Source organism: Schistocerca gregaria, chromosome 2, assembly GCF_023897955.1.
Source record: "Schistocerca gregaria isolate iqSchGreg1 chromosome 2, iqSchGreg1.2, whole genome shotgun sequence".
In the NCBI taxonomy this organism is placed as follows: Eukaryota; Metazoa; Arthropoda; class Insecta; order Orthoptera; family Acrididae; genus Schistocerca; species Schistocerca gregaria.
The window spans coordinates 985,591,606-985,873,582 of NC_064921.1; the positions used below are offsets into that span (position 1 = coordinate 985,591,606).

Sequence of the window (281,977 nt, forward strand, 5' to 3'; positions counted from 1 at the left end):
TCTAATACAGAAGCTAACTTATCTTTCCCTTTCCTATTTAGGTGCAGGCCATATGTAGTGTATCCCCACCTACCACCAGAATCAACTGTAACAACACTTACATGAGATTTTGGCAGTGCCTGGAGCATCCTATTTAGTTCAGTGTTAATATGCCTTAGATCTTTTTCATATTTTTACATTTAGTATGGGAATTTTATTAACCTGACTACATCTCTAGATAGTTCATATTTTTTGCATATGTGTTATGTGTCTGTGATTACTTTTACACAAACGCTATGTGAGCCGACTTCATCCACAGTTTTCTCATGTGGTGATTTCATTTTTCTGATTTTGTAATACACACTATTTAAGTTTTCGTTAATGACATCTATAGATGCGTGTAAGTTCGTTGCTGTTTGAAACACAAGTGAGGTAGTCTCTAAGAATCAGTTACAGAAGCATGACTTTTTTAACAACATAATGTTACACACTGTTGATGTTTTGAAACAGATGAAACATAGGTTTAGACGTAACAATATGTATCGATAAATGTAACATTTACTTAGATATAGTAAGATGTTTAGATATTTCATATACTTTTATATATAAAGTATGCATTTATAGTTTTAACTTGATGTCACTGTTTTTTGACAGTTTAATGTCTTACACTGTAAATGTTTGTTACTACATGTATGTAGGTATAGTAATGACTCGATAAATGTAACATCTGCTTAAGTGCAGTACGACTTTGGTCTGTTTTTAACTCTCTTACATTTAAAAAATGCATGATTTTGTTTTTCAATAATGGCTCTTCGTTGTTTGAAAGTACAAAATGCGGTTGTGCACTGTCATGAACATTTATTGAAAACGATTATTTTATAAAAATGGATGCACAGACTGTATGTCGAACAAAGAAAATACATCTATAATGTGCAACTAATGCTGTCTGTATTCTTATTTTCCTCACGGTCATCATGTGTGTTAGTATTGTGTGTGTATGTGTGTGTATGGAAATGCTGAACAGTTTTGTACCGGTATGTATGTACACGCAAAAAGAAAGCAGTGCATTATATTCACTTTTCACGTTTTAAAATATGCTGTGTTAAATCACCAAGCTACACTTATTATCCAGAATTACACGTAAATTCCTTCCACTTTTATATGGGTGCTAAAGAAGCACACATACACTGAAACAGTTTTTTTTTCAGTAAGGTTACTTTGCTGGAGTCTCATATTTTTGCAGAAGTGTCTCCACTCTATCTTACAGAATTGAATATTTCTGTGTTACTGTACATCCTCTAGTTCCACTATGATGGAAAACTCGGCATTTGGTGCTATTCCACTGCTGATGCATTTCGAGTTGCAACTAGCCAATATAAAACTTGCTTATCGTAAGGAGCATAATCCTGAAAACTTTGTAGATTGATGAACTAAATGCTGAGATTATATCCATATGTAAAACCATCCTCAGGTTACGATAATCTATATCAGTCTGGAGTGGTAAGGGGGGGAACTAGTTTTGAATTTTCCGCCAGTTTTTGATTTTCCGGGATGTAAGTGATTTACCATGAATAAATATTTCATGGGCTAAATATAGAATGTTCCAGAAAAAATACACCAGATTCCTACGAAAAAGCAGGTCATAGACTAAAATAAAATGCCCTTTAAATAACTGGCCATAAGTTAAAAATAGAATGTCTCAGGAAAACGTAGGTCATTTGCTAAAAACAGAGTTGAAATTAGGCCTACTATTGACTTTTAGCGCTTCAGCGATTAGCTTTTAATCTTATTCAAGTTTGGAAAACGACAGCCCTTTAAGGTTTTATACACCTGTGTGTAGAGAAAAAGTCATACAGGACCAGGTCTGCCTAATATGGAGGGTAGCGTATAATTACAGTATTGTGTTTGGCCGAAACGTACCGAAGAAGCAACGAAATGCAATTTAGATCCATTGTACTGGTACAGAAGCCAGGAATTATTCCGGTACAAATCCTCACTGTTTTATGCACATTGCTTTATGCAAAGGCGTTAAGTTCTTAAGCAGTACTCCTTACTGGCCCGCTATGTCATGAATGCGCTAGCGCAGTTACCCTTCCTCTTGCCATCGCTTGCAACTCTCAAAACTAGCTACTTGTCATCTCGTAGTTGCCACCGAAAGCTTTGCACAATACGTGGTTCACTTGATGCTGATGTGTGTACTCATATTGAGAGTGATGCCATGGCGCTATCTATACGACAGCTATATAGCTTTACAGGGTGAGTCACTAACTATTGCCACCTAGAACAACTCCATAAGTATGATAGTAGCTGAAAAGTTTGTGGGACAAATGTTGCATGGGATAACGGGGGCCATAATATGACGTTTGCTTTTTGTTGCTACGTCGGGTCGCATCGGAGATATGGTCCACTTTATTTTTTTCTTTAATGGGAAGCTGTAGTTTGGTACTTATTTTCTGATAGCAGCTATCGAGACAATTCCCACACTGTGTTACGGTAAGGTCTTTGAAGGTCAATGAAGGTCAAAAAAGTGGCATGAATATCCATTTAGGTGCTGGAAGTGATGACCATTGGTACCACTTGTGAGGTAACGCGCTGGAAATATTCTATGTTCGGAGTTGGGGTAGCTGCACAGGACGCTCGTCAAAGCCGTGGCTCATTAGCAAACACGTGATATCGCACAATAGCTGGACCACGTGGTTGCTAGCCGACTGTGTGGGTGGGAATTCCTTGACGACGCTGTGTCGATGAAAGAGACTTGCATGCGGAGAGTGCCAAAGATGGCGGACTTTGTGAAACCTTAATGGCAGACATATCACAGTTGGTACAGAAATTAATAGTAGCCAACTGAATCAAGATACCTCAAACAGAAACATCTGCATTACCATTATTCGCACGATGATTCTGATGGTATAATCAGATTTTCAGTACTTATATTAGTTTAAAGTTTAGTATCTGACGATACATTATACAAGTAACATCCAGCAACGAATTTCCAAAATCTAAACGGTTCATCCAATTTTGTCGACCGACATGTCTTTAGGAAGCTATTAGCGTAAACCTAAATTGGTATAAATTGCAGGCATGTAACTTGAATAGCACATGAGTTATTGGAGGTCAAATTATCGATTACTATCGATCGTGTCAGGCCATAAGTACTCCACAGTTACACGAAAAAAGGGTGGCAGCATGCTTATAAATATATTTCGTCGTCTACGTCTTTTGTTTATATCCGATATATACTCTTCATGAAAAAATTGGTTAAATATTTACTGTGTTTTAGAAAGCGCAGAGACATTAGGCTACTGGCCTACCTTTTGCTGCTATTCCTTTGATATATGTTTATTTAATTTGTTTATGTATTTAATAATGTGTGTTAGAGCATGTTTATGGCCCTGCCATAGGATTATTTACTGAATTTCAAGTTATTTAAATGCAAATCCAGTATTTCAAATGTGTTTCATTGTGTTTGTGAGTGTGTGTTGGCTTGAAGACATGGCGGGAGCGCTCTAGCCAATCACAGTGCTCGTTACTACAGCAGGCGACTACCGAAGTGGGGGAGGAGCATTGTTCGGAGAGAGGACAGGCAGTTCTGAATAGTGCTGGCGAGGGACCATCGCATGTGACACAGAGAGTGCTGGACAGTACGGGGCGACGGACGCACAGACGCGGGGAAGACTTGGAGAGGGGAGCAGTTTACACGTGGTCGCGGAAGATTGAAATAGTTCGTAGTGCCGACTTGTGCACTTGCGAGATTCCCGTGGCTTCTGCAGTGAAGACGTAGTATGCGTTTAGAAGTGAATATCTTGCGAGCTATGTTGTTGTTCATAACTAATTACGTGAAGTAGGAATCTATTGTTTCCCTGATATTCAACTTATATTTTATTTAATTGCTGGACCATCGACACCAATAAGTGTTTTACGGAAATAAAGAGCATTCTTAAAGGTACTTCTGCTATCGCACTCGTCACTTAAAGTCGTTGAAATAGTACCTGCAGATTTCATTTAATTGCAATCTTTCATTTATAAATTTCTCTATAACATTCAAAATTCGCAATTGCCGAGTGATAGGAACCTTCGACCATTCGATTCATGTGTATATTCATATTGTATACTGTAGACACAGCAGAAGTTGGCTTGTAATGCGGTAACTATGTATCCCAGCCCCTAGACAACGAAACCAGCCGAAACTTTTAATATTTCATCTCTGAGTCGGAGGGTACGTAGCTGAGGGCCATTTCATTTTCTATTTGAAAGCTCGCACAGTGCAGTTTTTTACTGCAATCTTGTTATCATGGATTGATTAGTATTCCTTATCACTTCGGCATTTATCGTAGCACATGCTCTGACAATTCTCTCTCGTATACTGTGTAAATAGTAAAAATTCGCCGAATACAGAGTATCCATACAATTTGCCATTGACACGTAAACACCATTCGACGGTTTCGCAATACAAAAATAATAGGAACGGTAAGACTAGTATTGTGGGAACAAGCGAATGTGAATGATGTATTCCTTCCAAGGACAAGTCGATATGCTTCTCATTTGTGGAGAATGCCAACGAAAACTTATACGCTGAAATATATCCTCATCGTACTCACCCTACACGTCGTACATTTAAATATGTGCATGATAAATTGAGAACAATTTGATCTTAAACGTATTGGAAACATCTCTAGCAAAGGAAAGTTACTAATGAGAAAACGGAAATCGGTACTCTTGCCACTGTGATTCGAGATCGTTGTGTTAGTTCGCTACAAATAGCAAGGGAATCTGGCATGAGCCAGAGTAGTAGAGTAGTGTTGTTCCGGTTCTGCATCGCCATAAATATCATCCTTACCATATCAGTCTCCACCAAGAATTAACTGGTACGGATTGTATGCGTCGCATTGAATTCTGCCGATGGGCTCAGCCTCAGATTCCGAGGTATGATAGATTTATTAATTTGATTTTATTTACTGACAAGCCTACATTAACGAACCATGGAAATGTTAATCTGCATAACATGCGTTATTGGACAAGAGAAAATCCATGTTGGCTGCGGTAAGTTGCACACCAAAAACCGTGGTCGGTGAATGTATGGTGTGGTATTCTGCGGGTCACAATTATAGGTCCCTATTTCATAGAAGGAAATCTTAATGGTAGGAAGTACACAACATTTCCACAAGAAACATTAGGTCTTTTATTGGAAGAAATACCTTTAGGAACAAGGAACAGAATGGGGTATCAACACGATGGGTGTCCGGCACATTTTTCGCCGGCTGGTTAGAAATGAGTTTAAGAGACAATTCCCAAACCGTTGGATTGGATGCGCAGGTGATGTGTCGAGGTCGGTTCGTTCGCCAGACTTGACGTCTCTGGATTTTTTCTTGTGGGGATTCGTAAAAAACTTTGTTTAAAAAGACGTCCCAACTACACCTGAAGATATGCGAGGGAGAATTGTCAGAGCATGTGCCTCAGATTCCGAGGTATGATAGATTTATTAATTTGATCTTATTTACTGACGAGCCTACATTAACGAACCATGGAAATGTTAATCTGCATAAAATGCGTTATTGGACAAGTGAAAGGAATACCACTCTATCTATGATAAGAAGATTGTAGCACAGCATTGATACCAGCGCTCATCACTTCGAACGCCTTCTGTAAATGGACGTTCATGCCATCTTTAAGACCTTCGTTGACCTTCAAAGACCTTATTGTTACACATCATTGAAATCCTCTCGATAGTCGCTATCATCAAAAAAGTCCTAAACTATAGCATCACATTAAAAAAAAAAAAAAAACAAAGTTGACCTTCATATCTCTGAAGCGGCCCCACCTAGCAACAAAAAGCCAACTTCATATTATGGCCCCCGTTGTCCCACGCAACTTTTGTCCCATAAACGTTTCAGTTCCTATCATACTTTCCGACTTATTATTGTTTCTGGGAGGAGACCTAAATGCAAGAAATCGCCCTTCATTATACGTTATTATAGGCATAATAATGAAAGGAATGTATTTCATGTACTTTGGTGTTTGCTTTTTTGCATCTAGGAAGAAAAATTATATGTAGAGGTCTTGCGAAAGCTTGAAACGTACTTTCATGTGCCACAAAGAGAAAGAAAATGTTGAGAAATGTGAGCCTAGAGAGCAGCGATATTATTCTCCTGTAGTGGGCTGCTTCTGGACTAGCTGGCCACCCAATGAAAAAGATATTTGTGGATAATTAGTCTGATATTGCAAAAAAAAAAAGCTAGAGATTACTGAGAGGTTGAAAATGCAAGACTTATTACCTAACTCATAGGCTACCTTCGACTTACAGGCAAGTTGATCAGTGAAATCGAAGTTGCAAACTTACCTGCAAATCTCTGTCTGTCTGTTGAAATATCTTGGTGAGAAGTCAGCGGAATTCGGCTACAACAATGAAACTTAATGAGGTACTCATGATGGTGGGAAGATTCAAATAAGAACAAAGATCAACGCAAAAATGAATTACAATAGAAGACTCATATGGCTGATAATCATTATGAAACACAAGCAGTCGGTTCGTACTTAATATCCAGCATAAAAGTGTTGATTAAAAAAAAATATTCAAGAAATTGAATCAAGATCATCTGCCAACAAGAATAACTTAGATGCACATATCCTCAGTACAGCCAAGCAGCTCAAATCTCTTAATAAAGGCAAGGAAGGCCTTTGGTCCAGATTGCAGATCTGTTACTTTCCTTTCAGACTATGCACGTACAACAGCTCCATACTTAGTAATGATATACAACTGCTTGAGCGTAAAATGATCCGTATCCAACGACAGGAAAGTTTGCACAGGTCACACTAGACCTCAAGACAAGGATCCACTGAATTACAGACACGTATCACTAATGTCGATTTGCAATAGCATTTTCGAACACAAGTTGCGTTCGAACATTATTAATTTCCTCGAAGTAAACGATTTATTGAGAAATAGCCAACATGGATTTAGAAAATATCGTTCTTCTTGAACACAACTAGCTCTTTATTCTCACGAAGTAGTTGTAAGTAGGCTGTTAGGTTTCTATGTTGGTAACGCAACGTAGTACTCTGTATGAAAATCGCTGACTGCTCTGTGTGCAGTCTGTGGCTGGTTCGACTCATTGTTGGAATATTCGTTTGTGTAGTGTCGGGCAGTTGGATGTGAACAGCGCGTTGCGTTGCGCAGTTGGAGGTGAGCCGCCAGCAGTGGTGGATGTGGGGAGAGAGAGGTCAGAGTTTTAAGCGGACGATCTGGACGTGTGTCCGTGAGAAAAAGGAAATTTGTTTAACTGAATGGCACAAATATGTATATTTTATGACTTTTGAACGCTGTAAAGGTAAATACATTGTTTGTTTTCTATCAAAATATTTCATTTGCTAACTATGCCTATCAGTAGATAGTGCCTTCAGTAGTCAGAATCTATTATTTAGCTGGCAGTATTGGTGCTCGCTGTATTGCAGCAGTTCGAGTAACGAAGATTTTTGTGAGGTAAGTGATTCATGAAAGATATAGGTTATTGTTAGTCAGGGCCATTCTTTTGTAGGGATTATTGAAAGTCAGATTGCGTTGCGCTAAAATATTGTGTGTCAGTTTAGTGATGATCAGAATAAATCAAGAGAAACCTGTATGAGTACGTTGAGTTTTGCACAGCTGTTTGAAAATCAATTAACGTAGAAATTTACCAGCACAGCCATGCTTCATTTTTCAAAGGGGGCTTTTCATAGAGAGGGATATCGACAGGGTATGTCAGATTGTTTCCAAACTTTTAGACTTCCAGAAAGCTACTGACACCATTCTTCACAAGCGACTGCTAATTAAATTGCGTGACTACCGAGTATCGTCTCAGTAGCGCAACTGGATTCGTGGTTTCCTGTCAGAATGGTTACAGATAATTGTAATCTTAGTAATTTGCGGAGGGTCATCGAGTAAAGTCGAAGTAATATCTAGCGTTCCCCAAGGATGTGTTATAGGCGCTCGGCTGTTCCTGATCTATATAAACGATTTAGGAGACAATCTGAGCAGCCCTTTGAGATTTTTTTGGAAATGATGCTCTCATTTACCCTCTTGTAAAGTCATTAGATACTGAAAACGAATTGCCAAACGATTTAGATAAGTTATCAGTATGGTGCGAAAAGTGACTCTAAATAATGAAAAATGTGACGTCATCCCTATGAATACGCTAAATTTCGGTTACACGATAATTCACAAAATGTAGCTGTCAATTCAAGTAAATACTTAGGGATTACAATCACGAATAATTTAAACTGGAGCGATAACATAGATAATGGTGTGGAGAAAGCGAACCGAAGTCTGCGATTTACTGACAGAATGTTTAGAAAATGCAACAGGTGTAATAAAATGACTTCCTACACTACGCTTGTCAGTCCTCAGCTGGAGTATTGCTGCGCAGTGTGGGCTGTGACTGACCGAGCACATCGAAAACGCCGGTCGCTGTGGCCGAGCGGTTCGAGGCTCTTCAGTCTGCAGCCGCCCTGCTGCTACGGTCGTAGGTTCGAATCCTGCCCTGGGCATGGATGTGTGTGATGTCCTTAGGTTAGTTAGGTTTAACTAGTTTTAAGGTGAGAGCGTACCACGAATATGGTACGCCAACTGGCGTGGCAATAATTAAAACAAAGGTGTGTTTCGTTGCTGCAGGATCTTAAAACAGCTAAGCGGGTCTAAGGCGTCCATGCATCCCTTGTTGACCAGTCTGGTGACGCAGTCGAAGATAGCAAAACGAGAGCAGAAGGTTTAAATTTCACGTTCAAGAAATCGTGAACACCGGAGAACCGTACAAACATACCGTCATTTGACGGCCAGGCAGACTCTCGTATGGACTACATAGTAATAAGCATCCCTGGCGTAGAAAAACAATTAAAATATTAGAATGCAAATAAATCACCAGGTCCGGAGAGAATCCCAGTTATAAAGGGTACTCCAAGACATTGGCCCCTGTAACGCCGCTTCCTTTGGACGAAAAATGAAGAATATAAAAATAGTACCCCAAAGCCCAAAAGTTCCAAAAATCTAGTTCCAAATTTCATTAAAAAAGAAAAAAAACAAAAAAGAAAGAAAAAAATGATAGAATCCCATTAGTTTCAAAATAAAATCATAGTAGATCATAAAGTACTGTAATTAGAAATCACGGAGTAAGGCGAACGATCTCAAATAATACTCCGTATGAGTACTCTTTGAGAAACGTGTGTAATACCTAAGAAAGAGCGATGCACTGCTACTGTGTTACAAGAGTTTGCCGGAGCAAGTCGTACCTCAGCGTGTGCTCGTATACGTGGGCGCGACGAGATTGTTTTTTGAACGCTAAAGATTTGTGGTCTATTAGGACGCACTGAACTTGTAAGAAGTAAATCAGTAACTTCAAATAGGATATCACGTAGAATCCAGATAGTGAAGGATTCGAAATTGTCTTAAATTGAATATTTTCAATAAAAGACTGGACATTACCCGAAGTTAGAAACTATTAATGATGGACCGATATAGAGACTAAGCTTTAAAACCGTATTACGAGAAAAGAGTTAACTTTCGTAAAATCTGTTAATGGACTCTGGAACTTGCGTAATATCTTGGACTGAAGGATGCGTCATTAATTCCACCCAGATAGGAAAAGCTACTTCCTTACGGCAATGTAAGGATGTGAAAACACTGCAATAAACCAGCATTCAGTGTTGTTACTGTTTTAATAACCTCTTTCAATCCATTCAGTATTGTGTACTCAGTAAATAAGTATCTGTGCGAAGACATTGTCCAAGGAACGCGGCGTGCATAAGTACTCTTTGCCGCGTTAACATATTATGGCTCTGTTACGAACTATTAGGCTCTAGTAGACTCAAAAACTTTAGTGTAGATTTTGGTGTTGTGCATGTAATGTAGCTATGATTAGTACCGGAATAGGAACTGATATATCACTACGTGTAGCTGTGTTTAAATACGCCGGGGAAACCGTAATTCCTTGACTTGATCGAGACAAATAATACGCACTCTGTGGGATTTCAGCGCAGCCCAAATACATTTTTATATAACGTCAATACATACAGCTCTACCGCTAGTTAGCCAGACTGCGACTTTATAACCCTTACCTAACCCGCATTTATCGTGAATCTCTTCTCCAGCACAAAGACCCAAGTGACTGAAAAAAAGCGCAGGTGACTCCAGTATATAAGAAGTGTAAAAGAACGGACCCGCATAATTATAGACCTATGTCCCTAAATACGGTTTGCTGGAGGATCCTCGAACATGTTCCAAGTTCGAAAATAATAAACTTTCTTGAGAATGAATAGCTTACGTCCACGAATCATTATGGTTTTAGGAATCATGACTCGAGGGAAACGCAGCTTTCCCTTATCTCACATGATGCATGCCCAACTATGAATGAATGGTAACAGGCTGATTCCATTTTCTAGATTTCCGATATGCATTTGACAAGGTGTTCCACTGCCGGCAATTGAAGAAAGTGCGAGCGTATGGAATACGTTCACAGGTATTTGAGTGGCTCGTAGACTTCTTGAGTAATAGAACCCAATATGTTGTACTCGACGGCGAGTGTTCATTAGAGACAAGGGTATCATCAATAGTGTGCCAGGGAATGTGATAACATCGCTGTTGTTCTCTGTATACATAAATGGTTCAAATGGTTCAAATGGCTCTCAGCAGTATGGTACTCAACGTCTGAGGTCATCAGTCCCCTAGAACTTAGAACTACTTAAAGCTAAGTAACCTAAGGATATCACACACATCCATGCCAAAGGCAGGATTCGAACCTGCGACCGTAGCGGTCACGCGGTTCCAGACTGTAGCGCCTAGAACCGCTCGGTCACTCCGGCCGACTATACAAAAATGATACGGCGGACAGAATGGGCAGCAATCTGCGATTGTTTGCCACTGATTCTATGGTGTAGTGTAAGGTGTAGAAGTTGAGTGCTGTAGAAAGAATAAAGATGACTTAGACAAAATTTGTAGTTGGTGTGATGAATGGCAGCTAGCTCCAAATGTGGATGTTAATGCGGATGAATAGGAGGAACAGACCTGTAATGTTAGGATACGGTATTACTGGTGTCCTGATTGGCACAGCCAAGTCGCTTAAATACTGGGCGTAACGTTGCAAAGCGATATGAAATGGAACGAGCGTGGGAGAACTGTGGTAGGGAAGGCAAATAGTCAACTTCGGTTTATCTGAAGAATTTTGGTAAGAGTGGTTCACCTGTGAAGGAGACCGCATATAGGACGCTGCTGCGACCTAGTCTTGAGTGTTGCTAGAGGTTTTGGGTTCCGTGCCAGGTAGGACTGAAACCGCATAGACCGCTAGCTACGTTTGCCTCTAACTTCTAGTCAGAATGTTAAATATAAGCAAGTCAGAGACAGGCTGTTAGGTTTGCTACTGGTAGATTCGAACAAAAAGTGTTATGGAGATGCTTAGGGAATTCAAATGCGAATTCCTGGAGGGAAGGCGGTGTTCTTTCCGAGAAACTCATATAGCATTTAGACAATCGTTTTTTTCTCGCTCTGTTTGCGAGTGGAACAGGAAAGGAAATAACTAGTAGTCATGCACCTTACTGTGGGTTGCGGAGTGTCTATGTAGATGCAGATGAAACTTCAATCATCAAATTTCTTCTCAGCATACAAAAATATTTTTTGGCTCCTATATACATAGAGAGAAATGATCATTTTAATAAAAATAGAGAAAATAGAGCTCTCACGGAAAATTTTTCCCGCCTACTGTTCGCAAGTGGAAAGGTAGAGAAATAGCTTGCAGGCGATTCGATGAAACCCTTGCCAGGCACTTAACCATGAATTGCGGAGTAGTCATGTAGATGTAGATGTAGGTATAGATGTAGATGCCAATGCATTTCATATAGTGCAAGAAATTCTGAAAATATTACACACCATTGTGCAAACAATTTGGAAACCGCATAGACCACTAGCTACGTTTGCCTCTAACTTCTAGTCAGAATGTTAAATATAAGCAGCTAAAACATCTTCTGGAACCACAATAAAGAGCGGTATGTTTCATGTGTGGCAAAACGTTGAGAATGAAGGAACTGTATTCTATGTGGGTGTAGTTATACAGTGCTCAGTTATTGAACCATGGTGGCCTTTCCCGTACTTCACTGCCGCCTAGGCTTCACATTTATCTAGCACGTGGCCTACAGCTATTTTGAATTTCTACTATAGATCATTGACCACGTTCTACAGTGGCTAATTACATGTCTTCAGTAAAGAAAGAAACGCGAGAGTTCGTGTAATTTCCTTTGATCAGCATTCATTCCTTCATAAAAGGTGTACTGGGTACTTCGATATCAGTTTTGCACTCTTTTGCAGAACACTGCATTCTACATGTTCTGTAACTCAGAACTGAATGCCGACTACGAGTACAAGCCACATACTGCAGTAGTGCAGCGACTGAGCTATCTCAGCACTATTCGCTGATCCATTCTGGTTACTGTAACGTCCTTGAGGATATGGTTGTGCCGAAGTCTGCACTGAATTCTTACCTCACATGTGTTTGTCACTTCCGTGAGAGAACTTGTGCAGTTTAGAGATGTGGAAGCGACAAGACGGAAAATTTGTGGTGAGGACCAAATTGCTGAGGTCATCGCTCCCCACGCTTACACACTACTTAAGCTAACTTACGGTAAGGAAAACACACACACACACACACACACATATCCAGGCCCGAGGGAGGACTCGAATGCCGACGGGGGAGCCACACGAACCGTGGCAAGGCGCCTCAGACTGCGAGGCTACCCCGCGCAGCAACGACAAGAAGAAGAGGCACTTCGGAAGTCGTGCTCATAAACACAACAAAAAAGGTTTAGCATCACCTCGGTTCCGAGAGTTCCGGAACCTGTAAGGAACATTGGAATAGAAATAAACATCATTTCCGCCCTTTTTATCGCTCCTGAAAACCATATTTTGCATGTTCTACCACCATACCGCGAGACCACCAGCGGCATACGTCGGCCCCACATAATGCCACCCCAAAACTGCAGGGAACCTCCAACTCGCTGCACTCGCTGAACAGTGTGTCTAAGGCGTTCAGCCTGACCGGGTTGCCTCTAAAAAAGTCTCCGACGATTGTCTGGTTGAAGGCATATGCGACACTCATCGGTGAGAGAACGTGACCCCAATCCTGAGCGGTCCATTCGGCATGTTGTTGGGCCCATCTGTACCGCGTTGCTTGGTCTCGTTGTTGCAAAGATGGACCTCGCCATGGACGTCGGGAGTCAAGTTGCGCATCAACTTGAGTCGTAACACGACGCCCTGTGGCTGCACGAAAAAGCATTATTCAACATGGTGGCGTTGCTGCCAGAGTTCCTCTGAGCCATAATTCGTAGGCAGCGGTCATCCAATGCAGTAGTAGCCCCTGGGCGGTCTGAGCGAGGCATGTCATCGACAGTTCCTGTCTCTCTGTATCTCCTCCATGTCGGAATAACATCGCTTTGGTTCACTCCCAGACACCTGGACACTTCCCTTGTTGAGAGTCCTTCCTGGCACTAAGTAACAACGGGGACGCGATCGAACCGCGATAATGACCGTCTAGGCGTGGTTGAACTACAGACGACACGAGCCGTGCACCTCCTTCCTGATGGAATGACTGAAACTGATCGGCTATCGGCTGCTCATATATGTTTATTTACATCTTTGGGTGGTTTTAGTGACATCTCTAAACAATCAAAAAGACTGTGTCTGTGATACAATACCCACAGCCAACGTCTAGGAGTTCTGGGAGCAGGGGTGATGACAAACTTCTTTTGATGTGCGTATGCATCAGGCATGGGTTCGATTCCCGGCCGGGTTGAGGAATTTTCTCCCCTCTCGGAATGGGTATTGAGTTGTCCTCATCATCATCTCGCCACAATCGACACGCAAGTTGCTCAGTGTCGTGTGTTATCTGAAAAGGCTTGTAGCGTGGCAGCCAAACTTCCCCACGTTGGGGCTCCCGGCAACCTGTTCCATACAATCATTTCTTTCTATCTCATTTCGCTCGGAGGGCAGCGTGTTGTGAAACTCACTGACCAGGATTACATCTATAGTTCGCGTTTGTTGTTGTCACAAGTACTTAGTTGTCAATAATTACTTACAAATATATTGTTTGCGATCGTTTGTCTGTAATAAATCTCTTAAAAATGAGGATTTATCTGAAACATAAATGGCTGAACATAACCTCAAAATAAAAGAATCAAATAAGTTTTGATAGCATCAGGTCACTGTTTTAGTACGTTGTTAAATTTGGATTCTGTCAGTCATCTTGCGCCGCCTCGCATTTTTCTAACTTTTTGCAAATAAAAGTTTTATTGCATTTTTTTAAATTCTAGTTTTTAGCATCATTGCTTTTTCTTATTTGTAGTTCGTGCACTTCACGTATGAGCTGCTGTTTTATGCAATATGGTATGCGCTGCATTCGATCTTTTACACTGATGCAGTTGTTTTAATGTTAGTAATATATTACGACTCAGTTATTAGCATCCAGATAGGTTATTACTGATTGTGTCTTAAGTTCTGAGGTTACTGACTATAATTTGACGCAGCCTAATTTTGACTGAAGTGAATTGAAGTGTGTGAAATGATTTTTAGCCGTAACACTTCCTGACCCACTGAGAAATCAGTTCTCCTGTTTCCCTCGTGCCGGTTTTATTCGTTTGCGCCACAGCAGTATATTTGATTGTTTGAAATCTATTTACTCTTGTTTATTATTATCCATGTGTATAAGAATTGTATCTGTTGTTTGAAGTAAGATCTTTTACATGACTTTACTGTTTGTCATGTTCGTCTTGGTGATTACTTCTGGAAACCTATTAGCTTCACGACTCATCGCCTACATGCTCCCTCTGCTGTCGGGTGCGTATACTAGTTGCAACTCCGCCTGCTGCGAATTTGCTGTGTGATTTATCTATGTTGGCTCGATCCCGTTTTAGCGAATGTGGATGGCGCCGCAAATCGGACAAGGTAATCTGGTATCTGTTTATAGACATTTTTGTGAGACTAAGCCGGTTATATGTTTTTGAATACTTCTTGGCCATTCTCGAGGTGTTGTGTTTTATAGGACCTCGCACGAGGCCTAAAAAAAGTCAAGGGCAGTTGCCTGTTGGTTATTTCACGTGTTTAGGCTCGGTTTCCCCTTGCATTTAATGTCTTCTGTACCAACACATTGTTTTTTATATGTTTTTAAATCTTGTTCGAGTGTGTTTTGGGCTTGTAGTGCACTAGACTGTTAATTCGCTTCTGAAATTGTATTACACGCCACGTACAATGTTTTTTTTTTTTTTTTTTTTTTTAATTCTGACCGCTGTGGTTTCGTGCTGTGATATTTGTGTGGGCGTCATCCTGTGTGATTAACAGCATATTTTGCCAGTAAGTTGTTTATTTTCTTTTTTGCTAGTTGAATTTTGCTAAATCGCAATCATTGCATTTGTATGATAGGTTGTATTTTTTTCTCCTAGGCCAACCTGAAGATCCCTTGTATAAAGCGTAATGCGTCATTTGAGGGTAAGTAAAATAGAAAATCCAGTTTTGCAACCAAGACAGTTTGTTCTTTCATATTTAGGGAAAGGTTCTTATCGATGACAGTTGTGAGGCAATAAAGAATGCTCTGTAGTACTATAATATGCTATATCTTTTTTTTATAATTAACACATTTTTGTAATTTTTACATGTGATGAACTGAGACTGGACATTTGCTAGATGTGCGAAAACATGTTATAGTCTCAACCAGCAAACAGGTTGATTACATCATGATGGAGATGGTAGGTCCGAAAAACGTCCCATAAACAGCACTGTTTTGGTCTGCTGGTCCAGTATGAGGAACGCGAATGGATGATCCGCCTTGAAGAGGATGGGACGGGATGGCTCAGAACCATCAAATGATTCAATGGCGATTATCACTGCTGCAAAGGAACATAACATATAATTATCATTTAAAACATGGAAAACATTACCTGTAGTTCAAATAAAAACAATGTGTAACTTCTTTGCTTCAATAAACGAAAAGACTGATGAAATTAAATGCTTAAGCTTCATTACGCTGGAAGAAGTGAGTAATGTTTGTGAGTATGTAAGCCTTATATAGAGGCGATGGTACTGTAGGTGTTCTTATTGGTGTATTGGCCGATATTAAACATGATTAAAATATATTAATATGACAGTGACGGCTAACTACCACCCACTACTGAATCAAAAGCGTTATTTTAAATAACTTGTATTTATTGTAAATTATCTCACGATGGAAATTAGATCATACTGAACAAATCATGAATGAAAACAAATTAAACAAATTGTACACTGTTCTTAGATATACTACACTGGTAAGATTGGCTCTCAGCTCTTAATGTTAAGTTGATGCGAAGTTAGATTTAATTATGCCCCTGGATAGGCAAATGGTAAATGCAATCTGACTCCTTTCCTATAATCTCAGTGTTAAGTTGATGGGCAGTTAGATTTAATTATGCCCCTAGATAAGCAAACGGTAAATGCGATCTGACTGCGTTCTTATAATCTCTTTTTTGTCTGAAATAATACGCACTTCGGACACCACCACCAAGAAACAAACCAAACAACATGCAAAAAGACAAATAACCAATAACGAATCGTAAGCAAAACTGCACGGATGCCCAGTGGATGGCAAGAACACGATCCAACAACTACTTCTGAACTTTACTGCCGCTGCTGCGAGTTTTACAATACCGTCTACCAGCGTGCTGGCTCCGCCGATACTGCTGGGGCGCCGACTGCAGCTGAATTAAGATAAGTCTGTCAAATATCTTGAGCAGAATAAACTACTCAGAAACTGCTAATACCACAAGCCATATATTTCCTCTACATGGTACACAACGCTTTCAAGACTTGCTCAACAACCTTTAAGGTGCAGTCCAGTGTGTCTTTTACTAACGTGCAATACCAGTATGATAGCTCTGTGCACTGGTTGACTACGTTCAATGGTGACTGCCAGCCTATAAGGCGGAATCAACTGCAATTATACTAGTAGTCAATGTAGTGCCTCTCGTGGACGCTGATGTCCTACAGCTGCAGACTCTAGATCATACACAGCACAGTATTCAGAATCTAAGTCCCTACCTCAGAGCTACCGAACTTTGTGACCGTCTGCTTTCATGGCATAATACGCTCTCCCTTCTCACTCTGCACCGTGCTCTTGCGACAATCTTGCCGCCAAACTCTCAGCAGCCAATCACGACGCTGCAAAAGCCTCCCACATCTCCCTCGCGGAGTGATACAATTTGTCCACCTATCAAAAAATTTCTCTGTTCACACAGCGGGCGTTAACCCTCAGCGTTTCTCGCACTTTCTTATGAACTGCCCAATCAGAGCTCAGCCCATTTGCCGCTAAAACAGCGCGCGACCGGGCGTCGCCAGCGCTTACTTTGGACGCTCTCTGTCTGCTCGACATTCCCCCCCCCCCCCCCTCTCTCTCTCTCTCACCTGTCACCCGGCAGCGTTCCTTTTGATGTTTGCTGGTCAGTGGCCACATCCCCTGGGACCCCCGGCCCCTGCAGAATGCTCTTCCGGCATTTGCTGGCCTTCGCCTCCCCGGCTGTGCCCGTCGACTCCTCGCTTCCACTGGCAAATTTACTTTGCTTACACCTACAGCATGCTACTAAATACTACCATTATCAAAGCGCGTATTACTTCAGACATCTACATCTACAATTATACTCCGCAAGCCACCCAACGGTGTGTGGCGGAGGGCACTTTACGTGCCACTGTCATTACCTCTCATTCCTGTTAAAGTCTCGTATGGTTCGCGGGAAGAACGACTGTCTGAAAGCCTCCGTGCGCGCTCTAATCTCTCTAATTTTACATTCGTGATCTCCTCTGGAGGTATAAGTAGGGGGAAGCAATATATTCGATACCTCATCCAGAAATGCACCCTCTCGAAACCTGGCGAGCAAGCTACACCGCGATGCAGAGCGCCTCTCTTGCAGACTTTGCCACTTGAGTTTGTTTAAACATCTCCGTAACGCTATCACGGTTACCAAATAACCCTGTGACGAAACGCGCCGCTCTTCTTTGGATCTTCTCTATCTCCTCCGTCAACCCGATCTGGTACGGATCCCACACTGATGAGCAATACTCAAGTATAGGTCGAACGAGTGTTTTGTAAGCCACCTCCTTTGTTGATGGACTACATTTTCTAAGGACTCTCCCAATGAATCTCAACCTGGTACCCGCCTTACCAACAATTCATTTTATATGATCATTCCACTTCAAATCGTTCCGCACGCATACTCCCAGATATTTTACAGAAGTAACTGCTACCAGTATTTGTTCCGCTATCATATAATCATACAATAAAGGATCCTTCTTTCTATGTATTCGCAATACATTACATTTGTCTATGTTAAGGATCAGTTGCCACTCCCTGCACCAAGTGAACATCCGCTGCAGATCTTCCTGCATTTCGCTACAATTTTCTAATGCTGCAACTTCTCTGTATACTACAGCATCATCCGCGAAAAGCCGCATGGAACTTCCGACACTATCTACATGTGTTTAATCATCACGTATCTCTCTCTCTAATACACCTAATAAGACTAATTAACCATTAGATGGGTTTATTTACTTCAGACATGCAGAATAATCTGCGAAATGAACGTCACAAATGAAAGCCACCTTTCAGTACCGATAAAGAGTACCTAGGCACGCATGGGGAACAATTCGCGTGATGGGAGACGAAGAAATCGCAGTATCTGTGGCAGTACTGGACGCGTCGCTATACGTAAACTGCTACCGTGGAAGGGAAGTTATTGGGGTATCATGTATATTATTTCTCAGCTGTTTTTGTCGGTAGGGCATATCTCCCACATCGTTAAACAAAAATTAATGAACATTTCGTCATTATCAAGATTTAGTTCACCATTAATGACAATAAATACACAAATACGGTAGTTTAAATTTCACGTTTTCATTAAATGACTATTTTTGAAAACAGTTTTTTTAAAATGATGTAGAATGTTCCATTTGTTGACAATCTTTTTAACTAACACATACGACAGCTGTTGCAGTCGTTTACGTCCTTTATGCAACCGTAGTCAATTACGAGATTTCGGTGATACACCTCGATGTAAAAAATTAAGAAGGCGCCATCTATTGACAATCTAGTTTTACTATTATGCACAACAGCTGTTGGGGCTATCTGCTTCGTTTAAGAAAGCACTACGTACTGCGCAAATGAACTGCATTACATCAACGTTCATCATCCCAGTAAGTGCGGTATACTTTTATAGCTTAATTTATTTAATTTTTAATTCATAGCGACTTCAACGTTATGTTATACTTCTCCAAATCTCAGTACCATTAACCTGCATTGCCAGCAAACATAAAAACAAAGGAAAACGTATTCTACAGGAAATATTTGTTTTATACTGATTTTTCTTAACAAATGAATAATTACAAAAACCAAAATCTGTTAATTGTCTACTAACTTTTTTTTCTGCATTTCAGGTTTTCGCATTCCACAGGGCGCAATATGCAGACCAAGAGAGCGTTCTACACCACTGAAAAGTGTCTCACACTGCAGAGGCAGAAATGCTAAACAAAGTGACAAACAAAGACAACAATTTCGACCTCATCAAGACAGAGAAGCTAAGCGCAGCCGCAGACAAGACCGATTCAATGTTCAACAGCAACAATCAGTGCAAGAGAATGACTTTTGATCTATGCCATATCCTTCAAAACATGAGTGCAAGGAAACAACTACATAACCTTGCAAAAACGTATTGTTCTTCCCATTGTTCCCCTTGACGCAATGAAGTGCAGACACGTAGTGTTGGTAATATGCACCAAATGTGCGTACACTGGCTTCCAACGTTGTCTGCACAGGTGTTTAGTGGCACTCCGGCTATTTATGTGTTGCCACAAGGAAAAGCTAACTTAGATCCTATTAAATTTTGTGGAAGAGCTTCAAAAGCTGCCAGAACAGAATAATGGCAGTGCTAAGAACTACCAAGAAAATATCAGACAGTTTAATATTGCTCTGGAATTTGCTTCCGTTTAGTTTAAGTAGTTTAACTCGGCTGATGTTTTTGGTAGTGGTTGATATAGTTTAAAATCCTTGACACAATGAAGCGCAGACACCCACTGTTGGTAATATGCACCAAACGTGTTGGTGTATGGGCAGGTGTATCAAACGACACGAAGTTTGCAGCCTCCTGCAGGAGTTCCGCTAACGTCCGCTGGCCTCTTAATTATAGATTCTGATAGTGAATTACAACATCGTAAAGCTAAACTTGGAAAAGGCCGAATGATACTCAAAGATTAGATTACATCATGGTCAGACAGGGATTCAGAAATCAGATACTAGATTGTAAGGTGTACCCAGGAGCAGATCTACACTCAGATCAAAATCTAGTAGTGATGAAGAGTAGGCTGAAATTGAAGAGATTAGTCAGGGAGAATCAATACAGGAAGAAGTAGGGCACAGAAGTACGAGATACGCTTGAAGTTCTCTAAGGCTATAGATCAATAAGAAATAGCTCAATAGGCAGTACAATACAGTGGAAGAGAGTGGAGGTCTCTGAAAAGCGCAATTACAGATGTTAGAAAGAAAAACATAGGTACAAAGAAGGTAACTGCGAAGATACCATGAGTAACAGAAGACATACTGCAGCTGATAGCTGAAAGAAGGAAGTAGAAAAATTTGCAGGGAAATTCAGGAAAACAGAAATGCAAGTCGCTGAGGAATGAATTATACAGGAAATGCAAGGAAGTTAAGACCAAATGGCTGCATGAAAAATGCGATGAAGTTGAAGAAGAAATGATTGTCGGAAGGACTGACTCAGCATATACGAAAGTCAAAAGCGGTGAAATTAAAAGCAAGGGTGGTAACATTAAGAGTGCAACGGAAGTTGTTAAATGCAGACGAGAGACCTGATAGGTGGAAAGAGTACATTGAAGGCCTCTAAAAGGGGAGGATTTGCTGATGCGATAGAAGAAGAAACAGGAGTCGAGTAAGAAGAGATAGGGGATCCTGTATTAGAATCAAAATTTAAGAGAACTTTGGAGGTCTTAAGCTCAAATAAGAAAGATGGGATAGATAACATTCCATCAGAATTTCTAAATTCATTGGGGAAGGCTGCAACGAAACGACTATTCACGTTGGTGTGTGGAATGTATGAATCTGGTGACATATCATCTGACTTTCGGAAAAAAAAGTCATCCACACAATTTCGAAGACTTCAAGAGCGGACAAGTGCGGGAATTAGCGCACAATGAGCTTAACAGCTCATGCATCCAAGTTGCTGACAAGAATAAAATACTGAAGAATGGAAAAGAAAATTCAGGCTGTGTTAGATGACGATCATTTTGGCTTTAGGAATGGTAAAGGCACCAGAGAGACAATTCTGACATTGCGGTTGATAATGGAAGCAAGACTAAAAAAAAATAAAGACGCATTCATAGGATTTGTCAACGTGGAAAAAGCGTTCGACAATATAAAATGGTGCAATATATTCGAAAGTCTGAGAAAAATAGGCATAAGTTATAGGGAGAGACAGGTACAAAAGTCAAGAGGACGACCAAGAACGAAGTGCTCGGATTGAAAATGATGTGAGACGGGTATGTTGTCTTTCGCCCCTACTGTTCACCCATATATCGAAGAAGCAGTGGTGGAAGTAAAAGAAAATCCAAACTGAAAGCATATCAAAATTCACTGACGACATTGCTATCCTGAGTGAAAGTGAAGAAGAAATACATGATCTGTTAACGGAATGAACAGTCTAATGAGTACTGAGAGTAAACTGGAGAAAGACGAAAGTAATGAGAAGCAGCAGAAATGGGAACAGCGAGAAACTTAACATCAGGACTGATGCACATGAAGTAAATGAAGTTAAGGAATTCTGCTACTTAGGCCGCAAAATAACCTTCTATAGAAGTTGTCTATCAAAAAGTTTCCCACACTCTGTTTAAACCGTGCTTTACCTGAAACCATGTTTTTATGGTTGCTGCCAATTTCTTGAAAATGCGTGTTCCTGAATACTGGACCCCTTTTTGGACCAAGGTAAGTGATTTTAGGTCTTTTATAGATTGTTCTTATACATATTATTGATACTATGTATTGAGCTATTGGTTGGAAATAGAGATACATTACTTGCAACAAATTTCATTAAGAAATAAATATATGGAGAAGCAGTGGTTAGAATACAAACTTCTTTGAACAGGGTTCTACATGATGTTCTTGGATTTACACCACAAATGATTCTTATCACACACATTTACATCCTAAAAACTTTTGCTCGCTTGTATGAGTTGGCCTAGAATATGATCCCATATGACATAATAGAACGAAAGTAAGCGAAGTATGCTAGTTTTTTTATATTTGTATCTCACTGCAAATTCAGACTTGTTTAGGCGATTAAGGAAGTCTGTAGTATACCCGCCCCAACTGAATTTATTATCGAGTTTTAATCCCAGAAATTTAATATTGTGAACCTCTTCGATCTGCTTGTCTTCATATGTTATACGCATGCTGTAAGGAAATATCTTACAGGTTCTGATCATGAAGTGGGTCTTCTCAAAGTTTAATGACAGTGAATTAGCTTTAAATCATTGATTAATGTTGAAAATGTTGAAAATTTTATTAGCAGCTATTTCTGTATCTGTAGTTGACTTGCTACTTATTGTAATGTTTGTATCATATGCAAAGAAAGGACACTTAGCATCTGACAGTGTAATAAACGAGAGGTCATTAACATACCCAAAAAAAGCAATGGGCCCTAGATAGAACCTTGAGGAACACCACATGTAATTAATTCTCAATCAGATGAAGACTGACTGCTTACTGCACAGCTATTTTGCAACGACACCCTTTGTCTCCTTTTAGATAAATAAAACTCAAACGATTTCGCAGCATTGCTGTCTTCACCATAATATTCTAGTTTACTTAAGGGAATGCTGTGAATCACACAGTCAAAGGCTTTTGACAGGTCACAGAAAATGCCAATAGCCTCTAATTGATTATCTATAGAACTAAGTACATTCTCACTGTAATTGTAAATAATCTTCACTATGATAGAACACTTAAGAAAACCAAATGGTGACTTGGACAATATATTATTTTCAGTCAGATGCATAAGGAGACACTTGAACGCAACCTTGTCAAATATTTTTGAGAAAGCTGGCAAAAGTGAAACTGGTCGATAGTTTGATGGTACCTTTTTATCCCCCTTCTTGTAAAGAGGCTTAACTTCAGCATACGTTAGCCAGCCTGGAAATGTTCCATTGATAGGAAATTGCTTAGAGAAATAGAAGTTTTTGAGATGTGGTGATACAGACGAATGTTGAAAATTAGGTGGATTGATAAAGTAAGGAGTGAAGAGGTTCTGCGCACAATCAGAGACCAAAGCAGTATGTGAAAAACACCGGGAGAAGGGGTAGGGTGATGAGACATCTGCTAAGACATAAAGGAATGACTTCCATGGTACTAGAGGGAGCGGTGGAGGGCCAAAACTGTAGACGAAGACAGATATTGCAATACATCCAGCAAATAATTGAGGACATAGGCTGGAGATGCTACTGTGAGATGTTGGCACAGGGGCTGTATTCGTGGCGGGCTGCATCAAAATAATCAGAAGACTGAAGTCTTAACAAAAAAAAAAAAAAAATAGTGAATGAAGTTAATAACCCCGTTGCAGAGAAATGAATTGCAAGTAATACTTGTCACACATAATCCTTAAGCACATTTGTCTAAATGCATAAATGATGTAGCTCACAACATACATGATATACATTTTTCATAATGAGACTAATATGCATTACTACTGTTGAAAATATAATAGCTTTTAGTACTAAATCCTTACATTTACTTGTTTCTTCATTACTACAAATGTATTACCTATCGGTGACTGATCAGGACAGATTGGAAATTATTTGCACGACTCGTCTAATATTCATATATGAATAATTATTTTACGAGAGCAGCCAGCCGCGTCGCGAAGAATTATACGAGTTTTGACTAAAAGGAGACGTGCCGAGTACTGCTTTTTTTCTTTTAATTTATCAAATGGTTTTACAAGTACACAAAAATACAACAACCAGTTCTACATTTCCTGTACTTCCCGTCACGCAACTGTTAATTCCCAAATTTCACAACCAGCTCAGAGCACTCAGAAGTGGTGTAGAGTTCTCAGATTACAGTCAAATGCTCGAAGGGGCTACAGGTGTTTCTATTAGGCACCTGTCACTGCAACAACGGACGTCTCCACGTAGCGTACTGGAGTGACAGAGGTTGCTCGCAATACACTCGAGCAATATCCAGAACAGGGAAGCTATTGTGGAGGTTGCCAATCCCCCCTCCCTACCCCTCCCCCCCCCCCCCCACCACGACCACCACTCCCTCTTCCCTCTCCCGACAGCTTAAAAGTAGAAGATTGTGAGCAGGTTATGAAAATAAAAGGCAGTAAAATCAGTTTCAGTCATCCGTAGGTAACAGACAGCTCAACGTTTGAAGGGCAGCCAGAGCTTCGTATTGAGTTTGTAAGGGAAGGCATCTCGGTGAGTTCACGTGGTTGTTGTGGCTTATCCACTCCCGTGCACTCACTGGGAGCAGAGATGTCGTTTTTTTTAATCTCATTTTGTTCTATATTGTTCGTTGACTTTGTCCGTGGATGACACTCGTTCAGGTTGTTCGTTGATCCGTTCACTCAGCTTTTTTTATTACAGAGGGTAGCTAAACCCTCTGACCGAACACGCTGAGCTACCGTGCCGGCATAGAAAATAACACATAAGCACTGACTTACGAAGCGTGGGAACAGAAACCTCACGAACGTGAGTAATCAGCTAAGAGTACTGTGTGCTCCCAGAGAAATGGATGAGAACCAATATTGGCCTGGGCTCGTCAGTGGATACTGTCATACTGAATGGTTTCTTAGGTGGCACCACTCCTGCATGCTTTCTATGTGCCCTTACAGGTTCCTTTGTTAGTGGTCGATGGTGGCTAGAGGTGCGCTTCATCTGAGGTCCTGTCACTGCATTAAGCTGATGTAAAAGATTTTCCACTCCATGGCATGGTGATACAGCAACCGCTATATGGAAAGAGGAGTAGAAAACAGTTTTGGTTGTGATGTTGAAATTACTGTTTATTCATTCACCAATAACGCCCGTTTCAATTAATTCAAGTCATCTTCAGACTACCCTACATTAAAATCCAATAGAATTCTATATCTAGTCGGATCCTCCAAAAATCATATTTAAGTGCCAAACCACCTTCAGAATAGTTCTCTGTTATTCCAATTTCGTACAGCGCGCGGAAAAAGTGAACATCTATATTTTCCCATGCATGCTCTGATTTCCTTTATTTTATTATGACGATCATTTCTCCCTGTGTAGATCGGCCTCAACAAAATATTTTCACATTCGGAGGAGAAAACTGGTGATTGAAATTTCGTGAGAAGATTCCGCAGCAATGAAAAACGCCTTTGTTTTAAAGATATCCACCCTAATCCTGTGTTATTTCAGTGACACTCTCTGCCCTGTTTAGCAATGGTAGAAAACGTGCTACCTTTCTTTGAACTTTTTCGATATACTCCGTCAGTCCTATCTGGTAAGGACCCCACATCGCGCAGCAGTATTCTGAAAGAGGACGGACAAGCTTAGTGTAGGCAGTCTCCTTAGTAGATCTGTTACATTTTCCTTAGTGTCCTGCCAATAAAACACAGTCTTTGGTTAGCTTTCTCCACAACGTTTTCTATGTGTTCCTTCCAATTTAAGTTGTTCGTAATTGCAATTTCTAGGTATTTAGTTGAATTTATGGCCTTTAGATTTGCCTGATTTATCGTGTAATCGAAGTTTAATGGGTTCCTTTTAGCACTCATGTGGATGACCTCACACTTTTCATTGTTTACCGTCAATTGCCAATTTTTGCACAATAAGATATCTTTTCTAAATCGTTTAGCAGTTTGTTTTGATCTTCTGGTGATTTTACTAGTCGATAAAAGATAGCATCATCTGCAAACAACCTACGACAGATGCTCAGATTGTCTCCTAAATCGTTTGCATAGACAAGGAACAGCAAAGGGCCTATAACGCTACCTTGCTGAACGCGAGATATCACTTCTATTTTACTCGATGAGTTTCCGTTAATTACTACGAACTCTGACTTCTCTGACGGGAAATCACGAATCCAATCACATAACTGGGACGATGTTACATAATCACGCAGTTTCACTTCAAGCCGCTTGTGTGATACAGAGTCAAAAGCCATCTGGAAATCCAGAAGTATGGAATCAATTTGAAATCCCTTGTCAATACCACTCAACACTTAGTGTGAGAAAAACCTAGTTGTGTTTCACAAGAACGATGTTTTCTGAATCTATGTTGGCTGTGTGTCAAATGGTTCAAATGGCTCTGAGCTCTGTGGGACTTAACATCTGAGGCCATCAGTCCCCTAGAACTTAAAACTACTTAAACCTAACTAACCTAAAGACATCACACACATCCATGCCCGAGGCAGGATTCGAACCTGCGACCGTAGCGGTCGCGCGGTTCCGGACTGCAGCGCCTAGATCCACTCGGTCACCGAGGTCGGCTAACTATCTGTCAATACAGCGTCTCTTCGAGTAATTCATGATGTGCGAACACAATATATGCTCCAGAATCCTGCTGTATATCGACGCTAATGGTATTTAGTGAATTACTCCTACTACCGTTCTTGAATATTGGTGTGACCTGTGCAAATTTCCAGTCTTTGGGTACGTAAGCGTGACGCTATCTTGGGTTTGGACGAAATTAGCAAATTAAAAAATTGGAATTACCCTGTCGATGGTTATTACGCTCTCCTATCTTTGTTCAGGTCATGGCCAGGGAAGGCGAGTTAAGCGGCTCCGTCGGTGAGGAGAGAGAAGTTACCGACTGCAGTCACTATGGGCAGCTTTCCATGTGGCAGCTGGCTGGCCATAACACAAGAAATTGTGGGTGAAGCCGCGCGGGCGACTTGTATCTGCATTGCCGTTTCTTTTCAAGCGGCGTCCGTTGTGTGGAATTGTCTTGTAACGCTACCGCCGACCACCTTGAACGGCAATCGATACTAACGTTATGTGACCGTGAAATAACCCAATGGAAACAGAACAATCAGACTGGGAATCGTTTCCGAAGCACTCCAGCAAAGTATAAACAATAGTAAACGGTGGTCTGGAACAAGGAACTTCTAATATTAGATATTAAAGCAGGTCTCTAGCCTAATTACGCAGTGTTGTGTCACGAAAAATGAGTAAGCAGAAGGCAGTGCTTCCTTGAAACACACACACTAAACTCTTACCTTACATCTGTTCACACCACAACACAGTAACCTAACCTTGCTACTAACTAGTAAGTGAAATAAGGAAACAGCCAGTCAGACAGGAAGCAGCAACATATGCCTCTCCACAACACGTCTCTTAAATGAACCAGGTGCAACAGTTTATATAACCAAATACCGACTCACATGAAATCAGTAGCAATGCTCAACAGGGAAAAGCTTGAAAAAATTCAGAATTTAAATCAGTGGGGTCTACTAATCATCTTAATCTATAACTTCATTGCATAATTCAGGGTCTCCAAGCCTGTGCATTAACCAACTTGCATTACAATAGATAACACAGTCAACAGTTCTTTCATAAACTTGGTTTCACGCAACTAAACAGACTGCAAATCTAACTACAGTGGCTACGTAATAGCCTTTGCATTGCTTCATTAAATAACACGGCTTGTCCACGAGGAACCTTAAATTTTCATGGGTTCAAGAACCATGCTCAAAATGGTTCAGCCGGCCGGGGTGGCCGAGCGGTTCTAGGCGCTACAGTCAGGAACCGCGCGACCGCTACGGTCGCAGATTCGAATCCTGACTCGGGCGTGGTTGTGTGTGATGTCCTTAGGTTAATTAGGTTTAAGTAGTTCTAAGTTCTAAAGGACTGATCACCTCAGAAGTTAAGTCCCGTAGTGCTCAGAGTCAAAATGGTTCAAATGGCTCTAAGCACTGAGGTCATCAGTCCCCTAGAACTTAGAACTACTTAAAGCTATCTAACCTAACGATATCACACACATCCATGCCCGAGGCAGGATTCGAACCTGCGACCGTAGCAGCACCGCGGTTCCGGACAGAAGCGCCTAGAACCGCTAGGCCACAGCGACTGGCAGAAACATGATCATTAACAAAAACTACGCCAGTATGTATGAGAAAAGGTTAGTATTCTTATCATTAATTATTAGTTAAGTAAAGCACAACAAACTATAACTCTTTAAATAACAAATGTGCTTTCATAAGCAGTCTTTTGACTTACTCAAAAGTATGATTGCCTGTGCAAATGACAACACAACGTTAAATTCCAGTTCAGCCACTTTCTCATAATCAGTTAGGACACTCGGAACTAAATTCACTACGACTCTGTCCTAGTTTGTGATTACGGGGTGTAAGATAGAGTTTTTAGTAACACCACGAGTATTATTAAAATTAAGCAAATTTCAGAAATACCTGGTCCATTTACAATGAGAAATACAAAACAATTTAGTGGAAGGATGACGGCACTGATGGCACAATTTTCAGTGGTTGTTAGCCTGCAGTCATGGCAGTACTGTTGGACTCGCCCTATTACTGACCTTCTTGGCATTGAAATAATATTTTTACTGAGCCAAAAACATGCCGTGATAATGGTATCACCAAATTCAGCATCCGAGGCTCATAAATACTGCCGTTTAGCTCATCTGGCCTCAAAACTCCACGAACCATTGACATAGCCGTTGGTGGGGAGGCTTGCTTGCCTTAGCGATGCAGATAGCCGTACCGTAGGTGCAACCACAACGGAGGGGTATCTCTTGAGAGGCGAGACAAGCTGCAGCAGCCTTTTTAGTAGTTGCGGGGGCAACAGTCTGGATGATTGACTTATCTGGCATTGTAACAATAAGCTAAACACCCTTGCTGTGCTGGTACTGCGAACGGCTGAAAGCAAGGGGAAACTACAGCCGTAATTTTTCCCGAGGACATGCAGCTTTACTGTATGATGGCGTCCTCTTGGGTAAAATATTCCGGAGGTAAAATAGTCCCCCATTCGGATCTCCGGGCGGGGACTACTTAGGAGGACGTCGTTATCAGGAGAAAGAAAACTGGCGTTCTAGGGATCGGAGCGTGGAATGTCATATCCCTTAATCGGGCAGATAGGATAGAAAATTTAAAAAGGGAAATGGATAGGTTAAAGTTAGATATAGCGGAAATTAGTGAAGTTCGGTGGCAGGAGGAACAAGACTTCTGCTCAGGTGAATACAGGGTTATAAATACAAAATCAAATAGGGGTAATGCAGGAGTAGGTTTAAGAATGAATAAAAAATAGAAATGCGGGTAAGCTACTACAAACAGCATAGTGAACGCATTATTCTGGCCAAGACAGATACGAAGCCCACGCTTACCACAGTAATACAAGCTAATATGCCAACTAGCTCCGCAGATGACGAAGAGATTGAAGATATGTATGATGAGACAAAAGAAATCATTCAGCGAGTGAGAGGAGACGAAAATTTAATCGTAATGGGTGACTGGAATTCGATAGTAGGAAAAGGAAGAGAAGGAAAAGTAGCAGGTGAATATGGAATGGGGGCAGGAATGAAAGAGGAAGCCGCCTGGTAGAATTTTCCACAGTGCGTAACATAATCATAACTGACACTTGGTTTAAGAATAATGAAAGAAGGCTGTATGCGTCGAAGAGGCGTGGAGACAATGGAAGGTTTCAGATAGATTATATAATGGTAAGACAGAGATTTACCAAGCAGATTTTAAACTGTAAGACATTTCCAGGGGCAGATGTGGACTCTGACCACAATTTATTGGTTATGAACAGTAGACTAAAACTGAAGAAACTGCTAAAAGGCAGGAATTTAAGGAGATGGGTGCTGGATGAACAGAAAGAAATAGAGATTGTAGAGAGCTTCAGAGAGAGCATTAGGGAACGATTGACAAAAACGGGGGAAAGAAATACAGTAGTAGAAGAATGTGCAGCTTTGAGAGATGAAATAGTGAAAGTAGCAAAGGATCAAGTAGGTAAAAATACGAAGGCTAGTAGAAATTCTTGAGTAACAGAAGAAATATTGAATTTAATTGATGAAAGGAGAAAATATAAAAATGCAGTAAATGAATTAGACAAAAAGGGATACAAACGTCTCAAAAATTAGATCGACAGGAAGAGCAAAATGGCTAAGCAGGGATGGCTAGAGGACAAATGTAAGGATGTAGAGGCGTATATCACTAGGTGTAGGATAAATACTGCGTACAGGAAAATTAGAGAGACCTTTGGAGAAAGATAACCACTTGTATGAATATCAAGTGCCGAGATGGAAAACCAGTCCTAAGCAAAGAAGGGAATGCAGACAGATGGAAGGAGTATACATTGGGTCTATACAAGGGCAATGTAGTGGATGGCAACACTATGGAAATGAAAGAGGACGTAGATGAAGATGAAATGGAAGATACGAAATTGCGTGATGAGCTTGACAGAGGACTGAAAGTCCTATGTCAAAACAAGGCCCCCGGAGTAGACAATATTCCATTAGAACTACGAACAGCTTTGGGAGAGCCAGCCCTGGTCAAACTCTACCATCTGGTGAGCAAGATGTATGAGACAGGCGAAATACCCTCAGGCTCAACAAGAATATAATAATTTCAATCCCAAAGAGAGCAGGTGCCGACAGATGTGAAAAATAGCGAACTATCAGTTTATTAAGTGACAGCTGCAAAATACTAACACGAATTCTTTACAGACGAATGGAAAACTGGTAGAAGCCGACCTCCGGGAAGATAAGTTTGGATTCCGTAGAAATGTTGGAAAATGCGTGGCAATACTGACCCTACGAATTACCTTAGAAAATAGATTAAAGAAAGGCAAACGTACGTTTCTAACATTTGTAGATTTTGAAAAAACATTTGACAATGTTGGCTGGAATATTCTCTTACAAATTCTGAAGGTGGCAGGGGTAAAATACAGGGAGCAAAAGCCTATTTACAATTTGTACAGAAACCAGATGGGAGTTATAAGAGTCGAGGGACATGAAAGGGAAGCAGTGGTTGGGAAGGGAGTCAGACAGGGTTGTAGCCTCTCCCCGATGTTATTCAGTCTGTATATTGAGCAAGCAGTAAAGGAAACAAAAGAAAAATTTGGAGTAGGAATGAAAATCCATGGAGAAGAAATAAAAACTTTTACCACGTTCCAAGGCATCCCAAATATGCTCAATAATGTTCATGTCAGGGGAATTTGGTGGCAGGCGGAAGTGCTTAAACTCAGGAGAGTGTTTCTGAAGCCATTCTCTAGCAATTCTGGACGTGTGGGGCGTCCTGCTGGAATCGCCCATGTGCGTGGAAATGGACATTGAACATCAATGGATGCAAGTTATCAGACAGAATGCTTAAGTACGTGTCCCCTTTCAGAGTCGTATCTAGACGCATCAGGGGTTCCGTATAACTCCTACTGCACATGCCCCACACCATTACAGAGCCTGCACCAACTTAACAGTCTCCGGATTCATGAGGCTGTCTCCACATCCGCACACATCCATCTGCTCGATACAATTTGAAACCAGGCTCGTCTTGACCAGGCAACATGTTTCCAGTGAGCAACAGTCCAATGTCTGTGTTGACAGGCCCAGGCGAAGCGTAAAGCTTTGTGTCGTGCAGTCATGAAGGATATACGAGTGCATCCTCAGCTCCAAAAGCCCATGTCGATCATGTTTCGTTGAATGGTTGACCCACTGGCACTTGTTGATGGCGCAGCACTGAAGTCTGTGCAATTTGCGGAAGTGTTACACTTCTGTCACGTTGAAGGATTCTCTTCAGTCGTCGTTGGTTCCGTTCTCGCAAGATCATTTTCCCCTCAGCGATTGTCAGAGATTTGATGTATTACCGGATTCCTGATATTCACAGTACGCTCGTGAAATGGTCGTACGTGAAATTGCCCCCCTCTTCGCTGCCTTGGAGAAGCTGCATCCCATCGCTCCTGGCCTGGCTATAACACCACGTTCAAACTCACTTAAATCTTGATCACCAAGCACTGTAGCAGCAGTAACAGATCTAATAACTGCGCCAGACACTTGTTGTCTTGTATGTAGGCGTTGCCGACCGCAGCGCTGTTTACTTATATCTGTATTTGAATACACATGACTATACCACTTTTTTTGGCGCTTCACTGTATATTATTGAAGTTAAGGTATTTTCGAAAGTAAATTAAGTTATTCTCGAAAATCTTGGAATGCAAGGTACCGGTATCTTGCCAGTATGAATGTCAATAACAGGCGAAAATGTTGAGATTCTCGATTCCCAGAGAAGATGGACTGTCTACATATGTAATTACGTTTGCTTGTAAACCTCAGTGTGTGAGTGTGCAGCACCCCTGGATAATTACACTCCTGGAAATTGAAATAAGAACACCGTGAATTCATTGTCCCAGGAAGGGGAAACTTTATTGACACATTCCTGGGGTCAGATACATCACATGATCACACTGACAGAACCACAGGCACATAAACACAGGCAACAGTGCATGAACAATGTCGGCACTAGTACAGTGTATATCCACCTTTCGCAGCAATGCAGGCTGCTATTCTCCCATGGAGACGATCGTAGAGATGCTGGATGTAGTCCTGTGGAACGGCTTGCCATGCCATTTCCACCTGGCGCCTCAGTTGGACCAGCGTTCGTGCTGGACGTGCAGACCGCGTGAGACGACGCTTCATCCAGTCCCAAACATGCTCAATGGGGGACAGATCCGGAGATCTTGCTAGCCAGGGTAGTTGACTTACACCTTCTAGAGCACGTTGGGTGGCACGGGATACATGCGGACGTGCATTGTCCTGTTGGAACAGCAAGTTCCCTTGCCGGTCTAGGAATGGTAGAACGATGGGTTCGATGACGGTTTGGATGTACCGTGCACTATTCAGTGTCCCCTCGACGATCACCAGAGGTGTACGGCCAGTGTAGGAGATCGCTCCCCACACCATGATGCCGGGTGTTGGCCCTGTGTGCCTCGGTCGTATGCAGTCCTGATTGTGGCGCTCACCTGCACGGCGCCAAACACACATACGACCATCATTGGCACCAAGGCAGGAGCGACTCTCATCGCTGAAGAGGACACGTCTCCATTCGTCCCTCCATTCACGCCTGTCGCGACACCACTGGAGGCGGGCTGCACGATGCTGGGGCGTGAGCGGAAGACGGCCTAACGGTGTGCGGGACCGTAGCCCAGCTTCATGGAGACGGTTGCGAATGGTCCTCTCCGATACCCCAGGTGCAACAGTGTCCCTAATTTGCTGGGAAGTGGCGGTGCGGTCCCCTACGGCACTGCGTAGTATCCTACGGTCTTGGCGTGCATCCGTGCGTCGCTGCGGTCCGGTCCCAGGTCGACGGGCACGTGCACCTTCCGCCGACCACTGGCGACAACATCGATGTACTGTGGAGACCTCACGCCCCACGTGTTGAGCAATTCTGCGGTACGTCCACCCGGCCTCCCGCATGCCCACTATACGCCCTCGCTCAAAGTCCGTCAACTGCACATACGGTTCACGTCCACGCTGTCGCGGCATGCTACCAGTGTTAAAGACTGCGATGGAGCTCCTTATGCCACGGCAAACTGGCTGACACTGACGGCGGCGGTGCACAAATGCTGCGCAGCTAGCGCCATTCGACGGCCAACACCGCGGTTCCTGGTGTGTCCGCAGTGCCGTGCGTGTGATCATTGCTTGTACAGCCCTCTCGCAGTGTCCGGAGCAAGTATGGTGGGTCTGACACACCAGTGTCAATGTGTTCTTTTTTCCATTTCCAGGAGTGTATTTAACGCTGGGCGAGATCCACAATGCGCAGCCCAGGGTAGTAAAGAACAATGAATGTGTAAGGTGGCAGGATAAGTGGTCAGATTCCCACCTTTCATGAGACCTTTACAAATCGCAAGGTGAAGATGACACTTAACGTAAATCGACAGTTATGAGAACATTTGCCTATCAATATGTAATGCAAAAAGGGATGACAGTCAATGGACGCTAATTAACACACCATTCCCATACAATGCATGTCTTTGAGCGGAAGGTAGAACAGGGAACATGAGTCGAGTCGCTTTTAGTTTTGAAAAGCCATTGCCACAACAGCGTAGCGAAGACATGCTGCCGGAGTTACGCCGGCAACCACTTAAAGGGGCGGCAGGAAAGAGGACAGCGACCCCGGGCCAGGTAATTCAAGCTGGAGGGCCGCTTGTAGCGAGGGAATCAGTTCAAGAACAGAGAAGAAGCTTTAGAAAACTGTGTTTCGAAATTCCAAAGGGGTACGAACAAAAGCAAGTGACTCATCTCCGTCCAGCGAGTATGACACATGGAAAGGTCAATGTACTTTAGGCGTCGGGAATGGGCACAAAACGTCCGATTGGCGGAACGTCACTAGGAAGGTGAAAAATACTGGTTTCGAGGCAGTTTGATAGAAGGAACGTTGCGATTGGTAGAGGGTGTTTCTACAAAATGGGAGCAACGCTCCTATTGGTCGAAAAAAGCCGTGATGTGAAAAAGGAGCCCTAGTGGAGGGAGGCAGTTCTGCCATGAGTAGGATAAGAGAGAAATTGAGTGCGGACTCTTCTCTGAACTGGTGTCAAGTGCAGAACGGAACGCTTAATGCTCCGTACGACGCAGAGAAGAAATTGGTGTGGACACTGCGTTCACACTGGTTGCACTCCAGTTAAAATGGGCTATAGCAACGGTTAGCTCCAATTGTGGAGAAACGAACCGGCCAGATTAGTTAATTGTTCCTATACATACGTCAGTGCTACGAAAATCTTCCGACTCCGGAGGCCACTATAATACGCACGCTGCTCCAACCATGCGCGTCTATATCACCACATAATAAGACTAGGGCTGAGTACATGTTTTCTCGCATAACGAGAAACATAGGGAAAGTTTCTGCTGGAAAGTTCAGCAAAGCCCAGGTTAGTTTTGTAGGAAATGTAGTGGGAGAGCAGCACGTCGCAGCTTAAGGTAAATACCGCGTGCAGAAGCGTAAACTTTGTTGGTTCACCAGCTTGCGTTCACTGTAAATTCGAACGGCCTTGGGTAACCTTGCACTTAAATTTGTCACTTGATCAACCATCCACCATAGACTTCATTGTCATCCTAAATAGTACCGAACTTTGAACCGGAATCGGACGGTTTTCGTAGTACTGACCAACTTCATAATGTAGGTGTAGGAGCAACTTTTGTAAAGAAACATCCAATTAAACTTTCATATTATTGTGCTTAGGATTCATGTGAAGAAACTTCCAATTAAACTTTCATAATATTGTGCTTAAGAGTAATGTTCTTTCAGAGAGTTAATATTTAACATTGTTGTGTATAAACTTATTTCACTTTTTGGTGTTGGCAAGATGCGCTATCCATTGCGCTGTTTTTATGTTGGCGAGTTGAAAACTGTGTGAAAAGATGTAATTTGGTGAGAAATATTGCGTCATTAAACTTGTCATTTCACCTCACACAATTGTCCTCAATTCAAGAAGCAAACACGCACTCTTACAAATGGTATCTGCGGTTATTCGAGGAAAGACAGCTGTGTCCCATACAAACATAGCTGCCGTTATTGTGTAAATGGGAAGAGACAGAGTCGTAGAAGTTTTTGCGAGAATGATATGTATGTGTAACGATCACATTTATGTCACATCTTATCGATACAGGAGAATGTATTTCCACTTCGCACGTCTAGACAAAGACTGCTGTACAGTTTTCTACTGGTTGTTCACAGTTAGCTGGCTTTGCATACAACGTGACAGTCAACGTATTTTCGTTTGACGAGAATATGTAATCTCACATTCGTAATGTGGAAGCATTCAGATGGTGTTGAACGTTGTCAGGTGGACACATACAGTCCCTCTTTGTGGTTCCATGGGAAGGTGCACGGCAAAGATATGTAAGGAAGAGATATTGAACGAACAGAGCTTCCATTCTTCTCAAATCTTCATATTTCAAATCCCCTGAACGATAACAGTCACTGCCCAAACGTATGCACATTTGAATGTAAATGGCATAATAAAATATGCTTTGAAATGTATCTGAACATGACTTTAAATAGGAAATGTCTTCTGTAGATGGACGTAATACATTACGGTTAAGAATGTGGCAAAATGATGTTGTTGGCTGCTGTTGGTAAGGTAATAAATAACGAAATGTAACGATTTCATATTAAGTTTCCATTTATTTTTGTCCTTCAGAAGATAGGGCGTGTGATAAATATATGACCGGACAATGTATGTGGTACACATTTTACATCAAATGGGAAAACATGCAGCTGTCTGACCCCAAGGCAAGTGATTCACTTCAAGATTCAGCGGGAGGGTCCGAGTAACGTCCCGCGAAGAGCACAGTTTTCGTCTGCTGGTCCAGTATGAGGAACAGGAAGGGGTGATCCGCTTTGAAGATGATGGGGCTTGGTGGCTCGTTATAATCAATGGACTCAATAGCGCCGACAACTACAGCTGAAAAGAGAAACGCAATACCGAATATTTAAATCAAACTTTATTCCACACAAAAGAGCTTACTGTTCACAAAAGGTAAAATCTAAAGTATAGATTTCCAATAAACCGAATGATAAATGAAGAAGGAAGTTGGCTATAAATAATGGCAGTGGAAGAAGCGAATGCTTTTGGAAAAATTATGTTAACTTAATAGAGAAAATGGAAAAAAAATGTCCGTGAGTGGAAGCCACAACATGTGCTGCAAATGTAATTATAAAAGCAGTATCGGTCACCGGACAACCCGCTGTTACGCACATTGGTAAGAGGCGTGCACTAACGGCTAGCTGCAGAGTGAAGCAAGCCAAGCGCTGTATCGTGTGCGAGATACAGAGGCGACCGAGTGCGCCGGGACTTACCCCAGTTCACTGCTAGTAGCGCCACGTCACCTTTACGCGTGTGCATGTAGCGCACAAGTATTGCACCACAATTTAGTATGAAATTAAAAATCAAAATTTATGTTTAAAATTTTGTTAAATTATAGTTTAGTGTAATTATGTTCTAAATACCAAGTCTTGAAATGAAAAATGAGAGGCGCTAAATAATGGACTCAGAAACTTGAAAATTTGTCTTATGCTTCAGTACACCCCAAAAATAATAACAGAGAGTCCTCGTTAATCTACCTCTTATAGTTTTTGAGTAATTAAATAAAAACTAATTTTGTAACTAAAATGTACCTAAGTGTTGTAGATTAAGTACTTGAAATTTAAATGATAGAGGATTTTGGTTAAACCAGATGATCAAATATATCAAATAATAGACCTACACCAAGTTTAAGGTTTGTAACATAAATAGCAACTGATATAAGTCTAAGCAAATGTATGGTTCACATGTAACAATTTACCGTTAGATCCACTAAATAAATTCTATTAAGCAAAGTTTTCATTCTAGCGAGCTGCACCATTCTAAGTGCTTTCAAACTGCTACATACCAGCAAAAATAGAGAAGTTTCTGAAGCAATTGGTAACTGTATTATTAAAGATTATGTGCCCGAGATAGCGGTCGTTTGTAGACAGCCGCCGTATGCAAATAAGACAGACAACAGATGCTTTCTCAGCAGTCCGCACCGGCCCCCTTAAATACAGTCCCTGAAGCAGTAGGAAGGTTCACTTCGCTCTCAGACACTGTGAAGTCCACGCCAGTTAAACGTCTGGTCACGCTCTTCCTCGGACGACGTCAGAGCCGAGCTGTGGCAAGCGCGTATTTGGCAATGAAATCGGATAGTGAACTCGCGAGGACTGTACACCGTCCTGGATCCTTTATAATTCGGTAAAATAACTGTTAGTGTGCCGTTCGTGTGAAATTCAATTCCGCGTGGCAAGTGGTGAATTTATTTCCACTTTTATGGCGAGCATTAATTTTTGAACATTTATTACGAACTTCTAATTTAGTGATGTCAGTCAGGGCGAAAACAATCTGGTAGGAAGTTACCGTAGAGGTCGCCTCTGAACTGCTAAAGGTGCTGTTAGATTACAAAGACTTGTTTTCAATTAAACATAACGCAAATTTTAAGTGTTGATTGTGAGAACCTTTAAGTAAATTAAATCTTGATTGGAACTTTAAACTCTTACTGAACTCATGGTCCTGATCCCGCAAAGAAATGGGAAACAGACACTTTTCTTTCAGTGAGCTGGACCGGAATGTGGCCGTGCATACTGGAAACTTCGCTTTCTGGCTGACCACCAAATTACTTGTCAGGCTCACGTGATTAAAGACGGCATCAAAACTTTAAACCAGTGAAGTAACTTACTCGCAGCACCACAAGAGCACCGCAATCGTCGATTATGTTGTCGTGTGCTTCCCACGACTTCACACACGACGTGAAAGTAGTGTGCTTGGTAAGCGCTCAGAAACACACGGACGTGCTCGCCAACAGTTCTTTTAGTGGCAACACCACTTAGATTTTGTTTCCGAAAATGGTCACAAGTGAAATAATAATGATAACTTTCTTAGTGATTCTCAATGATATTCAGAGCACGTTAGGAAAAAAACTGTGGCGATATAATTCGGCTGAAATGCGCTTACGTGGAGAACACGGCAAGTGCCATAACCTGATTTCCCAGAAACTTCGCTCAGTGAAAGAGGAGTCAAAATAAGCGAACACGTTTCTCAACTTATGTGTAGATACTTTACCGTTTGTAAGGAAATGACTGTCAGAATCTTTTAGCGGGCATTAAGCACAACTGGATTAGTGTTATAACAGATGACGTCTCAGAATGTCACTTTCGCGTCGCGTGTTTGAAACGTGGTTACTTCTTTTATTTTATTTTATTATTTTCATTTATCTAATCACGTCCGTAGAAGGCTACTACACGAACGTCTATCAAATTATTGGATAGAAGGGCGTTATATTAATTGTGGAATTACGAATGTGTTTCACAATAAGTGTTATTCATTTATTACTTGTTTGTCTATGATATTTTCAACGGTACAATCCTTCTAAATTCTCATATACTTATATTTCATTTTTACATCAGTTCTGAATGCTTGTATTTTATTCTTACGTTTATTATTGAGGAAGACTTGGTGCATTTTGTTGGGTGACACTGACCGTAGGAACATTCGTAGCATAGAAATTCCGAACACAACGAGGATCGTGCGGAGGCAAATTTGTCACAGTGACCATTTCTTCGTATGAATTTGCCTAGGGAAAGAAACGTCGTCAATATTGTCGGATATTTGACGCTTTGGTAATAATTGTGCGGCAAACCACACATAACAGACCACTTTTCCACAAAGTGACGCTTGCTAATGATTATGGATCGAGATTTACTACAGGGACTGCTCCAGACACAATTTCAAATAATTTTTCCAATTTTTTAAATACATTCAGCAGACATACCATTTGCAGACAAATAAGGAAAACATTATTTCAATATACATAGTAAAACATTTGTATAGTAGTCTTCTATTGACATTTATAAGTGAAAAATTAAAATAGAAATTATAAACTGGTTTGAAACACAGGGCGCAAAAGTGAGAAGCAGAGGCAGTAGCCACTGTGCAACCACTTCAACTGACATGGTTCCTCGCTAAAAGCCACAAAAATGTTTTTGCAATATTTGAAACATTCATTTTAGCTATGTTGATATAATTCATACAGCATGTAACTTTATAAAATGCAGTGGAAATTTTGTTAGTAGATGTTGCTCTATATATCGTAACTACTACGAGAACCTGCTTGGCTATTCTTCATTGCTTACAGCCTTTTGTTTTGTCGTAATGCAAGCACACTTTCCTGTCTTTTATTGAATGCGTTTAGTGCAGTAGCTAGGCATAGTTCATAAACTGTTTTGACAGTTTTTGTTAAAGTGTGGTAGGAAAAATACAGATTCAGTAAGGAAAATGTACTACTCATACTTCGAACGTAAAATTAGTGATCAGAGTGCTGCGTGGTATAATACAAGCCTTTTAGATCTCCTGTTCTATAATTAAACTTTTTCTGTTTAACACGTTATAACACGGAAACAAGCCTTTTAGATCGCCAGTTCCAAGTACTGGGTGGTTATAATTAAACTTTTCCTGTTTAACACGTTATAACACGGAATTCAATTACCGTACGACTACCAAACTTGGTATCATTAATGTCCAGAATATGGGAGATATGATTTCCATGTGTCACATCTCCACCGTCCAGTTCCAACCATGGCCACAAGGCACCGTGGATCAGTCATCGTGATTCATAGTCTCAGACACCTGAGTAGTCGCAGTGATGTGTGAACATGAGCTTAGACAAAAGGAGCAGGGCATTATTGGCGAAGCTCTTGTTATCAAAACAACAGTATTGCTGATGCATCAAAGAAGGTCCTATTAGGCGATGTTGGACAATCATTGCTGGTGGTCACCCATGTGGGAGGCGAGGGGATTGCTCTCACGGCCGACATGGCTATTGCGGCCAATGAAAACATTATCGTCAGTCTGAACATTTACTATGCGCTATACTGTTGTTATGTGGTGTGCGCTGTACACAGGGTGTTACAAAAAGGTACGGCCAAACTTTCACGAAACATTCCTCACACACAAAGAAAGAAAATATTTTATGTGGACATGTGTCCAGAAACGCTTACTTTCCATGTTAGAGCTCGTTTTATTACTTCTCTTCAAATCACATTAATCATGGAATGGAAACACACAGCAACAGAAAGTACCAGCGTGACTTCAAACACTTTGTTACAGAAAATGTTCAAAATGTCCTCCGTTGGCGAGGATACATGCATCCACCCTCCGTCGCATGGAATCCCTGATGCGCTGATGCACCCCTGCAGAATGGCGTATTGTATCACAGCCGTCCACAATACGAGCACGAAGAGTCTCTACATTTGGTACCGGGGTTGTGTAGACAAGAGCTTTCAAATGCCCCCATAAATGAAAGTCAAGAGGGTTGGGGTCAGGAGAGCGTGGAGGCCACGGAATTGGTCCGCCTCTACCAATCCATCGGCCACCGAATCTGTTGTTGAGAAGCGTAAGAACACTTCGACTGAAATGTGCAGGAGCTCCATCGTGCATGAACCACATGTGTCGTACTTGTAAAGGCACATGTTCTAGCAGCACAGGTAGAGTATCCCGTATGAAATCATGATAACGTGCTCCATTGAGCGTAGGTGGAAGAACAAACTAAAATGAGCTCTAACATGGAAATTAAGCGTTTCCGGGCACATGTCCACATAACATCTTTTCTTTATTTGTGTGTGAGGAATGTTTCCTGAAAGTTTGGCCGTACCTTTTTGTAACACCCTGTATGCCCATAACGCGCTAAATATTGTATTCCAACCACTGGTTCCCTAATCCGAACATAATACACTGTCATCTGCTCCAATTTGAAGTTTTGACAGACTATGTATGGACCTAATTCACTAAGTTGAAGGTTTTAGGAAAATTATTTTGTCAGTTGCATTTGCTGGAGTAAAAATAGCTCAATGTAGTGGTTTCACATTCAGTTTTCCATTATTTTCAAGACGTGTTGTTCTTTCGAAGAAAATATGCGTGGTAAATTATGACCTCACAATGTAAGTAATGCAAATTTTACATCAAATGACAAAACAGCCGCCAGTCTGAACCTCAGGTGAGTCGTTCACTTCAGTATTCAGCGGGAGGGTCCGAGTAACGTCCCGCGAAGAGCACAGTTTTCGCCTGCTGGTCCAGTATGAGGAACAGGAAGGGGTGGTCCGCTTTGAAGACGGTGGGGCTTGGTGGCTCAGGATCAAAAAGGGAATCAGCTGCGACGTCCACTACTGCTGAAAAATAACGACACACCGAATACTTAAATGATCATTCAGTACCCAAAGAAACGCTTACTGTTTACAAAAGAATCTAAACTATAGATTTCTGATAAACTAAATGATGATTGAAAGTAAATTACACTGGAAGCAGTGAAATTTCTATTTCATTAACAGAGCAACTGGGGCGAGTACAACGCTATTCCACTTAGAAGATTCGGGAGGACGACGGTTCAATCCCGTATCCAGCCATCCTGATTTAGGTTTTCCGTGATTTCCCTAAATCGTTTCAGGCAAATGCCGGGATGGTTCCTTTGAAAGGGCACGGCCGATTTCCTTCCCAATCCTTCCCTAACCCGAGCTTGAGCTCCGTCTCTAATGACCTCGTTGTCGACGGGACGTTAAACACTAACCACCACCACCACGTAGAAGATTCTGTTTTGCTGCATAGATATAATCGCGACATCTTTTTCGTCACTTGTGGATAGCACAAAACAGCAGGTAGGTCTTCCGTATTAAGCGTGGGAAATAATAAAACTTGATAGATAACTCGATTTTTATGGATAATACATCGCCACTCACGTGGGTAAGGAAGGTGTAGTAAACTGCAGCTAGAGGTAACAGCAGTCGTGGGTCGTGTTGGCGTGTACCTCCCAAAGCCGCATACGAGACGTGAAAACAATGCGCTTGGTGAGCGCTCACAAACACGCGGTGCGTGCTTGCCAATGTTCCCTGCAATCACAGTGCTCTCCAGTGGTAACGCCGTACAAGTTCTTCCTCCGAAAATGGACACGTGGAAACAGCAGTATTAATTTCTTCAGCACTCCTCAGTGTCGTTTGGAGAAAATCCCAAAGATATATGTGGAGATGTAACAGGATTGAAACACGGTTAGCATAACCGAAAGTGGTCGTCAAAAAAATTCCATTTGCCGCTAGGAGACACACTACTGGCCATTAAAATTGCTACACCAAGAAGAAATGCAGATGATAAACGGGTACTCATTGGACAAATATAGTATATTAGAACTGACATGTGATTACATTTTCACGCAATTTAGGTGCATAGATCCTGATAAATCAGTATCCATAACAACCACCTCTGGCCGATATAACGGCCTTGATACGCCCTGGCATTGAGTCAAACACAGCTTGGATGGCGTGTACAGGTACAGCTGCCCATGCCGCTTCAACACGATACCACAGTTCATCAAGAGTACTGACTGGCGTATTGTGCGAGCCAGATGCTCGGCCACCGTTCATCAGACGTTTTCAATTGGTGGGAGATCTGGAGAATGTGCTGGCCACAGCAGTCGAACATTTTCTGTATCCAGAAAGGCCTGTACAGGACCTGCAACATGCGGTCGTGAATTATTCTGCTGAAATGTAGGGTTTCACAGGGATCAGATGAAGGGTAGAGCCACGTGTGGTAACACATCTGAAACGTAATGTCCACTGTTTAAAGTGCAGTCAATGCGAACAATAGGTGACCGAGACGTGTAACCAGGCGCACCTCATACCATCACGCCGGGTGACACGTCACTATAGCGATGACGGATACACGCTTCGAATATGCGTTCACCGCGATGTCGCCAAACACGGATGCGATCATCATGATGCTGTAAACAGAACCTGGATTCATCCGAAAAATGACGTTTTGCCATTAGTACACCCAGGTTCGTTTCGTTGTCGAGGTGATAGTCCATACTGCTGCAGATGGTTGTTGTCTTGCAAACGTCCCTATCTGTTGGCTCAGGGATCGGGGCGCGGCTGCACGATCTGTTACAGCCATGCGGATATCTCGACTGCTAGTGATACGAGGCCGTTCGGATACAGCACGGTGTTCCGTATTACCCTCCTGAACACACAGATTCCATATTCTGCTAGCAGTCATTGGATCTCGACCAACGCGAGCAGCAGTGTCGCGATACGATAAACCGCAATCGCGATAGGGTACAATGCGACCTTTATCAAAGTCGGAAACGTGATGGTACGCATTTCTCCTCCTTACACGAGGCATCACAACAACGTTTCACCAGGCAATTCCGGTCAACTGTTGTTTGTGTTTGAGATATCGGTTGGAAACCTTCCTCATGTCAGCACTTTGTAAGTGTCGCCACCGGAGCCAATCTTGTGTGAATGCTCTGAATAGCTAATCATTTGCCTATCACAGCATCCTCTTCCTGTCGGTTAAATTTCGCGTCTGTAGGACGTCATCTTCGTGGTTTAGCAATGTTAATGGCTAGTATTGTAAAAATATCCTTTTAATGAAAGTGACATATTCTTATGGTATTTAGTGTGCTACATCCTCCCGTAAGACAAACATCGTAAGATCCCCCCTCCGTCCTATTTTTCTGTTATCACACTGTATTTCAAATCTGCGAATTCTCGGTTCCTGTGACAAGTAGAAAGGCCACCAGCGTTAGTATTGTTCGTGTTGAATTTCTTACCAGTCCTGGTAGAACATGTAAGGGAGAGAACAGCGTCAGATGTTGAGTGATAACCATGTAGGGCACTGGGATACCGCATAAGTATGTGAGACAGCGTTAACAACACATGACGGAGTGTAAGAGAAGCCTCTTTGTGGGTCTCCGTTGGCCTGCTGGTCGTTTCTTGCGATACCCAGATTTGGGGGGCATTCCGACGTTACAGTCGCCCGATGTTCAGCTACACATAGGCGTACCTGTCGTCAGAGGTTTCAATCGACCACGTGTGACCACCACAAGAGAGGATGCTGCACTGTGCACCGAGCATATCATTAAGCCTTCACATCCGCGCCTGCCATACGAGAACAAGTCATGGACTCCATGCTAAATTCTGATACAACCAGACCATTGGCCAGAGACTTGCAGCAGCTGAAGTATAGAATTACGGTCCGATGAATTGGCTGCCGTTAACAACACAACAGCTGAGTCCGAAGTGGTGGCGTGACCAGAGATTGTATACTCCTCATGCATGGCGTCGTATTGTGCTCAGCGATGAACTGCTGTCTTGCACTGCCTCGGATGACCGTCATCGGCGAAGATGGCGGCGACTTGGGGAGAGGTCCCATTCTTCCAACGTTTTGGAGAGGCCCAGCGCTGTTAGTACTGACATCAGGGCGTGGAGAGCTTCAGGAACTCTGACAGCACAATGGAACGTCACTGACATCCTGCCACCTAGTCTGTCATCTCTCACGTCACAGTAACGTGATGACATTTTTCAACGGGATAATGCTCGTCCACGCAAGGCACGTGTCTCTATGATGTGTCTGCGTGATGTTCAAGCAGTACCGTGGCCATCAAGATCCACAGATCTGTGACAGATAGAATTTGTGTGGGACCAGCTCGGGTATCTACTATGTTCAAATGGCTCTGAGCACTATGGGACTTAACATCTGAGGTCATCAGTCCCATAGAACTTAGAACTACTTAAACCTAACTAACCTAAGGACATCACACACATCCATGCCCGAGGCAGGATTCGAACCTGCGACAGTAGCGGTAGCGCGGTTCCAGACTGAAGCGCCTAGAACCGCTCGGCCACACCAGCCGGCGTTAACTATGTCGCAGTGCCACTATCTACAATGTGAAGCACAAGTTACCACAGTTGTAAGCCGATTTGATCTCACCTGGATACAACACCTTCCCAAATGAATCAGTCCATGCATCCAGACCAGAGGGGTTGCAACGCCACGCAAATAAGTGGGACAATACTGCGAAGTCCTCTGTAAATTGTACTAGTTTTTGTGATAACAGAAATCACATCACAAGTAGTACACTCTCTACGAGTGATGTCTCACTTTCTTTTTGCCAAGTAGTCTCTATCTCATATTGCCTACTTTCTGTAGGCCCATATTTTTAGAGATGTTCGCGGGACTCGGCTGTTCGATAAAGAATGCCAAATTAAACATCTTTCAGCCGTCTAGTTTCTAACCTTATTTTATACGGCAACCAGTTTCAGCGTTTATCTACGCCATCTTCAGGTCCCTGACCGACGTTTAGGAAGATTATACATCGGTTGTGATCAAAACAGGTCCCATCAATGCTTTTATTAGTAAATTCTTGCTCTATCGATCACTTCAACCATTATCTGCCGACTGCTGCCTACTATTTAAATTTATAACATGAATTTGAAATTTCGATGGTAGATGTTGCACTCCAAGTCGTAACTGCTATGGCAACTTCTTTGGCTCTTCTTCATTAGTTACGGTAGTTTATTCTGTTGCAACGCAGCCATGCGTTTCTGTTTTAGAGCGTTCAGTTTTAAAAACTGTCCTGACGGCTTCTGTTACATTTATGGTAAGTTTGTGAGCAAAAAGAAACAAAGGAACTTTACAGATTTAGTTAGTAAAATGTACCTCTCATACTTTGGATCTAAAACTGGTTACCAGGGTACTCATAAAATGTAAAAAAAAATAAGCCTTTAGATTTTTTACACCAATTACAATGAAGAAGCCATTCTAATGATTGTTACGTTAGTAGTGTACATGCAAATGTCTACAACTCACACTCTACAAAAATAATTAGGTACCTAACTGTAAGTCTGCAATTTAGCTAGTGGATGATGGTCCAGAAGTTCGTGTTCCTCAGCCATCAAAAGCTTTTCATTCCTTTATCTGAGATATTGAATGTAAATGACTAAAGAAGCGAATACAAAAATCTAGCAAATGAAGCAAACGAAAGAGGATAAGGACATTTAAAATAGATAGGCAGGAAAGCTTGCAGGACAAATGGAAGACTATAGAAGCATGCATAACTAGGGGCCATAAAAGCTGAAAGGTGGGAGATCTGTGTAACGAAAATAAACTTGAGGACAACAAAATAGAAGGAGACGAGAAAGTATCGGAAGATAAGATAGGAGTTACGTTTGTCAGCGCCAAAAGACGCACCTCGAACTAGTAGCTCCGGAGAAGACAGCATTCCCTTGGAATTAGTGAGAGCCTAGGAAGAGTCAGTCATGCAAAATATGAGACAGACGAATATCCTTAGACCTCAAGAAGACTGTAATAAATTCAGTTCCAAAGAAGGCAATTTCTGATGGGGGTGAATGTCACCGAATAATTTGTTTGGTATATCATGTTTGGAAAGTTAGGAAACGAATTAATTACCGAAGAATGGAAAAACGTATAGACGCCTACCTGACGGCAGATCAGTCCACCCCTTTACACCCTTCATCTCCTAGCCTGAAGCAGCTTCCAACAACTCCCTCTGCCAGATGATGCTCTCTTTCCCTCCATCTATCCCTCCTATCAACTCTGCTCCTCACCTCCCCCTCCCTCCCTCTGTCCATTTCCTGAGCTCCCTCTCCCCGCCTTCCATCCTGTTCTTCCCTGCCTATCCTCTCTTAGATTCCCTTCTCTCCCCTGAGTCCTTTTGCTTTCCCCTCCACTGCCTTCCCCACTCCTTCTCGTGTCTGCTCTGTCCCCCTTTTTCTATGTCCTCTTCCCCCATCGGATCTCCCCTTTTTTCTTTTCCACTCCTCCCCGCTTTTTCCCTTTTTCCCCCCTCATCGGTCAGGGTCCTCCCCCTGCCCTCATCTGCCGCCGCGTCGCCTATAGTGCTGTTTCCAGTGAATGTTCAGTGTTTTGCATCCCCTGTATCCCCTGTCAGTGTTGCAAACAGCCACCACACTATCGCTCATTGTGTTTTCTATCTCGCGCGAACAGACGCCAGACTGTCGCCATCTTTTTGTTATTGCGCCTGTCAACTTACTGTGTGTCTTCATCTGTATCGTCAACGCCGTGTTTTCATATTTTAAATGACTCAGCTTTCCGCCATTTTAGTGTTTTTAACAGATACCGTTTTATCCCCATTTTTATATTGTTTGTTACCTTACCATTGTTTCTTTAACTCTTCTCTCGGCTGTAGAGCAGCGTATTAAGCTGCTGTCCGTCACCCCCCCCCCCCTCACCTCCCGCATCTGGGGGAGGGGGAATCGAAAATTAATAAAGGGAAGAAAAACGTAGAACTTTTGGGTTACGACAGCTGTTCAACGATCTTTTCTTTTTAATTAATACCTTTACACGTTCGGAATGCATTCCATACATTCGTAAGTCCAAACGAAGTCCATTAATTCCTAAATAATACGACCACTGTTTCACATTACGATTGACTAGGTATCAGTTTTTTTGTCAGCCAATGATCATAGCTTTGCATCCTTAACCACAGTATGCTAGAACGTTTTTGGATGTCCTCACGCATCTGCTTCAAGCTGATCTCATATACAGTTCTGATATTATACCTTTGCGTTTTTTAATCTAAAATAAAAGAAAAAATTGTCATATAGTTTTTCAAATAGTTGCCACTCCTCTAGAGTTACCTAAATGGTTATATTGTATTTCATTTATTGTTTGTTCGACTAGTGTAATGATTACAGTTGGTCATACTCGTGTAACGTTTTTTTGTGATGGTTCTAACTGATAACAGCTGGACTGTTATACGATCTTAAACTAATCTAAAAAATTAAAAAAGTCCCCCTTTTACTGTATAATAGTTCTTTTCATTTCAAGTTGTTGCCACTAATCAGGGCTCATCTAAATGATTCTGTTATGTTATTTATTACATGTTCGTCTCTTTTAGTACGACTGCCTTTGGTGAAACTTCTAAAAAATTGTATTTGGTGATGGCTGTAAACTTTTTCCCTCACATCTTATAACTTATGTATTATCTGTATCGGTTTTATGTTTGTATTGTTCCAAACCAGTTATTGATTGCTATTGTCTTCTGTTCTAATTATTGGCTGGAGACTGTCTCTGTAACTTTGTTCACAGTGTTACCTAATGACGTACATTTCATGCTGCTAGTATATGAGCTTCTCTTCCATAAAAGTAAAATAAATGTATTTTTGTCAAGTTGCTCACGAGGTTCTGGCATATACTTAGTCCCCCCCCCCCCCCCCCGTCGGAGGTTCGAGTATTCCATCGGGCATGAATGTGTGTGGTGTCCTTAGCGTAAGTTAGATTAAGTAGTGTATAAGCCTAGGGACCGACGATTTCAGCAGTTTGGTCCCATAGGAACTTACCACCAAATCACCACCACCATATACTTAATCGCAATTCATAGAAGTTTGTTAAGTACCTCTCTGAAATGCTTTCTATGGTTAATGCTAGCGCCACCCACTGGCCTACGTTTACGTCTTTGATAGCTTAATCATCACATTCAGTTTGGCACTGGCTCTATTCTAATAGATTTCGACACTACCATATATGCATACATAAGATGAGATTTGTATTGTATTCACTCTACGTCCTCACTTTCGTGACCTTTGTACTGAGTTTGATTTTAATGCAAGTATGATACTAACTGAAATTTCTGTATACTGGAATACTTAGATTCATACTTATGTACATATCTGCTATCGTTGATTTTCTTGTACACCCCCACAGCTTCAGTCTGATGATGAGATTTTGAAACGCGAAACGCTTAATGAAGAATTGTGCTAACAAGACTTTTCTGTATTTCTGAATTGTGCCAGTTAATATTTTGCAAAGATATAAAATACACAGCGGACTAACACTGAACGATGAGCTTTTCTAATTACGCGCAAAACAAAAAGCAAACAGAAAATAAGAAGAGGCCGGCGGCTCCCGGTTTCTCTCTCACAGATTCATTTGTGTTTCTTTCCCTGCCAACGCTACCAATACTACCGCTAATCCCATGATTTACTACGTCATTTATATGTTGTACGTAACTTACCAAACTTTAGTTTTGGTACAGCACAACTCTACACAGAAAACATCTTATCCGCTTCATAGACAGATCGACGCACGACGTGCTCCTAGATTTATATGAATCTTACAGCTCCCGAAGAACGAAGTTACAATGAAATCCACAGCTGAAGCTGCTTACAGGCGTTAATAAATATCAACAGGGACAGTTGAAAACGTGTGCCCCGACCGGGACGCGAGCATGGGATCTACTGCTAAGATGCTCCATCCGTATTTTCTTCTTTTTTCCAGCGCGGATGTCCCATGACACCCGTCCAAGTTCAGTGTTGAGCCGTTGACACAGTTTTTTAAAAAAAAAGTTATAGGAGGCAGCTAACCCTCTGACCGAACACGCTGAGCTACCGTGCGGGCACCCGTTCAGCCACCGGGGACACAGAGCAGAGCGCGCCTGCAGGGACTTACCTCTGGCACGCTCCCCATAAGGCCCATATTCCCAGCTTCCTGTCCACACACTACATTTGTAGTGTCCCTGCCCTCTATAGTCATTACTCGCGGCAGTCAAATCTACCGATTCCCGTAAGAGTTCGGGCATCGTGGGTGCTCCCACACTGAAGATCATTGGCCGGTAAGACTTATCTATATGAAGATGGTACCTTCATGATCGAAAAAACAGATACCATCTCCATATTGATAAGGCTTACTGGCCAATGATCTTCTTCAGTGCGGGTACACCCACATTGCCCTAACTCTTACAGGAATCGGTAGATTTGACTGCCGCGAGTAATGACTATAGAGGGCAGGGACACTACAAATGTAGTGTGTGGACAGGAAGCTGGGAATTTGGGCCTTATGGGGAGCGTGCCAGAGGTAAGTCCCTGCAATTGCTCTGTTCTCCGTGTCCTCGCTGGCTCACAAAGGGAAGCCCTCAGACACGGCCAACCGATTCGCCTCAGATTTGGCAGGTCGTTTATGTACAACCTTAAAGGAAGGACTCTAAAATATTTTGGGTCAGAAAATCACCCCTAAAGGTTATGACTTGCGATCAACTCAAAAATGGCGGGATCGATAGATAATTGTAAATAGAGCATTTTTCATCGCCAGGTATGCTGTCCGAAAACGCAAACTTTTCCAGAAATCGAGGATACAAACTTTTACTACTGCCGCTTCTGTTCCCACATGGTGAACGCTTTTCGCAGACAGCACCGATAGCGCAACGGCCAAGATAACTGGCTGTGAATCTCGAAGAAACGTAGTGGATGTTATTCTTTTGATTTGTATTTTTCCATATCTCAATTGATAGGGATAGTGGTGGTGGTGGTGGTTAGTGTTTAACGTCCCGTCGACAACGAGGTCATTAGAGACGGAGCGCAAGCTCGGGTTAGGGAAGGATTGGGAAGGAAATCGGCCGTGCCCTTTCAAAGGAACCATCCCGGCATTTGCCTGAAACGATTTAGGGAAATCACGGAAAACCTAAATCAGGGTGGCTGGAGACGGGATTGAACCGTCGTCCTCCCGAATGCGAGTCCAGTGTGGTAACCACTGCGCCACCTCGCTCTGTAATTGATAGGGATAGGAGGATTAATTAGGTAAGCAAATCAACAAGGAACGATAATAATAAGGTAGACAAATTTCTCGAACCTCTTGGGATAGTAAACAACCAAAATGTTATTCCAGGTCACTTTACAATGGCACTTCCAGTCACGTGCCCTCATTTTTCTTCGAACAATTAGATGGATGGTACTTGTCATATAAACATTCGAAACAAATATACTCACGGCACCAAGAGCATCTAATGAATGCCATCTTTCGACAGCTGCACTGTTCCTTCCCTATGATATGACGAAGAGGCAACCGGGACAACATAACTCTCCCCGCGTGCATTCTACCACGTGCCTCGCTGTAAACAAGCGACGCACGGTTGGCTATCTGTGATCCCTCGTGAGGAAGTCGCAGCACTTTTACTCGGAGTTGTTTTCATGTGACAAGGCTTAAAAGTTTAATACTAACTCACGGCATCTGGGAAATTAGTTAGCCTACCTTATTATTATCATTCCTTATTGATTTACTTACCTTATTAACCCTCCTATTCCTATCAATTGAGATATGGAAAAATACAAACTAAAATAATAACATCCGCTAGGTTTCTTCAGGATTCGAACCTGGGTTTTCCGATTCCCCGTCAGGTACCTTTTTTTTCGACGCTGTCGACGACAGGCGTTAACCATGTGGGTACAGAAGCGGCAGTTGTAAACGTCTCTTACCTCGATTTCTGGAAAAATATGCGTTTTCGGACCCCATACCTGGTGATGAAAAATGTTCTATTTACAATTAGCTATCGATCCCGCCAATTTTGAGTCGATCGATCGTCATAACCTTTAGAGGTTATTTTGTCAAAAACGCGGGGGTGTTGACCCACAATATCTTAGAGTCCTTTGTTTTAGGCTGTAAATAAGCGACCTGCCAAATCTGAGCCGAATCGGTTGGCCGTCTCTGAGGCCTTCCCCTTGTCAGACAGATAGCGCGATTGTCATCTAAGCACGAGATCCCGGGTTCTAGTTCACTGGAGGCACACTTTTTCAACTGTCCCCGTTGACATTTATTAACGCCTGTAGGCAGCTACAGCTCTGAATTTCATTGTAATTTCACGCTCCTAGAGTAGTTTATCGGATGGCTATGGTGGCACGAATATCATATGGCCGCAAAGCTACGTTAAATGTCAGATCATGTGACTGTGGACTCCACCGTAAGTGGGACAAGTGTTACAAGGAAAGCAAGTGTACCTAGATTTTAAATTAAAATAACTTTAATGCGAAAATAATTACACAAAACTACTCGTAATTTATATTTATTTTGATGATAGGCCTATGTTTCAAAACAAATTCATACAGTAAAGAGCGAGCGTTTTTGTAAAACAGTTTTCTTTCAGTGGGTGTGGCAAGATGCAAATATCCAACGTGCTGCTCGCTTTACGCTAGGCAACGCGTTCACATCAGGATGTAGACGGAGGCTCCGAGTAACGTCCCGCGAACAGCACAGTTTTCGTCTGCTGGTCCAGTATGAGGAACAGGAAGGGATGATCCGCTTTGAAGATGATGGGTCGCGGCGGCGCAAATATGGCGGAGGCTGGGTAGCCAACAATCACAGCTGCAAAAGAATGCATCACGTGATGTTTTCGTGCATCACACCATAATCTGCATCATATCAGACTGAAATTTAATGTGTTCTTAGCTTGTTTTAACTCTACAACATACATTTTGCTCACAATGCTGTAAATTTTATTTTATTTTTAGTTATAGTTATTTTATTAAGACAGCAAACTGGGTACAAGAATATGCCCCGCCATGTATGAGATTACAGCCGCCGGGCATTGCAAAAGCACTGGAGTGTGAATATTTGACCAGGTTGGAGTCACTTTATGCCTGGGACTAACAACATGTTGCTTGAACGACTTGCACATGTAACACCTACAACGCCTCTCGGTGTTAATGAACTAAAATAGCTCCCAAATTAGCCCCCATGCCCTCTAAATATAAATTCAGAAAATGTCCCAAGCCCCCCCCCCCCCAAAAGTAGTAATTTACGAAATAGAAATAAGAGACAACTAGAGGAAAATCTATAGTAGAAAAATAATAGAAAAAGAAAAGAATTTTAATCGTAAATTTTGGAAGCATGGGAGGGGGGAAAAACGATAGAAATGCTTAAATTATTAGTTGTTCTTATCTATTAGATAATCAATATTACAGTCACAGAACGTAGGTCTTGAACACCAAAGATAGCGTTTACTAAAGAATAAATAAACATACAATGCAATTACGAGACTCCAGTTTCTATCCTCTAGTCTGTTCGAAGTCAATTAGGACGTACAGCTTTAGGAAGCAACAATAGGAGCTTTATTAAACCAGCGCGCAAGAATAAATCGCGACGAGATTGTTTTTTGGGAAGTATTAATTTCAGATCAGAATTAGAACTTTTGTCATATTAGATGAACGGGGAGGTGATCAATAATCTCTCTGACTTTGTCACTTCGTGTGAAGATATAAATATTTTACGGAATTAACAATTTTTGGACAGATTCGGACTTTGTACTGTGACAGTGGAAAAGCTTCACTTCACGCGACTACTAACCATAGTTCGTGACAGTTTATGGATATTAAACGGGAACAATCTCTTTATCGAAACTGACAGAACATTGTTTAGTATCTCTGATATTTACGGGATTCCAGATTAGATACTTACTCAAAGAACCCCTTTGAATGCGATCGTGTGAATGAACTGATTTATTAATAATTATTGTTAAATAAAATAACGTGTTAATTTGAAACTGACTATTCGTCTTGAACTTTACTTCGATTTAGGTTCGTAAATAATTAGGTTACGTGATTTTCACTAAGAATAAACTGCAGACTAGTAACTGAAACAAGTGAACGAGAATCTATTGAAAACACTAGTATTAATTTACTTATGGTTTTTTCCTTCAGAACTGGGAAGACAATACGTGTAGTGACTCATTGGGGTTAATTTAAGAACTAGCCAGGATGAAACAAAACCCCTCAATACCAGTCAATGTAAAGATAAATTAACAGGAGGAGGAGGAGTTTAGTGTTTAACGTCGCGTCGAGGTCATTGGAGACGGAGCGCAAGCTCGGGTGAGGGAAGGATGGGGAAGGAAATCGGCCGTGCCTTTTCAAAGGAACCATCCCGGCATTTGCCTGAAGCGATTTAGGGAAATCACGGAAAACCTAAATCAGGGTGGCCGGAGACGGGATTGAACCGTCGTCCTCCCGAATGCGACTCCACTGTGCTAACCACTACGCCACCTCGCTCGGTGGATAGATTAACATTCCTACTTTCATGCAAGATACGGAAGTCGGATTAGAAAAAAGTGTCGCTACACACACCACACAATATCCTAGCGCGCAAAAGTTAAGGACATTCCGCGGAATATTCCGTCGTTCTGATAGCTCTTCTACTTGCGCTGTCCGATGTGGCCGCCTGATGTCACCATGTAGCTGAAGTAAGAGCAGAATGTACTTCTGAAAAGGTGCACGTGGGCAAGGTGTACAGCGCCACAATGACGTTGAACGGTGAATGTTAAGTGTGCAAAGACCTGGAAGCCAACGAGTCCATGCAACATTATGCCTTCTTACACCGCAAAACTTGGTCCATCAAAACGACCATGTTCTCCAACACTGGACGTTCCCTCATATGGCGAGACGCACCATGGAACATTGTCGACCAGGATCGTTTCTGTGCTCCAGGTTCTACGGTGTGGGAAGGCAAAATGTTGCAAGGGCGTACTGACCTCCAAAACTTTGATCACGGACAAGGTACACTCACGCGTCGATGTTATTGTGACACCACGCTCTTTCTCCACGTCCGCATTTTGAGAGGTTCATCCGTCTGTGACTTCATTTTCATTGATGCGTGGCCGAATCAAACAGCACAGGTGAATGAATTGGTCTTCCTGTTCCCCAGACTTATATCCCATAGAGCTTGAATGGGATGCACTGTAGGGACGTATTGCAACACGCACACATCCTACGCATGCGTTAATGTCCGTCCAGCCGTTGTCGGTCATGTTGGTGGAGGACTGCCCTACCAAAAGAACTCCTCTCCAACCTGCTGGCCACGGGAGAACACTGTACAGTGTCCACTGCCGTCTGCTGTGATCACATACCCTGTTAAGAAATGTGTCACGCCTTTTGTAATGCAGAGGGGACCATTAACAATAGCGGGTGTAAGGTGTCAGGCAAATCCAACACCTTCCATGAAAACCCTGACATGATAGCAAATCCGGCAGTATGTCACATAGCTCCGAATAAATCCTGACATTAAATTAACCAAAGTAATACGATCAACGACTGAGCAAATGGAATACCACAGACTAACACAAGAACGCCTAAATGCATGTCATATCTTCCCACCGTGAAACAGACACAGTTCCGAGGGAAGAAACGAGAACAGAAGCCGAGAGCAGAACCGTTTTAAGCTAGAAGACCCTACGATAAGGAACGGACACCCACATCTACGGCTGATCGCCAGGATCCCCCCTCCCCCCCCCCCCCCCAGCCCATGTTAAAAGATAGAGCCCTCCAGAAGAACAGTATAGATCTCACGATAACACTAAAAGGGCCACAGCAGCTGCAAGTTTTAGCGTGAGACTTTTTCCCGTCTCTGTTACGTTGTAAACGTTAAAAACATTGCCCCACCACGAAAAGTGTAACGTTTCTCATTGGATAGACAGAATTTTTGCAGGCGGACCTTAAGGTTAACATTGAGACCCTGATTGGTCAGATGAAAACACAGCCAGATAGCTTTTCTTAAACCAACTTCGGTAAATTGTAGTAAGGAGAAGTTAGGAGAGAGTTGCTTCCGAGACGGCAAGAGTTGGAGCTGCACTGCCCGCCGCCCCTTGACGCTGCAAAACCAACGACAAGTTAATAAACGCACGCGATGCCGCAAGAGAGCGCATAAGGCTTCACTCAGAACTGCAGAAGTCTTATCTGTTACACATACTATTGTCGATCGTCACTTAAATCTCATGGTGTTCACATTTGCTACTTGAAGTAAAAATCTAAAACGCGATGATTTTTCTGTTATATAATTATTGAGAAGCCACGTGAGCTACTGTAATTCACGACAAGTTAAATAAGTAATTAAAGATAATTGAGGGTCACTGTAGACCATTTTGATAGTTTTCTCTTTTGTGAAACTTAATTTAAATCTAGATTATAGATGTGATATGGCATAGGTCAACCTCCGATCCATTGTAGAACTTGGAAACCAATTCAGGGAATATTCGTTCACATTTTTAATGAACGCAGTTGGTTGTTAACATACTGTATTAAAATATTTCCTTTTATCAATAGTGAAATTTATAAACAATGTTTTGTGAGTAGAATAAAATTTCCAATGGTAAACTTAACTGCTTCTTCGACGTTATTTTACCAGCTAACTAAAAATAGGAAAGCCTTGAACCCCTTCCACTAAATTTAGTTAGTATTAAGATTCTTTTACAGGGAGCGCAGTGGACCTGACGCTGAAATCATGAAGTATTTGATTATATCATCGCTAATCTCATTGAACTCTTCTGAACTCTGCATGTCATGTGTGGTCTGGCGTCTCCTTACCAGCAACAGGTCCCAGGTTCAAACTAATCAATTCCCTAAAAAACACGCTCAGAGCGTCGTTGCGCGAAAGTGGTAGGGAGACACGACTTAAAACAAACTGCAGAAACCACGCAGAATGTTAGACAGGGACTACAGTGTAATTATTGCCTTTGAATAAAATTGCCATTTTTGTTCGTTTTAGAGAGCCTTTCTTTCAGTTACCTTCTGTTCCCATCCTGTAGCCGTTCTTCCTAATCAGGCCCAAGTTTCATTGAGATAAGCCACGTGAATGTGGCACATGATACCAAATTTGTTTTCGTCGTTACGTGTTGCACACCAGTGTACAAGGGCTCCACTGCTACACATCGAACTGAGTGCTTAGCATCATTTCTTCATGAGATGGAGTCTGCTTTAATATACGTGTATGAAATATCACGTCATTAGGAAAGTAGCACTGAAAGGTGGAATTTCCTTTAATGCTCAAATTCACAAACTGATGAGGGACCACGAATTCGATAGTACAAAGAATGTTACAGAAAAAGATGCACTGACTGCTTCTAAATCTGTTGCTAGTGAGTAATAAACATAAAATTTTCAAAACCATTTCGGTAAGCTTCAAGAAGCTAGGTTGTAAGGTGACAAATACCGTTTCTACACTCACATATTGACTATTTCCATGAATGGTCTGGGACGTTACAGTGAAGAGCAAGGTGAACATTTCCATCAGGACATTACCGGGATGGAGAAGATGTATTAGGTGAGATGGACTGAAAGTATGATGTTGGAGAGGTAAAGTAAAGCTGAAGGTTCTTTGAGGGAACCAAAAAAGATAAAGTTCTAAAATAAATGTAATGCATTTTTTACAACGTTGCTAAAACAACAGTTTGCAAACTGTTGTTTTAGCAACGTTTGTAGTTTATACCTAAAACAGTAATTATAAAAATAAAAACCTTGATTTAATTTCTATTTAAATATTTGTGTTTCAATTACTTATGTATTTAAAATATGAGCTTTTGTTTTATGAAAAATCTTGATGTGATAGGGCAATGCGAAAGTAATTTTGAGAATCACTGTCATAAATTGAATCTAGAACAGTTTTCTTTTTTTACAATTTACAGGGAATGAATGCTCACTATCGTTATTCATTAAAAAAAAAAGGCGACGGACTGCTTTAATCTCACTCTTTATAGATTTGGCACCAATGCAGGTGCAGTGAATCAGCAATTTTTGTCATCACGTGCGCCACATAATGCATCGCTGGTAATGGTCTACGGGAAAGCTCCAAGAACTGCGCAATTTTGAGAAATCCCAAGCAGGGCACTGTCTAACGTTGTATATTTGTAAGTGGAGTGAGGAGCTACATGGAGCTGCGCAATTTTCTTAATGAATGAGGTTATCTATTTCCATTCTGTTCAATGAAGGTCCTGTAACATATCAAGAGAGTAAAATATGTTTTTCTGGTGTACGTCAGATCCTTCAGTTTCATCGTTTATTATATTTCTGTGTTTGTACCGAGCTAAAACTTCCTGTCTGTAATGTGCGACTACACCCTTTTTCATCGATACAAGATATTGATAGAATGTAGCGGTATGTGAGATAATTTTTCAATTCCAGTATCCGTTGTAAATGAAAAATTTGTGTTATTTATCGGGTTATCTTCAGCTTTTGTTGTCCTGTCGTCCTCAATTGTGTGTAATATTATTTTAATCATTATCACCTTGTGTCCGTCTAATTAGTGTATTCTGAAAGCCATTGGAGGGAACGAACAGGTGATAAACGACCAGACACAAAGTCTGCTAAGCGTAATAAAATAAATGATAATATAAAAATTACCTGAGTACCTTGCCTTGCCAGCGTATGTATTTCCTCCTCCCTCCTCTCTCTCTGTCCACGCTTCCTTTTTCCTTTCTCCGCCCACCTCCTCTCCTGCCTGTGTCTCTTCCCTCCTATTTTCTATCTCTATCCATTTCCTCCTTCCCCCTTACCTTTCAACGTTATCATCCATACTTCAACAAGAGGGTTGTGGTTCTAACCCCCACAGTATTTTCTTCAGATTGTAACTAAAAATTGTAAAAAATTTGGTTGAAATCGTTGCTGGGGTTTAGGATGAGCTATTTACCCGTAACTTTGATCACGTACGCAAGTTCCAAATTTATTTCACACATATTCAACATATTTCGGACGTATTTGTACACGCATTTCGCCTGAATCTCTAGCAAATATCGGCCAACAGTTTCATTGCCACACAGCTTAGTTTTTACTACGACGTATCTCCTGAATTATGTGAATTATGTGTCCGACAATTATATAATTTTGCACGTACGTCCAGTAGTATAGGTGGCTAGTGTCTGTGAAACGTGTTGCGAATAGAATTACTATTAAAGAAGAAACATCATGCATGATGCGGCAGTCTTTCAACAATCTCAGTGTTTATTACGTCATATCTCGTGAAGTATGTGTCGTACAATGATATATTTTTCTAGGTACATTCAGTGGTATATGTGACTGCTGTCTGAGATATGTGTTGTGAACGGAACTAGTAGAAAAGAGGCAATTAATTAAATCGTCATACATGATGCGGCAATTTTCCTCACTTCTCAATATCATTACGTCATATCTCCTGAATTACGTATCGTACGCTGGTATATTTTCTAGGCACATCAATGTTACTGTCCGCGAAATGTGTTACGAATAGAGTTAGTACTAAAGAAGTAATAAATTACATCACGCATGACGATGCAGTTTTTCTCTCTTCTCATTATTTGACGTCACACCTCCTGAGCTAATTGCTGTACAATGATATAATGTTGCTGATACTTTCAGTGGCGCAGGCGAATATTCTCTGCAAAATATGTCGCGAATACAGTTAGTACTGAAGAAGTAATAAATTAAAGCCTCATGCTTCACGTGGTCGTTTTAACGTATGAAGAGCGAAAACGTCGTAAGGGATAAACATTTTTTTCGTTCATCATCGTATGCGACTTGTCAGCGAGAAACAGTTTCGTAAAAGTTCGAAATTATGTGTATAGTTTGTTGCAAGTTATTAGTGCTCTCGTTCTCAATTACTGCATGAATAAATTACGGGTATTCATGTGTCTGCACTGCCTTTACACTTCCACCCGTTTGATAGGTATGCGGCTTTTACCCCCACATGGGGCCATGTGTAAATTACATACTTACAGGTATGTAGATACATACATATATACATTCACTTTTATAATATGTACGGATACTAAGAGAAATGTGAAGTCACGCATACACACACACACACACACACACACACACATACACACACACACACACACACTACACGAATGAAAGAGAGATCACAAACTCACATTCGACAGTTGGCAACAACATTCAACTATCGGCAACAACATCCAAAACACAAAATGAGAAAAATGTTTTGCTATGCGAAGAAGTTTAAAAATAAATTGTTAGCTAATGCATACCGCAATGTAACCATCACATTGGCGACACCGGTTTAATGTGAGCTCTAGACAAAGTGCCCTCTGCTGGCATTAGTCTATACATTTTATACATTGAAGGATTACTTAGATAAAGCAGAGTAGGGGTTTGATAAAAAAATGTTATACAAACAAATAATAATAATAATGATGATTATAAAACATCCAATATTCCACATAACACCTTCCCTTTATTATTTTTCTTCTTTTTTCCTTTCTAGAGACACTCTCCCCTCAAGCTATGCATAGCACAATACTAACACCTCTTCCTCTTTCTGAGCTCAACATCTCACTCATTATGAAGGGATGCTGACTCAGTTTTTCAGGATAGCAAATGGGAACTTGCAGTACATAAAATGGCCCAAGGATCACCTGTGTGTGTGTGTGTGTGTGTGTGTGTGTGTGTGTGTGTAGTGAGTGAAGTGTTATGAAAATGGCCCAAGGATCACCTGTGTGTGTGTGTGTGTGTGTGTGTGTGTGTGTGTGTGTGTGTGTGTGTGTGTGTATGTAGTGAGTGAAGTGTTATGAAACAATGTGTGTATAGTGTGTGCAGTGACTGATAGTGAAATATGAGTGAATAGTGTGGCATTACATTATTTAATGAGTTATTTGTAAATAAATTATTGTATACCAGGAGTAAAATCTAATGATTGTCTCTAACTAGAAGTCTGTAAATATATGTGTATACGAAGTAGCTTATTGTAAATTGATCTAAGCTTGTAAATACTTTGACATGTCCTATATCCTTGTAAAAAGAGATCTACGGATGAATAAAACTACTACTACTACTACTACTGTTTAAATACCAGACACAGTCTGAGTATTACCAGCATGTACCATGTACTCAGGTGTTTAACTTGACGATGACTTACATCAGATATTTTAATCGTGTGAATGGCAGATATACGTGGCTATAAACATTTTATAATTTTATATTTTACCTATCACTAAGGTTTCTTAGATTTAGCGTTAATTTATTGAACCTGTCGGCTACACAATATTTATCTCTGCAACAGATCTGAGGATGGCAGTTTGCCGTAACTGGTAATAAAGTGTAAGAAAACTGTGTGAACAAGACGGACTTGAAAAATAAAAGGCAATTTCGTAAAAAAAAGGTAGAATAAAAAAAAATCAAAAATCGCTTCAATTCTTCGTCTATCTTATAGAAAACATGTTTCTGCTATTCATAAACAACTTCCAAGCTTATCAGTAACAACAGGAAACTTTTGTCTTTGATAGTGTTGATGAACGTTCCATTGAATACAGAATTACAATAATTACATAAAACTTCTTATGTTTGTGCAAGTAAACTACACTTGCATGTAAAGTAATTGCTGGTTACATAAAAGCGCAGACGATACGTGATCAAGTAATTTTTCTTACTTATAAATTCAGGACCACCGGAACAAAACCCGATAAATTCCCATTTGGTGTTGATACAGAAAGTAACAAATGGTTAGCTCTGAGCACTACGGGACTTCTGAGGTCATCAGTCCCCCAGAACTTAGAACTACTTAAACCTAACTAACCTAAGGATATCACCCACATCCATGCCCGAGACAGGATTCGAACCTGAGACCGTAGCAGTCGCCCGGTTCCGGACTGAAGCGCCTAGAATAGCTCGGCCACCGAGGAAGGCAAGTTACAAATTTTCATCTCTAAACGGCTCCACAAGCTATAAAATGAAGAAACACACTATAAAACATTTGATTTCGCGTTGTGCTGAAAATTGTTTTGTGGCAGCATGTATTATTACTCACGTATCTCCCCCATAAAGAAACTGCAAAAGATGGGAATTTAAGGAGATGGGACCTGGATAAACTGAAAGAACCAGAGGTGGTACAGAGTTTCAGGGAGAGCATAAGGGAGTAATTGACAGGAATGGGAGAAAGAAATACAGTGGAAGAAGCATGGGTAGCTTTGAGGGATGAAATAGTGAAGGCTCAGAAGATCAAATAGGTAAAAAGGCGAGGGCTAGTAGAAACCCATGGGTAACAGAAGAAATATTGAATTTAATTGATGAAAGGAGAAAATATAAAAATGCAGTAAATGAAGCAGGTAAAAAGGAATACAAACGCCTCAAAAATGATATCGAAAGGAAGTGCAAAATGGCTAAGCAGGGATGGTTAGATCACATAACTAATGAGGAGGTATTAGCTCTGAGTACTATGAGATTAACATCTGAAGTCATTAGTCCCCTAGAACTAATTAAACCTAATTAACCTAAGGACATCACACACATCCATGCCGTAGGCAGGATTCGAACACGCGACCGTAGCGATCGCGGCGTTCCAGACTTTAGCGCCTAGAACCGCTCGGCCACTCTGGCCGGCGAGGAGGTAGTGAATAGAATTGGGGAGAAGAGGAGCTTGTGGCACAACTTGACTAGAAGAAGGGATCGGTTGGTAGGACATGTTCTGAGACATCGAGGGATCACCAATTTAATATTGGAGACCAGCGTGGAGGGCAAAAATCGTAGAGGGAGACCAAGAGATGAATACTCTGAGCAGATTCAGAAGGATGTAGGCTGCAGTAGGTACTGAGAGATGAAGAAGCTTGCACAGGATGGAGTAGCATGGAGAGCTGCAGCAAACCAGTCTCAGGACTGAAGACCACAACAACAACAACAACGTTTTCGTGAAATGTAACACCATAAACTGGCTAACGTGAGTGAAAGGGATTGTGAGTGACTGTGTTATGACTAGCACGGGCTTCGCAGTGATACTGGTTCACCTAAGTTTCAGAATATATTAATTGAGGACAAAATTTTCAACGTTACATTTTGTGTGAAAACTTTCTCCCGAAGCGTTGATTAGTGACGTTAATTGCAGCCTGGTTCACGTCGAAGTAGAGTAGGTTTCGCTCGGCTTCCCAGCTGATGATCTGCTGAGACAATGTTCACAGGTAGGTGAAGACCACAACAACAACAATCTTCCCCCTACAGCTCAAACACGCGAACACAACAAAAGTGGATATATCGGGTTTTGTTCCGGCGCTCCTCAATTCTAATGTATAGTATCCATTACTTGATGGAGAAATACAGATATCAAATGATGTTTTGTATCACCTCACTTCCCAGAGCTCCTGAAGATTGATTGCGGATATTGTATCACAGACACAGTCCATTTGACTGATCAGAGATGTCACTTAACCCTCTCAACCATGCAAAAGCAGGTCCTGTTAGACGAGGGAGTCCGACAGCCATTCACTTCCAGTCATTCCACCAGGAAGGGGGTACACGGCTCGTGTTCTCTATAGTTCATCCATGCCTATACTGTCAATACCGCGGTTCGATCGGTTCCGCATTGTGTCAAGAAGGGCTCTCAACAAGGGAAGTATCCAGACATCTCGGAGTGAACCAAAGCGATGGTGCTCGGGCGTGGAGGAAAGACAGGAACTGTCGATGACATGCCTCGCCCAGGCCGCCCAAGGGCCACTACTGCAGTGGATGACCGTTACTTCCGATTATGGCTCGCAGGAAGCTTGACAGCAACGCCACCATGTTGAATAATCTACATCTACATCTACATTTATACTCCGCAAGCCACCCAACGGTGTGGGGCGGAGGGCACTTTACGTGCCACTGTCATTATCTCCCTTTCCTGTTCCAGTCGCGTATGGTTCGCGGGAAGAACGACCCCCCGAATGCCTCCGTGCGCGCTCGAATATCTCTAATTTTACATTCGTGATCTTCTCGGGAGGTATAAGTAGGGGAAAGCAATATATTCGGTACCTCATCCAGATACGCACCCTCTCTAAAACTGGACAGCAAGCTACACCGTGATGCAGAGCGCCTCTCTTGCAGAGTCTGCCACTTGAAATTGCTAAACTTCTCCATAATGCTATCACGCTTACCAAATAACCCTGTGACGAAACGCGCCGCTCTTCTTTGGATAATCTCTATCTCCTCTGTCAAACCAACCACGTACGGATCCCACACTGATGAGCAATACTCAAGTATAGGTCGAACGAGTGTTTTGTAAGCCACCTCCTTTCTTGATGGACCACATTTTCTAAGGACTCTACCAACAATTAATTTTATATGACCATTCCACTTGAAATCGTTCAGCACCCATACTCCCAGATATTTTACCGAAGAAACTGCTACCAGTGTTTGTTCGGCTATCATATAATCATACAATAAAGTATCCTTCTTTCTATACATTTGCAATACATTACATTTGTCGATGTTAAGGGTCAGTTGCCACTCCCTGCACCAAGTGCCTACCCGCTGCAGATCTTCCTGCATTTCACTGCAATTTTCTAATGCTGTAACTTCTCTGTATACTACAGCATCATCCGCGAAAAACCGCGTGGAACTTCCGACACTATCTACTAGGTCATTTATATATATTGTGAAAAGCAATGGTCCCACAACACTCCCCTGTGGCACGCCAGAGGTTACTTTAACGTCTGTAGACTACTGTCCATTGAGAACAAAATGTTGTGTTCTGTTTGTTAAAAACTCTTCAATCCAGCCACACAGCTGGTCTGATATTCCGTAGGCTCTTACTTTGTTTGTCAGGCGACAGTGCGGAACTGCATCGAACGCCTTCCGGAAGTCAAGGAAAATGGCATCTACCTGGGACCCTGTATCTAATATTCTTTGGGGCTCATGAACAAATAAAGCGAGTTGGGTCTCACACGATCGCTGTTTCCGGAATCCATATTGATTCCTACAGAGTAGATTCTGGGTTTCCAGAAATAACATGATACGCGAGCAAAAAGCATGTTCTAAGATTCTACAACAGATCGATGTCAGAGATATAGGCCTATAGTTTTGCGCATCTGCTCGACGACCCTTCTTGAAAACTGAAACTATCTGTGCTCTTTTCCAATCATTTGGAACCTTCCGTTCCTCTAGAGACTTGCGGTGCACGGCTGTTAGAAGGGGGGCAAGTTCTTTCGCGTACTCTGTGTAAAACCGAATTGGTATCCCGGCATGTCCAGTGGACTTTCCTCTGTTGAGTGATTCCAGTGGCTCATCTATTCCTTGGACCCTTATTTCGATATCAGCCTTTTTTCGTTTGCTCGATGATTTAGAGAAGGAAATGCAGTGCGGTCCTCCTCTGTGAAACAGCTTTGTAAAAAGGTGTTTAGTATTTCAGCTTTACGCGTGTCATCCTCTGTTTCAATGCCATCATCATCCCAGAGTGTCTGGATATGCTGTTTCGATCCGCTTACTGATTTAACGTACGACCAGAATTTCCTAGCATTTTCTGTCAATTGGTACATAGAATTTCACTTTAGAATTCACTGAACGCTTCAGAATAGCCCTCCTTACGCTAACTTTGACATCGTTTAGCTTCTGTTTGTCTGAGAGGTTTTGGCTGCTTTTGAACCTGCTGTGAAGCTCTTTTTGCTTTCGCAGCAGTTTCCTAACTTTGTTGTTACTGATAAGCTTGAAAGTTGTTTATGAATAGCATAAACATATTTTATACAAGATAGACGAAGAATTGAAGCGAATTTTGATATGTTTTTGTTATGGTTTTTTTATTCTACCTTTTTTTGACGAAATTGCCTTTTATTTTCACAAGTCCGTCTTGAACACACAGTTTTCTTACGCTTTATTACCAGTTCCGGCAAACTGCCATCGTCAGATCTGTTACAGAGTGTGCTCCCTGCCGCCGTTGGATAAGCAGCTGCCAGCAGTAAGTCATATACTCTTAGCTCACTTATTTGTTACATAGTTTAATTCTTAATTTCTTTGAGTGTTTTTGGATACTTGCATTGCTTAATTCACAAATTTCCGGGGTATTATAGTATTTGAGAGTTGTAGCATCGCGTTTTAGTACCTGAATAGTGTAAAATTGCGTAGTATCCTTCTGCCGCGGAGCAGTGTGTCAGCACTGCGCAAGTTGCAGCATTACTGCAGTTACTAGGCAATCTTGTATTTAATACCCGTTTAAATTTTGTGTCGAATTGTTTGTGCCCTCTGTAGATTAGTTCAGACGTTCTCTGCACAACAGTATTTAGCATGGATAGGGACTGCGACTGCTGTGTTCGGATGCGGTCTGAGTTGGCATCCCTTCGCTCCCAGCTCCAGGCAGTGTTGGCTTCGGTCACACAATTTGAAGCTGTTGCCAATGGGCATCACTGTGGGGGTGCGGACAGGGGTTTGTTGTGGACGGCCAGCTCGTCCCACTCATCCCCCGATCGGACTATGGCTGTTTCTGCCCGAGATATTGACCACATTGAGGCTGACCCCTCACCTGTGGTAGAGTGGGAGGTCGTCTCGAGGTGTGGCAGGGAGCGAAAGGCATTCCGAAGGGCTGAACGGAAGGCATCTCCAGTTTGTCTGACGAACCGGTTTCAGGCTCTGTCTCTGGCTGATACTGATCTTCGGCCAAACATGGCAGCTTGTCCCGTTCCAGAGGTTGCCCCTCAGTCTGCAAGATCTGGGCGGTAGAAGAGGGTGGGCTTACTGCTAGTTGGGAGCTCCAACGTCAGGCGCGTAATGGGGCGCCTTAGGGATATGGCAGCAAGAGAGGGGAAGAAAACCAATGTGCACTCCGTGTGCATACCGGGGGGAGTCATTCCAGATATGGAAAGAGTCCTTCCGGCTGCCATGAAGGGCACAAGGTGCACCCATCTGCAGGTGCTCGCTCATGTCGGCACGAATGATGTGTGTCGCTATGGATCGGAGGAAATCCTCTCGGGCTTCCGGTGGCTATCTGATTTGGTGAAGACTGCCAGTCTCGCTAGCGGGATGAGAGCAGGGGCACCATCTGCAGCATCGTCGACAGGACTGACTGTGGACCTTTGGTACAGAGCCGAGTGGACGGTCTGAATCAGACGTTGAGATGGTTCTGCGACCGTGTGGGCTGCAGATTCCTCGCCTTGCGCCATAGGGTTGTGGGGTTTCGGGTTCCGCTGGATAGGTCAGGAGTCCACTACACACAGCAGGCGGTTACACGGGTAGCAGGGGTTGTGTGGCGTGGACTGGGCGGTTCTTTTAGGTTAGATGGCCTTGGACAAGTACAGAAAGGGCAACAGCCTCGAAGGGGGCAGGGCAAAGTCAGGACATGAGAGGACCAAGCAGCAATCGGTATTGTAATTGTAAATTGTCGAAGCTGCTTGGTGAAGTACTGGAACTTCAAGCGCTGATAGAAAGCACCGAAGCTGAAATCGTTATAGGTACAGAAAGCTGGCTGAAGCCAGAGATAAATTCTGCCGAAATTGTTACAAAGGCACAGACGGTGTTTAGAAAGGATAGAATGCATACAACCGGTGGTGGCGTGTTTGTCGCTGTAAGTAGTAGATTATCCTGTAGGGAAGTAGAAGTGGATAGTTCCTGTGAATTATTATGGGTGGAGGTTACACTCAACAACCGAGCTAGGTTAATAATTGACTCCTTTTACCGACCTCCCGACTCAGCAGCATTAGTGGCAGAACAACTGAGAGAAAATCTGGAATACATTTCACATGCATTTCCTCAGCATGTTATAGTCTTAGGTGGAGATTTCAATTTACCATATATAGACTGGGACACTCAGATGTTTAGGACGGGTGGTAGGGACAGAGCATCGTGTGACATTACACTGAGTGCACTATCCGAAAATTACATCTAGACCATTAAACAGAGAACCGACTAGTGGAGATAACATCTTGGACCTACTGATAACAAACAGACCCGAACTTTTCAACTCTGTACGCGCAGTACAGGGAATCAGTGTTCATAGGGCCGTTGCAGCATCCCTGAATATGGAAGTAAATAGAAATATAAAAAAAGAGAGGAAGGTTTATCTGTTTAGCAAGAATAATAGGAGGCAGATTCCAGACTACCTAAAAGATCAAAACGAAAATTTCTGTTCCGTCACTGACAATGTTGAGTGTTTATAGAAAAAGTTCAAGGCAATCGTAAAATGCGTTTTAAATAGGTACGTGCCGAGTAAAACTGTGAGGAACAGGAAAAACCCACCGTGGTTCAACACGGAAGTTAGGAAAATACTGCGAAAGCAAAGAGAGCTTCACTGCAAGTTTAAACGCAGCCAAAACATTTTCCTGCTTTTCGTGCAGCCACAAGACGTCGTATTACGTCTCAAACTGCGCGCAGTAGGCTGCATGATGCGCAACTTCACTCCCGACGTACATAGCGAGATCCATCTTTGCACCCACGTCACTATACAGCGCGGTACAGATGGGACAACAACATGTCGAATGGACCGCTCAGGATTGACATCACGTTCTTTTCACTGATGAGTGTAGCATGTGCCGTCAACCACAAAATCGTCGGAGACTTGTTTTGAGGTGACCCGGTCAAGATGAACGCACTAGACACACTGTCCAGCGATTGCGGCAAGGTGGAGATTCCTTTCTTTTTTGGGGTGGCGTTATGTGGGGCCGAAGTACACCGCTAGTGGTCACGGAAGGTGTTGTAACGGGTGTCATCCTCCATCAGATAGTGCAACCATATCGGCAGCATATTGGCGAGGCACACGTCTTCAGGGACGACAATTCGCGCTCTCATTGTGCACATCTTGTGAATGACTTCCTTCAGGATAACGACATCGCGCGACTAGAGTCGACAGCATGTTCTCCACACATGAACCCTATCGAACATGACCGGAGAGATTGAAAAGGACTGTTTATGTCCGACGTCACCCACCAACCAGGGATCTACACCGAATCGCCGTTGAGGAGTGGGACAATCTGGACCAACACTGCCTTGATGAACTTGTGTATAGTACACCACGACGAATACAGGCATGCATCAATGCATGAGAACTTGCTACTAGGTGTTAGGGGCACCAGTGTCTACAGCAGTGTGGACCACCACTTCTGAAGGTCTCGCTGTATGACGGTACAACATGCAGTGTTTGGTTTTCATCAGCAATAAAAAGGGCAGAAGTGATGTTCATGCTGAATTCTATTCCACTTTTTCTGGTTTCGGAATTCTCGGAACCGAGGTGATGGAAAACTTTGTTTGATATGTGTACATCCATGGTAGAGGTAGGCGACCATTCAGATTTGGCACAACTCTGAAACATAGAAAGGTATTGATCGCACAGTTCTTTATTATGGAAGCGTTTCAAAATCTCATCATCGGACTGTAGCTGTGGAGTGAAGTCTACAAGAAAATCAACTACAGCAAATAAGTACATAAGTATGCGTCTATGAATTCCAGCATACAGAAGTTTCAGTTACTATCGTACTTACTTACTGGTCATTATAGCTGAATATACGTTACTGTATTCCAACCTGTTAGATGGTGCCACCATTTTCATGGACCGTCTTATAATGCTGTCTTGCCAACCTTCCTCTATAGATTCACTCGCCTTAAAGAGATGGAGCCACTGTTCTCCCAGGCAGTCACCACGTTCTACCTGCCTCCTTTAGTTACAGACGATGCGTAGGGCGTCGATACTTCTCGTTTTGCCAGTAATAATTCTTCATGCTATTCATTTGACTTACTCTACAATTTTATCACAACTCGCTCATGCTCCCTCGCCATGCGTTGCACATTATGGTCAAAGTAAATTTAACCTCTCGTATCGAGTTCAACGAATGTTTTTTTCTTTTTTTTTTAATAAATAGCTCTACTCCTCTAGACTTACCTAAATGGTTATATTGTATCTCATCTATTGTTTGTTCGACAAGTGTAATGTTTGCAGTTGGTCATACGCATGTAACGTTTTTTGGTGACAGATGTAAACTTGTAACAGTTGGACACTTACACAATATAACACTAATGCAAACAACCAAAAAAATCCCCCTTTTTACTGCATAATAATTCTTTTCATTTCAAGTTGTTGCCACTAATCTGGGCTCATCTAAATTATTCTGTTATGTAATTTACTACAAGTTCGTCCATTGTAGTATGACCACACTTCGTGATACTTCTGAAGAATTTTATTTGGTGATGGCTGTAAACTTTTTCCCTCACAGCTTATAACTTATGTATTACCTATATCGATTTTGTGTTTATATTGTACCACACCAGTTATTGGTTGCAATTCTCTTCTGATTAGTGCCTGGAGACTGTCTCTGTAATGTTATTGATGGTGTTACCTAACGATGCACATTTCATGCTGTTAGTATATGAACTTCTCTTCGATAAAAGTAGCATAAATATATTTTCGCCAAGTTGCTCACGATGTTCTGACATATACTTAGTCGCTGTGCATGGAAGTTTTTTAAGCTACTCTTTGACTTGTTTCTATGGTTCATATTAGCGACACCCGCTGGCCTTCGTTACGTCTTTGATAGCTTTATCGTCACACTCAGTTTGGCACTGCTTCTATTCGAATAGACAACGGCGCTGTCAAATGTACATACATGAGATGAGATTTGTATTGTAGTCATTTTTGCACTGAAGTTTGAGTTTAACGTAAGTATGATACTAAGTGCAATTTCTGTATACTGGAATACTTAGATCCATAGTTATGCACGTAGTTGCTATCGGTGATCTTCTACATCCCTACAGCTTCGCGCTGATGATGAGATTTTGAAACGTGTAACGCTTGAGAAGGAATTGAACTATCAAGGCTTTTCTGTATTTCATATCTGTGCCAACTTATATTTTGCAGATATATAAAATAGACAACGGACTGACACTGAACGATATGCGGTTCTAATTATGTGCACACCAAAAAGCAAACAGAAAGTGAGACGTCGGAGGGTCCCGGTTTCTCTCTCGCACATTCATGTGTGTTTCTTTCTCTGACACTGTTTCGTTACTACCACTATTTCCATTATTTAGGGCGTCATTTATGTATTGTACCATACTTTCCAAACAGCAGTTTTGGTACAGCACAATTCTACAGAGAAAACATCTTTCACGCTTTACAGACAGACGGATGCACGACTTGCTCCTAGATTAGTTTATCGGCTGGCTATTGTGGCACGAAGATCATACAGCCGGAATGCTACGATATATATCATATCACATAACTGTGGACTCCACCATAAGTGGGACAAATGTTTCAAGGAAAGCAAGTGTACCATGATTTTTAATTAAAATAACTTTAACATGGAAAAAAATACACAAAACTACTCGTAATTTGTATTTATTTTTAGGATAGGCCTATCTTTCAAAACAAATTCATACAGTAAAGAGCGAGCGTTTTGTAAAACAGTTTTCTTCAAATGGGTGTGGTACGGTGCAAATATCCAACGTGCTGCTCGCTTTACGCTAGGCAACGCGTTCACATCAGGATGTAGACGGAGGCTCCGAGTAACGTCCCGCGAACAGCACAGTTTTCGTCTGCTGGTCCAGTATGAGGAACAGGAAGGGGTGGTCCGCTTTGAAGATGATGGGTCGAGGCGGCCCGAATCCGACGGAGGTAGGGTAGGCAATAATCACAGCTGCAAAAAAATACATCATGTGATGTTTTCTTTCACCACACCGTAATGTGCACTATATCAGAAGACTGAAATTTAATATGTGTTCTTAGCTGAAATTTTTATGCTGTTCTTGTTTTAAATCTACGAAGTACATTTCCTTCATAACGCCGTTGAGTTTTATTTTATTTTTAGTAATAAGAATTTTATTAAGACAGCAAAGTAAGTACACGAATATGACTCGCTATGTATGAGATTACAGCCACAGGGCGTTGCGAAAACACTGGAGTGTGAACATTTGACCACATCGGAGACATCCTTTGCCTGGGACCAAGAATATGTTGCCTGAACTGGTTATGTACCACACAATACACTAGCGCTTAAAACGCAACTACGAGAGTAACCTATCATTCCGCGGAATATTCTTTCGTTCCAAGAGCTTCTCTACTTGCGCTGCCCGACTTTGCCGCCTTATATCACCCATATAGATGACATAAGGGCAGAATGTACTTCTAAAAAGGTGTACTTGGGCAAGGCGTACAGTGTCACAACGACATTGAACGGTGATTCTAACGTGTACAAAGAGTTGGAAGTCAACACATTATGCCTTCCTACTTCGAAACACTCGGGCCATCGAAATGACCATGTTCTATAACACAGCGCTGGACGTTCCCTCATATGGAGAGACCCGGGAACACATAACGCACCATGGAATATTGTCGAACATGATCGTTTTGGTAGTCCAGATGCTATGGTGTGGGAAGGCATACTGTTGCATGGGCATTATGACCTACAAATCGTTGATAAGGGACACGTTACACTCACTAGTCAATGTTATTGTGACACTGTGCTCTTTCACCATGTCCGTATTTTAAAAGGTTCATTCGTCTCTGACTTCACAGATGACAACGCGTGGCCGAATCGAACAGCGCAGGCAAATGGATTACGGCCTTGCCGCAGTGGTAACACAGGTTTCCTTCAGATCAGCGAAGTTAAGCACTGTCCGACTGGGCTAGCACTTGGGTGGGTGACCATACGGTCTGCCGAGGGCTGTTGGCAAGCGGGGTGCACTCAGCCCTTCTGTAGCAAACTGAGGAGCTAATTGATTGAGAAGCAGTGGCTCTGGTCACGAAAATTGACAACGGCAGAGAGAGCGGTGTGCTGACAACTTGCCCATCAGTATTAGCACCCAGTGACGCCCCTGGGCTGAGAGGATGACACGGCGGCCGGTCGGTGCCGTCGGGCTTTGGAAGGCCTGTTCGGACGGAGTTTAGTTCTTTAGATGAATGGATTGGTCTGCCTATTCCTCCAATTTAAATCCGATCGAGCTAGTATGTGATGCGCTGGAGGGACGTATTACAACACGAACACACAATGCTTGGAGGAATGGATTGCCCTACCAAAAGAACTCCTCTCCAACCTTGTGGCCAAGGGAGTACGCTGTAGAGTGTGATCCCACATCGTATTAAGAACCATGTCACGCCTTTTTAATGCACAGCGGACTATCACGAACAGCGGGGACTTACGTGTAATTATTGCTTTTGAATAATACAGTCATTTTTGTTCGTTATATAGCGCCTTTCCTTCAGTTACCGTTTGTTACCATACTGTAGCCGTTCTTCCTAATCACGCCCAAGTTTCATTGAGGTATGTCACGTGAATGTGACACATGATGCCAAATTTGTATTCGTCCTCAAGTTTTCCACACCAGTGTACAAGGGTTCCACTGCTACATATCATACCGAGTTCAATGACACATTTCTACATCAGATGGGTTCTGCTTTAATGCATGTCTGTGAAAATTCTCTTCATCAGTAAAATAGCACTGAAAGGTGGAATTTCCTTTAGTCCTCAAATTCACAAACTAATCAGGGATCACGAATTCGGGAGTACAAAGAATGTTACAGAAAAAGATACATTGACTGCCTTTAAATATGTTGCTAGAGAGTAATAAAAATCAAATTCTCGAAACCATGTCGGCAAGCTTCAAGAGGCCAGGTTGTAAGGTGAGAAGTGCCGTTTCTACATTCACATATTGACTACTTCCCTGAATGTCCTGGGATATTACAGTGAACAGCAAGGTGAACACTTCCATCAGGACATTACCAGGATGGACAAGATGTATTAGGTGAGATGGACTGAAAGTATGATGCTGGAGAGAGGCAAAGCTGAAGGTTCTTTGAGAGAAACAAAAAAGAAAAAGGTTTAAAATTAAATGTGAAGGATTACTTATAACGTTGCTAAAACAACAGTGTCTGGCACTTGTAGTGTATACCTAAACCATTAATTATAAAAATAAAGATTTTGATTTAAATTCTATTTAAATATCTGTACTTCTATTACTTAAGTATTATTGTCTTATGAAAAATGGGTAGATCACGTAACTAATGAGGAGGTATTGAATAGGATTGGGGAGAAGAGAAGTTTGTGGCACAACTTGACTAGAAGAAGGGATCGGTTGGTAGGACATGTTTTGAGGCATCAAGGGATCACAAATTTAGCATTGGAGGGCAGCGTGGAGGGTAAAAATCGTAGAGGGAGACCAAGAGATGAATACACTAAGCAGATTCAGAAGGATGTAGGTTGCAGTAGGTACTGGGAGATGAAGAAGCTTGCACAGGATAGAGTAGCATGGAGAGCTGCATCAAACCAGTCTCAGGACTGAAGACAACAACAACAACATGAAAAATCTTGATGTGATAGAGCAATGTGAAAACAGTTTTGAGAATCACTGTCATAAATTGATTCTAGAACAGTTATTTTTGAAAATTCATCGGGAATGATGCTCACTTCCGTTATTCATTAAAAAAAAGCGAAGGACTACTTTAATCTCATATTTCATAGATATGGCACCAATGTAGGTGGAGTGAATCAGCAATTTTTGTCATCACGTGCTCCACACAATGCATCGCTGGTAATGGTCTATGGGAAAGTTCAAGTACCGCACAACTTTGAGAAATCCCAAGCAGGGAAATGTCTGGCATTGTATATTTGTAAATGAAGCGAGGAGCTACACTGAGCTGCGCAATTTTCTTAATGAATTAGGTTATTTATTTCTGTACTGTTTAATGAAGGTCCTGCAACATATCAAAAGAGTGAAATATGTTTTACGGTGTACGTCAGATCCCTCAGTTTCATCGTCTGCTATAGACTACTGGCCATTAAAACGGCTACACCACGAAGATGACGTGCTACAGACGCGAAATTTAACCGACCGGAAGAAGATGCTGTGATACGCAAATGATTAGCTTTTCAGAGCATTCACACAAGGTTGCACCGTTGACGACACCTACAACGTGCTGACATGAGGAAAGTTTCCAACCAATTTATCATACACAAACAGTAGTTGACCGGCGTTGCCTACTGAAATGTTGCTATGCCTCGTGCAAGGAGGAGAAATGCGTACCATCACGTTTCCGACTTTGATAAAGGTCGGACTGTAGCCTATCGCGATTGCGGTTTATCGTATCGCGACATTGCTGTTCGCGTTGGTCGAGATCCAATGACTGTTAGCAGAATATGGAATCGTTGGGTTCAGGAGGGTAATACGGAACGCCATGCTGGATCCCAACGGCCTCGTTTCACTAGCAGTCGAGATGACAGGCACCTTATCCGCATGGCTGTAACGGATGGAGAAGCCACGTCTCGATCCCTGAATCAACAGATGGGGACGTTTGCAAGACAACAACCATCTGCACGAACACTTCGACGACGTTTGCAGCAGCGTGGACTATCAGCTCGGAGACCATGGTTGCGGTTAACCTTGACGCTGCATCACAGACAGGAGCGCCTGCGATGGTGTACTCAACGACGAACCTAGGTGCACGAAGGGCAAAACGTCATTTTTTCGGATGAATCCAGGTTCTGTTTACAGCATCATGATGGTCGCATCCGTGTATGGCGACATCGCGGTGACCGCACATTGGAAGCGTGTATTCGTCATCGCCATACTGGTGTGTCACCCGGCGTGATGGTATGGGGTGCCATTGATTACACTTCTCGGTCACCTCTTGTTCGCATTGACGGCACTGTGAACAGTGGACGTTACATTTCAGATGTGTTACTACCAGTGGCTCTGCCCTTCATACGATCCCTGCGAAACCCTACATTTTATCAGGATAATGCACGACCGTATGATGCAGGTCCTATAGGGGCCTTTCTGGACACAGAAAATGTTCGACTGCTGCCCTGGCCAGCACATTCTCCAGATCTCTCACCAATTTAAAACGTCTGGTCAATGGTGGCTATGCAACTGGCTCTTCACAATACGCCAGTCACTGATGAACTTTGGTATCGTGCTGAAGCTGCATGGGCAGCTGTACCTGTACACGCCATCCACGCTCTGTTTGACTCAATGCCCAGGCGCATCAAGGCCGTTTTTACGGCCAGAGGTGGGTGTTCTAGGTACTGATATCTCAGTATCTATGCACCCAAATTGCGTGAAAATGTAATCACATGTCAGTTCTAGTATAATATATTCGTCCAATGAATACCAGTATATAATCTTCATTTCTTCTTGGTGTAGCAATTTTAATGGGCAGTAGTGTATTTCTGTGATTGTACGGAGCTAAAACTTACTGTCTGTAATGTGCGACTACCCTCTTTTTTCATAGATACAGGCCTTCGCTGTCCTGTCGTCCTCAGTTGTGTGTAATCTTATTGTAATCATTATCACCTTGTGTCCGTCTAAGTACTGTATTCAGAAAGCCTTTGGAGGTGATAAACGACATCGCTTAAAAATAGTTCAAATGGCTCTGAGCACTATGGGACTTAACATCTATGTCATCATTCCCGTAGAACTTAGAACTACTTAAAGCTAACTATCCTAAGGACATCAGACTACACCCAGTCATCAAGAAACGACCAGGCACAAAGACTGCTAAACGTAATAAAATAAAATATAATATAAAAAATACCTGAGTACCTTGCCTTACCCGCGTATGTATTTATTCCAGTCTTCTATTAGTTCATCTTCTCCTCCATCCACTCTTTCTGTCCACGCCTCCTCTTTCCGTTCTCTGTGCACCTACTCCCCTGCCTCTGTCTCTCCCCTCCTATTTTCTATCTCTGTCCATCTCATCCTCCTCCCTTCCCTCTCAACGTTATCATCCATACTTCAACTAGAGGGTTGTGGTTCCTACCCCCATAGTATTTTTTTCAGATTGTAACTAAAAATTGTAACAAATTCGGTTGAAATCGGTGCAGGGGTTTAGGATGAGCTATTTACCCGTAACTTTGATCACGTACGCAATTTTAAATTATATTTCACACATATTCAACACATTTCGGACATATTTGTACACGCATTTCGCCTGAACCTCTAGCGAATATTGATCAACAGTTTCATTGTCACGCAGTTCAGTTTTTGTGACGTCGTATCTCCTGAATTATGTGTCGTATAATTACATAATGTTGCACATATGTCCAGCAATATAGGGGGCTATTCTCTGCAAAATATGTCGCGAATACAGTTAGTACTGAAGATGTAATAAATTAAAGCGTCATGCTTCATGTAGCAGTTTTAATGCATGAAGAGCGAAGACGTAGTAAGCGATAAACATTTTTTTCGTTCATCATCTTATGCGGGTTGTCAGCGATTTGATAGGTATGCTGCTTTTACCCCCACAGTGATTCTTTCCAATGTGACAGGTGTACCATGTTTGGATGGCATCGATCCAGTGGTTTAGGAGGTGGTGTGTAACTTACATACGTATGTAGATACATACATATATACATTCACTTTTATAACATGTACGGATACTAAAATAAATGTGAAGTCACGCATACACACACACACACGAATGAAAAAGAGATCACAAACTCACATTTGACAGTTGGCAACAACATTCAACTGTCGGCAACAACATCCAAAACACAAAATGAGAAAAATGTTTTGCTATGGAAAGTAATTTAAAAGTAAATATTTAACTAATGACCGCAATTTAATCATCACATTGTCGACACTGGTTTAATGTGCGCTCTAGATAAAGTGCCCTCTGCTGGCATTAATCTCTTGTATAAATACCAGACGCAGTCTGAGTATTACCAGCAGGTACCATGTAATCACGTGTTTAACTTGACGATGATTTACATAAGATATTTTAATCGTATGTATAGCAGCTATACGTGGCTATAAACATTGTATAATTTTATATTTTACCAACCACTAAGACTTGTTAGATTTAGCGTTAACTTATTGAACTTGTCACTTACACAGTGTTTAACTTTGTAACAGATCTGACAATGTCAGTATGCTGGAACCGGTAATAAAGTGTAAGAAATCTGTGTGATCAAGACGGTCTTGTGAAAATAAAAGGCAATTTCGTCAAAAAATGTAGAATAAAAAAAACAAAAACATATCAAAAATCGCTTCAATTCTCAGTATATCTTATATAAAACATGTTTCTGCTATTCATAAATAACTTTCAAGCTTATCAGTAACAACAGGGAACATTTGCCTTCGATAGTGTTGAAGAACGTTCCATTGATGACAGAATTACAATAAATACAGAAAACTTCTTATGTTTGTGAAAGTAAACAACATTTGCATTTAAGGTAATTGATGGGTACATATATACGCAGACGATACGTGATCAAGTAATTTTTCTTACTTATAAATTGAGGAGCGCCGGAAGAAAATCCGATAAATCCCCATTTGCTGTTAATACACAAAGTAACAAATAGTGATCTCTAAATGGCTCTGCAAGCTATAAAAAGAAGAAACACACCATAAAACACTTGAAGTCGCGTTGTGCTGAAAATTATTTTGTGGCAGCATGTATTATTACTGCTTCTCCCCCCTACAGTTCAAACACACGAATACAGCAAAAGTGGATATATCGGGGTTTGTTCCGGCGCTCCTCAATTGTAACGTATATTATCCATTAATTAATGGAGAGATACAGACATCAAATAATGTTTTGCATCACCCCGCTTCCCAGAGATAATGAAGACAGACGTTGATTGCGGATATTGTATCACAGACACAGTCCATTTGACTGTTCAATATGTCACTGAACCCACTCAACCATGCATAAGCAGCGCCTGTTAGACGAGGGAGTCCGACAACCGATGACTTCCAGTCATTCCACCAGGAACGGGGAACACGGCTCGTGTTGTCTGTAGTTCATCCATGCCTAGACGGTCAATACCGCGGTTCGATCGGTTTCGCATTGTTATTTTGTGTCAATAAGGGCTCTCAACAACGGAAGTATCCAGGCATCTCGTAGTGAACCAAAGCGATGTTGTTCGGGCATGGAGGAGAGACAGGAACTGTCGATGACATGCCTCGCTCAGGCCGCCCAAGTGCTACTACTGCAGTGGATTATGGCTCGGATGAACCCTGACAGCGACGCCACCATATTGAAGAATGCTTTTCGTGCAGCCGAAATACGTCGTATTATGTCACAAATTGTAGGCAATAGGCTGCATGATGGGCAACTTCATTCCCGACCTCCATGACGAGATCCATCTTTGCACCCAGTCACCATGCAGCGCGGTACAGATGGGACCAACAACATGCCGAATGGACCGCTCAGGACTGGTATCACGTTCCTTCACCGATGAGTATCACATATACAATCGTCGGACACGTGTTTGGAAGCGACCCGGTCAGGATGAACGCCCTAGACACACTGTCCAGCAGGGCAAAAAGGTGGAGATTCCCTTCTGTTTTGGGGTGGCATTATGTGGGGCAACGTACGCCGCTGGTGGTCATAGAAGCCACCGTAACGGCTTTGCGATACGTGAATACCATCCTCCAACTGATAGTGCAACCATATCGGCAGCATATTGGCGAGGCATTCGTCTTCATTGAAAACAATTCGCGCCCACGTCGTGCTCATCTTGTGAATAACTTCCTTCAGGATGACGTCATCGCTCGACTAGAGGGGCCAGCATGCTCTGCAGACATGAACCTTATCGAACATGCCTGGGATAGATTCAATGGACGACGTGACCCTCCAACCACTCTGAGGGATCTACGCTGAACCGCCGTTGAGGAGTGTGACAATCTGGACCAACACTGCCTTGATGAACTTATGGACGAATACAGGCAATCATTGATGCAAAAGGACGTGCTGCTGGGTATTAGAGGTACCGGTTTGTTCAGAAGTCTGGACCACCATCTCTGAAGGTCACGCTGTATGGTGGAACATCATGCAATTTGTGTTTTTCAAAAAAATGGTTCAAATGGCTCTGAGCACTATGGGACTCAACTGCTGTGGTCATTAGTCCCCTAGAACTTAGAACTACTTAAACCTAACTAACCTAAGGACATCACACACATCCATGCCCGAGGCAGGATTCGAACCTGCGACCGTAGCAGTTGCACGGTTCCGGACTGGGCGCCTAGAACCGCGAGACCACCGCGGCCGGCAATTTGTGTTTTTCACTAGCAATAAAAAGGGCGGAGATTTCTATAATAGTTGCGGAACTCTCGGAACCGGGGTGATGTGTGTACATCCGTGGTAGAGGTACACGAACATTCAGATTTGGAATTACTTTGAAAGGTACAAAGCTATTGATCGCACAGTTCTTTATTCAGAATGCGTTTCAAAATCTCATCATCGTACTGTAGCTGTGGAATGAAGTCCACAAGAAAATTAACTACGGCACTTAATTACATAAGTATGCGTCTAAGTATTCCAGCATACAGACATTTCAGTTACTATCGTACTTACTTATCGGCAACCATTATAGCTGAATATAATACGTTACTGTATTCCAATCTGTTAGATGGTGCAACCATATTCATGGACCATCTGACGCTACTGTCTGGCCAACCTTCCTCTACAGATTCACTCGACTCAAACAGATGGAACCACTGTTCTCGCAGACAGCCACCACGTTGTACCTGCCTCGCTGTGCACTTTCTTTAGTTACAGACTTTGCATAGTGCAATAGTTTAAATGGCTCTGAGCACTATGGGACTTAACATCTGCGGTCATCTGTCCCCTAGAACGTAGAACTACTTAAACCTAACTAACCTAAGGACATCACACACATCCATGAACGAGGCAGGATTCGAACCTGCGACCGGAGCGGTCACGCGGTTCCATACCGAAGCGCCTAGACCGGACGGCCACACCGGCCGGCTGCATAGTGCAATGATACTTCGCATTTTGCCAATAATAATTCTTCATACTGTTCATTTAACATACTTTGCAATTTTATCACAACTCGCTCATGCTTCCTTGCCATGTATCGAGGTCAAAGCGGTTTTTTTTAATAGCTCTACTCCTCTACACTTACCTAAATGGTTATATTGTATGTCATCTATTGTTTGTCCGAGTAGTATAATGATTACGGTTGGTCATACGCATATAAAATTTTTGTGATGGTTGTAATATGCTAACGTCTGGACAGTTTCACGATCTAACACTAACCTAAAAAACGAAAGAAATTCCCCCTTTTTACTGTATAACAATTGTTTTTATTTTAAGTTGTTGCCACTAATCTGGGATCATCTAAATGATTCTGTTATGTCATTTATTACAGGTTCGCCTATTGTAGTATGACTACATTTGATGATACTCCCGAAAAATTTTATTTGGTGATGGCTGAAAACTTATATCGGTTTTATATTGACATTGTACCACACCAGGTATTGGCTGCAATTGCCTTCTGTTCTGATTATTGGCTAAAGACCATATCTGTAACGTTGTTCACGAGATTAGCTAACGAAACACATTTCATGCTGTTGGTATATGAGCTTCTCTTCGATAAACGTAGCATAAATTTAATTTTTGTCAAGTGATACTTCTGAAGAATTTTATTTGGTGATGGCTGTAAACTTTTTCCCTCACAGATTATAACTTATGTATTACCTATATCGATTTTGTGTTTATGTTGTACCACACCAGTTATTGGTTGCAATTCTCTTCAGTTCTGATTAGTGCCTGGAGACTGCCTCTGTAACGTTATTGACGGTGTTACCTAACGATGCACATTTCATGCTGTTAGTATATGAGCTTCACTTCGATAAAAGTCGCATAAATATACACTCCTGGAAATGGAAAAAAGAACACATTGACACCGGTGTGTCAGACCCAACATACTTGCTCCGGACACTGCGAGAGGGCTGTACAAGCAATGATCACACGCACGGCACAGCGGACACACCAGGAACCGCGGTGTTGGCCGTCGAATGGCGCTAGCTGCGCAGCATTTGTGCACCGCCGCCGTCAGTGTCAGCCAGTTTGCCGTGGCATACGGAGCTCCATCGCAGTCTTTAACACTGGTACCATGCCGCGACAGCGTTGACGTGAACCATATGTGCAGTTGACGGACTTTGAGCGAGGGCGTATAGTGGGCATGCGGGAGGCCGGGTGGACGTACCGCCGAATTGCTCAACACGTGGGGCGTGAGGTCTCCACAGTACATTGATGTTGTCGCCAGTGGTCGGCGGAAGGTGCACGTGCCCGTCGACCTGGGACCGGACCACAGCGACGCACGGATGCACGCCAAGACCGAAGGATCCTACGCAGTGCCGTAGGGGACCGCACCGCCACTTCCCAGCAAATTTGGGACACTGTTGCTCCTGGGGTATCGGCGAGGACCATTCGCAACCGTCTCCATGAAGCTGGGCTACGGTCCCGCACACCGTTAGGCCGTCTTCCGCTCACGCCCCAACATCGTGCAGCCCGCCTCCAGTGGTGTCGCGACAGCCGTGAATGGAGGGACGAATGGAGACGTGTCGTCTTCAGCGATGAGAGTCGCTTCTGCCTTGGTGCCAATGATGGTCGTATGCGTGTTTGGCGCCGTGCAGGTGAGCGCCACAATCAGGACTGCATACGACCGAGGCACACAGGGCCAACACCCGGCATCAGGGTTGGGGAGCGATCTGCTACACTGGCCGTACACCTCTGGTGATCGTCGAGGGGACACTGAATAGTGCACGGTACATCCAAACCGTCATCGAACCCATTGTTCTACCATTCCTAGACCGGCAAGGGAACTTGCTGTTCCAACAGGACAATGCACGTACGCATGTATCCCGTGCCACCCAACGTGCTCTAGAAGGTGTAAGTCAACTACCCTGGCCAGCAAGATCTCCGGATCTGTCCCCCATTGAGCATGTTTGGGACTGGATGAAGCGTCGTCTCACGCGGTCTGCACGTCCAGCACGAACGCTGGTCCAACTGAGGCGCCAGGTGGAAATGGCATGGCAAGCCGTTCCACATGACTACATCCAGCATCTCTACGATCGTCTCCATGGGAGAATAGGAGCCTGCATTGCTGCGAAAGGTGGATATACACTGTACTAGTGCCGACATTGTGCATGCTCTGTTGCCTGTGTGTATGTGCCTGTGGTTCTATTAGTGTGATCATGTGATGAATCTGACCCCAGGAATGTGTCAATAAAGTTTCCCCTTCCTGGGACAATGAATTCACGGTGTTCTTATTTCAATTTCCGGGAGTGTATTTTCGCCAAGTTGCTCACGATGTTCTGACATATACTTAGTCGCTGTGCATGGAAGTTTTTTAAGCTATTCTTTAACTTGTTTCTATGGTTCATATTAGCGACACCCACTGGCCTTCGTTACGTCTTTGATAGCTTTATCGTCACACTCAGTTTGGCACTTGTTCTATTCGAATGGACAACAGCGCTGTCAAATATGCATACATGAGATGAGATTTGTATTGTATTCACTTTTGCACTGAAGTTTGATACTAAGTGAAATTTCTGTATACTGGAATACTTACATTCATATTTATGTAAGCATTTGCTATCGTTGATTTTCTTGTACATCCCCCACAGCTTCACTCTGATGATGAGATTTTGAAACGCGCAACGCTCGATAAAGAATTGCGCTATCAAGACTTTTCTGTGTTCAGATTTTTGCCGTTTTATATTTTGTAAGGATGTAAAATAGACAACGGACTATGTAAGAGTGAACGACGTGCTGTTCTGATTATGTGCACACCAAAAAGCAAACAGAAAATGAGAAGTCAGGGCTCCCGGTTTCTTTCTCGCAATTTCATTTGTGTTTCTTACTCTACCATTTATACCGCTAATCGCCTCATTTACTACGTCGTTTATGTATTGGACCAAACGTACCGCACTGTAGCTGTGATACAGCACAATGCTATACAGAAAACATATTTCACGCTTTACAGACAGATCGACGCTCCACTTGCTCCTAGATTAGTTTATCGGCTGACTATGGTGGCAGGAAGATCATAGGCCCGCAAAGCTACGATATATATCAGATCATGAAACTGAGGACTCCACCATAAGTGGGACAAGTGTTACAAGGAAAACAAGTGTACCATGATTTTGATTTAAAGTAACTTTAATGTGGAAAAAAATAACACAAAATTACTCGTAATTTATTTTATTTTGAGGATAGGCCTGTCTTTCAAAACAATTTCATACAGTAAAGAGCGAGCGTTTTACAAAACAGTTTTCTTCAAATGGATGTGGCACGGTGCAATTATCCAACGTGTTGCTCGCTTTACGCTACGCAATGTGTTCACATTACGATGTTGATGGAGGGTCCACGTAACGTCCCGTGAACAGCACAGTTTTCGTCTGCTGGTCCAGTATGAGGAACAGGAAGGGGTGGTCCGCTTTGAAGATGATGGGTTGAGGCCCCCCAATTTGAAGGGAGACTGGAACGGCAACCAACACAGCTGCAAAAGAATGCATCACGTGATGTTCTCGCTCATTGCAGCATAATCTGCATCATATCAGAATACTGACAGGGGGAAACCCTCAAGCACGGCCAACCGATTCGGCTCAAATTTGGCAGGTCGCTTGTCTACAACTTAAAATAAAGGACTCTAAGATGTTTTGGGTCAACACACCTGCAGTTTTAAGAAAATCACCCCTAAAAGTTATGACGAGCAACAGTGACTGGAAGAGCCGTTGTAAAGTGACCTGGAGTAACAGTTTAGTTGTTGACTATCTCAAGAGGTTTGAGAAATTTATTTGCCTACCTTATTATTATCATTCCTTATTGATTTACTTGCGTTATTAACCCTTCTGTCCCTATCAATTGAGATATGAAAAAATACAAAAGAAAAGAAGAACATCCGCTAGGTTTCTTCGAGATTGCAGCGCGGGTTTTCCGATTCCCAGCCACTTACTTCGGCCGTTGCGCTATCTTTTTTTTAAAAAAGTCTCACTTGTTCGCTTTCGTTTGTTGCATCTGCTCGGGTCGGACGTCGTAAAAGATCCGTTTATGTTAGTTGTGGATCAAGTAACTCAATTTTTTTTTTTTATTATAGAGGGCAGCTAACCCTCTGACCGAAGACGCTGAGCTACCGTGTCGGCGATATCGGTGCTGTCGACGAGAAGCGGTTACCGTGTGGTTACAGAACAGCAGTTGTAAAAGTTTCTTTCCTCGATTTCTGGAAAAGTATGCGTTTGCGGACCCATACCTGATGATAAAAAAATGCTCTATTTACAATTATCTATCGATCCCGCCAATTTTGAGTCGATTGCTCGTCATAACCTTTAGGGGTGATTTTCTCAAAAACTCGGGGTTGTTGACCCAAAAATCTTAGATTCCTTCGTTTTAATTTGTACACAAGCGACATGCCAAATTTGAGCTGAATCGGTTGCCGTGTCTGAGGCATTTCCCTTGTGAGATTTAATGTGTTCTTAGCTGACATTTTTACGCTTTCGTTGTTTTAACTCTACGGCCTACATTTTCCTCACAATGCTGTAAATTTTATTTTATTTTTAGTTATAGATATTTTATTAAGACAGTAAACTGTGTACACGAGGATGCCCCGTTCTGTATGACATTACAGCCGCCAGGGGTTCCGAAAGCACTGGAGTGTGAACATTTGACCAGGTTGGAGACATTTTATGCCTGGGCGGAGATGTACAGGGAACGGAAAGATGAGGCAGTGGACAGAGAGAGAAGAGCGACGAGTTGATTAACAGTGGAAGGGGTAGGAGGAGGTGGAGAGAGGTTGATGGAATTGGACAGTGACAAGGTGGAAGAAGAGATGGATGGATGGAGGGAGGGATATGATGGACAAAGAGGGGGGATGGAGGTGATGGAATAAGAGAGGGAGGAGGAGATGGACAAAGGGCTAAGGAGCAGATGGACAGAGGTCGAGGAGCAGATGGACAGGTAGTGTTAGGAAGAGATGGACAGAGAAAAGGGCAGGCAGAGATGGTCAGAGGTAGAGTGTGGAAGTGGTGGCCAGAGAGAGGGGTTTGAGGAGAGGGACTGAGAGAGGGCGAAAGAGGTTATTGTCAGAGAGATTGGGGGGAAGGGGAAGGATGAGATGGACTAATGGAAGACTGGAATAAATATATACCCGGGCAACGGCAGGTACTCAGATACTTCTTTTATTATCATTTCTTTTATTAGTAGACAGTTTGTGTCTGGTCGTTTATTACCTATTAGTTCCCTACAATGGCTTTCTGAAAACGCTAGTTAGACAGACACAACATAATAATTATTAAAATAAAAGCACTCGCGACTGAGGACGACAGGACCTCAAAAGTTGAAGATAACTAGATAAATAATGCAAATTTTACTCGATCAATAATGCGTATTTACGGATAATGGATTTGGAAAATTATCTGACATACCGCTAAATCGTATCAAAATCTTGTATCGATGAATATGAGGGTAGTCGCACACGACACATAGGATGTTTTAACTCGGTACAACCACAGAAATACAACTGGCGATGAAGCTGACGGATTTGACGTACGCTAGAAAAACAGATTTTACTTTCTTGATATGTTCTGTCTCTAAGCTGGTCGTAGGTTGTGTTCCAAAAATGAACAGCATAGAGACAGAAGTGATGACACTTTCTGCAGGACCTGGCCACCAGTTTGCAGGACAATATTCAAGCACTGATTTGTTTGACTGATGGGGCTGCTAAGTGCTATACTACCTTCTGCACTCGCCTGACTTAAGCTCTCGTGAGTTCTGCTCGATTTCTAAACTGAAGGAAACTCTTCACGACATTCGCTTCAGAGCTGCTACAAATTCCTCGAGTAACAGACCGCGCCGCTCGAACTGTCAACACAACTGGCACTGCTAAGAGTATCCTTCGACTTCCACATCGCTCGCTACGGGTTATACACAATGCTGGTGACTATTTTGAAGGTCAGTAAAACGTTGCAACACGTATCTATTTTATACGAGCTGTAAATAAATAGTTGCCACTATTAAAGTTCCAACCCTCGTATGATACCATACGACATCCAGTGGTATATGTGGCTACTGTCTGCTAGATGTGTTGTGAATAGTGTTAGTAGTAGAGAAGTAATTAATTAAAACGTCATGCATGATGCGGCAATTTTTCTCGCTTCTCGGTGCTTATTACGTCATATCTCCAGAACTACGTATCGACAATGATATACTCTCTAGGTACATCCAGTGGTACGGCTTGCGACACGTGTTGCGAATAGAGGTAGTAATAGAGGTAATAAATTACAACGGTAGTTTTTCACTCATCTCAATATTTGACGTCATATCTCCTGAACTACGAGACGTACAGTAACATAATTTTGCTCATATATTCAGTGTTGTTTACAAATACTGTCTGTAACATGTGATGCGAATAGAGTTAGTAATAAAGAAGTAATAAATTAAAACGTCATGTATGATGCAGTTTTTCTCGCTTCCCATTACTTAACGTCATATCTCCTGAGCTAATTGGCACACAATCTTGCTGATACATTCAATGGCACAGGTGAATATTCTCTGCAAAATGTGTCGCGAATATTGTTAGTACTGAAGAAGTAATAAATTAAAGCGTTTGCTTCATGAGGCAGTTTTAATAGATGTAGAGCGAAAATGTAGTAGGCGATAAACTTTTTTCGTTCGCTTTTTCTAGGGGTTGTCAGTGAGAAAAAGTTTCCTAAAGGTTAGAAATTATGTCTATAGTTTGTTGCAAGTCAGCAAGTACTCTCATTCTGAAATACTGCGCGAATCAATTACGGGTATTCGTGCGTCTTGATATACGCTGCCTTTTCACTCCCACCCACTTGATGGGTATGTCGTTTTTATGTCCACAGCGATTCTTTCCAGTGTGACAGGTGTAGCAAGTTTGGGTGGAATCGCTCCAGTGGTTTGGGAGGAGATATGTAACATACATACATAAATATATAAATACATATGTACGTAGCGCGCACGCGAAAGAAAGAGAGATCACAAACACACATTCGACAGTTGGAAACAACAGTTGGCAACAACATCGAAAACATAAAATGAGAAAAAAACGAGTGCTAATTTGTTAGCGATGGGCAGATCAAATTTCGTATGGAAATAAACAGATGAACAGTTATGAAGCCGTATCTGTGAAATTTGTGAGGAGATGTGTAACATACATACGTGTATAAATACATATGTACGTATATTTTTATGATATGTATGAATACTAAAAGTAATATGAAGTCAAGCACACACACACACAAACACACACACACACACACACACACACACACACACACAGACACACACACACACACACACACACACGAATGAAAGAGAGATCACAAACACACATTCGACAATTGGCCACAACATTCAACAGCTGGTAACAACATCCATTATATAAAATGAGAAAGAAAGAGCTCTCATTTGGTAGCGATGTGCAGATCAAATTTCGTAGGGAAATAAACAGATGAACAGTTATGAAGCCGTATCTGTGAAATTTGTGAGGAGATGTGTAACATACATACATGTATAAATACATATGTACGTATATTTTTATGATATGTATGAATACTAAAAGTAATATGAAGTCAAGCACACACACACACACACAAACACACACACACACACACACACACACACACACAAACACACACACACACACACGAATGAAAGAGAGATCACAAACACACATTCGACAGTTGGCCACAACATTCAACAGCTGGTAACAACATCCATTATATAAAATGAGAAAGAACGAGTTCTCATTTGGTAGCGATGTGCAGATCAAATTTCGTATGGAAATAAACACACGAACAGCTATGACGTGGGAAGGACACATGTACAGCAGTATCTGTGAAATTTGTAAGTAAATATTTAAGCTGTTATTACGGCACGGAAAATCATGAAGTTCCCGACCGGTGTACAGTCTCAAAGTACAATGTCCAATATATGAAATGAAATAGAGTAAATACAAATGTGTAGACCTATTTAGTCAGGCCAGCGACGATGCATTTCTTATAACAAAGGCGAAACGCATATGGCACGAAAAATTTGCTTCGTTCAATTGAAATTAGGCGGACCCAAAATGGTAATTTTTAACGAATTATAAACACTAAATTATTGCAACTCAAACTGTAATTGACGTGACGTCAATGTCCATCATGTCATATAGATCCCATTATGGACGGGAATTTACAGTACTGACGAAAGCTTGGAGGTATTAACAGTGAGAACTAGCCATCATACTCTAAATGCTACACTGTATGTTGACCTTTAACCATACTTCAACTGTATGAAATGTATTCGAAGCTGCGAACAGAGGCAACGATCTGCTGTATTATGGAATGACGACAATTAAAATGGCCGTAAATCGTGCTCTGTTAGCGAAGTGGTATGGCGACAGCTCGCGATACGCGGGGAATGTAAGTTCTAGTCCCGGTTCAGCCCAGATTTTCATTGCCGTCATTTCTTTATACAGCTAATGGTTGTCCCTATTCGTAACTGCAAATGTATTTCATAAAGGCTGTCGACGCCGCACTGCCTGTTCCTCCGGACAAGCATGCATGATCGAAGGAACATTGCATCGTAATTCGGAACAACACAAGCACTGCAATATCGTACTGGTAGTGCTTTATTTTGTTTGTGGCTCAAGTTACCTAAAAATTAAAATAATACGTGCTGAAAAGTAATGAGACAGAATTTTTATGTTGAAACTCTTTTTAAATAAAACAAAGGGTTTTTATATTCTACATCATTATTCCTCAGCTCTACCTTTTATTTCTTAACATAGTCGTCCTGTCGACGAACACACTTTTCCCAACGAGAGACGAGTTTGTTGATACTGACACTATAGAATGTCTGTGCTATCCAGCCGCTCACCGAGCTATTCAACCATGTGCTGCGAACTGGGGACTACCCCTCTGTATGGAAACATGCAGAGGTGGTAGCCATCCCAAAGTCAGGGAAGGATGCAAGGCTGCCGCAAAACTACCGACCTATTAGCCTCCTCCCAGTAATGTCAAAGGTCTTTGAGCGTATTTATGTCCAACGACTTTTAGCTCATGTAAACCGCGAGTTGCTCATGCCTCCCGAACAGTTCGGTTTTCGGCAGGGGCATAGTACACAGCAACAGCTCTTGAGGTTAGTAGAAGATGCGATGGGTGCCCTGGAGCGCCGGGAGTATTCAGGGGCGATACTCCTTGACGTCTCCAGGGCCTTCGACAGCGTGTGGCATGAGGGCCTCCTATTCAAACTTTTTGAACTGGGGGTACCGACGCCACATGTGAAACTCATTGCATCCTACCTGCAAAATCGCACTTTTAGTGTCCGCGCCGGTGACGGAATATCCATTAATAGGCCTGTTCGTGCGGGAGTACCACAGGGATCCGTCCTTGGACCCCTGTTGTACACCCTGTACACGTCAGATGTACGTAGGACGCAGAGAGTGTCGCTAGCACTATATGCGGACGACACCGCCCTCTACGCACGATGCCTCAAGGTTAATATCCTTCGTCGTCGCCTACAAGAGGCGTGCGACGTATTGGGAGCTTGGGCAACAAAATGGCGCCTGAAATTTAACGCCACAAAAAGCCAGGCAATTATTATTACACGTCGCCGGACACAAAGGGATCTTCAACCAGTGCAGATCATGGGAGGCCCCATCCCATGGTCTCGCACTGTTAAGTATCTGGGCGTGACTTTAGACCGGCACCTCACATGGGGACCACATGTCACAGAGGTTAGGGGCAGAGTCTTAGGACGCTTACGCGAACTCTACCCTGTACTAAATCCACAGTCCACGCTTCCTACACACTGCGGCATTACGCTATATCTGGCACTGATCAGGCCAGTGCTGGAATACGCGGCCGTAGTGTGGGGAAATGCCGCCGACTGCCATATCAAGCGGTTACAAGGCCTACAAGGTAAGGTCCTGCGCCTTGCCATGCACCTCCCGCGGGACTTCCCCACCAGGGACCTGCATGACGTCACAGGGATCCCCATGATTAGGGATCGCTTCAAACTGCTGGCGCGGCAGTTGTATGAACTGTCGTCCCAGTCAGACAACAGGTTAATAGCAAACCTGGGTACCCAGGAGCACAAGAGGGGGACCACACGATGGCCCGACATGCTTCGGCAGTGATCGCCAGTGGAAACACTCACGACCACTGTTAGAGCAAAATCCGATACACTACACACGCACACAACACTCATGTGACACATAGGACACACACAACACGTTAGGCCATCAGAGACACAAGTACACTTAGGATAAACAGGAATAACAATTGGGTTTAGCCTGTGAAACCACAGGGCACTTAGGATGTCCCTTAGGTTAAGAGTCGCTCACGTGGCCGACCGAGCACAACCTCATCTCAGTTTGATCCGCTTCATCACATTCAAAGTGAAGTCCTCGAAGAAACAGATGAAAGTCGGGTGTAGCCAAAACGGGACTGCAAGGAGTGTGATCTATGGCAGTGAAGCGAAGGTGTCGGACTGTTGCAGACGTAACAGCGCTCTTATGTGGTCTAGCATTGTCATGCCAAATGAGAGGGTGCTCCGAGTGTGGACGAACTCTTCGAATTCGAGCCTCGATTGCAGCACGCTGTTTCTCACACACAGGTAGACTTAACGTTAGATACCGACGAAGTTACTTACACACCGCCATGTTACACGACACAAAAATGGAATGGCATTGTTGGCTTGGAGGTCCCATGCGGGGGAGTTCGGCCGCCGCATTACAAGTCGTTTTTAGTTGATGAGACTTCGGCGACTTGCGAGTCAATGATGATGAAGGACACACAACACCCAGTCACCTTCCGGGAGTCGAACCCGGGCCCCCTGCGTGGTAGGCGGCAACGCTACCCCCACGCTACATTTTTTTTAAAATCTCATTTTGTTCGTTATTGTTCGGATCAATTGCCCGTGGCGGACGTCACCTGACGCCCACTGAAGTGCGTTATTCATCCATTCACTCAGTTTTTTTTTTTTTAATTACAGAGGGCAGCTAGCCCTCTGACCGAACACGCTGAGCTACCATGCCGGCTGCATAGGCGGAATAGACGACACAATTCCGAGGCTTCTAGTAGCATAGGGCTGCATATTTGTAGAGAAGAAGAATAAACATGTAGATTGGGAATAAAGTTTGTTTTACTTAAAAATGTTTAAGGGCTTTTACTTTTAAAAAATCAAAGGCATTACTTTTCATCACATCCTCATATGTTTAGCAGGAAACAAATAAAAACTACTGCTTTTTCAGTTAACTCCACTGATCCTCTTCACCCGTCGCTGATTTCATATTTACATGACTACACTTACAATGCCAAATAATTACATACTGCGGGAAGAGATAACTGTGTCCAATGGAAGTTGTTAATTGAAATGTGATAACAGATGTTTGCTTAATTTGGATAATCTACGGAAACAGTAGACCTCCACTTGACATTACTCTCTACTGTAAATACTGAGACGTGTTCTGCAAAGGGAGCAATCTACTTTGGTGGCAAAAAGAAACCGTAATTTCTGTATGTCTAATCAGTCATGAGAAGACATAATAAGAGGTCGTAAGACTGGGGATATACACTCTAAGAAGGAATAACCAGAAAGGGACTGGAATCTTTAGATGTGACACACATGTACAGACAAAAGATTACAATTTCAGAAAAACTGGATGATTTATTCGAGAGAAAGTCAATAACGCGTTGGTACACCTCTGGCCCTTATGTAGGCAGTTATTCGGCTTGGTATTGATTGATAGACGTGTCGGATGTCCTCCTGAGTGATATCTTGCCGAATCCTGTCCAACTGGCGCGTTAGATGGTCAAAATAACAAACAGATTGGGACACCCAACCCATAATGCTCGAAACGTTCTCAGTTGGAGAGAGATCTGGCGACTCTGCTGGCCAAGCTAGGATCTGTCAAGGACGAAGACAGGCAGTAGAAACTCTTGCAGAGTGCGGACGGGTATAATCTTGCTGGAATGTAAGCCGCGGATGGCTTGCCATGAAGGGCACCAAAACGCGACGTAGAATATCGTCGACGTACCACTGTGCCGTAAGGGTGCAACTGAAGACGACCAAAGTGGTCCTGTTATGAAAAGACGTGGCGGCCAAGACAGTCACTGCTGATTGTCGAGCAATATGGCGGGCGATAGTCAGGTTGGTATCTCGCCGCTCTCCAGACACTTCCCTGTTCATCGGGGCTCAGTTCGAAGCGGGTCTCACTGAAGACAACACTATTCCTGTCAAAGACATTCCAAGACGAAGACGTGTCTGGCCTGAGACGTTCCGTATAGCGACGGCATACCAACCTCACGGTCAACTCGCTATATGGCCCGACATCCTAGAGTGATGGTCTGGGGTGACGCTTCTTTTCATAGCAGGACGCCTTTGTTTGTCATCCGCGGCACCCTTACAGAAAATCATTACGTCGACGATATTCTATTTCGTTGCCCTTCAAGGCAAGCCATCCTGGTCTTACGTTTCAGCGAGATAATCACCGCCGCCACACGGCGATAGTTTCAATGCTTGGCTTTTTGCTTGACAAGACCATGTCCAGCAAGATCGCCGGATCTCTCCCAGTTGAGAAAGTTAGGAGAATTAAGAGCAGGTCCCTCCAACCACCTCAAGATTTAGACGACCTAAAGCGTCGAATGGGCAGAATTTGGCTCGATATCAATGAGAAGGACATCCCACAACTCTGTTAATGGATGCCTAGCCGGAAACTGCCTGTGTAAAGGCCAGAGATGGACCAACGTGCTTCTGACTTGCCCGATTTGTGAAGATCTTTCTCTTCAATAAGTCATCCAACTTTTCCAAAACTGCAATCATTTGTTTGTCAGCATATGTACATCATACCTATTGATTTATGTACCATTCGGATAATTCCTTCGTGTTACGCCCGTTTTTTTTCTTTTCGTTTTTTTTTCTTAGACTGTTTAACTCACTTCTGCACATTTGTTATGTTAACACTAGCCATATGATGTCAGTCTGTCAGAGTATTTCAGTTGTTTCAAAATGTCTTTATTTGCAGTCACAGTTTCAAAGAACATAACCTTCTATGATCGGTTTCGATAGTGAGTTTATGTTCACAAACAAAAGCAATGACTGCAGCTTATATGAGTTTTTATTTGTCTGAAACCATAGCCGGGACATTATTATTAACGACAACAGCCGACATAATTTTCATCAAAGCTGGTGGCTCAGCAGAGTCGAGTGATGGTACGTAATGATCTACGATTGGCAAGTAGCAATCCATTTTTCGCAACTCATGTTCAGAAGTGCAAACTGTCTTGACTGTATTGTTCATCTATACAGATGTGCGATACGTCAGATATCCTAACTCTGTTGACCTTCTTAATTTATTTATTCATCTTTCTAGCAGACACTTTGCTTAAGCATTTTTGCAGCTCACTAACATCTCAGTTCTCTAATGGTAACAAGGAACAAGAAAAATCGCTGAAGAACGACGTTTTGATGAAGTGCAGAATACTAAATTCAAGTATTTGAATCTTGTGATACTTTTATAATGAAGAGAGTAGACAATTTAAACATGCCTACCAAGATAACTCGTAACTTCTTACCAGTGGCAGCGGCGGCTTCCGTTCCCTTCTCGTTGACTTCGACGAAAGCCTTGTGTAAGACCTTGTCCACCTTAAGTTGCTCTTCGTCAGTAATTCCAGAGAAATTAGAGGCGATGTCATCAAACATGTCGATCATTCCGAGCTGAAAATAGGATGTAGATTAAAGGATTAAAGTTATGACTAAATCTGAGTGACATTATAAATTCACTAGTGTGTAATTAAAATAGTTGACGTATTTAAAGACGTAACATACGGAAGTCAGATTTCTATGCACAAGCCAAAGACGTCAGTTTTCTATGGAGGAGTCAAAAGCGGCACTAACAGCAATGAGTGCAAATATCGTAGAGTTGAGAGGGTAGAAACCACGAAATCACTGAACCCATAACAATTCTTTGCCACAATGGAACAGAAGTTTGTTACTTTGAGCATCGTGTTGTAGTCTGTCTCGTCTGCATAGAATTAGCAAAGGATTGAATTTCCGATAATCTGAGCAAAACTGCCGTTCCGGCTATGTCTTTCCAGGTGCTGGTTGCTTTTGGTGATTAAGGAAGTTTTCCATTGCGCCAGGGCAATTTCTCTAAACTATAGGTTTTTAAATAATACGAGAGCTATCCTGAAAGGTATCTCCGTTTTCGTGCACCAAGCAAAGGGCCTGAATACACAGTTTCGTCAGTGAACCTAGAAATTTTGTATCGAGAAAGCCACGCCGATACTCATTCACCTACAGTAGGAGTCCAAATGAGTTTATAATGGTGGCATAATTTTCCATTGTCTGTAGTCAGCAACGAAGTGGCACTTACAATTCCCGAAAGTGTCTGAAGCCTTCTGAAATACACAAAGCAAACTGAGAACGGCTATTCTAAACAGGGGACACGGCCTCTTGGTGTCGTGTTGTTCTTCTACGGTATCCTGACCACACACTTCACAGCAACCATAAGTTGAGACGGGACGTTTTTGAACAAACGTGCAACCTCACGGACTTTAAGTGCGAATGGTTTCTCTATTCCAACACAACTGAACGAACAGCTTATCTCTCAACAATGTGCCAGGATGGCGCAGTGATTAACGCGATTGCATAGTATGCAGGAGATCTTGGTTTCGAGTTCCGGTCGGCGCATATTTTCACTCGTCGCCGTTGGTTTGGCGTGAAGTCCCGATTCAGCTGACATCAATAATTCCCTTCCTTTTCCTTTCCTTTCTCTCCCCTACACCTTCAACTTACGTAATAAATAATTGTGTCGTGCGTTCAGCCAATGCGGAATAAATTATTTTTACAAGTCGGCCTCACTGGTCAAATAACAACTTGGCAGAGTGCTGTTTTTGCCACTAACGCAGTCCCTCGAAAACTGGAGGGTACCAGGCTGATCGAGAGATATTCACCTCTGCTTTCTCATGGGAAGCTCGGAGGCAAGACAGAATTTTTGAGACACTGGTTAGAGACATGGTTTTGTTCTCTCTAACCTTGAGCGTAATCATCTCTAAGCTGATAAGCTATAAATACCTTTCCTGTGATAACCAACTGTAAGGAAGAAAACAAAAAAATCACAGTGTTATGACTGCATTTTAAAAAATGTAAGCGTAAAGTAAAATAATGTATAAAGATAAAACGGTTCGTCCAAGAGTTTAAATGCCCTGCTTTCATTCTTATAAATGACTCTTTCCAAGCATTAATCCTGACTTGCGGGGTCTGCTGTTATTGTTAAACGGACGTGGCATGTCAATTTTAAAGGGTGGCCCCACCCCATCCCATAACCCCCCCACCCCCTCTCCCAAGGCAGAATGAGTGCACCCTAGCTGTCTGTGTCTAGTGTAGGCGATGGAATAGTGCGAACAGTTTCAAATGTCTGCGAGTCGTGTAACTGAGGCGGGACGCGGGGATCATCCCAGTATTCACCTTGTAGTATGTGGAAAACCGCCTAAGAACCACATCCAGGCTGGCCGACACACCGGCCCTCGTCATTAATCCGCCGGGCGGATTCGATCCGAGCCTACCCAAGAAGCAGTGCGTTACCACTCTTAGCTACCCTGGCAGGTCATAATTACAAGTGACTACGGGAAAGAAAACAAAACCACACATATTCACAGCAGCGCACAGTGAAATGTTTTAACAGTAAATGTGTACATGGATTATTAAAGAAGTATATGTTGGTAACGGTGTTTCCCTATTATGTCTGCCCAAATGTGTAGTAGAGTATCCTGTAAAAATTAATGTAAATCGGCCAAACATTTGTGGAGATTTTTGGTAAGAATGTTTCCTCTTTACATATTACACATATATTTATAAATTATATACATTGAAGATAAATAGCCTATGTCCGTCCGAATGTTCATTAGAGTATGATGGCAACTTGACCAAGAATTTTTCGAAACTTTTGGTAAAAAGATTAAACAACGATTTGTCTTCATGTAGCACTACAAATTAATCATATTAATGTGTAATTATTGCTTTCTTTTTTACGAATGTGTTAGCAAGGAGAAATTGTAATAAACTGAGGTCAAATTGGGACGAGATTTTTAATTCAGTTGTTAGATGAATCCCTTTATAATTATTAAAACATAAATTTTTTTATAAGAACCATCACCCGAGAATCATTTGCGAGGCCATTCCCTTCATATTGTTCAATCTGTCGCGTGACAGATTCACTTCCGTGTGTGGTTTTATGGGGAGTGACCTGTCTCTCGGTGGGAACAACCGCTGCCGACCAGTTTAGAGGCCAAAGGACTTGTTATGTCGGTTGGCGCTTCACAGTTTAACTAACAAATTATGAGCACGAATGTGCCATCTCACAAACAATGCGGCAGTTTAAGTAGAGCTAATGCAGCAAATATTCAGGCACTCCGACTTGTAGGTCAAATACCCGTTTACCGCCCATGTAAGTAGATATTCAGACCTCTGTTCTTCCTGGAGATGTTTCAATAGCAGCAACGAAAAAAAATTTTGTAAAAGAGTAAAAACTGCGCAGCACCGGTGAATATGCAGTCTGATGTTACCTGAATATTGCCCTAGCTAGCCTTGCATCAAATCATATCTTTGGAAATTTAGTGATCCCTTCGTATTTACTATAAATTCTGTTTGCATATATTCTCTTAAAATTGCTGAAAACTTTATGATTTTGACTGACCTTTCCCTTTTTCCTTGGAACATAACTGGAAGACTTCTTTTTTCCATTAAGTAGGGTTAGTTGACGTAGAACAAAATAACAAGGCAAATACATAAGATTTCAGACTTAAACAAATCTAATCCTTTTATTTAAAGCTCCGCTTACAGCACCTGGACTTGTGGACCGCCATCTACAAGATCCCCATTACCTATCACATGGTCTGATCTGGAATAATAATAATAAAAAAAGATGAAACAAAAATCATTACTCGCGACTGCCCCTTTTTTACTTCAAACAAACATAATTCGCCAGTTCAAGTGTTAGCTTCCTGTCTAGACAGCATCCCAGACTGCTTTATGTAGTACTTTGGTTGTTCCACAAGCCAGCATAGAAACAATGAAAGTGCTGTTCATGTTTTGACATTAATCTTACTCAGAACTGTTTCTCACTAAACTGTCACTTCAAAACTTCCTTAAGTCGTATACTACCGTCCCAAAGTTAATTATTATTATTCTTGACAGCTCATTTCTTAATGACGACGTTCGCATGATTTACATAATTCTCTTCTACTGAAACTGTATTAGTATTTATGAGAGTCGTCGGATACGTAACTCAGCCTACAGCTGGAAATCTTCTATACTAAATCCGAACCCCCGAGACAAACTCTCATCCACTCAGCCTGCATCACGCCCATATCAAAGCGATGAAACACAGATATGTTTTGTATACTTGAGAGGGGCCCCATGAAAAGCTAGTGATAGTAGGACAATGAAACTTTGTGGAGATATTTGTAGGGACATGCGGAAGAGAAATGATGAATAAACCATTGAAAGAACAACATTTTAATTTTCACATTGAAAGATTCAAAATTTGTTGGTCTTTGTGGTTACGCAGTTCGTAACGCTAGGCCAATGATTCGGTTTATTCCTGGGAGAGACCGACTGGCAATTGCGCCACAAATTGCAGAAGAAGTTACTGTTGCCATTGCTGAGAATCCTGGACGCAAAGTTCGGTCTTCAAGCAGTGGCAGAGCTGTGTCTTGATAACTGAAAGTTTCATGGAGCACCGTTCGAAAAGTGCTGCGAATCGTTGTGAAATGGTATCCGTACAAAGTCCACATGACTCACAAACCTTTGCCACGTGACACAGGCGTTCGAGTACACTTTGCTCTTACGTTTCTTGCAAGGGATGAAACCGACGACAAGCGGCCTAGGAACATTTTCTAGAGTGATTAATCGTACTTTACCTTTACTGGGGTAGCGAATACCAAAAACTGTCACTGTGTAAAGCGGCTTCACGGCACAGATTATGACTGGTCCATTTTTCTTTGAGGAACTCAGACTCCACGGACCAAAGACATGCAGAGTAAACGACACATGTTACTGTTATCTGCTTCGCCGACATTTGATACCTGCTCCACGGGAGAGAGATGCCTTGGACTCAGCTGTTTTGATACACTATGAACTCCACCTCACATTACTCGTGATATCACTAGGCTACTCCGCAACACATTTGGAGAAAACTCAATCATTGGCCGATAGTTCTAAACTGCGTAACCACCAAGATCACCAGATTTGAACCCTCTCATTTGGTAATTAAAATGTGGTTCTGATTATGGTTTATTCGTTTTTTTCTTTCGGGTGTCCTTAAAAATGATTCCACAAAATTTCCTTCGCCTATTATCATTAGCTTCAAGGAGGCTCTCTCAAGTAAAAAAAAAAGCACTCCATCTTCAGGCCACAAGTGGCCCATCGGGACCATCCGACCGCCGTATCATCCTCTGTTGAGGATGTGGATAGAAGGGGCCTGTGGTCAACACACCGCTCTCCCGCTCGTTGTGATGGTTTACTTTGACCGGAGCCGCTACTATTCGGTTGAGTAGCTCCTCAATTGGCATCACGAGGCTGAGTGCACTCCGAAAAATGGCAACAACGTTTAGCGGCTGGATGGTCACCCATCCAAGTGCCGACCACGCCCGATAGCGCTTAACTTCGATGATCTCACGAGAACCGGTGTATCCACTGCGGCAAGGCCGCGGTAACACTCTCTCAAGTAGGGAAAATTTAATTACAAACACCCAATATAATAACTAGGAAATATTATTAAGAGATATGATAATGTCAAACGGTGATTATGTAGGGAAGAAATACAACTGTGTTATTTTGCAATTTTTCAAAAGAATTTGTTTTAAACTGTTCAGGAGGTTACGTAGCCGATTGCCTTCGTTGTAGGTAGTAGCATCATCAAAGAGCGAAGTGTGTAGGCCGTAAGAACCATATCGAATTACAATTAGTGTCTTAAATGCTATTCAATCTGTAAGACAATTATCATCGTCTCAGTTGTTGAAAGGACGATGCAAAGAGATGAACTAATGTGTAACACCAACACTACATGTCATTCATATTTTTCTTCTGTTTATCAATAATGTTTTCCTGTACTTGGTGCCTGCGTTGCTACTATTGATGTTGATTTATTAATTTGTTCTGAATATGGCCAATTTCCATATTTGTATGTGATCTCTAAAATATTGTGTTATTTATTTGTCCTCATATAGGTGCGATAATTTGAATTCTAACTAGAGGACAGGAGAAGATTGATGGTAGTTCCTCTGCGTGAACGCAGGCGATGCGAAGAAATTGGAAAGTACCAGTTGGTCGATAGCCATCAAATTGTGTATGTGCCAACGTGAAAACGAGGCTAAAACATCTACCGTTCTATGTAATTCGAGCCTCAGATGTAAGCTTGTTCCACGTGTAACGATGTGGAACAGTTATATAGCCAAGTCTAAACAACGTAAATGAGGCTACGTCTGTGCAATACTTGCTGACGTCAACGCAGCCATAAGCACCGTTGCTTCAGACGAAGTGCTTTTTTAGCATTGTAAAACCATAAGGGCCAGTATTTATTGTGCCTTCATTTGCGAATATATGAGCCAAATGTACCTTATATTTGTAGCCAAACGGTTATATTACGATGATAGTACATGTGATAGGGTCCTGATCTGTTTCCTAAAGTATATGTTACGTCATAATTACAAAGCCCAGTCATATTTTGTTAACAAAGAATTTCAGAGATTAAAATTTACCTGAAAAACAATTTACTGACTGAGTGCAGCAAAAATGTTTCGTATTAGGCTATTGTTCAATACAGGAATGTAACATGAATAACATAAAAATTAAACATTAGTTTCAAAATTATTTATTCCGGCTGTCATTTAAAATAAAGGTTTAAATTTTGTTTATTGTTTGGTAAGTGTGATCAGCCTGTGTGCCCGTGTACTGATGGAAACCCCATGAAATGGAACTTAGTCGCCTGGTTAACTTCCACTATAAGTTTTGATGTTGCTTTTTTAAGATTCACCGTGAGTGTATGTGTAATCGCTAATATGACGGAGTGGTTTTCTCATTAACTAGTATCCCACAGTGAAGTGCAAATTCAACACTTTGTTGGTAAGGTGAATCCTTGAAATAGTTTTCTCATGAATCAGTTAGTGAAGAAATTACACACTTATTGAAATTTTGGGTTTAAATATTATAATTTTCTTGATTTCTAGATGCATGCTGGATTTGGACTGGAGAGTGTAATTTTAACCTGCTACAACTTGTGGGAAGACCTTTGTGTAACCCATCAGAAACGTTTCACAATCAACTTTTTTTACGTACTATTATGGTGTGTTTCGGAGACGAAAAAATAACTGAGTCCGATTTAGTAAATTAACTATTAGTAGCACGACAACTGACAAAATTTTGGAAAATATCTGCCCATGACATAGGGAATTGTGAGATGTTGTTATAAGATCTGTCATGTGGTAATGAATATCAACACAAAACATAATACTCTAAACGGGTTTAAAGCGTAAGTAACCTACAATAAACAGTTCGACTGTTTCCTGAAACATTTTAGTAGCTTATTTCTCGCTGTATAGTGACAGATACATTAAGATCCCGTGCTACTCAGTTTGTTGCGACGCATTTTTTTCAATATCCAGTATTGCGATACTTTTAATTAACCGTAAACACATAGAAAGCAGTTGACATACACCACTTGGCTGAACTTACCCTAGTTAGTGGATCGTTAAGCTCTTTTGAGTATTCCATTTTGAATTTGGGTAAATAGACATATACTTTTGTCCTATACATGTTGTTCACAGTGTCTTGGAGACTGAAGTCGGCAAGTTTCGCCTCAAGGCTTGCCAAACCGTTAACTTCTCGGGGTAGAAGAATCATCATGTTGAGCCGCTCTCCCTGTAGCAAGAAACAATGAAAGCAATATAAGTCACAATTTTTATTTTATTTTTTATATATATATTTTTAATAGATATTGAATCAATGTTATTATTAGCCTTCCTTATGTTATCGCAAATATTACTCAAATTACTAGCAACCAAGACAGTTACATAGTATTAACTTGCGATAAGACTCAAACGCTCATCAATCGAAATGTGTAGAGATCCAAACAAATACGCCGAAGGGAAAAACTCGTGAACACCAAGAAAGAGTTTTGCGGCATAAACGAAAGTTGGTAGGCGTGTTTCTACATTTGAAAGATGAACACTATTCTAATTTGGCGCCAGTCTTGTGCGACTGGCGCCAGTGACGCCACTATGAGCAGGCACATAAGGTTTCATTTAAATACACTCTCCAACGGTCGTGGATGTAAGTTATCTAAGAGATTGGGCGTGATGAGTTGATGTTCGTCAAGAATGGCTTTAAGACGACATAGAGCACATTATCAACATCTCACTGAGTTTAAACGGACTCGTGTAATAGGGCTACTAGAAGCTAGGGTTTTAGAACATATACTGTATTCGAACGTTATGAAGTACCTCGAAGAAAACGATTTATTGACATATAGTCAGCACGGATTCAGAAAATATCGTTCTTGTGTAACACAACTAGCTCTTTACACTCATCAATTAATAACTGCTATCGACAGGGGATGTCAAATTGATTCCATGTTTTTAGATTTCCAGAAGGGACACCGTTCCTCACAAGCGTCTTCTAAACAAACTGCGTGGCTACGGAGTATCGCCCCAGTTGTGCGACTACACTCGTGATTTCCTGTCAGAAAGGTCACAGTTCGAAGTAACAGACGGAAAGTCATCGAGTAAAAGAGAACTAATATCCCGCGTTCCCCAAGTAAGTGTTACAGGCCCTCTGTTGTTCCTGATCTATATTAACGACATAGGAGACAATCTGAGTAGCCGTCTTAGATTGTTTGCATATGATGCTGTCATTTACCGTCTTGTAAAGTCATCAGATGAGCAAAACGACTTGCAAAATGATTTAGATAAGATATCTGAATGGTGTGGAAAAGTGGCATTTGATCCCGAATAAAGAAAAGTGCGAAGTTATTCACATAAATACTAAAAGAAATCAGCTAAATTTCGATTACGCGATAAATCACGCAAATCTGAGGGCTGTAAATTCAACTAAATACTTAGGGATTACAATTACAAATAACCTAAATTGGAACGATGACATAGATAATATTGTAGGTAGAGCAAACGAAACACTGCGATTTATTGGCAAAACACTTCGAAGGTGCAACAGATCTACCAAAGAGACTGCTTACTCTACGCTTGTCCGCCCTATCCTGGAGTACTGCTGTACGGTGTGGGATCCGCATCAGGTGAGACTGACGGTTGACATAAAAAAAGTACAAAGAAGGGCAGCTCGTTTCGTATTATCGCGAAATAGGGGAGATAGTGTCACAGACATGATACGTGAAATGGAGTAGCAATCATTAAAACAAAGGCGTCTTTCGTTGCGACGGGATCTACTCATGAAATTTCAATCACCAGTTTTCTCCTCCTATGGCGAAAGCATTCTGTTGGCACCCACCTACGTAGGAAGAAATGATCATCACGATAAAATAAGAGGAATCAGGGCTCGCACGGAAAAATTTAAGTGCTCGTTTTTCCCGCGTGCCGTTCGAGAGTGGAACGGTAGAGAGACAGCATGATGGTAATTCATTGGACCCTCTGCCAGGCACTTTATTGTGAATAGCAGAGTAATCACGTAGATGTAGATGTTCCTTCTGCGATAATGGAGAAAAACTTGACAGGAATGTAGCGACTGTACATGATTGCTGGCAACAGTAGTCATGAGAATGTACGGTCGCAAGAATCCGGGGCTGCGGACGGCCACATGGCACTAACGAGAGGGAACACCATCGTGTTCGGTATATGACTCTGGCCATCAAACTTCATCAATTTGAGCAACAGTTGGCATCACAGTAACAGAACGAACCGTTACAAATCGGTTTCTACAAGGACAGCTTTCCCTCGTACGTGCATTCTACTGATCCCAAACCACCGCCATTTGCGACTTCAAACGGTCTCAAGCGAGAGGTCATTGGAGAGCAATGTACAGGTCTGCTGTGTTTTGTGATGAAAGCTAGTTCTACGTCGGTCCAATGATGACCGTGTGTTGTTTACAAGGAGGCCAGATGAGAGCTTGCAACCGGCGTATCTGCATGCTAGACACAATGGACCTACGGTTGGAGTTATGGTCTGGAGTGCGATTTCGTATGACAGCATGAGCACTCTCGTGTTTATCCCACGAATCCTGATTGCAAATCTATACTTCAGTCTGGTTATTCGATCTGTTGTGCTACCATTCATGAACAGAACTCCATTGGGTGTTTTTCAACAGATTAACGCTCGCCCACATACCGCTGTTCTAACCCAACATGCTCTACGGAGTGCGGACATGTTCCCTTGGCCCTCTCGACCACCAGATCTGTACCCAATCGAGTGCAAAAGGGACGTCATCAGATGACAACTACAACGTCAGCCACAACCAGCTTTAACCGTTCCTGTATTGAGCGACCAAGTCCGACAGTCATGGAACTCCATTCCACAAACTGACATCCGACACCTATACAACACAATACATGCACGTTGATTTTCTTGTATTCTACATTCTCGCGGTTAGACCATTTATTAATGTGCCATAATTTAATTTTTTGCAATGGATTACCTCGTGCTAACAATAGGCTGCAATCTTGTAATGTTATTCAGTTTAATATGCTACCTAGACAAATGTACTCCAGAAATTTCATTTCTCTACATTAATTATTTTTTAGTTTTGCGATTTCTTTCCTTAAGTTTAGTACTATGAACACAGAAAAGTAGAAACCAAAAATTTTAAAACGCTAAAATTATTTTAATCAGCCAGATTGCTAGAAATATATACCGTTATAATCAGAATTAGTATTGCTACACGAACAACACTCACGAAACATTCGATTCTCTCACCCTAAATTACTTTGGCCAGTCTCCTAACGCAAGTGTCTGAGCCAAGTCCTTAAAAGCAGCAAGTACTAGAATATAGAATAACATGTGTCATGAAGCCATCTATTTTCGGTTTTAAAAATAAACAACTAGCTTATCTATTGAAACAGTGGCAAATTTATCTTTACTTCGCACTGAGACTATGCACAGCGCAACCTGGAGTCGGATTAAATACTATTACGAAAATCGTCATTGCTGCCTCCTCCATATTTGTTTATGCACTCTCTTCCTTGTTACTCCATGTTTGATTCTGCAATATAGTTCTTATAATATTACATATGAAAATATAAAATCATTACCAGTGCGTATACTTATCTATTGCTCTTAAGTGCTAAGTAAATTTACTTCTGCAATGTAAAATGGAAATTGTCTAGTCTGACAGAAGTCAGACCCATTCTATTGATGACAAACAGCCGACAACTAAATCTTTCCATAAAAAATCTAAAGAAATCAGCGATGGAAGTCAGTAACATTGTAAACTTTGGTATAAATGTGCCTGAACACTTGTAAACAAAAAACCACGCTCATATTCATTAAGTGTTCCTCGGAAGTACTTTGCAGCAGGAAATACATTATCAGGTAGGTGAGTTTCGAGGTTCAACCATAGGATTGCTTCTGTAATGTAATGCTTCTTTCATCTGTGGCAAATTTTCATGGCTGAAAAATTCCTCCTTGTTCAGCTGTTCGAAGACCACGTCAAACTGTAGCTCCCCCGATAGTTTGATGGGACGAATTAGAGCAAAAATAGGAAGAAATCCCATGGCCTACCGTCTCCCACATGATCAAGGCTAGTAAAACAATTTCATCTTCGTAGCGACTAACTACATGAAACAACTGCCATAGTGGTGCATCAAGTCTGCTGCAAAACAAGTGAATGAAATTGTTGGACACGTGATATGTAACTAATTTCAAATTTCCGAATAGATGACTCAATGAAAGCTTTTTATAGAACGGAAAATCAGAATATCTGAGCGAGTTAGGTCAATGTGAATTTCGCGGGGTGGACGCATTAGGAAACCTATTGCTAGTGTTATCAGTTATAAGCCCGCAGGACTTTTCGATTTGAATAACACAACGGTCCCAGAAAAGACTGTAATTATGTAATAGGCGTATTTAAACTGTTTTAGCATGTAATTATCTGAACTGTTTCTTATTTAAATTGTTTTGTTAATTAAATTGCATTGTGTATTATTGAGAAAGAGCGGGAAACCGCGCATAGATACATTTTGAGAAAGAGCGGGAAACAGCGCGCAGTAATACATCTGTAATGGTAGCAGGGATTGTCTGCACCAAAAACCATTGTTGGCGGCGAGACCGCACTTTTGTAGCATTGAGCGTTGGAAGCGAGCAGTTGCGAGTAAGATGTGAGACGAGGCAGTCGTAGCTAGCGAAACATGAGAGGAGGTCGCTGTAAGCGAGGTATGAATTAACACTTTGAAAGAAGCGGTGTGCTCGCCAGCCACTCGCTATATGTAGCGCAATGCTAGTTTTTAAGAATTTTTGTAAAGAACTATGCCCCTTGTAATTGTTTGTCAAGATCGTTCTCAGAATATAGTTATGTAATTTTGATGGAAAATTAGGTATGTAGCGCAACGCTACTTTTTAAGAATTTTTGTAAAGAACTATACCCCTTGTAATTGTTTGTCAAGATCGTTCTCAGAATATAGTTAACTTCTACCAGATTAAATGCATTAAGAATTTTCTATCCCAAAATCATTCACGTAAATGCTTTACGGAATTTATTGTTATCTTAAAAGAAAAGTCTAAACTGAGCTTCAGCTTTTATCAAATCTAAATTAACTTCAACTTAAAGAATTCCAGTCACAAAGTATTATGAAACTCCACCAGCAGCTTATAATTATGTTAAAGAGAAGTAAGTATATTCATTCCACAGTTTGCTGTAGCAGTCAGATGGCGATCCAGTATAAATAATTAAAGGTAAGAATCAGTCTTAATAATTTCAGGTAACGACTGAGGGCCACGGCGACAACACATTTTATGTTTCGTCGTAATAATCAGCAGGTAGTCTTGACAGAGCAGCAGTTAAAAGATTTTAAGAGACGCAGCGTTCAGTCAGCAAGCAAACGTTCATCCAATATTAGACGGGAAGGTTTCAAGACGACTGACGGTAGTATCACACACAAGACAGAATTACGTACATCTGCACCTAAAAAATTCAAGCTATCTTATGCTTTATGGGATGGTTGCTTGGGATAATACACTACTGGCCATTAAAATTGCTACACCACGAGGATGACGTGCTACAGGCGCGAAATTTAACAGACAGGAAGAAGATGCTGTGATATTGAAATGATTAGATTTTTCAGAGCATTCGCACAAGGTTGGCGCCAGTGGCGACACCTACAACGTGCTGACATGAGGAAAGTTTCCAACCGATTTCTCATACACGAACAGCAGTTGACCGCCGTTGCCTGGTGAAACGTTGTTGTGATGCCTCATGTACTATCACGTTTCCTACGTTGATAAAGGTCGGATTATAGCCTATCGCGAATGCGGTTTACCGTATCGCGACATTGCTGCTCGCGTTGGTCGAGATCAAATGACTGTTAGCAGAATATGGTATCAGTGGGTTTAGGAGGGTAATACGGAACGCCGTGCTGGATTCCAACGGCCTCGTATCACTGGCAGTCGAGATGACAGGCAGCTTATCCGCATGGATGTAATGGTTCGTGCAGCCACGTCTCGATCACTGAGTCGACAGATGGGGACGTTTTGCAAGACAACAACCATCTGCACGAACAGTTCGACGACTTTTGCAGCAGCATGGGCTATCGGCTCGGAGACCGTGGCTGCGGCTACCCTTGACGCTGCATCGCAGGCAGGAGCACCTGCGATGTTGTACTCAACGACGAACCTGGGTGCGCGAATGGCAAAACATTTTTTCGGGTGAATCCAGGTTCGGTTTACAGCATCATGATGGTCGAATCCATGTTTGGCGACATCGCGGAGGACGCACATTGGAAGCGTGTATTCGTCATCGCCATACTGGCGTATCACCCGGCGTGATGGTATGGGGTGCCATTGGTTACACGTTTCGGTTACCTCTTGTTCGCATTGACGGCACTTTGAACAGTGGAAGTGACATTTCAAATGTGTTACGAGCCGTGTTACGATACCTGCGAAAAACTACATTTCAGCAGGATGATGCACGACCGCATGTTGCAGGTCCTGTACGGGCCTTTCTGGATACATAAAATGTTCGATTGGTGCCCTGACCAGCACATTCTCCAGATCTCTCACCAATTGAAAACGTCTGGTCAATGGTGGCCGAGCGACTGGGTCGTCACAATACGCCAGTCGCTACTCTTGATGAACTGTGGTATGGTGTTGAAGCTACATGGGCAGCTGTACCTGTACACACCATCCAAGCTCCGTTTGACTCAATGCCCAGGCGTATCAAGGACAGAGGTGGTTGTTCTGGGTACTGATATCTCAGGATCTATGTATCCAAATTGCGTGAAAATGTAATCACATGTCAGTTCTAGTACAATATATATGTCCAATGAATACCCGTTTGTCACCTGCATCTCTTCTTGGTGTAGCAATTTTAATGGACAGTGGTGTATTATGGCTGGTGAGAAGAACCGCTGGTGGAATGCACCTTTCCTTTTAGATCATCGTCCTTTCACATTCTATGATACTTTCTCTCTCTTGTGCTGAACTACTTTGTTAATAAAATGCATATTATGGATTTCTTGGATGTGTGTTATATAACAACCACCATTCATTTAATGATGTATTTTTAAAACATTTCATTGTTTCATACCATTACTGATTTCAAACCCCTGGGTGATTCAACCCTTCTTTAAGGACACCATCGGGCTGCCACTTCAATGAATGTGATTGTACTCCTTTGTAGTGTGGCGCAAACGTATCGAGATGGGACCTAATATAAGTACGGCTGTATAATAGATAACTCTAGAATATGCAATAAATTTAAGTGTGATATGAATATGGTGTGCAAGGCCATACAACATGAAGAGAAAGTGCCCAACACACTGCACTGGGGCACTTCTGCACACGTCTATGACACTAAGACTACGTACTGCGTCCTCCCAACCAAGACCTCCTGAATTTAGGTACATTTTTCGCTTGATACACACTGTTCTTTTGATAGTAAGCGTATGTGTTGTTCATAATCAAATACTTCTCGGAAGTTAATAAAACAGGAAAATACTTGACTGCATTTACCAATGGCTTTCAGCAACATTGTGACAAAAGCGTGACGTAGATTTCACACGGTCGAAGTTTTCGGAACCCATGCTGGTTTACATGAAGAAGGTCATTCTCGTCGAAATATATTCCTAATATGTTTAAGATTCCACGGAAAATGCATATAGCTATATTGGTCGATAGTTTTGTGGATCACGTCCGTTGCCCTTTTTGTAGACGGCCCTGACATCTGCCTTCCTCCAACTGCTGCGCACCATTTTTGTTCGAGAAATTTACGACGTATTACAGTTAACAGGTAAGTTAACTCAGACACAAATTCAGTGTAGAATCTGAAAGGATTCCATCGAGCCCTGTAACTTAGTTCAAATTTTAACGATTTCGGCTGTTTCTCAACGCGACCGACACTAATATTAGATGAAGATGGTATCTGCTCTTTCGGACATGTCCGGAAAAAGAGATACCATCTTCACATAGTTAAGGGTAACCGGCCACTGACCTGGTTCTGTGCTGGATGCACACGCATTGCCCGAACTCCTACGGGACTTGGTAATATTTGAAACATCCCCTTAGAAAAATTTATGGATTGCTGTGCTGGTAAACCTCTTACGTTATTTGATTTTCAAACAGCTGAGCGAAACTGAAAGTACTCAGACATTTCTCTCTTTACTTTTTCTGATCATCAGTAAACTGACACACAATATTTTTAGCGCAACGCAATTTTAATAATCCCTACAAAAGAATGGCCCTGACTAATTATAACCTTTACCTTTCACAAATCACTCACCTCACAAAAATCTTCGTTACTCGAAGTACTGCAATACAGCGAGCGCCACTACTGCCAGATAAGTAAAAGATTCAAACTACGGAAGGCAGTAACTACTGATAGGGATAGTTAGCAAATGAGAAAGATTTTAATACAGAACAAACAATGTATTTACCTTAATAGTGTTCAAAAGTCATAATATATATCAGTTCATGACATACAGTCTTAAAAATTTCATTTTTCTGGCGGACACACGTCCAGATCGTCCGCTCTCAAAAGTCTGCCGTCTCCCTCCCCACATTCACCACAGCTGGCCACTCACCTCCAACTGCGGAACGCTACGCTCTCTTCACATCCAACTGCCCAACAATACAATAGCGAAAATTCCAAGAATGCCAACCAGCCAGAGACTGGACACAGAGCAGTCAGTGATATGCATACAGATCGCTACGTGGCGTTACCAACATAAAAACCTAAACAGGCTACTTACAGATTGTCTGCCGCGAGTAATGAGTGTAGTGGGCAGGGACACTAAGAATGTAGTATGTGGACAGTAAGAATGTAGTGTGTGGACATTAAGTTGGGAATGTGGGTCTCACGGGGAGCGTGCAAGGGCTAAATACCTGCAGTCACACTATCCTCTGTGCCGTCGGTGGCTCAGATGGATAGAGCGTCCGCCATGTAAGCAGGAAATCCCGGGTTCGAGTCCCGGTCGGGGCACACATTCTCAACTGCCCCCATTGATGTATATCAACGCCTGTCAACAGGGTAGAGTCTTGATTTAATTATCGTTTCATTGACACTAATATTTGTCACATTAATCAGCGCAGTGGTATACAAGGGAAATACTCTTGCCTGTTGCTTTGTAAAGGTACATTTGAAAACAGAGTTCAGCATGTCTGCTACCCTCAGTCTCAGACTTCTAGCGCCCAATGCAAATTTCTGGTCGTAGGACTTTTCTAAATACAGCAGCGTCAAGGGGTTTCCGACCTACTGACCTGATAATTCATAAATATTGTGAATAGAAATGGTAATGTAATTGAGGACACTGAAGGGGTAACAAAGTATGTAAAGAAACGTGAAAATTGAAATAAGAGGGTTTGAAACTATAAAGTAAGGAAAAGACTTACGGCTTTGTAGTGGGAATGAGAGAGGAGAAATATTCCTTGAACTTTACAAAAAGTTTAAGCTCGCAGTTGTAAATCGTTGTTAAAGAATAACAAAAGAAGAAAGTATACCTGGAAAAGGCCTGGAGACACGGGAAGATACCAACTGGACTACATAATTGTGTGACAGAGATTGCGAAATCAGGTGTTGATCACATGTTGTACTCAGGAGCAGACCGACTCGTATCACAATTTAGTGATGAGAAAAGTACAATGAATTAGAATCGTGTAAATAAGTGGAATATAGATATATTGAGGAATGATGATGTGCCTGAGAATGCAAATACTGTGATACGAAATTCTCAACAATAACAAATTCTAAAGGTGGCAGGGGTAAAATAGAGGGAGCGAAAGGCTATTTACAATTTGTACAGAAACCAGATGACAGTTATAAGAGCCGAGGGACATGAAAGGGAAGCAGTGGTCGGGAAGGGAGTAAGACAGGGTTGTAGCCTCTCCCCGATGTTATTCAATCTGTATATTGCGCAAGCAGTAAAGGAAACAAAAGAAAAATTTGGAGTATTTATTAAAATTCACGGAGAAGAAATAAAAACTTTGAGGTTCGCCGATGACATTGTAATTCTGTCAGAGACAGCAAAGGACTTGGAAGAGCAGTTGAACGGAATGGACAGTGTCTTAAAAGGAGGATATAGGATGAACATAAACAAAAGCAAAACGAGGATAATGGAATGTAGTCCAATTAAGTCAGGTGATGCTGAGGGAATTAGATTAGGAAATGAGACACTTAAAGTAGTAAAGGAGTTTTGCTATTTAAGGAGTAAAATAACTCATGATGGTCGAAGTAGAGAGAATATAAAATGTAGACTGGCAATGGCAAGGAAAGCGTTTCTGAAGAAAAGAAATTTGTTAACATCGAGTATAGATTTAAGTGTCAGGAAGTCATTTCTGAAAGTATTTGTATGGAGTGTAGCCATGTATGGAAGTGAAACATGGACGATAAATAGTTTGGACAAGAAGAGAATAGAAGCTTTCGAAATGTGGTGCTACAGAAGAATGCTGAAGATTAGATGGGTAGATCACATAACTAATGAGGAGGTATTGAATAGGATTGGCGAGAAGAGAAGTTTGTGGCACAACTTGACCAGAAGAAGGGATCGGTTGGTAGGACATGTTCTGAGGCATCAAGGAATCACCAATTTGGTATTGGAGGGCAGCGCGGAGGGTAAAAATCGTAGAGGGAGACCAAGAGATGAATACACTAAGCAGATTCAGAAGGATGTAGGTTGCAGTAGGTACTGGGAGATGAAGAAGCTTGCACAGGATCAAACCAGTCTCAGGACTGAAGACTACAACAACAACAACAGCAACAACAACAACAAAAATGTTAGCTTTAGCGAAAGACGACCAGGATGCTACCTGTACAATATCCAAGAAGCAACCGTAAGAATGGCGCAGTAAGAGAGAAGTGCTCGTATTAAAAAGGAATAAGGCAGGAATTCTCAGGGATTAAAATTTAGAGTGGAAGGACATCACTAATAATATTTTATGATGACATTGATAACCTCAGTGGAAAAGAGGAATAAATGAATGTTATCCACAGAGGTTGAGTAAGGGAGTAATTGCGTTCTTTCAATTTTTATTTTGTTACGTAGCAATCACGTATGAGGTTCACAAAGCCGGCAACGGGCTCATGCTAAAACCGCTTGTAGCATGTACCTATAGCCCTAAAGTGACCACTGGATGGTCGAAGTGAGTTCCACAGTTTGTGAAATGCCAATATGAATATGTCGTTAGAACAAAAAAGATTCAATAAAATAAAAGAATACAAAATGAGGAATAATTGCAGAAGCTGTCAATTGGAATGAACATTGAAATGAGCGCATAATATGGACTTATAGTAAACTAAAGTAAGGCGAAATTAATGACTAGCAGAAGAAATGTTAGCTATAAAATTAACATCAAAATTGGGGAGCAAATAGTAAAATAAAAGAATTTTGTTACCGGCGTAACAACGCATGACTTGCACTTTAAACAATATATTAAAAGCAGCCTAGAACAGGTAAAAAGGCGTTCCTCGATAAAAAGAAATTTATTAGTATCAAACATAGGCCTTAATTTAGGGGAGAAATTTCTGAGAATATACATCTGGAGCGTAGCATTGTCTGGGAGTATATCGTGGACTGTACGAAACCCGGAAAACCGAACTATTTCACATGTTCTGTTACGGAGGAAGGTTTAAAATGAAATGACTAATGTAAGAAATGAAGCTGTCTTCCGCAGAATCAGCGAGGAAATACACACGGGACAAACATTGACTAGAAGACGGGACAAGGTGATACTACATGTGTTAACACATTAGGGAATATATTCCATGGTACTACAAGGAACACTAGAGTGAAAATCTATAGGTAAATACAGAGATGGAACGTATCCAAGAATCAAGTTCTTTGTGCGTAAATGCTACTCTGGGGCGAAGCGGTTGGCATAGAAGACGAAAGTCATGGCGGGCTATACAAAATATTTCTGTAGATTGATGCAAGAGAAAATGTATAATGTCACGGGCTCCTGAAGACCACCAGACAGATTGACGCTACCTCTCTTTCCGGTCTTCATTAGCATACATTGCTTCGAAGGCACGTTCCCATACCTTGTATAAGAAAATAAGTTTCAGAAAAGTCTTCTTCTTTTAATACCACGTACAACCAGGCCAATCAATAGCTCCAGCATGAGCACATGAAGAATATTATCTTTATTAGTGTTAATCAGGGTACATAAACTCCATTCTATACGCTTTTCTTCCTTCCCAAAATTGTCTCTAATTTAACATATTTACTCCTGAATTACGTTCATCTCTTTTCCTGTTCATGTTAGCTTTACAACCAGTCATCAACAGTCGCTATAGTTGCAACAGTACCTTGTAAGGAAGCAGAAGTGCTTGACAATTTAAATCATTTATCTCCTTGTACTTGAATTCTTCCTCGAGGAACATCATGTCCACATTCTTTGATTGTCCAACAGCTGAGTGGAAAGGTAAAGGTGAGGTTCTGTCCTCTTCAAACTTTTTGAGCCAGTCCCCTTTGAAGTATATGGCATTGACCAGTACCATCCGAGTTAAGGCGTTCAGGATACCTGGAAAGAAAGAACCGTTAGCAGCAAGCAGTCTTTTTTACACATCTACGCAGCAAACGTAAATAGTCAATGTCTTCTGTGGGATTTTTCTATGATTATGTGTCAATTTAAACAATGAATCCAGACATGGTTGATATCAATACACGGATCACCAATTATAACAGTATTTAGTCAGAGTAAGTAGTTTAGCATGTAGCCCTTGAAATCATCAGCGCGTTCCACACTCATCAGATGATACAGAATTATGACCATCAAGTCAGCATGTAAATTCCCTTTATTAACTAAGTGGCTCACTAAAGTTACCAACATACAGATTCACAATTAACTATAACGTGATGGGGCGCTGTGTGAGTTGGGGGTGGGAGGAGGGAGGCAGAGCTACTGTTTCTTTCGCACAATTCAAACGACAACACTGATGTGGTATGTGGGTCGTCGAAGTTAAAATGTAACAAGGCTGGTGGAAATATGCGAGAAATCACCGGCTCAACTGCTGGGTACACACGAAAACTGATAGTATAGATGTGCAATATGTTTGGCGACTGAAGAAAAGAAGAAGTCAAGGGAGGCTATCTTTTAAAGGACCATCGGTGACTAGGTCATCAACAGACAGAAGACAAGATTTGCTGGACAAATAAGAAGAAGGAACTAGGTGCGGCTTTGTTGAATGAATTGTCTCAGCATGAATTGTCTCAGCATGTTCCTGAAGCGATTTTTTCGATGACTCCTGCTAACCGACCCACGGAGCAGTTTGAGGCAGCTGTGCGCCCAGTTCGACAGTGGCTACCACAAAGTCGCCGATCTCTGCAGAACTTCGATATCTGATAAATATCTGAATATTTGTTCAGATTTTACCACGCAACGCCTCGTCAAAGATAACGGCATCATCCGCGAAAAGTCGGAAGTTACTGTTAACATTTTCTGCAATGTCATTAATATATAACATCTAGGACACCAGCACACCTACCAGGGACACCAGAAGCTACTTCTACAGTTGTCGATAGAACTACGTCCTTCCTATACAGAAGTGTGCAGTCAAATGGCTCTGAGCACTATGCGACATAACTTCTGAGGTCATCAGTCGCCTAGAACGTAGAATTAATTAAACGTAACTAACCTAAGGACATCACACACATCCATGCCCGAGGCAGGATTCGAACCTGCCACCGTAGCGATCGCTCGGTTCCAGACTGTAGCGCCTAGAACCGCTCGGCCACTTCGGCTGGCAAGTGTGCAGTCACAAATTTTACTTGGTAACCCTTAAGATTGTACGTTCAAAAATAAATGTAAATGTGGTGGCGGGTAAAATGCTTTTCGTATCGCAGGATGTACGAAATCCACTTGATGGCCTTCATTCCTGGTTCTCAGAATGCAATGTGAGAAAAGCGCGAGTTGGGTCTCACACGACAGAAGTGACTCACCCTGTACAGTCATTTGCTACAAATTTATTGCAGATATTCATGTTCACCGTAATAGCATTTGGTCAGATTCCCATCAGATTGTAGTGATTCAAGAATGAGATCATTACTGGTGGCAGTGAAACAAAATTTAGCTACCAGGCTGAATCTTTTACTCTGCATTGGAATGTGCACTTTTTTCTAACTTCCTGGTAGGCTAAAACTGTGTACCAAACCTGATCACGAACCCGGAACTTTGTGTTATTAATTTTTGAAATTTTTGAAAACATATTCAGCGATTTTAAAAGTGATTAAAATTAAAACGGTCTTGATAGCAATCTTGTTCATTTTTTTTATTTTTTTATTGGAGTGAGTGAAATGAAATGTCGTGTGACGAGGGCCTCCGGTCGGATAGACCGTTCACTTGGTGCAAGTCTTTCGATTTGACGCCACTTCGGTGACTTGCGCGTCGATGGAGATGAAATGATGATGATTAGGACAACACAACACCCAGTCCCTGAGTGGAGAAAATCTCCAACCCAGCTGGGAATCGAACCCGAGCCCTTTGTATTGACACTCTGTCGCGCTCACCACTCAGCTACCGGGGCGGACCGACCGGTTTCGACTCTTAGAAAGAGCATAGACGTTATAATAAGCATATGAAAAAATACATATTTGTGTTATTGGCTTACCTGTCCAGGCACTATTACGAAAATTCTTTCACTAAATTAATTTCCGTAACTGTTAACACGTAGATCGGTATTCTTTTAAAAGTTAACATTTCTGGTTTCAATTGTTGTTGTTGTTGTTGTGGTCTTCAGTCCTGAGACTGGTTTGACGCAGCTCTCCATGCTACTCTATCCTGTGCAAGCTTCTTCATCTCCCAGTACCTACTGCAACCTACATCCTTCTGAATCTGCTTAGTGTATTCATCTCTTGGTCTCCCTCTACGATTTTTATCCTCCACGCTGCCCTCCAATACTAAATTGGTGATCCCTTGATGCCTCAGAAGATGTCCTACCAACCGATCCCTTCTTCTGGTCAAGTTGTGCCACAAACTTCTCTTCGCCCCAATCCTATTCAATACTTCCTCATTAGTTATGTGATCTACCCATCTAATCTTCAGCATTCTTCTGTAGCACCACATTTCGAAAGCTTCTATTCTCTTCTTGTCCAAACTATTTATCGTCCATGTTTCACTTCCATGCATGGCTAAACTCCATACAAATACTTTCAGAAATGACTTCCTGACACTTAAATCTATACTCGATGTTAACAAATTTCTCTTCTTCAGAAACGGTTTCCTTGCCATTGCCAGTCTACATTTCATATCCTCTCTACTTCGACCATCATCAGTTATTTTGCTCCCCAAATAGCAAAACTCCTTTACTACTTTAAGTGTCTCATTTCCTAATCTAATTCCCTCAGCATCACCCGACTTAATTCGACTACATTCCATTATCCTCGTTTTGCTTTTGTTAATGTTCATCTTATATACTCCTCTCAAGACACTGTCCATTCCAATCAACTGCTCTTCCAAGTCCCTTGCTGTCTCTGACAGAATTACAATGTCATCGGCGAACCTCAAAGTTTTTATTTCTTCTCCATGAATTTCAATACCTACTCCGAATTTTTCTTTTGTTTCCTTTACTGCTTGCTCAATATACAGATTGCATAATATCGGTGAGAAGCTACAACCCTGTCTCACTCCCTTTCCAACGGCTGCTTCCCTCTCATGTCCCTCGACTCTTATAACTGCCATCTGTTTTCGGTACAAATTGTAAATAGCCTTTCGCTCCCTGTATTTTACCCCTGCCACCTGCAGAATTTGAAAGAGAGTATTCCAGCCAACATTGTCAAAAGCTTTCTCTAAGTCTACAAATGCTAGAAATGTAGGTTTGCCTTTCCTTAATCTTTCTTCTAAGATAAGTCGTTAGGTCAGTATTGCCTCACGTGTTCCAGTATTTCCAAACTGATCTTCCCCGAGGTCGGCGTCTACTAGTTTTTCCATTCGTCTGTAAAGAATTCGTGTTAGTATTTTGCAGCTGTGGGTTATTAAACTGATAGTTCGGTAATTTTCACATCTGTCAACACCTGCTTTCCTTGGGATTGGTATTATTATATTCTTCTTGAAGTCTGAGGTTATTTCGCCTGTTTCATACATCTTGCTCACCAGGTGGTAGAGTTTTGTCAGGACTGGCTCTCCCAAGGCCGTCAGTAGTTCCAATGGAATCTTGTCTACTCCGGGGCGTTGTTTCGACTCAGGTCTTTCAGTGCTCTGTCAAACTCTTCACGCAGTATCGTATCTCCCATTTCATCTTCATCTACATCCTCTTCAATTTCCATAATATTGTCCTCAAGTACATCGCCCTCTATATACTCCTTCCACCTTTCTGCTTTCCCTTCTTTGCTTAGAACTGGGTTTCCATCTGAGCTCTTGAAAATACTGAAATCCTGAGAAGTTTGCTATGCGTATTCATCTGCTACTTGGCTGAACTGTTCATTTTTATACCGTAGGAGTTAAGCCTGATGACAAGTATTTCGTACATGGTGCCGATAAGATGGCAGATTCTGTCTGTAGCAGCAAATGGAATCGGGGGTGACTATGAGAAATATGTCTAATGACTTCATAAACTGAGCTGAAACTTTCAAAATCTGAAATGTATTTTAAATAACATACTTTCATTCTGTTTGAAATATCTCATTCTGTTTGAGCTCAGAATATGTTGTAAGATTCTACAACAGATATAAGTCAAAAGTACTGGAGGGTAATTTTTGAGACCGATGACGTCGTAGTTTGGTCTCCTCCCCAAATCAACTCAACGGTAATTTTGTAGATCACTTCCACTATGCTGTTTGTAGACGGTTTTGACCAGCTCGTTCTACCAACTACAAGGGAAAAATTTTTTTGTTCGAGGGATCTACGGCACATTTTACTTAAAAGTGGGACTAATGCAGCCGCAAGTTCTTCACAGATTCTGACCGGTATGCTGTCGGGTTCTTCAGTTCGATAGATTTCAGATTTTTCTCGGCGATAGTGGCACTAATGCCTCTGTCAATCTTTGAAATGGTGCGAGACTTAAAGTGAGACAATACTCCAGGATTTCCCTTTGCAAAGGTAGATTTGTAAACTAAGTTAATAACAACAGAGGTACAGTATCTTCCGCCAAGTCACCCACGTACGATGTTGACGACTTTTTCACTGTTCCACTGCGGGACTTTCTTCAACGCGTAAATTCCTATGAACTGGAAATGCGTAGTACCAATACAACTGATATTAAGAGCAGATTTTTCGTAAAGGTCTCAAATTTAGATTAAAATTGTGTGCCAGAACTGGACTTGAATCCAAACCCTTGCCGTAGACATTAACAATGGAAACAGTTCCAAGGCTGTGATAAAGCTATTTCCCCATAATATCTATCCTCTACGGAGTGCTAGTCTAGCAAAGTGTGCGAAAAAGGTACTGTAGTGTCTGGAAAACAGGGGAGAGATACTGGAGAAGCGAATCTGCGTGGACGAGCCGTGATTCGTTACCGAGTAGATCAGTCGGTAGAAGCTGTTCCGGCTTCACTTATCGGTCCCGTACACAATTTTAACCTGCCACGAAGTTTCAAGAAAGCAAACACACCGCTGCAGAAAGAAACATCATTCTTGTATGATAATTATTTGCCCTGTAAGTACTTAGACGCAGCCTCCATCTTCTTGTAGTTTAGGTACATTTATATCTCACTTTTTACCCAAAACGTGATGCATAGTACCAAACCTTTACACAACACATTTCGCACGTTAAATAATTCTCATACAAGAATGATGTTTCTTTCTGCAGCGGTGTGTTTGCTTTCTTCAAACTTCGTGGCAGATTAAAATTGTGTACGGGACCGAGACTCTCTAAACTTCATGCGTTTTGCGCCAGTCCTGATAAAAGATATATGGTGTTCTATTTTTGTGGAAGAGTCACAGGAATCACGTACTTGGTTATATTAGTGTCTAACTTTTTCCACAACAGTAAGTACTTAGACGCAGCCTCCATCTTCTTGTAGTTTAGGTACATTTATATCTCACTTTTTACCCAAAACGTGATGCATAGTACCAAACCTTTACACAACACATTTCGCACGTTAAATAATTCTCATACAAGAATGATGTTTCTTTCTGCAGCGGTGTGTTTGCTTTCTTCAAACTTCGTGGCAGATTAAAACTGTGTACGGGACCGAGACTCTCTAAACTTCATGCGTTTTGCGCCAGTCCTGATAAAAGATATATGGCGTTCTTTTTTTGTGGAAGAGTCACAGGAATCACGTACTTGGTTATATTAGTGTCTAACTTTTTCCACAACAGAGTGGACATGTCAAACATTTCACTCTCTGCAGTATGCAGAACTGGCCCCTGAATGTAAGAGTTATTGTTAACAAGACGCTGCCTGATGGATGGATCGTATGTAAGGGGCGAACGGATCGAGCATTGCACCATTGGCCGCCGAGGTGATCTATCTCACGCGATGTGATTTTTTATGCGTGTGAGTGTGTGTATGTGTTTCTGCATCACTTTCTACAGCAGATGCAGTGAATGCAGTGACCTCAGACCTGCTAATGTAATGGCCGTGAGTGGTCGGGTACTACGGTGAGTGGTGGCTCTGAGTTGTAAGTGTCAGGAATCCGGGAGTTCATCACTCTGGTCGGGATACCGGAGGAAAGGCTGGTGGTCTGGTTTGTAAAGGCCTGCGCAATAGACCGTGCTCGATTTCCAGTGTTTGATAACACTGTGCCGTGGGGGATGAGGAGTGCCCCTTAGTAGCGTACTCGTCTGCTTCATTTAGGACAGTGAAAACAGGTAACATAAAGTTTCAAGGAAGTGCGACAGATCATCCAATGACAAGAAACCTAATCCATTTAGTTGTTATAACTGTTACGAGTGATGTACCCGTACCAAGAAGAAGAGACAGGATGGGAGGACACATGTTAAGACAGCACAGAATAACTTCCATGGTACTAGAGGGAGCTGAAGAAGGTAAATGCTGTAGAGGAAAACAGAGTGTAGAATACAACCAGTAAATAATTCAGGACGTCGGTTAAAAGTGCTCCTCTGAAATATCTGAAATGTAGAAGTTGGTACAGAAGGGGAACTCGTGCCGGGTCGCACAAAACCAGTCAGAAGAAGACCGATGACAAAATATATATGTTTTACTTAGAACCTTTAGTTTGAATGGTGTCCCTCGCACCATGGAGTGCTATGTTAAGTTATTTTTATTCCTGGAGAGCGTAGTAGTTAAAGCAGGACAATGGAGCGTGACAACAGTGTTCTAAAAAGATTGCTCCGTCGAAAACCTACTGTTTAGGTAAATGATAAAGCAATTATGCACAGCAACAGATTAAAAACAAGTCATAAATATTTTCTAAATGCAACGTGTTCAGTCACAGGAATCAAAGTGTTTAAGGAACAGCTATCCCAACACATCGCATATACTAATATCTGTCGTAGGGCAGAAGTATGGGCAACTCGTTTCCATTACATCCGTGCATCCATCAATTATCAGAGCTGCAGATGCACTTACAAATGTCCTTGAAGAGTTCATCGGTCCAGGTTAAAGTACCATTTTGGCCAATGTCTAAGCGGCAAAAACTCATAAAGTGCAGAATAGGTGAGAGCGAGAACTGTTGTGTCAGACATTTGCCAGTTTGCTTCCACCACACAGAAAATTAGATCATCTTTCTGTGTCTAGAAGTCTTGAAATTATACCATTGCCAATATCCAGCAGCTCAGTAGAGTTATAACTCTAAATCTGGCGTACGAACAATGTCTCTCTCTCTCTCTCTCTCTCTCTCTCTCTCTCTCTCTCTCTCTCTCTCACACACACACACACACACACACACACACACACACGCACACCAACGCATGAAAAAGACATTCGAGGACAAGTCGCATCCCATTTTCAGTCTATACGAATCAGTGGTTGCAACGCAACAAACGAATAAAGGAAGAATCATGAGTATCCCATAGCATGGGCAATGTATGAAATGGGCTAAGAATTTATGACGTTGTACAATAGTCAAAGATCTTGTCTGAGAGCAATTTTAAGGGAGCCTGTATAATTTATCTAAAAGGTTAGCGGAAATATTTTCTTCACCTGGCATTAATTACGAATTATGTCTTTATTACAATGATCATAATTTATGCTCACCAGGTGGAATTATGTCTTTTATTTTATTATTTGTCTTCTTCTCCACCCAGTCATTTATTGTTTTCCTTGCCTGTGGTTCTTGCAGGAAATCAACTTCTTCTATTCCAGCCTTGAATCTAGTTGCCGACACATTAAAACCTTCTTTGATGCCATAACCAGCTTTCAGAAATATTCTGTTCGCTATGTCAAGGAGCACATCGTTGTTGTCCTGAAACATTGATCAATCTATATTTAAACAACAGCACAAAGAATTTCTTTGTCACCATATACATAATAAAGCACACGTCGCACTATCTTATATTGAAGACAGAACTAAATTATAGAGCTATTGCATCAAATCTACAACGTAATGTGTACTTGCTGCCCAATTCTAGAACACATTGCGAGTTCTAAAATAATGACTTACCTTGATAAAAACATCGTATAAAGTTACGGTGAGTGGGTGAAAAATAACTACGGTTGAAGCTCTGTTTGTTGTATGAACAGCATTTGGTACTTTGGATTCAGTGAATTCATTTTATTGAGTAATTTTAATTTTTATTTATTTACTAGTTTTTAATATTATGTTATTGTCCTTCAGTGAACTAACCTAGGGGAAAGTACACTATTGTGATCACAAAATGCTAGAGAAAATGACTGGCAAATGAGCACAGTGATATGAAAATTTGCCAGTGAATTTCAAAGTAACATTTCGTGAGTTTATACTGCCGAATGAAATTCACCATAATACTTCACAACGATCGAGGAGAACATGTTTAAATACAGACCAATGCGGCTCAAAGAAATGCTGCACTTAGAGTTAAGTCAAACAGAAGTTTCTTATTGAATTCTAACATATTCTCGTATTACATGTTTTGTTATTCGAACAGGGCCTTAGAATTACCGAAATAGATTTGACAAGCTAAATCTCCCAACAACTTCTTCGAAATTATAGTAACCCTCCATTTTGGATTAATCACCCTGTGAGTCTTTTACAGGACTGCTTGACACTGATAAACTTGGCAACTATGTAGTTATATGTACGACAAGTATTTTCGTTCAGCGTTGTATAGTTGTGTTTCCCAGTTGGTGCAGTGAGTAGAATTTCGCAATAGAACACTCTAGTTCAGAGTTCGATTCTGGATCTAGGCGTATTTCTTTTTATTTTCTTATTTTGATACATATCCTACAACTGCAGGTTCTGTAACATTGAACAGAACTATCACTAATACTTGTTTTGTAAATAAAACTGCCTTTTCCTGCTGCTAGTTACTTTATTTATCCCACACACGTTGCGCCTTCTCCTGTTCTAAGGTATCATCAGTGGGATCTATAACGATACGGTTTTGTTAGTTATAGATTATCAGCCGCGCTGGATTAGCCGAGCGATATAAGGCGCTGCAGTCGTGGACTGTGCGGCTGGTCCCGGCGGAGGTTCGAGTCCACCATCGGGCATGGGTGTGTGTGTTTGTCCTTAGGATAATTTAGGTTAAGTAATGTGTAAGCTTAGGGACTGATGACCTTAGCAGTTAAGTCTCATAAGATTTAAAAGAAAAAAAATAGCTTATCAGACAGTTCACTCCGCGATATTTTGTAAAAAAAAAAAAAGTTGTTACTTACGATTTGCTGATCTTCGTTTCCTCACATCTGGTCTGGAGATCGCACTACCACTTTTATCACAGCCATATAATCACATCTTTGTGTTCTCGCCTTCCACACACTGATCACCATGTTTCTCACTCTTTTTTGTGGTGGACTATTGTTCTTTCGTCACTCGATACAACTATTTCGTCGAACACTGCTTTTCACAGCGTAAATATTGCGACTCCATTACGTGTTTCGTCTTCTTTGGTATGTTTACCTATTTGTTGCCAACCTTACGCAGTATATGTTCGTTACTAACTTCTGTTATTTATCATGTTTTTACCGTGTGTTAATCTGTCTGTGGTGCCCATAAATAAGAACTTCAATATCTCTGCACATGCAATAAGACAAAAATGAAAGAAATTACAATGAAACCACTACGCTTAGCTGCATACAGACGTTGATATACGTCAACGGGGACAGTCGAAAATGTGTGCCCCGACCGGGAATCGAACCCGGAATCTCCTGCTTACATGGCAGACGCTCTGTCCACCTCCTTTTTTTTTTATTTGACCTCATTTTGTTCCATATTGTTCAATGAACTGGTTCGCGGTGGACGTCCGATGACACCCGTTCAGGTTCTTCGTTGATCCGTTCACACATTTTTTTATTATTTTTTTTTATTACAGAGGCCAGCTAACCCTCTGAGCGCAAAGAAACTACTACAGGCATGCGTATTCATGTACTTTGATATGTAAACAAGTAGAATACGCCGCTGCGGTCGGCAACGCCTGCATAAGGTAGCAAGTGTCTGGAGTGGTTCCAGGAACCCTCTTCTGAGTTTAAACACTTCCGCTGGCCACCAAACTCCCAGACATGAGCATTATTGAGCATACCTGGGTTGCCTTGCAACGTGCTGTTCAGAAGAAGTCTCCACCCCCTCGTATTCTCACTGATTTACGGACAGCCCTGCAAGATTCATGGTGTCAGTTACCTCCAGCACTGCTTCAGATATTAGTCGAGGCCATACCACGTCGTGTTGTGGCACTTCTGCGTGCTCGCGGGGGCCTTAGATAGCCGAGGCCATCACCTTCACCAGATATCACTGACTTTGACAAATGTACGGGTCATGATTCATCTCAAGCGGAGGATTACTTGTGTCTCTGCCAACAATGATGTGTGTCTGTTACAGGGGAAGAAGGAAGAAAACGGCTACCGTCTTGATGTACCTTGTGCAGCTAATTGTACCAAAATAAATGCATATTAATTGGAACAAAGAAAACTGAAATCTGTGTGTCTTATTATATAAAACATTTCACGTATCTGTCTTTTCATTTAACTCTGTAATATTTTAATTTGTAAAGAGACTTTACGGACATGATGTATTTGAAACGACGCAAAAAATTACATTTGCCAGAAAATGAAGGCAAGATAAATTCTGCAGGTATTATACACTGGTGTCTAAAACTGGAGCAACAAACCGCTGTTTCAACGTCCTTGTGTCTAATTCACGATATAATCATACAGTCGCCAGATGTCCGTACGATCGTGTTCTCCACGGAAAATGGCATTTCGGTCAACGGAAAACCACGGCATCGATGACATCAGGACACCTATCAAACGGAAGATTGTTTGCCGGGTAGTCCCACATCCACAGTGATGATGATGATGAAGTCCCAAACGTCGTAACAGAGCCTAGGGGACGATGCGCTAGACCCGCACCGCCGTACTAGGCAAGGTCCTAGTGGAGGTGGTTTGCCATTGCCTTCCTCCGACCGTAATGGGGATGAAAGATGATGATGAAGAAGGCACAACAATACCCAATCATCTCGGGGCAGGTGAAAATCCCTAACCCCGCCGGGAGTCGAACCCGGGACCCCGTACTCGGGTAGCGAGAACGCTACCGCGAGACCACGAGCTGCGCACATCCACAGTGGCTGTATACAAAGTCACAAGCGGTGCAGTATGGCGCAGAGACTCTCTGAGATGGAGGACTATAGAAAAAGTGGAAGCAGGACAGTTGAAAACTCATGTGATCCGATGGACTAACATGAATCGTTCTGTTGTTTCACGGCAGTTTGTAGTGACTGAAACTGTATCATCAAGATCAGTGCGTGTGCGACATCAGAAAGACAGGACCGTTAGTGGCTGTAAGGGCATGACGGTACTGCCTTTGTGCTGTGCAGCAACTGGCATCTGTCCTCGCAGCACCCACTGGACTTACTGCATCGAGGCAAACGGTGGATAAACGCTTAGAGGAGTGGCCTTTATTGCCGGAGACCTGCTGTATGTGTGCCACTGATGCGTCCTCATAGGAGGAAACCTCTAGCGGGCAGTCAACATGCCACCTGGACAGCCGAATAGTGGGTCAATGTTCTTTTCACAGATGAGTCCCGATTTGGTCTGGAGAGTGGTTCTCGACGGATTCACATCTGAAGGCAATGTGGAACATAGCGGAAAGAGGCGTATCAGGAGGGCGATCGCTAATGGTGTTGGCAGGGATTATGTTGATCACTCGAACATCATGAAATTGTACGGGTGAATCGGAAAAGTTTAACTGCTGTCAGGTATCGTGACGAGGTCTTGGGACCTCATGTACTGTTGTTGTGAAGTGCTGTGCGCCCAGACTTCGTCCTAATGGACGATAATGCTCAGTCTTATGGAGCACGAGGGGTTGGTGTTTTCTTGGAAACGGAAGGTACTTCAAGCATAGCGTGGCCTCCTCGCTCTCCGATTTGAATCCCACAGCGCATGTCTGAATGCACTAGGGAGACAGGTTGCATCGCGTCAGCATCCAACAACCGCTCTCCAAGACTTTCGAGAAGCTCCGCGTTATTGGCTCGGCATGACATTGATGACGTTACTCATTGTATGCTCTGTCGTTGTCAGGCCCGTATTGTTGGCAGAGGTGGTCACACCCCACAGTGATCACATAAACCTGTTGTCGGAATGTGTGTGCAAACCTGTTAAGTAGGAAAAAACGAAGGACATTTTCGTCTACTGTTATGCATGTAGCAGTTGTTTACGTTCTATGTCCTTTACATTGTTTCTACTTTGCTATCACCTGTTTACACTGTTTTGTGGCAAAATAAACGCAAACTTGAAAAATTTCACTATTTTGTTTTAATTTTGGACACCAGTGTACGTGGTTCTCTTGCCAGAATAGATACTAGCTACGGCACTGATGCCGGAACATTGAAACGTCCCCTTAGAAAAATTTTTCACGACTGTACTTAAACTGACACACAATATTTTTAGCGCAACGCAATCTGACTTTCAAAAAGCCCTACAAAAGAATGGCCCTGACTAACATTAACCTATACGTTTCACAAATCACTTACCTCACAAAAATCTTCGTTACTCGAACTACTGCAATACAGCGAGCGCCACTACTGCCAGCTAACTAAAAGATTCAAACTACGGAAGTCACTAACTACTGATACGCATAGTTAGCAAATGAAAGATTTTAATAGAGAACAAACAATGTATTTACCTTTATAGTCATAATATATATATATCACTTCATGACACCAATTCTTACAAATTTCAAAACTCCGCCATCTCTCTACCCACGTCCACCACTGCTGGCGGCTCACCTCCAACTACGCAACGCTACGCGCTGTTAGCATCCAGCGGCCGCTGCCCAACACTACAATGGCAGACAACAATGCAAACTAGCCACAGACTGCGCACAGCACAGCCAGTGATTTTTCATACAGAGCGCTATGTGGCGTTACCAATAAGAAAACCTAAACAGCCTACTTACAACATGTCTGCGCGGCAGATCTCGGAAACTGGGGTTGCATATCCGCGAAGGCCTACGAAATCTGTGATTCGATGACAATTAATGAAAAAAGCTCAATAACGCAGACCCTAAGACAGATTCTAAGGTCAGTATGTGATATTCAAAAAGCCGTTGAACACCGGGTAGGAAAAGCAAGCACGCACTTGTTGTCACCCTAGGTACGAAAATGTACCAGTTTTGCCTCTACCATGCTAAGCAGACTGTCGCACTGACATCAAATTTAAAGAAAGAATACCATTAAACGTGTATCAAGCAACAAACTATAAACGAAATGATTTCTGTTATTGGGATATTAACGAATAAGGGATCCCTGCAATGTGCCTTGGTCCCTGACACAACCTTTACTCACCTGTAATCTGCTCATTATAGCCCCAACACCATCTTCTACGACAGTTCTGTCCTCAGGTAGGCGCAGTCCACTGGCAATCTGTTTGGCCGTATTGCCTTTGGCTCCAAGGAATGTGAGGGCGAGTATTACCTGTATACTGATAGGAGAGAAGAACAAGTTTCCCGGCTCCGCCGCCAAAGTCTGAAAACGAATCAATTTATTCCTCTTCAGACAATTTCTAGATACAGTAGTATATTTCGTTTGTAGTTCATGTTCTGCACAAATTCAGTAAGATTTATCTGCTAAGAGAAATTAAGGCTGTAAAACCCAAAAATCTTAGTAGAGATCATTAGAATTAGAGTTAGTATGGAATGAATGAACTATGCCATCAGCATCGATAGCGAGCAACAACAAAGCATTCCGATGGTCCAGTTGTAATGAGGACAGCAAACTATGTAACATTTCTACATAATTAATATTTAACACTGGTAAGTAAGAGCATTTGAAACAGTAAATCAGAGAGTTATTTGTAATCAAAGTAATTGTGTCTAAGTGATTTCGTGAATAAGAAGTTACTGTAATTAATATATTTGATTGACACTTTCTTATAATATCATCGAAATTTTTATGTATCAGATAATACATTCAACGTGATAGACTGTGACAACCTTGGTCGTTAATGTTTGCCATATGTTTCTTTTCATAAAGTTCAGAATTTTTATTTCACGAATGGAATTACAGATTATAAAACAAAAATCCGTTACTTTTTAAGTTTCCCATTCTACCACCCGTTATGTAGTTGAGAGTGCTAAGAAAAATTCTTTTTAAAATGACAAAAAGCTGTGAACTGATGATGAAAGGAGGCTGAGACATTCCTAGAGCCAAACTACTGTTGCACCCGAACCGTTAACTTATTTCAGTCCAAGGAATATTTTGTACTTGTATTCCTTAGATTGAGATGTGAAAACTATTTTAAAGTTCAAGCAAGTTCTGTATACAAGAGACGTTTCATTTAGGTTTCGCTGAAACACGCTATTTTAATCGATAATCGAGCTGATTGCACTGAATTTAATGTAATCAAGGATGCTTCAGTTTTCCATGGAAGTTGAAGGAGGCCATCCGACTTACAAACATAAATACTTACAAGTTTTCTACTAATCTGCCTACCTTTTAGAATTACTTTTCACCTGAATTGATATAAGTAATCCCTGCCAGAGAAAGTAAGCAACTGAACGTGCTGCTACAGACAGACAACAAGACTACCAGGTATGGTAGAAAAACCAACACTTCTCCCATAGAGAGGCCTCGCAGACACACAAAGTGCTGCAAGCTTGGATGCTTCCAAAGTATCCGAAACGTTCCATTACATGGTTGGTTTCACAATCAAAGAACTCCAGTCTGTGTGCAGGCGCTAGAAAACTTCAGAAAATGCAGCAAGACAGCAGATAGACCATAAACATCCCCGTGTTGATCGGATGTAGTTTCCACGGAGGGGATGACATCATGGGCGTGTCTCAAAGTGAAGTGGCCTTGAATGGGAACTATTCCTATCACCCCATCCTTGTTTCCCTACTAACCAGTAGTAGCCAATATGTTCGCTGTTGATATAAAAGTGCACATTTCGTCTCTCGTAACAATCAACATCCCTCATCTAGCACCTCAAGAAGCACTTCGCCGAGACACTCTTACCATTATCAATTCTCTCTTCCACGACTTATATTCTTTTTAGAAGAACTCACAAGATGTTCTTCGAATCCCATGTTCCCCTGTGTCGCGTGTACATTCACTCAGAGCCTCGTAATGCCAGGGTTGTTATGTTTTGCATCTAATGAAAATAGCCCGCACCCCAACACTTAATGCTATGGTCTCTCATAGAACTTGCTAAGCTCCCTTGGCTGCTCAATCGTTGCTCAATGCGATGAAACCTGACATTATACAGTCAACTGCATATTTCTGAACACATCGTTCTGGACTGATTTTATAACGTTATAAGCGTGGCACACTAAATTCCTGTCTGTTCCACGTTACACAGCCGATCGTTGATCTTCACTTGGGGGCTGGCGAGGGGTCAGAATTGGCACAAATAGCGACCATAAGCAGAGAATCTCACAGCCTTTCACGTCACAATGACGAAATCACGAAGTAAAGGCAACAATAGGCCACAGAAGAAGTTTCTCGTCCATAACATCCACGAAAATATGAAAACCATTCAGAAAATTTTAGGCTAACATAGTCACAATAAACAGCTGCCTTTAAGGATGAATTTCTTGTAACTACTTTCGCAGACGTCGCTCAGGTAAGGGTAGAACAAATATTCTTTCAGTCTCTGCCACACAAGCGAAGGATCCAGCTTGCCGACGCGGCTTTAGAGAAAAAGGACAGATGAGACAATTAGCAACACCGAGAAACACAATTTCACTTTCTCCGTGTGGGAACTTCGTTTATCACTGACTCTTGCAAAGTTGCCACCGTGTAGGATCGAACCCAGATCAATATTATGCGAAACATAGTAAATGAGTCGTAAAAAATCCGAATGGAGAGTTCCCAGCTCGTTGGCGGAGGATATCCCTGAAGTAAGCGAAGGCCGTGCATTTCCCAGCAGAGCCCTTAATAATTTTTAAGAAAGAGTCAAGAGCGCATGCACAATCGCTGTCTCACTTGCGTTCCAGAAGCAATTACACTTCAGTTACGGCTCACAGTAGATGTATAGAGAAACTGCAGTAGAGCACAAACTCTAAGTTCTTTCTAATGAAGCCAGTGTGTATACATTTCAGTCGTTCACAGATCCATACTGATGTATGTCTCTTTCGAGATAACAGCGAGGTTCAGTGACCCACTTTTTTTGAGACACTATAACGTTACTGTAAAATGGTTTGCAGAGCAAAGGTCTAGAGATATTTAATATCTGGAACTGCATTTGCCATAGGTCCTGCAGAATGGGTGGGGCGCTCTCTTGAAGCCATACAAATCTTGACTGCACCAAAAGGTCAGCTAAACGCGTCAAGAGTATCGCATACTATGAAGACAAAGTTCAAATACTAGAAGTGTGATTGAGATGGTTCGTATGTTTCAAATTTCGGTCCATATGGATGGAAAAGTGGCTTCTACTACGGAACAAGATGGCACAGTGCTGAAATATTGCAGTTTCCTTCGGGGAGTCAGACGCAGAACACTGATAACATACCAAACTCACAACACGCAATTGTTTATACCATGAGTTATTCGTTTCTTATTTCTTAGCCCAGCCGGCGAAGCTGAAATTTCGAGCGAGCGACTCTCGTCTTCGCATGTAATACGAATCGGGCTTTCTTGTAGTTAATGACAGTTAATAGCAGGTCTCAGCGACTGTAGCTGGTCCAAGAGGAAGCAGCCCCATATTATTTATGGGCGTCCACCACTTTTCGCAGATAATGATGTATTATACTTCCTTCTGAAAACTGCGCGGCCTTGATAGCTTACACGCGCCCAAAACATAATTTTGAAGCACCGTAAATGTCATCTACGCAATTTCGCGGAATAGATTACGTGGCCGCCGCATTATAATTCTCTACCAGCACTACGTAGGTACTTATTATAGATGTTACGCCTTCATTTAAATGGTGGAGAAGAACTGGCTTTGAAAGAATGACATAAATTTTTTTAATGAAGCAAATAAACAGTAATCTGCTGCTATTTGTTTTAGTGTACGTCAAGTGACATATAACGTGAAAAAATATCCAGTTAACTGGTAACTATGGCCTCGTTTGGTGAAACCAATATAATGAAATAATTTTTGAGAACTGTCAGAGATCACACTTAATACGACTTACCTGTTGAATATATGAAAAAATTTCGCCTGTCTTTCAAACAGAACTAGTTACATTCTAATATGCTAAAAAACACGAAAATTTGAAATTCCCCTATAGAAAGACCTTATGGTTGCTTATGTGTGATGGTTTGGTTAGGGAACTGCACTTTTATCAGTTCTTCACGTCTTTTACTTATGTACGTGATAAGGTATTTTCATTTGACTATTTCTGGTTCAAAAGAAATGAAACCACATTTGACAGTAAAGTGCTAGTGATATTAATGGACATGATAATCATAAGGGAATGGTAACGCACACAGTAGATCTTACACCTAAATCAGCTTTTCCAAAAGCGCAAAGTGCATGACTCTGAAGCAAAGCAAGCGCTGTATCATGTATAAGATACAGAGGCGAGCGAGTGCACGGGACTTACCCTAGTTCACTGCTAGTAGCGTCACGTCATCGTAACGCGCCTGCATATAGTATTGCACCACATTTAACATAAAAGTAAAAATTAAGATTTGTGTGTAAAACTTTGTTAAAGTATTGTTCTATGTAATAATGTTTCAGGTAACAAATCTTAATGTTATAAAATTAGTAGTTTACGTAAAATTCACGTTTTGAAAGAAAAATAGGAGGCGCTAAATAATGACGCTAGGAAGCCAAAATTTGGTGAGAAGGTGCAGTAAGAAGTCATTAATGAGTGATGCTGGTTTCCAAAACCATAAAACTAAAATTGACTCCAGAATCCGCGTTTTTCGGAAAAATCAGAGGCGCGAAATAATAGAGCTACAATATTGAAAATTGGTAGGATGCTTCAGTTCACCCTAATAATAATAATGGAAATACCACAATCAGTTACCTCTTCTAGTTTTTTTAGTAATTTAGTAAAAACTACTTTTGTGAGTAAAATGTACATAAGCATTATAGATTAAGTACTTTAAATTTTAATGATAAAACAAATTCTTTAAGACCAATGATCAGATAGGACAATTAACAAAGCTACACCAAGTTTTAGTCTTGTAGCATAATTAACAGCTGATACAAGTCTTGATAAAGCTATGGTTCAGAGGTAACAATCTACCGTTAGTTCCATTGTAAAAATTCTAGAGAGTAAAGTTTTAATTTTAGCGGGCTGAGATTTTCTACGTGCTTCTGTACTGCTCAGATGTATGTATACAAAAATTGAGAAGTTTGTAAAGCTATTATTAAATGTGATATTTAAGATTATGTGCCTGAGATAGCGATCATTTGGAGGCTGCAGGCATCTGCATAAGAACGGAAAGAACAGATGCTCTCTTGGCGGTACGCGCCGGAGCTATATAAAACGAGCGGCAGAGGCAGTAGGAAGCTCACTCCGCATTAGACCAACGCCTAGTCCACGCGAGCTTAACGTCCGATCGCGCCTCGCCTCGGGTGACGTCATAGCGGGCTGTGACATGCGCGTACTTAGCAATGTAAACGGACATTGAAAATCGCGAGGACTGTACACCGTCCTGGATCGTTTAGACTTCGGTAACAAACTGTTATTGTGCCGTCCGTGTGAAGTATAATTCCGCGTGGCAAGTGGTGACTAACCCCACTTTTAAGGCGAGCATTAATCTTTTTTTTAACATTATTGCGAACTATTAATAGAGCACCGTTAGTTAGAGTAATGAACTATTCGGGAGGAACTTGCTGTAGAAGTCGCCTCTGAACTATTAAACGATTGGCTGAATTAACAATATTTAATGTCTTTAGCATTTTCAGAAGTTTCGAGTAATTTGTGTGAGCCTTTAAGATAATAAAATCTTGTTTGGAACTTTAAATTTTATTGAAGCAGCCCTAATCCCGTGAAGAACTATGGATATTTTTCGTTTAGCTGGGCTGTACAGGAATGTGGCAGTGCAGACTGGGAACTAAGGTCAGTAAGTTTCCCTTCGCTTTCTGACTGGCCACCAAATTAGTTGCCAGGCTCGCGTGATTTAAGGTGGCAATGTTCAACTTTCATTCAACATTAAACAACGACTTCTTCGCCGTCCCACATATGTTGCATCGGCAATAGTCTGTTACGTGAAATGAACATTCAAACAACTCATTCGACAACTTCTTCGCCGCCCCACAACTCCATACTGCCGTGTAACGGACTGCCTGGATACCAACCTTGTACATGTCGAAAGTAAAGACATTATTCGCCTGAGATATGTTATGCAGGGCGACGTTCACTTCCTCTGCCATTTTTTCGTCGGTCTGCAAAAATAAAGGAACACAAATTATAAGAATGCACTGATGAAGTTGATAAACAGTCCGAATACATTTCTACCTAAACATGCTTTCCATACTGAGAATTACGTTAAGTTACATGGAAAACTAGAAGAATAATATTCGGCAAATACAATCCACATATATTAAGTTACCGAAGATGTATGTACTCGCTTTACTAAGTTCAGTATACGAATGGAGAATGGAAAATGAATATCTTTACAAATACTAGGGACAAACACTGTGGCTTATGGAGCGCTGACAGAGGGAAAATGAAGGCAATGAAGTGACACACTGTGAACGCAATTGAAACGACGCATTGAGTCTAACTGTGTTGACCGTGTTCAAAGTATTTTACTTGCTGGATAAGTAGTCTGTTCTCCTGACCACTGTATTTGATTAATAAACATTGTACTCAGGGCAGAATGTCGTAAACGCAAAAAATTGGTGACGTTAAATGAATTTCAACAAGGTATTTTTGTGAATGTGGAATTGGGAAACTGCAAATTCTAATACCAATTCATGTCCAGTACCCTTGTAAAAGTGATCTGCGGATGAATAAAACTACTACTACTACTGTTACTGCTCCTATTATTACATTATATGTCTATATGATCTGAGAAGTCTTGACTGTTATTCAACCAGCTAGATAAGGCTATTCAAAATTATGGTAACGTTGTCTAATAGTATCTGTCTATAGGTCTATTAGTGAGCCTATGTTGATGATCATATACACTGGATAGCTTCACCTATGTGTTCTCGCTCCATTTCTAGTATGTGCATTTTGTAATAAACGCTGAATTCAGGCAAATCTCATTTATACTACTCAGCTGAAATAAACGAAAATGATGCGATGGAACCGAAAGATATTGCGCACTCCTTGAGACACTGTTATCATATTCGGCTGAAATTTGACTCGAATGTGCTTCTGGGCATCCTGGTTTACATAAATCGTAGTTTCCATAAACAACGTGAATATTGGAACGGTTCTGTAAGGAGACCATTCCTTCAGATTGTTCAAGAGAAGCATGAGATTCAATGGGACTTTACATCTCGGTGAGTCAAAGACAAATTAATTTACTGAAATGCAAGCAGAAATAAACAAAATCTATGAAGATAGATCAGAATATGTTCTTCAGCGTAGTACAAAAAGCACTGTAGAGTATTATTTACCTTCGGTTTCATTATTATGCTACGTTCGCCATGAATTTTGGCGAAGGAGATACGTTGCATAAACGTATTATTGTGGCAAAGACCGTTACGCAAGTTTCACGATACACAAGTGAGGCTACTCGGGTGTTTTCAAAGATTTAGCGGATGAAAATTTAAAAGAAGCCAAGCAAGGTTTCTACAGCACTGAGCATTTTCCGCAAGAGCACAGAAAACATTCAACTTGTAATACAGTCCTATTACCTCTTTATGTGAGTGTTCAGCCAGTTTGACAAACGAGTGACATTGGTTCGATTACTGACACCATCAGAGTGACAATACTGGGGCAAAGTCCACTATACCAAATTAGAAAAACTCAAGATAGACTTGCAGGAGAAACAGAGCATCCAGTTTCGAAGACCGATGATATGTACTGGAAGACATTAGGATCATGTGGCGCCTTAAGCCCCTATTACGTAAGTGACTTGTTTGTCTTTGAATTGACTACTCGTGACAGGTGAGTTTGGTGCAGCGCCTTTGGGGTTTTATCCTTGTACAAGTCTCGCCTGTGACGATTGATCGTTTTGGTTTATATAAATATACGTGTTTCAGTGTTTCTGGAAATTCAGTCCCTAAGGGAATGCAACAGGGGACGAAACATTTTTAAGAAAATATTTGGTTACATTAAAAAACCTTTAAAGCTAACCTTATGAAAACTAGTATTTCACTTGTCGGTTAGATGTCAAGAAATATTTGTTAAGAGATGAAAGTTGCTATGAAAGTACGTCCTCAAGAAACAAAAGGCATGATTAAGAAAAACTTTGGACTCCTGCTAACAGAAGTACATTTGGAAAAGACCATGCTTATACGGCATTAATTAGTGTGAAAAACTTGGAAGGTTTTGTAATTTGTGAACAACATTAAAATTCGATTAAATAATATCAAAACAAAAGTCTCTACAGGTCATACAGTCTACGCGAGGGAAGCAGTGAGCGCTAAGCTAGTTGCGTATGAGGGTCATTCAATAATTAAAGAGACAAACTGGTCCAGGGAAAAACCTGTTAGTAAGAAAAATTTGGTGCTTTTATACCTTTTAGTTAGCATCACTGACATGAGCCCTCATCAGATGATGTATCAACATTGTTTTGTTGATAACCTCAAAAATACATTTCAAGATGGCGAGTCCGCTTGAAGCGTCCACATTAGTTTAGCAGCGTTCTGTTATTCGTTTTTTACTTTCTGAAGGCGAGAAACCAGTGAATATACACTGTAGAATGTCTAACGTTTATGGTGGAGGTTGTGTGAATCGTGAAAATTTTTACATGTGGGTAGAGCAGTTCAGAAATGGTCGCGACTCAGTGACAGACGAGCACCGTTCTGGCCGACCAGTTGCAGTTTCAACTCCTTCACTTGAAAGTCGAATTGATGATTTTATTCGTGCCGATCGCCATGTGACTGTGGAAATGGTAGCTGATAAGGTTCAGGTTAGTACTGGTACAGTTCAAAACATTATCTGTAACTAATTGAAGTACCACAAAACATGTACAAGATGGGTCCCAAAGGAGTTGACGCGGCTACGCAAGAAAACAACATTGAGAGTGTGCATAGAGCTAAAGGAACTGTATGAAAAAGTAGGTGAGCACTTCTTCAACAAAATTTCAACTTGTGATGGAACTTGGGTTCACTATTATGAACCAGAATCGAAAAAAAAGACAAAGCATGGAGTGGAAGCACAACAACTCACCTGTCAAGAAAAAATTCAAAACCCAAGCATGAGCAGGAAAAGTCATGTTGACGGTGTTTTGGGACGCTGAAGGTCCAGTTTTTTGTGATTATCTCGAAGAGCAGCATACAGTGAACAGCCAACACTACTCGTATTTCCTCTTAAACAAGGTGAAGCCAGACATGAGAGAAAGACGTCGAGGATCTCAGAGGAGAGGTGTGATTCTCCAACAAGACAACGCACGTCCTCATATTGCTCAGCTAACCCGTGAAACCATCGACAAAATGAGCTGGGAAGTACTGCATTACTCTCCTTGCAGTCCTAATTTAGCCCCTGGTGATTTCCATTTTACTGGCGCACTGAAAGCGGCATTACGTCGAAAGAGGTTCCAGGGCAGCGAGAACATGAAAAAGTTTGTGGGAAATTGGTTCAAACATCAAGATAGAGTAAACAAAATTGTAGCCCGTTGGAACAAGTGCATAAATGTTCAAGGGATTACGCTGAAAAGTAGAAAAAGTATTGTTTGCTAGAAATAAACGCTTTTTTTATCCAGGCCAATTTGTCTCTTTACTTACTGAATGACGCTCGTATATTCCCGTATAGGGGAGGCATTTACTTGGAACTCGCTTGCCCGCTGGCGGAGAATAAGTACGATATATTGCAGTGCCTGTGTTACTACGAACTTCGATGCTGTGTTCCTTCGAACACGTAGGAAACATTCAGAAATAACTACATTCACCTGCTAAAGGAAATACATACAAACACGTCAAACAATATTTAGAAGGCATTAAACAGCACCCTTTTGCTTTATCCTTTATATCTTGTTTCCTTTCTGTGTGGCAAGTAACTCAGAAAATTGTTTATCTCGTTAAACAGTTCTAACTTTTTCACTGTTGGAAATTAATTTCATTAAAAACGGTAATCTGTTTACATTCTTATTCATGCGTAATGTAGGCTTTCGTTTCGTCCAGATACCTGTTCTGTAAAACGTAAATACCGGTACCTTTTGCTTTCCGATATTTCGTCTCAGTTGTGGGAAACACTGGTAGCAAAATTACCAGGCCCTGGCGCCACCTTTGCAGTGTGCCGCAAAACAAAGCGGACAACCGACTATATGTTAAGAAGGCACAAAAGCACAAAATCTGCTGCTTTAATAATGTAGATTAACTTCGGATGTTAGTAGACGAGACCACACTCCTGTGTTTCTCTGCATACGCAGTCTGCAGTATACGTAAGATTTACAATCCTGCACTCAGCACAGTCACTTATCCATCCGCGGCGTAGTTGGCTGCTGATTTATAAGCGATCACGTGACCACAATGAGCAGCCGATTTTGACCAGAATATCACTCAGGCTTTAGGGAGAATGTGAGGCAGCGGTTGATCGAAAGGAAATTCTCTATTTTTGAGGCGATTTAAAAACAGTAAATCTTTTTTTCTAATTTGTCCGTTGAATGTAAAAGCACCTACAGTTGATGCCTATTTTTTGTCAACTTTTGCCGCCTTTGCAAATGTTTATTTCTTGTCGTGCAAGCGAAAATGGCGTCAGTTTTGGAGAAAGCAAAAACAGTGGTTTGGTATGCAAAGTTGACATTCATTGTTAAAGTGCAAAAGCAGCTTCGTTCTGTTCATAATGAGGCAGCACTAGGCGCTAGAAGGATGAAAGGCCGCGCGGGATGGCCGCGCGGTTTGAGGCGCCATGGCACAGATTGTGCGGCTCCTCCCGCCGGAGGTTCTAGTCCTCCCTATCTCACGGGTCTGTGTTTTGTTCTTATCGTAACTTAGTTTAAGTTATTTTAAGCATCTGTCAGTCTAGAGACCGATGACCTCAGCAGTTTGCTCCCTTATGAAATCACACACATATTTTTTTAGGATAAAAGCACGGCATAGACAGTTTCTTGCGGCGTGCAAGGGGTGGTTATACCTCTGAACAACAAGACGAGAAAGTCAGTCAAGCCGGCCAGAGTGGCCGAGCGGTTCTAGGCGCTACAGTCTGGAACCGCGCGACCGTAATGGTCGCAGGTTGGAATCCTGCCTCGGGCAAGGATGTGTGTGATGTCCTTAGGTTAGTTAGGTTCAAGTAGTTCTAAGTTCTAGGGGACTGATGACCTCAGAAGTTAAGTCCCATAGTGCTCAGAGCCATTTGAACCATTTTTGAAGTCTGCCAAATGTTCGAATGAAGTCCAAGCAAATCAGTTCGTCAGGCTTCACGGAAACTTCAAATGCCACTTGCAACAATTCATAATGTCATCAAACATCAGTTGAATATGTAGTCATACAACGTGCTGATTCAGCAGGCCATAAAAGCCGATGCCAAACATCGGTGGTGTGGATTTGCAATTGAAATGCTTAACCGAATCTATCGGAATTCTGCTCTCTTGACAAGAGTAGTGATCTCTGATGGGGCCACATTCCAAGTCTCTGTATCTGTAAACAAGCAAAACGTTCGCACTTCGGAGTCACAGAATCCTCACAGTACCAGGCTAAAAGTGGGAGATACCCAGAAAGTGAACGTTTTCTGTGGCCTGATATGCGATAAGATACACAAAGTGATCAAAAGTATCCGGACATCCCTAAAAACGTACGATTTTCATATTAGGTGCATTGTGCTGCCACCTACTACCAGGTACTCCATATTAGTGACCTCCGTAATCATTAGACATCGTTAGAGAGCAAAATGGGTCGCTCCGCGGAACTCACGGACTTCGAACGTGGTCAGGTGATTGGGTGCCACCTGTGTTATACGTCTGTACGCGAGATTTCGACCTCTTAACATCCCTAGGCCCACTGTACCCGATGTGGTCGTGAAACGGAAACGTGACGGGACACGTACAGCACAAAAGCGTACAGGTCTATCTCGTGTGTTGACTGACAAAGACCGGCGACGGTTGAAGAGGGTCGTAATGTGTCACAGGCAGACATCTATCCACACCATCACACAGGAACTCCAGACTACATCAGGATCCACTGCAAGTACTACGACAGTTGAGCGGGAGGTGATAAAACTTGGATTTCATGGTCGAGCGGCTGCTCATAAGCCACACATCATGCTGGTAAATGTCAAACGACGCCTCGCTTGGTGTAAGGAGCGTAAAAATTGTACTATTAAACAGTGGAAAAGCGTCGTGTGGAGTGACGAATCTCGGTACACAATGTGGCGATCCGATGGCGGGATGTGGGTATGGCTAATGTATGGTAAACTTCACGTGCCACTGTGTGTAGTGCCAACAGTAAAATTCGGAGGCGGTGGTGTTGCGGTGGTGTTATGGTTGGTCGTGTTTTTCATGGAGGGGGCTTGCACCCCTTGTTGTTTTGCATGGCACTATCACAGCACAGGCCTACACTGATGTTTTAAGCACCTTCTTGCTTCCCACTGTTGAAGGGCAATTCGGGGATGGCGATTGCACCTATGAATACGATCGATCACCTGTTCGTGATGCAGGGCCTGTGGCGGAGTAGTTACACGACAGTAACATCCCTGCAATGCACTGACCTGAATTCTATAGAATACCTTTGGGATGTTTTGGAACGCCGACTTCGTGGCAGGCCTCACCGACCGACATCGATACCTCCCCTCAGTGCAGAGTCCGTGATGAATGGGCTGCCATTTCACAAGAAACCCGGCACCTGATTGAACGTATGCCTGCGAGAGTGGAAGCGTCCGCAGTGTCGTGTGGTAGCGTTCTCGCTTCCCGCGCCCGGGTTCCCGGGTTCGATTCCCGGCGGTGTCAGGGATTTTCTCTGCTTCGTGATGACTGGGTGTTGTGTGATGTCCTTAGGTTAATAAGGTTTAAGTAGTTCTAAGTTCTAGGGGACTGATGACCACAGATGTTAAGTCCCATAGTGCTCAGAGCCATTTGAACCATTTGAGAGAGGAAGCTGTCATCAAGGCTAATGGAGGGCCAACACCATATTAAATTCCAGCATTACCGATGAAGGGCGCCACGAACTTGTAAGTCATTTTCAGCCACGTGTCTGGATACTTTTGATCACATAGTGTAGTTAGACAGTTACTCTTTGCTGATAAAATGTCACATAACATCGTCCATAGAACTGTTTTCGACGTTCGCTTTTCCCCTTGTTGAAAAAACGCAACGGAACCAATGGTTTCAAGAAGATGTTACTCCACCACAGGTCGATGAATGTTCGGAAAACTCTGAATTGAATATTTCCTGGACGTTGGATTGGACGACTTGTACCAATGAACAGGCCTTCTCCTTCTCTTGGCATCACACCGGTGGACTTTTCTCTCTGGGCCTACGTGAAGGACAGTGCGTTTGCCGTGGTAGTTTGGACCTTCAAGACCGTCCTCAGACTGTGTCCGTACCACCGCTTCGTACATGTTGCAACGGACTTGGCTGGAAGTTCAGTACGCACAAGACATTTTCCGGATCACCGCAGGTGTTCACCTGGAAGTGTTTTGATTTGAAGTTGAAATTTTTTAAACTCAACTTGACATATAACTTATTTCTGACAATGAAATATATATTTCTTTAATTTACTTTTGTGTTGGGAGCAAATAGAAAATAGGACATTTCGGTGTAGGCACCCCGTATTTCGAAGAAAATAACTTTACGGATTACACCTTTTTGTATCTATATTCTACTTAAATTCTCCAAACGTCACTGGACAGTTTATGGTGGAGGACACTTAATACCAATGTTAGAGGATCTGTCCTGTTCCATTCACACACTGAGCAAGGAAAAAGCGTCTCTCTGTACGCAATTTCATGCGGTCTAATCTCTCTCACCTTATTCTCAGGGTCACTGCTCAAGGTATACGATGGCGTCAGCAGAACTGTCACGCTGCATTCGTCGAATACTGGTACTCTAATTTTCCCCGACCGGATTTAACTAGAATAACGCTACTTTTCTGCTTTTCGTTCGAATATTCACATCCCCGAGAATCTCTGTTCACAGGCTACACTAACCTTTTACGGTCCCGGCAGCGTGTCTCTGAATTTCATCCTGTTGCCAACGCATCTTGGTTAAGAACTCCAAATAGTGTAGCAGTACTCCATAATAACTGTGACTAGCGTCTTGTATGCGATTTCCGTTACAGATGCCTCGTGCTTCTTAGAAACCATCCAATAAATCTAATTTTTCCATTTGCATTCCATACTAATTATTGTACTTTTTCTTCCTATTTGATTTCGCTTTTTAATATTGCCCTTAACTGTGTATCTAAGCGCCAAATATCGTAAATTTTCAACTCACCTTGTAATCGGGTACTACTGGGTTCTGTCTCTCTGTTATAGGCATTATCTTGCATTTATCCACATTTTAGTAAAACTGCCGTTACTTACCTCAAGTGGAAGTTTTGTTCCAGTCTTTCTACATTCCGTTACGATTGCCCTATGACGATACTTTCGTGTAGAAGAATACTATTGCTCTGCTGTTCTCATCTGATAAACTCTCGCAGTCTGTGTATTACATTAGCCGTTCTATACCGTTTGTCATGGGCACTGATAAAGTCACTTTCATTTAGGATGAACACACTGGAGTTCGTTAGTCAGACATTCATCAAGCAAACAACATATCTGTGAAGATATCTCGTGTAATAGTGTCTTGGTTTTCTTTGTTTTCTTTTTTCGACGGTATATTACCGTGTCGAAAGGGCTGTCAGAAATCTACTGTACCTACCGTATGCAACAGATGGTGTGTGCATAAAGAAAGTTGTGTCTCATCCGATCGATTCTTTGTAAATAGATACTCTTGGAGAGAAACTTCTTTTCTTAAGGAACATCGTAATATTTGCACATAGAAAGTGCTCAGTGATATTGTAACAGATTGACATTAGTGATATTGGTGTGTAATTCCGTGCATTAGTTCTGTTACTTCTTTTGCAAACAGAACCTGCACCCTTTCTCAGTCACGGTGAACTTGGCTGAGCGAGAGTTTCTCTTTAAATGTATTAAGAATGAGCTTCGTTCCACAGCGTGTTCAAAGAAAAGTCTAACAAGAATAGGTGTATGTGGCACCGCTGATTACACCGTTTAACTAATTCGCATTTAAAATTTGGAATTTACTGATATGCTGGTTTTCTACATGTATTTACGCGTAACACGAGGAAAAATAACCATTAAAATTACCTAACTACAGCTGCATAAATACGTGGCCCGTTTTATGCCACCAATACGCCAATACATGTTGAGTTCAGTAGCAATACACTTGAAAAGTTCTATAAAAAAACTTGTTAATAATTGGGAATCCCTAAGGTAAAGTTTCACCCAAATAATACGGAACACTTGCACTGATAAACGTCAATACACACCAACTCAGAAAATTACTGCATTAATGCAAAAGAAACTGAAGAACTTTCCGTGTTTTTACAGTTTCTTGTAGAAATTATCTATTACCCATTAATTCTTAAATTTGTAACGAATAAAGAAAGTAGTGGTGGGTACCGCTAGACCGCATAATATTCACAACTAGATCATCAATGATCTAAACTGACTTTTCCAGAATTTGGTTTATCGGTCATAAGTTATATCTGGGCCATCTCCAGAATAGTCCCGCAGTGGTCTATCGACATTTCAAGAGGCCAGTTCCCTACATAGCTCTTCGACATTAATGAAATCTTTTTGTGAAGCCGCTCACCACGTTCGTTAGCAACTGCTCCGCAATTTTCAGGGAACAATTAGAGTTGTGCACTTGTGCACGAAGGAAGTGTATTTCTGAGACATGCTACAGTCGAGCTTTTAATAACAAGACAACAGTTCACCCACGGGCCCGTTATAATTTTGGGGCCCTCTTACTTCCTAAGAAACTGAATTACACGCCTAATTTGGTTTCTGCAAGTTACAAAAGAAGAGGCTCTTCGTCGGATATTTTTAAGATTCTTGCAGTTCAAGGTTCAATACTAATTTTTTGCACCAGTTCCAAATCGCTTTTTGGCGTTAACATTTTTATCAAAATTTTTTCTTTTGGTAACGTCGTGTGAGACGAGTTTTTTCAAAATTCAAACTAATTAAGAATTACCTTAGGCCCACTATGAGACAAGCACGACTCAGAAACTTGTGTAGCTAAAAGTATCGATTCTGATGATGCAAATTCAAAATTTGCAGCAAAAGAGATGAAAGGAAGAAAGCGGCATGTTATACGCAAATACGACTAACGAAAGTTTTGGTTATTTGACCTGCTTCACTATTAAAAATCTATACTTTATTAATAAAAATCCGTTAAACTTATTTGTTGCCATTCATAAAAACTATTTACAATGTAGTTAACAGTACGTTGTTTACTTAACCACTTGTACCAAAAAGTTGGCTGTGGTAAGAGGGGGGGGGGGGGGGGGAGGGAGGCTGTCGGAGGAGGGGTTGTCAAAACTACGCTCTGGATGCCAAAATACCTAGGTATGTCACTACACAGAGTGTAGATGTACATGTAGAGCAATAATGAAAATCCAACCAACTGGTGTCTGTAATCTTACATAATTACTTTCCTTCGGGCAATAATACATTCATACAAAATTTTTGAAACGACAATTCCTCCATCGAATAAGTAATTCCGAAATGTTATCGTCAACAACAATGTAGAGATTAAAAAAACATACATACTTCAGAAAGTAAGTTACACATATCGTCCCACGATAGGAACATTGCACAATTAGAGAATCGCATTGTCAGAAGAGAGCAAACGTGCTGCACTTCCTGTAGACATACTTCTGTGACAGTACTGATAACAGGTACGTCACAGAGTGGAAGCGAAATGGTTTGCAACTCCAAACGTACTCCCAGGAGTTTCAATGCCATCATCATCCCAGAGTGTCTGGATATGCTGTTTCGATCCACTTACTGATTTAACGTAAGACCAGAATTTCCTAGCATTCTCTGTTAAGTCGGTACACAGAATTTCACTTTCGAATTCACTGAACCCTTGTACGTTAGTATGATCTGCAGAAATAAGTAGCTTTTGAGGCACATCGGCCCGCGGGTTCAAGGTCAACATCGATACCGCGGCACACCACCACCTACCGATAAAATGTGCCTGCTTCTCGTTGTCGCTATAAACCGAAGGTAATGCATAAGTGTTACTTGACCAGACGTACAGGTTCCCTCGTAGACGTATACGCGAACTATACCGTCAAATCAGAGAGTTCGAAAGAGGGCGCATTATTGGCATGAGAGAATGTGGTGCATCCATCTGGTAAATTGGTGCTCGTATGGGACGAAGTGTTTCGGCTGTGCAACGGGTATGTGCAGAATGGTTCACGGAAGGCAGCAGAACACAACGATACTGGTCAGGTCGCACCACCCAGACGCCCCCTCCCCCACAGAGAAGGTCGACACCTTATCCGAATAGCACTGCGGGGCAGATTTATGTCTTCCTCAGCTCTGGCGCAACAGTGGAAAAGTGTAACGCATCGTACACTTATCAGGGGTGAGAGACCGTGGCCGCTTACTACTGTATGGCTTATGTGTGTGTTGTCCACTTCTCCGTCTACCTTTAACGATTGTGCAGAAACATGTTAGACAGCTTGTAACACCATAGCTTTACTATTCTACTGATTTATTTTGCCTTTTTGTTTTATTTAATATTACATCATTGAGTTTCTGTAAATGTTGTTGGATTGACTCCATACCATTGAAGTGTTTATTGTTTTCGCTCTTATCAACTCGATGTCTTCTGGAATGTGAGAAGTTAGACCTATCTAATATATACGATACGAGCAAATGATATGTTTTTCTTTCTCACTTAATGTCTTTGGTTCCCTTTGAGATTGAATAATTTTGTTTAAATAATTTTTTGTCGAAATACCAATATGTGCAAATGTTCTGATTTAATTAATATGTTTGGCTGTTGATATGTAATTGCTAATCCTCACTCAGGGTTCTTAATTATTTTGTATGTAAAAGGTGTTGGGGGTCCCGTCGGGAACGGAAGCATGCACCGCCACAAATTGTGGTTGGCCTAGGTAGAAAAGGTGGAACCAGAATCAGTCGGGGACGAGCTTTCCAAACTGTGAACTGCCCATGTAAAAGTTGCATATTGTGCTGGTTCCGAGAGAGGCTTTTCCTGGCGCTTTCCAACGCCTCGGATGGATGGATAAAGAGCTGGAACTACTCTGAAATTGCTATCTATCGTTGCCACCAAGAAATGACAGAGTCCAGCAATTCTACCTGCAAATCCACCCACCAACATGCAATCGCCACCACATTGCGCAAATCACTGTAATAGAACACTGTAGCAATGTACAGTGAGGGATCGGCTTATTGGATGGGTTAGTTGGTTCAAATGGCTCTGAGTACTATGGGACTTAACATGTTAGGTCATCAGTCCCCTAGAACTTAGAACTACTTAAACCTAACTAACCTAAGGACATCACACACATCCATGCCCGAAGCAGGATTCGAACCTGCGACCGTAGCAGTCGCGCGGTTCCGGACTGAGCGCCTAGAACCGCTAGACTACTGTGGCCGGCCCTAAAACTGAGGCTTATAATGTTTTGCTTAGTAAATGATCGTGTTGCTCCCTGTTGTAAATCGAAAAAGGTGAGTCAGTATCTTAAAAATATGTCAATTTTGTGTCTCACTGTAGTAAAAGTTTAAAACTGCAGTTGTGGAAGGTTAAATACTCATGCTTGCTAAGTGCTTGTTTCTTTTGTGTACAAGTGCATATGAATAGGGTGATAGGATCCACAGTTTATCCTTTATGCTCATGATAAAAAACAGTTAATAGAAAGATCACTATTTATGAAAACAATAATTTCTTTATTCAAAAGACAGTGAGAAGTAACCTGTTAGTGAATTCCATTTAACTTTCATTCAAAATAGAAAAGTATTTAGCTGAGAGACTTAACCTGTGACCGCTTCATAATTTTGTAGTGAACTACATTTACAATTTTATGTCATGCAGGAAAATGTTTGAAAAGTAATACTGAACCTTTGCCCAATTTATGATTCTACAGGTAATATTAATAGTAATGTTATAAAGACCATTCAGTTTCAATAAGCACTGAAAATAATAGTGTGTAGTGTTATAAGGTTATAATTATGCAAATAGTTTCTTTTGATCTGTTAGTCCAGCCTTGACCTGAACATATTGTATTCAGGTGCCAGTGTTCATTGCACTCGCGTGTGGCAAAGTGTAGGTTGTGTTTGTCCGTTAAAGTTACTCATACTTATTTACCTGAACAAGAATGTCAATCATTCTATTGCCTAATTAGGCTGGCGACCGTTTTCTTTATCCTTTGAACAGTGTGGATAGGTAAAATATTGTTTGTTACTGTTTAAATATTTACGTAATTCTGACTTTCACTTCCGATAAGCCACCTCCGTTAGGTACAACACGGTCAACATAACGAAATTCCTCTCAGAGGGTAACACTGCTCTACTTCTTTATACTATAATCGCTTGAATAAAAATAATTTCATTATATCAACTGCCACCAGCTTTGAGGTTAGAGTATAACAGTAGAAGACGGTAGTGTTATAAGCTGTAGCGTATAACGACGTCACTGGGGATAGAAATGGCATCAGATAGTGTTTTCGGACGAATCCGGGTTGTGTTTGTTTGAAAATAATGGCCGCAGTTTGGTTCGCCGCAGACGAGCGGCATCACAGTGAGTGCATTCGCGCAAGATATAGAGCGCCAACTCAAGACCCTATAGTGTCGGGTGCTGTTGACTACAACCTCAGATCACTGCTGATGTATGAACAGGGCACTGCGACCACTATGCTTTACGTGAATGACACCCTGCGACCCGTAGCCATACCTTTTTCTGCGCAACACCCAAGACGACATTTTTCAGCAAGACAATGCACTGAAACGTCCCGTTAGAAAAATTTATGAGTAACTGTTATGATAAATCCCTTACGTTATTTGATTTTCAAACAGCTAAGCAGAACTGAACGTACTCAGACATTTCTCTCTTTACTTATTCTGATCAACACTAAACTGACACACAATATTTTTAGCGCAACGCAATCAGAGTTTCAATAATCCCTACAAAAGAATGGCCCTGACTAACATTAACCCATACCTTTCACAACTGCTGCAATACAGCGAGCGCCACTACTACCAGCTAAATAAAAGATTCTAACTACTGAAGGCACTAACTACTGATATGCATAGTTCTGGAGGACACACGTCCAGATCATCCGCTCTCAAAACTCCGCCATCTCACTCCCCACATCCACAACTGCTGGCGGTTCACCTCCAACTGCGTAACGCCGCGCGCTGTTCGCGTCCAACTGCCCACTACAATAGAGAATTTTGCAACAATGCCAACTAACCACAGACTGCACACAGCACAGCCAGTGATTTTCATACAGAGCGCTACGTGGCGTTACCAATACTTGCCTACTTATAGCACGACCATATGTTGCTGCACGAACACGTGACTTCTTCGTGTCTCAGGATGTCACCCTTTTTCCCTGCCCCCCCCCCCCCCCCTGATCACCAGACTTGTCGCCAATCGAAAATATTTGAGATATGGTGAAATGACTCGTACAGTGCTGTGACCCAATGCCCACCACCATAGATGATCTTTGGAACAAGGTGAATGCAGCATGAATGGCTATATCACAGGACGCCATTCGCGCTTTATACACATCGATGCCTTCACGCGTGGAGCAAGTTATGCTGAACCGAGGTTATTGAAATACTGATCATTTCTGCAGAACATACTAATGTACGTATCCTGTGAATATTAACATCCTATCTCTAGTCGTTCATTGTGTTTTTCTTTTTTGAACTTGAGTGTAAATTCAATGAGATACAGAGAGCATATGTTGCAGAGAGTTTTTGCTACGATAGGGATAACAAGTGATAAGAAGTGCATCCCAGTGAGTAGAACGGTCCTGCAGTTCGTTTACAGAGACTTGGTAACTAAGTTGACAAATAGTTTCACGTATCTGCTTCACTTTGATGTTTAGTGCAGTTTTCAATACAAGTAGTTTGGCTTGTCCTAATAATGGGTAACTCATTGTTTGAAGACCCTCGTCATAAAAAAAAACACCAGGAAGCATCAAATAACGGAATTCAGTAAGCGACAAAATGGCTCTGAGCACTGTAGGACTTAACATCTGAGGTCATCAGTCCCCTAGAACTTAGAACTACTTATACCTAACTGAACTAAGGACATCACACACATCCATGCCCGAGGCAGGATTCGAACCTGCGACCGTAGCAGTCCCGCGGTTCCGGACTGCAGCGCCAGAAAAAGTCTTTCAGGAAGCTGATCTTAAACTGAAGAGCAGCTTAATGAGGCCAAACAGCGAACTGACAGCGGAGAAAGCCAACAAAGGTGTTTGGCATCGGCTTTTATGGCCTGCTGAATCAGCACGTTGTATGACCTCATATTCAACTGATGTTTGAGGACATTATGAATTGTTGCAAGTGGCATTTGAAGTTTCCGTGAAGCCTGACGAACTGATTTGCTTGAACTTCATTCGAACATTTGGCAGACTTCAAAATTGGTTCAAATGGCTCTGAGCACTATGGGACTTAACTTCTGAGGTCATCAGTCCCCTAGAACTTAGAACTACTTGAACCTCACTAACCTAAGGACATCACACACATCCATGCCCGAGGCAGGATTCCAACCTGCGACCGTAGCGATCGCGCGGTTCCAGACTGAAGCGCCTAGAACCGCTCGGCCACACCGGCCGGCAGCAAGCGACATATTTACAAATAATTACTTTTGCATACATTACGGGAGTGACAGTGATCAATGTGTTACAAATATTTACTATAAAAACAGTCTTGATCACGATTTATTTATTACGGTGACCGGTTTCGACCACTACTGTGGTCATCTTCAGACCATTGAGTAGGAACCTCTTTCTGTTGGAGAATCACTACTACTGTTTTTTTTTTTTTTTAGTAAATATTTAAAATTGTTCTGTATACCAAATGTAATGAAAACAGACAAAACCCGCTGCATAGTGACTCGTTTTTAGTGAATGCCGATCACTGTCGTGGAGCGCGGCCTGTGACAGTAGGTAACAACGCTGTGTTGTTCAGAGGCGGGCTTACCTTCTTCTGTTGCGGATGTTCACCAGCTCGCTCGTGCCGCGGCAGTGGACTGGGGCTCCCCGAAGCTGCGCTGCCAGTGTACCCAATCGCAAACTCGTTCTTTTTCCGTCCGGGTACGCGGATGACGTCATCTGTAATCACGCACTCTCTGGTCTCTGAAGGTCAGCGGGCGGTGGCGACGTCCCCAGTCGGGGAAGCCCTGGACCGACAGCCAAGAAGCACATTCTCTCTACGCGCGCATTTCACAGAAAGCTAATGACGCACTCTTCCAGCAGCTTCGGTTTTCTATCTACTATTTCGGGGATAGCGTCATTCGTAACCCAGTCTCCACAAAATACAAGAGTTTCTTGATTATTTAGCGTACTTCATCTACACGGTTACTCTGCAATTCACGCTTAAGTGCCTGGCAGAGGATTCATCGAACCATTTTCGTACCACTTCTCTACCATTCCACTCTCGAATGGCGAGTGGTAAAAATGAAGACCTGAATCTTTCCGTTCGATGTCTGACTTCTCTTATTTTATTATGATGATCATTTCTCCTTACGTAGGTGGGTGTCAATAAAATATTTTCGCATTCGGAAGAGAAAGTTGGTGATTGAAATTTCGTAAATAGATCTCGCCGCAAAGAAAACCGCCTTTGTTTCTGTGGCGTAACATATCAGTGACACTCTCGCCCCTATTGTGCGATAACACGAAACGAGCTGCCCTTCTTTGAACAGAACAGAATGCAATGAAATTAGAAATGTTGCAGTAACCAGATTCTCAATACTTGATAAATTCGCACTATCTCTCAACCTACAACACTCCATGGAAATACATGTGAGTGAAAGACGGTTCAGAGAAAAATACATAGTCACGACCAAACTCACGTCTTTAATACCCATTGTGCTCAATTATATTGAAGTGTGTTCTGTGTATGTACTTTTCAGTCTAAGGAATTTTTTCATGGTCATTATAATTTTCTTTTTGAAACATATCCCAGAACTTGCACATCACTACTTATGAGAATGATTCCCGCCCTCCCACCCTGATGAACCATGGACCTTGCCATTGGTGAGGAGGCTTGCGTGCCTCAGCGAAACACATAGCCGTACCGTAGGTGCAACCACAACGGAGGGGTATCTGTTGACAGGCCAGACAAACCTGTGGTTCCTAAAGAGGGGCAGCAGCCTTCTCAGTAGTTTCAGGGGCAACAGTCGGGACGATTGACTAATCTGGCCTTGTAACACTAATCAAAATGGCTTTGCTGAGCTGGTACTGCGAACGGCTGAAAGCAAGAGGAAACTACAGCCGTAATTTTTCCCGAGGGCATGCAGTTTTACTGTATGGTTAAATGATAATGGCATCCTCTTGGGTAAAATATTCTGGAGGTAATAGTCCCTCATTCGGATCTCCGGGCGGGGACTACTCAAGAGGACGTCTTTATCAGGAGAAAGAAAACTGGCGTTCTACGGATCGGAGCGTGGAATGTCAGATCCCTTAACTGAGCAGGTAGGCTAGAAAATTTAGGAACGGAAGTGGATAGGTTAAAGTTATAGTGGCAATTAGCAAAGGTCGGTGGCAAGAGGAACAAGACTTTTGTTCAGGTGAATACAGGGCTATAAATACAAAATCAAATAGGGGTAATGCAGGAGTAGCTTTAATAACGAATAAACAAATAGGAGTGCGGGTAAGCTACTACAAATAGCATAGTGAACGCCTTATTGTGGCCAAGACAGACACGCAGCCTACGCCCACTGCAGTAGTGCAAGATTATATGCCAACTAGCTCTGCAGATGACGAAGAAATTGAAGAAACGTATGATGAAATAAATTATTCATATAGTGAAGGGAGAAGAAAATTTAATAGTCATGGGTGACTGGAATTCGACAGCAGGAAAAGGAAGAGAAGGAAACGCACTAGGTGAATATGGATTGGGGCTAAGAAATGAAAGAGGAAGCTGCCTGGTAGAATTTTGCACAGAGCGTAACTTAATCATAGCTAACTCTTGGTTCAAGAATGATGGAAGACGGTTTTATACTTGGATGAAGCCTGGAGATACTGACAGATTTCAGACAGATTATATAATGGTAAGACAGAGATTTAGGAACGAGGTTTTAAATTGTAAGACATTTCCAGGGGCAGATGTGAACTCTGCCCACACTCTGTTTGTTATGAACTGTACATTCAAACTGAAGAAACTGCAAAAAGCAGGGAATTTAAGGAAATGGGACCTGGATAAACTGACTAAACTAGAGGTTGTATAGAGTTTCAGGGAGAGCATAAGAGAACAATTGACAAGAATGAGGAAAAGAAATACAGTAGAAGAAGAATGGGAAGCTTTGAGGGATGAAGTGGTGAAGGCAGCAGAGGATCAAGTAGTTAAAAAGACAAGGGTTAGTAGAAATCCTTGGGTAACAGAAGAAACACTGAATTTAATTGATGAAAGTAGAAAATACAAAAATGCAGTAAATAAAGCATGCAAAAAGGAATACAAACGTCTCAAAAATGAGATCGACAGGAAGTGCAAAATAGCTAAGCACGGATGGCTAGAGGACAAATGTAAGAAGGTAGAGGCATATTTCACTAGGGGTAAGATAGATAATGCCTACAGGAAAATTAAAGAGACATTTGGAGATAAGAGAATCACTTGTACGAACGTCAAGAGCTCAGATGGAAACCCAGTTCTAACCAAAGAAGGGAAAGCAGAAAGGTGGAAGGAGTATATAGAGGGTCTATCCAAGGGCGATGTACTTGAGGACAATATTATGGCAATGGAAGAGGATGTAGATGAAGATGAAATGGGAGATACTGCGTGAAGAGTTTGACAGAGCAGTGAAAAACCTAAGTCGAAACAAGGCTCCGGGAGTAGACAACTTTCCATTAGAACTAATGACAGCCTTGGGAGAGCCAGTGCTGACAAAACTCTACCACCTGGTGAGCAAGATGTATGAGACAGCCGAAATACCCTCAGACTTCAAGAAGAATATAATAATTCCAATCCCAAAGAAAGCATGTGTTGACAGCTGTGAAAATTACCGAACTATCAGTTTAATAAGTCACGGCTGCAAAATACTAACGCGAGTTCTTTACAGACGAATGGAAAAACTGGTAGAAACCGACCTCGGGGAAGATCAGTTTGGATGCCGTAGAAATATTGGAACACGTGAAGCAATATTGACTCTACGACTTATCTTAGAACCTAGATTAAGAAAAGGCAAACCTACGTTTCTAGAGTTTGTTCCCTGGATTACTCTCTTTCAAATTCTGAATGTGGCAGGGGTAAACTACAGGGGGCGAAAGGCTATTTACAATTTGTACAGAAACTAGATGGCAGTTATATGAAACGAGGGACATGAAAGGGAGGCAGTGGTTGGGAAGGGAGTGAGACAGGGTTGTATCCTATCCTCGATGCTATTCAATCAGTATAGTGAGGAAGCAGTAAAGGAAACAAAAGAAAAATTCGGAGTAGGTATTATAATCCATGGAGAAGAAATAAAAACGTTGAGGTTCGCTGATGACATTGTAATTCTGTCAGAGACAGCAAAGGACTTGGAAGAGCAGTTGAAGGGAAGGGACAGCGTCTTGAAATGAGGATATAAGATGAACATTAACAAAAGCAAAACGAGTATAGTGGAATGTAGTCGAATTAAGTCTGGTCTCTGTCTCTTTGATGAAATTAAGCCTTAAATGTGAACATTTTTATGTTAGGCTTTGCCGTGACTGTTATTGACATTAAATGAACTTTAAATGCGAACATTTCTAGGTTATGATTTCCCGTGACTGTTATTGACATTAAATTAAACAACAATTTTACTGTTACCAGTCACCGTTTTATTTATTCCCATGACGCGTTTCAGAGGTTGAAACCTAGGCCTTTAGTTCTTTTATATGACTCTGTAGTTGCAGAAACCAACAAGGCCTCATCAACATGAGAGTAAGCCAGTCCCATTCTCCCATTCCTAACCAATGGTAGCTTCTCTCAGGGTGTTTTAGCAAAATTCAACAACTTTAGGTTGTTTGGTGCCAGCCTGACGAATGTGCTGCCACCCAAGCAGGCACAAAAACTGCAGGTTGGCCTCATCTCCCTCCACCTCTGAGATCTTTTCTCTAATCCACCCCTTGTCCAGCGTCTCCCACAACAAGGGCTTCTGCAGGGCTCAGTTTACATCTCAGCAAATTAGCTTACCATGCCTATTTTCATTCTCTGCTTTCGTATGGCGTCATATTCTGGGGTAACTCATCATTGAGTAAAAGAGTGTTCATTGCACAAAAGCGTGTAATCAGAATAATTGCTGGAGCTCATCCAAGATCATCCTGCAGACACTCATTTAAAGAGCTAGAGATCTTCACTGTAGCCTCACAATATATATATTCACTTACGAAATTTGTTATTGACAATCCGGACGAATTCAAAAGTAATAGCAGTGTACATGGCCACAACACTAGGAGAAAGGATGATCTTTACTACTCGAGGTTAAATCTAACTTTTGCTCAGAAGGGGGTAAATTATGCTGCCACAAAGTCTTTGGTCACAAGCCTAATAGCATCAAAGTCTGACAGATAGCCATATAGCATTTAAAAGGAAATTAAAAGAATTTCTTAATGGCAGCTCCTTCTACTCATTAGATGAATTTTTGATATAGTAAGTGGGTAATTTCTCCAACCCCCAGAAAAAAATATTTAAAATATTAAGAGCCATGTAATATTTTGTGTTATGTAATATCTTGTATAGACACCTTTTATTAACCTGATACGTTTTACATCATTACGAAGTGTCGTATTCATGATATATGGAACAAGTACTAATCTAACCTAATCTGTGCGCCGTCGCTGTTAGTTTACGGGAAAGAGTTGCGAAGTGCCCCTGGCGTTTTCGGACACATCACGTGTTAACACTGCTATCGATCTTACGTATAACTATCTCGTATAACTTTTTTGATTGTTTTACTTATTGTGACTTCTGTATAACAAGGCTCTTTGATGTTTTATTCATTATTTATGATCATTTATGTAATTGTAATTAATCTATGGATGTAATTTCAAAAGAAATGTACTGTGAAAGAATGGAACTTTTAAAACTTTACTTGTAGCAATGGTTCGTGCATAGAACATGTAGGTTTGTAATCGTGTAAAATGTGGAGGAAAGCCCCTTGGTAAGGAGCCTAGCTTAGTGGGAATAGAAAATGTGCAATTGGTGGTCGATCCGCAAGGCTCCTTTAACAATTAATCGGTGGCTGGCAGGCGAAACGTTCCCACCTTGCAAACTGAACGCGGCAAGAAGAACGAGATTATATAACATAGCCCCGGAAGTGGACGTAATTTGGCTTATTATTCACGGCGTACTTTAGTTAATATTATGAAACTCCGACGCTAATAAGAGAATTTTCAGAGCCAGTTACACAGTAAGAGTGGTGGATACTTTTGCCACTTTTTTGATTTTTTTTAGTAGCACCTGAGGCCGACATCACCACCACCTTCATCTCAAATTACCAGTTGAGTACTGCATAATTGCATGGACCAGTTATGCGGTTTCTTTTTCAGTAATATGTTTGTGCTTTGTAAACGTTGTGTTGAGTACCCATATTTTATCCTTAGTCGAAGGTCCTATCTCAAGTGCTACAATTTTTCCGTATATTCTATTTTATTCAGCTGTAAAGTCATTTCAGGACGCTTTCACTAAAATTAATAAACTTTCTAGAGTAGTAAATTTCATAATTATTCAGTGAGCATTAGTTTTGTTCTACTGTCTAGCAGACTTTGAAGGACCAGCGTAAAGATTAATTAATGCGCAGGTTCCGAAGTAACAGTGTTTGTAATATCATTTGTACATAGTTAACTGTGTTTCCCGTATAGTGTTGTGAATGAAGTGTTCATCTTTGATTTGAGTCTACTGACAGGTTATTTTCTGAGTCCCCATGCTAATAGTTGAGTCAGGCTTAAATTTCATTTTACAATAAAAGTAATCATGAAGTAAAACTTTCAGATGTCCCATTGGAGCTGAATAGTGTAACGAAGTGAATGCTGCTTGAGAATACAAATAACAATCAGATACAATTATCTGAAAACTGTTTCAGTGGTAGTAATTTGCAGTAACGAATATGACAAAATACTCCTCGGTCAAGATAGTTGTGTTCCACCATTTGTAATCATGTACCTACAATGTTTAGTAGCTTCCTGCTTAATGTACAGACAGTGAGTGTTTTTGAGAACCAATTGTTGCCTAAACGTATTAATACTCCTCTTGTAGTTCATGCCAAACCACTGGTACATTACTTGCTAAATTGTGATACTGCCTTGTATATTGTCAGAAAAACAGAATTTCAGTATCAGGTACAGTCAGTCCCAATAGTTAACTCTCTTTATGAGCCATTCTAGTACTTGGTCTAACTTTGCCTAATTAAGCTGGTGACCGTTTCCTTTTAAGTAACAGAGTTTACTTTCTTAGTAATAGAACCTTGGCACTGTTTGTCCTGTTACTGCTTCCCTTCAATAGAAATCCTTAGAGAACCAAAAAACTTCGATACCTTTCTATTACGCACGATCCCGGTCAAGTAAACATCCTTTCACCTTAGTGACATTATCGGCATATTGCTAATTTAGCAGTAGCCGTTAGTGTTATACACCTTAGAGGCAATCTTTTATGACATAATAGCGTCCCATCGCTTAGTACGCAAGTAATACTGTCGTAGCGGCACGGACTTTCAACCTGATGGCTCGATTTTCGCCCTCCAGTCTTTGCTCTGCTAGTCTTCGCTCAACATTCATTCAATGGGACTCTGAACTATTCATTTAAGATATTGTGCACAAGAAGAAATTAATATCGATTTTTACTGGCCGGATGTGGCAGTCACTGAGGTTAACTTTATCAATATTAATTCTTTAATTACTCTGTGGGAATTAATTAGATTTGGTAGGTTTGTCAGTTTAATGGAATTTGATTATGGCGCATAGTAAATATGTTTATCTATCACTACAACTGCCTCGTAGTCACTGATGCCAGTTTCTCTGTGGGCATCCTCAAAGTTGTCGTGTCTGTATGTTTCAATTACATGTAATATACTTCCACCACGAATGCATTCCCAACTGCTTGCTCTAGACAATTTTTTTGGGAAAGCACTGCTTAATGTTTCACAGGATGTCTTCTCATGTGGACTTGTAACAAAACTATAATGAAGCCAGTTGATCGTTGGATGACTAAAGTCAGCTTCGATGACTACCGTATGATTTGGGAACTTTTGGTCAAGACAACTGAGGTTTTCTTTAAAGTTTTCGATCACATAAGGAGGTAAATCTGGTGGTCAGTAGGAAGAGCCAATTACAATTTTTTACCCACCCCATATTCAGCAGAGTATTGCCCAAACAATGTCATATGCTGCTTCAGTTTTTATTTCGGCAGATTTGGGTTTCTTGTCTACAGCGACGAACACGACTACACCATCTCCAGTTCCGGTTAGCCTATTGTATCGAGATTCAGTTAAATTTTCCCCATAATCTCACTGGTGTCAACCTCAGATTTGATCCAGTTTCCAATACCTAGTACTATAGGAGCCTCTTGGCTTTTTAGAAACGCTTCAAACTCTGGCATTTCGCTACAAATGCTGCAACAGTTAACCACAAGTATTTTAATAATCTTGCTTGTGGGGGCGTTTCTTCGGATCTTACCCTGATGCTTCTAGGTTTCCTACATCTACCATTATCTGAACTAGATGGAAGGTTGCCTCATCTGAAAAGCCTTTTGTGCACTCCACAGACTCAGTCAGCTATATGATGCTTAGTGCACACCGCATTCTTATAAGTGTATCTCACAATGTACGTTACAGTTCTCTACCCTACGTCTGGGATGTTACAGACTAGCTTGTCACAGAACGTCACAATCCATGGTTTAGGGGGACATGCTTGTTAAAGTGACCAAAAATTTGAAAAACATTGTCTTGGTCTATAGAAAAGAGTATTTCATGCTGATTTAAAAAATGTATAGTTTATGGGCATTATCATTTTCTGTTCCTTCTAAAATTGAGGGTGAATATAATGTTGCCCACCTGTGAGTTTGGAGTGCGTCAGAATATGTGATACATTATTGTGTTCTTCCATTTCTTCCGTGGTTAGTTACGGATTGTTAACACAGGTGTACTCTAGAAGACACTAATTCCCAGAACCAAAGCACAGGCGTGTCTAGAAGGCTATGGTTCGAATGGAAACAAAGGTCTGAGAATATATGATTTCGGAATTTCAAACACGTGAGGTTTTGTAGTTACTCTGCGTTGTTTGTTTCTGTGTGTGTGTTTCCTGTGCTACGAATGCCGAGAGTAAAGAAATTTAGCCCCAAGCAAAAGTTTCGCGACAACCAGTTCCAAACACAACCGAATAATACACATCAGTTGCTTCAAAAGTCGCCCGTGGAAACTGTGTCTACAGGCAGTGCTTCTATACGTAAACTTCCGTTTTCTGAATGCGATGAGAAAAAACCTAGTAGTATTGTGAGAAGCAATAACGACGCAAATGTTATTGTGAACATAAATATGCTGTCGAGACTTTTGAAGCGTGCTGTGAAATGTAAGTACTGCAATTGTGAAGATAGGGTTGACGTTTCTGAGGACATTTCAACAAGGAAGTGTCTTTCAAGACTATTAGTGATTGCCTGTAACTCATGTAAGATGCACAGTGATAGTATGACATCGCCAGTAATTTATAGTCGACATTACAGTGCAAATATTCAGCTTTCTTATGCAATGCTATGTATTGGAAGGGGAAGGAGTGCCGCCCAGACTTTTTGTGCAGTGGTGGATTTGCCTCAACCTCGACTGAGGTTTGACAGATGCAGTAAATTAATACGTAATGCTTTATGTGGTGTAAGTAAACATTCAATGAAAAGAGCAGCAGAAGAAGCAGTAGCCTTGTCTGAGAATACAGACATTGTAGCACCATTTGATGGATCTTGGCAAAAGAGAGGTCACAGTTCTCTGGATGGTGTTGTAACTGCCACATTTATTGAAACTTCGGAAGTCACTAGATTATGAATGTCTAACGAAGCACTGCCAGGGTTGTTCAAGTGAATTTATTGTCACCCATTTTTGTGTGAAGAACTTTGACAGCCCAAGTGGAAACATGGAAACAAAAGGTGTTCTAAACATTTTTAAAAGATCAGAAGTCAGTCGTGGTGTGAGGTATGTAGGCTACCTTGGGGATGGAGACTGTAAAGGACACACTACTGTTGTTGAAGATAGACCATATGGGGACACTCTGATAGAAAAACTTGAATGTGTTGGGCATCTACAAAAAAGAATGGGAGCTCAGCTGTAATAATTATGTAAAGACTTGAGTGAAAAGAACTGTCCAACGGAAAACACATAGGTGGTCCAGGTCGTCTTACAAAAAGTGAAAAAGGGCAACTGGAGTATGCAGGTGGAATGTTCTAAATGAACATAGTGCTAAGTTTAATGTGTACATCTTCTTTTGCGCTTTACCGAAAACTTGAATTTTCATTATTAAGGTACACTTTTATCCTAAATGACTGAAGTTAAACTCAAAAATAAAATTGGTAGAGATATTTAGAATGACCTCCTCTTCCTCCCTTGCCTACTATTTCCTGAAAAATTTATAACATGATGATGATGTCTGTGATATTTGAAATTCATTTTTAAATGTTTTTGTTGTAGTGAAATAAATTACTTGTCTTTTTCACAGATCATCATCAGGGAAGGAAACTGAAGGCATAAAACACTTATGTGAATGTTGTCTGTACTCTGACAGTTTTTCCAAGCTGTGTAGTCAGTAGTTCCAAAGAAAATGGTACCGCAGTGAAATAGTGTTCCGTTTTTTATTCTATTATAAACACTGCTGTCAGTACCAAAATGCAATAAATATCACAATGATTTTTTGGGAAAAGCTTTGACTAATTACCCTAATTGTGTGTAAGAATTGTGAGTTATGTCTCATTCATAGATCAGTTGCACTACGAGGGTGAAGATAATGCTAAAAATGCAGCCCGTGCAGGGGCGTGTCCCCTTAAGCCCTCCACCCGAGTCAGAATCACAGGTCCACGATCTTTTCTCGGGACAGTACTGCAGATCGTGAGCTTCGTTGGAACTCCATGAACGAGGCTGGTATTCTCAACCTTTTCTGTCAGTCGCTGGAATGATCCACGAACGACCTTCGTGCCAAAACGACAGGCATCGTTTGTCCCAAAATGCGCCACACTTTGTGACTGATTACACGCTGTTCCTTCAGTGGCTGGCACTGTTGCGTCCAACATTTTGTATGAAGCCGCAAGATATACACACTGAGTGCATCCTTTCCTGCCATTTCCCTGAATGGTACCATTATTCGCTGTACATTTGAACTGCTGAAGATTAATATACCCTACCTCGTTGTGTTTGCCTACCTGTGCCACGGGATACAGAACATTCCCAAACAGGTGAAGCGAGTCTCAAAATAGCTCAAATGGCTCTGAGCACTATGGGACTTAACATCGATGGTCATCAGTCCCCTAGAACTTAGAACTACTTAAACATAACTAACCTAAGGACATCACATAACACCCAGCCATCACGAGGCAGAGAAAATCCCTGACTCCGCCGGGAATCGAACCCGGGAACCCGGGCGTGGGAAGCGAGAACGCTACCGCACGACCACGAGATGCGGGCCAAGCGAGTCTCACTGACTCAGTTTCAGTGGAAGACAACACCTCGAACTTTCTGGTTAGGAGGATGGCTGTAACATCCTGAATTCTCCTTAGTCCCTGTCTCTCCTGTACGGGACGCCTAGAGCTACAATGGGCACGGCACTCACGAGTAATTACAGACCGCATATTACCTACAGAAGACACAATACCCACAAGAAATCATAGTACTTGAGGTACCTTTGGTGTCTTTGGTACATGACTCTCGGTAACCATCCTACACTACTGGACATTAAAATTGCTACACCAAGAAGAAATGCAGACGATAAACGGGTATTCATTGGAAAAATATATTATACCAGAACTGACATGTGACTACATTTTCACGTAATTTGAGTGCATAGATCCTGAGAAATCAGTGCCCAGAAAACCACCTCTGGCCGTAATAACGGCCTTGATACGCCTGGGGATTGAGTCAAACAGAGCTTGGATAGCGTGTACAGATACAGCTGCCCATGCAGCTTCAACGCCATACCACAGTTCATCAAGAGTAGCGACTGGCGTATTGTGACGACGCAGTCGCTCGGCCACCATTGGCCAGAAGTTTTCAATTGGTGAGAGATCTGGAGAATGTGCTTGCCAGGGCAGCAGTCGAACATTTTCCGTATCCAGAAAGGCCCGTACAGGACCTGCAACATGCGGTCGTCGGTCGTGCATTATCACTGCTGAAATGTAGGGTTTCGAAGGGATCGAATGAAGGTGTAGAGCCACGTGTCGTAACATATCTGATATGTAACGTCCACTGTTCAAAGTGCCGTCAATGCGAACAAGAGGTGGCTGAGACTTGTAACCAATGGCACCCTCGGGTGATACGTCAGTATGGCGATGACGAATACACGCTTCCAATGTGCGTTCACCGCGATGTCGCCAAACACGGATGTGACCATCATGATGCGGTAAACAGAACCTGGACTCATCCGAAAAAATGACGTTTTGCCATTGGTGCACCCAGTTCGTCGTTGAGTACACCATCGCAGGCGCTCCCGTCTGTGATGCAGCGTCAAGTGTAACCGCAGCCACGGTCTCCGAGCTGATAGTCCATGCTGCTGCAAACGTCGTCGAACTGTTCGTGCAGGTGATTGTTGTCTTGCAAGCGTCCCCAACTGTTGACTCAGGGATCGAGATGTGGCTGCACGATCCGTTACAGCCATGCGGATAAGATGCCTGTCATCTCGACTGCTTGTGATACGAGGCCGTTGCGACCCAGCACGGCGTTCCGTATTACCCTCCTGAACCCATCGATTCCATATTCTGCTAACAGTCATTGGATCTCGACCAACGCGAGCAGCAATGTCGCGATACGATAAATCGCAATCGCGGTAAGCTACAATCCGACCTTTATCAACGTCGGAAACGTGATGGTACTCATTTCTGCTCCTTACACGAGGCATCACAACAACGTTTCATCAGGCAACGCCGGTCAACTGCTGTTTGTGCATGAGAAATCGGTTGGAAACTTTCCTCATGTCAGCACGTTGTAGGTGTCGCCACCGGCGGTAGCCTTGTGTGAATGCTCTGAAAAGTATATCATTGGCATATCACTGCATATTCTTCCGGTTGGTTAAATTTCGCGTCTGTAGCACGTATCTTCGTGTTGTAGCATTTTTAATGGCCAGTAGTGTAGTACACAAATTTGCAGCAGTTTTCAACCGCTTGAGAGCACTTACGCAGATTTATAGTTGCTTATGGACAGCAACTAACTCACCCCGTGTTCGAGAACAACATACACAGTCGGGCTGCAATGTGTCTGGTGCAATATTTTAGCGAACAATAACTAGAACTGATTCGTTACATGTCGTTTCGATAAATTATCGTTCATATCATCTATGGAACGTGTAACTAACCAACTGTCTAGACTAAGCTTGATGATTTTCTTTAACTTATGGGTCTGACATGCTACGAGTATTACCAGCAACCTTTTAGAACGGAGCGATTTACAGCCAAAAGAAGGCATCTATTACGCCAACCTGGCACAAAATTTGCTGTTTCTCTAAAACATTTTCCATTTTACTGTAACTAATACATTTCCCAATAACGTTAGCGTACCATTAATACAGACAATATACGCTCCTGTTAAAAGAGAAACCGAATGTGACGCGATACGTTCGTTATTTACAGTAACTTTAAGTCTCAAAGGGCGATTGACTACAAGATAGAATTGCACAATCACTTGTAATTTTCATAATAAACTTTTCCAGGTCTCTTGAATGAACACTCGTAAGAGCCAAACATTTTCAGGAATGTACGATTATTCATGCTGACATAAAACGATGTTCGAGATGAACGATTCCTTCAATGAGTATACTTCTGCAAACATTGGATAAGGCCCAAATGTTAATTAAAACTGACGTTATCGCATATATTACGTTTTTGTGGCCCTCAGCGTACGAAAATAATTTATCTCGACACTTTGCTCAAGTTATGGTGCAATAATGACGAAAAACACGTTTACATTTGACGCTCAGTTTTTGGAACAAAGTTTTCGAGAAGATTTCATCTGATACACGTCATTTTGTTCGGACACAAAGGAAAAATCAGAAGTCCACTAATATACGTCAATATAAGAAAATAAATGTGCAAATTGCACGGATTTTGCAAGTAGCTGCTTTCGTGTTGCGGCTTTACTCCAGTGTGCCGCAGATGAAAACTACAGCGGCAGTATTTCTCACAAACATGACGCAAGATTTGGATTACAAGGCACGTCTTCTGCTTGGAGCTGCATCTATGACGTAATACTTCCTGATCTTTGTGTCGCAAATTGAGAGACTTCTGCCGGTACATTTACCCGTTATATAGATACTATATGCAAAATTTGTTTGTAATAAAGAAATAATAAATTAAAATTTCATACATGTTACTGATGTTTCAGTGCATTAACAGCGAAAAAGTGCTGGATGAATAAAGTCTGGGTATTTTGCAAGGAGTCAGTTTCGTTGCCTCGACACAATAACAGTTCCGAATAACTATAGTCGACTCATTGTGTTAAATCTTTGTCGTACCTTTATACTTCTTAATGAGTAGAGTGTGACACTATCGTAAATTCCTAAATTCGGTAAGTTATATGAAATAGTGAAAATCAAATTTTTGTTGTTCCTGGAAGCAAACTGCAACTGGCATGGGTTTCAACCATTTATTAATATAGATATTTTATTGCTTTTTGTTGTAATGAACAGGCACTCTCAATGAGAAGTCTTTTAGAGCGATATTATATAACGTAATATCTTGACAAACCATTTGAGTGGTTTGAAATAAAGATGGAGGAAAGTAAATAATACAATTTATTCGGAGTTTACTATTCTATGCGTGTAAACTGCTTGAATGACTCTCTACTTCATCAGATGATATAGTGGTTAGTAAGTACACATTACTGTTATTTGAGTTTTAGTACGTCTAAATTATACTACCGACACTTCTTTCTATCGTATAATGTGTTCATAATATCCTGAGAGGTGTGGAACTCCCATTATAAGCTGTGTTGGCTGCCATGTTCCAGTAACAACCGTATACAGTAAAATGGGAGTGCTATTAATACCGACAAGGTCGTGTGACACATTACCTTGAAAGAGGCACAGGGGAGAGGCAAAATAATGTGAACACCTGTACTTACTTTGGAATGTTTTTTTAATATGAGGTTGGACCTCCGTTTGCCCTTAATATAGCTACTATTCTTCTTCGAATACTGGCATATAATGACTATAGTCTCCAGTGGAACGTCATGCCACTCTATTTCCTGTAGTGACGAGGGAGTCGAAAATCTCCACCGGAATCTCCACTCCAACACCGCCCACAAGCGTTCGATAATGTTCAAGTCCGGGGACTGTGCTGCCCAGGGAATACCCTGCAGTTCAGATGCATGCTCCTCATACCACGATTGCTCTGTCCTGGCTGTGTGAATAGGTGCACTGTCGTCCTGAAATATGGCATCATTGTTGGGGAATGTTTGAATAATCGGGTGTAACTGACCACCTAAAATGTTCAGTTAACTGCTGGCTGTAACGATGGGACCAGCAGAATACCGTGATATGGCTGCCCACACCATCACACATCCACCACCATGCTTAACCGTTGGAACCAAACAGTCAGGATTGCATGTTTCTTTTGGCGTTCTCCAGACGTAAACCCGGCCCGATGTTGGAAATAACGCAAACGTTGACGTGTTTCCACTGATCAGCCGTCCAGTATTTATGCTCCTGACACATATTTCACGCTGCTTTGAATTGGCTGCCGTCACTAATGGTTTAATTTTAGCACCTCGTCCCTTGAATATTGGCGGACAGTGTCGATAGACACGGGGTCTCGAAGATGGGTGTTGAGCTCTGCAGTCATTTTAGCCGCCGTAGTTTTGTGCTGGTTTCACACAATTCGTGTTAGCGTACGACGATTCTGCCATTTAGTTTTGATTTGCGCCCATTATTACGTTTACACAATGATGTTTTTCCGTATTTTGTGCAGGTCACCATGACTGTTGAAACAGTTGCTCTTGAAACATTCAATAAGTTGGCTGTCTTGGTTACTGGTGCTTCAGCTAATCTGCCCTGCCCCCACAATCTGCCCTGTTTGGAACTCTGTTAGGTATATCATTGCACGTCGACCTCTGCCTTGGAATGCAAACACGAAGTGTGCACAACTCGTAAACAACCTGCACTGATGCCTAGTCTGTACTGAACATACACAGTAAAGCGCATCAAGTGCCTTACCTTCGTTGTTGACCGTCAATGACAACCATTCCATTATTACCATTGCTCACGTTTTTTGCCTATTGCCTGTAACTCTCTGACGCTATAACAGGAGATGAGGTGTAAGCTGTTAAGTACTGAAGAGCACTGAGCAACGTTTTTCAGTAAAGGTTGTTGTTGAGTTGGAGCTTTTCAACTTTCATGGGGAGCTGTAGCAATGTTACTCACATACATATATTATTCATGCCGCTTTATTTAAGATTGAGAAAATATTACAGAGAAATTTTCTGGGATACAATTCAAGAATATATAATTTCTAATAATGTAAAACATCGTATTTATAAGTACAATTGTTATGGCATATCGTTGAATCAGAGATGACCGAGGTGACATCAGTACACAAACTCTTTTTGCTGACCCATAAGGGCCTTCTTGAAGTTAAGGATCGGAGACACGTCCCGCGAAGAGCACCACCTTCGTCTTTTGATCCAGAATATAGAAGAGGAATGGATGGTCCGCCCTAAAGATGATTGGTGGTGGAGGCGTGTTGTGTAAGGACGTTGCTACTGCGCCACCGATAACAGCTGCAACAGATAAATTTTATGAGATTACGGGCAATGCAGTAGCTGTTTGCAATTTATTTGCACTCATTCGTCATTTTCTTCTGTCTTCCGCAATTAACGCAGTTTTTTTTGTTTTTTTTTTAGTTATGTCTGTGTTTTAACCATTATTGGAGAGGTGATGTTGCTACTTTACGTCTAAGTGTTTTAATCATACTATTGCACATTTAAGGAATTGTGATTGCTGATATCCAAGTTGCAGCGTACAGTATTAATGCGTTTAAGCAAGCTCAAGCGACACAGCAACGTATTGGTGGGTTCTCACGGATATATGAAACACGTCGTCCTCCATTGAAATTAATGACCTCGTGACCTGCTGCAAAAGAGAACAACAAGCGATGCTGATCGCAGGAAATTCGAATGCAACTTTCTCGGGGACGTGACTGTGCCACCACCAGCTTATTTCCTAACGACAGTGGATGCATAGTGCATTTAGTCTGCTGCTTGTCGTTTAGTTCGCCCACATCTGCTCAAAGCGGAAACTCGCAACCTGTGACGGCACAGTTCCAAAACTGGTGACCGAACGTCTTCAGGCACGTGCGGTGGCCGTGGCTGTTTCCTCGATGCGTAAAACGACGAGAGGTCGCAGGCTTCACCAGAAAATGAGTCAGTTAACACTTTATCATGGCAGCAGTTTCCGTCTTTTTTGTTTTTTGTTTTTTTGTATTTGTTTTTGAATGATCAGTCCTCTGACTGGTTTGATGTAGCCCGCCACGGCTCCTTTGTCACTATGTCAGCCTTTCCATCTCAGAGTAGAACTTGCAACCTAAGTCCTTAGTTATTTACTGGATGTATCCCAATCCTTGTCTTCTCCTATACCTTTTACTCTCTATACCTCCCTCCAGTACCGTGGAAGTTATTCCCTGAAGTGTTAACGGATGTCCCATAGTCTTCTTCCTTCTTCTATTCCCGATTCTGCGGATAAGCTCCTCATTCCTTACCTTGTCAGTCCACCTAATTATCAACATTCTTCTGTTCGTCACATCCCAAATGTTTCTCTTCTCTTCTGTTCAGGTTTTCCCACATCCTTGTCTCACTGCCATACAATGCTCCAAACGCACATTCCCAGAAAATTATTCCTCAAATTAAGATCTATTTTTGATACTAGAATACTTATCTTGTCCACGAATGCTGTTTTTGACCGTGCTAGTCTATTTTTATGTCTTCCTTGGTCCGTCCATCACGGAGTATTTTCCTATCTAGATAGCAGAATTCCTAAGCTTCAGCTGGTTCGTCATACCCATTTCCAATAAGCTTCTCATTGTTCTCATTTCTGATACTTCTCATTACTTTCATCTTTCTTAGATTTCATTTAATTTACTCTTATTCTGCATTCTATACCCATTAGAATGTTCATTCCATTCAGCAAGTTCCGTAATTCTTCTTCGGTTTCACTGAGGATAGCACTACCATCAGCAATTCTTATCACTGATATCTTTTCACCTCGAATTTTAATCCCGCTCTTGAACCTCTTTTTCCGTCATTCCTTCCTCGACAAATAAATTGAACGGCAGGGGTGAAAGATTACATTACACCCCCCCCCCCCCCCCCCCCGCCTGTCTTACACACTTTTTCATCCGTGTACTTTGTTCTTGGTCTTCTACTCATATTGTACCTTCTTGGTTCTTGTACATATTAGATATCACCCGACTTTCCGTAAGTTCCTCTATAAGGTGTAATTGTGTTTCTCCACCTCATAATATTTTCCCTCAAGTACTAGAGAGAAGATTACTAATTTGGTTGCCTTAAAACACGAAGTTGGGCTCTTTATGCTACTTTGTCCCAACACTGAAAAATAATGAATGACATGTTACAGAACAACTTTAAAACAACATGTGGTATAAAGGGGATTACTTTCATTTCTAAATATCCATAGTTACTCATCCTGACAATAACCCACCAGGGTTGCCGAGAGCGCTACTGCACTGCGTCCTGGACTCTGGTAGGCGCGCTGGCCCCGGATCGAATCCGCCCCTTCGGATTAACGACGAGGACCCGTGTGACGGGCCAGCCTGGATGGGGTTTTTAGGCGGTTTTCCACATCCCGCTAGGTGAATACCAGGCTGGTCCCCACGTTCCGCCTCAGTTACACGTGTCGCAGACATTTGAAACACGTCCGCACTATTTCCACTAGATGCAGACAGTTGGGGTACACTGATTCCGTCCTGAGGGGTACAGGGTGGCGGCAGGAAGGACGTCCTGCCATCCCTCAAATTAACATTGCCAACTCCGCTGTAACCACACTGACCCTGTGATTGCTGCAGGACTAAGGCGTAAGCGAAAGAAAGAAACTCATGCAGACAATAGTATGAAAACAAATTGGAAGGTAAATAAATCTTAATCTAAAACATCTTCGAGAAGTAGAAAGAAAATTAGTTTTCCCTTAAGATTCTGTTTTGAGCACCATACATAAGATTTTGCTACTCGAACATACCTTTCCTCATCTATTCTTTATGGTACAGCTTCAGCAGAGGCTAAAAATACCATTTCAGTTGTAACCTTGTTTTATTATCATACGACCGGTTCTTATAAGCGCATCGTCTGGTGCCATAACTTGATGCTGTGGCCCCTGAGCGCCGCGGTGGACGTATGCTATGTGCAGTGTGCTACCTATGAGCATAGGTTGCAGTGGGTGAGTCCATTATTTCTGACTCCGACATGTTCGTCCTGATGGAAGCGTCTGTCTGACAAGTAGTTTGACTTCGTGTGGTGCGGCCGCCCGTACAGCCTCTGCATAATTGTGGGGGTGGATCGTGATCCTAGGAGCAGTCACCGTTTCACCTGTCGTGACTTGAGAAAGTCGCCATTGCAAACACACCGACCTGACGTGTTTCTCTTGGCCGCAAACGCAGCAAGTACGTGACTGTCATCGTACATGCTAATCACCCTATAGTCGTCGATTATGAGTTAGGAAAGCACGTGTTTTCTCAAGTCAATTTTAATCTGTCGTAGCCTGATGAGGTGCAGATGTAAAAGTGTTCCATTTTTTGGCCACATGGCTGACCACTTTGGTGTAAGGTTGGAAGGCCGCGGTGACGACATCCGGCGGTAACTCGATGCAAATTCGAAAACTCGTAGCTTGTACGAGCGAAGCCCATAATGGTCATATCTGAATCTGAGATTCCTCGCGATTGTGCGCATGATTTTGTTACACCGCTCGCCACTGACTAACATGATGTAGACGACACTGCTCGTAATAGGGAGGTGGATACCGATTGTGTCCTGTGGTTCAATTTTAAAGTCAACACATACAGGGTGTTTCAAAAATGACCGGTATATTTGAAACGGCAATACAAACTAAACGAGCAGCGATAGAAATACACCGTTTGTTGCAATATGCTTGGGACAACAGTACATTTTCAGGCAGATAAACTTTCGAAATTACAGTAGTTACAATTGTCAACAACAGATGGCGCTGCGGTCTGGGAAACTCTATAGTACGATATTTTCCACATATCCACCATGCGTAGCAATAATATGGCGTAGTCTCTGAATGAAATTACCCGAAACCTTTGACAACGTGTCTGGCGGAATGGCTTCACATGCAGATGAGATGTACTGCTTCAGCTGTTCAATTGTTTCTGGATTCTGGCGGTACACCTGGTCTTTCAAGTGCCCCCACAGAAAGAAGTCACAGGGGTTCAAGTCTGGCGAATAGGGAGGCCAATCCACGACGCCTCCTGTGTGTTTCGGATAACCCAGAGCAATCACACGATCATCGTAATATTAATTCAGGAAATTAAAGACGTCGACCGTGCGATGTGGCCGAGCACCCTCTTGCATAAACCACGAGGTGTTCGCAGTGTCGTCTAAGGCAGTTTGTACCGCCACAAATTCACGAAGAATGTCCAGATAGCGTGATGCAGTAATCGTTTCAGATCTCAAAAATGGGCCAATGATTCCTTTGGAAGAAATGGAGGTCCAGACCAGTACTTTTTGAGGATGCAGGGACGATGGGACTGCAACATGAGGCTTTTCGGTTCCACATATGCGCCAGTTCTGTTTATTGACGAAGCCGTCCAGGTAAAAATAAGTTTCGTGAGTAAACCAAATGCTGCCCACATGAATATCGCCGTCATCAATCCTGTGCACTATATCGTTAGCGAATGTCTCTCGTGCAGCAATGGTAGCGGCGCTGAGGGGTTGCCACGTTTGAATTTTGTATGGATAGAGGTATAAACTCTGGCGCATGAGACGATACGTGGACGTTTGCGTCATTTGGACCGCAGGTGCAACACGGCGAACGGAAACCCAAGGCCGCTGTTGGATCACCTGCTGCACTAGCTGTGTGTTGCCCTCTGTGGTTGACGTACACGGTCGCCCTACCTTTCCAGCACATTCATCCGTCACATTCCCAGTCCGTTGAAATTTTTCAAACAGATCCTTTATTGTATCGCTTTTCGGTCCTTTGGTTACATTAAACCTCCGTTGAAAACTTCGTCTTGTTGCAACAACACTGTGTTCCAGGCGGTGGAATTCCAACATCAGAAAAATCCTCTGTTTTAAGGAATAAACCATGTTGTCCACAGCACACTTGAATGTTGTGAACAGCACACGCTTACAGCAGAAAGACGACATACAGAATGGCGCACCCACAGACTGCATTGTCTTCTATATCTTTCACATCACTTGCAGCGCCATCTGTTGTTGAAAATTGTAACTACTGTAATTTCGAAAGTTTGTCCGCCTGAAAATGTACTGTTGTCCCAAGCATATTGCAACAAACGGTGTATTTCTATCGCTGCTCGTTTAGTTTTTATTGCCGTTTCAAATATACCGGTCATTTTTGAAACACCCTGTATAACACGTTCAACATCAAGAGCTCGTTAGTGTGATCAGGTTGAAGGTGACCTTTCGACTAGCGTGTGTGTGTGTGTTTGTGTTTGCCCGCGCGCACGCGCCATGTCTTGTCAGCTGTGCCTGTCTCTAAATTAGTGGGGTCGAAGTAGAAAACAACAACTCGCAAAGGCGACTCGACGAACAGGACCCAAACAACACGTCCGCGCTGCTCCACTAACGAAGGCTGACTGCAGCGTCAGGCTATCCGAGCACGTCTTACGATCAGACTCAAACTTCCATTTGTCGTTCACGATGTGTCTACTACCAGCACTGGCACATTCATGAAGTACACTCATGCTCACAAATTAAGTGTAATGCTGATAAATAGTGATACAACGCTTTGGTGGGCAGTTTGCGGGTTTAAATCACCTCGGGGTATGAGCATGCGGTGCATTTGACCTGCGGTCGTCGAACGTTGGCGCTGGCAGCAGTCCACATACGCATAGGTGTGTTGGTGCATGTCAGAGTACGGTGCAGCGAGTAAGTGTGCAAAACGTTTTCAGACGTGCTAATGGTGACTGAGTGTTGAAAATGACTCAAAGAACACATGTTGATGTCGTTATGAGGGGCAGAATACTAGCGCGACTGGAGGCTGGTCAAACACAGCAGGTCGTAGCAGGGGCTCTCCATGTGCCACAAAGTGTGATCTCAAGATTATGGCAACGATTCCAGCAGACAGGAAACGTGTCCAGGCGCTACAGTACGGGACGTCCACAGTGTACAACACCACAAGAAGACCGATATCTCACCATCAGTGCCCGCAGACGGCCACGGAGTACTGCAGGTAGCCTTGCTCGGGAACTTACCGCAGCCACTGGGACAGTTGCCTCCAGACACACGGTCTACAGACTTCTTAACAGAAACGGTTTATTCACCCGGAAACCTGCAAGGTGCATTCCACTGACCCCTGGTCACAGGAGAGCCCGTAAAGCCTGGTCTCAAAAACACAGTACATGGTCATTGGAATAGTGGTCCTAGGTTATGTTCAATGACCAGTCCAGGTATAGTCTGAACAGTGATTCTCGCCGGGTTTTCACCTGGTGTGAATCAGGAACCATATACCAACCCCTTAATGTCGTTAAAAGCGACCTGTATGGAGGTCGTGGTTTGATGGTGTGTGTGGGATCATGATTGGTGCACGTATACCCCTGCATGTCTTTGACAGAGGAACTGTAACAGGTCAGGTGTATTGGGACGTCATTTTGCACCAGTATGTCCGCTCTTGCAGGGGTGCAGTGGGTCCCACCTTCCTCTTAATGGATGATAACGCACGGCCCCACCGAGCTGCCATCGAGCATTTCTGGGATGCTCTCGGTCAATGTATCACTGCACGTCTTCAAACCCCTAGGACACTTCAGTAGCTCCGACAGGCACTGGTGCAAGAATGGGAGGCTATACCCCAGCAGCTGCTCGACCACCTGTTCCAGAATATGCCAACTCGTTGTGCAGCCTGTGTACATGTGCGTGGTGACCATATCCCATATTGATGTTGGGGTACACGCGCAGGAAACATTGGGGTTTTGTAGCACATGTATTTCCGGACGGTTTTCTCAACTTATCACCAATACCGTGGACTCACAGATCTTTGTCGTGTGTGTTCCTTATGTGCCTTTGCTATTGGTTCAAATGGCTCTGAGCACTATGAGACTTAACATATGTGGTCATCAGTCCCCTAGAACTTAGAACTACTTAAACCTAACTAACCTAAGGACATCACACACATCCATACCCGAGGCAGGATTCGAACCTGCGACCGTAGCGGTCACGTGGTTCCAGACTGAAGCGCCTAGAACCGCACGGCCACACCGGCCGGCTGTCTATGCTATTAGCGCCGGTTTTGTGTAGTGCCACGTTGTGTGGCACCACAGTCTGCAATTATCCCTAATTTATGAGCATGTGTGTATATCCCCCTACTGGGAGACAATTTAATTGAAAGTCGCTTGAATGGTGTAGACGGACAAATAAGATACATTGTCCGTAATCGTAACTGCGAATACATTTCATGTTTTTCATAATGGCTTTAGTCGACCAATGCATGTTCATTCGGACATGCATGCATAACCGAAAGAACATTGCATCGTATTTGTAAACTTGAAACGTCCCCTTAGAAGAATTTATACAAGACTGCGCTTAAACTGAAACACAATATTTCTTAGCGCAACGCAATCTGACTTTCAAAAATCCCTACGAAAGAATGGCCCTGACTAACAATAACCTATACGTTTCACAAATCACTTACCTCACAAAAATCTTCGTTACTCAAGCTACTGCAATACAGCGAGCGCCACTACTGCCAGCTAAATAAAAGATTCAAACTACTGAAGACACTAACTACTGATAGGCATAGTTAGGAAATGAAAGATTTTAATAGAGAACAAACAATGTATTTACCTCACTAGTCATAATATATATAGCAGTTCATGACACGAATTCTTACAAATTTCAAAACTCCGCCATCTCTCTCCCCACGTCCACCACTGCTGGCGGCTCACCTCCAACTGCGCAACGCTACGCGCTGTTAGCATCCAGCTGCCGCTGCCCGACACTACAATGGCAGACAACAATGCAAACTAGCCACAGACTGCGCACAGCACAGCCAGTGATTTTGCATACAGAGCGCTATGTGGCGTTACCAATAAGAAAACCTAAACAGCCTACTTGCAAACTATCACAGGCACTGCAGTGTCCAATTAGTTAACAGCTGCTGCGCTTGCCACTGTTCGAATGCTGAGCAACTGGTTATTTTCCCTTCGCTCTGTGTTCACCACTTTAGTCTACAATCCATATTTCACCAAATTCAGCAACATTACCACACGGTTATTGGAAAACGTACTTCAGTTTTGGCGCAAGCGTTTAGTACCCTGAGAACCTCAATATTAGTATTTGCATTCCTTTTGAAGTTTTAGAACTATTCTGAAATTTTCTTTCTTCATTTTATCGACATCCCAGTAGGATAGCAACGGCTATAAGCGGAAATATTGTTCTCTCTTTCACCAAGGCCCATTTAACTTTCCTGTCTAAATTTGTACACCATTCCAGCCGACAGTCTAATATTTCTCATCTAGCTTGTACCTTCTACCTTGACGTTACCTGTCTTTTTAAACTTTGTGGGAAGTCTTAGGTTTAATAAATCTGAGCCCTCAAACAAAGCAATCAACGAGTTACCGGGAATCGTCAACACCTGCAGACACGTTTTAATTCTCCTATCAACCACACAATGTTGCATTCTGTCTTTGATATCTTTCACAAGAATCGGCGCAGTTTCAATGTGACGTTAGGCAGAAGAATTGCCAGATCCTTCCCCGTTGTCTCAGTACTGTTCTCCACGCTTTCAGCCTCCAATAATTTATTTCACTATACATTATCATGTCATAATTAACTGCATAAAGTAATTGATTCATTATCCTGTTGGATGGTTTCTAATAACCCGTTATAACATGTCTCTCATTTGTATGTAATCAATCACTAGGTTTCCCTCGACACATGCTTCGTACTCCGCGGAATCCTATAGATTCTGACAATACATTATCAACTTGCAGCTTCTCTTCAGATTAAAACTGTGTGCCAGACCAGAATTCCAACTGACGACCTTCGCCCTTTGGCAGCAAGTGCTTTACCGACTCTTTTTGTTTGTGTCAGGGCAGACGTCACATAACGCCCATTCTAGTTCATCGTTGATCCCTTCACTCGGGCTTTTTATTTCAAAGAGCATCCAGTCCTCTGAGTGAAGATGGTGAGGTACTATGCTGGTGACAGATGCCCAAGCACAACGCACATAACTACTCAGCTTTACTTCCACGTGTACCTCATCTGCTCGTTCCAGGAGTCCTGGTAGTTTCGCGGGAGAACTTCTGCGGAGTTTGGAAGGTGGAAGATGAGGTACTGTCAGAAGTATAGGTCTGAGGAGAGGTCGCGATTCGTGACTGGGTAGCTCACTTGGTACATCACTTTTCCACGAACGGTGAAGTTCCAGAGTTCGAGTCTCGGTCCAGCGTATAATTTTAATCTACAATGAAGTTTCACATCAGCGCACTCTGCGATGCAGAGTGAAAATTTCATTCTGGCTACATTACCATGATGTCCAGCGGATTGTGTGATCCACTCGTTACTACTGAACACGCTTCTAGGATGTGTACATTGGGCAGTGCTTATCATAACAAAGTACGAATAAAATCTAGATGTATTCCCGGGACGCCTCATAAAGTGCCTAAAACATGTTCAAAATATTCAAATGTGTGTGTATTCCTAAGCGACCAAACTGCTGAGGTCATCGGTCCCTAGACTTACACACCTCCTTAAACTAACTTAAACTAATTTATGCTAAGAACAACACACCCACCAGACCGTAGGGAGGACTCGAACCTCCTGCGGGAGGGGCCGCGCAATCTACGACAAGGCGCCTCTAACCGCGCCGGCCGGGGTGGCCGAGCGGTTCTAGGCGCTTCAGTCAGGAACAGCGCAACCGCTACGGTCGCAGGTTGGAAACCTGCCTCGGACATGGATGTGTGTGATGTCCTTAGCTTAGTTACGTTCAAGCAGTTTTAAGTTCTAGGGGAGTGATGACCTCAGAAGTTAAGTCCCGTATTGCTCAGAGCCATTTGAACCAAGTCTCTTACCGCGCGGCAAGTGCTTAAAATACCACCATTAACTGACGTTTCGGCCGAGTTGCAAAAACTTTCAACTCTGAGGGATACCGGTGCAATTCAGCATAAATATATATTCATTTCAGTACTTTTCACTTTAAGTGTTCTAAAAGGTGTTGCGGCAGTACACCCAGATAGGCTTTTACAAAAAAAAAAAAAAAAAAAAAAAAAAATGCAACTTCCCATAAATAGACAGAGCTCCTAATTTTCTAATCTTCTCTTTTTTCTGAGTCAGAGAACACTGACGTAAGGTCAATTTCACGTTTACGAAAGAATTTAATATCGTCATCTAACAACAAGAATGTCACGTCTTCTGCAGTAAATTACTTATGCGAGCGAGATGGTGCACTGGTTAGCACTCGCGTTCTGGATGATGACATTTCAAATTCGCATCCGACCATCCTGGCTTAAGGTTTTCCGCTGTTTCCCTGAATCACTCCAGGCAAATACCGCGATGTTGCCTTTGAGAAGGCGTGGCCGATTTCCTTCCCCGTCCCTTTCTAATCCGAGCTTTTGCTCCTTCTTTAGCGAGCTCGTTAAACCCTGATCTTCCTTCCTTTTCCAAATTACTCACCAGTAGCAGCAGCAGCCTCTGTGCCTTCTTCGTTAACCTCGATGAAAGCTTTGTGCAGTACTTGGTTCACTTTAAGTTTCTCTTCAGTGATTCCAGAAAAGTTTGCGGCGTAATCACTGAACATTGAAGTCATGCCGAGCTGAAATTAAATGGCCAAACGTTTTAAACAAAGTTTGTTATATATTCATAGTATTTTTCCTAATACATCTATGACAACAATAGCAGAAAATGGTTCCACATAAATTCAGTTGACAAATGTGGCTACTACGTTTATAATAGAGGCACATAAACGGATAACATCTCGAGCTTTTGGGACAGAGAGGCAGTGCGGATGATTTTGCTAAATGAGGACAAAATACAGGAATTGATTCCTTATAAATAGCAAAAAAGGACTATGGATACATGGTCGGAGATACGTCCAAGGGAAGTGTGTTCACTTGAAGAAAAAAATTAAAGAACTTTCACCGTGTGAGTTTCAGCAATCGAAAGCCCACATGAGAATATACTAGGCAAAAGGGAATGTGCTCTTGTACTAGAGTTTTAGCTCCACACTCATGCAAGTAAGAACGAGTGTTACCATACTTTAAGGACGAGTCTTACTACACTATGCACTACCTACTTTCAACTATTTTTCAAGGTCTCTAACTACTCACTTTCATCTAATTTTCAACGTCACCATCCAAGAATACATGTAGATTTTCGTAAACAGTAGACTTTTTTGGGATATTTGGTAGGGTAACGTAAAAAAAGTAGTTGATAGTGGGTAGCTGGATGAGCTATAAAAATAGTTGATGTCGGTAGTTGGAAGTACAGTAACCGTCGTTTCTTACTGAGATACTAAAACACTGGTACCCCAGTAACATACACAGTTGCTTGATTTATTCTCATGTGGCTTTCAGTCATTGATACCCTGCGCTATGAAAGATCATTCATCTCCACCTTTAAGTAGGTGTGCTGTGACAGAGATTTCCGCCCCTCCAGTTAACGCAGATCGAGTTCAATAGTATTCTTTGCTTGTTTATTGTCTACGGTTTTAATGTTGATTCAGTTTATGTTTTACTGATTTTTCTTTACACAGATGTTAGAATATATCACATATTTGAATTTATGAAACCGTATTTGTATACATTTTTTCTTGCAGTTTCCTGTAGTATTAGTTCACATCCTTGTGATTAACCTAAATGAAGTACCATGTCCAGTAGGCTTTAATCATCATGCATTTTCATAATTGTGTCATTAATCGAAGATGGAGACAGGTGAGTATGGAAAAATGGTGAGGGATATGGAGGGGAGGATCGGGTTTTGTATTTAAGAAAGAAAAGCGGATGATGTGTGGATCAAAAGGAAGAAGAGATACGTTTGCGAAAATAAATGAAATTGAAACAGTTTTGGAAGATTTACAGCTACGTAACGAAGAGTGATCTCAGCGAATGAGTAGTAACATCTTTCGAGAAGGTATTGGTGACCTTGTAATTGAACACTGTAATTTCCTTGCCCTATTCTTTACTCAATGATTATTTGAAATAATACAAGGTTGTGTCATAATCTGTACTGCAACTTGACTATAAAATGTGGCTAGTGTAACGCCTAAAGGAATCAGATAATAAAGGGGAAATTTATTACTCAGACGTACAGTAAAATAATAAAATTTACAGAACAAATTATTTGATGATTATAGTTACGTGTATTGCTTAGCATTGTCTATATTTCAGAAACATTCAGATTGTCAAGACTAAGGTATGTGCACGTACCTTTCACTGGAAACCCTCTTTACAATAAACATCGCAACTACAAGAGCCGACACAGATTAATAACTATAAATAGTCAGTTGCCACGAACAGTCACAAAGACATTGAACAGGTCTGGACAAGATATAAAAACATCCGATAATCACTGAACTGCTGTCGTGATACTTGAATTATATAGACTGAAGAGCCAGGGAAACTGCTACACTTGTCTAATATCGTGTTGGGCCCCCACGAGCTTGAAGAAGTGACGCAAACGACGTGGCATGGACCCAACTAATGTCTGAAGTAGTGATGGAGCGAACTGACACCATAAATCCCGCAGGACTGTCTGTAAATCCGTAAGAGTACGTTCAAGATGGAGCTTCACCATTACTAGAGCAATTATCTGGATCGCTTATAAGGTAATTACTGTTGCACTTCCGAATGGAGATCTCTTCTGAACAGCACGTTGCAAGACACCTACGGTATGCCCAACAATGTTCATGTATGGGGAGTACGATGACCAGCTGAAGTGTTGAAACTCAGAAGGATGTTTCTAGAGGGACTCTGTAACAATTCTTGACGTGTTGGGTGTTGCATGCTCCTGCTGGAATTGTCCAAGTCCATTGGAATGCACAACAGACATGAATGGATGCAGGTGATCACACAGCATGCTTATGTACGTGTCACTTGCCAGAGTCGTACGTGGACGTATCTGGGGTCCCATATCGCTACAGCTGCACGCGCCCCACATCATTACAGAGCCTCCACCAGCTTGAACAGCCCCTGCTGTCATGCAGGGCCCATGGATTCCTGATGTCTCCACACCAGTACACGACTATTCGCTCGATACAATTTAAAACGAGACTCGTTGGAGCATTCAACATGTTTACAATCATTAACAGTCCAGTGTCAGAGTTGACAGGCCAAGGCGAGGCGTAAAGCTTTTTTTCGTTCTGTCATCACGGGTACAGAAGTGGGCCTTTGGCCCCGAAAGCCCATATGGACGATGTTCCATTGAATGGTTCGCACGCTGACACTTGTTGATGGCCCAGCATTAAAATCTGCAGCAGTTTGCGGAAGGGTTGCACTTCTGTCATGTTGAACGATTCTCTTCAGTCGTCGTTGGTTCCGTTCTTGCAGGATCTTTTTCCGGCCCCAGCTATCTCGGAAGTTTGGTGTTTCACCGGATCCGTGACATTCACAGTACACTCGTGAAATGGTTGTACGGGAAAATCCCCACTTCATCGCTACCTCGGAGACGCTGTGTCCCAAAGATCGTGCGGCAACTATAGCACCATGCTCAAACTCACTTAATCCTTGTTAACCTGTCATTGTAGCACCTGTAACCGATCTAACAACTGCACCAGCTATTTGTTGTCTTATACAGGCGTTGTCGACTGCAGCGCCGTATTCTGTCTGTTTAATTATCTTTGTATTTGAATACGCATGCCTATACCAGTTTCTTTGGCGCTTCAGTGTAGATTAGTTAATTTAATGTCGGTTCATTTTCAAGTTTATAGCATACATCGTAGCACTAACAATACGTTACGAAAATGCAATCCGTGTAACAATATGGAAAACGCCTCTTAACTTTGTCAATGTAATAAGCAATTAAAATTTGTTCACTCTTCAATTTAGTAAATACGTCCACCTTGGCTACCAATTAACTCTTTAGAAAAACGCAGTGACAATAAACCTTTAAGAACACATAATATTCGATGACTTGGCTTTGCTGTAACATGCGTTTACTTTGGGCCCGCACTTCAAGAGATTGGTATCTAGTAATGAACTTGTTAAATAATCAGATATTTTACTTTGAAATCTCCAATGTTTGGTATTGTACATAATAACAATTGCTCTTTCTTATCGCACAGATAAGCTGAAATAGTTATGCATTAATGTACGTTAGCTAGAACAAACCCACCTTGCATGAATGGCGTTTGTTACACATTTTGAATTGTTTCAAAACAGCAGAGATGTTAATATTAACTACTTACGACGTTTTGGCAATCATCTTAAGTTGTCCAACAATAGCATAACTGATGAATCATTCACTTACAGCGAAGTGCAACATACTACAGAATCGTCTCCTTCCATAGGTGACGGATTCCTTCCTTCCTGTGAGCATTTATCTCTGATATCTTGCTGTGTGGTCTAATGTTTCTTCAAGAACTACTGTCGACTTCCGCTCGAACACAATATACAGGGTGTTTCAAAAATGACCGGTATATTTGAAACGGCAATAAAAACTAAACGAGCAGCGATAGAAATACACCGTTTGTTGAAATATGCTTGGGACAACAGTACATTTTCAGGCGGACAAACTTTCGAAATTACAGTAGTTACAATTTTCAACAACAGATGGCGCTGCAAGTGATGTGAAAGATATAGAAGACAACGCAGTCTGTGTGGGTGCGCCATTCTGTACGTTGTCTTTCTGCTGTAAGCGTGTGCTGTTCACAACGTGCAAGTGTGCTGTGGACAACATGGTTTATTCCTTAGAACAGAGGATTTTTCTGGTGTTGGAATTCCACCGCCTAGAACACAGTGTTGTTGCAACAAGACGAAGTTTTCAACGGAGGTTTAATGTAACCAAAGGACCGAAAAGCGATACAATAAAGGATCTGTTTGAAAAATTTCAACGGACTGGGAACGTGACGGATGAACGTGCTGGAAAGGTAGGGCGACCGCGTACGGCAACCACAGAGGGCAACGCGCAGCTACTGCAGCAGGTGATCCAACAGCGGCCTTGGGTTTCCGTTCGCCGTGTTGCACCTGCGGTCCAAATGACGCCTGCGTCCACGTATCGCCTCATGAGCCAGAGTTTACACCTCTATCCATACAAAATTTAATCGCGGCAACCCCTCAGCGCCGCTACCATTGCTGCACGAGAGACATTCGCTAACGATATAGTGCACAGGATTGATGACGGCGATATGCATGTGGGCAGCATTTGGTATACTGACGAAGCTTATTTTTACCTGGACGGCTTCATCAATAAACAGAACTGGCGCAAATGGGAAACTGAAAAGCCCCATGTTGCAGTCCCATCATCCCTGCATCCTCAAAAAGTACTGGTCTGGGTCGCCATTTCCTCCAAAGGAATCATTGGCCCATTTTTCAGGTCCGAAACGATTACTGCGTCACGCTATCTGGACATTCTTCGTGAATTTGTGGCGGTACAAACTGCCATAGACGACACTGCGAACACCTCGTGGTTTATGCAAGATGGTGCCCGGCCACATCGCACGGCCGACGTCTTTAATTTCCTGAATTAATATTTCAATTATCATGTGATTGCTTTGGGCTATCCGAAACATACAGAAGGCGGCGTGGATTGGCGTCCCTATTCGCCAGACATGAACCCCAGTGACTTCTTTCTGTGGGGACACTTGAAAGACCAGGTGTACCGCCAGAATCCAGAAACAATTGAACAGCTGAAGCAGTACATCTCATCTGCATGTGAAGCCATTCCGCCAGACACGTTGTCAAAGGTTTCGGGTAATTTCATTCAGAGACTGCTCCATATTATTGCTACGCATGGTGGATATGTGGGAAATATCGTACTATAGAGTTTCCCAGACTGCAGCGCCATCTGTTGTTGACAATTGTAACTACTGTAATTTCGAAAGTTTGTCTGCCTGAAAATGTACTGTTGTCCCAAGCATATTGCAACAAACGGTGTATTTCTATCGCTGCTCGTTTAGTTTTTATTGCCGTTTCAAATATACCGGTCATTTTTGAAACACCCTGTATATATATATATAAGCCCAGCGTTGATATTCACACATTTAGCGCTATTTCATATTTCGACATATATTGCTGTCTGAATTCACGCTCCATTGTTCCCATAGAATAGAACGTTGTAACAAAAAGGTATATTGCAATCTCATATTACGCCACAATGTCTTCGCACACAGAAGAGAACGGCTCTGTTTAAAATGAACATTTGAGCCTCATTTCTCGATACATACACAGGGAGCTGCACAGTACTAAATCGCTCCAAAAACGCTTGAAAGTCTTAATTTATTCATTATGCTCAGCTGTCTTGGGAGCTGCATCTGTTAGCCAACCGCCGGGAGGGATTAGCCGAGCGGTCAGGGCGCTGCAGTCGTGGACTGTGCGGCTCACCCCTTCAGAGGTTCGAGTCCTCCCTCGGGCATGGGTGTGTGTGTGTGTGAGTTTGTCCTTTGAATAATTTAGGTTAAGTAGTGTGTAAGCTTAGGGACAGATGATCGTAGCAGTTAAGTCCCATAAGATTTCACTCATATATATATATATATATATATATATATATATATATATATATATATATATATATATTGTGTTACCCAACCACTAGTAAATCAATTAATTCACAAAAGCTCCCTCTGTTATATTTCTCATTAATTATCCTACTTTTTTCACCACAATACGCTACATTCTTGTTGTCCTCCACCCTCCATTCCTTCCACAAGAACTCTTCACCATACACCTTTTCACGACCTTCCCAAAGGCGTTTATTTTACGATGTCGGGACCGTACCCTAGACCGCGGGTCGGCAAGTAATTTTAGGTGGGGTTCGAGTACTTCTGAAAATTTTTATAGAGACCTGAAAGAACATATTCCCTAATTACTTTTATTTTAATTTTTTTACAAAAATATGAAATACAACAAATAGGCATAATTGAATTTAAAATTCATTGCGATAAGTTACATTTGTAGTCTTGATAATTTTTTTCAAAATTAGATTCACGCGGATTGCAACTTACGCGAAAAGTGTCTTCAAGCTGGCTCCCCCTTGAGCGATAATGGTTCTTCGAAAAATTCAGTTTTTAAATGAAGTATCAAAAACATATGTGGAGCGATATACAGTGGCCAGGTAAGTAGCTAATTCTTCGACCGAAGCAGTTTTGTACGTTTGCAAGAAAATGTCTTCCTGCAGGTCTATTATCTCCATTAGGAGTAAGGCCTTTGAAAGAGGGAGCCACTTCGCAGTCACATCAGTCCATTCTGCCGCTGGAGAAACTTCAAAAGGCGATTTTAAGAATCACGACAACTTCTCTACCTCTGAGAAATCTTGGAATGTTGATGAAAATTCTTTCGTAAGATCTGACACAAAATTTGAAAATAGAGCAATGCCTTTTAACACTTATGTCGATTAGTGGCAGATTTATAATAGGTAACTTTGTAGCCTCTCCCCGATGCTATTCAATCTGTATACTTAGCAAGCAGTAAAGGAAACAAAAGAAAAATTCGGAGTAGGTATTAAAATCCATGGAGAAGATATAAAAACTTTGAGGTTCACCGATGACATAATAATTTTGTCAGAGACAGACAGGACTTGGAAGAGCAGTTGAACGGAATGGACAGTGTCTTGAAAGGAGAGTATAAGATGAACATCAACAAAAGCAAAACAAGGATAATGGAATGTAGTCGAATTAAGTCAGGTGATGCTGAGGGAATTAGATTAGGAAATGATACGCTTAAAGTAGTAAAGGAGTTTTGATATTTGGGGAGCAAAATAACTGATGATGGTCAAAGTAGAGAGGATATAAAATGTAGTCTGGCAATGGCAAGGAAAGAGTTTCTGAAGAATAGAAATTTGTTAACATCGAATATAGTGTAAGGAAGTCGTTTCTGAAAGTATTTGTATGGAGTGTAGCCATGTATGGAAGTGAAACATGGACGATAAATAGTTTAGACAAGAAGAGAAAAGAAACTTCTGAAATGTGGTCCTACAGAATAATGCTGAAGATTAGATAGGTAGATCACATAACTAATGAGGAGGTATTGAATAGAATTGGGGAGAAGAGGAGTTTGAGGCACAACTTGACCAGAAGAAGGGATCGGTTGGTAGGACATGTTCTGAGGCATCAAGGGATCACCAATTTAATACTGGAGGGCAGCGTGGAGGGTAAAAATCGTAGAGGAAGACCAAGAGATGAATACACTAAGCAGATTCAGAAAGATGTAGGCTGCAGTGGGTACTGGGAGATGAAGAAGCTTGCACAGGATAGAGTAGCATGGAGAACTGCATCAAACCAGTCTCAGGACGGAAGACCACAACAACAACAACAACAACAACAACAACAACTGTGTAACTACGATTATGGAGTGTGTGTTCGTTGTTAGTTAAAGTCCTTGATTTGTAACAGGAAAATTAGAGTTTGTAATGTATATATGGAAAAAGATAAATAATTGTTTAAAAAATGAATTTTTATAATATGTGTATATTTTAAGAAATATATTATGTATTGGAAGCTGCTTCATGCTTAGGGAAATTGTATTGTAAAATGTAAAAGATGTAGGGAAGTCCCTCCGCAACGGAAGTGGCTTGGCGCGATGTAAAGGTGGTTTTGGCGGTCAAACTGGGCGGCTCGTTTGTGTGAACGGTACGAAGTCAGTGGATAGCCGTTGCACGGTACACATCGACGGTGCCAAGGGAGGCAATTGGAGGCAGCTTTGCATGGAATTTTGCCTCGGATGTGGATTTGGCTGTTGCTTGGTTCTAGGCGCTACAGTCTGGAACCGCGCGACTGCTACGGTCGCAGGTTCGAATCCTGCCTCGGGCATGGATGTGTGTGATGTCCTTAGGTTAGTTAGTTATAAGTAGTTCTAAGTTCTAGGGGACTGATGATCTCAGAAGTTAAGTCCCATAGTGCTCAGAACCATTTGAACCATTTTGTTGCTTGGTAGTCTCAGCAATAAGGAACGGCTCTAATGGCCCAGAAGTACTTGAATTGAGCATTCAAACACCAAGAGCCGTGAGTACAGTTAACCACCACGGCGCTTACCACAACTTCGCCACTGCTCCACCAACCTCTTGCATACAGAAATGTATCAGAGCATGGACCAGTTAATTTGTGTGAGTGAGTTTACTAATAATCCAAATGCTGTAGATCTGTGTTTGAAACCGTACCTTTTATACTGATCATGAACCTATGCAGGGTCCCCTCCTAAGTGCTTATAAAACAGAGTTTCCTGTTTCAAATGAACTAGTGACTTATTTATGTTTGTCAAAATGTGTAAGTATAAAAAAATTGAAGACAGAATTTTGCTAAAGTACTCTCAGATTATTGCAAAGTATCGTTTTGCAAAAGTACTGTGCCAGATTGTTACTGTCTAGAATAGCTGCTTCACAGGAAATGAAAAAGGCAAATAGCTTGAAACGTAATTCAGCCTTGATTACTATCATGAATGATTTTTTTTTAAGTTAATTGAGCTCAGTGTTAAATAATTTGCTTTGCAAAGTAAAATGTAAACTATTACAAGTGAAGTTAAGAAGTGACTTTGTTCAAATTAAATTTTGCTACTGAGATAATCACAGAGTTTGACGGGTGATACTGTACCAGTTTATGGGTCCCCACCATATTCTTCTCATTTTGGAAAGATAATTGGAATATTATCGCGGCTAAGCAAAACAAATATAAGCAGAGGGATATGAACAGAGTAATTGTGGTTTCATTTATCTTCATTTGTGGTTTTTACATGCCAGTTAAGACAGCGGTCCCTCAGGTCCATCTTTAGTTCTGCACTCCTTGCATTAACATTTCAGTACTGGTTCAAGTAATTATCGTGAGTGTAACTGCTATTGGTGTAAGTTTGGTACATTTTTTGCTTTCTGTGATACTAGTTTGTGCATTATTGGTAACTGCTGCTACCCACAGCTCCGAGTGTCCTTTGTCCGCTTGTGTCCTGTGTGCTATGCAAACGGAAATATTAATGAAATTAATTTCAATAACAAACATTCAGTTTTCTTAAACATATATTTCCAAATTAATGTGCTTAATTGGACTGGCGGCCGTCCATTTTTTCATCCATATAAGAATTTTTCTACTTTCATTTAGCCCCAAATTTTAAAGTCTTTAGTTTTTCTGTTAATTGCGCCATACTCAAAATTATAGTCCTATACCTTCATCCACTGGACACACGCGCGGTCAAAACTCAATATCCTTTCAGAGGGTAACATTAGCTTGTGTGACGGCAGGTTAGTGTTATACGTGGCTTTTCCCGTGACAGGACTTAACCATCGGTATTTCAGGAAGAGTGGCGCATGACGTATAGCAAGCTAGTGTTATAATCTTTTTCAGAATTGTTTTTATATTGAAGAAGTGCTGGAAAGGGACTAAATTCTTGGCTTGCAACCTCCGACGGAAAGAAAACAAACTTTGCATCCAATCACTTATTAATTTCCCATTTCTTTGTAGCTCAGTAATCAGCGCATTTTAATGTTTCAGAATATCTTTCAGAAAAGTCACAGCTAGCTTCTTGAGTTCGTTTGCTAGGAACTCCAGATGCTTCCTCGCTTCTTGTGTATCCAAGTTGTCTAAGAAAGACGTTATTTCTTCTTTTATTTGCCAAAAAACTTTCAATCATTTGACATTTATTCCGTCAAAGAACATTGTTGTGCTGCAGTTAAGTCAGAAGGCGCCTAATCACACTCGGACTGAAACCCTTTGAACTGCGATGAATAACAGAACGGCACAAATTCAGAGTGCAGAAGTTTTATTTATTTTACAAATAGCTTGGAGCACATGGCTGTTTCGTTTCGTACGTATTTTAGTGTTTAATTCTGTTCAAGTCAGAAAAAAAGGCGCAGTTGTTCAGACAATAATATGAAATCCAATTCGCAAAATAAGTAAAGGCAAAGTAAAAAGGGCTTGCTTTTTTTCGAAATTTCTTTGATGATGTTATGTTGAGGTCACTGAAAGTCATTGTTCACGTAACGAAGTTCAGTACTAACATACAGGTTAATTGCATATTTTCAAATAATTACTCGATTGCCTTTTTCAAAATGTAATGCCAGATATAACGATGTGTGACTTCTCAGTTTTCTTTATCATTACATACTCACTTAAAATTGGTGTCAAAAAACATGGCAACTTTCAGTTGCCAGGTCAGTGTTTGATAGCACATGTTTTTCGTTGCCATCATCTTGTACAGGATTTTGGATGTAAATTGCCCTAGTGGGCTGGCGACCGTTAATTATTTCCTCTTCATTCATTAGTGTAACTTTTAGATTCATGATCACTGGTACCCCTTTTCTGTCCGGCTTTGTTCGTGAGTGAATGCACAAAATAACTTTTATTTTCCAAATTACAGCCATGTTCGGTTTAAATACTTTTTATTTTTAGTAGACTTTCCACCAGAAGGTTTGGTTGTACACTTTCCATCTACTTATCGCTATCAGTTCTTAGGGAAAGATAGCCTTATCCAATTAGAAAAAATCCATTAGGCACACACGCGTTGCACGGTCATATTTTATATCGCAAGCAGGATAGGCCGATTGGTAAGAGGGAGGTTACACACTCAGTCAAAAATGCCATGTTTTTACTATCAAGCTGACATGTTTTGGGATCCACATCGAAGCCGACGTCACAAGCGCGAGAATTATCGCATAATCACCTTAACAGCTCATGCATCCAAGTTGCTGATAAGAATCTTGTACAGAAGAATGGAAAAGAAAGTTAGGGATTGGTTAGCAGACGATCAGTTTGACTTCTGGAAAGGCGATGGCACAAATCAAGGCTTGTTAAAGATGACAAAAGGTGCCAGATTTCAAAATTCTGAGAAAAGTAAGGGTAAGCTATAGGGAAAGACGCAATATACACTGTGCACACGAACGAAAAGGGGACAGTAAGACGGTACTACCAAGAACGAAGTGCTCGGATTAATAATGATGTGAGACTGGGTTGTAGCCTTTCGCCCCCACTGTTCAATGTACACATCGAAAAAGCAATGACGGAAATAAAAGGAAGGCTCAAGAGTGGAATTTAAATTCAAGGTGTAAGGATATCAGTGATAAGATTTTCTGATGACATTACTACCCTCTGTGAATGTGAAGAAGAATTAGAGAATCTACTGAATGGAATGCACAAGCTAATGAGTACAACATATGGACTGAGAGTAAATCGAAGAAAGGTTTAACAACAATAATGAGAACAGCGAGAAACTTAATATAAGGATTGGTGATCACGAAGCAGATGAATTTAAGGAATTCTGGTACCTAGGTGATAAAATAATCGATAATGAACGGAGCAAGGAGAATATGAAAAAAGAGGTTAGGAGTCGCGAAAAAGACATTTCTGGCCAAGAGAAGACTCCTACCGTCAAACGTAGGCCTTAGTTTGAGGGGGAAATTTCTGAGAATGTACATTTGGAGCACTGCATTGTATGTTAATGAAACGTAGATTGTGGAAAAACCAGAACAGAAGAGAATTGAAGTCATTGAGATGTGGTGCTACAGAAGAATGTTAAACATTAGGTGGACTGACAATGTAAGGAATGAGGAGTTTCTGCGCAGATTCAAATGGCTCTGAGCACTATGGGACTTAACATCTGAGGTCATTCGTCCCCTAGAACTTAGAACTACTTAAACCTAACTAACCTGAAGACATCCCACACATCCATTCCCGAGGCAGGATTCGAACCTGCGCAGATTCATCGAGGAAGGAACACATGGAAAACACTAACAAGAAGAATGTCATAATGGTAGGACGTCTGTTAAGGCATCATGGGATAACTTCCATAGTACTAGAGGGAGCTGTAGAGACAAGAAACGTCAGCGGAATACAGAGATTGGAATACATCCAGTAAACAATTGCGGACGTAGGGTGCAATTGCTACTCTGAGACGAAGAGGTTGGCAGAGGAAAGGAGTTCGTTGCGAGCCGCATCAAATTAGTCAGAACCCTTCAGAAGATTGCAGAAAACGTTATAAATGTCAACAGAACGAATGAAGGGCAGTTTCGTACAAAATCGGAACAACTACTAACGAAGTCGAGTCGCACTGAATAGCAACTCAGTTGCACTGGATACGACTTGATTTTATATTTCACATTTGTCAATAACATAGATCACAAATAGATCAAATTTTTAGCATTTGTAATTGGTTTGGTGCGCTGAACACACGATATAATTTTTATCTGTTACAAACTATTGGTATGTGGACAGACGAGTACAATTTCATAAATTTTCAACTCGTAATCGTAATTTATTTAGTTTCGTAATCGAAAGAAGGTGTTTCGCTCGAAACATTATAACATTTTTGCAACTTCCTTATGGAGAAGTGAAAACTACCAAAGGAAAACAATATAGACGTCCGAGATAATTTTAACGTAAATGTATTTGTCTTTAAAACCGGAACTGCACGTAGATCAGTCAGTTACATCTGCACATGCACAGCGCCGCGTTCAAATGAAACGGCAAACGGTCTTTAAATCAGCTCTAAATGGGATATAAGTTGGCAATGTTCTCAAGACGGTTAGAAAAATATGAACTCTTCATACCTAGCACTTTCTCCAGTGACCTTACGGAAATGTGCTATGTGTTTGTCACAGTTTGTCCTTTCTGTAATGCAATTGTCTCTTTAAATTCATTGCAGACAAATCAGAAATAAGATGTTCCATATCTTGCAATTCATTATTGTGTGCAGTAAGCAGTCAAGTCCACATATGTGTTCTCCAATCCATTCTGGATGTTCTAATTTTCGTTGCTGCAGTACTTTTTCCCTCGCAAATTCGACAATAGCAGGTTTGAAATCTCGAAAGGGTTCCAGGCACTCCTATTGACTCAACTTACGTGCTTCGCAATAGTATATAAGGTCTCCATACTCTTCGTTCAGTTCGACCGAAAACTGTTGCCATTGACAGCTGAATAACGGGTGCGACTTCAGAAAATTTATTATTCATACCACCTATTTCTTCACGTGCTCCTTCCCCGGAAATTTAGCACAAAGTGCTTCTGGAGATGCTGAAACATGAAAGCTATGTAGCGATCGTTGTAAGTTTGTGCTCTTTTATGGTCAGCTAAGTCCTTACATCCGTTCTGCATGGTGTTGGAATGTTCGTTTCATCGCAAATTGGCCGTACCCATCGATTATGCGACTGCAAAATCCGCTACTGGTCATTAAAACTGCTATACCACGAAGATGACGTGCTACAGACGCGAAATTTAACCGACAGGAAGAGTATGCTGTGATACGCAATTGACTAGCTTTAAAGAGCGTTCACACAAGGTTGGCGCCGATGGCGACACCTACAACGTGCTGACATGAAGAAAGTTTCCAACCGATTTCTCATACACAAAGAGCAGTAGACCGGCTTTGGCTGGTGAAACGTCGTTGTGATGCCTCGTGTAAGGAGGAGAAATGCGTACCATCATGTTTCCGACTTTGATAAAGGTCGGATTGTAGTCTATCGCGATTGCAGTTTATCGTATCGTGACACTGCTGCTCGCGTTGGTCGAGATCGAATAACTGTTAGCAGAATATGGAATCGGTGGGTTCAGAAGGGTAATACGGAAAGCCATGCTGGATCCCAACGGCCTCCTATCACTAGCAGTCGAGATGACAGGCATCTTTTCCGCATGGCTGTAACGGATCGTGCAGCCACGTCTCGATCCCTGACTCAACAGATGGGGACGTTTGCAAGACAACAAATATCTGTACGAACAGTTAGACGACGTTTGCAGCAGCATGCACTATCAGCTCGGAGTCCATGGCTGTGGTTACCCTTGAAGCTGCATCACAGACAGGAGCGCCTGTGATGGTGTACTCAACAACGAACCTGGGTGCACGAATGGCAAAACGTCATTTTTTCGGATGAATCCAGGTTCTGTTTACAGCATCATGATGATCGCATCCGTGTTTGGCGACATCGCATTGAACGCATATTGGAAGGGTGCATTCGTCATCGCCATACTGGCGTATCACCCGGCGTGATGGTATGGGGTGCCATTGGTTACACGTCGCTGTCACCTGTTGTTCGCATTGACGGCACTTTGAACAGTGGACGTTACATTTCAGATGTGTTACGATCCATGGCTCTACCCTTCATTCGATCCCATCGAAACCCTACATTTCAGCAGGCTAATGCACGAACGCATGTTGCAGGTCCTGTACGGGCCTTTCTGGATACAGAAAATGTTCGACTGGTGCCCTGGCCAGCACATTCTCCAGATCTCTCACCAACTGAAAACGTGTGGTCAGTGGTGGCCGAGCAGCTCTCTCGTCACAATGCGCCAGTCACTACTCTTGATGAACTGTGGTATCGTGTTGAAGCTGCCTGGGCAGCTGTACCTGTACACACCATCCAAGCTATGTTTGACTCAATGCCCAGGCGTATCAAGGCTGTTATTACGACCAGAGGTGGTTGTTCTGGGTACTCATTTCTGAGGGTCTATGCACCCAACTAGCTTGAAAATGTAATCACGTGTCAGTTATAGTATAATATATTTGTCCAGTGAATACCCGTTTATCATCTGCATTTCTTCTTGGTGTAGCAATTTTAATGGCCAGTCGTGTATATAACGTCTCCATACTCTTCGTTCAGTTCGACTGAAAACTGTTGCCATTGACAGCTGAATAACGGGTGCGACTTCAGAAATTTTATTATTCATACCACCTATTTCTTCACGTGCTCCATCCCCGAAAATTTAGCACAAAGTGCTTCTTGAGATGCAGAAACATGAAACCTATCTAGCGATCGTTGTAAGTTTGTGCTCTTTTATGGTCAGCTAAGTCCTTACATTCGTTCTGCATGGTGTTGTAATGTCGTTTCGTTGCAGATTGGCCGTACCCGTCGATTATGCGACTGCAAAATAGATACTGAGAATTCTCATCCTCTGCTTATGTGATTCCCATTCAGTTTTAAAGGCTTATGACGAGAGGTCGCTAGACTGTCTGTTCTTTTTCCAGGCAACCACTGGAAATGTCAGTGTCCTTCATACCACGAAGAAATAGCGAAGGGTAAAAAGCGCTGACACCACGATTCTTGCAAACTGAAGAGAATTGCGCAGAGCGACAATTGCCATACTGCAGTTGTAAACGAAATTCTGCACCGCACTGGCTACTAAGGAAGCCCCCTCCCCCCCTTCCCAATCGGCATGCGTGCAGTTTGGCACGCCGCTGTCGGCCCTGCCCTAGACAGACCTAACGCTGATTTCCTATCGGCGTTACCTTCGTGCATTCAGAACCATCAATGGAGACCTCCCACTTGCCGTTTTAGTTGCTTCTACAAGGGCGATACCATGAGTGATGGGAAGTGTGAATTGTTGCACGTAACAGCAACGATATGAATAGCTCATACTTTTCTCAATAGAGGACATGTAGTCTTTTGGTTGAGTTGGAGACTTACTTTCTGGATAACTATTGTACCACTGTAGTTTCTTATGATGAGGAGAGATGTGATTGTGATTTCTATTTATACTGATTCTATTTAACTGACATGACATTATATTTGAAACTTGATTGTCCGTGACTTGTTGATTATTTACGCCAGTCTTGAGTTCTTAGTGACAGAAAGTGGCTGAAGTTTCGGACATATTTCCGTGAACAAGAGAAGTTGTCAACCTTGTGTTAACTCTTTAAATTCGGAATAAAAGGTATTTCTGTTTTCGGTAATAGGTTGCTGGTCAAAGTGGGTGAATCCCGAAAACAGTCTGCCAATGAATTCATATCAACTGTGATGCACCGATTTTGAGAGCTGTAAGACACAAAAAACTGACAATCCTTACTTTTATACCTAACTATTCGTACAGACTTTTCTTTTACAGCCACACGAAATGTGCGGAATCGAATGTGTGGAATAACAATGAGTTAAAGACGGTGGTTGAATTCATGTATTGAAATCAGTGGATTTCGGTGTCTTATATGCCATTTAGCATTGTTGAATGATTTCAGTAAGGACGACACACTGACTGGAAATGTTGAAAAGAAAAGTGTTTGACGAAAAACGTACTCCATTTTAAGCATACGTTTCAGTGATGCACATATTAAATAACAATAAATGAAGGAAATATAAAGAGTAAGGCTTTTTGCCAGTTACAACAGTTTTCTGATTGTTCATAACTAATAGCTCTTGATTACATTATTGAAATACTTTTCACCAGCAGGCTAAGATATTGGGTATTATTATATCACACGCACTTAAGCCAATAAACATACTTTTTGTCATCCTGTTCCTTACTAGCATTCGTGTGATCGTTTTGTGACTAATAACTAACTAACTAATTAACATCAAAACTGATAAATACAATACTGTGTGACTAAAACAGGGCTGGTTGCAGAACATTTTTCTACACAAGCAATGTAGCATTTTGCTTCCCACCCCCCTTCCCCCCTCAGACATCAGACATCAGCTCCCTTTCCTTTGGCTCTTACAAGCAAGAATCATAAATATGAATCAAAATATAATCGCCGTCCTTTCAAGATAACTACTAAGTAGGTAATCCTCTGTAGCAGAACCTCTTTGCAGTACTAAATATTAGAATATGGAACAATTCATTTCCATTTAAGGATTTTAGTCATCTACTGTGTTACTCTAGCTTCAATAAGAACGTGCTCTCTATTATATTGGGTGAAAGTATTCATAATATAATATTTACGGTATAGCTTTTTACTTTAATAAAGAAACTTTTTAATTGTGTGATTTATAAGTCTTTCGTTTCTCATCTGAAAATGTAGGATGTAAATATAAAAGCTATCATCTAATTTTAAGTTGTGAAGAAAAATCAGTAGTATGTAATTACATTTTAGAGAATCTGCCATGCAAATAGTTAAAAACTGAAAAACATGGTCAAACTGAAAATGAAGACACAAGTTTGTGTGTGACTGGAAAGAGAAATATGTATAATTCCTATAGTCTTCCAAATTTGTACTGACAATATTTCTTTTGGATAAAAACATATTGTAATTTTTACAGATTTTGACTTCGCAAACTATTTCAAAGTTTAATCTAAATCTATTGAGACCAAGGTATCAGTTTCAGTGGCAGAATTTGACTGTCCAAAAAAATCTTTCATGAGAAAGTATTGAGTTACGGGATGTTCTCATCAATTTAGATTTTGAGGAAATCTTTTCATCATATGTAACCTGCTGAAATTTTATTGTATATCTTTTCAGTGTAAGACTTAGGTGAAATTTGAACCCAATTAGATGGGGGCCTCATCGAAAAGTTTACATTTCAATTACTTCTATACTAACTAAGACAATATTTCACATTGAAATCAGTGGCAGCTCGTAACACACATTCACTGTCAAGCAGCACATATCTCGTTTATGGTCCCATTTTTATTGGAAAGTTTTTGCTTCGGTTATCGTATGTGCAAAGGGAAATGTATATGCTCAATCTAGATACAATAGGCGTCAGTGAAGTGAAATTGAAAAAAGACTAGGATCTTTGGTCAGGTGAGTACAGGGTAATATGAACAGCAGCAGAAAATATGTAACCGAAATAAGATTCGTTATGAGTAGGAAGGTAGAGCAGAGAGTGTGTAGCTGTGAACAGTTCAGTGATAGGCTTGTTCTTATCAGAATCGACAGCAAACCAACACGGACAACGACAGTTCAGGTATACATGCCGATGTCGCAAGCTGAAGATGAGAAGTTAGAGGAAGTATATGAAGATATTCAAAGGGTAATACAGCATGTAAAGAGAGATGAAAATGTAATATCATGAGGAACTGGAATGCAGTTTTGGGGACAGTAGAAGAAACGGTTACAGGAAAATATGGAGTTGGGAGAGGAATGAAAGAGGAGAAAGACTAATTGAGTTCTGCAATAAATTACAGCTGAAAATGTAATATCATGAGGAACTGGAATGCAGTTTTGGGGACAGTAGAAGAAACGGTTACAGGAAAATATGGAGTTGGGAGAGGAATGAAAGAGGAGAAAGACTAATTGAGTTCTGCAATAAATTACAGCTGCTAATAGCACAAGAGAAAGAGGTGGAAAAGGCCGATTGATGAGGGAAGATTTCAGTTAGATTACATCATGGTTCGAAACCTGCCTCGGGCATGGATGTGTGTGATGTCCTTAGGTTAGTTAGGTTTAATTAGTTCTAAGTTCTAGGCGACTGATAACCTCAGCAGTTAAGTCGCATAGTGGTTCGTTGGTTGGTTTCGGGGAAGGAGACCAGACAGCGAGGTCATTGGCCTCACCGGATTAGGGAAGGATGGGAAATGAAGTCGGCCGTGCCCTTTCTGAGGAACCATCCCGGCATTTGCCTGGAGTTATTTAGGGAAATCACGGAAAACCTAAATCAGGATGGCCGGACGCGGGATTGAACCGTCGTCCTCCCGAATGCGAGTCCAGTGTCTAACCACTGCGCTAAGTCGCATAGTGCTCAGAGCCATTTGAACCCTTACATCATGGTCAGACAGATATTCTGGAAACAGATACTGGATTGTAAGGCGTACCCAGGAGCAGATATAGACTCAGATCACAATGTAGTAGTGATGAAGAGGAGGCCGATGTTTGAGAGATTAGTCAGGAAGAATCAATACGGAAAGAAGTGAGGTACGAAAGTACTAAGGTATGACGTGATGCTCTTGAAGTTCTCTAAGATTATAGATACAGCAGTAAGTAGTAGACCGATATGCAGGGCAGTTGAAGAGGAATGCACATCTCTAAAGAGGGCGTCACGTAAGTTGGAAAGAAAAACGTACGTGCAAAGAAGTTAACTGTGAAGAAACCATTGGTAACAGAATAAATACTTCTGTTTATCGATGAAAGAAGTAAGTACAAAAATCTTCAGGGAAATTCAGGAATAAAGAAATACAAGTCGCTGAGAGATGAAATAAATACGAAGTGCAGGGAAACTATGACGAAATGGCTACATGAAAAATTCGATGAAATATTAAATGACATGACTCTCGGAAGGACTGGCTCAGGATATAGGAAAGTCAAAACAACCTTCGGTGAAATTAAAAGGATAGGTTGAAACGTTAAGAATGCAACAGGAATTCCACTCTTAAATGCAGAGGAGAGATCGAATAGGTGGAAAGAATGCACTTGAAGGCTTTTATGAGGGGGAAGATTTGTCTGATGTGATAGAAGAAGAAACAGGAATCGATTTAGAAGAGACAGGGGATCCAGTATTAGAATCAGAATTGAAAAGAGCTTTGGCGTACTTAAAATCAAATAAGGCAGAAGGAATAGATAACATTCCATCAGACTTTCTAAAATCATTAGGGGAAGTAACACAACAAAATGACTATTCACGTTGGTACGTCAAATGTACGAGATTGACGATATACCATCTGACTTTCGACAAAATATCATCCACACAATTCCGAAGACTGCTAGAGTTGACAAGTGCGAAATCATCTCACAATCAGCTTTATAGCTCATGCGTCAAAGTTGCTGAAAAGAATTACATACAGAAGAATGGAAAAGAAAATTGTGTGTTAGATGACGACCCGTCTATGTTTAGGAAAGGTAAAGCTCTAGAGAAGCAATTCTGTCGTTGCAGTTGATAACGGAAACATTAAAGAAAAATCAAGACACATTCATAGGATTTGTCGATCTGGCAAAACCGTTCTACAATGTAAAATGGTGAGAGAGACAAATAGGGGTGAGCTATAACGAGAGACGGTTAATACACAATATGTGCAAGAGTCGAGAGGGATTAATAAGAATGGACGCCCAAGAACGAAGTGCTCGGATTAAAAAGAGTCTAAGATAAGGATGTAGTCTTTCTCCCCTACTGTCCAATCTGTACATCGAAGAAGCAACTATGTAAGTAAAAGGAAGGCTCAGGAGTGGGATAAAAATTCAAGCCACTTGGGTAGCTTGGGTTTAAACAGGCCTTGGAGTAAGGCCTTCATCTGCTGAGTTGAAGAACTTTATCCGCTACTGGTCTCAGTCTACATGACCATCACCAGGTAAAAAAGTTGATAAACACAGTATTCGTATGACAAAGATTAACAGTAGCATGTTAAATGCCAGCAGTTCTCCAATTTTACTGGTTAACTATTAGAGTTCCACTTACTTTCCTTAGTGTTCCTGTAAGTTCCATCTCGTACTCCATTTTGAACTTAGGTAAGTGTACAATCACCTCAGGCCAGTGCATTCTGGACATAATTTGTTGAAGAGTTACATTCGCAAGTTTGTTCTCAGCATTCGGTAGACCGTTTAATTCTCGGGGTAGAAGTATCAGCATACTTATTCTACGACCCTGACGTATGAAATGAAATCAGAAAACATAAGCACATTAACACTATATTTTACTTAACAGAGTAATCGACTACAGACTGCAACAATGTAAGAATATCATCACAGACATTATACAGTGAGTTGCATATTTGAAATCTAATTTTACTACGTTTCCTGTGATAGCTATGTGGCTGTAGGAACATTTAAAGGTCCTAATATAGTGTTGCGTGTATAGCAAAAATGTATTATATTTTTTTCTTAGTTAACTTGATCATTGCAGATAACATAATTATTCCACACTCCATTTCATCTACCGAAAACACTTAAGAATAGTCTTACCATACAATGCACTTCATTGATCTGTTCAAAAACTGCAAATAAATAACTCGGTTCAATTTCTTGCTATCTTTTCTTCATTTATTCACTTATTCATGGACTAAATATTGTACTTTAAAAATTTATAGAAGACAGTAATACAGCGTATGGCATCGATAACTTATAATTATTACGAGTATCTGTTTCATATCATTGCTTCTGTCTTTAGTGCAGTTCGTTTCGTTGTTCTCCGTTCAGACTGATTACCTTGTAGGGAAGAAGTAGGGCCTGGCAATCCAGTTCTCCTATGAGTGCATAATTGAATCTGTCCATGATGAACATGGTGTCCACATTTTTTGCTGGTTGTGATACTGGGTAGAAAAGTTCAGGTCTTGTAGCTCTTTTAGTAAATTGCCTGCTCCAGTTACCCTTGAAATAAACGGCGTTCACCAGTACCATACGAGTGAGCTCACTGAAGGCAGCTGCAAGAATTTGCTCGTTACGTTCATTTAAACATCAGTCCCTCCATACTTTTTATTAATATTATATTTACATTATTTCTTATCTAATTGTGAATATGAAGACGACACTAATGTTTTATCAGAATTAACGATTCAAGACAGAGTCATTTAATCACTGGTATCTATAGAGGTGAAATCCTGCAATTAAACACAAGATTATTAGCTAGCCAAGAAATTACAATCTAAACTTTGTCATACCTTCAGTGGAGTGGGCGAAGTCTCTCTACAATATTACGGTCCATTAACACTCCGATCATTTTTTCTTCCGTAAACATAACTATATCCGTCGCTACTCCACTGTAACTTCGCATTCTCGACAGAAAGGATTCGGTCTTATTGTCAGCAAAATCCTCGACTGAGTCTGGGATCCCAAATTTTTTGTAGATCGCTCCACTTGCCTGCTGGCAGATTTTCTGTCACTCTCTTTTAGTCCGCAATGACAGGCTGCTGTTGTAATCCACGTTATTTTGAAAGTCTGTAAAACGTGTCTCATAATGTTCCATCAGCAAAGTTCCACCTTACTTGTGGATGATCGTATCTCACACAAATTGCATTTATGTTACTTCCTTACAACTTCCTTCTACTAATCTCACATACCAGTCTGTGGTTTATTCGAGAATGCCAGATCTGAAACGAAACTAGTTGGTAAGTTTCATTACTTTCCCTGGAGGTAACCTGTTTTCTTTGTTATCAATAACGTATTTGATCATTTTCATACGGTACTGGCCATTAAAATTGCTATACCACGATGATGACGTACTAAAGACGCGAAATTTAACCAACAGGAAGAATATGCTGTGGTATGCAAATGATTAACTTTTCAGAGCATTCACACAAGGCTGCCACCGGTGGCGACACCTACAACGTGCTGATATGAGGAAAGTTTCCAACCGATTTCTCATACACAAACAGCAGTTGACCGGCGTTGCCTGATGAAATGTTGTTGTGATGCCTCGTGTAAGGAGCAGAAATGAGTACCATCACGTTTCCGGCTTTGATAAAGATCGGATTGTAGTCTATCGCGATTGCGGTTTATCGTATCGCGGTATTACTGCTAGCGTTGGTCGAGATCCAATGACTGTTAGCAGAATATGGAATCGGTGGGTTCAGGAGGGTACTACGGAACGCCGGGCTGGATACCAACGGTCACGTATCACTAGCAGTCGAGATGATAGGCATCTTATCCGCATGGCTGTAACGGATCGTGTAGCCACGTCTCGATCCCTGAGTCAACAGATGGGGACGTTAGCAAGACATCAACCATCTGTACGAACAGTTCGACGACGCTTGCAGCGGCATGGACTATCAGGTCAGAGACCATGGCTGCGGTTACCGTTGACGCTGCATCACAGACAGGAGCGCCTGCGATGGTGTATTCAACGACGAACCTGGGTGCACGAATGGCAAAACGTCATTTTTTTTTCGGATGAATCCAGGTTCTGCTTCCAGCATCATGATGGTCGCATCCGTGTTTGGCGACATCGCGGTGAATGCACATTGAAAGCGTGTATTCGTCTTCGCCATATTGGCGTATCACCTGGTGTGATGGTATGGGGTGCCATTGGTTACACGTCTCGGTCACCTCTTGTTCACATTGACGGCACTTTGAACAGTGGACGTTACATTTCAGATGTGTTACGACCCGTGGCTCCACCCTTCATTCGATCCCAGCGGAATGCTACATTTCAGCAGGATAATGCACGACCGCATGTTGCAGGTCCTGTACGGGCCTTTCTGGATACAGAAAATGTTCAACTGCTGCCCTGGCCAGCACATTCTCCAGTTCTCTCACCAACTAAAAACGTCTGGTCAATGGTGGCCGAGCAACTGGGTCATCACAACACGTCAGTCACTACTCTTGATGAACTATGGTATCTTGTTGAAGCTGCATAGGGAGCTGTAGCTCTACACTCCATCCAAGCGCTGTTTGACTCAATGCCCAGGCGTATCAAGGCCGTCATTACGGCCAGAGATGTTTGTTCTGGGTACTGATTTCTCAGGTTCTATGCACCCAAATTGCGTGAAAATGTAGTCACATGTCAGTTCTAGTGTAATATATTTGTCCAATGAATACCTATTTATCATCTGCGTTTCTTCTTGGTGTAGCAATTTTAATGGCCAGTAGTGTACTTCCATTCGGGTACCTAGAGCCTCTGGAGCAGGAATGATCATGCCTATGCTTATTTCTTTATTATATAATACACATCCTTTCCCAATTCCTGTCAGTAATGAATTAATGAGTGAGTGTTTTGGATGTGATTTCATGAGTGGAGCAGCTGTAGTGCAGAGATACATGTTCCACTTGGGTTTTATGCCAATCCCATATATGGGGTGAGTCTTTGGGGTTGGTAGGAGCCTAATGCCTCCCTATTTTCAACATTCGGTTCCTGGCTGGCTGAGTGGATGGACGGACAGTGTGCATGTCATCATCGGACTGAATGGTGAATTCAAAGGATGAGGTATGATGTAATTAGAATAACTAATCCTCTCCTTTTACAGCACCATCATGATCAGGATTATGTTGCGACCACGTTTTTTTGAAGTATATTGGGTGGTTATGTCTTATACAGCCTATTCGGAAAGCAAGGTCTGATAGGGTGCAAAATTGAAACTACAGCGAAAATCCGATGAAGCTTTGCACAGATGTGTTGGGAAGTGTCTCTAGTACGCCCGTCGATCGCGTTACGTCGCTCTTTTCAGTTCTGAGTTCACAGTGAGCACGTAAAGATGCTTACAACAATAGTGTCTCCCAGTAAGTATGAGGGCGTGGCGTGAGATTTCGCCTGATGTCATGCAGCCCGCATAACACAGCTGTCATGCGTTTCCTTCTTCATGACGATTCTCGGCCGCACTGTGCAGGGGCAGTGATGATGCTCCTGTAGAGTTTTCGATGGGGAGTGTTTGATCACCCATAATAGAGCCCGTAATTGACTGTCCCAGAGTTTCATCTATGCTCGCACGAACCTCTGGCTATGAAGACAATGTTCTGACACAGACAATTGGCTGTAGACCAGTGTAGAGAATTGGCAGGAAGCACAGGCGACTGTCTGTTGTGAGGAGGGTATTGGAAAGTTAGTGCAACGCTACGACAGATGTCTAAGTCGGAGCGGTGACTTTATAGAGAAGTTTGCTGTGTGCAACGGCTGTGAGGGTATGGTAAATATTTGCTTTGCTTTTGAAACTCCATACGTTACTGACTTAAGGGAGTTCTTAAGATAACCGTGTTTTACCTCTAGAGTACTTCGTTATCATCAGCTAAAGCGAATTTCACTGATCGCTGGGGACACACTGTTTTGCGTCTTTAATAGAAGCACCTCTCATTTTTTAAAACTTTGTAAGCCTGTCTTCTTCAGACGATAACGACGTTAGTTTCAAAAAGAAGAAAAAGAAATTAGAAATAATAATTTATACAGGGTGTTACAAAAAGGTACCGCCAACTGGCGATGAATCGAGGAAGTACAGTAGATACTGACGAAACTAAAATGAGCTCTAACATGGAAGTTAAGCGTTTCCGGACACATATCCACATAACATCTTTTCTTTATTTGTGTGTGAGGAATGTTTTCTGAAATTTTGACCGTACCTTTTTGTAACACCCTTTATAGGTGTAGCATAATAAAAATACCAAGAGTGAAACAGACTCTATATGCAGGCTACAGGAACAAAGTAGTGCATCCATGAAACTGGAACGTTACTTTGCAAGTAAGTTTTCTACTTTTCGTGTTACGTATTACTAATGATACTTGATTTAATTGTAAATAGTTGTTAACGTACTCCAACCTTTTTTCCTAATGTTGGAATTGGTGAAAGATATTCCCCTTCATATCCAGTATAATCTATAACGTAATTTTTTGTTCTTAATATTAGGTGACAGAAAATTTGAGAGGGTAAATACATTGCTGGAGTATGTGCCATTGGCTATTAATGCATGCAGGTTTTAATAGAGAGTGAATTTTGTAGAAGGTACTATCATTTTGGTGCCTTCAGGGCTAGCCAGTTGATTAATGCCCTTCTACGTCACACATTCATACTTCTAAACTGTTATCCCAGCATCATTTCGATACCAGGAAAAAGAGTATACTCCAGTAACCTTCCAACAGACAGAAAGAAAATGGAGTACCTTACAAAGTTAGAGGGATAGCTGCCTAATGAGGTGGAAAGTAAACGTTTTTGCAACACTATATATAATTGTAGTACCAGTAACAAGTAGTGTATTAGGATTGTTTCTTTCCATTTTCGTTTAAAAAGCAAGTTACATGTATCATTATGCATTAAAATATTTTTCCTGTGAAAAGTGGGCGCAATTTATTGGTACTGTAAAGGTTAATTACTTCTTATACTCAAATAAATTACATATACACATCAATAAAGCATATGAACATGAGTTTTTTTTCATTAAGACAATAGTAAAATGTTGTCCATTTAGTTTAAAAATCCTGAAAGTCGCACTGTCTTAAACTTATGCGCTGGGAAATTTAATAAGTAATTAAAGTTCTTATCATAACTGCATGATGTCTTTTCAAGAGAACTAATCCTCAGACGCAAAACAGTTTGCAAATAGTTTCTAATTAATTCTACAGTCTTTTTTTCTATTTTCTCGAAATTTTACATTACCTGACTTACGGGGTTTCAAATATAACAGATTCACTTGTGGCCTCGAGAATTTTTACTCGTGCTCTTACACAGAAATGTATTGCTGTCAACTGAAAAAATATTTCTTATTGCTGGAGTATACCATTCGATTCGCGTGTCATTAAGATTATGACAACAGGGCTTACCAGTCGTTTCACGTACTGGAGAGCATACGTCCTACCTAAAATATTTAAGAAATCAGTCCTTTTCTCACGTAATGTAGTTCCCGACATACTGATTCCATGAGCAGTAGACTTTTGTGTCTCGAGAATCGCTGCTTCCTTCGCCTGCTATAGACGCGTTGGAATAGGACTGACTGCTACAAACAAAAGCGAGACTCATCACGGAGCGGAACAGCAGGCTGCTAAGAGTCGCAATTGACTGTGATTCTACAACTTGCGAGTTCTGTTTTTGTGGGCTTGCGGAGATAGATGCAGATGTAGATGTAGCTTTGTGTCAGTGGTAAATAATGTATGGCAGCTCGGTACCTGAAACAAGCGTCCAGTAATCCTTGGAAGATCGTGGCCGCCTGTAAACTTGTAAGATGTCAGACAAATCCAACACCTTCCATGAAAACCCTGACGTAATAAGCAAATCTACTAGTATGTCACATAGCTCCGAATAAATCGTGACATTAAATTAACCAAAGTAATACGAGTAACGAGTGGGCAAATGGAATACCACAGACTAACACAAGAATGCCTAAATGCATGTCGTACCTTCCCACCGTGAGGCAGACGCAGTTCCGAGGGGAGAAACGAGGGTAGAAGCCAAGAGCAGAACCGTGTTAAGCTAGAAGGCCCTACGATAAGGGACGGACACCCACGTCTCCAGCTAACCACTAGGGCTCACCACCCGCACGTTTTAGCGTGAGACTTTTTCGCGTCTCAGGTACGTCAAGGACCACCCCCCAGCCCATGTTAAAAGATAGAGCCCTCCAGAAGAACAGTATAGATCTTACAATAACGCTAAAAGGACCACACTAGCTGCAGGTCTTAGCGTGAGACTTTTTAGCGTCTCTGTTACGTTGCAAACTTTAAAAACATTGCCCCACCACGAAAAGTATAACGTTTCTCATTGGATAGACAGAATCTTTGTAGGCGGAGCTTAAGGTTAACATTGAGACCCTGATTGGTCAGATGAAAACACAGCCAGATAGCTTTTTTAAGTCTAGTTCGGTAAATTGTAGTAAGGAGAAGTTAGGAGAGCTAGTTCCGAGACGGCGAGCTGGATGGCTGGTGCGCCGGCCGCTGTCGCCCTGACGCTGCCTAAACACCGACAAGGTAATGAACGCACGCGATACCGCATTTTTGAGCGCATAAGGCTTCACTCAGAACTGCAGAAGTCTCATCTGTTACACCCCTTTTTTGCGTAATACTAGTGTCGATAGTTAATTAAAACTCATGGTGTTCACATTTGCCACTTGAAGAAAAGATCTGAAACGCGATGATTTTTCTTTTATATAGTTATTGAGAAGCCACATCAGCCACTGTAATTTACGACAAGTTAAATAAGTAATTAAAGATAATTGAGGGTCACTGTAGACCATTTTGATAGTTTTCTCTTTTTTGAAACTTAAATAAGACCTAGATTATAGATGTGATATGGCATAGATCATCCTTCGATCGATTGTAGAACTTGGAAAACCATTCAGGGAATATTCGTTCACATTTTTGTTTAACGCAGTTGGTTTTTACCATCCTGTATTAAAACATTTCCTATTATCAATAGTGCAATTTATAAATGATGTTTTGTGAGTAGAATAAAATTTACAATGGTAAACTTAACTGCTTTTTCGACGTTATTTTAGCAGCTAACTAAAAATAGGAAAGCTTTGAACCCTTTCCACTATATTTAGTTAGTATTAAGATTCTTTTACAGGGAGTGCAGTGGAGCTGACGCTGAGATCATTAAATATTTGGTTATATCAGCGCTAGTCTCACTGAACTCTTCTGAATTCTACATGTCATGTGTGGTCTGGTGTCTCCTTACCAGCAACAGGTCCCAGGTTCAAACTAGTTAATTCCCTAAAAAACACGCTCAGAGCGTCGTTGCGCGAAAGTGGTAGGGAGACGCGATATAGTACAAACAGACACCACCATGAATGTTTAGAAACTCTGCTCTAATTACAGCTGTTGTCATTCGTCAGTTTGTCATAACCAATTAAACAATCGTGCGATATTTTCGTGGCGACCTCTTTCTGAAATAACGTGTGTTGGGCTGAGTTCTATCTTGTCACCACTTGTTTCCAAGTCATTTCACTACAACCAATCGTCTGTGGGAGCTGCCAGTACTATGTTCCCACATCCCTCATACCAGTGGCTCGATCGTTTTCAAAATCCGCAAGGAGGCGACAAATTGCACATCCACGTGGTCTGCTTACACTGTGCTACAATCACCACCTAAAATGCTCTTCTAATGTTAGATACATCCAATAGCCACAATGTAATCACACCATTCTTCATTCTTTTTTCTGTATTCTAAGCGCTGATAATAAGGTCACAAAAGAGTGAAATTTGTATCAGTTAATCCCAGTTGCACGGATATAGTAATCACTCTGGTACTACTTCGTCCACCTGTTAAACGATTGTTTAAAACGAAACAGAAAGAAAAGCGACGTTGGCTAAGTGACAGACCAATAAGCTTTCAAATCGAACATGACCCTTTGTGGCGATACTTGCCGAGGAGTTAAAATCAACTCATGGAATAATACATCCATCTTTTTCTGTGGTTCTGGCCTCAGCTCAGCTGCAATCATGAATGGATGGAACGAAAGAGTTCCCTCGCTCTCTTATTGTTTTCAACAAATGATCCATAAATAATATGGACAACAGTGGGGACAGGTTGCAGCCTTGTCTTACCCCTGAAACTACTCTGAACCATGAACTCAATTTACCGTCAACTCTAACTGCTGCCTGACTATCCATGTAAAGTCCTTTAATTGCTTGCAAAAGTTTGCCTCCTGTTCCATAATCTCGTAGAACAGACAATAACTTCCTCCTAGGAACCCGGTCATATGCCTTTTCTAGATCTATAAAGCACAGATACAATTCTCTGTTCCACTCATAACACTTCTCCATTATTTCCCGTAAGCTAAGGATCTGGTCCTGACAACCTCTAAGAGACCTAAACCCACACTGATTTTCATCCAATTGGTCCTCAACTAATACTCGCACTTTCCTTTCAACAATACCCGAGAAGATTTTACCCACAACGCTGATTATAGAGATACCTCTATAGTTGTTACAATCTTTTCTGTTTCCATATTTAAAGATTGGTGTGATTACTGCTTTTGACCAGTCTGATGGAACCTGTCCCGACTCCCAGGCCATTTCAATTATCCTGTGTAGCCATTTACGACCTGACATTCCACTGTATTTGATGGGCTCCGACTTAATTTCATCCACCCCAGCTGCTTTATTGCACTGCAATCTATTGACCATTTTCTCCGCTTCCTCAAATGTGATCCTATTTCCATCATCCTTCCTATCCCATTCTACCGCGAAATCTGAAACATTACTGATCGTATTTTCACCTACATTGAGCAACTCTTCAAAATATTCCCTCCATCTGCCCAAGGTATCCACAGGATTCACCAGCAGTTTTCCTGACCTGTCCAAAATACTTGTCATTTCCTTCTTACCTCCCTTTCGAAGACTGCTAATTACACTCCAGAATGGTTTTCCAGCAGCTTGACCCATAGTCTCCAATCTGGTTCCAAAGTCTTCCCAAGATTTTTTCTTGGATGCTGCAATTATCTGATTGGCTTTGTTTCTTTCTTCAACATAACTTTTTCTGTCTACCTGAGTTCTAGTATGTAGCCACTTTTGATACGCCTTCTTTTTCCTTTTACAGGTTGCCTTGACTGTGTCATTCCACCAAGCTGTTTGCTTCATCCTACTTTTACATCCTACTGTTCCAAGACATTCTTTAGCCACTTCTAGTACTGTGTCCCTGTACCTTGTCCATTCCTTTTCCAATGACTGTGATTGACCACATTCAACTAACTGGTACCTTTCTGAGATCGCTGTTATGTACTTGTGCCTGATTTCCTTATCCTGAAGTTTCTCCACTCTTATCCTCCTACATGTGGACCTGACCTCCTGCACTTTCGGCCTCAAAATCCCAATTTCACTGCAGATTAAATAATTATCAGTGTCATCAAAGAATCCCCTGAATACACGTGTGTCCCTCACAACCTTCCTGAATTCCTAATCTGTTATTATATAGTCAATGACAGATCTGGTTCCCCTGCCTTCCCCAGTATACCGGTGAATGTTCTTATGTTTAAAAAAGGAATTTGTGATTACTAAGCCCACACTGGCACAGAAATCCAAGAGTTGTTTACCGTTCCTGTTGGCCTCCATATCCTCTCCAAATTTACCCATAACCTTTTCATACCCTTCTGTTCGATTTCAAATCCTGGCGTTAAAATCACCCATGAACGGAACACTGTCCTTGTCCTTTACTCTAACAACTACATCACTGAGTGCCTCATAAAAACTATTTACCTTATCTTGATCTGTCCCTTCACAATGCGAATATACTGGCACAATCCTAATTTTCTTGCTAGACACTGCCAAATCTATCCACATCAGTCGTTCGTTTATATATCTTGTTGCAACTACGCTGGGTTCCATTTCTTTCCTGATGTAAAGCCCTACACCCCATTGTGCTATTCCTGCTTTGACTCCTGACAGGTAGACCTTGTATTCTCCCACTTCCTCTTCTTTCTCACCCCTTACCCGAATGTCAGGAACAGCTAAAACGTCCAGAACCATCTTACTTGCAGCCTTTGCTAGCTCTACCTTCTTCCCAGAGTAGCCCCCACTGATATTAATAGCTCCCCATCTCATTACCATTTGTTTGCCAAGTCGTATCTGAGGAGTCCCTGGTTTGTCAGTTAGAGGTGGGGCCCGGTCACCTCCAAAGGTCCGAGGCAACCATCTAAAGAATGATAAATGTTGTAGGTACCGCAGATTCTGAATGAACAGCTACAATTCTCTCAATCCTATCCCCTAGGGCGCATTATCCAAATAATCTTCGTCGTAGCAGTTTCTGCCTCTCACCTGCATCGACATTGTTTTTACTCTCAGCATTCTAGTGAAAACCCCCAAACACACTTTAGTACGGTTTAACTTTCCAGTAGATGTCAGAAACAGTGTACCGCATAACTAAGTAAAGTCTGATATTCTACATTTGGTTTCATTGCCCACTTACCTATTTCAGAACATTACTTTCCAGCCGGCCGTGGTGTCCGTGTGGTTCTAGGCGCTACAGTCTGGAACCGCGCGACCGCTACGGTCGCAGGTTCTAATCCTGCCTAGGGCATGAATGTGTGTGATGTCCATAGGTTAGTTAGGTTTAAGTACACTACTGGCCATTAAAATTACTACACCAAGAAGAAATGCGGATGATAAACGGGTATTCATTGGACAAATATATTATACTAGAACTGACATGTGATTACATTTTCACGCAATATGGGTGCATAGATCCTGAGAAATCAGTACCCAAAACAACCACCTCTGTACGTAATAACGGCCTAGATAGTCCTGGGTATTGAGTCAAACAGAGCGAATGGCGTGTACAGGTACAGTTGGCCATGCAGTCTCAACACGATACCACAGTTCATCAGGGGTAGTGACTGGCGTATTGTGACGAGCCAGTTGCTCGGCCACCATTGACCAGACGTTTTCAGTTGGTGAGAGATCTGGAGAATGTGCTGGCCAGGGCAGCAATCGAACATTTTCTGTATCCAGAAAGGCCCGTACAGGACCTGCAACATGCGGTCGTGCATTATCCTGCTGAAATGTAGGGTTTCGCAGGGATTGAATGAAGGGTAGAGCCACGGGTCGTAACACATCTGAAATGTAACGACTACTATTCAAAGTGCCGACAGTGCGAACAAGAGGTGACCGAGACGTGTAACCAATGGCACCCCATACCATCACGCCGGGTGATACGCCAGTATCGCGACGACGAATACACGTTTCCCATTTGCGTTCACCGCGATGTCGGTAAACACGGATGCGACCATCATGATGCTGTAAACAGAACCTGGATTCATCCGAAAAAAATGACGTTTTGCCATTCGTGCACCCAGGTTCGTCGTTGAGTACACCATCACAGGCGCTCCTGTCTGTGATGCAGCATGGACTCCGAGCTGACAGTCCATGCTGCTGCAAAGGTCGTCAGATTGTTCATGCAGATGGGTGTTGTCCCCATCTGTTGACTCAGGTATCGAGAAGTGGTTGCACGATCCGTTACAGCCATAAGGATTAGATGCCTGTCATCTCCACTGCTAGTGATACAAGGCCGTTGGGATCCAGCACGGCGTTCCGTATTACCCTTCTGAACCCACCGATTCCATATTAAGCTGACAGTTATTGGATCTCGACCAATGCGAGCAGCACTGTCTTGATACAATAAACCGCAATTGCGGTAGGCTACAATCCGACCTTTATCAAAGTCGGAAACGTGATGGTACGCATTTCTCCTCCTTACACGAGGCATCACAACAACGTTTCACCATGCAATGCCGGTCAAGTGCTGTTTCGGTTGGAAACTTTCCTCATGTCAGCGCGTTGTAGGTGTCGCTACCGGCGCCAACCTTGTGTGAATGATCTGAAAAGCTAATCATTTGCATATCACAGCATCTTCTTCCTGACGGTTAAATTTCGCGTGTGTGGCACGTCATCCTCGTGGTGTAGCAATTTTAATGGCCATTAGTGTAGTTCTAAGTTCTAGGGGGCTGATCACCTCAGAAGTTAAGTCCCATAGTGCTCAGAGCCATTTGAACTATTCATTTCCATCTCCTTCCTGTAATTCTGAGCATCAATGGAACAAGAATGTTCCTAAAATCTTGAAAAGTCAAAGTGTCAAGTATGGTAGGATTTAGTGAGTTGGTAGTCACGTTTGCGATAGCTCCGTCTGAAGTTTAATTCCTTCGTACATGTGTAAACACTTAACATCGTGAAGACCGCCCTGGACGTCTGATGCTTGACGAGCAGAGTACTGTCCATTTCAAACGCATAGTCTATATCCAAATTTTCTTCGGACCACATTGAAACAAATCACTTTACCTACCAACGACGCGCTATGCATGTAATCAATGCACATTCAAAAGTAAGTACAATTTAGAGGATGATGTATCTGCTAGCTTGATGTAATATTCACAGTTGACTTTGTAGGCTGACATACTGTGGGCCATTAGTCGTATAACCCGCCCAACCTAGTGTATTAAAAGTACAAAAAGATAAGCTTACTCACCACTGCGTTATGGCAATTACTCACCAGATGGAAATTCTAATGGTGGCAGGGGTAAAATACAGGGAGCGAAAGGCTATTTACAAGTTGTACAGAAACAAGAACGCAGTTATAAGAGTTGAGGGGCATGAAAGGGAGGCAGTGGTTGGGAACGAAGTGAGACAGGGTTGTAGCTTACCCCAGATGTTATTCAATCTGTATATTGAGCAAGCACTAAAGGAAACAAAAGAAAATTTCGAAGTAGGTATTAAAGTCCATGGAGAAGAAATAAAAACTTTGAGGATTCGCCGATGATATTGTAATTCTGTCAGAGACAGCAAAGGACTTGTAAGAGCAGTTGAATGGAATGGACAGTGTCTTGAAAGGGGGATATAAGATGAACATCAACAAAAGCAAAACTAGGATAATGAAATGTAGTCGAATTAAGTCGGGTGATGCTGAGGGAATTAGATTAGGAAATGAGACACTTAAAGTAGTAAAGGAGTTTTGCTATTTGGGTAGCAAAATAACTGATGATGGTCGAAGTAGAGAGGATATAAAATGTAGATTGGCAATGGCAAGGAAAGCGTTTCTGAAGAAGAGAAATTTGTTAAAATCGAGTATTGATTTAAGTTTCAGGAAGACATTTCTGAAAATATTTGTATGGAGTGTAGCCATGTATGGAAGTGAAACATGGACGATAAATAGTTTGGATAAGAAGAGAATTGAAGCTTTCGAAATGTGGTGCTACAGAAGAATGCTGAAGATGAGATGGGTAAATCACATAACTAATGAGGAAGTATTGAACAGGATTGGGGAGAAGAGAACTTTGTGGCACAACTTCACCAGAAGGAGGGATCGGTTGGTAGGACATGTTCTGAGGCATCAAGGGATAACCAATTTAGTATTGGAGGGCAGAGTGGGGGGTAAAAATCGTAGAGGGAGAGGAAGAGATGAATACACTAAGCAGATTCAAAAGGATGCAAGTTGCAGTAGGTTCTATGAGATGAAGCAGCTTACACAGGATAGAGTAGCATGGAGAGCTGCATCAAACCAGTCTCAGGACTGAAGACCACAACAACAACAACAACAATTCCTTTATGTTCTTAACTGAGTTTTATTTATCAAATGTATGGTACTGTTTCAGAATTTTGTTCAGTAATTGGGAGACTTTGGAAGCAGGTGTATTCTAGAATTAACAATAGGCCTCAATGGAACTTGGGGTTTGTGGGTCTTGGGACTGTGGGATTGAGAAAATTTATAACTGGATCTTGCTTGAGCTCTGTTATGTTGTTTTCATAAAAGAAAGTTAGTGTTTTAGTGATGTATTCATCTTTGTTCTATTTACTACAGAATTGCTTTTGTCAGATTACAGAATCATGGCACTGTTATTATTGAGTTTCATGTTAATGCTGTTTACTAGCTTTCTCTCTTGATAAACAGCTTTGAGGGTTTCATTAACGTTACTTATGCTTTTCAGAACTTTTTTTTACGTTGTGTGCTAGGACAGTCTATTCAGTATTATTTAGGTCAGCTAAATCAGCTACTATTTGAGTGTGTATGATGAGTTTTTTTAGGTAATTCTTATTTAATATGTGTTTTACATTGTGCTTTTGCCCTCTAATGAGTAGATTTTGTTTTTCTTCACTGAAGGTGATATCAGTTTGTTTAATGACTCTTTCATAAAACTTGTTTTGTTGGATGGTTGGTTGTCCTGCTGCTGATGCATTTTTAGTCGCATGGCTTCTAATTTCTTTTCGTGCCTGTGTGTGATTTCATTTTGCATTTTGCTTATAATACTTTCAACATACTCCTCAGCAGCTTTTAGTTAATGGGTGCAGTGTATTAGTTAACTGTAAATATGTGCTACAACAGAACTTAACAATATCTTCATTCTCCTTATACTGTTATTTTACTTCTGAAAAAAAAATGGTTCAAAGGGCTCTGAGCACTGTGGGAGTTAACATCTGAGGTCATCAGTCCTCTAGAACTTAGAACTACTTAAACCTAACTAATGTAAGGACATCACACACATCCATGCCCGAGTCAGGATTCGAACCTGCGACCGTACCGGTCGCTCGGTTCCATACTGAAGCGCCTAGAACCGCTTGGCCAAACTGGCCGGCTCTACTTCTGACTTCGTCCACATTATTTAACATTTCCTTTTTTCAATCTGGCCACAGCTATTTCAGTAATTTTAAAGAGCTGTTCTAAAATTGTCTCCAGCATATGTCAGTTGTTTCCTGCACATGTTAATTGTTTAATAATTATGTCTTTAGAAGTATGAAAAATTTATCTTTGACCACACCATGTACAAAAACATATGTGAAGTGTTTACAAAAATGTGTTTTCGAGCCTGCCGGGGTGGCCGCGTGGTTCTAGGCGCTACCGTGTAGAACCGCGGGTCCGCTCCGGTCGCAGGTTCGAATCCTGCCTCGGGCATGGATGTGTGTGATGTCTTTAGGTTAATTAGGTTTAAGTACTTCTAGTTCTAGGGGACTGATGACCATAGCAGTTAAGTCCCTTAGTGCTCAGAGCCATTTGTGTTTTCGAATCTGCCTCTTGAATTAAGTGATATATGTGAAAAGGATGGAGGAAAAATCTTACGCTGTTGCGAAAACGTTAAAAACGCTTTTCGTGGATTATTTGGTAAGTTTACCCTATTCATCTTTTCTCTATCTCGCAGATATTTTTCGCGTCTGAGTTAGGATATTCGTAACCAAACATCCAACCTTTTCGTGACAGTAATATGCATTTTATGTCATTCAATAGAACAAATAAAGCATGTATTACGGCGAGTTACACCTGATGAAGGACCCACAGGATCCGAAATGTATTGCGAACTGAATAAAACACGACAAATTGTGACTGAAGGCGTTTTTTAATTCATACCTCGAGTGTATTGAGTACAGTCACATTTGAAGCTGCAAAATATGGATAAAATTAAACAAGTATTCTAGCTGTCGGTTTTCCGGCCATCAGAGAAATAAGGACATACCATCCCTTCTTATTCAGTTTTTGGACTGGTTATCTATTTAGTACATAGGAATGTTTAAATGTTCTTTTTTACTTTTACTTACTTTGTTTTTAGTTTTACACTTTTTCTCCTTACTGCAGCGAATGGTTAAAATTTTAGTCTTATTTTATGAATTTCTCACTGAGCTTTGTAAGAACACCCAGAGATTTTAAACAGCTTAAATCCACCGAGTCGTTATAGATTTCTATATAGGCTTTATGCATCTCTTTCTTGTATTTTGTAGAGGCCGGCCAATGGGTTCTTTTATAATTTCAGATAGCTTATAGCTTCCTCCTTCAGCTTATTTATCAGAAAGTATGCATTCGGATGTTTTTGATTTATGGAGGAGTTATGGCATCCTTCCAAAAGCATTCGTGGTCCAGCCCTGCTGGTTGAAAACATTCAACATTTCAGTAGGTGTGTTGGGTTTATCCGTTCACTGATAGACCATTTAGTCCGCGAATTTAATGTCCTTTTCCCCACTGGGCATTTCCTCCATTATTTGGCATCCACACTTCATAAAAACTGTTTGTTGGAAGACGTGCTACTGCAGCAAACGCGCGGCAAAACAGTCGGATTTCTTCCCCATACTTACGTTCCTTCTTTAATCCCAATTCTTGTATTTTCTACAACAAACACAGCTTGAATCGATAACTGCAACTGAAAAGGGATGTTTTGGGGAACACTATTTTCATAGCTTAAATTGTAACCATTTCAAAGTCTAGCACTGTAGTTTTCGGTGACCTTCCAGGCATCTTAGTTTTCAATCCAGAAAAAAAGTGTTTCTGACGTATTATGACTTTTGTTTGGGTACAAAGCAAATAAAACGTGAAGTATCTTTAACTTTTCTTCTGTGCTTCCGATGTCAGTGTGTACTGCGTGCAGTTGTCTTTTTTCGAATAACTGTCAAATTTCTCGCCAATAATAAGTGTTCCATTTTGACGCAGGATTTTAGCCATGTCTTGTCAACGGAACACCAGGATTCTTTCGTCAGGAGCAGATCCTTGGTCATGTTTCAAAAAAATGTTACCTTCAATTAATTTCAACTGTCTTCGCTGAGCTGAACCTCCGAATTAGAGCTAGGGTTCTGGGTCGTCTCTTGTTTTACAACAAGCAGTCTTGGAGTTCTCATCTTAACCATTCTTTCAAATCTTGAAAATCCTATTTAAAAATTTACAAAACAGATATTGCCTTTTCTTCGTGAATTCTTTTTCGGCAGTCATGATTCGTTTCTTAAATCTGCATATGACTCGTCAGGTGATTAATAATGTTGCTGTTCAGACATAGTCCTGCCATTTGCAGTTTTTAAAAGAGTTCCGCTCTTTCTCCGTCCGGAATTCAAGCTCACCTAGTTCGTAGACTTGTCACATTTTCTGGACACCCGGTAGCGACGAAGATCCTTGAGAAGGCATGCCTTCTCTTTTATGCTTGTAATTACACAGCGCAACACAATTTAAGGGTCACTTCTTTGAAACCTCGTAACTGTTTGACATTGGGACGCACCAGCTTTAAATTTGGCTCAATAGTGTGCACAAAGCGAAGAAGTTCTCATAGATCTTATAGTACGCACTTTAGAGCCCATGTTTCTTGAAAATGTTTATTCTTCTTTTGGTCCATAGGACCAGCTTTCAAAACGTGAAAGAGAAAGCTTGCAGTTGGAGAGGCTTGAGTAGAAGAAATTTGTTTTACAGTATCAAAGATGAAGAAGTGCTGATAGCTCTCAGAGTATACGTTTTAGAACCCATGTTAATTCAGGCTTTTTTCTTCGAATATCGTGTACATTCAACTGTGCGAATTTACGCCATTAATTATGATAGACCCTATATAATAAAGCCTACAGCGCTTCTGTAAATATTATAATGTGTAAATGGTCGTACACAAAATGGAGAACTTGATAACTCCATGATGGTATAATGTCTTCGAAACAACATCTAGAGATCAAACAAACAGTAAGAATGGAAAACTTTGAGCGACCTTTGTTTATTTACAAATTTTGTAAGATTACCGTAAGAGGAACCTCGCTTACCGATGATTTCTTTGTAATCGCCCAGAAATTGTTGTAAAATAGAGAGCTGATCGACAAGAAATAGAGACGAGAGTCAGAGATTTTCACTCTGCAGCGGAGTGTGCGCTGATGTGAAACTTCCTGACAGATTAAAACTGTGTGCCGGACCGAGACTCGAACTCGGGACCTTTGCCTTTCGCAGGCAAGTGCTCTACCAACGGTTTTTGTTTCATTGCATTTTGTTAGTTGTTGATCGTTGTGTTTGGTCGTCGCGGACGTCACATGGCATCCATTCTAGTTCGTCGTTGATCCTTTCACTCAGTTTTTTATTACAGAGGCCACCCAGCTCTCTGCCCGAACACGCTGAGCTACCGTGCCGCCACTAAGTGAGCTACACAAGCACGAGAATATCCTTTCTTCCAGGAGTGCTGGTACTGCAAGGTTCGCAGGAGAGCTTCTGTGAACTTTGGAAAGTAGGAGACGCGGTACTGACGGAAGTAAAGCTGTGAGTACCGGACGTGAGTCGTGCTTCGGTAGCTCCGTTGGTAGAGCACTTGCCGGCGAATGGCAAAGGTCCCGAGTTCGAATCTCGGTCGGGCACACAGTTTTAATCTGCCAGGAAGTTTCATATCAGCGCACACTCCGCTGCAGAGTGAGAATCTCATTCGGGAAACATCCCCCAGGCTGTGGCTAAGCCATGTCTCCGCAGTATCCATTCTTTCAGGAGTGCTGGTTCTGCAAGGTTCGCAGAAGAGCTTCTGTAAAGTTTGGAAGGTAGGAGACGGATACTGGCAGAAGTAAAGCTGTGAGTACCGGACGTGAGTCGTGCTTCGGTAGCTCAGATGGTAGAGCACTTGCCCGCGAAAGGCAAAGGTCCCGAGTTCGAATCTCGGTCGGGCACACAGTTTTAATCTGCCAGGAAGCTTCATTTTCTAACTAGTTCAAATCAGTCGAATCTGGTGGCGAAGACATCAACGTGAGTTCACTGTCGTGTTCTTCAAACCAATGTGGCACAATTCTGGCGTTGTTACGTGGACATTTATCCTGCTGGAAGATGTGATCGCGGGTGGAGGTTGACATCATGCATGAAGGGATGCTGCTGATCCACTGTAATGTTCACGTAGACCACAGATGCCATGGTGCGTTCGATTACAAACACAGCTCACTCTAAAGCCCAGGTGAATGTTCCCCACAGCATAATGCTGCCCCAAAGAGCCTGTGTCCGTGAGTGGAGGATGTTGCCAGCAGCCGTTGCCTGGAAGACGACATATCCAGACACGACCATCTACCTACTGTAAAAAGAAACGTGACCTTCGGGACCGGGCCACACGTCTCCATTTATTCACGGTCCAACGTCGATAACATAGTAGGCACTGCGATCGTAATTTATGATGTCTTTGGATCAAGATTGGAAGATGGAGGGTTCGTCTATAGCTGAGCCTCAGTTTCTACAATGTGCTAAATTTCACTCCCCAGAAATAGTTCACACAGGAGCGCCGTTCAAACATTCCGTCAGACACACTCCCGTATGGACGATTAGTAATAACCATCCCTAGCGTAGAGAAACAACTGAAAGATTTGAAAGCAAATAAATCACCAGGTCCGGGTGGAATCCCAGTTCCATTTTACACGCAGTGCTTTACGGCATTTCCTCCTTACCTAGCTTCCATTTTTCATGAATCTCTCGCTCAGCGCTAAGTCCCAAGTGACTGGAAGAAAGCGCAGGTGATTCCAGTGCATATGAAGTGTAAAAGAACGGACCTGCAAAATTACCAAACAATGTCCCTAACTTCGGTTGGCTGCATAATCCTTGAACATATTCTTAGTTCGAATATAATCAACTTTATTGAGACTGAGAAACTGCCTACGAATCAGCGTGGTATTAGAAAGTATCGCTCGTGCGAAACTCTGCTTGCCCTTTTCTCTCATGATACACTGCGAACTGTGGACGAAGAGCAACGGGCAGACTCCATATTTCTACATTTCTGGAAAGCATTTCACATGGTGCCCTATTGCACGCCGCTAACGAAGGTACGAGAATATGGTATAGGTTCACAGATATGTGAGTGTCTCGAAGACTTTATACATAACAGAACACAGTATGTTGTCCACGTCGACGAGCGTACATCTGAAACAAGGGTTTCGTCAGGAGTGCCTCAGGGACGTATGATGGGACCCCTGTTGTTACATATACAGGGTGGTCCATTGATCGTGACCGGGCCAAATATCTCACGAAATAAGCGTCAAACGAAAAAACTACAAAGAACGAAACTTGTCTAGCTTGAAGGGAGAAACCAGACGGCGCTATGGTTGGCCCGCTAGATGGCGCTGCCATAGGTCAAACGGATATCAACTGCGCTGTTTTAAACAGGAACCCCTATTTTTTTAAAAAATATTCATGTAGTACGAAAAAGAAATATGAATGTTTTACTTGGACAACTTTTTTCGCTTTGTGATAGATGCCGCTGTAATACTCACAAACATATGGCTCACAAGTTTCGACGAACAGTTGGTAACAGGTAGGTTTTTTAAATTAAAATACAGAACGTAGGTACGTTTGACCATTTTATTTCGGTTGTTCCAATGCGATACATGTACCTTTGTGACCTTATCATTTCTGAGAACGCATGCTGTTACAACGTGATTACCTGTAAATACCACATTAATCCAATAAATTCTCAAAATGATGTCCGTCAACCTCAATGCATTTGGCAATACGTGTAACGACATTCCTCTCAACAGCGAGTAGTTAGCCTCCCCTAATTTTCGCACATGCATTGACAATGCGCTGACGCATGTTGTGAGGCGTTGTCGGTGGATCACGATAGCAAATACCCTTCAACTTTCCCCACAGAAAGAAATCCGGGGACGTCAGGTCCGGTGAACGTGCGGGCCATATTATGGTGCTTCGACGACCAATCCACCTGTCATGAAATATGCTACTCAGTATCGTTTCAACTGCACGCGAGCTATGTGCCGGAGATCCATTATCTTGGAAGTGCATCGCCATTCTGTCATGCAGTGAAACATCTTGTAGTAACATCGGTAGAACATAAGGTAGAAAATCAGCATATATTGCACCATTTAGATTGCCATCGATAAAATGGGGGCCGATTATCCTTCCTCTCATAATGCCGCACCATAAAGTAACCAACCGACGTCGCTGATGTTCCACTTGTTGCAGCCATCGTGGATTTTCCGTTGGCCAGTAGTGCATATTATACCGCTGTTGGTGAATTCCGCTACGTCGCTAAATAGAACGCGTGCAAAAAATCAGTCATCGCCCCGTAATTTTTCTTGTGTCCAGTGGAAGAACTGTACACGACGTTCAAAGTCGTCGCCATGCAATTGCTGGTGCAGAGAAATATGGTATGGGTGCAATCGATGTTGTGGTAGATTCTCAACACCGACGGTTTTGAGATTCTCGATTCTCCCGCAATTTGTCTGCTACTGATGTGCGGATTAGCCGCGACAGCAGTTAAAACGCCTAGTTGGGCATCATCATTTGTTGCAGGTTGTGGTTGACGTTTCACGTGTGGCTGAACACTTCCTGTTTCCTTAAATAACGTAACTATCCGGCGAAGGGTCCGGACACTTGGATGATGTCGTCCAGGATACCGAGCAGCATACATAGCACACGCCCGTTGGACATTTTGATCACAATAGCCATACATCAACACCATATCGACCTTTTCTGCAATCGGTAAACGGTCAATTTAACACGGGTCATGCACCACGAAGCAAATACCGTCCGCACTGACGGAATGTTACGTGATACCACGTACTTACACGTTTGTGACTATTACAGCGCCATCTATCACAAAGCCAAAAAGGTGGTCCAACTACGACAGTCATATTTCTTTACGTACTGCACGAATATGTAATAAAAACTGGTGGTTTCTATTTAGGAAAACGCAGTTGATATCCGTTTGACTTATGGCAGCGCCATCTAGCGGGCCAACCATAGCGCCATCTGGTTTCCCCCTTCAAGGTGGACGGGTTTTGTTCTTTGTAGTTTTTTCGTTTGATGCTTATTTCGTGAGATATTTGGCCCGCTCACTATCAATGGACCACCACTCTTGAGTACTGCTCGAGTGTTTCGGAACCGTACCAGGTCGGATTGAAGACACTGAAGCAGTTCAGAGTCTGGTTGGTACATTTGTTATGGGAAGATTCGAAAAACATGTCATGCTCGGAAACTCAAATGGGAATCCCAGTTGAGAAAATTTAGAGAACCCGCATTTGAATATGACTGCCTAACTATTCTGCTGTCACCGACATACATTGAGCATAAGGACCACGAAGATAACAGGCAAATAGACAGTCTTTCTCCTTAACTCTATTTGCGAGTGGAACAGGAAAGGAAATAAGTAGCAGTTGTACCATAGGGTGGCCGGCGGAGTATCTATGTACATGCAGATGATGTGCGCCGAAACACCTTTGCCTGTACAAGTATTGTACTACGTCGTCAGTTTCGCCACAGATCGCCGGTTACTCTGCCTTGAAAGTCGGCTAAACGTCCGCATTGCAGTTTCACGTTCTGTAATGAGACCTTTGCTATATTCAACCTCTTTCCACAGACGCCCATGACCAGCATGCGAACAGCTGGCAAGCTTCACTGTTTCTCGAGATGCTTGTTACCAGGCGCCGACCCATAACAATGTGCACTTCGTCACAGTCGCTTAAATGAGCATATTTACCCATTTAAGGCCAGTTTTGTCGCTAGAATGATTCCTCGCGGGTCTGTGCACAGCTTATACAGGGTGTTACAAAAAGGTACGGCCAAACTTTCAGGAAACATTCCTCACACGCAAATAAAGAAAATATGTTATGTGGACATGTGTCCGGAAACGCTTAATTTCCATGTTAGAGCTCATTTTAGTTTGTTCTTCCACCTACGCACAATGGAGCACGTCATCATGATTTCATACGGGATGCTCTATCTGTGCTGCTAGAACATGTGCCTTTACAAGTACGACACAACATGTGGTTCATGCACGAAGGAGCTCCTGCACATTTCAGTCGTACTGTTCGTACTCTTCTCAACATCAAATTCGGTGACCGATGGAGTGGTAGAGGCGGACCAATTCCACGGTCTCCACGCTCTCCTGACCTCAACCCTCTTGCCTTTCATTTACGGGGGCATTTGAAAGCTCTTGTCTACGCAACCCCGGTACCAAATGTAGAGATTCTTCGTGCTCGTATTGTGAACAGCTGTGATACGATACGCCATTCTCCAGGACTGCATCAGCGCATCAGCGATTCCATGCGACGGAGGGTGGATGCATGTATCCTCGCCAACGGAGGACATTTTGAACATTTCCTGTAACAAAGTGTTTGAAGTCACGCTGGTAAGTTCTGTTGCTGTGTGTTTCCATTCCATGATTAATGGGATTTGAAGAGAAGTAATAAAATGAGCTCTAACATGGAAAGTAAGCGTTTCCGGACACATGTCGACATAAAATATATTCTTTATTTGTGTGTGAGGAATGTTTCCTGAAAGTTTGGCCGTACCTTTTTGTAACACCCTGTATACTTCTCATACCGCGTCAAGTAATCGCAACGCAATCAGGCGGTATAAATCGGGCGGTGGGCAGTGTTCATCATGAAACTTCTACATCTACATCTACACTCCGCAAGCCACCCAACGGTGTGTGGCGGAGGGCACTTTACGTGCCACTGTCATTACCTCCCTTTCCTGTTCCAGTCGCGTATGGTTCGCGGGAAGAACGACTGCCGGAAAGCCTTTGTGCGCGCTCGAATCTCTCTAATTTTACATTCGAGATCTCCTCCGGAGGTGTAAGTAGGGGGAAACAATATATTCGATACCTCATCCAGAAACGCACCCTCTCGAAACCTGGAAAGCAAACTACACCGCGATGCAGAGCGCCTCTCTTGCACAGTCTGCCAATTGAGTTTGCTAAACATCTCCGTAACGATATCACGCTTACCAAATAATCCTGTGACGAAACGAGCCGATCTTCTTTGGATCTTCTCTATCTCCTCTGTCAACCCGACCTGGTACGGACCCCACACTGATGAGCAATACTCAAAGATAGGTCCAACGAGTGTTTTGTACGCCACCTCCTTTGTTGATGGACTACATTTTCTAAGGACTCTCCCAATGAATCTCAACCTGGCACCCGCCTTATCAACAATTAATTTTATATGAGCATTCCACTTCAAATCGCTCCGCACGCATACTCCCAGATATTTTACAGAAGTAACTTCTACCAGTGTTTGTTCCACTATCATATAATCATACAATAAAGGATCCTTCATTCTATGTATTCGCAACACATTACATCTGTCTATGTTAAAGATCAGTTGCCACTCTCTGCACCAAGTGCCTATCCGCTGCAGATCTTCCTGCATTTCGCTGCTACTTTCTAATGTTGCAACTTGTCTGTATACTACAGCATCATCCGGGAAAAGCCGCATGGAACTTCCTGGAAGATTAAAACTGAGTGCCAGACCGAGACACGAACTCGATCCCTTTGCCTTTCATGGTCATTTCTGCCAGTACCTCATCCCCTACCTCTCGAACTTAACAGAAGTTCCTTGCTGGAAGAAAGGATATTGCGGGACCTGGCTTAGCCACAGTCTGGAGGATGTTTGCAGAACGAAATTTTCACTCTGCAGCGAAGTTTGCGCTAATATAACATTTCCTCTTTCGCAGGAGATTGTCTGTGAAATTTAGAAGGTAGGAGATGAGATAGGGACAGAAATAAACTTGTGAGGGCGGGTCGTGAGTCGAGCTTGGCTAGCTCAGTTGGTAGAGCACTTGCCTGCGGAAGGAAACGGTCCTGAATTCGAATCTCGGTGCTGCACACAGTTTCAATCCGCAGGAAGTGTCATACTAGCGCGCACTCCGCTGCAGTGTGAAAATTTCATTCTTGTGGTCATTATGTTCGACTCAATAGGATAAGAAAAAACCTTGACAACGAATGAGGGGCGATCATAGAGTTTCCGTTCGAAAGCCATACAGTCCAGAATGGGTACTTCAATGAGGGAATATAATCGTCAGCATTGAGGCATGCATCCTACATACGTACCAGGTTCAATACGCCCATTTGGTGAAACAGTGAGTGTGGTATCGATAGTTCCGATGCCACAGCCTAGGTTGGCACTACGAGAGCGGAAGATCTTCGCCGACCACAGCGCCCTCCAGCCGACGCTGCTGAGTTCTACGAGCACCGCTCCACTTTCGCCCAGCTCATGAAGAGCAGACGGCCGAGAACCATCGCTTTAGCTTAGCTTGCTATTGAGACTTTCTTATCTGGACTTCGGCTGCACACCACCTACGTGCTCATTTGTACTAAGATACATATTCAGTTGTAGTTGGATATGCACCAGTAAAAAACCTCTTTTACTTTAGTTGCAATACCGACGCGCTTTACCTCACCTGCTCCTACTCGCTTCCTTTCATTCGGCCTCCTTGTCAGATTTCAGGAACAGACCCACGCGCTGCGGGATACAAAAGTGAGTTCTGCTGCGTGAAGAAGTCCGCAACCGCTTGCTGAACGTCGACAGGAATCTTCGACCCTTCAAGATCCTCTTGAAGGGACCAATGTCTCTAAAATCTCATGGACCCCATGGGGAGAGATCAGTACAATAGGACGGTTGCTGGATTGACTCCCACTTGAGTTGGCTTAATTCCTGTCTTACATTTGCGATACTTTCTGGTTTGTTCCACACATACTAGAATTCTCACTTTTGTGTCTACGGAATGAGAACTGAATCTAATCTACTCTAATCTAATGAAGCAGCAGCGTCCCTTGTCACAATTTTCACGGTTTCTGACAGCCGTGCTGCCCCATACACATTCTTCATTCTCCGGTGAATGTGTGCCGGTGTTTGTCTTTCTGTTGCAAAGAAAAGAATAACAGCACACTGGGTCTGTTTGGACCAACTGCTAATAATTTTGTGTTAGCAGAAGAGCTAACACCGTGTTACGAGTGGAAGCCGAAATGTACGCGTTTTATCTCACGCAGGCTGGCGTGATGAGGGAAGAACTATACTGATGTGATGTCTGGAATGTGGTGTCACCGCCAGACACCACACTTGCTAGGTGGCAGCCTTTAAATCGGCCGCAGTCCGGTAGTATACGTCGGACCCGCGTGTCGCCACTAACAGTGATTGCAGACAGAGCACCGCCACACGACAGGTCGAGACTTCCTAGCACTCGCCCAGTTGTACAGCCGACTTTGCTAGCGGTGGTTCACTGACTTCTACGCTCTCATTTGCCGAGACGATAGTTAGCATAGCCTTCAGCTACGTTATTTGCTACGACCTAGCAAGGCGCCAGTATCCGTACCATTGATATTGTGAATCATGTACCATAAAGAGCGACGTTCTCCATTAATGGTTTAAAGTTAAGTATTCCACCAGCTACGTCCGTTTTTCTCAATTCTAATTCCCTTGTCATGTTCCAGACCTCACGCCAGACTGCGTGAGCTAAAACGTGTGCATTTCGGCCTCCTTCAGTAACACGGTTGGCTCTCCTACCAAACACAACATTGAACATGACAAGGAATGAGAATTCAGAAAGCGGACGTCATTAGTTTGATACTTAACTTTAATCCATTAATGATGAACGTCGCTCTTGACGGTACATGATTCCCAATATCATCGGTTCAGAATACATTCTTGAAGATAGTAATTATAGTAACTGAATATGGCGCCTTGCTAGGTCGTGGGAAATGACGTAGCTCAAGGCTATGCTAAACTGTCGTCTCTGTAAATGAGAGCGTATGTAGACAGTGAACCATCGCTAGCAAAGTCGGCTGTACGACTGGAGCGAGTGCTAGGGAGTCTCTCTAGACTAGACCTGCCGTGTGGCGGCGCTCGGTCTGCAATCACTGATAGTGGCGACACGCGGGTCCGACGTATACTAACGGACCGCGGCCGATTTAAAGGCTACCACCTAGCAAGTGTGGTGTCTGGCGGTGACACCACAAATAACATCTCAGTGTTCACGTTTCCACATTTACTGCATGTAGATCGAAAAGACACGAATGCTACACTAATCCCTTGCTTACATGTCGCTCCTGAGTATCGCTAAGTTGCTGCGAAGCCCTCAAACGGAGACTTTGTGATCGCCTCTTATGTAACGAAACAACTATACCAATCACTCCAAATGATACATTTTTCACCGTAATTTTTGGTGCAACTGTCAAGCATTTTCATTGGGCAGTTGCCTGGGTGCGCTCTGTTGTGAGGTGTAGTAGGAAGGAGACCGAGCGAAGCATTAAAGTATGCGGATGCATTGTCAGTGGCCGCAAATGGAAAAGTAATTATTGTTGTAAATGGTGCGTCGAAACATTTCTAAGGTGGTGTGGCGTTTATTTGTGCGCCATTACGTCGTCTCTGTAATTCTGAAGTGGCAGATTTAAGGCTGAGAAGTGGCTGCCACTGGAATAATGTCTCTGAAAAGCATCATGTTGGTCGACGTTTAAATATTTGTCAGAGCTTTCTGAGATTATTGGTAGCCACTCTTTCGATCACGCAACCACGACGTCACAAGTCTTTCAATATATTTAGTAGTCTCATAGCTTTAACGGGTGGTACTCATAATATTGTAAGTGTGAATCTGAATATAAGCTCGCCCGACAAACGGTAGCCACCTCAGTACACAAGCCCTTATAGATGGCGTAGCTGTCGAGTCACGTGCTCAAGCGCACACGCACTACCTCTTTGAGAGCAAAAGATAGTAGCGATCGGTGAGACATTTATGTTTTACGCTGACATTGTACCAAAACATGTAGAGAGGGCTAAGCAAACTTATGATCCCCGACATCCACTGCATGATCATCAGGCTGTAGTCCGTCGACTGAAGTCGAGAAAGAGCTTCATCACCATGAGTCAACCACTAGGGGGAACACCAGAGTCTAACCACATCACCAGGTGGAAGAGCAAGCTACCACCTGATATCCCTGTAAAGGAAGAGCTAGCTCCAGGAAATGATTTGCCCTACCTTATTTGGAGATCGCTAAATCGTCTTAGGGTGGGCATTCCTCTTTGCAAGACCAACATGCGAAAATGGGGCTTTCTTCCAGCTGATGGAGAAAGTGCAGGACAACACAAGATCCGACCCACCTGCTAATTTGTCCTCAACTTGAACAACCCTGCACAAGACAGGACCTGGCCGAGGGGAACAACAAGGCCATCCGAGTTGTTACCTTCTGGAAGTGCTGACCGGACACGTAAATGTATGACTAAAACATGGGTAAATGTAAGGACGTGAGATACTGGCATGAAAAGTCAATCGTGTTTGGCTCTGCCCATGGCCACACTGTGCGTGAAGTTGCTGGATTTCTTGGTGTTTCGCAGTGGACTGTTCCCCGAGTCTACAAGTAGTGGTGTAACACATGTCAGAATTGTGGTTGGAAAAAAGTTCTTACCGGGAGAGACCAGAGACACTTTCCCCGCCTTCTGAATCAAAATTGTTTCCAAACCCAATAGGTAATGCTACATGCAGTGAATGAAGGTCCACATCAAACCATAAGCAAGAGAACATTATGGTGTGAACAGCATGACGTAATGAACATTTGGAATCGTTCACCTCACAAGAGGCAAATCCTTACACAGGCACATACCAAAGACAACAACAACAAAGTTCATCGAGCTGGAAGAAAATGTGGTTGGTTTTGTAAACACTCCCCCACTCTATTATGTATCGACTGACCTACAAAATCACCTGACTTGAAGCTGTTTCATCCCAGGCTTATGGTTACCACCCCTACATTATGTATTACTAGATCAATACTCTTATAGCTCCAGCTATAATTAAATTCAGTTACTTTTCGGTAATAGCAAAAGGCTTTTAGGAGAATAATAGCAATACCAAACAATAGTAGTTACAATACTCTTTGTACCATAAACAATCAAAACCAGATTCAGAAAATTAATATATGGAAAATGTTTAGATAAAAGAATAATGTATTTCGTTCTTATCATATGTAAGTGGTAGGAATTCAATCTCGAGTCTAATTAACAAAATATAGATAATTGATCGTTTAGCATTGTTAGAATGCTTATTTCTGCAATTTCAATATTAATGTGATTTTTATGTGTTTAGAAAATGTCTTAAAGTTGTTCTAGCAAAGTAGGGAATATTATAGAGTGTTTGATAATGTTGTTAAACTATTTCATATTATAAATTATGTTTTGCATTATTATAACCAGTAGTACATTGTAGGAAGACTATAAATACTCGGCCTCGAGTATTGTTAGGGTAGATGAGTGTTGGACCCACTAGAGGACAGATCTATGCGTACAGCTGAGATGACTTCTTGGTGCATGATTCAGGTTTGGACTGGCAATAGAGCACCTCGTGTGTTGGACGTTGTCTAAAACAGCATATTAGAACAGTGCAGTGACGGATTATTACAGAGTGTCAAACAGTTTGATTTCATATCGGAAAAATCAGAATGATATGTGACTTTATATTGGTACTTTGTTGAGTATTAGTGTTGGACAATGCAATGGGCCTCACACACGCACTTCTATCTAATTACTGCATCTGGACTATTTAATATCGCCAGTGTAGTATGTGCTGCCCTCGGTTAGCTGTAGTAGTAACAACGAGGCTTATTACATCGAAGATTCATCCTGAGCTCATAAGATACAGATTTTGAAGTGAATAAATCGACGTACTTACTTTACTTCAGTTGTGGCCTACATCATTGTAGTGAAATCCGTTATGCTATCACGTATTTATTGAACAAGCATATTTAAGCTCATGTATGCAGTCGTCGAGGGACATCGAACGCAAGACATTTACAGGTATTTAAACCATTTTTCACTATTCACTAACCGGTGGGATGTTACGGACCCCATAAAATATCTGTGGGACGTAATGTAACAGCGAAGGAAACGCCGATATCAGCATCCCCACAATTCGATGGAACAGACTGAATAAGCAAAGAGTGGCTTAACCTGGATACGACGCACCTGCACAGCCCTCTGGACTTAGTTCCTAACCGAATCCAGACGATTATCAGGCTCATGGGCGGAAATACATGATAGTAAATTATGTCTGTGATGATTTGCCTAGGTTGTCACAAATTTTTTGTCTGGGGAGCTTAGCTTGCATATTAACATTAATTTAACTTCTTTCAACGTACAGGCCATCTCTACCGTTAATCCTGTCATACATTCCAAATAATAATTTGTGTTAAAATTGTGATCTCAACGATCGTATTGCGATTTCTGAAACTTCAGTATTACACAGCATGAAGTTCACTTATCAGTTCATTCAAACTGCATTAGTCGTCCGTGTTTCTCCATTTTCTGACACGAATTTTGTTGAATGGAAGTTCATAATATAATAAATAAATTTTAATGATAGCTTAAGTAGAAGTTTTAAAGTTGGATGGTTAGACGTGGCATTAGAAAGAGCGCTACTTGCTTCCACCTTGAAATTTTAATTATAAGTCACACTGATAGAATGGATTATTAATTAACAATAAATTTCAGAGTGAATAAATTAGCTCCTTCTGACTGTGGCATACATAAGAACCCAGTCATAATATTTATTTTAAAGGGTTTAATTAGGTAAGTCACAAACAACTGTTGGACTAGAAGATACAATCAAGGTGTCAAAATCACATCGAAGGTAGGCAGTGTTAAATACGAGATAGTGTTTTTGTAATAGAGGGTGAAATATATGATGGCTCTGAGCACTATGGGACTTAACGTCTATAGTCATCAGCCCCCTAGAACTTAGAACTACTTAAACCTAACTAACCTAAGGACAACACACACATCCATGCCTGAGGCAGGGTTCGAACCTGCGACCGTAGCAGTCGCGCGGTTCCGGACTGAGAGCCTAGAAGCGCTCCGCGAGCACGGCCGGCGGTAAAATATATGATCGAGAACCTACCGCATTACTTAGGAACCAGTAATCGAACGCATTTTTTTGCCTAACAGCTATCCAGTTAGAGCACACATGCACGAAATTAGAAAACAGTGATCTTAACATCGTTATTTGGCAAAGTAATACGAGTGCAAATACTCCACTGAGTGACAGGGTAAATCTTTTATTCCTAAAGACTTTTGCGAAAGGAAGAGTTATCATTTGTTTCCCAGCCAAGGCTGCGGGCCAGGACCAAGCACACCGTATTTTCAGCGTCCGATTATACGCGTAGGAACCCAAAACAGTGCACTTCATAGCTCAGTATATAAGCTGTGGCAGCACTTCGCGTAGTTGAGTGATACTCATAAACGGAACATACCGCAATAAGACCATTTATTTCGCAGAGTTTTAGTGATATCTGTGAGTGATGTGTAAAAAAAACTTGACGGGATTGTGCTCAGTTTGGCACCGCATAAAAGTACAAATTGAAACATCATAAAATCGTGAGGGTCCGATCAGAGGTGACGCGGTGAAACGTGGGTAGTTAACATTAGTAAATAGGAAAGAGTAGCAAGGGTGCGTCTTGTTGAAGAATGCAATAAATAAAGAGTTTACACGAGACTTATACTCATCAGTGGGTGTCAAATGGTTGATGATGACACTGATGAATACTGTTTTTATAAAAACTTTCAATGATATCTTCCAGCAGGCAATAGACGACCTTTGCAGATAATCTTTTTATCCCCTGATTTCCATGAATGTATGATACAGTAGAGTAAACTTTCTAGACACAAGTAAGTCACTAGAGCTCCAATGACCCAAGTGCGTAAAAACAAGTGCATGCATTAGCACGATTTATCGTGCCTGTATGTAATACAGATCCACACCTAAACATATATTGAGCCATTCTGGTATCTTTATGCTACACACACACACACAAACACAAACACCACAGAGCCTCTCTCTTCCGACATTTGTGAAGTGCACCTAAGACTCTCTGTTGTAGAATCTACTATATTTGTGATTGTGCTCTCATTCGGCAGCCAGATCAGAAGTGGCTGTGCACCAGCACATAAAAACTGACCACACGAGCCACCATTAAGCTGATTATTAAGTTGTTCTCAAATATACACAGAGGCGACAAAACTTATGGGATAGCAGAGTTCACATATACAGATGGCGTTAGTATCGTGAACACAAGGTATAAAAGTCCAGTGCAGTAGCGAAGCTGTCATTTTTACTCAGGTCACTCATACGAAAAGGTTTCCTACGTGACTACGGTCACACGATGGAAATTAACAGACTTGAAACGTGGAATGGTAATTGGATCCAGACGCATGAGACATTCCATTCCGGACATCGTTAGGCAATTCAGTACTGTGAGATCCGGTATTGTGAGTGTGCCGACAGTACCAAATTTCAGGTGTTACTTTTCGCCGCGGACAATGCAGTCGCCGACAGCCTTCGCTTAACGACCGGGAGCGTTTGCGTAGAGCAGTCAGTACTGGCAGACAAGTAACACGACGTGAAACAACCGCAGAAATGAATGTGGGACGTGCGACGAACGTATCAAATGGTTCAAATGGCTCTGTGCACTATGGGACTTAACTTCTGAGGTCATCAGTCCCCTAGAACTTAGAACTACTTAAACCTAACTAGCCTAAGGACATCACACACATCCGTGCCCGAGGCAGGATTGGAACCTGCGACCGTAGCAGTCGCGCGGTTCCGGACCGAAGCGCCTAGAACCGCTCGGCCAACATCGATTGCACCCTTACCATATTTCTATGCACCAGGAATTACATGGCGACGTCTTTGAACGTCGTGTACAGTTCTGCCACTGGGCACAAGAGAAATTACGGGACGATGGCAATTTTTTGCACGCGTTCTATTTGGCGACGAAGCGTCATTCACCAACAGCGGTAATGTAAACCGGCATAATATGCACTATTGGACAACGGAAAATCCACGATTTGTGCGACAAGTGGAACATGAGCAACCTTGGCTGGTTAATGTATGGTGCGGCATCATGGGAGGAGGCCGGCCGGAGTGGCCGAGCGGTTATGGGCAATACAGTCTGTAACAGCACGACCGCTACGGTCGCAGGTTCGAATCCTGCCTCGGGCATGCATGTGTGTGATGTCCTTAGGTTAGTTAGGTTTAAGTAGTTCTAAGTTCTAGGGGACTGATGACCTCGTATGTTACGTCCCATAGTAGTCAGAGCCATTTGAACCATTTTTTTGGATCCATAACGGCGTGAGCTGTGAAAAATTAAATGTTCGGAGTGCATTTATTGGCCAGGACATCCCCTTCGGGGTACGGCCGCCGTATTTCTTTTTAGTTGTCGTCATTTCAGCGACTTGCGTGTCAATGATGATGGAGGACACACAACACGCAGTCCCCCTGCTGGGAATCGAATCCGGGCCCCCTTGCGTGGTAGGCGGTAGCGCTACCGCTGCACAACGGAGGACGGCGCTGTGAGTTATGTGTAGATGGTCCACCTGAAGCGATAATTAACTCAAAAAAAAAGAAAAAAAGAAAAAAAAACGTTCAGCTACTTGGTGACCATTTGCAGCCAAACGACAGGATTTGTATGAATGATAATGCGTCATGTCACTGGGTCACATTGTTTGCGATTGTCCGGAGTTCGTGGTCTTGAGGTACCGTTCTCGCTTCTGGCGCACGGGGTCCCGGATTTGATTGCCGGCGGGGTCAGGGATTTTCTCTGCCTCGTGATGACTGGGTGTTGTGTGTTCTTCATCATCATTGACTCGCAAGTCGCCGAAGTGGCGTCAACTAAACACGACTTGCAATACGGCGGCCGCGTAGGGCTTCCCGGACAACAATGCCATACGATCATTTCATTGTTTGCGATTGGTTTGAACAACGATGTGGATAATTCGGGCGAATGATCTTGCCACCGAGATCACCTGACATATATTACATCGAAAATTTGTGAGACATAATCTATAGCTCGGTTCGGGCACAAACTCCTACACGGGCAACACTTCCGCAGCTACAGAGGGCTATAAAGGCAGCATGGCACAATATTTCTTCGGGGGTCTTGCAACGACTTCTTGATCACATGCAACGTAAAGTTGCTGCATTACACCGGACAAAAGGAGGTCCGACACGATATTCGGAGGTATCACATGACTTTGGGCACCTCAGCGTACTATACAGAATGTCCCAAAAAGAATGATCCGATTTTAACTTGTAATAATATTGAGACAAATGTCACTGGGTAACTGAAACAGCGCTAGATGTAATCGGCAAGGTCTAGAGTTTCAGAAAAATCCGCTAGATGTCACTACGAGCGCTGACCTGGAGCGTGCAGCCAGTCTCACGCATTATTGACGTCCACGCAACAGAAGGTGTGTTGTGTTATTGAATTTAGTCATACTCAATCAGTGATCGCAATTCAAGGGGCGTTTCATATTCGATTTCGTGCTTAACGCTCCTCCCTTAGCTCGTGACATTGATGAACTAAAAATCAGAATATCAGCTGCTGTATCTTCAGTGACAGAAGACAGCTTAGGCTCAGTTTGGGATGGATTCGGCTATTGGATTGATGACTTCCGTGCAACCAATGGAGGATATATTGAACATTTATGATGGATTTTTTTAAAAACTTCTGTCTTTTCTGAGTAATTTAGTATGGAATTTGTTGGTGTTATACCGTTCTTCCTAATAAATAATTCTATTTAAAATCGGGTCATTCTTTTTGGGACACCCTGTATTACTCACCTCAATTTACTTATAAATTTGGGCAACAGATCCGTTTAAATCTCTGACAGGCTTCTGAACACTTGTGGCTCACATGTTTAATTGTGCCATTCTTTACGCGTGAAACTAAAATTAGTGATATTGTTTAGGATTTGCTACAGGCGCATGTAGCGTGTCTCATAACTTAGTAACTGAAACAGTGGTGATTCAATTCATTCGGCTGTCTACTCAGTGTAGAGAAGCGTGCGAGATGTTGCGTGGAATCATACCCTGTAGATGTCCGATGTAAAGAGGCCGTTTGCTTCAGACACCGTCTGCAGCGCATCACTGACGGCTGCATCAGCCATTTTCTCGAAAACCTAGAAGGACAAATCAGAGCAGTTTTGGAAAGAGGCTTACAGCATAGCTGAAGATAGTACCTTCAGTTGACTTACTGGTAAGTTTTCAAAAATGGTTCAAATGGCCGTGAGCTCTATGCGATTTAACATCTGACGTCATCAGTCCCCTAGAACTTAGAGTTACTTAAACCTAACTAACCTAAGGACATCATACACATCCATGCCCGAGGCAGGATTCGAGCCTGCGATCGTAGCGGTCGCGAGGTTCCACACGGAAGCGCCTAGAACCGCTCGGCCACTGCGGGAGGCCTAGTAAATTTTAATGCTGTTTATTCCTAGTGATGTGTGGTGATAGCACCCTGTTGTATGTACATGCCCACCTTTCTGTAATAAGTCAGTCTGGTATCACGAGACTACACATACGTTGCAAATTATTTCTGCTTTGCAGAAGGTGATTTTTATACGTCAAGAAAGCGAACGAAAATCACCCTAAGTATTTATTTTAGTTTTAAAAACATCTGTTGTCGCAAGGCCGCAAATTACATTATTCCGAAATTTCGCGCTTTTGGTCTCAACGTAATTCGCCAGTTGTGATATAAATAACTATGCTACACTGGTCATTGCCGAATCCTTACGGTGGCTAATTGAGTTAAAATTACACAGTAAAATTTGAGCAGGATAAACCGTCGATACAGTCAAGAGCACCCATAGGATAGTTTGCAGTGAGAGTGGGCGACAAACGGGGGCGTAGGGGGTGGAGGTGGAGGGAGGAATGAATAATTTTTTAATATTTTGGAAGACGAATGGCGACTTGTAAGTAACCATGAAAAAGTTCCCTTCCGATCCTGTTAAAACCTGCGTAATACAATCCTTTAAATCATTTCCTTGAAATGTTGCCCTTTCCCTGAGACCTATGTGGGGCCACCCCTCGCGTATGGATGCCATTGTTTAGAGTCACCGTCGAACGTACCTTGTTGGTAGTGCTGAACTTCAGAGGCTTTTGTGGTGTGCAGATGACAAAGCTGTTGGTTATCGCTTTAGTTGGTTCGAGCGAACGTGCTCTGTTTGCCGTGTAAATTTGTACTCGACAACAGCTTGACGCTAAGTAGTGACACACGGGCTTGTTAGGATGCTACACTAATGGGTACCTACTTCAAAATCCCCTTGTTTTTCTAGTGACTGACCACCCTGATGATTCCGAATTCCCCTTATTGGCAAACTCTTAGTATACAAGTCTCCACTGAACCCCGGCTGACGTCAATAGAATTAGTGTGTAGCTACGTGTTTTTATTGGATAAAAAGTTATGAAGAAACTAAAGTCTAGAACAGTGAACAGGCTGCATCCAGTTACAACAACACCATTTCAAGTCTTTTCATTGATAAATTCACACATATTTTCAGGCTGTCACCGCCTTCACATTTCACATAAAAAGCATTGCAGGTTGAAGCACGTATTTATACGCCTCTTCCGTCTACGTATTAACTGTTCGTCAAGACTTTGCACAAATGGTTGTTTCGGAGTGTACAGTCAGTGAACTAATATGTGAAGTGCTTACGAAATTAATCAATGGTTTTTATTTCATAAAACTCTACAAAAAAAACCTGGAAAGACGATAAGGATGTAACGGTCCACAGATGACGAGTTATCAGAGCCGAGGTATAAGTTCAGAGCGTAAATGGATGCCGATGAAAATCGACCATGTCGTTACTCAAAGGAACCAACGTGTCATTCGTCTTGAGAGATTTACAGAAACAATGGAAGACAGACATGTTTAACTCAATGGCGCTTTGAACCCTGCCTAAAAGGAACGCAAAATGTCTTAAAACTACAGAGGATCCAAAACAGTGACTAAATTTTCTCGAGTAAGGTAACTGCGAGACAACCATGGGTAAGAGAAGGAATAGTGTAAGAGGTCCATAATTAAAGAATTACTTAAGTGAACCATACAGTGAATCAGCACTTATCCAATTATGTATTTCTAAATTACCACGATCGTTAAGAGTATCACTTTTAACAGGTCAGCAGAAAGAAAATATTTCGGCATTCAGAGATCTGTTACAGCTTTTGGAAGTTCAGCAATCAGACTATTCCTTCATTAACAAAAAATTTTCACATCATAACCAAGGCAAACAAGCATACGGAAATTACGATCAGCCATGCTATTTTAATAGCAAAGGTGATAGACGGTCCAGGAATGACAACCACCAGAATTTTAAGAACAGACAAAATTTTAATTATCAGTATCCTCATATCAGCAACAGCAAAGACATTTTGGCAACAATAGAGGCTTTTCCCCAGAACATCAACAAAACCAGTCGGTTAGCATACCTAACCAACAATGTAGTCTGCAAGGTCAACCAAGCTTTAATGTTTCGCCGCCTACACTTATAGCGTCGGCTCCACCAAATAGTAACACACAGCAACGAGGAAATCACTACGCACAGAGAACACACCATTTCAACTCATATCGCAATGCACCGTATAGCAACGATTATTATGACAGACGTAAAAGTAATGAGCACAGTTTTCAGCGTAACAGTCGGTCTTACCAGCAGCAGAATCATCGGCAACAACAGATTATCATGAATGAACCAGACAGTAGATATCATCCCCAACGTAATACGTCAGGGAGAAATAACAGAACAGTACAAATAGTGGAAATGCCACAGCATCCTCCCACAAATAACAGCATGTCAGATAGAATTAACCTAGATACAGCACAGATTGAACCTTCCAGCGATGTAAGCAATACGTTTGATACACAGACTCTTGTTCACGAAAATGTTATTACTTTTGACGACATCCGATACACTCTTTTGCATGAAAAACCAGTTATTCAAAAAACCATTTCCCACCCTGTCATTGAAGTAACGATTGGATCATCCACATTTTCGGCAGTAATCGACTCTGGATCACCTATGTCAGTTATAAATGAGGAAACTTTCAACGCTTGTAACAAAGAGAATACTTATCCTACATTACCATTAGGCAAAACTAAAGTAAAAGGAGCAGTATCTGGTAAAGGAGTAGATGTAAAATTACAGACACACTTATCATTTTGTATTGCAGGTCATACGTTCCACTCAAATTTTTGGATTGTTCCCTTATTGACAACAGACGTTATTTTAGGTACGAATTTTTTGGTACAACACGACGCAATTAATGACTTTCAAAATTCCTATTTAATATTAAAGGATGAAAATGTACAACTGGCATTAGATTTTCAGCACTCTTTATCTGCAGAAGAACAAACAATAAATGGGACAGAGGTCATTTCTGCATCACGTAACATAGACTGTCATTCCACAGTGTTCACAGATACGTTCGTACACAACCATAATATTCAAGACGAAGCCGAATATGACGTTATGCGAATGATTTCTGATAAAGTTTAACAGAGCAGCGCAAATACAGACGACGAACGTACGCAACTACGCAAAATTCTTTTACAGCAAGCTCCAGTTTTTGACAACATCCCTGGTACTATGTCCGGTTTCATGTATGAATTTCAAGTTAAACAGCAAGACACGTTTAAAGCCAAACATTATCCCAATCCGTATATTCACAGAGAACAAGTTAAGAAAGAATTGCAAACTATGCTTGACCAAGGTATTATTGAACCAGCAGTTAGTCCGTACATAAACCACTGCTATTTATTCCACATTAGATTTGATATCGGGATTTTGGCAAATTCAGCTCCATCCGAACTGCAGAAAGTACACAGCATTTCTCTGTTTTGGTGACTGTTATCAATTTTGCAAATTACCGTTCGGTTTAACAATTTCTTCAGCAGCATTTATTCGCGGTTTGAATACTATACTTCCGACAGAACTTAAACACAGAATCACAACGTATGTAGACGACTTTCTTATTGCAGAAGCTAACTGGTCTGAACACAATTTGATTCTGGAACAACTGTTGCAAACTTTTCGTGCACAAGGACTCACAGTTAATCTTAACAAAGCGCACTTTGGCAGAACTTCCATAAAATTTCTTGGACATGTAATTTCAGCAGAAGGCATTGCGCCTGACCCGGAAAAACTTCAAGCTTTACGTGACATTACTGTTCCAACGACGAAGAAACAATTACGCAGCTTTCTGGGTTTAATTAACTTTTTCCGTAAATTTACTCTGCTTTAGACACCCCTAGATTATGCCAACTGACGGGTAAAAACACTATTTGGTCCTGGGATAGCCAAGTGCAGTCTGAATTTGTCAATCTGAAACAAGCTTTGTTGATTGCACCACTTTTATCACACCCAGATCTCACTAGAAATTTTTCCATTGCCACCGACAGTTCTAACACAGCTTTAGGCGTACACATTTTTCAGGAAATTGAAGAAGACGGTAATACAGTCATTAAAAACATCGCTTTTGCAAGTCGCGTTCTGTCACCTGCTGAACGCAATTATTCTGTTACAGAACTTGAAACATTATGTGTTGTATGGGCATTTACCCGATTTAGGCATTTTCTTTATGGAAGACATACTACCATTTACACAGACCATAGAGCTATCCAGTTTTTACTTTCCGCTAAATTTATTCATGACAGATTAAGCAGATGGAAACTTTATTTACAGGAATTTAATTTTACAACTGTTCACATTCCCGGCACACAAAATATTGTAGCAGACGCACTATCCCGTTCTCTCTGCAACAATCAGCAAGACATCGCAACCAGCTTCTGCGAAGCAAATTCTAGCGTCATGTGTATTCAACAAGTCGCATTTGAAAATTTCATTTCATCGTCATTACGAGACATAGCACAAGAGCAAAGTAAAGACAACGTATGGAAAGAAATTAAACAGCTTTGGCAAGATAAGAATAACATTACCATTAGAAACCATTACACGGTACACAATAACATTCTGTTTCGCCGCTCTCACCCTGAAGAACTTGTTAACAAATTAATTTGGTATACTCATTTAAGTTACGCACATTATGGAGCCAGAAAATGTTTTCTTATACTGAGACAGAACTGTTGTTTTGCCAACATGGAGAAACGTATTCGACGAGTTTTAGCGTCATGTAAAATCTGCCAGAAAGCTAAATCAGACACGACTTCACATATTCCTCCGTTACATCCCATTGTACCTGTTAAATTGAGACACATGGCCGCTGTAGACATTTTTGGACCGATTCCCAGAACTAATAGAGGTTTTTGCTACATCTTTGTCGCTGTTGAACTCACTTCGAAATTTGTTACCTTCACTCCGTTACGGAAAGCTACTGCTAAATCTATTTCGAATGCATTTGTAAAACATTTTTTATTTCATGTAGGGGATGTATTGAAAGTAATTTCCGACAATGGACCACAATTTCGATCTGCGATATGGACACGTATGTTACGAGCTAGAAACATTTCTCCGATCTATATATCCAAGTATCACGCTTCTTCGAACCCTTGTGAACGACTGATGTAAGAAATTGGTAAACTGTGTAGAATGTACTGCCATAAAAGACATATTGATTGGGATACACACATACTCTCATTCCAGGATGTAATTAACTCCATACCAAATGAATCTACTATGCTATCTCCGACTGTTATATTGAAAAATGTTGAACCACCTAACAAAATTAAAGAATTAGTATCCTTTCCTACATCTCGTCGACTACGCCACCATGAAGTAATTGAGATTGCGCTCAACAACATCAAACGTGCCGCAGAGCGCCGGAGAAGACAGCAAAAACAGGTTTGTACACGCCGTGACTTTCACATTGGACAGAAGATATTAGTACGCACGCATTATTTATCCAACAGAGGAAAGAGTAGATGCAGTAAATTTGAACTTCTATACGCAGGTCCATACAGAATTCGCAGCATTCCTCATCCCAATGTGGTACATGTTGAAACTTTGAGAACCAGAAAAAGCAAGGGCAACCACCATATTTCCAATATTAAACTCTTTATTGAATGAACATACTTTACGATTTATCACACTGTACCGCCATTTCCTGATATTTATATGACCACTCATGGAATTATATTTATGTAACTATTTACTGATGATTAACATATTTTTTCCTGGCAAGTGCCCGGCAAGGTAAGGTTAGCAGGTCGCTTTTCTTGTCGTTATATATCACACCGTGCACATTTTCGATTTTGTGTATGTATGATTGTTTTCCTATCGAAAGTAGAATTTTTGTCTGTATGCACTATGAAATCTTTAAGATGTAACAAACAACAGTAGACTTTGACATTTTTACTTATGATATCTCAACATCTTGACTATTTTACATTTTTTGCTACTACATTATGATACTGTGTGTACATTTTTTGCACTTGAAAACTGTCTATGTTTTTAACCTAATATGTTTCCTGTCATGATATTTTGCCTATTCTAGATTTTTTTTTGCTACTACATTATGATACTGTGTATACATTTTTTGCACATGAAAATTGTCTATGTTTTTGACCTAATATGTTTTCTGTCATGCTATGCTGTATGCTTAATTATATTACTACAGACAAGTTTTTATTTAATGGGTATGTGATTAAATGCAAGATATTAATCCTTATTCATCATTTTTCAGAAAGTAATACCGTGTAAAAGAAATGAATTAAACAACCACAGTGGTTTACTATGAAATGGAAATTTTACCATGAGAATGAAGGAAAGAAAATGCAATATACTGTCATGAAGAGTAAATGGATCAGAATTAACAAGCATTAACCAAAATATACTGTACACATTGTACGATAGCAGTCTTGACTAATGAAATGTCTTTTTTTTGCAGATGATAATAAATGATGATGAATAGTTATATGAAGAATATGCTAATATGAATAATGAAGTTTCTCTTTGCAGATGATGATAATGATGAAGTTTATATATTTACTGTTAGTTAAGAAATGCTATGAAGTTAATTAAGCATTTGTTGCAGTTCCTTTTGACAGTATGTCTTATGTCGCATAGTATAATGACTGAATGTTTTGGAAAAGACAGCTAGATTACATTCATATTAAGTACACGTTTCATTACCTCTTAACTCGAAGTTCACTATTTTTCAGCATAATGTGCATTTCTTCTTTCACCTCAATAATCCTTTTTGTATTTTTTCCAGTAGAAGCTTTTCGTGACATAATATGCTATAAGTAGTTAGTTATTAAACCTGTTCTAGTACTTGCATTGTTTTACCCAGTTGTGTCTATCATTTATGAATGTGATCAGATATATACTGTACTTAGTTCATAACCTTGCTACAGCTGACTCATGACGAATGACATTAATAATCCTTATTTCCAGCAATAAGTCAAAAGCAACCAACTATTACCAGTATACAACTAAATAATGCTACCAGGTTAAGATATATTTTTAGTCCTAAAGATAATGCAAATTTTCTGTGTATTGATTCCATTATGTCTATGTATTATTGGACTACCGACCTTGAGTAATAGTTCCAATGTCTTACATTTTAAATATGTCTCATGTCACTTACATGATATCATATATGAACACCAGTAGCTTGATGCTACACTCAATAACTCCTGTTTAAATGACTTGTGAATAACACTGAATAGTGTTTTGTAACACTATATGAATACTTTGTAACTAGCCAATGAATGTCAGTAACTCAATAGCTCCTGTTTTAAATGATGACTTGTGAATAACACTGAATAGTGTTTTGTAACACTATATGAATACTTTGTAACTAGCCAATGAATGTCAGTAACTCAATAGCTCCTGTTTTAAATGATGACTTGTGAATAACACTGAATAGTGTTTTGTAATACTATATGAATACTTTGTAACTAGCCAATGAATGTCAGTAACTCAATAGCTCCTGTTTTAAATGATGACTTGTGAATAACACTGAATAATGTTTTGTAACTAGCCAATGTCAGTAACTCAATAGCTCCTGTTTTAAATGATGACTTGTGAATAACACTGAATAATGTTTTGTAATACTATATGAATACTTTGTAACTGGCCAATGAATGCCACTGATTCAGTCAGATGAGTTATGAATAGTGTTTTGTAATACTCAATATTGTTCATATCGGTTGATATAGCGTAATTCTATGATGACTAGCATAAGGCTTAATGTGTCCTTCACCTTCTGACCTAATTACTGCAATATCCGTTTATCCTGTCCATCCTCATGATCATGGAGCACTATATTGGTTTTTGCACTAATTCTACGTTGCTGTAAGAGTATGGATTCTACAAGAATATGGTGTTGACATATCAAGCTGTCCACCACCTTGAACGATGGAGATGTTATTATGGTCCCACTGTTTGGTGTACCTAATGTACTACCAAAATGATAAGATTGAATATTAATACAACATTTCAGTGTCTTGGCTACACTAATAAATACTTCAGAGAAGAGAACTTCAGGTTGTCTCACTTGGTGTTGTGCTTATGTAGAAAGATATGGACTTTCAGTGCAGCTACGTGCAACCTACTGTGCTACAACCATGATGCAATCCTTCCCATTCCTTTCCTAGTTCCTGTAAAATAGTAAAGGCTTATACAGTGCATTTAAATTCTTGTAAAATGATATGTTTTGTACTCACTGCGTGTGCACTCTATTTTGTTAATATATTTTGTTCTCATTGCGTATATACTTTGTCATCTCTGAATATGTTCTGTACTCAGTGCATGTTCACTTTATTTAATTTCTTAATATGTTCTGCACTTATCAATGATGTATATACTCTGTGATTGTAGCCTTAGTAAACTAAATAGATTATAGAAAAATTTGTTGCTCATGGCAAGTCCAATTGACTCACCATCGCTGTCAAATTTTTGCTCCCCAGTGGAGGGTTATGTAAGAGGTCCATAATTAAATAATTTGTTGCTAGCGCACTCGAGCTGATGTAATTTCGATGTATTGCTCACGCGCTGCCTGCGATATGTAACCTAGAAGAGAATCTGAGACCAAAGAGCAGTATTGACTGCAGTAGGAACTGTGTAGCAGTAGCAGTTAGTTGTTGGAAGCGAGCAGTGTGTTCTGGTGTATCGTATTGGCTGGGCCGGTCGTGTGCAGCGATGGCGGAGCCTGAGCGTTGTAGGATAAGGTAAAAGCAGCATCGCGCATATCTAGTATTGTTACACCAAGTCCCATGTAAATGTTTTTAAAAAAATCTGTTAATAATAATCTTTCTCATAAAAAGTAACTTTTGACATTTATCTCAATTTAAAAGAATTCACTAATTTCTCCAATCCTTGGCAATCCCGATTATTGAAAACAAAAGTCAGTTCTTTCCTCTCTTATAAGACAAATCTATCGGCCAGCATTGCACTCAACTGCGCCAGGAAAATTTCTTATAGGAGCAGATATATACGCGTTACCCGGCGATCTAATTAAGGTAAGATTTTTCAGTTTATTCAGAATGATGTATCAGGGCCATGACGCAGCAATGCTGACGTCCAAAATTTACCAGGTTAAATTGACTGTCAATTATTGAAAGGTTATAGGTTTGTCACATTGTATTATATTTTCACTGTTGGGTAGTTACGCTAAATGAGAATATTATTTTATTTTGTGGGGAGGTTACAATAGTTCAACTGAATGAAGAAAGAAGGAAAAGTAAGGCTACAACAATGTAAATGACTTAGGGATGCAGTCAGTGGTACGTGAGGGAATAACTGCCGGAATAATCTGAAAAAGGAACGTCAGCATTAAAGAGATCGGATGACATTTATACATTTGAGGCAGTCATAGTGGATAGATTATTCTCACTATGAGGGAGAAGAAGTATCACATCACAAAAAATGGTTTAAATGGCTCTGAGTACTATGGGACTTAACATCTGAGGTCATCAATCCCCTATAACTTAGAACTACTTAAACCTAACTAACCTAAGGACACCACACACATCCGTGCCCGAGGCAGGATTGGAACCTACGACCGCAGCGGTCGCGCGGTTCCAGACTGTAACGCCTAGAACCGCTTGGCCACTCCCGCTGGCGTCACCTTACATGGTAGAAGCAGAAACGAACACATTTTGGAAGATAAAAGGGTTCTAGTGTTAGAATGTGACGGAGCTCTGGAAGTCTTTCGAGCAAACAAGACACGAAAAGTATACAGCATTCCATGAGTATTTCTGAAATCATCGATACAGCCATACGATTATTCGAGCAAGTTGTGTAGAATCCATGCGAATGGGGGACTATGCTCGGACTTTCGGGAGGATATCACCCACACAGTCCCGAAAACTGCAAGGGCAGGTGAGTGAGATACATATTGTACAATTAGCTTAACAGCTCATACATACAAGTTGCTGACAAGAGTAATATACGGAACAACGTAGAACAAAACAGACCATCTGTTAGACGTCGACTGCTTTTCCTTCAGCAAAGGACAAGTTAGTTGACAATGGAGGCTAGACTTAAGAAAAGTCAAGTCATCTTCATCTGTTTTGCTCAAGTCGAAAAACCGTTTAACTACATGAGGTGATGCTAGGTGTTTGAAAAATTCAGAAAAATATGTGTAAGCTGTAGTGAAGGACGGATAATGAATGTACTGTATAAATATCAAGAAGAAATAATGAGAATGGAAAGCACGAGAGACGTGTTGTGTATTTGCAACACCGGTCGACTCCCGTCTTGAAACAACGAGGAGACTAGCAGCAACGGGTTGCACTTTTTCGTCGTTGGCTCTGTGCAGCTCAGCGCTGACAGAAAGCTAGGACACAGCCATCATTCGCTAGATAACAGGAGGGATGCTAATGAGAATGACAGCGACGGAGAGGTAGCTTGCCGCGGATATGACTCCTACTGGAGACGATATACACTGCTGTGCATAATTTAAGGATTACATCAACTTTCGCATGATGTATCGCCGCTAAGTAACATAGCACGATAAAGCTTGCACTATATATACACTACTGGCCATTAAAATTGCTACATAAAGATGAAATGCAAATGATACATGGGTATTCATTGGACAAATATATTACACTAGAACTGACATGTGCTTACATTTTCACGCAGTTTGGGTGCATAGATCCTGAGAAATCAGTACCCAGAACAACCACCTCTGGCCGTAATAACGGCCTTCATAGGCCTGGGCATTGAGGCAAACAGAGCTTGGATGGCGTGTACAGGTACAGCTGCCCATGCAACTTCAACACGATGCCACAGTTCATCAAGAGTAGTGGCTGGCATATTGCGGCGCGCCAGTTGCTCGGTCACCATTGACCAGACGTTTTCAATTGGCGAGAGATCTCGAGAATGTGCTGGCAAGAACAGCAGTCTAACATTTTCTGTATCCAGAAAGGCCCGTACAGGACCTGCAACATACGGTCGTGCATTATCCTGCTGAAATGCAGGGTTTTGCAGCGGTAACTCATCTGAAATGTAACGTCCACTGCTCAAAGTGCCGTCAATTCGGCCAAGAGGTGACCGAGACGTGTTACCAATGGCACCCCATACCACCACGCCGAGTGATACGCCAGTATGGCGATGACGAATACACGCTTCCAGTGTTCGTTCACCGCGATGTCGCCAAACACGGATGCGACCATCATGATGCGGTAAACAGAACCTGGACTCATCCGATAAAATGACGTTTTGCCATTGGTGCACCCAGGTTCGTCGTTGAGTACACCATCGCAGGCGCTCCTGTCTGTGATGCAGCGTCAAGGGTAACTGCAGCAACGGTTTCCGAGCTGATAGTCCCTGCTGCTGCAAACGATGTCGAACTGTTCGTGCAGATGGTTGTTTTCTTGCAAACGTCCCCATCTCTTGACTCAGGGATCGTGACGTGGCTGCACGATCCGTTACAGTCATGTGGATAAGATGCCTGTCATCTCGACTGCTAGCGATACGGGCCCGTTGGGATCCAGCCCGGCGTTCCGTATTACCCTCCTAAACCCACCGATTCTATATTCTGCTAACAGTCATTGGAGCTCGACCAACGCGAGCAGCAATGTCGCGATACGGTAAACCGCAGTCGCCATAGGCTACAATCCGACCTTATCAAAGTCGGAAACGTGATGGTGCGCATTTCTCCTCCTTACACGAGGCATCATAACAACGTTTCACTAGGCAACGCCGGTTAACTGCTGTTTGTGTATGAGAAATCGTTTGGGAACTTTCCTCATGTCAGCTCGTTGTAGGTGTCGCCACCGGCGCCAACGTTGTGTGAATGCTCTGAAAAGCTAATCATTTGCATATCACAGCGTCTTCTTCCTGTCAGTTAAATTTTGCTTCTGTAGCACGTCAAATTCGTGGTATAGTAATTTTAATGGCTAGTAGTGCAGAAAGAACTGCTACAGTATAGCACGGAAGGGATATGAAAGACAAATGCGGAGAGACGAACACAAATGGAAGTTTATTCAAAGACTAATTACACTGTAGTCACTGTGGTCCAGTTAACAATACAAAAGGTGGGACTTGGCTCTTAATAACCTCATGCATTAACCGTGGATGGCAATGCATGTTCTACAACGCGCTCGCATGCTGCCCAATATATTTGTAAGGAGTTCTTGTGGTATGGCGTCCCGTTACCCCAGGAGCGCGCACAACTGATAGATTACAGCTGGTGCATGTGGACATATTGCAGGGAAAGGATCCCACACGTGCTCGATAGGATTTAAGTTTGGGGAACGGACAATCCAGTCCATTCGCCGAATATCCTCTGGCTCCAAGACTCCCACAACCTGCTCTGTTCGATGCAGTCGCGCATTAGGCTCCAAAAAATGGATGCTGGGCCGTGTACTCCCTTGAAAAGGAGCACATGGGGAAGGAATCCAGTGTCTCAATAATGTAGACTGCTAAGTGTACCGTGTTCAAGGAGTTGGAGATCAGTACGTCTTTCAACATTAAACCCACACACACCATAACACATGGACTGCCAAACCTGTCCTGTTCACCACTGTGTCTGGGTAAATTATGTGATCCCACCACTCGGAAGCCGAGGGTATGTCGAGAGTAACTTGTCACACTGAATCTGCTTTCATCCGAGAAGAGCACGCGAACCCACTGCTCACTGGTTCGGTCCCTACGCTCTTGACACCATCGCAAACGGTGTGGCCCATGTGCGAGTGGCAACGGACCACAACGTACTGGTCGTCGGACAAAGAGGCCGTCCTCAAACAAGCGCCGAGCTATTGTGAAGCGTGGGATTGCATGCCTTCCAATCCTGTTAAATGTAGCTGCAGTTGCACCTGCTCTTTGACTAGGGTCCCTTCTTGTCTGATGCACAATGTCGCTGTTTTCTGCTGCTCTGCTTGGCTGTGGTAGGTCACCTATCCTCCTCCGGATATAAGTGCTTGTGATTTGGAAATATCCCTAGGCACGAGAAACAATGCTGTAAGAAATATCAAACTCTAGGTCTACGCTCTTCACATATCGTTCTTCTTCCAGTTTCCCGTGTGAAGCCATCCAAATGTTGTATCTAGGCCACGTTGTAATGAAGAATCCCACCACAGTACACCGTAACTACTCGTTTATCCAACGTTCGCTCAATTGCCTCGTGCTGCGAGACCAGCCCCATTGGGAGACTTGATCACGCTGACCTCACAGCATCTGACGTCCACTTTCTGTGCGTGACTGTGAGTCCTCTGGTAACATGTTCTCGGACTTTCACTCATTTCCACCAACTAGTTAATATTTTATGCTACTTCATCTAGCTCGTCCTTAAATTCTGCAGAGCAGTGTACTATCATAATATCTCAGGACATCAAACTGCGCCTCTCAGGCAAAGAGCTCACTGAAATATTGTGTGGCACAGTGCTGTTTCTTAATCGATATTAATTTCTGGAGGCAATGATGACAAAATACCTTAAAATACACTACTTGTAAAATATCAGTGGTAAGATCTGCTCATGGCATTGCGAGGAATAATTACAGGTCATACTGAATGGAATGAACAGTTTACTGAGCACAGAATATGAATTGAACGTAAACCGAAGAAAGAATAACTAATCGGTAATAGTAAAGATGTGATTAGTTAGAATTTAACGTAAAATTTGGGCACCATGAGGTAGATGAAGTGAACCAATTCTGGTACGTTGAAAGCGAAATAACGTAGACAGATTAAGCAAGTATGATATAAGTAGCAGGCATAGAGGGTACTCATGGGCAAAAGAATTCATTACGAGTGTCAAACATTGACCTCACTTTCAAGAAGTAACTTCTGAGAATGAACGTCTGTAACACAGCATTGTATGGTGGTGAATACTTGACTGTGGAAAACCGGAAAAGAAGAGAATCGATGCTTTCTGGGTACGTTATTACTGAAATAGGTGGACTGGTAAGATGGAGAATGAGGAAGTTCTCCATAGATTTGTCGAGGAAAGGAACATGTGAAAAACACTGACTTGAAGAAGGCAGAGAAAGATATAATACACGTTAAGACATTGCGGAATAACTTCCGTCTTACTACACGGAGCTATAACGGATAAAAACTGCAGGGGAAGACAAAAATTGGAATGTATCCAACAAATAGTTGAGGACGTATGGTTCAAGTATCATTCTGTGATGGTAATGTTTCCACAGCAGACGAAGTCATGATGGACCGCATTAAACTAGTAAGAGAACTGATGACCCAGAAAAAAAAACAGGAATGCAGTCCGCCGCGCGGGATTAGCCAAGCGGTCTGAGGCGCTGCAGTCATGGACCGTGCAGCTGGTCCCGGCGGAGGTTCGAGTCCTCCCTCTGGCATGGGTGTGTGTGTTTGTCCTTAGGATAATTTAGGTTAAGTAGTGTGTAAGCTTAGGGACTGATGACCTTAGCAGTTAAGTCCCATAAGTCTTGAGACACATTTGAAGAACTACAGTCCTAAACAATGCACCAGACTGTCGCTGAACTGTACAGTGAATACATACTGACACCGACTGACTGTTACTGAAATGGATTTAGATTGTCAGAACTTTAAAAATATTAATTTAAATTGACCAAAACTAAACATCCTCAGCATGTGATGTGTTATATCCTTAGCTTCTTCCTAAGAGTGTATCTTTTTCGAGATGTAAGCTTATTTCTTGTCAAACTAAGCCTTTCTCAGTTTGACTGAAACAACCATTTATTTAAAGGGTCGTGCCCGCTCGGTTAGCCGTGCGGTCTAACGCACTGCTTTCCGCGAGGGAAGATGTGCCAGTCCCTGGCACGAATCCGCCTCGCGGATTAGTGTCGAGATCCGGTGTGCCGGCCAACCTATGGATGGTTTTAAGGCGGTTTTCTATCTGCCGCGGCGAATGCTGGCTGCTTCCTCTTTTTCCGCCTTAGTTACACAATGTCGGCGATTGCTGCGCAAACACTTTCTCCACCTATGGGTACACCATAATTACTCTACCACGCAAACATTGGGGTTACACTCGTCTGGTGTGAGACGTTCTCGCGGGGGTCCACTGGGGGGCGAACCGCACAGTAATCCTGGGTTCGGTGTGGGGCGGCGATGGTGTGAGTGGACTGCTGTAGCCTGTTGTGGGGTTGTGTACTACTGAGGGCTGCGGCGGGGACGAAGTCTCTACGTCGTTTCTAGGTACCCAGTTCCATGCAGTACAATACAAAAGGGTCGTAGTTTCAATTTGGTGAAAAAATAGAAACAAAAAGGACTGGTAAATATGCTCTGATCTGATATATAACACTTACTTGTTTAATAATATGTACTTTTAGTGGTTATTTAAAACAGTTGTGCATTAAGATATATTTCACATTTTCATTGTTGTTTGAGGTAATCTTTATGTAATGGTGATTTGTAAGGTCAGAAAGTGGCCGGCGTGGACAGGCGCTCCTTCCAGCACGTACAGAATTAAGAAACACTATGTAATTTAAAGGATGCCCATTTTAACGTACATCTGTAAGGCTTGTGAACATAACTTGGTAATGGTCCACGTGGTTATAAACAGGCGACTTGGTGAAAGTCCTGGTCAGTAGGTGTCTGCCGGTATTCTCAAGTGGTTGGTAGCAGACGCAAGGCCTGTGCTCGCCATCGATAGATGTTTCTTTCTGGACAGCTTGTCAGCCGGACTGTTCTAGTACTTCGAAATTTTATGCATCATAGAGTTTTGAGCAACATGTGGAGACTTAAACACTGCACGCGTCATTCTAACGTAAGTTTTCGAGAACGAAAGACTTTATATAGGTTGACTCTTACTGAGAAAGCCGGCCGCGGTGGTCTCGCGGTTCTAGGCGCGCAGTCCGGAACAGTGCGACTGCTACGGTCGCAGGTTCGAATCGTGCCTCGGGCATGGATGTGTGTGATGTTCTTAGGTTAGTTAGGTTTAAGTAGTTCTACGTTCTAGGGGACTGATGACCACAGCAGTTGAGTCCCATAGTGCTCAGAGCCATTTGAACCATCTTACTGAGAAGACAACAGCAACCAGCCACTTTTTACAGTGCTAATTTTAGTAGCGTCGTTGCCGGTTTCGAACCGACAGCTTCACCTCCAGACACCTATTTCACGTTAACTTGCATTTTACATTAACTTTCGCTCTTTGTTTTCCCAGATGATGAGATTTTCGACAAAACAGCGAAAGACTTTAACTTTGCGCGAGTCACAACTACGTTCCTGATGAACTTCTGTAGACAGAAAAGCAGCATGAATGTCGAACGTTAGAAATATAATATCTATCGTCATCCAACATCGTGAGATCACAGCCATGAAAGCCTTAACTGATTGTTTGTACAGATCACCACCATAAGCGGTCTTTTTAGACTTTCATCTTTTCGCTCCGACGTTCCGCCACTGTGACGAAGACTGAGGGGTTCTCGAACTACACGTATAAGCACAGTTATATGTTCATACACGCAGAAGAAAAACTAACTAGGCATTTAGTTATAATAATCATATGCAAGAAATTCTGTAAGACTGGAGTTTTTTGAATATTTCAGAAGAACTCGATTTTTCAAATTCTTTGTAACTACTTTCGTATGTATATGAAGATAGTAACTGTTCTCGAAAGAACAGATATCATTGACGACCGTGCAGCTTCTCTAGAATAAACGATAATTAACTGAAACCCTCAACTGCCGGCAGGTGTTGTTGATGTGGTGTCACCGCCAGACACCACACTTGCTAGGTGGCAGCCTTTAAATCGGCCGCGGTCCGTTAGTACACGTCGGACCCGCGTGTCGCCACTATCAGTGAATGCAGACCGAGCGCCGCCACACGGCAGGTCTAGTCTAGAGACTCCGTAGCACTCGCCCCAGTTGTACAGCCGACTTTGCTAGCGATGGTTCACTGTCTACATACGTTCTCATTTGCAGAGACGACAGTTTATCACAGCCTTCAGCTACGTCATTTGCTACGACCTAGCAAGGCGCCATATTCAGTTACTATTGATATTGATATTGTGAATCGTGTACCTTCAAGAGCGACGTTCATCATTAATGAATTAAAGTTAAGTATCAAACAAATTACGTCCGCTTTATGAAATCGCATTCCTTGTCATGTTCCAGACCTCACGTCAGTATAGTCCTTCCCTCCTCACGCCGTCGGGGCACACATTTTAAGCTGTCCCCATCGATGTATATCAACAAAACCTGTCGGCAACTGAGGGTTTCAATTAATTATCCTTTACTTTCGTATGCAATGTATAACGATAGATTTGTATGCATATAACCATGGAACATCGTTTTTTAACCACAGGACAAATAATAAAAGGAACAGGAGACAACACATAATAAACACTAGACTATTTTCGCATCGTGAGTACTAAATTAAAAGGATAAAGAGAGCAGACACTTCGGATATACAGGGTGTTACAAAAAGGTACGGCCAAACTTTCAGCAAACATTCCTCACACAAAATAAAGAGAAGATGTTATGTGGACATGTGTCCGGAAACGCTTAATTTCCATGTTAGAGCTCATTTTAGTTTCGTCAGTATGTACTGTACTTCCTCGATTCACCGCCAGTTGGCCCAATTGAAGGAAGGTAATGTTGACTTCGGTGCTCGTGTTGACATGTGACTCATTGCTCTACAGTACTAGCATCAAGCACATCGGTACGTAAGATGAACAGGTTAGTGTTCATCACGAACGTGGTTTTGCAGTCAGTGCAATGTTTACAAATGCGGAGTTGGCAGATGCCCATCTGATGTATGGATTAGCACGGGGCAATAGCCGTCTCGCGGTACGTTTGTATCGAGACAGATTTCCAGAACGGATTTCCAGAACGAAGGTGTCCCGACAGGAAGACGTTCGAAGCAATTGATCGGCGTCTTAGGGAGTACGGAACATTCCAGCCTATGACTCGCGACTGGGGAAGACCTAGAACGACGAGGACACCTGCAATGGACGAGGCAATTCTTCGTGCAGTTGACGATAACCCTAATGACAGGATAAGAGAAGTTGCTGCTGTACAAGGTAACGTTGACCACGTCACTGTATGGAGAGTGCTACGGGAGAACCAGTTGTTCCCGTACCATGTACAGCGTGTGCAGGCACTATCAGCAGCTGATTGGCCTCCACGGGTACACTTCTGCGAATGGTTCATCCAACACTGTGTCAATCCTCATTTCAGTGCAAATGTTCTCTTTACGGATGAGGCTTCATTCCAACGTGATCAAATTGTAAATTTTCACAATCAACATGTGTGGGCTGACCAGAATCCGCGCGCAATTGTGCAATCACGTCATCAACACAGATTTTCTGTGAACGTTTGGGCAGGCATTGTTGGTGATGTCTTGATTGGGCCCCATGTTCTTCCACCTACGCACAATGGAGCACGTTATCATGATTTCATACGGGATACTCTACCTGTGCTGCTAGAACATGTGCCTTTACAAGTACGACACAACATGTGGTTCGTGCACGATGGAGCTCCTGCACATTTCAGTCGAAGTGTTCTTACGCTTCTCAACAACAGATTCGGTGACCGACGGATTGGTAGAGGCGGACCAATTGCATGGCCTCCACGCTCTCCTGACCTCAACCCTCTTGACTTTCATTTATGGGGGCATTTGAAAGCTCTTGTCTACGCAACCCCGGTACGAAATGTAGAGACTCTTCGTGCTCGTATTGTGGACGGCTGTGATACAATACGCCATTCTCCAGGGCTGCATCAGCGCATCAGGCATTCCATGCGACGGAGGGTAGATGCATGTATCCTCGCTAACGGAGGACATTTTGAACATTTCCTGTAACAAAGTGTTTGAAGTCACGCTGGTACGTTCTGTTCCTGTGTGTCTCCATTCCATGATTAATGTGATTTGAAGAGAAGTAATAAAATTAACTCTAACATGGAAAGTAAGCGTTTCCAGACACATGTCCACTTAACATATTTTCTTTCTTTGTGTGTGAGGAATGTTTCATGAAAGTTTGGCCATACCTTTTTGTAACACCCTGTACATCACCTCCAACGGTTCAAAAGCGCGTTGCTGTACTACCAGGGATATACAGAGGTTGTACAAAAAGTAAACAAAGGCGCGAGAACCGTGTGCTAGAATACAAATGCGTATGTTAGCCAAACGTGCAAGTGGTGCTGTGCTGCTGTATTTGACAAGGAACGGCGAATGTGTGAAGTCCTTAATACGTTTCAGATGTCAAGCGTTGTCAGAACAGTGTACTGTGTAGTTGCGAGTAGTTGTGAGTTATGTCGAATCTAATTGATTTCGAACGTGGGCATATTGTTGGTGTTCTCAAGGAAGGGGCGGGGGCTGGGGGAAGGGCGTGATGCTTCCGTACCAAGGTCACCGGAAAAACATTATCCGCTAAGTCACAACGCGGACCAAAGTGTATGATCAGTCATTGTGAGGCACGAATTGTAACGAAAAACAAGAGAACGACAGCTACAAAAGTCACTGCAGAACTAAACGTCACACTCGCAAATCCTGTCAGCGCCAAAACGACACGAAGGGAGCCCCCACAAGCTGGGAGCCAGAAGGAATTCCAAAGCCACTCCTCAGCAATTCAAATGCCCCTACCAGAAAGACATTGTGCTGAAGCCATAAGACCTCGGCTGTGTAGCAATGGGAGAACGTCATGTCGTCGGCTTAGTCTTGTTTTCACACTGTTTCCAACGTCTTGGTGAGTTTTGCGTCCCAAGTGTAAAACGAGGCAGAGGTTTAGTGACGATTTCGGTTACCATATCAAAGTATTCTATGGACCCATGCTTCTCCTGCAAAGTGGAATTACTTCCAATGATTATGTGGCCATCTTGGGTGATCAGGTCCACCCCATGGTACAATGTCTATTCCCGAATCTTGTTGCTGTGTGCTAAGACGACACGATTCCTATTCACACAGCTCGCATCGTCCAAGACTGTTTTTGTGAGCACGGGTGTGAACTGTCGTATCCGCCCTGGCCACCACAGCCTCTATATTACTGAGCGTTTGTGGTCCACTTTGTAGAGAGAGAGATACGAGACTGCAGTCGTCCTCCATCATCGTTACACGAGCTTGCCGTTATTGTGCAGGAAGAATGGTGTAAGTGTCCCTTGAAAACCCCACAGGACATTGCGAGAGGAATGGAAGCTGTCCTAAACCGTGTGAGGCATGGCAGTGTGTTTTTTGTATTTCCATATTTTTGTCCCCCCCCCATGAACCATGGACCTTGCCGTTGGTGGGGAGGCTTGCGTGCCTCAGCGATACAGATAGCCGTACCGTACATACAACCACAACGGAGGGGTATCTGTTGAGAGGCCAGACAAACGTGTGGTTCCTGAAGAGGGGCAGCAGCCTTTTCAGTAGTTGCAGGGGCAACAGTCTGGATGATTGACTGATCTGGCCTTGTAACAATAACCAAATCGGCCTTGCTGTGCTAGTACTGCGAACGGCTGAAAGCAAGGGGAAACTACGGCCGTAATTTTTCCCGAGGGCATGCAGCTCTACTGTATGATTAAATGATGATGGCGTCCTCTTGGGTAAAATATTCCGGAGGTAAAATAGTTCCCCATTCGGATATCCGGGCGGGGACTACTCAAGAGGGTGCCGTTATCAGGAGAAAGAAAACTGGCGTTCTACGGATCGGAGCGTGGAATGTCAGATCCCTTAATCGGGCAGGTAGGTTAGAAAATTGAAAACGGGAAATGGATAGGTTAATGTTAGATATAGTGGGAATTAGTGAAGTTCGGTGGCAGGAGGAACAAGACTTCTGGTCTGGTAACTACAGGGTTATAAACACAAAATCAAATAGGGGTAATGCAGGAGTAGGTTTAATAATGAATAGGAGAATAGGAATGCGGGTAAGCTACTACAAACAGCATAGTGAACGCATTATTGTGGCCAAGATAGATACGAAGCCCACACCTACTACAGTAGTACAAGTTTATATGCCAAATAGCTCTGCAGATGACGAAGAAATTGAAGAAATGTATGATGAAATAAAAGAATTTATTCAGCTAGTGAAGGGAGACGAACATTTAATAGTCATGGGTGACTGGAATTCGTCAGTAGGAACAGGGAGAGAAGGAAACGTAGTAGGTGAATGTGGATTGGGGCTAAGAAATGAAAGAGGAAGCCGTCTGGTACAATTTTGCACAGAGCACAACTTAATCATAGCTAACACTTGGTTTAAGAATCATGAAAGAAGGTTGTATACATGGACGAACCCTGGAGATACTAGTAGGTATCAGATAGATTATATAATGGTAAGACAGAGATTTAGGAACCAGGTTTTAAATTGTAAGACATTTCCAGGGGCAGATGTGGACTCTGACCACAATTTGTTGGTTGTGACCTATAGATTACAACTGAAGAAACTGCAAAAACGTGGGAACTTAAGTAAATGGGACCTGGATAAACTGACTAAACCAGAGGTTGTACAGAGTTTCAGGGAGAGCATAAGAGAACAATTGACAGGCATGTGGGAAAGAAATACAGTAGAAGAAGAATGTGTGGCTTTGAGGGATGAAGTAGTGAAGGCAGCTAAGGATCAGGTAGGTAAAAAGACGAGGGCTAGTAGAAATCCTTGGGTAACAGAAGAAATATTGAATTTAATTGATGAAAGGAGAAAATATAAAAATGCAGTAAATGAAGCAGGCAAAAAGGAATACAGACGTCTCAAAAATGAGATCGACAGGAAGTGCAAAATGGCTAAGCAGGGATGGCTAGAGGACAAATGTAAGGATGTAGAGGCTTATCTCACTAGAGGTAAGATAGATACTGCCTACAGGAAAATTAAAGAGACCTTCGGAGAAAAGAGGACCACTTGTATGAATATCAAGAGCTCAGATGGAAACCCAGTTCTGAGCAAAGAAGGTAAAGCACAAAGGTGGAAGGAGTATATAGAGGGTCTATACAACGGCGATGTACTTCAGGACAATATTATGGAAATGGAAGAGGATGTAGATGAAGACGAAATGGGAGATACGATACTGCGAGAAGAGTTTGACAGAGCACTGAAAGACCTGAGTCGAAACAAGCCCCCGGAGTAGACAACATTCCATTAGAACTACTGACAGCCTTGGGAGAGCCAGTCCTTGCGCAACTGTACCATCTGGTGAGCAAGATGTATGAAACAGGCGAAATACCCTCAGACTTCAAGAAGAATATAATAATTCCAATCCCAAGGAAAGCAAGTGTTGACAGTTGTGAAAATTACCGAACTATCAGTTTAATAGGCCGCAGCTGCAAAATACTAACTCGAATTCTTTACAGACGAATGGAAAAACTGGTAGATGCAGACCTCGGGGAGGATCAGTTTGGATTCCGTAGAAATACAGGAACACGTGTGGCAATACTGACCTTACGACTTATCCTAGAAGAAAGATTAAGGAAAGACAAACCTACGTTTCTAGCATTTGTAGACTTAGAGAAAGCTTTTGACAATGTTGGCTGGAATACTCTCTTTCAAATTCTAAAGGTGGCAGGGGTAAAATACAGGGAGCGAAAGGCTATTTACAATTTGTACAGAAGCCAGATGGCTGTTATAAGAGTCGAGGGACATGAAAGGGAAGCAGTGGTTGGGAAGGGAGTAAGACAGGGTTGCAGCCTCTATATATTGAGCAAGCAGTAAAGTAAACAAAAGAAAAATTCGGAGTGGGTATTAAAATCCATGGAGAAGAAATAAAAACTTTGAGGTTCGCCAATGACATTGTAATTCTGTCAGAGACAGCAAAGGACTTGGAAGAGCAGTTGAACGGAATGGACAGTGTCTTGAAAGGAGGGTATAAGATGAACATCAACAAAAGCAAAACGAGAATAATGGAATGTAGTCGAATTAAGTCGGGCTATGCTGAGGGAATTAGATTAGGAACTGAGACTTTTAAAGTAGTAAAGGGGTTTTGATAGTTGGGGTGCAAAATAACTGAAGATGGTCGAAGTAGAGAGGATATAAAATGTAGACTGGCCATGGCAAGGAAAGCGTTTCTGAAGAAGAGAAATTTGTTAACATCGAGTATAGATTTAAGTGTCAGGAAGTCATTTCTGAAAGTATTTGTATTGAGTGTAGCCATGTATGGAAGTGAAACATGGACGATAATTATTTGGACAAGAAGAGAATAGACGCTTTCGAAATGTGGTGCTACAGAAGAATGCTCAAGATTAGAGGGTAGATCACATAACTAATGAGGAAGTATTGAATAGGATTGGGAAGAAGAGAAGTTTGTGGCACAACTTGACCAGAAGAAGGGATCTGTTGGTAGGACATGTTCTGAGGTACCAAGGGATCACCAATGTAGTATTGGAGGGCAGCGTGGAGGGTAAAAATCGTAGAGGGAGACCAAGAGATGAATACACTAAGCAGATTCAGAAGGATGTAGGTTGCAGTAGGTACTGGGAGATGAAGAAGCTTGCACAGGATAGAGTAGCATGGAGAGCTGCATCAAACCAGTCTCAGGACTGAAGACAACAACAACAACAACAACAACAATATATTTTTGTCCAGCCCCGCTACTTAGAGTGGTCGAGGTGTATAAATCAGTATACCATGGAATATAGGTCTCGCGTTTGCAGTAAATCTGAATATTTTGAATACAATAGATTACTGTACAGTTCGTTCAAAACTTGGTTCTTTTGTTTCCGAATAACATATTTTGAGTATGCAGCACATTAAGAAATGAAACGCTATTTGTTTCTCAGACTAGTAGTTCCCGAGTACGAACAGCCTACATACTTACTCAGAAGAAGGCAAAATTACTTGCAGCGTCTGCCCGATGCCAGTCGACTGAAGAGTCGTACTGGTAGTGAGCCGCTATTTCAAGGCCCTGACAGAGCGTTTCCGTCTTTCGCGGAAGCTACTGACGTCATCCGCGACAAATTAGACGTGCAATTTTCTTAAGGTCTCTGATTCTGAGCGGTAGCACCACACAACGAAGATTTGAGAGCTCCCGGGTTTTTCTGTTACTGCTTCATCCTGGTCGGGCCACGTATCGCACTTCCTCCTTCTAAGTGTCTGTTTCCGAAGAAAAAGCACAAGAGAAAAAAAAAACAGGTCAGTTGCACACAGGGAGAACTGACGTTTACTCCAAAAAGTGTGTAGCTTTTCATTCAGTTAATTATGCTGTTTAGTCGTCCCTTATTCTCGAACATTAAGAGAAGGAAACCAACAATTACATTCCTTTCCTTCACCGCTACTGTGAAGTACATCGCCGAATTGAGGTGAACGCCTGTGCTGCCTGTATACAGGGTGGTCCATTGATAGAGACCGGGCCAAATATCTCACGAAATAAGCGTCAAACGAAAAAACTACAAAGAACGAAACTTCTCTAGCTTCAAGAGGGAAACCAGATGGCGCTATGGTTGGCCCGCTAGATGGCGCCGCCATAGGTCAAACGGATATCAACTGCGTTGTTTTAAATAGGAACCGCCATTTCTTTTACATATTCGTGTAGTACGTAAAGAGATATGAATGTTTTAGTTGGACCACTTTTTTCGCTTTGTGATAGATGGCGCTGTAATAGTCACAAACATATGCGCCACAATTTTAGACGAACAGTTCGTAACAGATAGGTTTTTTTAAATTAAAATACAGAACGTAGGTACGTTTGAACATTTTATTTCGGTTGTTCCAATGTGATACAAGTACCTTTGTGAACTTATCACTTTTGAGAACGCATGCTGTTACAGCATGATTACCTGTAAATACCACATTAATGCAATAAATGCTCAAAATGATGTCCGTCAACCTCAATGCATTTGGCAATACGTGTAACGACATTCCTCTCAACAGCGAGTATTTCGCCTTCCGTAATATTCGCTCATGCATTGACAATGCGCTGACGCATCTTGTAAGGCGTTGTCGGTGGATCACGATAGCAAATATTCTTCAACTTTCCCCACGGATATTTGATCCTCTCACTATCAATGGACCACCCTGTATATCGCGTGTAGCGCGTGAGTAAGACTTAAGTCTACATAATAGTCCGTAATCCACGCTACAGTTTGTGGCGAGCGATGTGCGTGAAGAAGTACCGGAGGCAACAATTTCTTTAATTTTACCCTCTCGACCATTACGTGAGATATAACGTTAGGAAAATAATGAGTTTCCTGACTCGCGATGGAGCTTCGGATTTCGGACTTTTTAAGGGGGAAGGCTTTTGGCCGGCCTGTGTGGCCGAGCGGTTCTAGGCGCTTCAGTCTGTAACCGCACAACCGCTACGGTAGCAGGTTCGAATCCTGCATGGATGTGTGTGAAGCCCTTGGGTTAGTTAAGTTTAAGTAGTTCTAAGTTCTAGGGGACTGGTGACCTCAGATGTTAGGTCCCATAGTTCTCAGAGCCATTTTGAAGACTTTTAGTGATGTGCTCCGTTTTGCTTGTAATTTTTCTGTTGGAGTTTATTGACCTCAGTTTTTAAACTCTCGCGCCGACTACAAGAAATCCATGACGAAACGCACTGCTGTCTTTTGACTTACCTCTGCGGTATGGCGGAGACATGTACCTTGGAATGCTTACAAGACATTCGCCTCTAGCTACTCCTGTAACAGAAATTGAATGTATTTCCTTTTCCAGTTATAGTTGATAGGGTTCATTGTATATGTGTTGCTGTCAGTTTATGGTTCAAAATGGTGAAAATGGCTCTGAGCACTATGCGACTTAACTTCTGAGGTCATCAGTCGGCTAGAACTTAGAACTACTTAAACCTAACTAACCTAAGGACATCACACACATCCATGCCCGAGGCAGGATTCGAACCTGCAACCGTAGCGGTCGCTCGGCTCCAGACTGTAGCGCCTAGAACCACACGGCTACTTCGGCCGGCTGTCAGTTTATGGAAAATACAAAAATTGCTCCGGAAAAGTAAGGTTTTCCCAAATTTGAAACACTGTTCCGAGGTACAACAAGGTTGTGTACCTAAGAACAAATATTCCATTCAAATTTCAAAGTCCTGCAATCGAGAAACTGTTGTCAGTAAAGTATTCCAGTTATTGCAGTGTCTGCATTTCACAGAATGTGTGGTTCGAAGCAAATGTACTTCGGACAGACATATATAAAATGTATTCGCAATTAAAAAATACATTTTAACATTATCTGTACCATTTACTAAAATTTTGTCGGACCGGACTCGAACCCGAATTTCCAGCTCATCGTGAGCGGTCGCCTTAGGACGCCTCCGAGGTCGATTCCAACTTCTATATGTCCTAATGTCTCGTCCAGTGCAAGCATGTCTGAAGCACATTTGCATCGAACTGCATGACACTGTAAAATACATTCACGGCAATAACTGTATTTCATGCCTAAGCAAAGGCAAATTGACGAGCAAAACATAGTCTCTCCCTTTGCGAGACACTAAGACATTGTGACGTCAGCAGCCACAGACTTCCGTCATGTGTGTGTGTGTGTGTGTGTGTGTGTGTGTGTGTGTGAATTGAGTTTGCGAGAGTATGTGTGTTTATGTTCTATCTCCGACGAAGGCTTTGTTGCCCAAAAGCTCGTTTTCTGACAGTCTTTTTGTTGTGCCTATGTGCGCCTTAGCATCTTCGCTATATGGTGAGTAGCAACTATCCTTTTCGTAATATTGTTATAAGTCTCGTACAACACTGTCTCCTACAAATGGATGTTTTCTACGTAAGTACTTGTTTGTTATACCACTACGTGTTTCAGTGGTTTACACCACCATCTGTAGGTGGGAAAATTCTTACCGTCTATTGACTGCGATCTAGCCGGAGAGTTTCATATCTCATGGGGGCTCTTCAATATTCTCTAAAGCTACGAAGGTATTTGTGCAACATCTCCAGTTTCTATTAGCGGGTTATTGATGTGCACGCATCAACGTCATTCAAACGAAAGACAGGAAAGTGGTATCATCAGGTGTTTTTGTGTAACTCCGTGTCTGGAATGTAGTGATCGAGGCACTTTGTGTAGCACCGTTGCATTCGCGGACGCCATCCCTATTGCAGCTAGTGGAAATCCGACATCACAGATAAAGTAGTGGTAGTAGTAGTATGGTATTCTGCCTTATGGCAGGTCTTGTCGTGGGTTAAGCCTCTTCCACTTTTGTCTGTCTACAGCCAGTCTTTTCATTTCTGAATATTTGCCGCCTTTGATATTGTCCAGCATTCGATATCTTCTTTTTCCTCTTTCCCTTTTCCGTCCAACATTCCTTCTATTCCTTCCTTCAATAAACATTCCCTCCTCAAACAATGGCCAATCCATTTCCGTTTTCTCGTTCTGATGACTTTCAGATTGTTTCTTTCTTCTTCAACTCTTCTTAATACTTCTTCATTCCTTACTCGGTCTTCCCATTTCACTTTTTCCATTCTTCTCCATATCCACATCTCTAGTGCCTCCAATCTTCTTTCATCTTCCTTTCTCAATGCCCAGGTCTCCACACCACATAGTGCAACGCTCCAGAAATAGCATTTATCAAGTCTTTTCCTCAGATCTTTGTTTAGTGGTCCACAAAGTAATTTCTGTTTCCTCTTGAACCCTTCTTTTGCCAATGCAATTCTTTTCCTCAATTCTGTCGACCAATACATATCATCAATTATTGCACTTCCCAAGTAATTGAAATTATTCACTTCCTCAATTTCCTCTCCCCCTATTTTCATATGGCATTTTCTCCCCTTTCCACCAGTTACCATGCTTTTCGTTTCTTCTTGTTTTCTTCATTCAATGTTCTTCTAATTTTGTCATGCAAAATTTGTTCCATGTCTGTTGCACTCTCTGCCATCACAACCATGTCGTCTGCAAATCTTATACATTCCACTGTCCGACCCCCTATGCAAACCCCTCTCCTTCCATCAAAACGTTCACTAATAATTTCCTACAGATATATATTGATCAGTGTTGGTGATAAACAACAACGTTGTCTTACACCTCTTCCCAGTTCAATTTCTTCACTCATCACACCTCCTAGTCTTACTCTTGCTCTCTGGTTCAAATATAAATTTCTAATTAGCCGTCTGTCCCTCCAGTCAACTCCATGTTTCCTTAGGATTTCCATCAGTTTGTCCCATCTGACACAGTAAAATGCCTTCTCAAGATCAATGAACACAACATACACCTTCCTTTTCTTCTCCATGTACCTGTCCCCTATCACTCTCAGTAGCCCAATGGCATCTCTAGTTCCCACTCACAGATGAAGAAAAGCGTAATAGTTTTTTATCGATGTTTCAGCTATGCTGTGAAAGAAAAAAAAACAAGGTTTCCCACAATGAAGACGAGTGACAGTAGCATTTGTGAATAAATTGCAACAACTGAACATGAAGTGATAATGGTGTCACGTTCAAAGGTCCTCGGCCGATGAACGGGCGATCTATTTAAGAGGATGTATTTTGTACGAAATAATGCGCGGCGGAGCAGCGTATGCTGCACAGGTCAGCGGATACATATTGCAATAAAGATCTGCAAATATATCTGAACATTCAGGTAAGAAGGTAACATATAACATATTTATGACATACGATAACGTCCAGGCGGCGAGATAACTCAGGATGCACCACGTGTCACGACTCGCATGTTCCTCTTCAGTATTAGAATTAGTGCAGTGGAGGGATGACGGCACATCAACAGATACCACACTCAAATCCGCTGAATGACACATTATATACCAGAATAATTGTTGAAATGGTATGTAAATCTGGCTAAATGAAGGACGACAAGTTTTTCGGCAGTGACTGCCGAGCATGCTGCAGCTCTCGTGATATGGAGTCAATGGCTGTGACTGGTGAAGTATAGTAGATAGTACCATGTAATTAGGTAATCCCTTGCCTTTATTTTTGTATAATCTCCCATTCCTTCTTTTCTTCTTCGTCTTCCTCTTTGTTCATTTACAGACTGTTTTGCTTTTCTATAAATCTTAGGTATTGTAGTCCAAAGTGTCTGGGCTTTGGAGATGTAAACTATTTATGTAAACTGTGTGGTTCAAATGGCTCTGACCACTATGGGACTTAAGTTCTCAGGTCATCAGTCCCCTAGAACTTAAAACTACTTAAACCTAATTAACCTAAAGACATCACACACATCCATGCCCGAGGCAGGATTCGAACCTGCGACCGGAGCGGTCCCGTGGTTCCACACGGTAGCGCCTAGAACCGCGCGGCCACCCCGGCCGGCGTAAACTGTGTATAATTATTAATGCAAACTATTTATAAAGCAACAAACATTTCATACTGCTTGTGGATCGTTTAATAATAATAATTATAAAACATGGCCTGTTGTAGCTTCTGGAGTCCATTACATGCGTGAAAACAGCAGCCAAAAAAAGCAAATAAACAAAAAACTTTATCTACCTCTGTCAGTGCAATTTTATGAATGTTCCAAAGCGGCTAGCGCTATTCATACATTGGTCGAACAAGGTTTTGCAAGCTTCCTTTTTCACGGTTGTGAATTGCAGTTCATCAAGACTGTTGTGGTAAATATCAACCTACGATAACTGGTTCCAGCTGGATTACATGGTAATCGGTTAAATATTCCTAAATCAAATTCTGGATTGTGAGGGTTACTCAGGAGCAGAAACAAACTCAGATCACAATTTCGTAGTGATGAAGAGTTGTTTGAAGTTTAAGAGAGTTGTCAGGAAGAAACAATGTTCGAAGAAGTGGGATACGTAAGTAGTAAAGAATGAAGTGACAGATTTGAAGTTCTCTGGGACTATAGATATTGCAATTAGAAACTCCTCAGTAGGCGGTTTAGATGAAGAGAAACGGACATCTCTAAAAAGGGCATTCACAGAGGTTGGAAAGAAGACAACTACGAAGAAACTGTGGGTAACACAAGAAATACTTCACTTGATCGACAGAATAAACAAGCAAAAAAAAAAAAAAAATCATGGAAATTCAGGAATACAGATATATGAGTCACTGAGGAATGAAATAAATGGGAAGTGCAGGTAAGCGAAGGCGAAATGGCTGCATGAAAAATTCGAAGAAATCGATAAAGAAATGATTGTCAGAAAGACTGATCCAGCTTATATAAAAAAGTTAAAACAACCTTCGTCGTAATTGAAAGCAAGTGAGGTAAAATTAAGACCGAAATTGGAATTTCATTGCTAAATAAAGAGGAGAGAGTGGATAGATGTAACAGTACATTGAAGGACTCTATGAGGGGAAGAATTTTCTGATGACTTGATAAGAGTCGATTTACACACATCAAAAAAAGTTTTGCATCATCCCGGTCCCCAGAACTACTGAAGATAGAGGTTACCTGTGGATATTGTATCACAGACACAGTCCCTTTGATTGTTCAGAGATGTAATTAAACCCACCCAAATCTGTAAACAACCATGCATGAGCAACGTCTGTTAGACGGAGGGCGTCCGACAGCCCATCTGTTCCAATCATTCCACCAGGAAGGAGGTACACGGCTCGTGTTGTCTCTAGTTCAACCTTGCCTAGACGGTCAGGTCCTGCAAAAAGTTCTGTCTCTGACTTGGTCGTTGGTTGTGTTCAAAAAAATGGACAGCTAAGAGACAGAAGCGGTGACAGTTTCTGCAGGACCTGACCATTATTTTGCAGGACAATTCTCAAGCACGTACAGTGCAAGCTGTTACTGATTTGTTTGACTGATGCGGCTACTGAGTGTTATACCACCTACTGCACTCCCCTGACTTAATCCGTCGTGAGTGCAACTCGATTTCTAAACTGAAGGAAATACTGTAAGCAGGTAGTTCAGGTTTTTACGTTGGTAACGCCACGTAGTGCTCTGTATGAAAAGCGCTGACTGCGCTATGTGCAGTCTGTGGCTGGTTTGACTCATTGTTGCAATATTCGCTTGTGTAGTGTTGGGCAGCTGGGCGTGAACAATGCCTAGCGTTGTGCAGTTGGAGATGATCTGCCAGCAGTGGTGGACGTGGGGAGAGAGATGCCAGAGTTTTGAGAGTGGACGATCTGGACGTGTGTCCGTCAGAAAAAGGAAATTTGTAAGACTGGATGCCATGAACTGATACGTATATTATGACTTTTGAACGCTATTAAGGTAAATACATTGTTTGTTCTCCATCAAAATCTTTCATCTGCTAACTATGCCCATCAGTAGTTAGTGCCTTCAGTAGTTAGAATCTTTTATTTAGTTGGTAGTACTGGTGGTCGCTGTATTGCAGTAGTTCGAGTAACGAAGATTTTTGCGAGGTAAGTGATTCGTGAAAGGTATAGGTTATTGTTAGTCAGGGCCATTCTTTTGTAGTTATTATTGAAAGTCAGATTGCGTTGCGCCAAAAATATTGTGTGTTACTTTAGTAATGATCAGAATAAGTAAAGAGAAAACTGTTTGAGTACGTTGAGTTTCGCTCAGCTGTTTGACAATCAAATAACTTAGAAGTTTACCAGCACGGTCATTCATAATATTCTAAGGGGACGTTTTAAATGCCGACCCTTAGCCAAGGATACCTCACTGGAATCTTCTGATATTTTCTTGCAGTTTGAGTAATTAGTGTAGATATTGTTTATTGCTAGCGCGTAATAGTAGAGAGAATTTCCTTTGTAGTTGTAGTTTTTCATTGTTGTACTGTAAAATAGTTGTGGCGTGCATGTAGATCTGCACCAAAAAAATTCGCGGCCGCGCTTGCAATTAATTAGATATTACTTTCAAGATATTGTTTATTGCTAGCGCGTAATAGTAGAGAGAATTTCCTTTGTAGTTGTAGTTTTTCATTGTTGTACTGTAAAATAGTTGTGGCGTGCATGTAGATCTGCACCAAAAAAATTCGCGGCCGCGCTTCAATTAATTAGATATTACTTTCAGTGCTACGTTAATATGTTTTCTTAGTTTTGCTATTCAAATTGTGCTTTTCTTGTTATTGTGTGAAATACGTGATGATTATGGTGTGTGAAAAACGTAACAGTAGGCTCCAAAGTAAACTGAGAAATAATAGTGACGACGAGCATAGCTTATCAGCACCACCGTGTAATGAATTAATAGACGTTCAGAGTACTAATTTGGTAATTGTGAATAGAGAAATGGGTCAGGCGGCAAATAATGTTGTAGACAGTGAATCAGGGAAGAACTGTCGATCGATCAATCGGCAACAGCTCGCCTTAGGAATCTGAATTGACAGGAAAAAATCTTGCAAACACTGTACATTCAGGTTCTGCGTCCTCCCCCTTTACTCAATTAAGTCAAGTCACATTTTATGTTCTTCAATATACGAATGCTGCCGGTGCAAATGCGCTGCCGATAGGGACAAAGGAACAAGTTCCAAACACTAATACCTTGTTATTGCAAATAGCTTCAAAAGGTAGGCGCAATGGAAGAAAATCAAAACCAATCGCAGCAACAGCTTCAAAATTTAAACACAATTGAGCAAACGGTGGAACAAACGGTTTAACTGCAGAGTTACTTAAAATTGAATCTAAATGTAAAAAAAAGTCTGTAATTACGTAAAAACATAAATTTGTGAGCATTTCAACCTAGTCTTTCGCGTCATTGAAATGCATTACAGAATCAGGCAGCAGCCATAAAAGAACTTCAAACTATTGTTCATGAAAATCACGACACCTTGCGGGCTAAAATTGACTCAGTTGCATCTACCGATTCGGTTACGCAACTTGCAAAAACTCAGGAAAACTTAAGGGACACAGTAGATACTCTGAAACGTGGTTCAAAAAGACACACGGAGGAAATCAATTCATTATCACAGAAAGTAGTCGATCTTTCGGATCAGCTAAATAATTTATCTGCGAAGGTAGATGAAAATCTGAATGACCCAAGACCGGTAGTCTTTACTGACACAGAAGAGTACAAACAAATTAGAAAATTCAAACAAAATCAGAATCAAATTAATACGCAACACAAAAGAGAAATCTGGGAAGCCAAGATCAGTTGGCACAAGAATTACGTATTTCAGAGGACACTCGCGCTCCAATGCGGGAAGAGGGATATACAAATACGGAAAAGCCACAAAATAATAACACAGGGCATTTCAGAAATTGTGAAAGAAATTGGCAATGGGCTCCGAATTTTGAGATGGAACCGCCGACACGACGTAACAATGACCGATATGCGACTCGCCGTCGTGATGACTTTGACTATAAGCTGTGTATTACTACACGTAAATTCAAAACATTTAAGAATTCCAGCAACGACATTGATCCATAAGCCTGGCTTCATCAATTCTATCATTGTTTTCCTCCCAACTGGTCATTAGAGCAAAGATTAGAATTTATGAGTGGCTACTTAGAGAATGAACCAGCTGTAAGAATGCGATAGACCATTCGCGATTGTCACAGTGAAGGAGAATTTTATTATGCCTTCCTCTCAGCATATTGTTTTCAAACTACTCAAGAGCGAGTAAAACATAGCATCACAATGATGAAACGCTTTGAACAATCTGAATTTTCCAGTCTTGTTAAATATTTTGAAGTCATGTTGCATAAGAATCAGTGTCTGTCAAACCCATACAGCCACTCAGAACTTATTCGCATTTGTTTGATTTAATTGCCTGTAAATTTAATACGGATTATTTTGGCAGGACGTTGCAAAGACGACATAGAAGGTTTTCAGGGACTTTTACAAGAATTATAAATAGACCCAGACAGTCGCGGGATGCATAAAGAGGAAAACAATCATTAGAGGTAAGGTCAGTCACAATTCCGTGGCGACAGAAACAATAACTGGACACGACAAGGCTATTCTTATAACGCAAATCGTGACCAAAGCAAACAGCACCCATATGACAACCGCTGGCAGAGTAATAATAAGTGCAGGTAAAGATCACCTTCCCACAGTATTGACAATGACAGAGACAATCATGGAAACAGACAATATGGTAACCAGAACTATTATTATCAAGGGAGACAGAAAACTTCAGACGCAGCGGTCCACTGCACAGTTACGATTCCAGGAGAAATTCTCCACCACGTGACAGACAAGAAAGAAACTATGGAAACTACCGACATGACGACAGACGATATAATAATGACAGACCTAAATTTCACCAGAACTGGCGGGATTCAAACAGGGCAGGGCCCTCTCGGCAAGGTGAATTTTTAGAGTTTACATATCCAAACCCAAGTAACGACACACAACAACAAAGAGGCAATAGACAATGTCTCGCACTGCAGGCAGCCTCGTGAGCCAGCCAGCCCTGAGAAAAATAACATAGAAGCTAACCTTGAGAAAAATTGCAGCATTCTTTACCGACGTATACCACATGATAATTGTGTTGAAGTTGGAACTCTGCATACTAGGGAGAGTGAAGTTTGACCCCACATTTCACATGTAAAACCGTTTATTGAGAGATAATCTGCTTTTTAACTTAATCTTTGCCATAAAATTTTGCACTTCGCATTACTAGTATGCTTTGTCACACTTAGAAACTCTTAACATGCAACAGTGTTTTGAAGTTAACTATCCAGGCAAGAAACTAGGGAACTTATTTAGACAGTAATTACGAATGCATTGTTATAGCGAACAGACAACACAGTGTTATTGTGTGTACATTCTTGCTTGTTAGTTGCACGATTATCTAACCACTATAAGGGCTACATACTTAGAACATATAGTGCTAAAGAGTATTTAATGCAACATTTTGGGTTTTCTTGAAAAGACATTCTTTATTTAAAGTACTTTCTGAGAGATTACAAATGACTTAGTGTTTGGTTTGTTTGACAGCTACATGATTATATTACAATGCTACTAATGGGTGACACAGTTTACATTGTTGTTTTTGTGCTGTATCTGTTTTACATCTGCACAGTTTTTCTGTATTCTTCTGGAAAGTAAAACATGTTTTGGTAGTAACTTTTGTGGTATACCTACAATGAGACAGCCTTTTCTGTAGCACAACAATATGTTACAGTATAGTACTTTCTTGATCACAGCAATGAGTGTAATAACTACGATATATATATATATGCATAGCATTTCACTTTTGCTTATGACAATGAAAGTACATTGACTTCTACAGAACTTCGCTTATGGAGGACGAGAATTATGACACTTGGCACATTTTTACCGTTAAGTTATGACAGAGATTATTTTACAACAACATCCACAGTTTAGTGCAACAGTACATGTATTTGAGTGACCAAGTTTAGTACTTAGGACTTTTTTTTAGGAAGATTCGTGAATTACAAAGTTATAAAGAAGTTTTTCCTCAGGGGGTTCATGCCTACTTTGTGTACAAAGTGTGTGACAAGCGCTAGGAACCCCAGCTAATATTGTATTTGTGTATACAACTGTACACTTCAGTATCATATTTCTCTAACACAGAATTACACAACTATCTGATTATTTAACAGAGAAACAAACATATTTTCTACTATGGCAGTGACACATATTTATGTAATAAACAGTTAAATTAATTTACACTTATGAAATTGTATTTTCTCTGTACTTTGTGAACTGTTCATTTATTTTGGAAGCATTCTGATACTATGAGAGCTTTGAAAATGATGTATTTGGTAAGAGGTCAAGATTTTTGAAGTACATTTGAAGTAGATGACTCTATTGAAGTGAACAGAGAGAACTTTTAAAGGTTTTGAGATTATTGGAGGAAGCTACAACGATTTTGAGATTTGATTGATGTGCTATGATGATATTATTACGACGATGTGTATTATGCTCTTGAGGTATTTTTATGATCAATGAGATGATGCTATATGAGGAGTTTAATTATGCTACATATTTATTATGATGAAATATTGAAGTGTCAACGAATATGTATATGTGTAATAAGGTAAGGAATAAAGAATAGTGGTTAGGGACTTTGATTTGTGATAAGGATGTTGGAAACAAAGGATCTTGCGTTAAGAGGTATGGAATGTGTGTACATGTGTGAATGTATCACAACGTTGCTACTCATGAGATTTCGTTTCTACACATTTTCGACCTGAGAAATTTTATTGGTATCAAACTGTCACTGTAGTGGAAGCTGCTGTCGTACACATTTCGACAAAGAAGGTAGGTGCCCTTCATGTAATGCGCTGTGGGTGCCCAGCTGTGCCTGGAAAAAAGACATTAGTGTGTGCCTTTCAGAGGCACAGGTGGAGGAAAAAAAAGAAGAGGCCATTAACCTCGCTATTGACATTGATTTGTAGAAAGCATCGCAAATACGACACGCTCATACTTGAAGACATATGATTACATTTTGCAGCTCATAATTTCTGATATTTACTAAAATGCCTAATGAAATGATGAAAATAGTTTACGTCTACACACCTGATTATGTCTGTCTGGTTGAGAGATATTTTTTACTGCCTTATGAGATGCCATATGAATGATGTTTCATGCTCTGCTTTATATATATATATATATATATATATATATATATATATATATATATATATATTTGCCTATTTTGTTTGATATCTAGTTTCTAGCTGCACTGCAGCACTGGTTAAAATAAAATTTAAAAATGTACTAATAGAAATGTTTTCTACCTCCAGATGCATAAAATAATAATTTTGTGATCTCCTTTCTTAAAAAAAGGAGCACAAATAGACATTTCCCCTCATAGGACTTGCATACAATTTGTTTTCAATGACTTGGTAACTTGTTTGGTAGAATAAGTTATTGTGATGCATCACTCTAGTGTTAAGATGTGAGATAGGTATTAGACATGGCTATCTTTACTGTAACATTTTTTCTGCTTGAGCTTTGTTGTGTTTAGGTATAAGTTACTGCATTTGCTGCTGCTGTTTGCCAGGCATAATTCTACTCAATTTTACTTTGTATTACTCTAATAAGCCAGTTTTACTACTGATTTATTTTTCTTGTAGCTGCACATTACATTATATTAGTTGTAATATTGCATTGGCTTTTCTAATTTAGATATACTGCTGCTTGTTTTGCCAATTTGCATTTTTTTGTCATTGCTGTTGGTGTTAACTGTTTTGTGCTGCTGCATTGCCTCATTCTCTAGTATATATATCTGAGCTCAGTAGATTTAAGTTAGATTAAGAGAGGGTAGGCTATATAAGAGAATGAGTTGTGATGAATTGGAAGAAATGCATTGAGGAGCTATAAGAAAAAGGTTTGGCCAAAAAATCCATGTACAACGAAGAATAATTATTTTGAAACAGGATGTGAACAAAAAAGTAGGGTTTAGGGACAATAGCTTTAGGTAGGATTTTTTTAGAAACTAATGATGAGGTTAGATAATGGAAAGTAAATAATGGGTTATAAATATGTGAAATATAAATACACAAAGCATGCTTAATAGGATTTTTTTGCGGCAACAAATGCTGAAATAAAATGAAAGATGTGTGGAATGAAGTTTTGGATTGGACTAAAGCACCAAATGTTATACTGAAAACAAACCCCATCCTTTCCTTTTGTGTTATTCTGCTATGTGTTTGTGTACCCTTGTGTATTTGTATTCTTCTTGACTTTATATGTTTATCTGATAAGAGCTATGTTGTAGAATTTTTCTAATGCTAAGCCACATTCAATATGTTGAGGAATACTGTTATCCTCAAGTACTTTGGAAAAATGTTTGGATATTATATCCTCTGTTATGTTTTCCTTTAATGATCATACATCAAATTAATGTTTGAATATTATTATTTATTTACTTATGTCATAATTCTTCCAACACTGACGTATATGCTTGATCTATTTTTTTTCTAAAGCCAGTATTACTATAAATGTTGTCTGTTGATGTTTTCTGTACCATTGTAACTGTATTCTCATGTCATAAAATTGTATAGACACCAGGTCTTCAAATTAAGTACATCGTAGGGTTACTGCACACGTTTCTGTAGGTCATAGTGTATGCACAATATGTGGGAAGTTAAAAAAAAGAGACTGATAGTGCTCGCACATGTGTCGATAATTCAGCAAGGGACTGGTTAACAGCATTGCTGGTTCTAAGGACATTACAAAAAAAAAAAAAAAGTGTGAGTGCACAAGTGGTGGTTCATGAACTTGCTATATTACCTGCAAGATGGTGATTGTGCACCCACACAGTCACAACAGATGGCCGCTGGCAATCTCTACAAGGACTACAGTTTGTGTGCACTTTTGATGGCCCACCGGTACCATTATCTTTACAAGGACTATAGTGGGTCTTCACTAATACCATAATCTCTACCAGGACTACAGTGGGTCTGCACCTGTGGTAACCCACAAATACCATCATCTCTACAAGAAATACTGTGGGTCTGCTCTGTGATGACCTACCATCCAATATTCAATACTTCGACTGACTCTGCTGTGGATTTGCTCTGTTGGGGCCCCTTACCTTTCTGCATGTCAAGAGCCAGCACTGTCTCTCTGTTGGAAGGACAACACTACTACTTCAAGACTGCATGGAAATCCACTACTTCCATGTGCATTTTCTTTTACTACTCATACTTTGTACTACTGTGATGAATGATCAGGACTGTCTTTATGAAATGTGGGGACAATTTCTGCTTTTGACCAACAGTGTATCAATAAGCGTGTCCATTTGATATCTTGTAATTATGAAAAAAATTCGTATCAGTACTGTTGAACCACCGATTAAAATTGCTTATTGGGTTTTATGTAATTTACTGAAGCCGCGAAACAGTTAATTATTATGATTATATGACCGTGTGCTTGATGGATGAAGGCTATCGGTTTTCCTGCTGTGGTTTCGGCGGTATTTCAACCGAGTGCGGCTGTTCTGAGACTGAATAGTGGAATGATTGAAAGTTTGTCTATTATTAATGACCATAAAGGTTGCGTTGTACAAACTGTATATTTTCTACTAACACACAAATTCTGAGGCAGTTGCTACCTTCGCCTTACACGTCTAATCACAGTTACATCTTTTTATTGGGTGTTGAATTTCAGTACTTCGTCACACGCAATGCTGATGGTTAACATTCACAACAATCCTCACTGCAATCCATGGTTGTTTCTGGCCGACGCGGTTGACGCGAAACACGTAATTCGGCACTTGTCACTTTCTGTTTCATATCACTCGCGAATCGGTATTAGTGAGGGTCAACCCCACGACGATCAGGGGGACGTACTCACTCGTCATACTCCGGTGAAGTTTACCGTTTACAACTCACTCGACCACCATTCTTGCCCGTCTTTCCCGCACTCCTTTTCACTCGACGCACTCCAATGCGACTCCGCACTCAACACTCATCTCACTGCCTCCTGCCACGCTCGACCATCGACTCCTGTCTACTATCAACCTGGGCGCCGGATACTAGCACCTATGTTCGTGGGACCACTGATCCCTTACACTGTCCACTGCCCAAAACAATTTGTAAAACTTTTTGTGGGGAGCATAAGGGCTATGTAAGTAGGCTGTTTAGGTTTTTACGTTGGTAACGCCACGTAGTGCTCTGTATGAAAATCTGTCACTGCGCTGTGTGCAGTCTGTGCCTGGTTGGACTCATTGTTGGAATATTCGCTTCTGTAGTGTTGGGCAGCTGGATGTGAACAGTGCGTAGCGTTGTGCAGTTGAAGGTGATCTGCCAGTAGTGGTGGATGTGAGGAGAGAGATGCCAGAGTTTTGAGAGCGGACGATCTGGACGTGTGTCCATCAGAAAAACGAATTTTCTAAGACCGCGTGTCATAAACTGATATATATATAATGAGTTTTGAACGCTATTAAGGTAAATACATTGTTTGTTGTCTATCAAAATCTTTCATCTGCTAACTACGCCTATCAGTAGTTAGTGCCTTCAGTAGTCAGGGCCATTCTTTTGTAGGGATTATTGAAAGATTGCGTTGCACTAAAAATATTGTGTGTCAGTTTAGTGATGATCAGAATAAGTAAAGAGAAAACTGTTTCAGTACATTCAGTTCTGCTCAGCTGTTTGAATATCAAATAACGTAGAGGATTTCCAGCACAGTAACTCATAAATGTTTCTAAGGGGAGGTTTCAACGGAGTTCATGATATTCACCATACGTCTGTGAAATGGTCGGACGGGAAAATTCCCACTTCATCGCTTCTTCGGAGATGCTTGTACCATCGCTCGTGTGCCGACTGTAACACCACAATTAGACTCACTTAAATCTTGATAACCTGCCATTATAGCAGTATTAACAGATCTAACGACTGTGCCAGACACTTGTCTTATATAGGCGTTCCGGCCACAGTGCCGTATTCTGCTTGTTTACATATTTCCGTATTTGAATATGCGTGACTATGGCAGTTTCTTTTCCGCTTCAGTGTGTAATTTAACATCTTGGCAAACCATTCGAGTGGTTTCATATAACGATGGAGAAAAGTAAATAATAAGTTTATTAGCAGTTTACCACTCTAAGCGATTAAACAGCTTGAATGACTTTCTACTACATCAGACGATGTGTTGGTGAGTAAGTAAACAGTACTTTTATTGGAGTTTAGTATATCTAAATTACACTACCAACAATTCTTTATAATGTATTATGTGTTAATAATATCGTGAGAGGTTTGTAACTCTCATTCCAAGCAGTGTTGACTGTCATATTCCAGTAACCATAGTATACAGTAAAATGTTGTAAGTAGGCTGTTTAGGTTTTCTTATTGGTAACGCCACATAGCGCTCTGTATGAAAAATCACTGGCTGTGCTGTGCGCAGTCTGTGGCTAGTTTGCATTGTTGTCTGCCATTGTAGTGTCGGGCAGCGGCAGCTGGATGCTAACAGCGCGTAGCGTTGCGCAGTTGGAGGTGAGCCGCCAGCAGTGGTGGACGTGGGGAGAGAGATGGCGGAGTTTTGAAATTTGTAAGAACTGGTGTCTTGAACATATATATATATATATATATATATATATATATATATATATATATATATGACTAGTGAGGTAAATACATTGTTTGTTCTCTATTAAAATCTTTCATTTGCTAACTATGACTATCAGTAGTTAGTGCCTTCAGTAGTTTGAATCTTTTATTTAGCTGGCAGTATTGGCGCTCGCTGTATTGCAGTAGTTCGAGTAACGAAGATTTTTAGTGAGGTAAGTGATTTGTGAAAGGTATAGGTTAATGTTAGTCAGGGCCATTTTTTTGTAGAGATTTTTGAAAGTCAGATTGCGTTGCGCTAAAAATATTGTGTGTCAGTTTAAGCACAGTCGTGTATAAATTGTTCTAAGGGGACGTTCCATATAGACCAGTCGTGTATAATTTTTCTAAGGGGACGTTTCATATGTCGACCCTTAGCCAAGGATACCTCACTGGAATCTTCTGATTTTTTCTTGTAGTTTGTGTAGTTAGTGTAGCCTTTGTTTATTGCTAGCGCGTAATCATAGAGAGAATTTCCTTTGTAGTTGCAGTCTTTCATTGTTGTACAGTAAAACAGTTGTGGCATGCATGTAGATTTGCACAAAGTATTTCGCAGCTTCGCTTGCAATTAACTAGATATTATTTTCAGTGCTATGTTAATGTGTTCTCTTATTATTGCTGTTCAAATTGTGCTTTTATGTGTTATCGTGTGAAATATTGTGACAATAATGGCGTGTGAAAAACGTAACACTAGGCTCCAAAGTATACTGAGAAATAATAGTGACGACGAGCGTCGCTTATCAGCACCACTGTGTAGTGAATTAACAGACATTCGAAGTAGTAATTTGGTAATTGTGCATAGGGAAATGGAGCGGGCGGCAAATAATGGTGTAGACAATGAAACAAGTAGTAAACAGGGAACAATTATAGATCTATCAGTCGGCAACAGCTCGCCTCAGGAATCCGAAATGACAGAACACAATATTGCAAATACTGTAGACTAAGGTTATGGGTCCTCACCGTTTTCTCAAATGAGTCAAGAAACATTTTCTGCCTGTCAAAATGTAAATGTTGCCGGTGAAAATGCACTGCCAAAAAGCATAGAAAAACAGATTCCAGACACTAATACATTATTATTGCAATTAATGCAACAAATGGAACAAAATCAGAAACAAATGGGACAAAATCTTCAAAAGTTAGAGAGAATGGAACAAAATCTTCAAAAGTTAGACACAATGGAACAAAATCAGAGACAAACACAGCAACAGTTGGACACAATGGAACATAATCTTCAAAAGTTAGACACAATGGAACAAAATCAGAGACAAACACAGCAAAAGCTTCAAAAGTTAGACACCATACTTGAACAAACACGTGAAGATTTAACTACTGAGTTACATAACATTGAATCGAAATGTCAAAAAATCTGTAATGACGTAAAAACACAAATTTGTGAGCATTTTCAACCTATATTTTCGCGGCATGAAAACGCATTACAGAATCACGAAGCAGCCATAAAAGAACTGCAAACAATTGTTCATGAAAATCATGAGATCTTGCAAGCTAAAATTGACTCAGTTGCATCTACCGATTCGGTTACGCAACTTGCAAAAACTCAAGAGAACTTAAAGGACACAGTAAATACTCTGAAAATTGGTTCAGAAAGACACATGGAGGACATTAGTTCATTATCAGAACAAGTAGTTGAACTTTCGGATCAGCTAAATAATTTATCTACGAAGGTAGATGATAATCTGAATGACACAAAACCGGTAGTCTTTAATGACACAGAAGAGTACGAACAAATTAGGAAATTCAAACAAAGTCTGAATCAAATTAGTACGCAACACCAAAGAGAAATCCGGGAAGTACAAGATCAGCTGACACAGGTAATACAACAATTACGTATTTCAGAGGACTCTCACACACCAATATGGGAAGAGGGACATAAAAATACGGAACCGCCACAAAATAATAACACAGGGCACTTTGGAGATTATGAAAGAAATTTGCAAAGTACACCGAATTTTGAAATGGAACCGCCGAAACGACGTAACAGTGACCGACATGCAACCCGCCGACACGAAGATTTTGACTATAAGCTGTTCATTACTACACGTAAATTCAAAACATTCAGGAATTCTGGCAACGACATTCATCCACAAGCGCGGCTTCATCAATTCTCTCATTGTTCCCCCCCCCCCCCCCCCCCCCAACTGGTCATTAGAGTACAGATTAGAATTTATGTGTGGCTATTTAGAGAATGAACCAGCTGTAAGAATGCGATCGGTCATTCACGATTGCCACAGTGAAGGAGAATTTTACCATGCCTTCCTCTCAGCATATTGGTCTCAAGCCACACAAGACCGAGTAAAACATGGCATCATGATGATGAAACATTTCGAACAATCTGAATTTTCAAGTCTTGTGAAATATTTTGAAGACATGTTACATAAGAATCAGTATCTTTCAAACCCATACAGCCCGTCAGAACTCATCCGCATTTGCTTAATCAAATTGCCTGAACATTTACGGCATATTATTTTGGCACGCCGTTGCAAAGACGACATTGAAGCTTTTCAGGGACTCTTACAAGAATTAGAAATTGACACTGACAATCGCGGAACGCGAAAACAGGAACACAACAATTACAGGTCACATCCATCGCAATTCCGCGATGAAAGAAATAATAACTGGACACGACAAGGCTATTCTCACAACACAAATCGTGACCAAAACAGACACCACCCGTATGATAACCGTTGGCAGAGTAGTAATAATTACAGGGAAAGATCACCTCTCCGCAGTAGTGACTATCACAGAGACAATCAGAGAAACAGACAATATGGGAACCAAAATAATTATTATCAAGGGAGACAGAATAACTTAAGACGCAACGGTCTAGCGCGCAGTTACGATTCAGAGAGAAATTCTCCACCACGTGACCGACAAGAAAGAAACTATGGAATCTACCGACATGACGACAGACGATATGATCGTAACGACAGACCTGAATTGCAGCAGAACTGGAGGGATTCAAACAGAGCAGGGCCCTCTCGACAAGGTGAATTTGTAGAAGTTAGGTCTCCAAATCCCAATAACGACGGGCGCCAACAAAGACACAATAGGCAATGACTCATACAGCTGGCAGCCACAAAACGTACTTATGAAACTGACGACGCAGCTGCCGTAGCTAGTAATTACGTTAAAATGGAAGACATTAGGGACATATTACTCCAGGAACACGACGTAAAACATAACAACATTGCGTATCCTGTGATTCACATTACTGTAAATGACGTAAAATTTACGGCAGTACTTGACTCAGGCAGTCCCATTTCAGTAATTAGTGAAACAGCTTTTAGCAAATGCAACAAATCGAACGATTGCCCCACACTTCCGTTACGCAAGATTAAATTACAAGGTGCAGTCATTGGAAAAAGTGTAGATGTACGCCAACAAACAAACTTAGAATTCTTTTGTCAAAGCCACAGCTTCTCTATGAACTTTCTTATTGTTCCATTATTGTCGACGGAAGTTATACTGGGAGTAGACTTTTTGAATGAATACAAAGCAATCTCAAACTTTCACGATGCTGAAATAAGTTTAGAGAAAGAAGGTAAGTCAATAGCTTTGAAATTTGAAGATTGGCTCTCAAACCATGACGAGGAAATTAATCGGCTTTACCTTCTGTTAGACAACAGTTTGGGATTTTCTACGGAACTAGACACTAAAAGTCGCTCTGCAAGTACTGACAGGGATGATATCGATGGCACAATTGAAACTAATGAGTTAATTCAGAATAAAATTCAAACAATTGAGAATTGTAATGACACTGATAGGCAGGACCTTTTTGAGATTTTACAAGCACATTCCACAGTTTTTACTCACAAAACAGGAACAATCAAGGGATTTCAATACCAATTTCGTGTTCGTGAGCATACTAAATTTTGTGTTAGACCATACGTAATTCCAGCACATTATAGGGACCGTGTTAGAACAGAAATACAGTCTATGCTTGACGACGGCATTATTGAGCCTGCAGTAAGCTCATACAACAATCCATTACATGTTGTTGAGAAGAAAAATGGATCGATCAGGCTTGTCTTAGATTCGAGACAAATCAATACTATCATTATTCCTGAAACAGACAGGCCGCAAACGTTGGAAGAACTTCTTCAAAATTTTAATGGTGAAAAGTATTGTCTTCCATTGATCTGAGATCCAGCTTTTATCAGATCGAACTTCATCCAGAATGTAGAAAATACACAGCTTTCCTTTGTTTCGGCGTTTGTTATCAGTTTCGGAAACTTCCTTTTGGTTTGAACTTTTCCTCGGCAGCATTCATTCGCGGGCTAAATTCCATATTACCTGAGCTCTTAAAACGTCACATCACCTTATATGTGGACGATATTCTGATAGCAGAAGCCTCATGGGAACAACATAATCGCATCCTCAACAGCGTGTTACATATTTTTGCAGAATCTGGAATTACAGTTAACTTGGAAAAGTCTGAATTCGGTAGGACAAAAGTGAAGTTTTTGGGACATATTATTTCTTCTGAAAGCATTCAGCCGGATCCCGAAAAGTTAGAAGCAATCAGAGCCATTCCAGTTCCATCCACAAAAAAAACAAGTCCGCAGTTTTCTAGGTCTCGTGAATTTTTACCGTCGTTTTCTGAATATGCAAATTCTAGTTACACCAAAACTTTGTTCTCTCACTGGAAAAAATACTATTTGGAACTGGGACGAACAAACACACTTGGAATTCAATTCTTTGAAAGAATCGCTACTTAACGCGCCAATACTAGCTCATCCAGATCTGTCACAAGATTTCTGCCTTAGCACGGATTCTTCTAAAGTCGGTCTTGGTGCCCATTTATTTCAAGAAGCCATAGAAAATGACACTACCGTTCAGAAAACCATTGCTTTTGCTAGCCGAGTGCTAACAAAACCTGAAAAAAATTATTCCGTTACTGAATTAGAAGCTTTAGCTATCGTTTGGGCATTTAACAAATTCCGTTTCTTTCTTTATGGTAAGCACGTAAAAGTATACAGTGACCATCGTGCATTACAATTTCTTATGTCTTCAAAATTAAATCATTACAGGTTAAAACGTTGGGCATTGTTTCTGCAAGAATTCCACTTCACAATAGTCTACATTCCCGGCAAGGAGAACATTGTTGCGGACGCACTGTCACGCGCACCGGCTGGGCTTGAGAAAAGTAACACAGAAAGCAACCTCGAGAAAAATTTCAGTATTCTTTACATTCAGAAAGTTGCCTTTGAAAACTTCATCACCACATCTTTAAAGGACATTGCTCATGAACAAGATAAAGATCCGATTTGGAAAGACATCAGAAGTAAATGGCATGAAAAGACACACACACACAGATTCGGCATTATTATCTCGTTAGAAACAACATACTGTTCAAACGATGCTCTGTTGATGACAAGCTATGGGTACTTTGCATTCCAGCCGATTTTGTTAATAAGCTTATTTGGTACATTCATTTCAGCTACGCACATTTTGGTCCACGAAAACGTTATCATATTCTTCGAACGGCTTGTTATTTTAACAATATGGAAAAGAGAATTCGAAGAGTCTTGTCTATTTGTAAACTTTGTCAAAAGGCGAAACCATCTACTGTCTCGCATCGTGCTCCATTGTTTCCTATCATTCCTACTAAATTAAAAGAATTTGCTGCTGTTGATCTCTTGGGACCGCTTGTTAGAACATCTAATGGATTTTCGTACGTTCTAGTCGCTGTTGAACTTACTTCAAAATTTGTTTCTTTCACTCCGTTACGTAAAGCCACTGGACGGTCTGTATCCATCGCCTTTGTTAAAAATTTCTTTCGTGAAGTTGAACACGTTAGTAAAGTCATTTCAGATAACGGACCGCAATTCAGATCTGCTGTTTGGTTACGCATGCTTCGTAACCATAAAATCTAATCTGTTTTTATTTCATTGTACTCACCACATTGTAACCCGTCTGAACGGATTATGCAAGAAATCAATAAGCTTTGCAGACTTTATTGTCACAAAGCATCAGCATTGGGACAGATATTTACACTTATTTCAAAATGTGCTGAATGAAATGCCTCATGACTCCACTGCTTTACCACCTGTTCTTGTACTGAAGAATAAAGAACCACCGAACAGAATCAGAGAGCTTGTACCTTTTCCGAATACGCGTAAACTTCGACACAAAGACATTATTGACTTGGCTATTAAAAATATAAATTCTGCTGCAGACAAAAGGAGAATATTACACGGTATAGCAAATGCAAAGAAATTATATATTGGTCAGAAAGTTCTCATTAAAGCTCATTCATTGTCACATAAGAAGAAACACTTGAGTCACAAATTCTTTCTAGTTTACAATGGACCTTACAGAATCCGACGTATACCACATGATAATTGCGTTGAAGTTGAAACTCTTCGTACTAGGAAAAGTAAAGGTTTACACCACATTTCACATGTAAAACCGTTTATTGAAAGATAATCTGCTTTTTAACTTTGTCTTTGCCATAAAACATTTCACTTCACATTTCTAGTATGCTTTGTCACACTGAGAAACTGTTAACATGCAACAATGTTTTGAAGTTAACTATACAGTCTAGAACCTAGGGAACATTTTTAAACGGAAATTACGAATGTATTGTTATAGTGAACAGACGACACAGTGTTGTTATTTGTACATTCTTGCTTGTTAGTTGCACGATTACGTAACGACTATAAGGCTTACATACTTAGAACATATACTGTTAATGAGGTTTTAATGCAACATTTTGGTTCAGTTGAAAAGACATTCTTTATTTGAAGTACTTTCTGTGAGATTAAAGATGACTTAGCGTTTGGTTTCTTTGATAGCTACACGATTATATCACGACGCTACTAATGTGTGACACAATTTACATTGTGCTTTTGCGGTGTATCTGTTTTATATCTGCACAGTTTTTCTGAATTATTCTGGAAAGTAAAACATGTTTTAGTAGTAACTTTGTGGTATAGCTACAATGAGACAGCCTTTTCTGTTGCACAACAAAAAGTTACAGCACAGTACTTACTTCATCACGGCAATAAGCGTAGTAACTACGATATCTATATGCAAAGCATTTCACTTTTGTATATCATGAGGTAAGTACATTGACTTCTGCAGAACTTAGCTTTCGGAGGACGATAACTATGACACTTCCACAGAGATTATCTTACAACACGACGCACAGTTTAGCGCTACAGTACACGTATTTGAGTGATTAATTTTGTATTTAAAACATTTATTTTTAAAAATATTTGAAGTACAATGATACAAAGGTTTTCCGTGATACATTTCATTCCATTGCTGTAATCTGTAACACCTGAGGATATAATTACATTAATCCTCAGGGGGGTACAGGCTTACTTTGTGTACCATGTGTATGGCAAGCACAAGGAGCCCTAGCTAATATGGTATTTGCTTATGCAACTTTACACATCGGTACCATATTTCTCTAACACATAAATTACACAGCTATCTGATTATTTAAGTGAGAGAAACAAACATTTATTATACTACATCAGTGACAGATGTTTACGTAATTACACAGTTGTATAACTTCACACTTACGAAATTGTATTTTGTCTGTACTTTGTGAACTGTTCATATTTTTTCGGAACCATTGTTATACTATGAGAGCTTTGAATGATGTATTTGGTATGGGATCATGATTTTTAAAGTACGTTTGAGGCAGATGACACTTGACATGAGCAGAGAATTTTTTTTTAGGTTTTGAAATTATTGGAGTAATCTACGACGATTTTGAGAGTTGACTGAGGTGTTATGATGTTATTATTACGATGACTATGTGTATTATGCTGTTGCGGTATGTTTATGATCAATAAGCTGATGCTATATGAGTTATTTGATTATGCTACGTATCTTTTATGACGAAATATTGAAGAAGTGTCGACGAATAAGGTAAGGAATAATGAGTAGTGGTTAGGGACTCTGGTTTGTGAAAAAGGTTGTTGGAAACCAAGAATCGTACTTTAAGAGTTATGAAATGTATGTAAATGCTTGAATGTATTACAATGCCGACGAAATTTTTTTGGACACTGTTATATTTATAGGATATTGTTTCTACAGATTTGTAACGCAAATTCTCAACCTGTGAAAATATTTTTATATGGGACTGTCACTGTAGCAGAAACTGCTGTCGTAATTTTTTCAGTAAGAAAGGTAAGTGACCACCTGCACGTAATGCGTCGTGGGCACCCAGCTGCGCGACAACCACCTGGAAACAAGCCATTAGTGTGTGCCTTTCTGAGGCACAAGAAAAAAAGGGCCATTATCCTCGCTATTGACATTTCTTTGTAGAAAGCGTCGCAAATACGACACGCTCAATCTTTAAAACATATGATTACACTTTGGAGATCTTAATTTATGATATTTACTGAAATGAAATGATGAGAAACATTTCATGTCTATTGTCTTGCTAGTTGGAAGATTGTTTACTGCATTATGAAATGACTTATGGCTAGCGAATGATGTTTCACGCCTTGCTTTGCCTATTTTGTTTAATATCTAGTTTCTAGCTGCACTGCAGCATTGGTTACAATAAAATTTAATGGATGTACTAATATAGATATTTTATGCCTACAGATCCAGTAAATAATTATGATGTACTTAAAAAAACGAAGGAGCACAAAAAGACTTCCCTTCACAGGAACTCCATACATAATTTTCTTTTCAAGTACTTGGTAATTTTTATGGTAGAATAAGTTGTGGTGCACCACTTTAATTATATAGACATTAAGATGTGAATCGACATCTCCCTTTTCCGCATTGTTGTCTTTACTATAATATTTTTTCTGCTTGAGCTTTGTCATGTTTAGGTATAATCTCCCTTTTCCGCATTGTTGTCTTTACTGTAATATTTTTTCTGCTTGAACTTTGTCATGTTTAGGTATAAGTTATAGCATTTGCTGCGACTGTTTGCCATTCATAGTGCTACTGAAGGTCACTTTGTATTACTAGGTTAAGCCAATTTTATTACTGATTTATTTTTCTTGTTTGCTGCGCTTTGCCTTATATTAGTTGTAATATTGCTGCCTTTTTTTGCCAATTTCCATATTTTTTATCATTGATGTTTGTGTTAATTGTTTTGTGCTTCTGCATTGCCTCGTCCCTTAGTTTAGCATCTGAGCTCAGTAGATTTAAGTTAGCATAAGAGGGGGTAGACTATATAAGAAACTAACTATGATGAATTGGAAGAAAAGCATTGAGAAGCTATAAGAAAATCGTTTGGCCAAAAAAGTAGTGTACAGTGGAGAAAAACTATTTTTGAAAGAGGATGTGTACAGAAGACAGAAAGCAGCTTTAGATAGGACTTTTTGGGAATACTGATGAACTAAGGCAGATCTCTATGCAAAATACTGCAGTAAAACAAACCCTGTCCTTTCCTTTCGTATTATCCCTCTATGTGTTTATGTACCCTTGTGTATTTGTCTTTTTCCTGTCTTTATGTGTTTAGCTAATAAGATTTATGTCGTAGAATTTTTCAAATACTATGTTTTTTCTTTGTAAATATGTTCAGACATTATTTATTGTCTTTTGTTTTAATGCTCATGTGTGAAGTTAATGTTTCAAAAGTTATTCTGATCTTTTATGTATGTACTTATGTCGTAATTTTTGTAACACTGACGTATTTGCTATTTCGATTCTTTTGTAAAGCCTGTACTACTGCAAATGTTATCTGTATTGTTATGTTCGTTAATGATATATATTGTCCTTTGTTATTGCATTCTTATGTTATAAAATTGTAATTGACACCAGTTCATCAAATTAAGTAACTTGTAAATTACATTTCACTGCACACGTTTCTGTTGGTCGTAGTATATGGACAATATGTGAGAAGCAGGGACTGATAGTGTTTGCACGTGTGTTAATAATTCAGTAAGGGACTGGATAACAGCATTGCTGATTGAAAGGACATTTCAAAAAATTTGTGAGTGCACAAGTGGTGGTTTATGGACTTGCTATATTCTCCGCAAGACTCTTCGATGGTGATTGTGCACCTGCACAGTCACAACAGATGGCTGCTAGCCATCTCTACAAGGACTGCAGTGGGTCTACACCTCTGGTGGCCCACCAATACCATAATCTCTACAAGGACTGAAGTGGGTCTACACCTTTGATGACTCACCAATACCATTATTTCTATAAGGACTGCACTGGGTCTGCACCTCTGGTAGCCCACCAATACCGTAATCTCTACCAGGACTACAATGGGTCTACTCTGTGACGACCTACCTACCAATATTCTTTAAAACTTCGACTGACTCTGCTGTGGGTTTGCTCTGTTGTGGCCCATTACCTGTCTGCATGTCAAGAGTCAGCACTGTCTTTCGTTGGAAGGACAACACTACTTCTTCAAGACTGCTTAGAAATCCACTACTTCCAAGTGCAATTTCTTTTATTGCTCAGACTTTGAAAAAAACACTGCAATTTTACTATGATGAACGATCAGGACTGTCTTTATGGACTGTGAGAGAATTTTAGCTTTTGACCAACATTGTATCGATAAGTGTGTGCATTTCATTTCTTTGTTATTGTAATTATGAACAAATTTTTCAAATCTGTATTGGCCACGGCCCAAAACAATTTGTAAATTTTTTGTGGGGAGCATGGTGGCTATGTAAGTAGGCTGTTTAGGTTTTCTTATTGGTAACGTCACATAGCGCTCTGTATGAAAAATCACTGGCTGTGCTGTGCGCAGTCTGTGGCTAGTTTGCATTGTTGTCTGCCATTGTAGTGTCGGGCAGCGGCAGCTGGATGCTAACAGCGCGTAGCGTTGCGCAGTTGGAGGTGAGCCGCCAGCAGTGGTGGATGTGGGGAGAGAGATGGCGGAGTTTTGAAATTTGTAAGAATTGGTGTCTTGAACATATATATATATATATATATATTATGACTAGTGAGGTAAATACATTGTTTGTTCTCTATTAAAATCTTTCATTTGCTAACTATGACTATCAGTAGTTAGTGCCTTCAGTAGTTTGAATCTTTTAATTAGCTGGCAGTATTGGCGCTCGCTGTATTGCAGCAGTTCGAGTAACGAAGATTTTTGGTGAGGTAAGTGATTTGTGAAAGGTATAGGT

The 281,977-nt window shown here is 41.6% G+C and overlaps 2 protein-coding genes across 2 annotated transcripts; both read right to left on the reverse strand.

The window, feature by feature from the left end:
- Positions 1-36,138: 36,138 nt before the first annotated feature.
- On the reverse strand, positions 36,139-164,251 carry LOC126336078 (leukocyte elastase inhibitor-like). Its single transcript, XM_049999558.1, has 9 exons — positions 164,239-164,251; positions 148,669-148,799; positions 132,720-132,806; positions 126,812-126,991; positions 121,095-121,302; positions 113,308-113,522; positions 101,071-101,256; positions 93,912-94,053; positions 36,139-36,438 (listed from the first exon to the last, which is right to left on the reverse strand). Exons 1-9 carry the CDS (start codon positions 164,249-164,251, stop codon positions 36,281-36,283), a joined length of 1,320 nt encoding a protein of 439 aa, XP_049855515.1. The 3' UTR covers positions 36,139-36,280.
- A 6-nt stretch (positions 164,252-164,257) lies between these two features.
- Positions 164,258-196,117, reverse strand: LOC126335473 (serpin B4-like). The gene is made up of 4 exons (XM_049998790.1): positions 195,910-196,117; positions 195,164-195,349; positions 174,683-174,821; positions 164,258-164,590 (listed from the first exon to the last, which is right to left on the reverse strand). Exons 1-4 carry the CDS (start codon positions 196,099-196,101, stop codon positions 164,445-164,447), a joined length of 663 nt encoding a protein of 220 aa, XP_049854747.1. The 5' UTR covers positions 196,102-196,117; the 3' UTR covers positions 164,258-164,444.
- Positions 196,118-281,977: the final 85,860 nt, after the last annotated feature.

What these genes read in the sequence shown, in the direction of transcription:
- LOC126335473 (XM_049998790.1), bottom strand. Translation starts at nt 196,101, where the DNA reads ATGGTACTGGTGAACGCCGTTTATTTCAAGGGTAACTGGAGCAGGCAA. An exon ending in CCCTACTTCTTCCCTACAAG is followed by an intron (nt 195,350 to 195,909) that starts GTAATCAGTCTG and finishes TTCATACGTCAG; the next exon opens with GGTCGTAGAATAAGTATGCT. An exon ending in AGAGGCTGCTGCTGCTACTG is followed by an intron (nt 164,591 to 174,682) that starts GTGAGTAATTTG and finishes TATCTGTTGCAG; the next exon opens with CTGTTATCGGTGGCGCAGTA.
- LOC126336078 (XM_049999558.1), bottom strand. An exon ending in TTAACGATCCACTAACTAGG is followed by an intron (nt 94,054 to 101,070) that starts GTAAGTTCAGCC and finishes TCCTATTTTCAG; the next exon opens with CTCGGAATGATCGACATGTT. An exon ending in GGAAGCCGCCGCTGCCACTG is followed by an intron (nt 36,439 to 93,911) that starts GTAAGAAGTTAC and finishes TTCTCTTTTCAG; the next exon opens with CTGTAGTTGTCGGCGCTATT.